A 288,358-nucleotide genomic window follows, 5' to 3' on the forward strand; every position below is an offset into this window, starting at 1 on the left:
TCACAACTCCGTTGAATTCCATTAATACTTTGATCCCTGGTATTAGCAACTTTGCTCTCTGTTGCCTAGGGAGGAAAAATTAAGGACTAGTGGGCAGTAAAATGAAGCAGCAATGGCTTTTAGTACTGTGGTCCATTCCCACCAGATCTTCATAAACACCAGCAAAGCCTTTCAGGGATGTTTCCCTCCTGCACACAGTACTTGTGTGTGGGGCTGCTGCCAGCTCCAAGGCCAGCAAAGCTAAGCATCACATCAGGAGGTGTGCCCTGGAGTGGGAAGGATGCTCTGCCTGCAGAGTAGCCTCTGTGGTGGCCTAGAGCTGGCAGAGGCAAACTTACAGAAAACCAGGCTAAGAGAAAAGGAAGACCTCCCCTGCAGGGTGATTTAGAAGAGAGTAGCCATTCATTCCCACACACACAGACATGGGTAGAGTGAGCTCCCAAATTTTCTGTTGGCATCTCCACCACTTAGAAAAAATGATGGTTAAATGAAGTCAAATGAAAAGTAGGATAACAAGGGAAATGCAAATCCAATGGTTCAGTATAGCTCACTTTGTTGACATTTGTTGTTCACAAAACAAATAGAATACATATGATTTTCCAAGGCTTTAGTCATTCCCTACGACTGTTACATTCCTTACTGAATGCAAACTTAATTTTCATAGATGCCTACAATTATGTATGTGCAGCTGTATCCAAACATATTTGGAATGTATTATCAGGGTTCTCCTTGAATGCTTTTTTTTTTTTTTTCCCCGAAATAGAAGAAGAACTGAAACCAAGAATGTCATAGAGAGATGATAAACAGCTTTTCTCAGCATCGTGGAACACTGTCCAGAGGTTGTGGTGCTGAAGAATGAAACTGAAAAATAAAGTAACTGATGAGGCTGAAACTGAACTCCATTTTTAAGAATGCTTTCATGTGGCTATAGCCACTACTCCTAATTTCCTTTTTTTGTGTATTTTTGCAATGAATGGAATGTTTTTCAATCCATGATGACACACTGGCATCATCCTGCCTTTAACAATGATTAGGTGGTGAGTTGGCACTACCTAATAATCATTTTTTGATGTGACCCTGCACTGCAGTTATTCAGAACATTCAACAGTCTCTTGGCTTGTCTTTCTGAATAAACATACTTATCTGCGAAAACCAGTGAGGGTTTTTTTGTTTTGTTTTTGGGGTTGGATTTTTTTGTTTGTTTTTTAAATAGGGCATTGGTTTTTACCTGCCAGCAATAAGAAGAGCATGAAAAATTATTTTTTGAAAGCTACACTGGAGGTTTCATTGTATTTTTTTTTTTCAAATTTCAATAGAAATGTTACATAAGACTGATTGTGTCTTTTGTTTATTGCTTTTGTGGACATCAGCATTCTAGGAGAATGTGAATCAAATCCAAGTTCTGCCTAGAAGGCGTAATCCAGAAACAATGTAAGAAGGAAGTAGGAGAGCCCTGTTTTGGATCAGTCTGACTGCCTGGCCCAGCTAACTGCAGACATCTGTCTAACAGACCTTCAAGTCTGTTTGGGATGACAAAACACCTGTCCTCTGTGTCCATGTTTCACGGACCTTCTAGGGCAAAAAAATATCCCAATGAACATAAGATTTTCCACTATGGGCTGTTGTGTTTCACATGCTGTTTCCCATAGGATGAGGAGCAACAGTTCCACTACTCCTGTCAGATACGCTGTCAAGAATCAAAAGATAAGAATGTTATAAACAAATTTACACAAACAGAAACTGCACCCATGCTGGTCCTTTCCTTCAGACTCGGTGGTTTCTTGGAGGTTTTTGGTGGTTTTATAGCTTTACAGCTTACAGTTTCTTTATAGCTTCACCATCTCAACAAATGGGAGCATGACAGTAATTCAGAAGTACTGAGAAAGGGGGAGTGTTATAAGAAGAAGAAGGGCTGGATGTCAGGTTCTATGTATAAAACTATACTTCACATGTAGTCACATAAAGGACTAGAATCTTGTAATAAATAAATAAATAAATAAATAAATAAATAAATATTTTCTACAGTACTTAAATAGTTTGTACTTCAAGTGTTAATTTAATTGTAACTGAACTAGGAAAAACTTGCACTTTTTAAATAGGCCAATAAAACATTACTTAGACTAAAAGTACAATCTTGATTTATTTATAAGACAGGGTCCTTTTTTCCTCTAACAATCTTTTGATGGTAACATCAGGGCTGATTTCTTACTAACTATTTTTTATTGCTGAGCTCCTCTTGAAACAAGGTCTATTTTCTTTCTTTAAAATCTTTGGGAACAGACAGTTATTGTCAAATGCTTCAATACTTAGTGTTGCCTATTCTGAATTTGATTTCCATTCCTGACACAGTCCATAGGAGACTTCAAGTGTAACCCTTATTCTAGCAGCTATTTAATTCCTCCCTCAGCACAGAAGCTGGGTTCTTGACATGTGTGGAAAAAGATAAGGGATAAATGGGATTAATGAGCACTTAAAAGAAAAATAATTACTATAAAGGTTATAAATCAAAGTTTATATTTAAAGAATAGAACCCCTTGGGGGTTCATGCTGTAAAATTGTATGCTTGTATTAAGTCAGAGATTTTTCAGAGTGACTAGTACTAAAACTATTGTATTTCATTTGTCTGCAAAATGGTATTTAATTGAATTCAAACTACTTATAAAATCACAAGTGGTCATAATAGATCACAATAGGATAGGGACATTTCAGAGTCAAGAGCACTATGGCATATGTTCTCTGGTATGAACAGGTAAAAAAGGGACAGCCAAGCTGTCAGAGCCAAGGAAGGAAAACATGTTACCTGGGATTGAGAAGAGAAGGGATTATTTTTGGAAGAAGACGTATTTCTAACAGTTGTTCTGCAAAAATTGAATCAACATCAAAGTTGGTTGGGAGAGATGACTGGTATGAACATAAATATTAATGAAACAGATAATATTTCTGCTTTCAAGTTAGGTGAAGTTTATGGTAAGAGAGATATTGTATGTTAATAAACTATCAGGAAACCAGATAGACCAGAGTGAGTAAATTATTTGCATATTAGCTATTCAGCCAGTCTGAAACAGAAGTTTGGGGATCTAAGTGACCTGTAGTTGGTTTAATGTGCTTGTAGTAGCTGTGTTTCTTTATTCTGGATATAAACATCTTGAAACTTGAATATAATATAATATATGGGGGACATGTATTTTTGCATGAGTTGAGATTTGTAAAGCATGTATGTATAGCCCACAGATCTACACAATATTTTTATGTAACTTTAAAAACTATCACAAAGGGCTTAATGAGGTTTTTCCATGTTAATTTTTAATTTTTCCATGTTAATTTTTGATATTGTACGATTAAAAAGTAAACAGAATATTCTTTCTGTGAATCAGTGAAATTGTTTCTTTGGGTTCATGTAGGCAGTAATCTGTGGCAGAACAATTCACACCGTAAGTTGTATGGAAAAATACTTTGGTCTGAGACATACACCTGATAATATCATTGTATTTCTTTGACTTTCATAAACTGGCTGGATATCTGTATATATTGAAGAAGAGTATGTACTTTAGTATAAAAACTTTTAGAATCTGGAAACAAACATAAAAGTAAAATTAAAAGCAAAGTAAAATTCTTGGTGCGATTAAATGAAATCCGTGTGCACACATGCAATACAAGCAGAAAGAATAATGGCAAGTAGACTTCATGTCTCTAAATCTCTTAAGAGATTGGTATAATTGTGTATAATTGGTATTTAGGAGTTTGGTATAATTTTCTGCTAAAAAATTGCTACTTATACAATTACGACTGAAGCTACATCAAAGACATCTGACTTGTTTTATATTTGTTTATAAAAATGACAAATCACAGAAAGAGGTCGGCTGGATGAGGTTAATTTTGCAGATCATTAGCAGGCAGATTCACATTCTCCTACAACCTGGACATCTGACAGTTGGGGAATTTCACAGAAATAAAGTATATATTGCTTGTGCAATCGTGTAAAATAGCTAATTTTTAGATTTATCAACTCTAATATAGCAAAATCCTCAGCTGACATGAGTCAGTGAAGTTGTACTGTTTTATGTGAGATGAAACAGACACTATGTCTTAAAGGGTATTTGGATATAATTTTTGGAATAATCTTTTGGAACAATGTATATACTTTTATGAATAACATGGTTCTCAAAATGTATATACTTTGGTCAGTGTTTGGTAGCTGGGATAGTTTGAGTGATGAGTATTTTATTCAATTGGGAAAATATTTTGTATAACCATTATTAAGATATGTACTTCTTTGCTGGATTTACTTTTGTTTCTATTAAAAACTGTAAAGGCTGTTGACTTATACTGTGAGTCTTTTCCACCGTATGCACATTGCAATCTCTCAGACACATATTTGAGGTAGGAATAATACTTTTAATAAGTAAATTCATAAAACCACATAATGGAATTCTTATTACAGGCAAAAATTTGAGAAACAGTACATGGGCTATAAGCCAGGCCACTACTTGAATACTTTTTCTGCTAAGAAAGTTGGCTTTAGCATGTGTGATTTTCCAAGCCTCAGTGACGAAATGACAGACATTTGTAGCTCTTAATTATTCATAAACCACTTTAATTATACTTAGAAAGTGCATTTATTAGAAAATAATTAAAGAATAACATTACTACAGCTTATGAAGAAATTGTTCAAATAAAAGGAGCTTTTGAAATTATATTTCAAATTCGATAACCACATATATTTATGTAATTGTGCATTACATTTTAAGGATTTTTTAATGATTATTTTTCAGTGCCATGTAAGGGAAATTACAGTTCCCTTCAGTATATCATAATTATTCAGCTCTAACATAATAAAATTTTCAAAAGTGGTCAAAAAGGTAAAAAAGATGTGACGATTATATAAGGATACGCTAAACACTGATACAGATTGTTCATTATAGTCTCTTTATTATGGATGATTCATATACCTGCCTTCTAAAACAAATTAGAAAAAAGAGAAGTAAAATCATTGCTACATATTGTGTCTGTTGAAGTAACATATGCTTGTTTCATATCTATGCACTTGCACTAGTGGTAGAAGAAAATGTGCAAAGAGAAAATGTGCAAAGCTACTCCAAATGAAACTACATCGTTGCATACAGTTACAGTTTAAATACAATGACTACCCTGTTTGATATTAATATATTCATTAAGATTTTCTTTGCTGGTAAATATTCAATAATGCCAAGCTTCTCTGTAAACGTGAAGTTTGCAATGTAGATGACCACCGATAAAACTATCTATCTGTAAGGGTTCAGGGTGTGTTGATAAGATCATATTCAGATTGTCAACATAATCAAGATTGTGATATAGGAAAGGAATTCTTGCAGGATTAGGTAGCGTTCAATAAGGCTGTAAGTGTGTTGCATACAGGGAGGGGGCAGAGGTGTTTCACTGCTCCTTCACAGAGGTCCTTTGGCTTCACTGGGGCTCAGATCAGAAGTGGATGGGAAGGAGGAAAGGGATGGGCATTTTCAGATGCCACAGAATAAGACTCACATTTTAGGACTAAATCATCAGCCCTACCCAGGGCTGATGGCTGCTATAGGACGAGTACACTAGCTAAACCACCCAGATAGAACTCTTAATTATGCAGTTGTGCTATGCTAACCTTTCAAACAGGAGAAAACTTAATGACTTGGAATATAAAAAAGCATACCATGGCTCATCCACTTTCACAGAAGCAAGCAATCTGAGATGTTTCAAACTGCATCTCCTTAGAATGGACAGAAATAATTATTATTTTCACCAGTCATCTTTATGTTGACCATAAAGAGTCAGATCTTGTGAGGGGCTGACTTACATTGTCATGCTCATTGTCATTGAGCAGCTGGCAAGGCTACTGATTGTCTTGCATGAATCACTTTGACTTTTTTGAAGCAGTAGACTGGAATTAAAAGTAACCATTACTGCAGAGTTAAGCATCATTCATTATTCTTCTACTTTTGCAATGAGTACCTTACCTAAAACATACTTCAGAGGGCAGCAGATATTATCCAAAGTTTTCATCCATAGTAATTTAAACAAAATTACCAACTCTCCCCCCAAAGAAGAACAAGAGATAAATTTCTTAAAATTATTGCTATATTTAGCAGCTCATAACATCACCAACATGCACATTTCTGTGATTTAGATTTAATACAAATATTTCAAAATACAGATCTGAAAAATGCTCTCCATTTTTATTACAGGCCTATTCAATAAAATATATACCTTTGGTATAATATGTTCTGTTGTATATAGCAAACCATTTTCATTGTCATCAAAAATATATTTTAGCACTTGCGAATTACAGGGGACTTTGCTTCCTCAGATAACCCACATATTGGATACAGTATCTTGACCCAGCTCATGAATATGTAGACATGATACAGATGTACATTTTTTTTAGGAAATGGAAAGTGAAAGGTCTTTGAGAATTCTAAGCTTACTAATGATTAAGCTACTTTAACTGTCTTTATGCTACTTTCATAGATATATAATAAGACATTATTTTCATTGAAAATATGCTTTAATAAGGCAATTTTTGTAAGAATTTAAATAGTATTTTTTCTTGCATTAAAAACTCATTTATTTGTAAGGTGGTCATGCCTCCCTTGCTATTCTAAAATCACTACACACAAAGCAATAAAATTACAGAGCTAAGCATCCTCCAAGGATGAAATCACAGTGAAGAAAGCTGTGATATACTTTATGCTGTAAATCATGTTGTATCATATCATATCATATCATATGATGATACCCTGGTAGAAGAGAGCTGGTTATTTACACAGTGGTTCTGACTGGAAAATGTAAACAAAGATGAGTCAAGCACCTCAGCAATGCATTGACTTGCTAGTTCATATCCAAGGTTTTACAATGTTGTTCATTTAGTTCCATTGATAACTTGACATGAGGCACCTGTTTTTAAGGTAAGAAACTGGTCAGATGATGAAGTGTCAGTGGGGCTTTCAAGCAAATGTGAATTGATTCCCTTTAGTTCATTAGTAAACCAAGGGTATGCTAGTCTATGATCCAAGAAAGATGGAATGCTGTTAGGTTTAAATGCAGTTTAAGGAGCTCTATGACAGAATGACAGTTGTTTTCTGAGACATAAGCTCAAGAAAATCTCCAGTAAAGTAAATAATATTTTAAAATAACTGTTTAAGTAAAATTCGCATTTTAACATAGATGAACAATAGTCTGATGGCTATTCAGAAGCTCTTTGTCCCACTGGCATTGTTGGAATTGGCTTGGAAAAGCTCAAGTGTACTTGAACATCACTGTACGTACAAACAATTGAGCATTAAAAGGTATGACAGTTGGAGCTTCTTTCCAGAACTAAATGCTCTTTCTTTTTAAGGTCAATTTGAAGGTGAATCCTATTGTTGTGAATTACTTTTCTCTGCCAGAGGACTTCATTATAAAGAGAGATTCATTGTTGCAGAGACAGCCTGTCTTGCTATTCTTCCTCACTTCACACTGTACTTCCCCTTACTGAAGAGGTCCCTGCTGTCTGTGGAAAGTCCTGAGAATCACATGTTCCTCTTTGTACCACTGTTATAAGTAGTATCTTCTCTTTTCTGTTATTTAAAGGTGTCTAATTCTTCTAGGTTATTACACTATTTTCATAATTGTGGTAAACACCTAATTATTAGTTTGAAAATTTTATCTGTGGCAGATTAAAACATAACTGCTAGCCTCAAGTTACTCTCAGGAGACCAGTTTCAGAAAGATGTTAAAATACTCATCCTGCATATATGTCTTATTTCCCACCATTTCATGGGCTTAAGATTCCACTAACCAAAAAAACCTGTCATATTCAACTGTCACTCCTATTAAATGCATTAATCTTCTCACAGAGATTTAGAACTTCTCTCTTGTACGCAAGTGAGATATAACAGTTCTTCCTCACTTATGTTTCTAGAAGGTGTTTCCCCAGAAACTCCTCTGGGACACTTCCTGATTTCATGAGTTACCGTCTCTTCAGAATTAATGGTAATTTGAATTTCTCTTCCCAACCCTCCTACACCTCTTTTTCATGCTGAAACGGCTTGAGCTGATGAATCATGGCTCTTTTCCTTCCTTGCTGTTTATCCTCCTGCCCTTGGAGCTTTGAAGATAATCATTCAGGCATTTTTCTCTTTCTAAAAGCTATTTTAAAATTGAAAAGTCAATTGAGAATGTCATTTTTAGAAGGGCCAGTGAGGTTTAATATCCAAAAAATTATATTCATGTCCATGTTAGGACCAAAGAAATATAGATAGAGGTACTTTTTAAAAATCCTAATGAATTTTCAGTTACCTTGATTTTTCACTTCATATCTCATAATATATTTCATAAAGGTCTGATTTCATTTTTTAAAATAAGTTTTCAGAGATTTTAGAATCAGGACTGTAACATGGACAGAAGGAGCATGTGGAAAGTGACAGGAATTGTTTTATGATTTGTTTTACTGAACCAGGAAATATGGATACTTCTGATTCAATCTCCTTCTAGGCGCTTATCTCCATCTAAGAAAAAAAGTAGTCATCGATAACTTTTTATTCCCTCAAGGATATCAGTATGTCATTATACAATGGATATACCTTTGTATAAGAGGATCTGTATGTCAAGGCTCTGTAACAAGCTCCCGAACATCATGCGAGGGATTTGATCAAAGTGCTTTCAGTGTAGAAGGTATATTTCACTATAACATTTAACAGGAGGGCTAATAAAAGGGACACTTTTTTTTGGATGCTGTTGAGTGATAATAATAAGATTCCCATTTTCAGACAGAGTCCACCTTCACTTGATTGTTGTTTGTAATCAGTGGAGAAGGTTTGCTTCTCATCCTGTCTCCTGCATCATTAGAACTATCCTGGAAAAAAACTTTTGCTGTACAAAAAGTGACAATAATTCTCTTGTATTCTCTTCTGAAGTTCTGGTTCAGGAGTCCATATACTATAGCATTAAGGCAGCTGTTGAAATACGCCATGTAATAACTAGACACAAACAACCACTCTGGAATCCTAGGGATTACAGTTTTTGGGTTGACAGCCACTGCAATGCCTATAAAGTTCAAAGGAGCCCAGCAGACTGCAAACAGTACAAATACCACAAACATGGTTACAAAGTTTCTGAAGTCATGTGGTTTCAGCCTAGGGTTGTTATCTGGTTTAACCCTTCGCCTTACCTGGATAACGAGGATCCATATTCGCAAGTAACAGAAAGTAACCACGGCTATGGGAAGCAGGAAGTGGAAAAACACAACTGCTATGGTATATGCTGAGCTCACAGACTGTGCAAAGGTACAGGAGTAAATCCTGGGGTCATACTGCAGCGATCCCACAAACAGGTTGGGCACGATAGCGACAAATGTGAGGAGCCATATGAGGACAATATAGCACAGAGAATTCCTGTCGCTGTACAGCTTGTCATATTTGAGGCTGTGGCAGATATAGCAGTAGCGATTGATGGCGATGCCTGTAATATTGAAGATTGATCCAATGACACTTAGGCCCATCAAGAAGCCACTAATCTGGCAGTGTAGGTATCCCAGTTTCCATCCGTTGTGAAACACAGATGTGAGGACCAGTGGATAAGGGTAGATAGCTACTATCAAGTCTGCAACTGCCAGGCTTACAACAAACACATTTCCTGTAAAATAAATATAAAAAGGCAAGTATTAGTTTTTCTTTTGCTCCTTTCTGTCATTTCTGCTCTCGTTATATTAATGAGCAGCCTCAGTGGAACACTTTAAATGTAATTAGTTTCTACTTCCTAGCTCAAAATTCATTGCCATATATCAGAAATAAGAGACTCATTTTTAGTTTAAAAAGGTAGCTTAACTTAAAGATTAACATTTTGAAAGAAAACTGTCTTTAAGCTTATCTACCATGACCTATTATTTTTATCATGCCATTTCTTTGGATTCTTTCAATCACACAGACTTAGAATTCATATCAAATCAAAATATTCATAACTTTAAGGCTTGCTTTGGTTTTAACAGTCTCTCTTGAAAAATCAGCAAAAATAATGTTTCTAATAAATTTCCAAACTCAAATTTACCTTCTTTATTTAACTTCCTTTTATAACATTACTAGCCCTTAACTTGTCCAGTCCTGAAATTAAAATCTCTTTTCTCCCATTTATATTTCAAGCTTCCATGACTTTAGTATGACTTTTACATTATTCTCTTTGAATCTGCTGCCAAGTACTTAAATAATCTTAACTTCTAAGAGTCTTGTTGAACACAGACTCAGTTGTCTTTCCTAAAGACGTGCTCCTCAGTAAAAAAAGAGATGCTGGCCAGTGCCCTAGACAGTTCCCAGACAGTACTGATGCCCCATTTTTCTCTGCCTCCGAACTGGAAAATTAGAAATGGAACATCCTGCTGATTCATTTTTTAAAAAAGGGAGATTATATTCTTCAAAGACAATAGAATCCATCCTGTTTTGAATTCATTTTTTGAGAAGAGATTACATTTTTTTTTCAGTCGCTTAAATGATAACCCATCTGAATACCTCCCAACCATTCTAATTTCTAAGAAGAGGCTCACAAGAAACATTGATGTCATTTTTATTAATTTCTTTAAAATAACTATTACATGTAAAGCTATAGTTATTCATGTCCATAAGTACAGAAAGCTTTCAATTTTATCTTTACAAGCGTGTTTGTAGGTATATAAATGTATATGTACACAGACATTTGATTTTCTACTTTGTAGTTCTGAAATTACTCATGGAAGATGAAATACAAGCAACCTGTAATAAAATATATTATTAGTTTCAGATGTTGTACAATTTCAGTGCTAATCCAAGATGGGCTTGGTGAATTGGTCTATGCATTTATTCTGAGCATATAACATATAAACAGATAATAGCAGGTTAGTAGGAAAGGCAAAAGTATCTATGGACCAATAGGGTGTTTTAGCTGTAAAATTTTCAAAACTACTTTTTAAATATATTATTTCAAATATCTTCAAATGCATAGTCCCTTACCAATCTCAGGCTTTAAATGTCCAGTTAGAAATGTTCAATCTGCAAATACCGTCAGACAAAACCAGAAATTCTCTTTCTCTGGATGTTACCTACGCTGTTGTGTTTAAATTTTGATACATGCACAAAGTACCACATTTGATATTTATACAAATGGCACCTGGAACAAATGGCCTCCATTAAAAGACTGCTGCACTAGTTTTTCTTGATTTAGTATCTGGATTTATAAATAACTTTCTTGTGATGGTGTCTGTAGCTGTTTTGTCTTTGACTGGGGATTCACTGCCAGACTGAAATATGCTTATCCTGAAGCCTTTGGCAGAATTCCAGATCATTTCAGCACAAACATCAGAGCTTCTTTAAGCAGAAGATGACACAGGAGAAAAAGCACTGCTTTCAGAATTTATCTTTGACGTAGTGGCAACTGATACAAGAACAAGAGACTGTATGGAACTGAGAGCTCTTTGTTTATCTGATGAATCAAGAAGTGGAAAGTAAATGAAAAGGTGCTGTTGGCAGGTTTTTTCCCCCTGTCCAGAATAATTCAGGATTGATGGCAACATATAAACCCCAGATACTTATTAAAATGTAATATTTGAAAGAATTCTATTTGTATTTGCTTCTTAACTTTCTGCTTAGCTGGAGACTGCCCATCCTAAACTTTTTTATCTGCCATCCACTAAAACTTCTGCTACTGCTCTCCATCATTATTGCTAACATTGCCATTATTTACCCACTTTAGCCAAATGATAAGGACAAAGTTAAAGGGGTTTTTTTCCCTTTAAAAGGTGTTGTATTGAAAGGTGACAGATGGCATACATTTCTCTGAATAGTTTTAGCTTCGGAAAAAAACGAGTTTAGGAAGAGTAGGCATTCTGTCTCTGAATCAGCCAAATTTCAGGCTTCCATAAACTCATGCACCATGGTCGTTCCAGGTTTTTTCAGCTGTCTGCTGTAGAATGACAAATGGAAAATCTTGGAAACACAAGCTGTTTCATGTGAAAATTGGAGGCCAGCATGAGGATAAGAGGATATCCTAGTAGTCTATATTAAAAAAAAAAAAAAAGAAACCATGAGTTTGGAAATCAAGCCCCAAGCTGCCAGCTCATGGTTAGCAAGTCAGCTGAATGGGTAAAGCGTTGGGGGTGGAAACTGCCTTGAAACCAGATACCTGTTTGCAGACTGGACTTTTAATCTGACTTTCAGGAAGGGTTACTTTAAAACTTGAGTTCAGATAAATTTTTGTTATGAGCATGGAAATTTTTTTGCTAAGAAAGAAAATTGAGGTAAAAAAAAAATTGCATTAGTATGATTGTTGAATATTTGGGGTTCATTGATTCAGACCCTGAAGCTGGATCAGAAATTAGAAGTTAAGCTTTCATATGTTATATAATAAACAATTTAAAACCATGATCCTGGCTTTAGGTACCAAAATCACTGGAAAATATTGCTAATTTATAAACTTCTCATATTATAATAGCATATTGGGAAATTAAACTCTTATGTTTGTAGCATAATTGGTATTTTAGAGGTGAGTATCATAAAAAATGTATATACCAAAGGGCTAATTTTTATCTTCAGAGTTAGGTTTGAATAGAATGCTATAAATGAAGCCTGAAGCTCTATATTGAACCCTTCAAAAAGGCCACAAAATCAAAATCTTGAGTAACTCTTCCTTGAAGAAAAAAAATTCGTTCTTTTTAGAGAGTAAGATCACGGAACTGTGAAAAAATATGATTTGTGTACCTAAAGAATATATTATTATGCATTAACACCAGCTGGCTGAACTGAGAAGGCAGAGGTTGAATTTCTTGACTTTGACATAAGCCAAATAAGCTTTAATAAATTTAAGCAAATGTTGTGCAGTGGATGTATGTGGGAAGAAAGATAATCTACTGGTAACCAACTTGAGCAGGTTATGTTTTTTGATGCTGTCTAAAGCAATGTTCCACTAAATATTTTCACCACCCTTACTGAAAAAGAAGCCTTTCTGCTCAGCAAACACATAGCAACATCAGATCTACCTGCTGAATATAAAGCCACATTAACGCAACAGAACACAAATAAGTGTTTTCCTAGGCAATGTGACTTTTCCAAGAGCACACACAATACAACATTAACTGAGTGTAAAAAATGTGACCCTGACAGATTATAAGAAATGCTTATGGGATTGCCAAGATATCAAAATGAATTCAAGAGCCTCAAAAAGAGCTACATGATGTCATCGTATCAGTAGCAACTTGTATTTGCAGAACATATACAAATTACTGTGTGGGTTGTTAATCCCTAGATTTAGTGCTAAGTATGTCCTGAATGATAATTAAAAAGCTTCCAGAAATTTCTAGCAACTTAAATAGTTACAGGATACTAATAGAAAAAGATTAAAGTTACATAGATTGGGTGGTGCTGAATGCCTGCCCTAGAGTTAGAATGGAGGGCTGAACAGTTTGCCAGCAGGTCAGAAATGACTTCTGGCAATTTTAGGAGAACTGAGGGTGATGTGGTCTACAGAGCTCTTACCTCTCTACAGAGCTCTTCCTGTGAAGTACTCTTACTCTTCTAAAATATTGAGTCTGGAGAAAACAACCTACCATAAAAAAGGGAAAGAGCTTATGTATGGAAAAAACAACAGTGTTTTGAAGCATTAGGGGGATTCCAGCTAGAATATTTGGTACTCAGAAAATCTGAGTGAATTTTAGAAAAGATCTCATATTGCTGGCAACATCAGTATGGATACTTTTTCTTCTTTTTTTTTGCAAGTTATTTCTATACCTTTTAATAGTGGTTCACCTAAGTCACAATTCTATTCACTTTTGTCAAAGTTTTTCCTGGGTAAATAATGCTTTGGCTTCTTACAACTAAATGCTTTTCACAAGCCCTCATGTTTTCATCCTGTAGTTGCATTTTGAAACAGATACCATCACATTTCCATTACTGCTTCAGGCTGGACCAATTTCAGGTGAGGGTTTTAGTCTTTATGCCAACTGGAGTTGCTTTATCTTTTAGGTAGGACTAAACAGTTCGTGCAGCAGTCATTGAAGTCATATACAAGGATTTGTTTCAGTGACCACTGTCTCAGACCTCTGATGTTTACTTGCTAAGTATGTCTTTAAGGAAAGAGGATAGTGTAATTGGTCCAACACTGTTAATTTTTAGAAGCTCAAACTTAGTTTTTAGTGATCAGATTCATGTCATCCTTATTTACTGTCTTTTCACCGCTTGTAAGCTATTGCCAGATACATTAACAGTAATTTCCAATTGTTTCATAACTAACCTTAATTAAAGGGATGCTTTCCTATAAATTTGATCATGTTTTGTAGATATTAAATAGTATCTAAATATCATACAAGTATCGTATCATACAAATATCATACAAGTTTGTTATGTACATATTTTTTGCACATCTAATAGCACAAAAAAATCTATTTACATTTTTAAGCACTGGTTTCTGATCATTCTAATACTTCTACCAATTTTCCTCAAGGATAGTTTACAGGTTTTTTTGGCATTATGAAATCTTTCTGATTATTCTAGCCCTTGCTCAGGATGTTAATTTGAGAGCTTATGCTCCTAGCTGACAACAAGACTGTGATAGATGCTCACCAGTGAATGCCTGCAGCATCAGAAACTTTAAATGTAATACCTCGTAACTGGGTACAGCATCAGAGAGAAGAACTTCTTCCTTAGAGAGGTATTTTGTCAGGCCTGTGCTTATTTAAGGATATTTCCATGCACAAAATGGTGTCCTAATGGCAAATATTAAAGCTAGATTTGTTTCATATTCCATGAACATTTTTGCCCTGAACGTTGTTCCATTAGCACCAATATTTCACTTATAAAACATCATAAACAACCACAAAATCAAGGAGTGAATGCTGCTTTTGTGAGTACCTAATACAAATACAATAAAATTTTCCTGTACATGTATCCAGAAACAGATCTTAGGCCTACTCAGTGTTTCCTCTACCTGTGAGATCAACCAGTCAGACTGTTTCAAGAAAAAGATCAGTTCATAATCTTTCTACTGGAAAGTTGTTGCACCTGGCAGCACAGTTTGGGTTTTCACAGAGATCACGCACAACAAAAATTGGTAAATTAAAATAGTTGTAAGTAGGGACAATGACCATGGTTTCTTAGGAAAAAACCCAAAGTCAAATAAGGTTACCTAGACCAGCAAGTGTGCAGTCCTAGCTTCACTGAAGAAAGATTTGAAATGTCTAAGAAACCAACAGTCCTTGCAGCTCAGCATCAAAATGGCACAAAACAGCTGAGCAAAAATGTAGGAATAAATATTACATAAGCTCTAGTTACTCCTGGGAGCTTCATTCACTTTACAGATCATAATATCAACTCCCCTAGATCTGAAAAGCCTATTTTTAAACTAAAGGCACTATTTATAAACCTGTCCTGAATCAAGAAGTCCACGTGCACATTAAATTTGAATAGCGTGATGGGCCTGTGGGTTTTTCTTCTCATTAGCAAGTTAACCCTGATGCTGCAGGTGGTGATGCAGGGAAATAGGAAAGGTTTAAAGCCCATGGTAAACCTTGTAGCCTTAAGCATATGTAAGAAAACCTCTCTCTTTCCTTTTAAACTGAGAAAACACCTTGTATTTGTCATTTTCATCAAACCTCATTCCAATGTACACTTCTGTCACATCATAGAAGGGATAGAAAGGACTTTCAGGCCTTCTATCATCTTGTGGGGATGCTAATGAAACCAATAGGGCCATTAAAGACATTGCCACTGCCTATAGAAGTAATGATGATAGGGAGGTAACTTCTTAGCATTGAGTATTAAATATTTGAGGTTTAAACTGATTTACATTCTTACTAAAGTAGAAATACTTAGTGCCAGGTAAGTTCAGATACTGAAATTACCTAAGTAACCTCAATATTTAACTCCAGTTTATAGAAATTCAGGGCCTGGACAGCAGGATAACTGTATAACAGTATATTAGAGAATTGTTGAAGAATAGGTTTGTCAAAGAGCTATCAGAATAATCCATATTGCAATGTTTTGTTTCACTGTGCTGAAAGTTGAAGACAAATTTACATAATCAGCACAGCATAAATGAAAGTCTACTGATGCATTCAGAAAAGAAAATGCTATACTGTATTTAGATTAATTATCACACAGAATCTTCCAGCGAAGCTGCAGCAACAATTAAATTTGAAATGCCTATGCCATCTTCTGGCCAAGAAAATCAGACACATGAAAGTATAATTGGCAGAAAATGGCAGTGACAAATTATGTAGTATTCAGACCAAAGGAATGGTTGTGTATCAGGTCCAAGTTGACTGTAGCCAAAGAGTATGCAGATGAGATGAGTGTTTTTGCAGATATGCCAAACAACATAGAGCTTTCTGTGGTTTTACCACCTACCATCTTTGTCTGCAGTCCCATGGTACACATGTGAGTGAGAAAGCTCCTGCTCTCCTTCTCACAGTCTAAAAATATTTGTTGCTGCTATTTTTGGTGGTTCAGTCATGAGAGGAAAGTGATGTGAGTTTACTCTCAGGCACGGAAGGGAACTGAATCCATATGCTGGATGAGTGCTACAGACTTGGGGATATTCCTTGCCTCTGGCAGTTTTGTATGACATGCCAGGGCTGCTTTGAAAATATCTCTTATATTGGACCTCTCACATGAGAAGCATACTTAGTTGGCACAATGTGGAACATTTAGGAGGTGCATGGGATATTGAATACTTCAGTACTGATAAGACTGAAGTATTTCTGGGTATGCCAAGAAGGGCAGAACTATCTACTGGATGAATTTACCTGACATGAAATATAAAGCACCTGAGGAAAGCAGCACTAAAGAAAAGACCTAGACAATCATTGCCTATTTAGGTACCTAACACAGGACTAAACAGGACTTGGCATTGACTGACAATCTCTTGTGAAACTGAACTTAAAAAAAATCTAAAAGTGGTCAGGGTCTGGGTCTTTTTTAACAACTTTTAAGAAATGCCATTTTAAAAAGCACTTTAGATAGCTCTCAGAGCTACAGTGCACCTCACGATATGATCATCTTTCTGTTACATTATGCAGCAGCAAGAAATGAAATAGAGATTCTACATAGTGGGTTCATGAATAGAAATTTGAGATTCTACATAGTAGGTTCATGTCCAAGATATTTTGCTTTAGAAGCAGCAGCAAATTGAAAAAGACTTCTATTCTTTTACAGAAATTACTAAAATTTTATCACAGCTATCTATTTACCTTGGTAACAAGATAGCATTAAACTGGCAATGTCATAGGGTTTTATACTTTTAAAACATAGAAATAAAAGATAAAAGTGACCCTTTTCACCCAGTCTAGACCTAAGATAAAATATCAAGAAGGCTTGATGGAAATCAACAAGTCCTGCTGTCTTACAGGTGAAAGTTAGAAACCAGGGCAGGCAGACATACTGGTAAATGTCTCAAGTTCTGTGACCCTGCTTTTGGCTCTGATATCTGCCTGGCCTGTTCCTTCTACAGTTCACTGGGTGGGTGTCTTTTCAAGGTCAGAACATCTATCCCCCTTGAACATCAGCTTCTTCTATCATGATGACAATATTTCAGAGATCAAATAGATTTGCCTGAATAACTTATCCACTTGTACAGAAGGGAATTATATTACCACTTCTGACTTGATCTCTTCCATCTCTAATTTCTACAATTCATTTGGGAGGAAAAACGTCCTGTGGACAGCCTGTTCTCCAACAAGGTATTGCCTAGATGTTACAGAACACTGAGGTTCAGCAAGCTGTATGAAACCGATTAGAATAACAATACTGCTGATGTCAGAGGATCACGCAGCTGAGCTGCATCACAGTGGAGTCACTGTGAGAGTACTTTTCCCCCCTTCAACTCTACTTGCACTCGAGACTGGAAATATATGGAAAGACAAAAATTACACTGCTCACAGTAATATCAGAGCTCAGATAAATAAAACTAATAATATAGTTCGAACATAGGAATAGGCAGAGATGGATGCTTATGAAATATAATTACATTTTGTGTCTGTACAAAATCTCACAGATCTGACAGGACTAGATGACGTGAAGATGCAGTCTATGCCTTTCCAAATTCTAATATGTATTTTGAGAAAACAGAGGAGTGAAGTTGCAACCACATAACTGACAGGAGAGCCTGACAGGAAAGGCTTCTATACTGCATAAAACATTGCAAACACAAAATCACTTTCCTGAGAATCTCTTTGAAAGTCACACTTTTATGTAACAGGATTTTGTGGTTCAATTTGTCCAGAATTTTTCATAGGATGAAAAAGAAGTTTAAAAATTCTCAAGAGGACAAAATAATCCATTTTTTTTCTGTTATGGCTAATAACTGTATAGCTGATCATTCAGCTAATGTAGACAGTAGACAGCAAACCTAGTAAATGAGTACATAAAATAGTCTTCCCAGTTCTTTCTCTTAAAATCAGCAGTGGTAAAATACCTGCCAAGAAAGTCGAAAATAGCATTATAGAAAAAAAATCACTTATGTAGAGTTACACGTGTGTTTACTCTCCCTTCCTCTATCCATTCTCTATTTCTCTATTCCTCCTTTTCATATTTATTCCATCACCATGTTTTTTCTCTCCTCACTGACTTACAGCCTAAAATTTTTGTTTCTGACAGAAGCCTTTTTCCTCCACATTTCCCCCTCTTTTCCTCTTCTCTTTGTTACCCCAAGTTTCTTAGAAAAGAAGACACACTCATACTCATTCCCACCTTATCAGTTTGATGATTTTTAGAGTGCATCACAGACCCAGGTGACTTCAATTCTTCCTCCCTTCCTTTCAGTTCTTCATTTTCTCTATTTGCTGCAGCAAAAGTCAAGTTGAATGGTCCCACATCAGAGTGGAGCAAGTGATATGGTATCAAGAATCATGGGGAATTCTCCAGAATAAGTGCTATTTTAATTGCAATATTAGTGGGGTTTGTTTAAGTAAGTAACTGATGGTAGCAAGAATTCTTGCTGTTCTATACCATCAGAAATGCATTACTGCTGGAAACTGAAAAATAGGCACATAAGTGTAACTTCCATATGCATGGCAGCAAGGTGAAGGATCTTAATTTCCATCTTCTCCACTGTCTGTCTTTTCCTCTTCATGATGGACAAACAAATCAAGGAAACAGGGTATGGGAAAACATCTCTGGATTAAAAGAGAGTAAAGACCACAAGATGTGCAGTTCCTTTCTCCTGTAAAAAGATTTTAAAACCTTGTAAATTCCCTCCAGCTATTGGACCAAAATACACTCCTCCAGCCCAACACAGACACCTATGCTGTACTCCTTTTTCTGTTGTTTGTGTATGTCCACAAACTGCCAGGAGAAACCTTTACTTAACACATTCTTTTGTCATTTGATGGGAACCCACACCAGCTGCAGGGTTCTGCACCATCCACAATGGGGTAAAAATGAGGCAAGAAATACGAATTAAACTGGCTACACTGAGTTTCAGGCAAATTCAAAATATGACAAAACAACAAAGCAGACAACTTTCTTAGAGCAGATATTCTGGATTGTTGCAGCCAGCAATGAAATTATAGCCCTGGCAATTTAAATCAGTCAAATGCTTGGAAAGGTTTATTTTTGCCCATTGTATTATCAAAAAAAATGGATTTAGATATACAATCGATTTATAAGAAATTAATTTATTTGGGAAGAATTAAGGAATAATAAATATTTTTAAATTAATATCAGAAATATATCAGAAATTAGGGAATAAGGTAGTTTATTCATTATTGCTCTGATTCATTAATCATAATTTTTTATCTCCTGCACAGTATAATTGACTTGGAAGCAATGTTTGTTTGCTTATACTAGATATGTACTTTAAAATATGTTGCTGATGAAACATACAATTGAAATTTTGTATTAGAGGAGAAAGCATGAAGACGTTGCACTACCTTAGGTAAAATCTGTATTTTAATTGGTATTAAAAAAGTTGCAGGAAACATACACTTTATCTGCACCTAAATTCCCTCGTTTTTGCTTTTTTTTTTTTTTACCTAAAGATCTAACTTCTAGTCTCTCATAGAACTAAAATAGTTATGAATGAATAAAATTCTAAGTTTTCTAATGTAATCCTCATTGCTAGTAGCAACAGTCTATAAAGATTTTAAGACAAAGCTTAACATTTGTGGCATTTGATCGACCATAAATTATTTTCATTTATTCTAACGCTCCCCAGCTTTCTTATCTTTGTACAATTTAGTTTCTTCATTACAAAAGCACCTGTCAGAACAGACAAAACAATAGAAACAACCTGACTATAGATTTTACAGAACTTTAAATATAGTCTTATAAGTAAATTTTCCTGTAATTCTTCAGACAAATAAAGATATGAAATTTTTTTCAGCATTTCTTCTAGATGGGCTAAATTAGACACTGTGACTTTACTGCAGGCAAAAAGACTAAGCTATCCTAAATTAATGCCAATACCTTTAAAGTATATAATTATTTGAGAAGTACTGATCTCATGTACATCACCTAGTTATTATTCTGCAACTGGATGCACTATTATACTTGTAGGTAATTAACATACCTCCACTTAAATTTTAACTGAATTATCTATTTTTGCTATTTTTCTGAATGATGAAACTCTCACAGAAGTTGGCTCTGGGTTGACCAGATCTCTGGAAGTCATAACAAGGAGACCTCATTTATTGCTTGTTTCTTTGTTTTTGGGTTTGTTTTTTCCTTTTTCCCTTATAATGGGAGTTTTCATACAGAACAGAATAAAATTTTCAAGCAGTAATAATTTTACAGAAAACTTGTTCGACAAATACTGAGGTATGATTACCCTTTGACATCAGAAGAGTTCAGGTATTTCCACACTGAGCCTTGCATAAGTGAGGTTAACTTGAAGGATTTTTCTTCTCTTTAGTAACTACTGATATAGAAGTCAAAATTTTTTCAATATCCTCTTGATTATTTAATTAGAAAATACATGACTTTTACATTTAATGCTTATTAGAAATAAAATGGAGCTTGGATTTGTGGCTTTTATCTTAACAGTATAAAATGAAGTTCTTTATTGAGAGCTCCCTTACATAGAGACATCTAATTCAGCATACAGATGAATTTGCCAAACCATTGAATCCTTAGAAGTAGGGTTCAGGGAAAAAAAAAAAAAAAAAAAAAAAAAAAGGCTGAAATAATGATTCAGCTAACTCTACTGACAAGTTGAAGTAGTGTAAGTGAGCAAATAAGTGGGTCCTTGCATTATCAAATTGTTATTCCTCTCCATCTTGTTTTAGTTATTTGCCTTTTCTCTGGGTTTTACTTTCATGAAGAGTGGTGTGGAATTTCTCAGGAAGCATTTTTTCCCATTGCTTAAGACCAAACTGCTTGTTTATCAGTGAATACAGTCAAAAAACTAAGAGTCTATGGCACTAGCTAATATGAAAGAAATATATAAATGGTGTTGACTTTCAGTAGCTACATATGTCTTCAGAATTTATCACTCAGTGTTCTTACTTAACATGTTGCTCAAGACTGTCCAGCACAATAATACAAAACTGCTGAAACCCACACTTGCTGTCAAAAGTATTGGATTTTGTATTACAGTAATTTCAGTGTGGGTGCATTTAAAAGCTGTGTTATGATATCTCATCTGAATTATTTGTACCCATTGATTTTTGTTATGACTCAGAAATGCCCTAACTGAGCACTTTGAGAAACCAAACACAATTTGTAAAATTAAGTTCAATACCTCCCGTGTAAAAATGTGAACCCTTTCACTGTGTGAAAATAAAACAAATCTGGAAAACTATACCACCATTATAAACCTAATCTCATAATGTTATGTATATAATATCTTAGCTGTGGAGCTCCTTTCCTTTTATAATGCCTATTTTTTTCTCCTAAACTCCTTTCTATCTTTGTTTAAATGTTAGCAAGATTCTTAAAGAAAAAAAAAAAAAAGCTTTTAAGCAAGCTGAAAAGCTATATATAGACAGCTAAAGATAGTATCCTTTTAAATATTCAGTAAAAACATTTCCAGCTCTCCCTCTGAACCTTACTGCTCAGTTCTTCATCTTTTTTTAGGCACAAGCTTTCTGTGTGCCAACATAATTCATTATTTAACAAAATTTAGCAAACCAGAAGGCAACACTACTACTTATGAAACTAAAAATAAGAAACCCAAAGAAATCTGGGATAACTATCTCAATGAATATTAATAAAAATTATCTCTATGTTGAAAGGATGCCAAAAGAGCAGCAGTTCTGCACAATAAGTGTATGTCAAAGATGCCATGTACTTATGTTGTGTTACAAAGCCTGACTCGAAGTTTATTGTGAAGAATGGGTGGTGAGGAAGACTTAGCTTCAAACAGCACTGAACAGTAGCTTCACATTTCTTTACTTTGTTCTATTAGGGAATAAACACCTCATTTTTAAAACAATGTCTTTGTAAAACATTCTACAGGTGAGTGAATGCTAAAAAATGGTGGGAGGGGGGAAAGTGTCTTTCACATCTCATCTTAAACTGCCCAGATTTTCTTCCTTTAGTTTCAGAAAGATTGGTATTTAGCTTTGTAGGTGAAAACATTAACATTTCTTCAAAAATTTTAAAAGACAGCTTGAGCTCCTCAGAGAGCCACTTTAGCCTTTTCCATGCAGCACAAAAATGTCTGCTTTAGCACATTAATGTATTTTTTAAACTAATAGCAGAAAAGATTTCCCATAAGATCTGAATAACAGCTTTAATTTGTGTTGTGTAAAACTGGTCAGTTCTTGAATCAGAAGTTAATTATTTTGGTAACAGGTAAAAAAAAAAAATCTCCTTTTAAATCTTTTATTGAAATTGTGTGTGTCAGTTGAAACCATTGATAAGCAATGATGGAATTTCTTGTCATTATAGTCACTTCCTGATAGACCTGAATTCACATTTTAGGAAAGTCCAAGTGGATATCTTTGTTCATAAATTCCAGTATCTGGAATAGGACTGTGTCAGTTCTTTACAGTATTTTTAGATATATTTTATTAACAAGCTTGCTTCCCTGTAAGTTTGTTGTGGAAGGATGTTGATCTGGTCAAAGCTTTAAAACAGATCAATCAACCTTCTTATAGCGAGCTCAGTGAAAAAAACCATGTAAGACAGAGAACAATAAAAACAAAGCAGTTTCTCCCTGTACTTCTAAGGCACCTCCTTTCTTCCAGAACTGATTTCTGTCAGTTCCATACTTTGATGGTCTCCTGTGGTCCTCTTCTCATTTCTTAGGCCTGATGTGTTTTCTGTTCTTCTCAACCATCCCACCTCCTGCTGTAGCTGCAAGATCTCTTCTCAATTCCTTCCTGTTGGTGGGTGCTTGCTTTTATTGACCCTGCTCAGCTGCTTCTGAGGGAGAGAAATTCCCCCTTTATTCTGGGAGATAAACCTCACCCACATATGCCTTTACTAAAAACGTGTGGCAAGCAGAGTGAGGAAAAAGGTAACAAATACCCTTATTCAGACTTAAGGGAGAGAACAGTAGTTAAACTTTTCATTCTAAAGACAGTCCCTGAAAACATCTTTTGCAAGTCTGCAAAGAATTAAAAATCTATGCCAAACCACTAAGTCAAACAAAGGAACAAACACATCCAACTTTATTCTTCCAGCATAAGAAAGTACTTAGCTATGTGAGATTTTCAGTAGCGGTAAAGAAGTGAGAAGATGTAGAAAGCAGGACCAGTATCAAAGGAACAAACCAAGGTATTGTTTAGCATATCCATCAGTGATTTGGATGAAGAGGCAGATGCCTCCTCACAAGCTCAGTGAACACAAAGCTGGGAGGAGTGGCTGATATTCCAGAGTGCTGTGCAGCCCTTCAGAAGGACCTTGACAGCCTTGAGAGATGGGCAGAGAAATGGATGCACTTTCGATAGGATGATGGGGAGAGACTTGCTCCACTTCCCTTCTGCCCCAGGGAATTGCATTTTGGAAAGTCACTCCACAGGTGAAGCATGAGAGCAGCCAGGTTCACTGTGAAATGCATCTTCTCATGCTTGGATTCTACCATATCTCAACAGTAAAATGGTTGATGAACAAATGTTCATGCAATTAGTTAGTACTGCAGTTGTGATTTTTACCATAAACTGCAGAAGTATACCTTCAATGTCCTTTATTAAGAGCAAAAAAGAAATTATTTTGAGGTAATTAATATTCTGTGCATTTTAGCCTATTTTTGCTCACCCAGATCACAGAATCATCAAGGCTGGAAGAAACCTACAAATTCAACTAGTCCAATCATCAACCCAACATGACCATAATAACCCCTAAACTGTATCCCCCAAGTGCCACATCCAGATCTCTCTTGAATATTTCCAGAGATGGTGAAGCCACCACCTCCCTGGGCAACTTATTTCAATGCCCAATCTCTCTACCAGTGGCTTGGTTTGGTTTTGTTTTTTTTTTTTTTTTTTATATGTAATCTGAACCTTCTCTGCACAGTTTAAGGCCAGTTTTTCTCATCCTTTCATTTGAGGCATGGCAGAAGAAATCAACCCCCACTTTACCACAACCTCCTTTTGGGTGCTTGTAGGGGGCAGTGAAGTTGTCCCTGAGCCTCCTTTTCTCCAGACTAAACAATCCCAGTTCTTTCAGCCTCTCCTGTAAGATTTGTACCTCAGCCCTTCTCCTGCTCTGTTGCCCTTCTCTGGACTGCCTCCAGCCCCTCCACGTGTTTCTTGCAGTGTGTGGCCCAAAACCAAACACAGGATTCAAGGAGCAGCCTCACCAGCGCTGAGTACAGGGGGACAATCCCTTTCCTATCCTGCTGGCCATGCTGCTGCTGATACAGGCCAGGACACCATTGGCCATGGCCACCTGGGCACGTGGCCAGCTCCTGTTCAGCTGGCTCATATCCAGCACCCACTAGTGGGGCACCTCCACTGGCTGGGTCACTTACCAGCTGGGTCAGGCTGCTCTGTACTCTCCAGGAACCTTCTAGATTGCCTCTCCTCTGCTGTGCTGTATTTCCAGCAGACATCTAGCAAGTTGAAGTCCCCAAAAAGAACAAATATAGGCTATACAAGGCTAGAAAAAGTCCTAGCTATCTGGTGGAAAAAAGTAGTGACTGCCATGGATTTGTGTTTCTATAAATAGGGAAGATTATTTGAAATCACTGTTGCCCCTAGTTCATAATAAAAATTTAGATGTTGATGTAAATTTGATTACAGTCCATTCAAGATTTAAGTTTTAAAAATCATGGTATACATGGCTTCAAATTACAAATCAACCTCACATTTATTTCAGTTAATTGCACAAATATAGAGTATTGGGACTAAGGTGCATAGTATTTAATGACTGCGTTAGTATTTTATCATTTATAAGCACATGGTTCATACATAAAATGATTCACTGAGAACACATTATTACATAGTGACCTTTTAGTGCTCCCTACAGAAAGGGAGGGAGCACTAAAAGGTGCTCACTGAGATTATTGAACTTAATAGAAATGAGAATAAATCCGAATCCCCAAAAGAGTCAATGACAGAAATCTAGCAGAATTATCAAACCACCATAAATACATCCTGTATTGTATATTATTCACACTCATTATTATTGGACACAATCAAGCCATTCAAGGAACGCACATGGAAATTTCCAGTAGCAGCTATTACTGCATTTTATTTTTTTAATAATTTCATTCTCCCCCCAAAAAACCCTAGAGTGTAGTGATATCAAAGCAATGATTTTCTAGAAGAAAACTCCAAGAAGCAATAAAAATATATTTTTTTAAAAAAATCAAATCCAGAAAAATTAGCATAATTATAAAAAAAAGTGTAATGTGGGCTTAGTAGATTGGGTTTTTATTTTCATATAATATCTCTTTATATTTCTATTTACGAATTCATTAAGATTCAGTTTCCAAAATTATAAAATCAGGCATAACCTTTTTCCTTGTAAAGTTATCTACTCTGAAGACTGAATTCATTTCTTTGTAGTCAAGTGTTTTTAAGAATGAATAAAAGTACCCCAATAGATTCATTCATATAAGGTTCTGAATAATCCTTTGAAGTAAATTCAAGGGTAAAAAACCAGATATCTCAGTGCTTTGGTTTTCATGACAAAGATTAAAGAAAATAAAATAATGCTTTTTACAGAAAGCAGAAATATTTCACTATCTGGACTGAACTCTGTGTATAGAAATAAATTGAAATTCTGTGTATAAAACTCTCGTACAACATAGCAGAGAAATTAATTATGGAGACATGTCCTTCAGTCTGCAAAATGCTTCAGAGAAAAAAAGTCATTAATGAAGTCCTTAACTGTCTTTTAGGCTGATGGGTGATGCTTTGCCTTGCTATACCATAGGATCTGTTATAGGATCCTATGGTATAGCAAGGATCTGTATATAATGACTTAAAAAAGTCATTAATTAAGTCCTTAAATGTCTTTTAGGCTGATGGGTGATGCTTTGCCTGCTATACCATAGTGTTTGCTGCAGAGTCTTACCTTCATTGTCTGAACAAAGGGATTATTTTTTAAAAATCTCACAGTTATGAGGCTGGATCAAGAGTTTAATTTAAAAAACCCTAGCACCTAGGAGAGACCACTTTGTGTGTTATAGATTTTGCTAAAAGGTCAGAAAAGCAAAATTTCTATTTTCAAAAGAATGGCTGCCTTCATTAGGACAGGGCTGTAGCTAATTCTGGGCTTCCAGAAATCTTGACCAGCCTGACCTGAGCCAGCAGAAGATATTGAAGATATGTCACTTCTATAGAAAGTAAATTGATGGATCACTTCCAAAACTCTACTGGCTATTATTTTTATTATTCTGCTTCCTTCGCTGTTCTTTGATTTTTTTCTCCCCTTCTTCTACCCGCAGTTTGAGGCACAAATAGTGGAGGACATGACATCTCAAATTGACAAGCCCTGCTTTCAGTGCATGGATGCTCCAAAAACAAAAAGAATGAGGCATTTGAAGATAATTTAATCACATTAGGACCAATCCTTTTGTTTTTTTTTTCTCATAAAGATATATTGATGTTGGATGGCATATGGGGAAAGACAGCCTCTGAAGAAAAATGTTTCATATTCCTTAGTCTAGTAGATACATGAAAAGATATCACAGTGTCCATCACTAAATGATGGACAGCTTTTTGTTGTGAAGTTTTTATGCCATTACGTTAATAAAAAATGGATGCCTTTGCCAATGGCAAGTGCAAACTAAAGTGAATTTGAACGTGTTTCTTACCTAGCTACTGGAAATCTTCAGAAAATATAATAAAAATACCCTATCCTGGTCATCTTGACATTATAAACATATAGCAATGTCTCACGGAGGTTTGATTAGAATTTTTATAAAAACTAAAAACAGGAAAAAAACCCAGAACCATTAAATATTTGAAAAAATGAAAAAAATGCTTATGTCCTTTTTCAAAACTTTACCATTAAACCTACTTTCAATCTTTCAGGTAATTCTAACTGGCGAATACTTTTTGTGTCATTAAATGTTGGTGCAGTCACTGAAGTTAACAAATCTATCAAGTCTGACATTTTCTCCTGCAAAGTTGACTGTTCTGGGAATAGAACTGTCCTATTTGCTCTTAGTTGTGTTGTGCTTAAGAATGAATGCAAGTTACACATTAGATTTAGTAGCCTGAATGAACCTTCCAGTTATAGCCCTGTATTCCTTTAGCAAAGGCCAGCTATAAAAGAACATAAAAAGAGAAAGGGCCAGTGTCTGTGCTAATATGCATTCATCTTACCATCTCTAAAAAGGGTTCTGTGTTTGAGGGAAATTGCAACTGCAATGATCATTGTAGGGAAAGTACTGCTGCTGGACATGTGTTCACCTTCTGGTAGATGGAAGACAAAGGGCAATGACTGTTCTGTGTAATTTCTCTGTATTTTCTTCTGATTGTATTGGAGGAAAACTTCCAGGTCCAAATATGTTTGCTTAAGTTAATCAACATAATCACAGCAACTTTGAGGAAACTGTACATGGTTGCAGGCACTGAGAATAAATCCATTTAGTGGTTTCCAATTTTAAAGTCTTATACATTTGACAATGTGTCCTTATCAAGGCCTAAAATCAATCATTACTACTCTGTGGGATTTTAAATAACCCCAATTTTATTATATTGAAATCTATCCAATAATTTCAGCATAATGCCTTGGTAAAAACAGAAACTCTTACTAAAAATGATGATCATATGCTTAACAAGGTTTGTTTTTAACTTTAATTAAAAAAAAAAAGTTTTAACATCACATAGCAGGAGCATTTTGAGATCTGTGCATGTTGCATTTTCAGAAAGCTGACAGAATATAAATAATCCACTGGTTCTATGGCCTGTTTCTCATCTGTACTGCTCTTTGTATGTGAAGACTGGGTGAGAATGTTCTTTAAATCATCTCATCCATCATGATGCAAGATATCCACATTTCTAGCTTTCAGATCATTTGAACAATGCACAAACAAAAGACTAAAAAATGAAGCATGTGTATTTTCCAATTCATAATGATGTATATTATCTACTGTAATAAGCATAACTTCAGAAGTTACAATGTTTACATTGTAAGGAATGTAAGGAACAACATTCTATTCACAGGAATAAACTTCTGTTCCATAACCTGAACAGATATACATTTTATGAGACATTGAGCTTTTAGAGGTCTATTTTTTTCTCCTATTCACAAATCCCATGCTACTGGGGAACATAGCAGTTCAGCATATATGAAGTTTCTGGCCAGTTGTTTGAGATACGGGTCTGTGAAAAAATAATTTTTAGTTATTTTCCATACATATTAAAAATACTACAGTATTTCAGGGGATATTGTAATTGTCACCAGCTGGAATTCTGTTTGTTAGCAACATTTTATTTTGGTTCAGATCTTACTCTGTACATTTGAACTTGAATTAAAATAACTTAGAAAAAACTTTTATTTTCTCAGCTATTATTGCTAATTGTCAATATTTTTCTGGGTAGATTATTGTGAACTTGAACAGAGCTAAACACTGAAAATAACAGACAGCTCTTGTAGCCAGATAAATCAGAACCACTGAGTGTAAGAGGATCTGCATAGAAGGGAAAGGTAAGTTCTTTAGAGTCCTGAAAGCATGTTTATGAGCCAATATGCCCAAATATTTGATACAGACAGGGATCAGACTTGGAGGAAATTTACTTAAGCTTCCATTAAGCTAGAAAGTGTACAGATAAAAGCTTTGGCTCAGGTCCAGATCATATCTGTATGCAAAAGATGGCTTTGGAATCAGTCACATCTAAGGAGAGCAACTTCTCAAGATCCTCAGTTACTTCTAAGTTTTTCTGAGACAAAATTATCAAATCCATCTGGATTTTCATATTGGACACGATAATTCTGCCCACTGACTTTTTGAGAGCTATGATCATGCTACTTGTGAAAAACTCTGCAAAGAGCCAGGAAAAGTCATCACTAGGAATATGCTTGTTTAATTAAAGGAGGCCATTAATCCAGTGAATAATGCTGGCATAGAGAAAATTTCTGTTGCTTCACAAAGTTAAAATTTGCATTTGAAATATGTTTTAAAAATATCTTAGATAGCTTTCAAGTGTGGATTAAAACATATTGAGAGAACCATATACTAGGTACTTTTTTCGTGCAATAAACTACACATAGTATTTACATGCCTGTCAAGCTCCACTCATTTTAAATTATATTAAAACCCAGTCTGCTCTCAAAATTCAATACTCAAAGAAAAGTCAAGTATAACGTTCCAATGACATCTTTAATTTTTTTTTTTTAAACAGATGGGTATCCAAGAATAATTTCTGAGCCAATAATCTGTAAATTTAGCATTTCATATGTGCGTCCATGAATTAGCCCACAAAAAATATCTTAGTAAAGTAGTAAGTTAATGACTTGAATGCAGTGCAGCTCTCTCCTAATGCTTGCATCTGTAGTCTAAATGCAGCACTTCTTCAAAAGTTAATCAGCATTGGATTGATGATTACAATGGTTGCTTTGCTTTTGTTCCTTTGAGGTCTGGTGGACAGCAAGGTCAACTTGAGTGAACAGTTTGCTGCTGCAGCAGAGAGAGGATGCTGGGCACCATCAATGGGGGCATCACCAGCAGGCAGAGAGAAATCATTGTGCCACTCTGCTCAGTGCTTCTCAGGACATACCTGGAATGCTCTGCTCAGTTTTGGTCACCACTATACAAAAAACAAGTGTACAAGCTGGAGAGAGTCCACAGAAGGGCCACAGAGATGATCAAATGACTGTAAGGCTGTGAGGAACGCCTGAGGGGACTGGTTTTGTTCAGCCTTTGGAGAAGAAGGCTTGGAAAGACCTTATCAGCATGTTCCTGTATTTAAAGGCTAAAATAACTCCCTTTTTACAAGCAGTCACATAGAAACTATGAGGGTGATGCTACAAGTTACTCCAAGATTCCAATTGGACACAAGAATTTTCACTATGAGAACAATCTGGACAGGAATAATCTCCCCAGGTAAGTGTGGAATACCCCACCATTGGACATTTTTAAGATTCAGCTGCACATGGTGCTGAGACATTATTGCCTAGACTGTAGTTTTAGTAGGCTCTTGACAATAAAGATTAATCCCCCTTGAGGTCTCTTCCAACCTAGTATCCTACGATTCTGTGAAAATATCTCAGCTAGGAGAGATGACTTGGGGACTTGAGAATATGCAGAAGAAAGTAACTGGACATTTTTGATTTTTTACAAGAGAAATGATTACTGGAAAAGTAATCAGCTGATCACGTAGTCACCAGTCTTCGCTTTCAAAACAAAAATTAAACTTAACTACATACTGCTTAAAAAAAAAAAAAATTACTAGAGAGAAGTCTTTTGTAATATTCCAAAACTGACCAAAGAAGGGCACAAGCTAGCAACCCAATGCATGGCAGTAATAAATCTTTACTGTCATTTTTTAAGCTAGGATATTATGAAAGTGGTCTGCAATATTTGACAATGGTCTATTCTAAGGAGTAAGCAAACATGTTTCCTGCACTGTGAGTTGCAGTGGAAAGATGGCTGTACACATATAAAAGAAGTACTTTCCAATCCACTTGTTTGTCAAGACACAGAGACGACTTTGATTCTTACTACTCTGTGGGGAACTGGCTAGAACAGAGTCTGCAGTCAATTTAGCTGCATCTGAAATGGCCCTAAAATACAACACAGCCCCTAGAAAGGACCATCCAGCTGTGCTAGGAATATGCATAATGTAGGCTTTAATTTTGTTCTTCCAGAACTGGTTACACAGCCAACACACACCATTTGAAGAGTAGGTTCAGTAATGATTTGACAGTAGAGACAACAGGAATAAGAAGCGGCAGCAGACTCAATCATAGCCTTTTTTAATAACTTTAGTTCAGGTTTTCAAAGCTGTATTCAATGTTCAGATTCACATTTGGTACCAATTGAAACTGGAATTGGCCATCTAGCAGCTTGAGGTGGCTTTACAAATATTACCCACCAATTACAATTTTACTCTACCAGCAGCTGGTGCTAAAATGTCCCAATTGTTATACTAGGCACTACCCTGGGCTTGTTGGGTTAGAACTGAAATGAGGGAACAAGAGAGAATAGAGGAAAAAATATTTTTCCATCTACATGAAGAAAGCAAAATCGAATGGAGGCAGCTGTGATAAAGGCCTCTAGGAGTATCAGAGAAGTTTAAGTTTATATCAAATCAGTTTATGGCAGAAGTCTGTTACAAAACTGATTTTTTTAGGTGCATTTTCTTGATAACTCATAGTACAGACAAAGTTGTTGATTAATAATGTTAGAATGCAATGTGATAGAATAGCAGACATAACTACTAGTTAACATAATCAGAAATCTCAGTGACAACTCTCATTCATTAGGGATATATTTTCCTCTTGTTGAACATACATCAGCCTCATTGATATTAGCAGGAGTGATTTAATCTTCTTTAAAACTGAAGATGACATTTAATAACTGCATCAGCAATGGATATGTTTTCAGATAATCCAACTACTCATTTTGAAGATCATTGTCTGGAAATTGTTTCAGTTTTGCTAAGTAGTCACATTTGCTATAAATTATGAATGAAAACTGTCCAAAACATATGAAGGGCTCCCTTTATCATTCATCTATTTATCTATCACATACAATTACTTTACACATATGTAAAAGTAATTCATCTATAATGGACTCCATCATTCCATTATAGATGTATTACTTTTACATATGAGTTGCTTTGGTTTATCTAATTAATTGCACAATTTCCCTAAAAATAAAGCCTTTAATTTGAGAGAGGCACATGAATTTTGATGCATTGCTAAGAAAATTTTCAGAAAAATCTCTATAAATTTACACTTGTAGAAGAGTAAATAAAAGCATTAAATCTTCTCAGTTATTCAATTTAGCAGTATGGAATCCTGTCCAAACTCTGCATTGGGCTGTCTCTCTATAAAATTGACTACTTCCAGATGACTAAATCAACCAACATGGTTTTAGTGGTCTTTTCCTTCATGTTCAGATATACTTACACTTTAGAATATAATCTCATCAAAAATTTGGGGACTCCTGATAAACAACAAACCAATTAAATAATTTTGGAGAAAGGTGTCACTCTTTTGCTCGTTATGATCACCTTTTTCTACCTTCATGGTCCCCAAGTGTACTTGCAGCCTTTTCTTCTCACCTACCAAATGAGTATCAAATAGAAGTTCATATTATTCTTTACTTGTCAATTCATCTTTTGTCACCTAGCAGAACTAGCACAGCATCATTTCTCACTGTACTGTAGCACCCAGACAAGGGGTAACCAATTATATTGAGTAATTCTCCCGGCTGACACTCCTATTTATCTTTCTTCCCTTTTACTCTGTTTCTTGCATCTATCAAGATGAAAACAGAACAACAAACATCTCTGCCCTACCTGGAGTATTCCTACACCTTCTGCCAAAACTAACCTGCTGAGAGCCAGCAAAGGAAATACGGTAAGAGATGTCTTCACAGGATAACCTGGTCTGAGCTTTTAAAATGGACCACAGGGACTTGGATGCCCAGACCTCAGATTCAGGGACAACCAGCAATCTAGTTTCTTTGGGCTTCTTTGAGAAACTCAATCACATTTGTTAGCAGTGAAAACAGCAAGTTGTTTTAAGGAATTGTAACAGAAACATAAAGAAAAGAAGCAGGCAACAACCCCCTGGTTCTAACACTGCCCTATAATGCTATGTGTCCTATGGTACTAAAGATATTCCAACACCTGGGTTAGAACGTTTTTTGGCTTAGTTTGTGGAGCACACTTGCACTCATCTGTTGTTCTACCTATTACCCATCACTATTTACATTTCTGCTTTCTGGGCCTGTCTGGGAGAAAACACCACAGAATTTTCTAAAAATCTGTTTATTTCCAGTAAAATGTTTTGTGAAATATATTTGGATATATGAATATTCAACGTATTGGATTTTGCAAAGCTCTAAGTATTCCAATTTTTTTTTTGTTTTTGTGGTAAAGCAGAACATAGAGAGTGGGGAGTTCAAGAAAAAACAAAACTGTCAGACTTGTTTTAAGAAACACAAACACAGAATTCTTTGTGCTCATGAAAATGTGGATGTATTTCATAGAAAAGGAGACGTGCAGTTTCTGTGAATGAACATGTTCACAAGAACTTATCCATACATAGAAATTAAAGGAACCAGCTACCATCCCCTGGACAAAGTTGTTGCACTCTAATTAAAATACATCATATTTTAATGGATTTTCATACTCTGTAAGGATTAAATAATCAGGCTGTATCACATCTTGATGCCAGTTTATTATTTTGTGACAAATGCTGTTATGAACCCCATGTCTGAGTGCTAATTCAGTGAATCACTAACAATATGAATACAGTATAATTAATCATTTCCTGCTACAAATAGAAAATCTATAACAAATGTATTATACTCTGCATTCTTATTCTGGGAATGATGCATAAAATGGAATACATTACAACTTAGTTTGCATCTTAATGGTCTAAAAACATGGAACATTTTTCCCCTCTAGTGTCTGGTAGTGGAAATGACAACGAGTTGAATACATTTTTTTTATTTTAAAAACTATTTTTTTTAACCTACCTTTTTTTTTTTTAATATGAACATGTTAAAGTCTAACCTAATGCATGTTTTTGAAATTATTTTCTAATGAATAACTAATATCAGATCCAACTCATACTGAAGTTTTTACTAAAGTTTTATTGTTGATGTCAATGGGCTCTTAATTCCTTTTTAAAATGAGAGAGTGGGGAAAAGATGAGTCTTCAGAAGCTTCAGATTATTAAACTCACATTGAAGAATTGAATTAAAAGCAATAAGAGCAGATGTAGACTGGAACCTGTATTGATAATGTGAATCTTTAACTTTTGGAAAAGCTCTAAAACTTCAGATGTATCAATATAATCTATCTTCACTACAAAGAGATTCTGGGAACAGCCAGGATCTGTTAACTTGCAGTCAGAGCCTGATCTGCCCCATGCAAGCTTGCCTCTAAGCTTTATACATTAAACACTGTGAAGCCATAAATTGATCCTGGCACTTTCTAGAGCAGCCAAAAATTCTAAATTCAAGAAATGGAGAGGAGCCATCCAAGGTGACTGCTATCAGTCACCCATCACAGGTGAGTCCTGCAGAGTCAACAGAGAACAGCAGGCACGTGGTCAGGGGGCTGAGAGCAGATGTTTCACATGTGGCCTTCTCCTGTGTGGGGAGGGGGCTTTGGGGAACAGACAGGACCATTCATTGCTATTTCCAGTGTCACTACAGTGACCAGATTTTCTCACAGGCCTGAGAGTCCATTCTCTGAATGCTCCCAGCAAGTGGTAAATATTATTAAATCTGACTAAACAATGGAATGTTTCTAATTTTCTGCACTGAATGTATGTTCCTATGGAGTCTACAGTCTATTGTGCAATTATATTAAAATAAAAGCCCTTGTGCATACACGGGACTTATCTGGATTTTGTGGTTTTTCTCAGCTCTCATTAGAGGATTCTACATTTGGAATCCTGTCTGTTTTCTCCAGGCATTATTTTAGTGAAAGTTATCCCTTTGGACAAAATTTAATTCAGATAACTAAATTTATGTAACTTTACCAAATTGGTTAGAAATGGCAGATTTCGAACATTGTTTCCCTTGGAGTTTGGTTTTTTGGAGTTGGCTATGGGGATTTTTTTCCTTTGTTTATTTCTGTGTTGGTTTATTGGATTTTTTTCCAAAAGATTTGCTAAGTGTAAAGGAGAGCAAGTTAACTCCTGCACACACCGATTCCACAGGCAAAAATTAAGCATGACAGCTTCAATTATTTTATTTTCTAATCAAGTTTTTTTTTAAAAAAAAAGAGGTAAAGAGAAGCAAGAAATTGCATCTTTCTTTTCTTAGTGCCTCTGTACCAACCTGCAAAGACAGACATTCATTGTTTTGGCTTCTGGTGTCTCCATAATGATGTTCCACACTGCAATGTATTTATTGAGAAAAATTAAACTTCATACCTTTCAATGAAACTGCTCACGTTGTTCCTTCTCTGTTATAATTAATAGGCCTCTCTCTTCCTCTCAGTGATTCAGATACACTGTTATGTTTTTAAGAATGAGTAGTTATCCCAGTAACCAAATTGAAACCCAGAAAGAGTTACTAAGGGAATGGAACAAATAGCAACCAGATGTTTGATTAATGAGAAAAATGACGTCTCTCAGAAAATTCATAATTGTGCTCATTAGTATCAACCTTCTCTATGGCACTCTTATGAAGATTTGAGACTTTGCGAAAAAACTTGATGGGGAATTCTGCCTCAGCTGACCAGCTTCCTTGAGGCATTTCCATTGATTTGATCCTCTGATCCTCTGATACTCTACTCCTAACTGAGGTATTTTGATTGCTATTTTTCGGCAAATTTGGTTGGTACTTTAATCTGTAGAAATTTCGGTGCCTAGTTCTTTGACACAATAGAGTATACCTCCTATTCAGGAAATTGTCTAGGCATTTTTGGCCTAGAAAATATTCATGGAGGAGAAAGAACTCCTGCATATGACAGACTGTTTTATTTTGACACTCCTATAAAGGCAAAAAGAAAAGATGAAAAAATTTTATAGGAATTTTATTTATAAACTTAAATACAATACTGAAGTCCATTATTATTTAAAGTATTTTGCACTCCAATATAAGAATGAAATCAAGTAGCTCATTTCAGTTAAAGAAGATGCTGGTCATCCTCATGGAAACATTCTCACAAAAGTATGCTGGGTTTAACAAAAATTAATAAATTACATTCCAAAAGAAGGAAGTTTCAACGCCCTGTAGCAATCTCAGAAAGATATGCTGTAGGTACACCAAGTAATAATAGAACTTCCAAATTGAAAGATACTGCAACTTATTATTTTTAGTGTACTTAATTGAAGATAAATTCCCTACAGGGAAAAAAAAAAAGATTTCTAAACAGCTTGATGCAATATTACATGATTTTTATTTTAGTATCTACCCACTGCCAGAAGCATTGCTACCAAAGCACATTACTTTCAAAATCTCAAGAAGAAAAAATCTTACCAAGTGTGGGTGAGCTGTAAAAATCTGACGTTTGTTGGACCTTTGGCTAAATAGTGCCAAAGGAAGGATAAGTCAAATATTTTGCCTAAAATGGCTCTTTAACAAAATTCCTCAGAGTTTTCTGTAGATGAATTAACAAACGGTTGCAGAGGGAGTTCTCTGTAGATGGCATGCTAATGAATTCTGACAGGCTGAATGGTGCAAAGATAATGGGCTGAGCTGTCCACGGACTGTAAAGAAGATGATTAAGGTTAAGACTTCAGGAAAATACCCCCCCCAAAAAAATGGATCAAAAGGAACAATTTGACTTAGGGGTTGAACTGCAGGGGTCCAGTGTCTCTACTAATGATTGAGGTGTTAGTCAAATTCAAGCATCTGAAGTTTTACAGCAGTATCATGACTTGCTGCATAATTCATGATTGTTCTAATGTTGCCATTCACTCTTCTTCTCCAAATATAAAGGGTCAACCAACACTTACTTCATCATCTCAATAATGCCTTTGAAATAAATTCAGATTCAATTAGAGAGTTATGATTTCATAATTTGATGGAAAACTTTTTCAAAAGAGAATACCTGAAACTAGATTTCAGATGGAAAAAGATTAAATAATATTAGAAATATCTACCGAGGAATTGTTATGCAGTTTTTCTTCCAGAAGAATTGTCATTAAAATCATGGCTGATAAAATGAGGACTTCATGTAAGAAAGGTGGCAAGACATGTGAAAAGGTTGGAAGACTGTTTTCAAGCCTATAATTAGTAAAAATATATGTAGTGCTTATTAGGCAGAAAAGAAAGTTTTGCTTCTAGAGAAATTAGTTTATTTGTTTTATGCACAAACTGGATTAAATCTCTCAGAAATTGTAACAGAATTGCACCATTTACCCTTTCTATCCTCAGCAGAATGCAATCAAAAATATATTTACTCCTCTTTTTTATGTAATTTGTTTAGATGTTGCCTGCAAAAAGCACACTGAACTGTTCTAGACAGTGACTTGTGCATCATCCAAGGTGGGATGCTCTTTTCATTACTCAAATATCATCAGACCAAGGTGCTTTTTTGGACATGTTTACAAAGAATAAATAAATTCTACAAGACCAAACCAGGAAAAAGGAAACAGAATCTGAAAGTGAATTTGGCAACATACCAAACTTACCAAGCTTTCATAATTAGGCTCTGAGAATTCTGAAAGAGTACTGGATCATTAACATCAGTAGGGTGCTGGAAACAACTTTCAGGGGAAAAAAAACCAAACTAAACTTCAGCAAGAAGATAAATACTGTTTTCAACACACAAGTATGGAAACCTCATTGTTAAACCATACCTTGCTACTTTCAAGCTACAGAAAAAAACCCTTATTTTAAACTAAAAAAATATTAGAAGTTTTTTTTTTTATTTTTCACAAAGTTTTAATCTATCTTGAAGCAAAACCAAAATCTGATATAATTTAAAATTAAAGATTTTGCCTTCAAAAACTTTCAACATTTCAACATATGTAGACATTTTCTGCCATACACCTCAACAAGACAATTCACAGGACAAAGTAGATTTCTAACTGGTCAAAATCTTTTGAGAATTTTCTTCATAAAGTCTTGGGTGAGGGATAAAGGGCAACTGAATATTTCTCATATTATGTTATTGGAAAATGATTATGTATTTTTAGTTTTTGTATGCCTCACAGACATGTGACAAAGATAGGCTCCTCACAAATTGATGGCTATACTTTTGAGTTCTCTTCATCATTTTCACATGTTATTAGAAGCAGGAAGAGAAATAACTCTGAAGAGAATAAGAAAGTAGTTCCTGTATGCATAGATGTAAACTCAGTTTTTACTCCATAACCTTACAGCACAGAATTAAGCAGAAAGATTCTGAAATCCAGTAATGAATTGGTTGAGGAGATCCTTTTTTAGGGTCATGTTAGTACAGCTGATGCTAAGTTAGGTAGGATAAGAGGCAGATTGATTCCTTGACATTCTCCTACAGTTGTTGACTCTCATCCCTATAGAATTTGACACATCCAATATTTTGGGAGCTATTCATGCTGTTTTCTAAATTCCCCAAAGACTAAATGGTTGAAGAGACGCATAGTGGAACAAAGCAAAATTTCCAATTAAAAACAAATGTGTAAAAATATATATATATATATATATATATATATATATATTAGTAAATACCCAAATGTTTTATACATTCTTTTTAAGGTCATGTTTATACATTGCATTCAGTATTCAAAAGCCATTGTAATGTCATAGATCATTTTTTAGCCACTACTATCTGCCAGGCAAAAATCAGACAGCAATCACTGTGGCTATATAATTTGTAAACTGTTGAAAATACTGCCGTGAGACATTTTTCCATCCTGGATAACTACAATGCAGATGGAGTCTAAAGAGACTTTCTGCTTCATGCAGTTGTTAATGATATTATTCACAAAGCATATACATCAGGCAGATTTGGCTTGACAGTCTCTGAGGTAGCAACCTCATCTCATTTCTAAAGAGAAATGACGTTCCCTTATGACAGTCACACTCCTTGAAATTTTGGGAGAAAAAAAAAAAACTGCAAAAAGGGACATTTAGCTTAAAAGACGTGATTAGGGGAAAGAATCACTGACAGAAAATAGTCAATATTTTCTTTCTGGAAATGATCAAATTTGTCACTTTCAAACCATCCATTTGCCTTTAGAAACCAGAAAAAAACCTGGCTGTTTCATATCATTCATAACATCTTTCATATGAAAAATTTTGAAAGACGGGGTAAAATGTAGAACCACCTGGGAATTAACTTAAAAAAACAAAAACATATACACCCTAGAAAATTTAACTGAAATTTCTTTCTGAATTTTGGACTACAATTGACATGCACAGATTTGGTCTATCAGTACGCAAAAAACAGCATCACAAATTTTATTTTGATGGAAAGCAGCTGCCTTTATGAATATGACTTTTGTGACAATTCAAGCAGCTAAGGATAAGCCAAAGGGGAATGCAGTGTGTTGGAATAAATTTTGATTTTAGATAAATCCATGAGTGACTGGAGCATGGGCATAGGAGGCATGTAGATACAGGGACACAAGAAATCTTTCAGTCACTATTGCTAGAAAACATGTCTTAGGAACTTCATCTTGAATACTTTGTTTACCACAAGAAGAGTTGAGTCATTTGAGCAGAAAGTGCCTTGAGTATCTGGATAGAAAACAAAATACTTTTGCCTCTTCTTCTCAAGTATAACTGGCACTGAAGCTATTCTTCCCCCTAGATGTTTAATACATCAATCATGATCTGCTTTTGTGGAGGTGTTGCAATAAGATGAAGACAGAACTATCTGAAATAACTGAAGTATTCCTGGGACTTGTAAATTTAGTGTCAGCACTCTGTTTGTTTACATTTTAATCTTAAATTCAGTTTAGACAAGAAAGAAAAAAAGAAAAACTAAACAAAAAAAGTCTTCATAATGGCTTTCAGTTCCAGACACTTCAGTAGTGACATGCATAGCTAAGCACTGCAAAAGCATTTCAACATATGTTAGCTTCAGGGATAAGCATTGTTTGACTGGGGCATTCAATATCCTTAAGATGTTTACATGTTCAAACGGAACTGCCCTGAAAAAGAATGCTGTCTGAAAAATAACTAAACCACAACAACCCACCAGTGACCACCTTCTGTCCTCTTCACTTGTACAAAAATGGTCATGTGAAAAATAGACAAAAAGAAACATGATGTGCGTTCTCTGTGAGGTGACTATATTTGAAAGACAGCAGAAACTGAATTTCTAAAAAAGTCCTTACAGCAAACTGTAAAGCCTTGCCTGCCCATCCAGGTTTTTCTGAAGAGGACAGAATAAACTATTTCCCAGTCAGTAGCTCTCAAAACACAAAAAATCTTTTATCTCAAGGAGAGAAAGAGAAAATTGCTGATTCTTACAGATCATCACAACTCTGTGCTTGCCCATAACAAACAGTACAGGAAGGATGTACATTGTACACTCTTCAGCTAGAAGAAGCTGTATCTCAAAAATGCTCCTGTGACTCCAACTTTCCTGCTGTCTTCTCTACTCCAAAGTCAGGGTAGAGAAGCTAGTACTTGCTTTTCACCCCTCAGTTTTTCTGAACTGCAGTCTTGCTGTGCCAATGCCCTTGACTCGAGGAGCATTGCTCGGGGGTTTTGGTGACACAAAGCTCAACACGACCCAGCAATGAGCACTCCCAGCCCAGAGAGCCAAACATGTCCTGGGCTTGTGTGCCCAAAGGAGTGTGGCCAGCAGGGACAGGGAAGGAATTCTGTCCCTCTGCTCTGCTGAGACCCCACCCAGAACACTGCATCCAGCTGTGGGGTCCCCACCACAAGAACAATGTGGACCTGCTGGAGCAGGTCCAAAGGAGGGCCACAAAGCTGATCAGAGGACTGGAGCACCTCTCCTAGGCAGGCAGACTGAAAGAGTTGGAGCTGCTCAGCCTGGAGAAGAACAGTTCCCTCAGCTTTAGGTACTGGAAGGCTAACAGGAGTTAAGGATGTGGTTTTTTGATTTAAAGCAGATTAAGGAGAAAACTGCCAAACTCTATAGTGGCACAGACACCCTACTTTCACACAACAAAATGCGGGCAATACCACAGCTATTAAAATCCACTGAGAATCTCAGTTCAAGGTAAAAAATCCACACAGCTTCAAGGGAATTCAAGGGAGCAGATGGCTCTGGATTTTCATACAATAGATGAAATATGACACTGAATTGATCAGAACAGTTTGAGATATTCAGTCCACCTGAAATTAGGTTTGAAGTTAAATATATCACAAGGTGTATTCTCACATACAGAAAGGGCAGACAATGTGCAGCAAAGCTATGCAGGTGTTAATGATAAATGAAATTATTATTGTAAGGGGTGCTGCTCTGAGCAATACAAAAGATATCACATAATAGGGATATATTTCCCTTAGTATATGATATACACAGTACATAAACATCAAACAGTCTTTCAGTCTGCCACGTCTTGTCCAATTGTAATACAAGTTATAGCTCTGACACATCTGGAATGAATGACTAGCAGAGAAATCTGGAATACTGCTTTGATCAGACTTCAAATAATAAACAATTGCACAAACTAAGTTCATAATGGCTTAAGTGTAACCCTTTTAAGAGGGAAGTCTTTTTTTGGTGCTTTTGCAACGTTTACTACATAGAAGATCAGTCCATGATGAGCAGTATAGATAAAAGCATGAAATTGGTATTATTCCTACTGCTATGTAATTTAATTTCTGTTGCTATAAACATAAGCCTATTTCATCCTTTTCCTCTGGTTTAAAATATCTTTTTCAAATTAGTAGATAAGGCTTTTGGAAATGAAAGCAAGACTCTTTCCATATTTGTGCTTTCCCCATAAACTGGTCATGGGAGTTTCAATTTTTTTAATCACTGCACTATAAACAGAGGGACCACTGAAATGCTTTTTAGAAAATTTCTGTTTACAGTTTACAGCTGTGCTAACAATTCTTTGAGCCATGCAAGTGGCTTGATTTGTGGTTTACTCTATGACCTCAGCTCTGCTACTTATCTTCTTCAGGGACAAGAATTTTCAGGAGTCTACTCTGATTAACTTAGCTTTTTTGAGAGAGAACATTTGGCTGCTAGAGCCAGACTAATGTTTTAATGTAAAATGCTTGTTAATGCTCTCTGATGATAATACTTCTAAGTCAAAGTCACTCATTAGCCCTTAAAATTAACATCAACGTATAAACATCAGTGTGAGCGGAACAGAAACTTTCCAGAAAGTTCTGAAGTCCACAATTTAAGAGGCAAAGACCATAGCTAGAGCAGCAAACAGTATTAGCTTTTCTTGTAGAGATTTTAAAGCTATGCCAAGCCTATATTTTATGACTACTTTATGGCTGTCAGTAGAATTTTCACACATGCATGGTCACAATTGACTGGTATTTCACCTTGTTTACAAGGACATAAACAATTTTATTAGAAGTTTAGAAATTCACAAGCTAAAGGAGACCTGTAAAATTTACTGTCAATTTATTCACAGATATCCTGCAGTCTTCTGGACGTGATCATCAGACATGCTGGGGGTAAGAGAAAACAGACAGAACTGCCTGTAAATAAGCAGCACTGTAGATTTCCCAGCAAGTACAGAAGAGTGCTTTTTTCTGGATAAACACTTTAAAACAATGGCAACTTCTTTGATGGGGGCAATCTAGCAAGGAGAGATATGCAACTCAAACCCATCTACTGCTTGTGACAGAGTACAGTGTCTTCTGTGAAGCTTCTGAGTTCAACAGTATGGAAAGCTATGGAAGTGTAGGGGAAGAGATGATACTCCACCTGGTAAAATAAAGATTTTAGGGCCAGCTCAGTGAAGAATACCACAAGCTTTAAGTACTGATGCAAAAAGTGACAGAAAATATATTCTGGGACATATTAGGTACTTGAACTGTCATTTGAGTGAAAATGTCTAAAAGCTCTATTTTCATTGAAGATAGGCAATATGAGGCAGAAAAGTCGATTAAACAGCATGGCTTAAAGGGCTGACATAAAGCTAAAGGAATTCCCACGGCCTATGGGACTTGCATCACTAGTGAATGATCTTCATGACATACCAGATCAAAAAGACAAATTGACACGGGAGTTTTAAATGGTATTATATGAAAATGTTGGAAATTAAGATGTTTTAGAGGGAGGTCACAGTATCCAGTACCTGTAATCCAGTAACAAATGTTTAGCTACATCTGTACTGTAAAGACCATGCTGTAGCTGAACCAAGGATCAGCTGAATAAGTCTCATTAAATCCCCCAGCCTTGCCTAACTGATGCCTCTCAAAATGACACGTTTTTGAACAATCAAAGAAAAAAAAAAATCGCCTAATGTTATCTTCACTTTATCACCTCATCCAAAACCAGCTGGGCAACTTCACTTGTGTCAGTACATGATTATAAAAAACCATCCAATTATCTGAATAATTTCATTTTTTGAAGGTGTATTGGACATACTCATTGAGTATTCATATTCATTGACTTTTGTAAGCAAAATGAATTTATAATAAAGGATGTTTGGAGGAAAATTCAAGTGTTTCAAAGTTGTTTATGCATCATACAAGGTACATTTACAGAATTTCACAAGCTGCACAACAATTGTTTAAAAATGTATGGGAAGATCAAGACTGATTTGCATACTGACAGACTCATAGAACACTAACAGAAGAGGAGGGAGAGTATGAAACTTGAAGTTCAGAAATTACTATATGCAATGATATATCACAGAATATTCTGAGTTGAAAGGGACCCACAAGGACTATTGAGTCCAGCTCCCGGCCCCACACAGGACAATAGTCTGCATTCTATATAAAGCCACATGTCTTGAAGAAATGGGTCACAAATGTGGGAAATAAAATCACAATTTCCAATATTCAGAACAGGCGACTTACCCCAAACATAAATTCACAAATCTCTGCCTCATCTCTAAAGTACTATGGAATAAACAGCATATAAGGCTTGGGATCAGAGAAACTTAGCACCTCTCACAGTATTTAGAGGTTCTCTCAAGCTTTTTAAAGTGACTGAAGTCAACATACTGCCTTATTATGGATACTCACTTTACAGAGATAATAGGTCTCACTCAGGTAAGACAGTCTGATATTGTCTTACCCAACACATGTAAGATGTGAAAGGATCCAAAATGCCCAAGGTGAAACGACCTTAGTGAATCAACAGTCCAGAATAAGGATAGTTCTTAATAGTTTCTCTCAAAAAGTATTACAGAACCATTGAAGTTGAAAAGCTTCCTTTTTGCTATACCTAAATATGCTAAACTAACCATGCTAGGCATGGTCAGAACATGCATCCATCGCTCAAATAAATCTCACTCTGAAGCACCTAAAACTCCTTGAGAGGCTGTGGGCATTGTATTGGTCTTGAAGATCCTAAGACAACTATTAAGAAATAAGAAGAGTCTATACACAGAACTTACACAGCATTTAGGATCAGATGATCAAATAGGTGATACAAAAAATTAACTGTTCTGAAAGAAAGAAAAACGATATTTAAAAAAACACTCAGCTAAAATGTGCATGCTAGGCACATTATAAATATTTTTTTATTCTTTTTGGGGATAAAATCAATAGTGGATTAATACAACACTGACAAAAGATCCAGGAGGGACACTACAGGCATCCATGCAATAGCTAAAGACAGGATACAAATTCAGAGAGAATATGAGGAGACACTGAAGAAAGTAAGTGACAGAAAGCAGAAAGATGGATCAGATAAAATTGGGGAAGTAGTAAAAGAAATTAAATGTATTAAATATGTTCATTCTATGAAAAACCAAGTTGGAAGAAAAGCTGCAGTTATAGTTTGGTACCAGGCTTCTTTATGGCACAGAGGTGCTGTGGAAGATATCTTCTGCAGTTCCTTAGGATAAAGAACTATGGCTGTCACACTGGGGCAAAAGACTGTTCCAGAATGATGCTGAGTAATGTCCATGAGAACATTAAGTATTGGAACAAGTAGATTCAGTAGCAGAACTATAATACTACCTACATACAAGCCACTATCACCCGAACAGTGAAGACCAAAAATGGCTTAGAAACTGGGCTTTTACAATATTACAACAGTAGATGCAACAGGAGACAGTTGTAAAATAAGAAGGAAATTCATTCTCAGCTGATAAGAAATTACTAAGCATTGCACATGCCTCAAAAAAAGGTCAACAAACATATAAACAGTATGGGTTCAAATAAAACAGACTGATGTCAGTTCCAGATAGTATTTAATTTTCTTGGAAAATGCTTCCCAAGATAAGAATAGAATTCTGAAAAAAAAAAATCATGTGGTTGGAAAATTTTGTTCCATACTTAGAAAGGCCTTACTCTTGTTTTTTCATTACATACTTCTGTCATCTTTTTTTGGTGTCAACAGTTTGCACAGTGCATACACTACTACTGCTTGAAGGGCTTTATAGTGTTATCAGGAAAATCAGTTTAGATCCAAGCAATAGTTACCTGTATCAGTAAAAGTCACTAGTGACAGAAAAACATGCAGTGACTTCTTTTCCGGATTCCCAAAACTAGAAAATGGGAATTTTACATTCAAAATTATTCTACGATTTGCTTCACTTCATTGAGATTAATTTCAAAATTCCTAATAATTCATTTTTCCATTGCCCCTCCTTTCTGAACAGTGCCAGCACATGAAATTTTGAAGGCAATGCTGATCCACTAAAAGAAGCCATCTGTCTGGACAATTAACAAAGCAATAGGTACTGATTTAAACAGCTTAACTCCAAGCAGACTGTATTGTCCAGTGTCCATAAGCCAAACAAAAAGTTGAACAGCAAGAATCAGCAAATACTTATCAGTAAATCCTAAATGCTACATTTCAGATTGTTCAACTCTTTTTCTCCAACTTAATAAAAAATTTCTATCTTTGGAAATCGTTTTGACTGAAGTTTCGTTGTTGTACTTCCAGATACTACTAGCAGTAATCATTAAATGGAATGCTATCAAGCCTATCTGTACATGTAGAAAAGACTTCATAGCTGAACATTCCTGGTGTTTCACAGTGATTTGTAAACTGAAGGCATTTGATATAGATGCAGAATATATGAAGTGATAAAGAGTAATCTTAAAGTCATTGTTTCCTAAACATAGTCATAGCTTAAAATGAAACAGAGTTTGATATAGAAAACACATGTAGACCAAAAAAATTGTCTAGGGACTGAAAAAAGCAATAGAAGCCAATGGATTTATATACTGATGGCCTGAAAATCATGCCATAAAGCAAGACCTATGAGAATATCAAATGAAATGTAATGATTTATAAGCTTTGGCTGGGAACAAATATGGAAAATTCATGACAGATAGAAGAACAAAAAGGACAGTCCTAAAAGCAAAAATCTCAGGGAGAACAAGATGGAGGTGACATGTATGCAAGTGCTCAGAAATTTAGTATTCAACATATGGACAGAGATTGAAAGATAAAGGTCACATCTGAACTTTGAGTATGGATATGGAGTCAATGAAGTCTACAGAGGACTGGGAAGATGGTTCTGGAAGACAGGAAGGAAAAGGGCAACTAATGCCCTTTCATTAGGATTTCGATAGAAGACTTTAAGTCTGCTCTTCCAGAGGAGCAAAAACAACAGCATTGTTGCCATTTGCTGAAGAGCTGGAAAAACAACCTAAAGCTGCTTAACACTCCAGAGAAAAAAAGGGCAAGAAAAAAGGACCAAATTAACGATGCCCACTTGTATGTATTATATAGACCTTTAGGACATGCTGGATAACATGCTGTTTTGTTTTACTTCTGAGCAACAAAATGTTTCATTATCCCTGTCAGATAATGATCAAGTACAAGGACTGAATCAAATGCATTCCCTTAACAGTGCAATCTAAGATGATGAGAAACCTGGTGGAAGCAAGATGGGAACAAAAGTGAAGAACCTTCTGGAAAGCCTCTTTGTATCAAGTTTTTTTAATGATGGCATCTAGCTCCATGCACATCCATTTTGCAGATGGTGCAGAGGTATCCTTGAGCAGGTGCACTGTTCTGCACAGTGGCCAAGAAGAATTCCAAATTGGAGCTAAAAACTAAGTTGAATAATTAAGTTCAGGGCAAATAAGTCAGGGTACTTATCAACTATATCAATACCTATCAACTATACTTATCAAATGGCACTAACAGCAAAAAACTCCTCCTGAAATATTCTGGACTCTGAAGGGTCCCATTTCGTTTCCCAAAGCAAGAGAAATTAAAGCAAGCATGAAAGAACAGCACCATTTTGAGGCTGCTAGCTGAACGACACCCTGTGATCTGGCATCACCTTGCAAGAATGAGAGTTTGCAGTGAGACCCTTCCTGTTCACCAGGAGCACCAGAATTACTGCAGCTGTAATCACCAGGTGTGGGGTGGGGCTTTTACTCCTGAGAGCAGACTCTGTTAAAACAGAGACTCCAGCCTCGAGCAGAGAGGTACCATGGAGAGAGTAGTACCATACTTCTAATAACCAACTCAATAATTAGACCTGTGAGAGGAAGGATGGGTTTAGGATTAAAGACTAATGAGTGCCCTACTATAGCTGACATAGTAATCCAATTTTTCCATTTACACTGCATTCCTAATTTGTCAGCTCATATGACTCTTTTCTTACCTCAGCACAGGCTCAGAGTTTCTGAATATAGAGGTCACAAAATAATTTTACTTTACAGATGATCATTAGACAGTCATTTATTTCCATTGCACTAAAAAGTCAACATTTTATCTTTCTATAAGAAAGTATTTGATCACATACTGCATTTGCACTTATCAAATAAATATGTAAAAAATGTTCCAACCAAATAAATCCTCAAAATAATGCTGTAAATATGTCTTAAGAATAGGAATTAGCTTAAATGAAACATACTGGAGCTGCCTTGCAATGTTACTACTGAAAATTTCATTTACTTCAATGGAATACCTGTATAAGAGAGTAGAACAAAAACAACACAAGTAAATCCATGATTTGGAGATTTATTTGCAAGACAAGAAAGTTTTTTGGTTTTGAGTAAAGTAAGCAAATATTCTGTCCAGTCATCACAACGAATGATGAGCAATTCAAAAGACAGAAACAGGTGAAATTTCTGTGAAATTTGAATTTGATCAAGAAAGTTTTCTGAGTAAATATGGGGACAGGAGATAATATGAATACCTATAAAAGCAAAAGATCTTTGAAATCAATTCACTGCTTTGGTGATACTTATGTCTGCACTAGAAAGACTTGCTCAGGCAGCTTTACCCCAGGAAACATTCTGGCAGCAAAGGCCTGCCACTGCAATAGCTTGAGAAAAGGAAAACAAAACACCCACTAGCAATGAAAAAAGCTTGCAATGAAAAGATGCATCACTCTTGTGACAGATGGGACATCCCAGTACAAAACAAGCACCAATAACAAGCAGACTGCAAATTCTACACCCACTAGGCTGCTTAAACTTATCTTGTACGCCTTATTTTTTTCCATTCATACTTCTGCAAATAAGATTCAGCCACCCCTTTAGGTCATGGTGCAGATAAGAACAGCTACAAGTGGTATTAACAAGGTACAAGTGCAAACTTCCCACAACTGTAGAGTCTCCCCTAGATTATGCAAATTATGCATTAGAAATTCTTACCAGGAATAATTACAAAAGCAGCACTTAATCTAAAATGATAATATTCCTAATGCCCCTAAGAATTCTGGAGCATCTCAGAATTCTATTTTTAGAGTGTATAAATATCAGTTTTGACAGAATGTGTAAAGGGGACCATGAGGGACAGACCAGTCAACAACAACGCTGAAAGAAAAGCCTTTCAGAAAAAACCTGACACTCTGGAAAAATGTAGGGGGGAAAAAAAAAACAAAGGAAAACAAAAAATCCAGCAGAAAACAGTTTAGCAAGACTACTGAAAAGTTGTTCTTCAATACAGGAGTGGTCATCTTTGTGCCATCCTCAGCAAAATACCTAACGGGTATGGATCATCCAAAGAAAAAGTGCAAATGTGTGATGAGCAAAGCACATCAAATTCACAGGAACATGCAGAAGTCATTGAACAAAAGTGGATATGTTAGGTAAATACAAAATATTTTTTGGGATTGCCTACAAAGGAGACAATTATTCTACCACAAAAATTAAGAAAATCAAGGCAGTGTCCCACCAACCAGCAAAATGTTCATAGTGATTATCAGGCATTGCAGTAGTGGGATGCACTGAAGGGGCAAAGGAAAAAGGAATCAGAACAGCTGCAAAAAACAACAGTATGCACACAAATTCATAAGTGAAAATAAAATGCCCAATTATTTGCCAAAACATTGTTCAAAAACCTTTGCTGCAAGAGCAAGAATATCTGACTGTATTTTGAGCCCTACACTAGATATTTAATATATGCTAAGACACAAATTGCTCTCTTCTTCATACTTACCAGTATACAGAGGAGATGAAAAGCTCTTTTACTGAGCTTGATGTGGATTACTTTGTAAACTCTGTAGTCCTGAAAGTCTGCATCCAGAACAGTTAGAATGAGCTTGGCCAAGGAAGATTATGTGTACATGACACTCATGAATACAAAAATTCCCATGGGAAGCTGTCTCAATAACCATGAATTAAAAAACACCAAAATTCTTCTAATTTATCCTAAGAACTAAGGCCACCGCCTGTGTCTAGGTGCAGCAAAGGTAAAGATTACTATCCTCCTTCCCCTCAGAAATGCTAAATATTTTTCTCCTGTGTATGAAAGACTAATTTCTGGAGTGTGTCTATCCACAAGCAATAGCAAAAGTATGAGTTACTATGTGCCAGGAGATGTTGCAGTAGGGAAAAAAAAAAAGGTTAAATGAAAAGGTCCTTTCTGCAAACAACACCAAATTAGAGGAAATGTTTCTGGATCTGTAAATTCAAACTACACAAAATTAAGCAACCTTTGGTTTGAATAACTTCTGCAACATGGTAAAAATCAGTAGGATTGACATGTGCTTTAATACAAATGTGGTTCTGTACATACCCAAGACAAAACACAGCCTATGCCATGAAAATCCTTAGTGACAGATGTTGGAATGTGTTACCTCATCAGGAACGGAGAATAAGATGGGTTTATAAGCACTGAAGAGATTCTCAACAGTACAGTTCTTCAGATGAGGGAAAAAAAAAAAAACACAACAGAAAAAACCAAACAAAAAAACACCTGAAAAATTAGTGGTCACAGACAGCCAGACTGAGAAACTTCAAAAGGAACATCATACACATGTGATCATATAATTCACAACAGAAACATCCATCTAGACAGGCTACAGCAGCAAACCCCCAATTTCCTCTGATTAATGCATGTAAGAAAGAACAATGTGTTCCTAGAAAGTAGAAAAGGACAAATACATCAAGAATATACTTGTGTGATCGGACCAGACAACTCTAGTACAAGTAAAACTGTTCTAAGTAATAATTCCCATTTGTAAGCCTACAAAGGACAGCATTCCCATCTGTAACCCTACAAAGTAGCAATCATTGGTGGCCTCTTGTGTTTTCTTGATTCCCAAGTGTGCTCTTGAAGCATCAATTTCCAGACTTAATAGCTTGCATACCTACTATACATGAAATCATAAGTGGCTTCCTACAATGCACCCACCTCAGGATATACAGGTCAGGCACTCATGACCCTTACCTGCATTCAACTTTATTACAACACAATCAGTGATCCAACTAAAATCCTATTCCAACTCCAGAGTTATGGAAGACTTCTCTGCTTACCACACTTTGGGTTTAAGGCTTTGAGCAGGACATCAGCCTTCTTCCTCACTGGCAAGTATTGCAGAGATAAAAAGTGAAGCGAGACAGGGACTGGCCTTGGTAGGAGATTTGCTATTGATTTCAGTAATATCAGGATTTCACTTTTAGGGAAGCTATTTCCAGAGATTAGGCATACTTCTGGAGAGGGTGTGTCCTTGCAAAGGGGAAAGGTTATTTTGTAGAAAGACTAACAGAATGTGATATCAACCTTTCTTTGACCAGCAAAGCAACAGTCAAGAGGTGATACTTTCATTCTCATTACAGGAACAGCAATGCTATATTGGTACAATAGCAATGTAATACTGGTACAACAGCAAAAGCATATAAACTGACAGAGGATACATTCAGGCAATGGGAATCATAGAAGGGTGGGGCTGAAAGGGACCTTAAAGATCATTTAGTTCCAACCCCCTGCTAGGGGCAGGGACACCTTCCACTACACAAAAGCATCACAGAACTGGCCTTTGCTCAACGTTGCTCAAAGCATCATTGAACATGGCCTTGAACATTTCATGCAGCATCCAAAACCTCACTAAACCACCTTCCAATGTATCAACACTCTTCTTCACTTGGGCCAAGATGATTCCAAAAGGATTTCTGTGAATATGCACAACACCTGAAAGTTGTATTTGATGACCGAAAAGAACCCATTCAATCCTGTGTTCTAAGTGAGAGCTAATTCAGTGACAGATTCAGGGGAGGTTCAGAGATGTAATATGGAAAAATGGTAATGTGGGGAAGAACCTAGGATTTAAAAAGTAGATTAATATTATGTGAACCTGCATGTTAGTTGATGCACATTGCAATACTCAAATTACAGAAGGCAGACCTCAGCATTACACTGTCAGAGATAATCTGGAGACACCTTCAACGTAAATAATTACTATAATTAAGATAGTTTGTATTTTACATTAAAATGCTCTATTTGAAGACCATGAATTCTTCATCCAAAATAAAAGAAAAATGCAACTAAAGTAAATTATTAATTTGCATTTATGCAAACTTTGATTCTTCATAATATGCAACTCCCATATTTTCAAAACATTCTTAATAAAAATGTCACACCCTAGCTGTACTAGACTCTTTCTCCTGTGAAAATGAAGTGTCTCCCAAACACAGACAGGGAGATGAAGGTGTCCTTAAAAATCAAGTTAAACTAAGGAGTACAAAACTGTTTATCAGTCACTCTGGAAAACAGAAACATGAAATGAAACCTGTAGTCACTACTGGGGAACAAAAAAATTCTTTTTTTTTTTCCCGGAATGCAAAGACTTGGTGGAACTTCTGCATGGTATGACTGGATATCAATTTTCAAAGCTGATCCCTGTACTCATGCCCACTCACCACACTGGTTAATCTCACAGAACTGGCCACTTGGTCTGGCTGAATAACAAAGTTCTGGCAGCTGCACCAAAACCTCAATAGGCTTTTACTTGATACAGCTGAAACAGCTGACTAAAAAAGAAGTCACATTGACCTCAATACCAAGCATGGAGCTGACCTCAGTCAGCACAGGGGCAAACTACCTCTGCTTGGTGACCTCTCACTGAATACAAATCAATTTTGCTAACCTTGCATTTGCAGCCAAAACCAAACCCCAAACAAACCAACCACCCCATGGTGATATGACATAAACAGACCTTATACTTCAGCACCACGGGTAGAATACCACGTAGATATCATGCTGAATGAGGTTTCTGTAGGCCTAAATGAAAAAAAGTACATATCCAGTCCAACTTTCACAATAAGGTAGCTGAACAGTCAGTTTAAATGTGTTAACTGAAAAGATAATTAATCTGAAAACATCCATAAACCATTCCAGCTACTTAGTCTGTGTTTGACTAGAGAATTTCAGCGCTTGGTCATGCATATAGGTGTCTAAAATTGTCTGCTTCTGCTGTCTCTCATTTCAGAGAACAGGGGTTCTTAGGACGGGTAGAGAGTCCAAATGAAGTATTGAAGGACTTTAGTGGAATTCTTGCAATGGAAAAGATGAGTCCTCCACCACCAAGAAAACCCAACCTACCACCCTGCCCAAAACCCAAACAAAACAATTCAGGCTCCTAACTCAAGCACAGGATCCTCTGATATAATCAAGACCTGAATTTTTATGAAGGCCAGTAGTCTAATACCTCTTCTTCAAAAAGCATATCTAACTATACAACCTGGTACTGTATTAGGAAATGTATAAAATGAAAAGAATGAGCTGAAAACTTTTACTGCTGGTGTTAAGCTCTTCTTTAAGGAAGGGAAGTCTGCCTCCTCATTAAAATAACCAATAGAACATGGAACTTTTTACATATACTGGTCAGTGACTACCACAAAGCTGCTTAGAAGCCACAGAAGTTAAAATCTAAATGTTGTCAACAGCTTTGCTGATTACTTTCAGTTGCTGCTCTACTTGAAACCTTGATTATCCCACCTGTCTACCTGTGACTTCAAGAGGGCTAGATTTGGAAAGAACTTGGGGTTTGTTTACTAGCAGCATTTGTATTATAGTCCCAAGCATTACTTAAAAACGCACATTAAATACACATTTGTTTGCTCATTCAATATGCAAACATTTTTTGCATTGTTAGCAATATGTTTTTTGTTATCCTGAGGAATTCTTAGTAACACCTGTCCTCCAGAAACACAGGTCTGTAATTGTTTCTCAGGTGTGGACACATGGTATTTAAGGCAGCTCAGAGATGTGTCTAGAAGAAAAACTGCCAACAGCAAGGGGGACAAGTTCTTATTGATGTTACAAAACTAAACTGTGATGCCTAGCATTGAATTGACACTACAAATTTTCTACTGCCCTAGGAAAGCAAGCCTGACCAGAGAACAGAATGGACATTGCCACTGGATGCCTTCTCTTGGTAGCATTTCCTGTCACTAGCCTAGACTTGCTGATGTCTGACTGCTGGAAAGACATGAAATATCTCTGTTATGAAAGGAAAGCAGATAGTGTGAGAAGAAATAGGAAAGGGATAAGAATATAAACAAATCGGACATTGCTAATGAAAAAATTAAAGATGAAAAAAAAACTTCATGAGAAAAGTGAAAACTCCTCAAAAAAACCTAAAAGAGATAGGAAATAGTAGAGCATATGAGTATCACTGCCCACTGGCAGCAGCTACACTAGAAAAAGCAATGTCTCTAAAAACTTCAAAATGCATAATCTTGCAAAAAGAAGAAACACATGAGCTTGACAGACACATTAGTAAGATTATTAATTATTTGGTATACTCACCTCTACCTTTGGGTCACTAACAGCACAGGACCATTTAAACAAGCCTTTGAAGCAAGTTTTTGATTCAGTAAATTATTCAATCAAAACCAGTCTGAGGAACAACTTTATTGAAACTGTATTTTTATGCTCACTTCTGTTCAACAATTGGCAAAATTCAGTATCTCCTCTAGACATTTTCCCTTCTCCCAAACAGCTTACCATTTTTAATACTGGAAGTAATTAATTTCTGAAATAATGTTCATTGCCATCAACATCTCAGTTTTTATCAGAACCCTGAATTTGTGCTATAACTTGATCTTCTAAGCTCTCTTCCTTGAGTCAAGGATTTGTCGGGCTACCCATAGTCTCTCAGGGCACAAAATGAAGTCCAAGGTTCACCTGTGACAAAAAGAAGGATTTCATTAGTCTCAATTCACAAAAGGAGTTTCATTTATCAGATAAAACAATCTTTACTATTGCATTTAATATTACAATTTTAAAACTAAAAAACAAAACATCATCAAGAACAACATTTTTCTGAAAAGGCTGATGATATCTCCAATCTAGTTATCAAAATATAGCTCCATCCTTATTTTTAAATTTTTTTTTCTAGAAGAGAGGAGCACTCTTCAACTAGATCCTTTCACTGCTTAAATCAAAATCCAGGGCCAGTTTGAAAAGCCTCCAAAATTAAATTCTTACTGAAAGATTCCCAACCCTAATTCTGCAATGGTTGTAGTTTTCAGCAAAGAATGGAAAAAAAAAATCATAAGTAACTGTGTTAGTTAGTTCTTTCAAGAGTGCCGTCACTGATCTGAAGAGATTTTAGAGAGATTACCCTTACTCAATATTACCCTTGAGTTCATTGTATTCTTTGAGCACTCACAGACCTGTCTTCATAGAACTCTTGGGATCTAAAGCAGGTGAGGTAGATTGAGCATGCAAACATTGGGGTTTTTTCCCTTTGTCATTGCCATCTCATTTAGAAAAGTAGTTACCACCAATAGGTAAGTTTAAGCATGCGTGCAGTCCTAATGAAATTAACTGTATCTTGTTGCCCAGCGCCCTCAGCAATGTCAAACTTCCTCTATGCCTTCTTCACTAGTAACAAAGTTTTAGCAACAAAACATTTGGGCCCAGGACCTGGAAAACCAGAAAAAAGTACAAAAACCCAAATAAACCTAGCACAGAACAGAGATCAGTGAGAAGCAGCTTTCTGCCCTGACTTAGTAGGTGCTAGTTACCACCTTGGCATCAGTCCCTAGATTATCCCAATCCATGCCAAGTGTTAGCAGACAGGACAAGTGCACAGGAGTGAGGCTGAGACTGCTGGGCCTCCCTTCCCACACTGGACTCCATGGGAGGGGGTAGTCGGGGAACCTTTGGACCTCAGCACACGAAGCACCCAGAAAAAAAGCAACCCGCCAGGCCAAGAGAACAGTTTCAAAAGGAAGAGAAAGAAGAGCAAGAGGTGTAATACCACTCAAGAAAACTTTCTTCGCTGACTTTAAGAATGGTCCAGTCCTGCAATCACTAAATACCCAAATCCACCTGTCACCGAAAGAACAGGCGGATACTGACATTTTAATGTCACTAGCAGAAAACTAATCTCCACAGTCAAAGACTTAGAACTGCTCCCTCACCTTGTTCTTGATGCATTGTTTTTCTTGGTGTGGGTAACAACAAAGGCATAAGGATACCAGCAATCAACAAATTTGTCTGTAGTATTACACAGATCACTTAAATGATCTCCTCAGTTTTCTGAGATGCTCTGATTCCATGCTGACAGTTTCAAGTAAAAATTCCACTCATTGAAAGTACAAGAGTTTTTTAATACACCTTCTCTAAGGCTAGTTATTGCATCTTCCCAGGGTGGATCTGTTGAATGACCTTATTTCTGATCTATGAATATTTATAAGGGTAAATGAGACAAGGATTTACACAAAACTTATTTTTTAAATGATCTGTTCTCATTCTTTTTGAAAATTAGCTATTAAAGAAGGCACATCAGTTTAAAGTTCAAGCTGCACAGACACGCTACCAAGATACGGTCATTAAAATCCTTATGCCTTGAATGTTTCCCTTGAACTTTGTTTCAAAGTTAAAAGATTACAGATATCATAAACCAAATTCAGTCTTTGGGTAGGTCAGCTTTAAATTGCAGCTGTTCCCATCAGGACTGAATTGGTGTCAGGCACCTCTTGGATTACAAGCCACCATAAAAGAAATAACAGACCAGAACTATGAAACTTATTACAAGTCAAGTACATTAAATAAAAGAGGATCCTACCAGTTGCATCATCAGCTTCTGTGTCTAGAAGAGCATCTATTGAAGTCATGCTTGTGCCTATGAAGGAGTCTGTAGTATCAGACACTCCTCGCTTGCTGAGACAAACTTCTTTCAGTTACTGACTTCTCTGCTTTGATCAGTGTCTTTTACTAACCTTCTGACTGTCAGGAAGGTTACACCACTTGTTGAGAAGGTTTTTCTAGGCCTTCCTACTATTCCCCAATGCACTTTTTAAATTGTAAGTCCACAGGTTCAATTTGTAGTATCTTCCAATACATATGTATATAATAGAGAGTAGGACAGAGATGAAAGATGTTTTCCCCCACCAAATCCACCATTTTGTGAAAGGGTTAAATACTCCTTATTTCTGTTAGTCCTCTCTTGCAAAGAGGGAAGAAAATCTTCAGGGAGATACATTTTCTTCAGGAGGTATCTTCTGTTCCTCCCTGACCTTTTTCCAGTAGAATTTTCATCCTGTGTCCTTTTTCCTCAATAAATGTGCCACCAAGACTTAATTAATATAAGTTGTTGCAAAAGTAGAAGTTTCTTTCTTATTACATTTCTGTAAAAAGTCATAACTGCCTTTTGCATTACCAAGTTACAAATTAGTTGTATGGATAAATCAGATTATTGTCAATGTAATCTCATCCTGAATAATCTGAATTAGGAAAAACAAGACTTGGGAGACTTTAGTCTTCAAACTTACAAATATTAGGCCAGGGTCTTCTAAATACTTACTCCCTGTTACAAATTTATTTGCCTGAGTAAGCCCTAACTGAAGGCCCAATTAAATAGTGGTGCTCACATAAATAAAGTTATCCCAGGCACAGGTTTTTACAGGATTAGTCAAGAACACTTAAAACATCTTTTTAAAACTTGTGTTATTTCCAAAGAATCCTTTAATCCATTTACTAACCCCCCCAATATTTTAAAGAAAAAAACCCTGAAGCTTAAGAGCTTTAAAAGCTTGCTCCTATTTTTCTTCTAAATCAAGACTAAAAACTATTCACCACATTGTACCAAGTATGTACTTGTTTAAATTAATCCTTAATTTCAGAGGGTCAAGCAGTATCTAGTTCATGTTCCAGTCTCAAACAACTTCTGTTCAGAAGAATGCTCTACTATCCTAGTTTTTGTCAGTTTATTGCAGTTCTTAACAGTCACTATGACAGAAAAGGCAAGAACAAGAAATGCAGTAAGAGTGAGCAAGTGAGCAGGTGTCGAGATTCAGGAGGGATTACATGATATCTACAGCAGAGAGTATGCACACACACAGAGCCCAAGGAGTCAGTTATGTCTCCAGAAAAAAGACACCATGCTTGTTTCAGACTTTACCAGACTCATTCATACTGCAAACTACTCACAGAAGTGCTAAAGCATAGAATTATTAATTAAGAAGGTGGAGAAAATCACCCATTCCCCTAGAGTAACCCAAGTAATATGCCTGTCTCAACCCTTTCTCCCTCCAGCTAAAGTCTGCCAGGGAACAAGGGTAGTCAAGTGCTCACTTGGACTTCTGGAGTTGGAGCCTCCTCTCAATTACATGCACGTGTTACCCTGCCAGCTCCAGCAAATGAAATTTCTCCAATGAAAGCAGGAAGATAATAGAGCTTTCAGAATTTACATCAGTGGAAATTGTAGGGAGGAAAAAAATTAAAATCTGTTATTCTTCATTTTGATCTTGTGTGTGGCATTCCTCTATGGCTGAATGAAACTGAAGCAGACAATCCACTAGAATTACCTGAATTAACCTCAGAAAGATAAGCATGCCACTGTTTGCCAGAGTCTAGTACTAGATACCTTTCTTAGGCTAGCTCAAGTTCCCCCTCAGGTGAATTTTAAACCACTAACTAATGAACTTAGTGCAGTAGTAATGAAGACCTTGACAGCCCAGTTGTGAAAAAAATAAAAGCAGCTTCTCAGTTGTCATGGAGTGAAATTCTGCTTTCATTACCAGTACAGCTCTCTTCCCATGCTCCTGTATTTTTTTCAATGAAAGATGCATAGGGTTTGGAGTGCACAGATTTGGTACACGTGCGCAGCAGCTGGTCTGACATGATAAAGCAGAATGAATCTGAAGAAGTTCCTGCCTGTCTGACCAATAATCCATGAACTAAGAGGGATTTACTCAATAGACCAGCACAGATTCTATCCTGTCAAAATTAGAGACTGATTTTTTTTTAAAGTGCCTAAAGCTGTTTTCTGTTAGATGTTTTCCATTCCCCAAAGACCTAGACAGCAAGTAGGAGACGAACAAAGGTGGGGGGAGGGAATTGTCTGAATCCTGCAATGTTTATAACTTCGTATTCGCTTGAATTGAAGCTCCAACCATAGAATTTGTTACTGAAGACATTTCTGTAACTCAAAGAAAATCAATCAGAAGAATAGCATCACACTGTATGCCAAGGCAGCATCCCCAGTACCGTGTCTAAATTTCATTCTTAAATACGACTTACTTGCCATCCTCTTTTGCTAGGTGGGAACTGCCGAGAGCTAAAAATAGCACCAGGATTCAGTGGCGGGAGCTAAAAATACCCTTTCCCGCTCGATTACCGACTCGGCAGGAAAGACGGAGCTCTTGGCATCTGTCACAGCCTATAACCGCCAGCTGGGGATGGAGACGAAGAGCCCAACCCCGGAGTTCCGCGCTCGGGGAAAGTTTCACGGGCAGACGAAGAGGCCACGGCGCTGCACCCCGGGGCCACGGGACCCCCACCCACCCCAGCCCGGGCGGCGCCCCCGGGCCTCCCCGTCGCCCCTTACCAGCGTTTCGCAGCTTCTTGTTGCGGTAGACAGAGAGGATGACCAAGAGGTTGCCCAGCAGGTCCACCGCGATGGTGAAGATGAGGATGGCGGCCAAAGTAGAGGTCACCCAGGGCTGGCGGCGCGGGGCGCCCTCGGCCGGCGGGTCCCGCGGGAGGACGGAGCTGTTCAGCTCGCTCTCGTTCACTCTCATCCTGCCGCCGAACCTCCCGGGGCACAGCCGGGTACGGGCGGGGCGGGTGCGCTCGCCACCGCTGCCTCCGGCGGGGGCAGGACAGGGCGGGTCAGGTCGGGGCGGTGGTCGCGGTGGCGGCCGCCCTGCGCCGCGGGGCTGCCCGCCCTAGGGCGGAGCGGGGCAGGCGGGAGCGGGCGCACCTCCCATAGCGGCCGGCGCCGCCACTCCAGGCAGGAAGTTTCCCCGAAGTGTGCATGTGCCGCGGCGGGACACTTTTATAGCCCGCCCGCGCCGCCGCCCCGCCCGCCGCCACCGCTGCCGCCAGGTGACACCGAGCCGCCCCCGCGCCGGCACGTGCGCGGCCGGGGCTCCAGCTGCTGCCGCGCGGCGCCACAGCGCCCCCCCGCGGCGCCCGCGCCGCCCCATTCACGGCGCGCTCCGCTTCCCCATTCATGCTCCCGGCCGCTCCATTCAGCGCCGGCCGCTCCATTCACCGGCGGAGGCGCGGCAGGGATCGACGGGGCTTGCTGCCTGCGGTTGGGTGGTTTGCAGCGCTCGGCGCTATTTTTAGCCCTCCTGGTTAACGCCGGCTCTTAATTAGGCGCCCGCCGAACTCCCCTCCCCTCCTCCCCCTCCTTTATTTAACATCGCACCCGCACGGTAACGTGAGCGCGGCGAGAAACCTCCCATCGGGGAGCGGGTCGGGGCTGCTATAAAAAGCTCCTCGCGAAGGAGACTGGCTGGCTGGGCAAGGGGGGCGTCTGAGGACCCGCGTCCCGGGAGCACCACGTGCTGCCGCAGCGAGGGGGCGGCGGGGGGGACACGCACCGCCTCGGCAGTCCCCCCTCCTTCCTCCCCTGCAGCCTTTCTTCCTCCCCCGCACCCTGGGCAGCGGGGGCGGTCTGCACAGGGAAGACAGAGAAAAAGGTAGCGGGGATGCCCCGTGCCACCCCTACGAGCCCGGTGAAGTCTGGATCCCCTGTTCCCAAAAAGCAGCATTTGCTTCAAAGAAAGGAGGGAACAGGGAGCCATTGCCCAGCCGCGAGGAGGACCAGTTGACTGAATAGGGTACCCCCTTCACCCCCTCGTGCGGTGGGCGCACTGGTAAATAAATTAAATTTTAAAAAAAATGCGCTTTCTTCTGACTGAATCTTCTCGCTCGTATGGCATAGAGCTGTTGAAAATCTCAGAGCAAACTGGGCGTGGGAATCACTCTCCCATTCAGAATAACGGGCTGCCAGGGCGGATGGCCGTGCGCGCTGTGTTCCGCGGAGCGCAGGGCTGGGCGCGGTGCTGGCGGCCAGGGGCGGCCCCGCGCACCCACCGCCGTCCCGCCCGGAGCCTCCGCTCACGGGGCTGCTGCGACTGCGGGGGCGAGCGGGGGGTCCGCAGCGGGAGCGGGGGGTCCGCAGCGGGAGCGCGGGGCTCCTCCTGGCGCGGCGCAGGCCGTGTCGTGCGCGGCTCAGCGCGGGGCGGGAGGCGCTCATGCGGCGCAGCCTGCGCCCAGCACCGGGCTGACGGCGCTGTGTCCCGTGGCAGCCCGAGGTGAGGGATAACCAAAGCCACCGTTGTCACCAGCAGTTACGTAACGCCGCGGGTGTGACAGGACAGCGCGGGAGCGGCCGGCCCGCAGCCGCGGAGGGGCGCGGACAGGCAGGGCGGTGGCGGTGGCGGTGGAGATGGAGGCAGCAGCGGCACCCCTCCCCGGCAGGCGCCGCAGTCCCAGTCTGCACGGCTGAGTGCCAGGGAAACCCCGAGCTTCCCATTCACCCACGGTTTTCTTACACCACCGCGGGCAGCGGAGCGAGGAGCACCGCTGCTCAGCCTCCCGCTGTTGAATGAGACCGCTTGTGTTTGGTGCGGGAAGTGCTGATTTATTTGATCACTTACTGACTTATTAAATGCTCAATATTCCGGCAGCGTGTTTTCCCGCCGCCCCGATAAACAGTAGTCCCGGGGAGATGTGTCGGCACTACACAGCATTCCTTCTCACTGCTTCCCGAGCAGCAAGCATCCAAAGCCCATCCATCACGGGAGATGGAGAGCAGCAGCCCGCACCACAAGAGGAGGTTGCAGGAGAACCCCTCAGCGCGGCGCCGCAGCCACTGGGCAGAGGGGGGTGGTGTGCACACACCCACCCATGACAGCCACATCCCCCCACCACCAACCCTCGCCCTCCATCCCCCCGGCAGGTTAGTGCATGTGTCCGTGTAGGTGCATAACAACTAGGTTATCAAGCTGTGGGAGAAGATTAAAAATAGGAGGAGCCAGTATCGGGGGGATATCAGATCAAGGGCAACCACACGTGGAGACCGGCAGAACTGCCTGGTCCTCAGTAGACCTCCACGGGTGTTTGACTGAACAGGGAGGGGCTCGCTGCCCAGAGGCGGCTGTGAAGTTTCACAAGGTCAGGTATTTTTAACTAGAAGGTAGAGCGACGATGAGGATCAGCCCAGGATTTTTCTTCAAAGAAAGGGAATCTTGTCCATGCAGGAACTGCTGTTATTTATCTCATTCCTGGCATGTTCAGTGACATATTTGTAATTTAGACCCACAGGGGAATGGAGATATCGCTCCATCCATCCCATTTTAGTCTTGTGAAAAGAACGTGCTCTGGACCAAGGCTGCTTGTTTGGTGGGAAGGGAAAGCTTTTTGAAAAGGGGACTGAAGATGTCCTAAGGCGTCATTACCAGAAAACCCTGTGTGAGAGCTAAGGGTGACCCAAGCACCAGCAAGGGCCATTGTACATTGAGAAGCCTTGCGCTGCTGCTCTGTGTGTTGGATTTGTTTCCTGCAGAGTGGGAGATGGGCATCAGGATGTGGGCCAGCTCCACCACTTTCCCCCTGTCCCATCAGGGAGTGGGACAGCTTTCTCTTTGCTCCCTCTCACCTTGACAAAGACACCTCATACTAGAAAATGCTGCTCTTTAAGGTTTTGCTTGTGTTTACTCACATTCTGGAGAGTTAGAGACTTTAAGATGCCACCCAAAACAAGCAAGCTGTGAAAACTGTAGAGGAGCAGATCTAACAACATCAGGCTCCTTCACACTCATCAACATTCAGAGTCAGTCAGACAATCTTAGAGGCAGTTTGGTATTGTTTCTTACATCATCTGAGGCTGGTCTCTCTGCCCTCACATTTTCTACTCTTTTTCTACATATGCATTTTTAAAGCACAACTGGGTGAAGTTAAATGATCCTTTAGATGAAAACAGCGTAAGATAAGATCAGGGCAGAAGAACAAGCAAATCACCTGGGCAAGCCACCCCCTATTATAATAATTTACATCAGAGTTGACTTCACTGTAGTGAGCAATGTTGGCAGAGATCTTATTACATGACGAAATACGGAACTTGTCTGATCTGTCATAAAGAGTCCTTGGTCTTGCTTGAGTTTTTTTGTTTTGCTTGAAGTGTTTGGGACGTACCTGTTGCTCATTCTGTCCCCAGCCAAGTTTCCTGGCGGATCTTGAACTAGTGTTGTAGTTTTTGGTAGGTTTTGTTCCTGTCTCCTGTTGATTCAGTCTGGTCTCTCTGGATGAGTGCAAGGCCTGAGTCTTCTTTTTGTCCTGCCTAGGGCTAGCAGTTAAGCCTTTTGTCAGCATTTGGCTCTGCCTGCTGCTCTTAGGTTCTGTGAGACTGTGGTCTGGGCACAGCCTGGGTTCAGGTTTTCCTTGGGTCCTGGTTGGCTTTCCTATGGAGAAGCTCTTAAAACTACGCAGCCAGGACAATAGATGAGTTGAGGGAGCACCATCCATCTGAAAAGATAGATGGAAATACAGAAAACATGAGAAGAAATCAACAGTTCAGCTGGTTCTTTGAGTAACAGAATGGAGACTGCCTGGCACATGGGGCTGAGATGACCAGTAACCGGGGCAGGTACTGAGAGCATCCTGGTGTGGGTGCCTGGCAGAGTGGGAAGGAGTGGGAAGGCAAAAGGCAGAACATTTGTCTCCTTAAGGAGAAGTTTTCACCATGGTACAGTGTGGTTTTTTTACATCGGAAGAAATAGCTGTGGAGGCTGATGGCAGATAAGATATCTTAGAAGGGGCTGACGAATACAAATATGGGAGGAAGGCCTTGGAGGGCTGTACTGGAACAGGGAGGTAAGTAAGTTGTGGTGCCTGTGGCAGAGAAGCAGCAGCTTCTGATATCCTTTATGTTTTGGTGCCCTTCTCTCCTTCAGAAACGCCCAAGAGCTGCATGAAATATATAAATGCAGACTCTATTCTGCTCAGTCACAATAGGTATTTCCACAGTGAAAAGCTGAAACTATCTTAGAACTGAGGTGGAAAAAAATGAGGTAAGCCAACTTGGCAGTGTGTTTCTGTGGTGAGCAGTAGTGCAGAGAGTAGGAGCTCATTTGAATGCTTAGCATTAAATTAAGTGGGTGCAGATTCTGTCTGGTGCTGTTCCTTACTATTTTGAGGCCTTTGTAATTCCCCTGTTATGCTGAAGAACAGTTATGATGCTGATGGTTCTTGAGCACTCTAGGAAAGAAGGGAAACCCACAGGTGCTCTCCAGTGTGGTGCTCAGAGACATTTTCACCCTCATATTTGGCAGCCTCTTGGGCTGCTCTTCCAGCAGACTGACTCAGTCACTTAGCTCTCCCCAGAACCCTGCCTTGAGAGCTGTTGTTCAGTACACAGATCTTGCTGATACACCTACGGGGCAGTTCCACTTCCCTCACAGTTGAACTGCTGTGGCAGCAGGCTTGTTGCAGCTCATCCCGTGGCAGGAGGTATCTACTCTTCATTACATCAGACCATTTGTTGTGATGCTGCACTACAAAAAAAAGCTGGCTGTTGTTCCTTCTGTCTTTTAGAGGAGTGATTCAGAGCGCTGAAATTTTGCCATGTTTTATTTTGTGATGTGCAGCTTTCTTTCCCTGACAAGTCTTTTATTTCAGTGTTTTTTTCATAGTTGCAATCCGTGGCATCTCCTACCTACATGTTTTAAGTCATAAAACAGCTCTGTAAATCGCATCCTCTCTATGAGCATCGTGTTTGGGCAGATGATGTAAGAGATTGATGGGAAATGTGCCAGCTCTTTAATTCTTCATTCAGCACTGCCTTAGAGCACAGTTTTTGTATTCAGAGTGCTGTTATGACAATTCTTGGGCAACACAGTCTGCTTTTGCTTCTGGCTTTGGGGTTTCTAAGGTGAGATGCTATTCACCACATGGCTGGGACAGGGAATTTCATTTAGAAATGAAACTACATCCTAGGACTCTTCTCTGCATTAATACTCTCTTCTCCTCCAATATGAAATGGCCTCAAAAGGAAGAAATAGTAGCTTCTCACTGTAGAATGGTATGTTATATAATTGTTAAAGCATTCTCCAGGATGATTAGAAAATTATATTTGAAACTTTGCAAGCAGAAAAGATAACTAATCTCAGCTTATCTGTATTTTAGGATAGGAAAGTGAAATGCTGTAATTGACTGTTTTGAGCATTTTACCTCATAGTTTTTATTTTAAAGATTAATTTGGAGCTGATTTTGAAGCTGGGGGGATGAGAGTGGGTAAGGTTCAGGGCTATAAATCCTGATCAGAAACTGATACTATTTGATGCCCAGGCACCCACCACAGTTGCTGAGATAGGTGAGGTAATACTCAGCTTTGTCTTTAGTGGCTCCAAGACTTCTAAATCAGTGCATCTAGTGGCAGATCACACTGAGACCTGCTTTGCTACATATAGAGTGAGGTTGCTTCCCTCAGACTGTTCTTCTGGTCTATTTGCTTGCCATGTCCATTTCTTTGTCCTGTGATTCTTCAGGATATTGGTCCCCAGCCACTGCTTTTGAGAGATGATTGACATAGATTGTTCCACAATGTGAGCGGTCCAGCAACAAGCAAGGCTGCTGGAGAGAAGGCACTCTCTGTGCACCAAGGAAACAGAACTGCTCTGTTATTTGTGGTTGCCTTCTGCTTCCTTCAAGTCAGCATTTAAAAGGTTAAGGATAAGAATTTCCATTTCACTAGCATTTTATAGTGTCATGACAACATGTCACTCTTCTGCCCTGCCCTCTGAGTACAGATCCACAGTTCCTGGTAGATACCATTTACTGGCATTAACTGTGTAGGTTTAAATACTCCTGCAATAAAATAAAAGCTCTGCCAAAAGCCAGAATGTGCCTGCACATTCAGATTGTTAGCTGGTATTCTTTTCTTGCGAGGCTGTAGCCTGTTTTCATATGCTGTTACAGTGCTTTTTTACTAAGCAAACTCAGAAATCTGCACTGACTCCATCCCACCCATTTCTCTGGTGTTCTCACTATGCTGACCAAATTCAGCCTGTCTACTTAACATTTAAATTTGCTTTTTTTTTTTTTTTTTTTTAATACAGGAATCTATTACAGTAAGGGAAATATCATATTCCTTTAACAAAGCATACAGAATGGTTTAAAATAGAAATCACATTCACTTTCTTGTTGTATATTTTTATATTTACCTTTGAATATTCTGCTGTTGTGTGTTTATTTTTTTCCTCCTTGGCAGTGACTTTAAAACCTTTCAATATCTATTCTTTTATATGACTCTTTTGTCAGTCTGAGTGAATGTTTTCTTTGGCTTTCCTTTTGTTTAAATATGGGGAATAGAGGGAACATGTCTTGAATTGAAATCACTGAATTGGAAAGGGACTACAAAAAGAATTGACTGTAGTAAAGCTGAAGTATTAAAATCCAGCCAGTGCATTTCTTACCAAGTGTAGAAAAGCAGAAAAATGCTTTCAGCCTCAGAGAATACATGAAGAAGTTGCAATGGAAATGTTTTAAATGAATGGGAAAAATTGAAATTGGTAGTCTTGAAATTGCTAGTCTTTGACATGAAGCTAGATGAGAATGAGCCAAGGGTGGGGTAGGGGGGATTGGAAGAGGTCAAAATGCTTAAAATGGAGAAGCATGGGATTGTTTTGCATAGTCAATATTCTAGTTTTATGTGGATGCCATGGGACAGGGAGAGAGAAACAGCATTTCTCACAGTGGCTTGTGAGAAATTTTAGGGAGCTGGAGAGATGTGATAACCATTGACTACAAACAATTCGCAGGTGCTGTTTTTCTACCTTGTTTTTCTGTTCCTCTCAAAGACAGTGCGTGAGGAAGATGTTTCTGTTTGTCAGCCAGTAGAATGGAATCTATCGCACCGCTCTATAAAAACCGCGCGCTTCTTTTGAATAAAGTTCTTCACCTTTGCTGTGATCCTGCCTCTCGCCTGCTCCTGCCCCGACCCTGGTGCACGAGTGACAGTTTTGGGCTGTTATTAATGAACTGAAATCAGTGGAATGAAACTTGGTTGAAACAGTGATGACACAATTCCATGATGCAATGCTAAGGTGCACTTCACAATGGGCCCTTTGAGAAATGTGGAATTATTTGCAATTAGAATTGATGGGAAAACACAAAGATTTAATCTGAATTGAAATCCTCAGATGCTGTACTAGCTATTGAAAGGTTTTGTTACTACAGAATTTCACCAAAAAAAAAAAAAAAAGAATCAGCAACATAGTTGCTTTTAATTTTTTATTCAGCAAATATGGGCTGAGCCATTTTCTTCAATTAGAGTATCATCAGCAAATCCAGGAAGAGATTTTTAAACAGTTTGCCTTGTCGGCAATGTTTCCAGAAATCTTTTCAGGCTTGAGTCTACAAATAACAAGTTCTAGGTTTGGGGGCTTTTGATTTGTTTGTTTCTGTTTGCACACACCACCTTCTTCCCCTGCCCACACACACACACACACACACACATATATAGGCATCCCCTCCAATTTTCCCAGGGCAGTCTTGGATACAGTTTGTAGATGATCAAAGGGTTTATGACAGCGGTTTACCTTCTCCATTTGCCTATGAAAATTACAAAAGTCCCACTAAATCATCCAGATGGCATGCCACTGTGAGCAGTTTCTAAACTTGAATCCTAGAAGGAAAGAATGCTTATGAAGAAATAAAGGCTAGAAAAGCCAAGCAAATAATTTTTCTGAGCTGGCAATTGTGAACTGCTCAGGAGCTCTTTATATTAGTTTTCCTTACTTCTTTCAACAGGTTATTTCGTACTTTATTTAATTTATTTTTATTTTCTACTCTTTTCATTTCACTAATAAACAAAAATGGATTTTGTGACAATTTCTGCTGTAACCTTTTAATTCCCTCTCAGTGTGCTACACTAGACTTCATCCATATTAGTATTAGTAACTCCTCGGGTAGTTAAGAGTTGTGTCAATATAAAACCTAGTCACAAAATAAACCATGAGTTCAACAAAGGTTACTTAATCTTCTCAGGGATCTCAAAGCTTGATGTTTTCCTCAAAGACAAAACGAGTGACACATCAGAGGTTCTTTAGAAAGGATTGGATACATTTAGTATTGCTCAGTAATCAAAAAACACTTTTGTGTTTTCAATACAGTGCTCTTCAAAGACACAAGTAACAGCTCTGAGAAATGTTTCCTCTATGTGGAAAAGGTACAATACATCCAGGGAATAGAAATGCTGTCTCTATTACTCTTGTACCTGAATATATATTTCAGAGGCAATGAGGCGTGAGAGGGCGATTCTGCCTTCAGAGGAAGAACTTGCTATTTTTTTTGAAACTGCAACCAGGATACCTGCTATATTGAGATGGTTAATATTATTCAGAACATGTAAGACATGTCTCTATTCTGTATCTGCTCAGGAAAATCTGAAGTGGTGATGGGAGGCTGTAAAATATTCTTGAAGTCAGTGGTCAGCACTACATCACTCTGTCACTTTGTCCAGCTTGTTCCAGGTAGCATGACCTGTGTCGTGTGATTCCTCACAAGCCCTATTCAGGGCTGATTGCATTCATTTCATCTGCTGATTTTGCATCCTCATGTCAAGATATTTGTGTGGGCTTGTGTTTATCTAACTCCTAGTAATCTTGCAGCTTTTTTTAGCATTTGTGTTATCTCCCTCTACATGTCCCATCCTCTTGCTGGGAAATCCAGTTTGTCTGACTTAGTCACAATCCTCAAGCTCAGCCACAGAATTTCTCTTCAGCTGTGAGGCAGTTTCACCCTAACATTTGATTTCTGCACTTACAGATTTCATTTCAGTTTCGTCCTTGAATCCTCAGCCTGGGACAGTAAGACAAAGGTATTCCTTATTTTGTGCTCTCTACTTTTTCAGAGCATGCTTTTTCCTGGTAATTACTCCCCTCTTTCATCAAGAAACTTCCCATGTCTCTTAGAAAAGATGAAGAAAAATGGGAAAACAGTAAAACAGAATAAAATAAATCTGGCGATTAATCAGTGAATAAGCACCACTTGTAGTACACACACTCACTAAGGGGATACCATTTTAATCTATGGGCTTAGAAATCTGACATCAGTAATCCATGATTAATTTTTGAAAATAAAAACACTAGTTTTGCTGAAACTGTTTTGAATTCTAAAACAAAATGGGAAAAGTGACAAAATGCAAATGAAAACTTCATGAGAAGACAGCATCATAATGAAAGAGTCAAAAGTAATATAAAATCTTTACTACTTGAGAATTTTGATGGTTAAATAATGTGTATTTATACTCACTAGCTTATTAAAAAAAGGTGCCCAGTTAGCTTCTAGTCATGAATATGCTAGAAACTATTCACAAGAGTATAATTATTTATATGCACCAGGCTTCTGGGCTAAGTCCTTTTAAACTTTTATATAAAATCAGAATTTATAATATTCATAACTCAGCCTGTGATTTAATTAGTCTGACATGGTCAAATGATGTTTTCTACAGCTCTTAAAAAAAAGTTACTTCACTCTTGGTGGAAAACCTCAAAGTTATAAAAAACTTAGGGAATTACTTAAATTCAGAGCATGCACATAAATAAAGTGCTAATGGAGGATTTCTTAGTAATTTTCTTCACTATGAAGGTAGTGAGACACTGGCACAGGATGCCCAGGGAAGTTGTGGATACCCCATCCCTGGAAGTGCTCAAGGCCAAGCTGGATGGGGTCTAGTGGAAGGTGTCCCTGACCATGGTGGGGAATTGGAACTGGAGGATCTTTAAGGTTCCTGCCAGCCCAAACCATTCTTTGTCGTACTGGGTGAAGTGTTTGATCAGTTTTGTGTTGCCAATTTCACCTTATCTACATTTTTTACCTTCTGGGACTTCAGCTGTGAAAAATTCTGCAGCAATAACCTACATGTGAAAGTGCAGATGTGTTCAAAAGTCATCTATGCTAGGTAAAGTTATATATTAGCCAGCAATTTTAGTACCATCAATTTCAATTATGTTGATTAGATCCACATTTTCTTTGTTGACATGAGGGATTAATTTCAGGAGTGTTTTGCTACAAGGTCTGCTGAAGATATGTTGTCTCTAAAGTTTGAATTTTCTGCCATTGATAAAATCTCTAGAACTCTTCATATAACTTTGATCTCCATTATGAAAAGACATGCTCCTTTTAGGCTTGTTTTTAAATCTAATTATAGTAAAACATCATATAAAGTTGTCATATACTTTTTATGTGATCTGGGACATAGAATAAAGGCTGTCACTTTGATGCTGTGCATTGGCTTTGTTGAATTTATAGGAATTATTCCTGAAATTGATATAATGATCCATTTCAGAGAAGCTTTTTGTATTTAGAATTTCATAGCAGATTTCAGCTATATTTATATCGTTGTGATTTCTTAGACAGGTGTACATGTCCTTTAGATTTATTTTGGAACAAATGTGTAATTTCATTGCTGAAAATGGGTGACCAAAATTTTGACTGTGATTCCTGTGATATTCCCCTGTTTATGTGTGAGGAACTGGTCTACAGCCTGTTGTAAGATATAAATGCCAGTGATGCCAATCATATTTATTATTTCTTCAAGAGAGAAGGAAACAGTGGAGCTGTTAATAAGAAAGGAGATTTCCAAAGTTGTGTATTTTTTAATAACTTATAAAGTGGGAGGATTACAAAATAACACCTCAGTGGCATTAAACCCTGAAGCTTTTTCTAAACTCCAGTAGTTGTGACATCATATAAACATATCATTCCCTAAAAAGACTTATTTTCCTTATCTTCTATCTGACTTCTTTGATAAATGTTCACCATTCAGTGTTTTATATGAAATAAACTAGTGCTTTTCATCTAGTTAATGGATCAAAGCAATGTTCAAAGAAGAAAAACTCCTTTTATTAGCATTTTGTAGCAAATTCAGCTGACACAAAAAGAAAGCAATAGAGGTGGAAAATTACTTGCTCTTTTATCTGTGAGTGTACTCAAGGTTGCAGCTAGCATGTGTGATTGGTAGTTATTAATATTTTTAATTAGTCTGTTGAGAAATTTTCTATTCTATAGCTTGTGACCCAACAATTTATTTGTAAACTGAATCCACTTAAAATTGTCTTTGGTGAACAACTACCTGACTAATAAATAATCCAGATATAATACTTAAAATGTTTTAATTGAGATGGTTGAACTTGCAGCTATTTCATTATAACTGAAGAACTCTTGTGATTTTATGGGGAAGAAGTAATCTAAAAGCAATTCTTGAGTTTTTTACTTTTCAAACGATGTGGGATAATTTGAACACAATACAATTTTTCTTATGTAAAATTATTGACTGGTTTTGTTCAATTACAGTACATTTTAAAATTTTATATCTGGAGGAAATGACCCAAAATACAAAGCAGCAAAAAAAGCTGTCTGCTGAATAAAGAAAAATAAACAAAATAAATGGTACAAAACCTTCCAGTACAAGTTTGGTGATTTGTGTGGATTTTTTTTTTCTTTTTCTTTTTTTACTTTCTGAGAGAAGTTTGAAAAAGGTGGTGTCTTTATCAGTTTGTTTTTTTTTTTTTTTTAAATCAAAGTTTTAAAATCTTTCATGGTGTATTAATTTATCTTTGTATATAATCTCTATGGGCTTCTTTCACTCCTATTAACTATCCCTTCTATTTTTGTCTGTCGTTTTTCAGGTGCTGAAGGTTTTTCTTTATATGGGAAAACAGATTGCCAGGTTGTCCCATCATACAAAAATATATCTGTCATTTTGCCTGTCCTGTGGATTGTTAGCTATGAAGAACTGTCTCTCCTTTCATACAAGAGGATATATTTGTATCTCTTGCTTTGATTCTCTCCAGACATTTGGGCCCTGGTCTGAGTGGTATTTCATGGCATGGGCATGTCCTTTAGGATAAGTTTTGTTTGCATGTAACAAAGGATCCCAGATAAAAAAATGAACAAAAAAATTTGAATCTGTTGTAACTACCTGTCCCTGTCAGTACAGAGAGGAGATCCATGGTTAGTAAGATGATGGTCTTTTTTTTCTCTTACTGATTAACAAGCTGAAATAATCTGTAAGTTATATAGTAGGTTGAAGATACTCTTTTTTCCATGTATGTTCTTACTAAGAACAGTAATGTTCACTAAGTTCTGGGCTGAGATTTTTCTATTATTTATTATTTTACCTTAATTTGATATAGCTCTGTGGTCTGCAAGTAAAACAAATGTCAGGCTCTGTTTATGGTGCATTTGTCTTATGCACTGTTAGTAAATTTTTTGTCAGTGCTACTAAAGCCTCAAGAATGACTAAGAAAATTCGCCATGTAGTGCTGAGCTATCTTACTGTATGGACTGCCAGATCTTTTGATATTTAAAAATTTTAAGGAGTAAACCAAAGAAACAGTGGAAACAGATCTGTAATTTAAATGACTTATTAAATCCTTGGCATGGTTTTGGATTTTCCTCCTTCATTGTTGGATGCCTGTTGCATGTAAGCAACAGATATATTGAGAGTAAAAGAAAATTAAATGCTTTTGATTTCATAGTGTTTTTTCTTATTTCAGTGGGTTTGTCATCTATAATGTGATTTTTTTCAAAGGAAAATTCCTTTCCAAATTTTATTGTCCCCCTTTCAGTGATTACTAGAATTGTTTTCAGGTGTGTTCTATTGTCGTGCATTTTCTTGATAGCAAATAAAAATATGGGCAGTAGCAGAAGAAGAACATTTTTGAATCTGAAATCTTGAGTTAAGTGTAATTTGTTTCCCATCTAGTGAAGTCTGCATAAAAAATACCAATAAATCTGATGGAATTGATCACTATATCACAGAAGAGGGGCTAAAACATGGGTAGCCCTTAAGGAAGAGAGCAGAGCCATTTTCCCCCACTGTGTTCTTCCCCGGATGTTTTTTGCAGGAATAGCAATCACTGAATGTAAGGTGCACTTCTACCATGCAGCACAGAAACAGGAAATGGAAAAGTCTTGAGAAAACAGGGCAAAATTAAACTGTTAGGCTTTCCTGACAGGCATACATGCTACTGATGAGTCCAGACAGAATCTGTGCCTTATTTTATTCCGTGCATAGGAGAGAAAACCTAAATTCAGAGGACTGTCTAGTGAAGTCATGTGTGTATTTTTCCAGTATTGCAAGACATGTTCCAACGTGTGATCAAACTACATACTTGAAAATAAGTTGGGTTTTTCCTTTTCTTTTTTTTTCTTTTCCGTTGAGCTGTTTAATGTCTCTTTTCTGTGTGACTGTTCAGGTTAGCCTGCACTTGCATGGCCAGGTCAGGTCCATGTGTGGCATTGCATTTAAATAGCATGCATTGTGAGCTGTAGTTGCATGACACTGGCTTATTTCAGAGCACAGCTGGAGGACACAACCCAGAAAATATGTTGTCATTGAAGTGCAAGGTGAACTTCAGTGCAGTGGAATTAAGAATGAAGATGATGAGACATTCCCAGGCTGCTGGAAAGCCAAGGAGGCATAAATACTGTCTGCAATGGGTACTACAGAAGGCTGGGAGAGGAGGGGCTTGTTATTGTTTTGTGTATGTTTGTTTTGTACCAATTCCATTCTGAATTTAGGCATTAAGAACACAGTGGGTAACTGGGATTTGGACATGCTGGTGGGCCAGCAAACAGAAGGGATCCCAGGGTTATGCAGAGCAGGGTGTGAAGCCTGCTGTTGATTAGAGATCAGGGTAGGAGGAGTTACAGTCCCCTGCAGATAAAACCAGGGTCAAGGCACAGCTGACCCTGTGCTGCTGGGTCAGTGTAAAGCCTGGTGCCTTCCTCTGTTAATGAGCAAAATAGTGTTAATGGAGCTTCAAAGGGCAGCTGTAGGATTGCACAGCAGCTCTGAGACCCTGAACTCCACAACCCTATCCTTCCTGTGAGAGGTGAAGCAATGGTTGGTGTCCCCATTCTAAGAAAGGATATCTGAGTTTTGCCAAGATTTCTTGAGGAGTGCATGTTTTGTTCTTAAATTAAATTTTGTGTGAAAGTAGAGAACCTGTCTTTCCAGATGCTTTGCTTGTGATTCTAGGCAAGGTCTATTCTAGACCTAGATGCTAGAGCCTGGATGTTTTGCTTCAATCTTCTCATTTCATGTATAGAGTTCATGGACATGAGGTAGAATTTACCTTGATTTGGGGCTCTTTTTAAGGCCCTTTCTGCTTTTTAAATCTGTCAGGAGAGGCAGGTTAAAGAATCTGGGAAAGCTTTCCTCTCACATGAGCCCTTTGTCCCTCTGTCACATGCCTTTTGCTGAAATCATTCTGCCATGCAATAACTTTCTTTTGGGAGACAAATACTCTTTTCACATGGATTTGAAAAAGGGAGTGCTCAATTACATAACAAAACTGTCTTTGTCACTGGCTAGACAAGATCCAGCTCTTTCTTCCTTTTTTCTGTTACTCCTTTTTGATAACTGCAGCCTCTTCAAATCTGCCACCTGTGTTACATGTTCCTGTTGTGTTTGAATAAGTGTAAAAGCAGATGCCTAAAAAAAAGGATAAAGTAATATGGTTTAGATGACTGGACCTTAAGGTGACTTTTCTGTGGACACTGCTGTGGCATTCACATTCTCTGAAAAAATTCCTTTGCCTAGGGTTTTTTTCCTGGGAAGCTGAAAGGCAGCAAGAGAGGCCTCAGAGAAAAGGAAAACAATTCTTTTCTCATCTGCTTCTTGTGTGGAGATTGTTTTCCCAAAGGTGATTGCCTGATTGGACTCTGGTGTGAGTTGTTTTGACTCAATGGCCAATTAGGGCCAAGCTGTTTGGGACTCTGGAAAGAGTCATGAGTTTTCATTTTTATCTCTTTAGCATTCAGTATCTTTTCTGTATTCTTTAATATAATATAGTATAATAAATTATTAAATTAGCCTTCTGATAAGATGGAGTCAGATGCATCATTTTCCTGCCTTCGTTGGGGCGCCCTGATTTTGCAATACACTGCTACTGGGAGAACCTACTCTAGAAGGAAAGGAGGCAGATCTGCTGCCAAAATATGTGATTCCTGTCATGCTTCAAGGAGTGGGATCTCCTAGGACAGGTGTGGTGTTGGTGACCCTGGCACAATTCCATCAGGGAGTCAATTGTCCTGATGTCAGTATTGCAAGGGAAACCTCCCAGTGAGGTAGAAGAGGAAGGATAAGCCCTGTATAGGTGTCACATCCTCTGATCTTCCTGCCTTTTCTGTTGTATTCTTCCTAACACCTCTCCTGTTAGTTTAGGTAATAGCAAAACAAGTAATCATCATGAAGTCCATCTTCTGTGTGATGACTTATGGCTTTAATAGCAATAAAATGTTCTTGGTGCCATTGTGAGAGCCTTGTTATGGCTCTTTCTTAGTAAGCTAGTTGTGTTCTGGTTTTGACTAGAATGAAGGAATTTTAAAATAGAATTTGGATTTACTGGGAACATGGATCTTGTAATCATCTCCTCTAAGGCCCCTCTTGTGCTTTGGGAACTGAAAAACAAAGAAGTAGATAGCTGAGTTGGAAAAGAAAATCCTGTGCTGTGTGAGAGGCAGTTTAAATACTAGATGCATTTAAATTCTGGAGAAAGAAAAAATAAAAAAAGTAGATGAATCAAGGAAAATGGCTTTCTGCTTAAACCAAGAAAACAACGGAATCAGGGAGATAAACCCTAGTATAAATATATATTTAATCATAAGGAAAGCATTGTCCATCTCCTATTACCCTGGATGTTGTTAGCTTTGCATTTTTCTTCAGGGCTAAGGAAGAAAATTTTAAGTACACCAGTTGAACCTTAAAGCTTGGATCAATACACACAATAGAATTCTTAAGAACAATTCTTAAACTGAGCCTTAGCCTTGTTATGACATGTACTAAAAGACACACTTTTTCTTGGAGACATGAAGCAACCCATGATTTGCAGATGCTGTGTCTAAGGAGAAAGAAGATCTGGTCCTACACAGTAAAAGAGCGTGACAAAGAGCTCTCAGTAGGTACAAGTTAGAAGGAGGAAAGAGTGCTTGAAACAAGGAAGGTGTGGGGTGGAGAAGAGAATGTGTCTTTTCTGATCAAATACTTACCATAGGTAAAAAAATCTCAGTGAGTTATAGAATCAAAGCAATGCTTCACTGGGTTAGAGAGTGCCAAAACCACAATATTGCTCTTCTTAAAGAAAAATGGGAATTAACTTAAGGCCCTCAAACCACCCTTGTTCGTTCAGCCCTTTGAAGTACTTGTTTTTTGTGGGCAAGTTCAGCTGCTGTCTGCCATGGACTCCTTGTTTCTAAAGGCTGTACAAGCAGAAGGTAGTGGAGAGGTGGAGAGCTGGATTTCTCAGGGGAAGGTGAGGGAAAGGGCAGCAGTGCTGGCTGGGACAGACTGTTGGTATTCCAGCACAGCCCACTGCCCATGTCTGCTCTTCTTCATTACATAGTCTGAACACATTCAGAACTGGGAAATTTTGTTTGTTTGTTGGATTTTTAGGATTTTTTTAGGTTTTTCATGAGATTTTGTTTTTTTGGGATTTTTTGGTTTGTTTTTCTTATTTTGTTTGTCATTTGGTATTTCGGGGTTTTTTTGTTGGTTTTTTGCTTGTCTGGGTGGTTGTTTGGTGGTTTTTTTTCCCTTTGGTTTATTTTGTTTGTAGGTTTGTTTCTTTGGAGGTTTTTGTTGGTCAGTTATGGGATTTTTTACTGTCTTTAAGGTCTCCCTGAAAATGTAGCATCCATGTGTCTTGCAAGACTGTCTCCTAGAATAGTTCTGTGTCCTTTCTTACAGGCAAAGCCCTTTGGGCACAACTTAACTGTAAAGAAGTTACATAATATAGTGAAAAGCTTAAAAAAAATTTGTTTTTCCCTAGTTGATGTAGTTGTCCCCTGCAACAGCACATTATTAAGTGTTGGTGGGTGCTCTAGAAACTTATCCCATTTTTCTGTCTTTTTCTATCGATTTAACTGTGTTTTTAATGGACTGTCTTATTACTGTAGCCTTTTGTCCATCTTTGTATTTGCTTTTCAAGGTAATTTTCTCTCTCTCTAAATATGTATTCACTGTGCACCCTGAAGGATGCTGTTACAATACAGTAAACAGATATCCTTCATGGTGGAACAGAGTATTAGCAATTACAGCAATTACAGCAAAGAGCTGATGAAACCCTGAGGTGCCTCTCACTCAGCAATGCAGCATGTTTAAAAAATGTTATGGACAAACAAACAATTTACAGACCAAAGAAATGCCCTTATGCACACACACACACACACAAATATGCACGGACAAGAAAAGACCTCCAGAAAGATTTTGTGTATTTTTTGTCTTCTGAATAAAGCAACAACTTCAGAGCACATACTATAGAAATACTATGCTGTTTACAACCATTATTTTACTATTTCAGGAAAACTGTTCTGCATTTAGTGTCATGTGCAACTGCACAGCATATCTGGTGTGAAAGAAAATGTGCTGTTAAAACCAATGAACTGTATGTTTTAGAAGCTGAATCAGTCACAGGAGAATTGGTATTAAGATTTTTTGGAGGTTTATTTGCCGGCTGACAGAACTGGAAAACTGTGAACTTTCAACCTGATGGTAAGAGCCAGTATATATGGTGATGAGTAAGCAAGGACAAAGGTTAACAATTTAAGAAAAGGATTTCTAAACAAACAAATACGTGCATAAAAAATGTTGGTTTTGCTGACCCAAATTTATCTGCAGTTATAGCAGGAAGAGAATTTTTTTAACAAGCTAGATGAGTCTAACAAGGGGATTTACCAGGGGGTAAATCTTCAAGGATAATGTGATGTTGCTTATTGTTCTGTGAAGACTGTGAATACACAGTGGCAAGAAGGATGTGTTCAAGCTGGAGATTAGCCAGAGTGGGAATTCAAGCAGTGGGGTCATGGTTAAAGGGAATGCATAGTGGCTTTAAGCAAGCTGCAGTGCATATATTTGGAAGGGAATTAGTCTGTCTCATTCTGACATCAGCTTCTGTCTGTTTAGATGACTAATAAAGCAAAGGGCTACACTTTTATCTTACAGTTGTTTTTGAGCTGCTTGTGCACAATCCTAATTGTAAAAGGCCTGTAATTTCTTCCCTTTGGAATTGAAGCCACAAACTCTTGAAATTCCTTATTTGCCTTTCTTGCCCCCCATCCACATTGTCATGGGAATTTTCTTCAGACCCTTGCTGAAAATTTATTCCTATGAATCTTTGCATGAAGTCCTGCACGTTGATATGAAGGGTTAATGAGAGTGTCTGCCCTCAGTGCCCTGCATTGACCTGAGGCTTGGGCAGGATCAAGGTGAGGATATGGGAGGGTGGGCACAGCCTTCCTTTGGGAACAGGCAGAGAGGAGAAGTTTTGTTGGGGGAAATGCCTCCAACAGAGGTGAGCTGCAAAAGGGCTGCATGTCTGGCTGGAGCTGTGTGGGAAGTGGGAATCCTGCCAAGAGCTGAGCTGCTTTGAGGGCTGGCTTGAAGGAACGTGAGCCTGTATGAGAGGCTAGACTGACCAAGGGATAAAAATCTCTGTATTCTAATAACAGTTTCCTGTAAAGGAGGTGGAGAAGATGTGTGTAAGCATGATGAAAGAACAGATATTTGTCCAGGTCTCACTGTGATTTCCTTGTCTTGGTTTTATTATTGTCTTGGAGAAGAAAATTCACCACATTTTTGGATATTGTTTACTAATGCAGATTCTGGACTGACTACTGCTCCTTCTAATGCCCACCTCCTGTCAGTTTGTGCAGGAGTCAGGACTGTGTGGCAATTTTATATAAGACAAGTCTTTACTAATTTGATTTTCACTTTAGATCCTTGTTACCTTGGAGGAATAATGTGATCACTTGTTTCACCCTTACTGATGCCCGGTTCTCTAAAATGCAAGGAGGGACCCCTCTCTGCAGCTGAAACCAGAAGTTTGCTGGTATGTGAGCAGCAACATGCACTGAAGTTTAAAACAAACAATGTTCTGTAATCCTAGTTCTTGTGAGTATCATCTTGGATGTTTCTTCTACCCAAGCAACAGTGAGCACAACCAGAAATGTAGTCCAAAAGGCTTGGTGCAGGCTCCTTCAGCCTGAAAGGCTGACAGTTAATTTGGGCAAGTTCTGAAGTTAATAGTATAACCAGAATAGCAGAGACATTTTTGAACAGATCCTTTCAGCACAAGAAACCAGGCTGGTGTTGTGATCACAAGTTGAAGAGAAATTGCAGTCATTTTAAAATCCATTTATATTTTAATTTGAGCTAGGAATATATACTTTTTTTAGATGCTTCAGAGAATAATGATGAATCAGGTTCAGACTGAGGTTCCCTTACTGTCTTGCTGCTTTAGTAAATACAAATAACCATAAAGGTAGTATTGCTCTAGGTGTGTCAGACTAGGTGATAATTTCTCAGCCGTACAGTTTGATGCCATCCTAAGATCTGAAATACAGCAGTCCCCTGGGTTTCTTTTGTCTGTCTAGTGTCATTCAGCATCATACCCTATATTTTGGTATGACTGAAGCTTGCATGCACATTACTTTAAAGTCTTTATGTGCTTGTTTTCCCCAGGGAATAGTTTTCCTCACTAATTTGTATACTGGGCAACCATGACAATATCCAGTTTCACTAATGCAGCCTGGCATGCCATCTGCACTATCTAAAGGTCAGTTCAAGTATTGTAATTACGTGGCTTCTTAATAAGCAGCATAGTGGTACACTGCTTCCACTCCCTGACAACGGTAGCTGTAATCTAAATCCTGCACCAAAAAAAGCAAAAAAAAAAAAAAAAAACAAAAAAACAAAAAAACAACAAAACACCCAAACACCCAACCAAAAACGTTTCTCGCCTGGAAGAAACCTATGTGTGTTCTAGGTTCAGGAGCTGTTCCTGTATTTTTGAACGCTCAGTATCATTGCTCGGAGAATTTGCTTGATGCTGATGCGTGGAAAGCTTCCCAAGCCCTGCTGTCTGGATTGTAGCAGCTAACAGCGGCCCCTCGTGACCGCAAGAAGAGTTTTTGGCACTCGGGCTCTCCGCATGAGCAGCGCTGTTGTTAAACAGGCTCCCGAGCTGCTGCTGGATGGAAAGCAGGGTGAGCTCTGGGAGATGGCTCCTGTTGCTGTTTGCAAGATCCACAGCTGAGTTAGGGGCAGCAGTATGGGTCAGAGTAGAAGGGGTTGTGTCAATGCCAGACCCCCAGCTGTTCCCCACGTGCTGATCTGCTCTGGAAAAGAGCCTAGAGGTAGAATTAGGGAAATGAAATACCTAAAGGAGAGACTGAACTGGAGTTCTAGAGGGGAGAAATGTGAGCATAAGTGTCATAGAATGGTTTGGTTTGGAAGGGAGCTTAAAGATCATCTAGTTCTAACCTCCCTTCCATGGGCAGGAAATCTTCCACTAGACTAGGTTACACAGAGCACCATCCAGCCTGTTCTTGAACACCTCCCACCTCTCTGGGCAACCTGTTCCAGTGTATCACCACCCTCACACTAAATTTCTTACTTATATCTGGTGTAAATCTATCCTCCTTCAGACTTAGGTCCTTCTACGATTGTCTAGTGTCACAAAGAGAAATGTTTTGGAAGGCAGTGACTGGCCAGCAGCAAGGGCTGCTTTGGGGTCCTGAGCCCTCCAGGGGCAGGCACAGTTAGTGTCACACCTAGCATTGAACTCTTGAAAAATCTCCAGGATTCCTGTTGGGCTCTTTTGTTGGTGGGTTTGCTGGTCCAGCAGTGTATTTTGTAGCACTTCTGCATCAAAGGAAGATGGTGTTGGAGAAATGTCCCACCTTACCAAGTGCAGTAAATATTTTTCCACATACTGTGTGTTTTGTGCTGTGTGAGATGCTTCTGAAATACTCAGGAGGAAGCAGTAGCAATAGATCACAAAAGAATGGGAGCTTGAAAAGGTGGGAAGGTCTTTGGTCTTGAGTGCCAGTGTTAGGCTTGCCAGTGGTTTCCAATCCTGTGCTGTTAGTGCTGCTCCATTGCCCTGTGTGGCTGATCTGCATTTGTCACAGCATTCCTTTGAGTGCAAGTGGAGCTGAAATATAAAGATGTCGATAGAGAAGATCTTATCGAGTCATGAGTGTGTCTAACATTGTAGCTATTTATTGTTAGTATGGAATAGATGGTAGATTTGACTTTTTGTAAATCCCAATGAAAGGACACTTCACTGAGTTTGGATTAATTTCTACTATGTAGAAATAGAAATACTTAGAAGGAATGTTATGAGGAGGAAAACTCTTCCTTTCACCCATGATGTTCCCTGTAAGGGGAAGTAGACATAATTCAATTTTATTTTATGCATCCTCATAGTCCATATGCTTTGGAGAGACTGCATTACTAACTTCAGGCTGCAGTTTTATACCAACTTAAATGTTTTTTTGCCCATGTAGTGTTTTATATTTAAAATTAGGCAAAGGAGGGGTAGTAGAAGGTGTGATTAGAGCCTTGAAGTACTAACAGAGGTTTTCAATTACAACCAATACTTTGCTGCCCATGACTTTCTTTTAAGACTTGACAGTGCAAATTAACACATTGAGGAAACTATGCCAGAGTGCTCTAGCAGCAGTGATTTCTACTGGAGGAAATAACATTTCTTCAGTGTTGGGTTGCCTTTGCTTAAAAAAGCATAGAAGGAACTTCATTGTAGGACACAGCTGACAGCACTGCCATATAGTAAAAAAGATGAAGAGCAGTTTCAGAAACAGGGCAGTAAAAATAACTTCTCCCTTGTTCAGACACCAAACTGAAAACTTCCTTCAGTACAGCTGTATAAAAGCTCCTGTATCTTGCTAAAATGAACACTGGAAAAAACCAATCCAATACACCCTTGGGTCAAGTGAACTTTTAGTCCGTCTTGAGAACATCTTTTTTCATTTATTTAATAAAGCAGTGAAGAAGCAGAACTAAAATAATTCATAAATATTGAGAGAAGGCAATAGTACAACTCTTCTACACCTTTATTGACTGCTCCAAATTGCTAAAATGGTTTTCCTTTTTGTGGGAAATCTTGGTAAAAAACCTGTTTTACATAAAGAACACTCTTCCCCCCCCCCCCCTTTTTTTTTTTTTTTTTCTTAGAACTGGCTGCTGTGTAAACCTGTCTTTCAGGAAATACTAATCTGGCTATGTTTAGGCAGTAATTACAATCTACTTTTTCTCACTGAACCTGAATTTCTGTCCCTGTTCCATAACTGTCTGGCTGACAGCAGAAATGAATAGCTTTTTGTCCCCTGATGTTGATTATACTCCTAATGTCACTGTGCCCATGGGAGATCTGCTTTTTTTCTTAGATAAGACCAAGCTTATTCATCTTGTTTGGATGAATATTTTTGATAATGGTCATGTTGGCAGGTGCTCTTTTGTCTCTTATGTTTGGGAACAAAGAAAACATTAAAAGATTGTACAGAGAATGCACAAATGCCCAAACTGGTGCCATGTGATATGATTCAGTTCTCATTTTACAAGCAGTGGACCACATTGATGGTTTAACAATCTCAGTTTAACAGTCTCAATTGTCTCAATTGCTCACTTTTGCTATTAGAGTTTTCATTCTTTCTGAAGAGAGCATGCATCTGTGTGAAGCTGCTACTGGGTTCATCTTGCTCAGTATCCTGTCTTTGCCAGTTTTTAGTCATGTGGTCCTGAAAAATTTTTAGTTGGTTGTGGCTCTGAAGACCTGGGTGTAGGTGCACAGTTTGTGGTGATTGGGAGTGGGGCTCGTCCCCAGTGGGCACAGCTGTGAGCAGCAGGTGAGCAGCACTGACAGCAGTGAGCCATGGAGTGCCCAGGGGCACTGACCAACCACCACAGGGAACAGAGGACACACAGGTGCAGTGCATGAACATGGGGGGTATCAAAGGCTGGGCTGAAGGACAAGAAGGGCAGATGCTTGCAGCCTTCTGAAGTGGTATGGTGTTTCTCTGCATGGGTTGAAGCTCTCTGAAATTGAATGGTGGTATTTTGTGTATTGGGGCTGTCTCAACTGTGACATATGCTGCAGCACCTGGGTCTCTGATCCTTAAGTGATTTAGCCTTGCTGAGCCAGTGCCATATTGACTTTGATACTGTTTGCTTCTGTTCACTAATATCTTCTTATTGTGTGGGTTATGTGTTAAGCCATTTGGAAAGCAGTGGAACATCTCAACTTTTCCCTCGGAGGGCACAGACCCAGTGGGGAAGATATCTGCTAGTCCTGAATTCTCCAAGGTTTCTGTTACACCTTGTAACTAGTTTCATATTTATATCTTCCACTAGTTTCATATTTATAGTTTCTCTGGCAGAACTTTCGGCTTTTAATGTATTTTAAAATAAACTTTAATTTTTGATGTCTGCAAATTGGTCCTCAAACACTTCTGGATTATCTTACTTGCCAGAGTTTTCTCCTTCTTTTCCTCATTTTTATACAATTTCCACCTCCTTGAGATCATAGCCTTCCTTGCTTTCCTGTTGTACTGTGCCATTCTCCTTTTTGTCTTTCAGCTCTTGCTGAAATAAATAGTACAAGCTTGCCAACATGACATCTTTGTACACTCTGTGCTCCATTCTAAGAATTGCCTTTTTAGTTGCCTCTCTTGGCTCTCTTTAAAAAGTTTATTCACTTCTGTGTTGTTTAGATGGTTTTGATCATGGCAGTTGCAAGTTTTGGCTTTTGATGCTCCTTCAAAGCTTCATTTTTAAACTCTTTTGTTAAATGCTATTTCTCGGGCAGTGTCAGTAGTCATTGGGTGCTGCTGTGAGGCACAAGTCAAAAAACTGATTTGGCTCTTAGGGGCTCACAGAGTGTTTTCTGCAATGCAGGAGCTGCTGACAGGGCTGAAAGGTGTGGTACATCGTGTGGGTGGGCATGAAATACCCACACAGCTGGGAACAGGGGAGACCATAGGGACCCTGCTGAGCCTGAGGCAAGCCACTGTAGAGTTAAGCTTGTAGGAAATGAATGATACAAGGGAAGTATGGAGAAATAAAACCATGGATTTTAAATGATCCCGAAGAGTTCTGTTCAGAGGATTCCTTCTTAAATTTTGTCATCTTTGAGAAGCTGTACGTGTGTCTGTTAATGGATATCAACAGATCTAGCCATTCTCAGATGCAAAGCCTACTTAAACACAGTGTAAGAATGAAATGGCTTTTAACTTTTTACACCATTCCCTGGATGGAACTGTTCAATATACCCTTCATGCTTGGAGCATCTTTTTAACTCTGTAAAAAGAGACAAAACCTGATTGTTGAAAGCTTTCCTTTAGACTAACCCTCTTGTGAGAGGTTGGCTAAATAAGGTGCTTCTGAGTATTTTACCTGAAGATCATTCAGGTAAATTTTGAGCAAATTTTTGGCAGAGTAGTTAAAGCAAATATGAATATGGGGTAAGAGATTTCTACCTTTTCACAAGAAAATGGACTAATTATAGCCAAATGCCCCCCCAACAAAGAGTCCCAAACAAACACTCTGAACCTCAGGGCTGCTTAAAATGCTTCACTCCAGGTACAGGGAAATAACCTCTAGCATTTAAAACACAGCATAACTATACATTTTCCGTGTTTGAGAGGTGACTCAGTAATATCTGAATTCAGATACAGCTGGACCTGAATGTCAGCCCCTTCATGCAAGACCTTTTCTCCACTTGTTTCAACCTTTAGTGTGAACACCATTGCCTTCTGGAGATATAAATCCAGCCTTCCTTCCTGTGTGCTTGTGCTGTGGGGAAAAGTGGCTGTAGGCTGTTTAGCAGGGCTTTGGCAACCAAATTTATTAGCCTCAACTAGAGCTTAAGAAATGGAGGAGAAATGAGCTGCTGTCCCTGTGGGAATGAGGAGGCTTAATTTTGAGTCTCCCTCACTTCCTCATGGTGTTAAAATATTGATTGTGGGATTTTTAGGGTGGCCAATAGAAAATTCATGGCAGCAATAGTGATGCATGAGGATTCTAGTAGCCCTTTTAAGAAGGAAAATATTTTCCTTTTAGGAAGGCTATTGAGGACAGCTGAGAAAGGTTTGCTGTCTTCCAAGTAAGACAGGACTTTAACTTGAGGAACACAGCTTCACATCTAGCTCTTGGAAAATCTTCCACACCGTGCAAAAATTAGCCTGCACTGAATCAGAGGAAGCCTCGAGGCTATGAATTCAAGTGTCTAAAATACTTAAGACATGGTCTACTAAAAGACTTTGAAACCTTTATTAGGACATACTTTCTTGGACTTAAAGCAAACCCTTTCTCTTCCTCAGCTGCTCTCTACTTTTAGTAGCTATCTTCCTCTGATTTTCAAAATTCCTCACATTTTGCTTCTATGGATACCTGACTCCGAGCTGGTAAGTTCCTGTTGTTGTCGTTGTGTGTGTTTGCATGGTTTTGATGGTTTCTTTTTCCGTAGTTGCTTTTGTTTTCTTGGGACATCAGGTGCATCTTTTGTCTTTATCTTTTCTGTTGCCTGGGTTAGATGTCTTTCTGGCTTCCTCAGCCTCCTCCAGCTCTTGAGGTGGACAGTCAGTGAAAGACGTGGATTTAAACACTTTTAAGTGTCTAATCCAACTCTAATCCAAGAACAAAGTGAACTTTGTTCTTCCACTTTCTAGGTGTTTCTGAACAACTAGACTAAGTTTTTGGAGGTGAGTTCTGTGAAATTTTACGCAAGTGTTACTGAACAGTGTTTAGCTTTAAACCAAAAATGCTCAATGCATACAGTCAGGCTCCAGCTGTCAGGCTAATTATATTTTTAGCCTTTTTCTCTATGAGTAGAGGTATTTTTTCCCCAGTGAAACTCAAAGCAGAAGTTTCTGTTACCTAAATGGCCATCATGAAGTATTAGTTGTTTAAACAGGAGGCCCTTAAACTTTTATGCTATAAATTACTGTCAGTACTTCAAGTCCTCTAGAAAAAGATGAAAATACAAAATAATTTTTTTTGATGCAGCAGCATAATCTTTCCCTGTGTATTTCTTCAAAGTTAAATTCAAGCTCTGAAAGCAATTCATCTTGCTTAGCATGTTTTCCAATTGGGACCCTGGGGATTAAGGATGAAATGACTCATTCACATAATTGGGTTTCTCAGTGCTTTTTCTTCACATTGAAGGTTTCAACTCAAAGCATGTAAGAATATAAGAAACTGAGAAATGACCATCTGCAGCAAAAAGTCTAGAAAGGCATATGGCTCAGCTTTGATATTGCTAAATGAGACTGTTGGCTCTTGTTCTAAGGTCATGTTCCTACTGATAGCCTTGACTCCTGGGTGACTGCTTCTAGTGCCCAACTTGTTTGTGAAGTTTTAGATGTGTGTTACCAGGTTTAGCAATGGATGTTGGGCATTGGTAATTAATAAGCTTTTAATTATCAGCAAGTTTCCTCCTTACATAATGGGAAAAATTGAAATTATCTTTCTCTTAAATCTTTGTAAGATCAAAGCAAAGATCCCATTTTCCTGCTTTGCAACTGCACTGGATATTGCACTATGCTTCTCTGATTTTTATTCAACCCCAGTGCAGCTGTGGATGAGTAATGCTGCCAGAATTTATGTCTGCTTCAGCATGCTTGGTTTAATGGGGACTTCCCCTATTTAGTATTTTTATGAAGGCTTGTGTGGGCTTGAAAGCCATTTAATGCTAAAAATTGGCAAGAGCTATGAAAAGAAACTGAGGCACCCACCTCTTGCTTGTCTGACATACGTGGAGTCTGTGCAGAGCTTTCAGTGAAACGTGTGGAGCCAGCAGTACCTTGGTGTGGATGTTCCCAGCTGATGTGTGCAGAGCAGTGATCCAGACAGAGCTTGTCAATCATAGAATGACAGAATGGTTTGGGATGGAAGGCACCTAAAAGATCATCCAGTTAAAAGCCCTTGACGTGGGCTGGGACGCTTTCCACTAGACCAGGTAGCTCAGTATGGACCCCTGAGGGATACCACTTCTGATGTCCTTCATGACTGAGCTGTTGACCACTACCCTCTGGATGTGACCATCTAACCAATTCCTTATCCACCTAACAGCCCACCTATCAAATCCATCTCTCTCCAAGGCAGAGAAGAAGATTTTCTGGGGGACCCTGTCAAAGGCTTTACAGAAGCCCAGATAAATGTCAGCTGTAGATCTTGCCTTGTCCATTGACACAGTCAGTCCAGCACAGAAGAATGGAGAAAAGGCTGAGTTACTCAAGAGCTTTTTTGCCTCAGTCTTCATTGGAAACCTGTTTTCTTACCCCTCTCAAGAGGATGGACAGCAGGATGGGACTGGAGGAGCAAAGCCCCTCCAACTGTAAGTAAAGATCAAATTCATGACCTTCTGAGGAACCTGAATGTATTAAAGTCTGTAGGACCCAATGAGGTACATCCCAGAGTCCTGAGGGAATTGGCTGATGTAGTTAGTTGCCAAGGCACTCTCCATGACATTTAAAAAGTCATGGCAGCCAGGGGAAGTCCCAGGTGACTAGAAAAAGGGAAACAATAGTGCCTATCTTTAGAAAGGATAGAAAGAAGGACCCTGGGGATGACCAACCTGTCAGCCTCACCTCTGAGTCTGGGATAGTCATGGAAGAGATCATCCTAGAAGCCGTGCTAAAGGCACAGGGAGGTGATTCAAGTCGATCAGCATGGCTTCCCCAGGGGCAAAACTGAGTCAGGAGTCATGAGTGGCACTTTGTGAACAGCACTTATTCAGCAATGGTCTGTCTGCAGACAGGTGTCAGTCATGAGCCCTTCATACGACACAGAATAATTCCTGCAGCTGTCTTCCTTCAAGGGCTTTGCAGGTAGATTCAAGGTGGAAATAGAACAGTTCTTCTTACCCTCTACTCCAAAATGGAGCAGTTAGAGACAGATTTCATACCTTCTTTGGCTTGAGTGCAATCAGATTTGTGGGATCCACCAAGGCGTGGATTCACCTCTTGGGCAGTGCAAGAACTCTCCTGTGGTTTCTTGGGACAGTACTTGTTTCCTGGAGGCCATGGCTAGAAAAGGGAACAATGGCAAAGCCATCTGAGTAAATATCCTTGGGAAAGGGGCCCAAATCTGGTACTCTGATCATGTGTCTTCTACTATATGTGTCTGCATCCTGGAGTTCTCAGACCAGGTGTGTTAAATATTGAATAAAAGAAGTTTCATAGGGTTGTCTGTTGTTGTTTCTGCCTCAATTACACTTAATCAGGTAGAATTGCAGTTTGTTCTCTGCTTCAAGACTAAGTGACTAAGTGATTTCAATCACTCAAAACGTCGAATGGACAAAGCAGCAATGAGCTTGACTCAAATCTGGTCAATCAAACTTTTAAGTTCTACTAGCTCATAAATATTTTAAAATAGAAAAAAAATACTTCCATAGGGGACTTAACTACAGTTCAGCAAAGGGCTAGTAAGATGATTAAGAGACTGGAGCTGCTTTCATAGAGAGGCTGAGAGAACTGAGGCTGATCAATCTAGGGAAAAAAGAAGGCTCAGTGGGGAACTTGATGATGTTTATAAATACCTGATGTGAAGCTGTAAAGACAGAAGGAGGCTCTTCTCAGTGGTACCTTTCAGAGTGGGCACAAATTGAAACGCATGAAACTACATTTCAAGATAAACCTCTTGCTGTGACAACATGAGAACAGATAAACACTGGTATAGTGAATGTGTGACTTCATTGAAATTCCTGACTTTAAGATGTTTGGCTTGTAAAATAAATCACATGGCCATTGTTTTTGAATGTGCTGGACCACTGTTGAGTCGAACAGCAAAGCTCTGCTGTATCAGTTTTAATTGGGTTTAAAATGTCACCAGCTTCATCTGGTGTATTGCTGTAGCTCTGTGTGGGAAAATAGGTTTGATTGCACTTACTGGACCTGAATTAGGCAATAAGAGCTCCCCACAAAGAGAGCATTTGTCCAACATGTCCTTGCTTTACACACCAACAGCAAAGCTGTTGAAAGCTGTGGAGTTGAAAATTCCTGCTATTTCCATAAGTGAGTGTTATGATGCAGCCTTGTTTTCTGCTGTGAAGTAGAACCTGGGTGTTGTGTGTTGCCTAGCAGCACTATTCTTGTGAAAAGGTAAAAAAAATACATATACATACATATATATATATATATTCTGATACTTTCAACAAAGCATTCTTTTACACCGACATGGAATTTCATTGCAGAATAATGAGACGTTGTTCCTTTTCAGTTTGGATGTTCTGTGTCAGCCTTCAGTCCACAGTACTACAAATAAAAGTATATTTAAGTGTTGATATTCCTGTTCTTCACATGTCTTAATTTTAAAAATCTGTCTTCAGGCCCTTCTGTAAATGAGTGACCTTATAAAAGTATTTGTAGGGCAGGTTTATTTGTAGGGCAGGTTTTCATCTTTTCTGGGAATCCTTATCAACTGAGAAATGATGCAAATTTGTGCACCATCTTCCTCTTGCTGTCACTTAAAAGTCATTCCTACCAAGTAGCAGATATTAAGAAATCTTGAGCAGAACTTCCAGTAAGCTTAACCTTCCTTGCTCAAGATGGGCCTTGAGCAGTGATGTGAACTACTACAGTGTGTGATGCCCTCTGCTCACAGTTCTGTAAGATTCTTCTAAAGCTATTAATTAAGAAAATTCTAACAGTCTGATGTACAAAAGGCTCTTAGTTATCAGGGTGAATATTGCAGTGCGCAGCCAGAATGTGGGTTTAAAATTATTTTTTAGTATTTTTACATAAGTCATGGGATTCTTATAACTTGTCCATATTCTGCATATGGACAAGTTAACACAGGAATGTCAGTGCCTGGCTGTGTCCTGTAATCCACCCAACTTCCATTATACAGCTGCCAAGCTGGGAGTTGTTCCATTTTGTATATATATAGCACTCCAAATACAGTACCCTCTTCCCCTAGATGGTAGAAGACTGAGGCTTAGCTCTCATGATTGGAGAGAATCTAATATTGTACATTTCTAGGCTACAGAACTTTATGACAGTAGGAACAAAATGGAGGTGGAGCTGAAAGGATTCCAGGCTATATTAAAAATTCACTAATGTGCCAAGAAATCTGTTCTGAACTTAAAAAGCATCCCTTAAGCAAGAGGCAGAAGACAGTTACATTATTCCTTTAGCTTACCATCAGGCCAAATTTATGCTAGAGAACTCTGTTAAAGGCTTTGTTCTTTTCTATTCAGAAAAGCAGCTGGATAATACACAGGAAAACTGTAATCCACCTTTACTTCTACAAGGTAAACTTCTAGTGTGAACTTAATGTAAGAAACTGCAACTGAAATATAATTGCAGGAAACCACCAATTATGTAGTAAAAGTCAGATAATGGCACGGCCATTTCAGCATGCAGGTGCACCATCAAGGGGTAAGTCATGAAAGTAAGTATTCAGGTGATAAAGTAGGGGAGAAACTGCATCTTAAGATCTTGGAGATTTTCCTTTGTATATATTTTTGTGACTTGAGAAAAAAAAATATTCAGCAACTCACATAGCTGATATTATATGTTTAAAGAAAAATGCAAACTACCGAGAAGGCTACTGCAGTTTGATACCCATCAATCTTTATTCAGACTGGCCCATTACTTTTAAAAACACCATTAAGCAGACACACACTGCCATCTTGTGAGCATCTCTAACACAGCTGCAGGCTGATTTCAGAGGAGAGGAAAAGGAGTTGCTTGGAGCAAGTAACTTAATACAGTACAAAACATATACAGACTTAAAAAATGCTGCACTGAATGCTTTGTCAATGGTATATTATATAATAGAGATACACAGAGCAAAGCTAAAGTATTTTATTAATAATTTATTGTCAGTAAGAAAGACTGGTTAATGGTAATTTTCAGTAAAAACCTTTACAAGACCATTGGATCACAAATATACAGACACTATAAAAACTGTGTCATGGTGGTTTTGGTTCTAAACTGGTATGCAGAGGGTCCCCAACACACTTTCCAAGAAGGGAAAAAAACGTTTACAGTTCTAAAATACAGCAACCCATTTAAGACATTTCCATATAGCTGACCCAGAAAAATATCAGACCTAATGTATGTACAATTGAAATTGTGTGAATATGTCGAATGTTTTACAATGAAATGTCAAACCTTAGTTTTCAGGGGAATACATACAGTGATGCCCTGATTATCATAAGTCAGGGTGCTCATTTTTAATGGCACACTAACACCACTAGTTTCAGTGGAAAACAAATTCACAAAATATCTACAAAATCTAGTTAAAACTATTAAAATCAAAACTGTACATAAAATTTACAAAAAATAGGAGAAAATTAATTGCATTAGAACTATATAAATATATGCATCATGCTAATATGGAGAAGTGGTATGTGATTTTTCTTTAACATAGAAAATGTAAGTACATAAAAGATGTTCAGAAATGGCACAGCCAATGGAATACTTAGAACTTTCCAAATACAGTAGGTCAGGAAATGGAAAGAGGTTCATTTAATGAAATGAATTGCATGATCCAATGCTGCCATGCCAGTTTAGCTCACTGAAACAAAAGCATTCACCGTGGAAAAAAGAAAAAATAAAAAAGCTTTTGAAAATTGTTCTAGATTTGATAAAGTTTGTTAGAGTCCAGGCACTTTTGTTGAGTGTGTCAGACTTCTGTATGTTGCTGGGAATCAAGCGGAGGAATTTTCACATCTTCGAAGTGACCGTCGTCTCCACTCTCATAGTCACTCATCATGACTTCAGACTCCATTTCACAGCATGCCGACACATCCGAGCAGGAGGCTGTGGAAGCGTACACAGACATGGACATGTTGTCTACAGGGGGTGCTTCAAAGTCTGGATTGAACCCCAGTGAGTACGGAGCGTACGGTTCTCTGTAGCCGCCGCCGCCACCGGGGGTGGTCTGAGGTTCTGACATGTCTGCAGGGTAGTGATGGGGAAGGTACTGATTGAGGTTAAATCTCTGCCTGCTCCTTGTAGAAGAACCCAAGCTACCTACGGCTGGCATGTCTCTGGGTGGCTGTATTGACTCAAACTGGTCGCTGTATTCAGGTGGTAACGGTGGAAGCTCATCAGGTGCAGGGAAATCATCAGGTGGAGGTGGAAAATCACTTTCTATGTCATAACCACCAGGGTAATAGTCTGTATCGATGGCATTTGGATCTGTGTAGAGGGGAGCCGACTCCTCCACCACTTCATAATTTGGATACTCTTGGATACCTGGCAACTGAACACTTGGCATCCAATCTGATGTATCCCAGTGATAACCTGAAAAGTTAATTAAATAAAAAAATAGTATTACTGTCTTGTTTTCAAGTCAGTCTGAACTGAGAAATCGACACATGTATTAAGACAATGCAATCACTGTGATTAGGACATTACTTGTTAATCAGCAGTTTGCCCTGGTTGCACAAAAGACATTCAACACAACTTCACTTTATGCCATGCATGAGACAGTGCATCATTCACACTTGAACTTTTACATTTTCTCAGACATCAAACCTAGCATGGGAAGAGCTGTAGTCACCTATGAATGTGCTGTCACAATACACAGTTGTTCAGTGGATAGCAAAGAATCAACACCCTACCTGGTGCAGCTAAATACTTAATTGTGACTGGGTAATTAGTTAGGGTGATAACAATGGCCTATTTTTCTTAGGAATATATTTAGCATACATAACCCATGACTTTCTTACATAAAAGAAGCAATTTCTATTTGGTAAAGCATTTCAGACCATTTAAAGTGACTCTGCTGCTCAAGAACATTATAAAGTTAGTTTCACAAAATGCTGTTAGCTCTACAGGAACACCTCTGATAAAAATCTTTTGTTATTAGTAAAGACATTCCACATTCAACTACAAGAACAAAACAGGAAAAATCAAGCTTAATCATGCAAAAATGACCCGATTTGATCTTCTCTTGCAAACTCCCTTTGAATAAGTTTGTATTTGCTGAAAACTAGATGTAAGCCTAAACTAACTAGAACCCAATAATTTCTCTCATCTGAATGCCAATTAAAAAAAATAGACTGTTGTAATACAGTGCAAATCTAGTAAAGAGAAATCACTGCAGACAAATGCACAGCAAGCAACTGATAGTAAGTCTGTGTTAAAACCAAGTATTAACAGAAATTGTGGTGAACATCGATGAACTGCATGCAGAAGTCACCTCTTGAATTGCTGAGGTCAGGAACAGCAAAAGATTCTTTAGGTGGCAGAATAAGAAGAAAAAGGAGAAAACATCTGTAGTTAGGAATCAAATAGTAGAACCAATATGAAGACAAACAATGCCTAGGCACTATGACATTCACACTGCTTTTGTCCCATTTAATTAGCAATACTAAAGGTTTTTTTAAAATTTTTTCCTGGGCTCCTTATTTGTTAAGATTTGAACTGTAGGACAGCTACTGAATTAATGTACAGCCAGCTGGGACATAGCTGTCTTGTGGTAAAATCTGCAGTCTGGAGTTTACTGAAGTCTTTGTATCAGTATATACAGGACTGCTGCTACAGAGGTATTTTCTTTCCTTGTATCTACCCTTGTGTTTTGATACAGGGATCCACATATTGGCACTTACACTTTGAAGTATCTCTTGAGTATCAAGGTAACCCTTCCTTTAGTGTCTGGCTTCCACACATAAACACTGGGGAACCTGCCTCCCTTTGTATGGCAATTCCAACAACTCAGGCTCAGCCGAGAACAGCCCTGACAAATATTAAACCTTTCTCTCTTCAGGAATCTATATTCCCTATTAAAGTCTCTAAGGATGAGTTATGCCTATCCTAACAGCAGAATCTTCTCCTAAGAATTCATACTTTCATCTCTTGGAAGACTGAAGGGACAGAGGACTCTTCAGAGAGAAGTTCCTATTTTTTTAAGCTTGCCTAGCCCAGACAAGAAAAATACTGTTCAGACTGTTCAATGGAGTCTGAGCTCTAAGACTCTTAAAACATCTCTGGCCCCAACTCCAGGAGAAGGTTCTGATCATTAGTCTGCTTAGAAGAAAATATTCTTTATTTTTCCTGGGAAATCGGGTGCAAAACTAAAGCCAATAGGCTTTATGATTTAGAGCACTTTCACCAAGGTATGAAGAGATCTTGGTTTTCCTCTTCTTCTGAGGCAAAGACCCTTTAACATAAATGGCAGAAACACAAACTAGAACTGGACGTGCCCATCTTTATGTGACAATCTGCTAGATTGGAGCTGTATTTTCTCTTGCACTCAGCATTGCTGATTTGCATTGAGCTACAACCTGAGGAGCAGTGCAGAGAATAGAGGCCTAAAATTGTCCTACGATGAGATTAGCTACAGTTCATGCTTCCAGGATGCCCGTTGGACAGAAACACTTGGGGACACTACAGGTAAGGACCATCTGTCCCAGAACATGACCTTGCTGCAGGCATGAGTGAGGATCTCTGCTGCTTGAACTGACACCCTCCCTGAGGGTGCTCAAAAGCAGAACTCCTCCTAAGATGCTTTGAAAGAAGAAATGCTTATTAAGAGCAGAAACTCTCAAATGTTAAGAAGCAGCTGGAGTAGGACATATTTAATCTCTCTACAACTGCAATGCACACAATGTTTGTATTTATCTTACTAAACCACCAAGCAATATTTTTATCTTTGACTTGAGAACTACATCTATAATTTTTAGATTCTACCAATTAAAATCTTAGAGAAAATCTGAATCAGTTATTAAATATTTCCCTTGGTACATCTGGCCTCTTTTAGTCTTGTAATTCTCCCATTCCCAAGTACTGTGCAATGCAATTTTTCTGCACTGAAGGCTATTGTCTATAGATACACATTAATGAAATGGCACCCTCATTAATGAAATACTCTCAAGTAATTGGAAGTCCTTGCATTTGTCTACTTTTTGTGTGTCTGTGTAAAAAGGATGTACTTCAGATAATAAACCAAAGTGAAACTTTAGCCACTCTAATCGATTTTATGTTCTTACAATGGCTTCATTTTAAGCAGGACTGAGTAAAAAACATTGTTTCCTAGTCTGCATCTAGAAATAGAAAGCATAGGCTGGATGTTATTTCAGAAGAAACCTCTGCAAACTCATGGTCATGGAGAGATTCATTTGCCTTTTACTAGATCTTAAAGCAGTATTTAGTCAATTAAAACAACAGTTAGCATTTGTATAGACTCACTGGCACTTTTATTACTCCTATTATTTTGTAAAGAGTTTGTGTTTCCCAGAATGGTTAGTTCTTAAATGTTAGCAGAAATGAAATAAAATACCATGGAAAATGCCTACCTTGCCTCCTCCTAACTTCCAAATACATACTACACACACACACAAATATACGTGTATGTACATATACCCAAATGTACATTTTAGGTACTGTTGTAAGGCTGCATAGTAACTTAAACTACTACTTAAACTGAGGAGGAGGTATATGGCTACATATCTCAGCTGCAGACAAAAATAATTTTTTCTCCTTAAGAGACAGATTGATCTGAAGACCAAACAAGTGAGTACTGATACCAGACCATTTAGATTCTGCTCAGCTGGACAAGGTATCAATAGGTGTGGGTGGGAGAAGAAAAGAAAGCAGAAGCTGCTGCTGTTTCATCTACAGTACTGCATGTATTTGCCTTTGATGTTGTCTCAATTCTGCTGGCAGCTTTAGTATGAATATTTTCAGAAGAGAGTAAGCACCAAGACCTTTTTATTCCAATCCCTTTCTTCCCAAGAAAACACACTTTGAAACCTGTTCACAAGGCATCTACAGCATATTCAAGAAAATATTAACAGATCTACAATATAAATATATTTTTTGCTATAACTTATCAGAAAGTCTAAGTAAATAATATTTTATAACTCGCATCTAGCTAGGACTACATTACTAGAAGACAATGTAAGGAGACAAACGTGCATTACTCTGCCAAAGCAGTAAATAAATATGAAAACATGTATATACCTTCTTTTTCCACCGAGTCAACAACAGCATTGACAAGGTGTATTACAGTCACTACGGAAGCTTGTAAAAGGTACAAAAGGAGCAAATTAAAACAAACCTATAGTTAGTATCACTTTAAACAGCAGACAGATACACATAAAAACCCCCAGCAACACTGTGAAATTGCAGTTCATTACTGTTTTACAGAGCAACATTATTAGTGTGCATGCACATTCACTCTCAATCTAGAGAGTAGTTGCATGTAATACATAAAACACATATCTAAAGCTCAATTTTATTCTTTCTAAACCTACAAAAGTACTTGTAACTACTAGTGAAGTACATTTTGCATGAGCACAAGGCTGCTTGTGTTAGAATTTCTGAAATGTTGCCAAAATATACTCATTTGCATCATACTTTATCTATATAGCAACAAACTAGACTTTTCTCAAGGCTTGTGTTGAGTGAATTAATGATTATTGCATTAGACTTCTCCTTTAAATATGTAAACTATGTTGCCTCCCTACCAATGAAAGATATGGGAAAGAAATTTTCCCTGAAATGCACTAAAAGGATAGAATATGAAAAATACCTACTGAAAATTTGTTACTGATCTACTTAAGTTTTGTATAAAGTAGAGATACCACAGTAGGAATACCAAATTCAGGATGTTACATACTTATTTAAAAAAACCCAAACTTGAACAAATGTATTTTTTATCTCTTTCCTTTCCTTCAAGATACTTTTGGAATGGAGAAGGATTTATTCTTATGGAGTAAAAATTAAGTAAGCACACGCAACTTGTTTGCACAGCTCAGGGACTAAATATCAAGCTATTAAATTCTGAATCTACCAAAATGGAAGGAAGGAACACTATCTATGATGCTACAGCTAATTCTCTTAAAATGATGTATTAATGAGTAATCAATACATGGCAGGAAATGGGAAAAAAGAATATACTAGACACATGAGACAGTGAGGAGGGGAGAACAACATGTACAACACAACACTTAAAACCACAGGAAAAGAAGTTGGAAGTTGGCATCAGGTCTACTGAAAAAATGATGAGGACTGCAAGCATACCATTTTACTTTCACCAATCATTAAACCAGATAGGTTTTTTTTCATGCTGTTAATAACAAATCACTCTACTTCATTAAGAAGCAGAATGTTCTTTATTCCTAAGCTAAAGGAATTTCAAGTTCTTTTTTACCAGGCAGAGACAAAAGCAGAAAGTGGAATAAAGAGTCAAAGCACACCTTAACTTAGCAAATTAAGTTATGAGACAACTGTGGCTTTGTCCAATCAGTACGACATGTTTCTGAATACATAGATGCATTCATATCAACTATAAAAGCATCTGTCATCACAATGGAAAAGCCATCCAATTAATAATAATCAAACCCACAAGTATGTATGCTGGTTATATTTTGATGGACTTGAGGTGTGATCAAAATATTTGTATTTTTATATTGGCTTTTTTCAATGTATGAAATGTTTTTATGAATTCATTTCAATCATGGTGAAAGCCAAATATACTGTTCTGTTTTAACAAAATTCCTTTTTGTGAAGTTTCCTTCATTACTAAAGCAATCAAACTTACAAGCAGTCCCTTAAACTCTGCTCTCACTCAGAACTGATCTGATCCATATGGGAGCTGAGGTCGCAGCAAGAAAAAGAGAAGGAAACAAATGAAACTGTAACACCAGAAAGCTTTTTACTGAGAGCTGAACAGCAAAGTGAAAGTTATATTTGTGAAGAGGCCATTTTTTAAATTCACTGTATTCTTGCATAAGTTGATAAGTAAGGATAACCTAGACAAGTTTACCAAATTCTAATAAGTTTTAAACACAAAGCTCTGAGCAACTTGAGCTGCATTTTCACTGCAATATTCTAACAGCAGAATGATTATACAAACTTTAAGTAAAGTAATTAACAGTTGGCACAGAGATAAGTAAAATATTTTTTAAAAATTAACATATTTGGGCATTAACATAAGTAAATTCAAATATATATTAAATAAGCTACTATTTAATATATATTCAATAAATGTAAATCCTATTGTTACTAAGAGATACAGATGCAAAGACAGAACAAATGAAGAGCAGCAGCAGTGCAGAATGATTGCATTTTACGTACCATTGTCATCACATGATTCAGACTGGAAGGAGCTGAGAGACTGGACCTCAGACATGCTTTCTCTTGCACTGTAAGGATGGGAGTTCTTTTCATCGAGAGGCTTCTTAGAAAGGCAGGGGTCAAGATCTACTACTTTAGCTGAAAGAAAAAGTTTCAAGTGAGAAAATGAATAGATTCTAGATTAAAGAATCAATACTACCTAAAGTTGAGATCTACCCATTTTTACAAAACTCAGTAGAGCACGAAGGCTGATCAGAGACAAAACCCAGTAAAGACATAATGCCTTTTGTACTCTAAGAGGTATAGATAGAGACTTTGTACTCATATTAAGATTGTACCAGCGTACCCATTTAATAGGAAAGTAAAAAATAAGAATGTCTCTTACTGTCATAGTCAAAATCCCAGCTGGGTTTCTGTATTGAATCGCTGTCTGAAGGTGAGTTGGAGGGAGGTGGAGGTGGCAAGTTTGGTGCAACACTGCAAACAGCTACAGCTTTCCGATGACCGTGTACAGAATCTGGGTTAAAAGTACTAAACTCGGGGTGCTCAGGGATAGCCGACCCTTCAAATGAATTCCTATCGAGATTGTTCCTGGAGTCGCTTGGAATGCTTGGAGTGTATGAAATGGGACGAACAGGAACCTGCGGTGGGATGTCAGAATAGATGTTCTTATTCAATTTTGCATCAAAACATGGTCTTTGCAAGAAGGCTGTCGTAGCTCCCAGTTGCTTGTCTTCAGGTTCTGGCTGGTGCTTCTTCTTTCTACCAACCACTTTGCGGCAAACAACAAAAATCACAACTAACAAGAAGATTCCTGCGATGAAAACGACAATCCCAATCACTTCGGCTAAGCTAATGTTCCAAGATGTTGAAACATATTTATTGAGAACAATGTCTGTGCAGTGTTTGCCTCCAAATCCATGACTACAGTTGCAGTGATATGAGCCATAAGTATTCTCACAAAGGGCACCATTGAGACATGGGTTTTCTACACATTCATCGACATCAGTCAGGCACCTATCAGAAACAGAGCACAGCAGTGATGTTTAGTTTACATCAGTAGTCTTTGTTGTAATCTTGTTCTCAACATGTATTTATTATAAGGTACTGCGCACTAACATGCATTTTGCTGTTTTATCAACATCCCAGATTTCAACCAGTTTGAACTGCTAATCTGTTAATTGATACTACTAAAATTCCATGTATGTGGAATGCTACCTACCTTTCTCCACGAAAGCCTGCTTCACACTCACAAACAGGTCCATCCAAACTGTCAATACACTTGCCACTGTTTTTGCAAGGATTGTCTTTGCAATATGGACCCAGCTGGCATCTGCAAAGGCAAAACAAACAAAACCAGCTGAACCTTATCTTACTGCAAGCGATTTTATAATGTGGGATTCAGAGCTGTAATACAGGGGCTGCTGTTAACTTCAGCCAGCTCCAGTATGTCTCAAATCTGAGATTCAAGTAGGAAACACATAAAAAAGAAGCAGAAAAAGTGTTACATTTATATCCTGTTTTCCAAGGGGTTCATCAATACAGTGAACCATACAAACATACCTTTGACCTGTATATTGTCCTCGGCACTGGCAGATAAAATCATCACTGACTGGGATGCAAGTCCCACCATAAAGGCAGGGGTTGGAAGCACATGGGTTGACACTTACATCGCAGTGAGTTCCCATAAACAAAGGTGCACACTTGCAGTAGTAACCTGAAATCAAATACAGTCTTTTTGAAAGTTGCACACGGCTTTACTGGATTTGAGATAAAATCCTCCCTGTCCACCTACAGATTTAAGATAAATTCCTCCCTACCCACCAAGCTGTGACATGAGAGAAAGGATGGGAAAAAATAGAAATGTTTGTATTGAAAGATGAGGCAAAGTCTAACAGCAGGAGTTTTCCCAATGATTTCAGAATTTTTAAATAAAGACCCCAAAGTAGGCTGTTAGGAGGATGGACTTCAGATGCCAGCACTGAAGATTAAATCCCCACTTTCCCAGATGGACTTTGTCTATCTCACACCCCAAGCAGTTGGATCTAGAAGGTACACACAGCCTTCCTACCTATTCAACAACTGACCTTCTACAACTCTGGGAAACCAAGAATTTTGCATGAAGTTATTTTGTCCTTCAAAGCAGAGAAGCTGAAAAGCAGTTTTGAAAGCTAAAAGCAGAAGAATAAAGAGCAGCTTACCTCCATTTGACAGTGCGTTGCAGATGCCTCCATTCTGACAGGGGCTGCTTGAACAACCATCTGTGGCAGTCAGTAAGCACCCAGGAGTGACATCTACAGATTCTTCCATGTGTGCATAGTTGCGTGGCTTGCTGTTTAGGGGCAGCTCTTGTCCATTGAGTACAATGGAATCCATACAGCCTCTGAAACCATTGCTAACCTGAGGACTTCTACCATGTCTTGTACCTTGCTGACGAATATGACCACCAAAAAACACGTGATTGTCTAGGTTTAGTGTCCTCAGTGTACCAGGGGCAGTACCAGATGCAGTATGCACCCTGTCCAGAACAAGTCGTGCATAGTTCCCATCCACCTCCAGAGATATGGAATGCCACTGGCCATCGTTTATCTGAGTGCTCTGAACAGAGACAATCCCGGGTCCACTGCCACAATCAAATTTATATTGCAGTCTTCCATGATGGATCTACAGAGGAAAGCCACAGCACCAATAAATGCTCTGCACACTTAAAGAGTATAAAATATTGATGCCTATAAAAGTTTATGTTTGCTGGAGAGACAGAATGATGGTGGTGTTCATAAAAAGCAGTTTAGTAACACTGTTTTCCAGTCACAGCAACTGTGATTTATTCTATATGGTTCTTTTAATTCAAACGTACACAATGTACATTTTGTTCCTCTAGTAAAGCAATCACAGATCATAATCAAAATATTACAATACTTTAATACCTTTCATCTTGTGCTTTAAGTAACTTTTCCTGCATGATAATACTTTTTCAGTATTATAAGCAAATAAATTTAAAGTTGTTTAATTCAGGAAGCTTCATTTGTTTACACACGCAAAAATCTCTGTACAAGTTTGTCACCTGGATGTGTAACACACCCTACCTTTAAAGCAATTTTCAGTTATAACCATTCTACAGAGATGTTATGACACAATCTTTTAATCTGACACAAAAATAGTAAGAAGATGGTAGGAAGAAAGGAGGAGATATGCACTAGGGGATTTTAATGTACCTCTAAGATACTGTAGTCTGTTCCTCGAGCATACATAACAACTGCATGAGCAGAGTAAGTTCTAAGTCTCATTGTCAGCTTCATTTCCTCTTTGTTCTCATTTTCCATGAGACGATATTTCACATAGCTGCTCCCAGTAAATGTCACAGCAGAGCCAGCTGATGCTTAGGAATACAGAAAAGCATAAAAAGTGTTAGCAGAGGACTGGGATCAAATTTATATTTGGAAAGTAATATAGTTTTACACAGAGTTTTTAAAGTTAATTCCTTACCAGGACATTGTCCAGTTTTGCTGTCTTGGCAGACACAGGTGTATTTTCCTTCCTTTGGATCTCCCAAACATTCAGTACCTTCAGGACATGGGTTTCCTTCACACACACTGTTCACCATGGGGCATTTCCCTTCTGTAAAACCAAAATCATTATTTCTTTTCTGTTGGTGGTGATGGTGTTTTGTGAAAAGGGACTCTTAAGTAGAGTGGCTAGAAGTGCCCCAAATGATATTCCTAACTATCAGAGAAGGAAGTGAATAACAGTTATGGGGCATGACTGGCACAGAATAGACAAACAGAACACAGAGTGGCTGATGCTCATCCTTATCTTGATTACTCAATTAAATTGGTAAAATTGAGAAACTGGTATTGTGGTTTAAGGTTTACCATTAGAATCATTCACCACAAAATCCAACATGCCCATAAACACGGGGAGAGCAGAGAAAAGCATGTCTGTATTGGAGACAGAAAAGGAATGGGCTTTAAATATTTACTTCATGTTCACCCAGCAAGGTTTAAGTCCAGATTTTAAAAAGCAATGCTGTTTTCCTCAGAGATTAATTCATCTTCTGTCAGAAATCTTTAAACTTACATATATTTTAAAGAATATTTATTTCCCACATTACCCTCTCATTCCCAAACAATTCTGGAAACTGTGTGGGTTATTCCTCTAAGCAGAGACAAGGAAGTATTCAGGTACTTTGCAGGAACTTACTTTTGTGCACATGAGACTGAAAATGGCCATCAAAAAAGGATAGGCAACAACAACAAAAAATTAACTTCTTTCATAAAATGGAAAATGAAGGTGTAGCTATAAAAAAAAAAAATATCCGCTCCCATAAACTTGTACTATGTAAACTCCTGAAATGAGGTAATGAGGTAAGAAAGAATTACTCTTTACTACAAATAAAATTAGGCAAATACTATGGAGAGAGTTACAGAACATTCCTGATCTTGTCCTGTAATATAAATTTCCGCCTGTGGGCTACTGCCTTTTAAAACCAGAACAATCTTTTTCAAGGATACAATTTCCCTTACTGTGTTTCTTACCTTTACAAAGACAAACTGCTGTTCTGTGATGACGGGGAGTGACGAAGCTCAACCTGGCTGTGCTGTGGGTTGACATGATGTTCTCATCCACTGTTACTTTTTCTTCACAAAATTTCAAAGGACAATCTAGGCCTGCACAGAGCTTATGAAACACATCAATTATCCGGACACCTAAAATCTCCTCTAGGTCAGGCACAGAAGAGTTTATCTTGTGGAGCAAAATTCTCATTGGGTGGTGAGAGCTACCAGACTTTTCAATATTCAGGAGGACATCCAGATTAGAAGGAGGCTCAGAAGGCTGCAAACTAACAATCTGGATGTCATTTCTCCTCACGCCCAAGATGTTTCTCAGTGCTCTCTGGAAATTGCGCCAGTAATCACCGATGAATTCTTCAGGGGACAGGTTTGCAAAGCGTATTGCAATACTGTGATTTAATACCTCTTGTGTGATTTGTCTGATGTGTACAGTAATATCAGCTGCAGTTGTAAATTTTCCATCTGTAACGGTGACATTTAGGAGGTACTGTCCTACATCTAACCTTCTGTGCGCTATTAGTTTGCCACCAGTACTGGAAACTGAGAACAGGGATTCCATTTTGGGGTCCAGACTGTATGTCAAGGTATCATAAACATCTTGATCGGTTGCATGAATTTTTCCAATGACACCACCTGAATATTCTTCCCCAAAGGCAGTGATAAAGATTTCCAGAGGCAGTATTGCTGGAGAATAAATGCTTTCCTCAATAACTCTAATATCAATGTAAGTCAAAGATGACAACGGTGGTTTTCCATTATCTGCCACCTAAAGGAAAGATGAGGACAGATTTACATTTTTGCTTTATCTCAAATTCTACTGTAGATATTTATCCTGCATACAGTTGAGCTGTATTTTTGTACCCATAAAAAACCCACCAAAAAGTCCTAAAGGAAAATGCTTTACATAAATTCTGTAATACAATTCCTAACATATAAGTTAACGCTGAAAATTTAAAAAGCTTATATAAGCAGGCACACACAAAGACGTTTTCACTTCTCCCAAGATTGAAAGCCTACAGTGCTCTTATTACCTGAAAATGCCAGGAAGCTATTAACACTGGTAGCAAATACAGAGGAAATGCACAGTAGCTGGTTTCAGACAGCAGATGGTGCTTGAAGCTTTTTAATATCGAGGACAGAAACACATTACAAACTTGAAATGAGTCATGCACTAGAAATGTACAACATGCTTCACTACAATTAGGAGGTAAGCTGGAAGACAAAGTAAATGTACTGTGCCAAATGGTACTTCAAAAACAAAAAAAAATGCATGCAGAAAGTTAATTATGTTGCATTTCATGATTTTTGGTCACAGAGAGGAAAACAAGATGTGGGTACCTGCAGTGCTATTTGCTAGTTGATTAACTGTAGAGTTAATCAACTACCTTTATCAGCCTAATTCAATTTTAAAGCCTTTTGGAACACCCTATTCTCTATCCCTTTTGGACAAAGACATACACTGTTGTTGTATGAGGACAGTAGAAAAAAAGAATGGAAAAGTGAGTTAAGAGCATTCCCTTGGGTTCACTTTTTTCTTTCTATTTCTCACCTCTTATTTCCCATCTACTTTTTCCAGAACTCTCTCTCAGTTACTGAAAGTGACACTGAAGAAATAGTTAAAGAAGAATTGGAGACATGTGAAGGTACAGAGGGGATATACAGGGCTCAGAAAGTAGAAGATATTCTACATTGTTTAAAAGATTGAGCAATAAATTTACAGAGTAAACTTGGAAGACCTATGTGAAGAGGCTGCTTTTAATTTTTTTTATACAAATTTAAGCAAAAGAGGAGTAACTCCAGGCACAAGATTATCTGTGGATGGGCACATAAACGTGGCATTTTTAAAGGTAATGAATGTCTCCTAGAGCTACATGTCTTCATCTGTTTCTGTTAACTCCAAAAGACAGGCATGGCTAGCAACTTGTCCTCCAGTTACCCAAATAAATAACGAGAGCTTTAGCTCAAGTTGGCAAAGTTTTGTTTTGCCTAGATCTCTGCCTGGAAACAAGACAAGGCCGGCAGTTTAGCTACAGAAGAAATGCCCAAGGGAAACAAGAAAAGGCTCAGAAAAAACCAGAAAAGCAAAATTATAACAAGTGGACAGCAAGTAGGAAAGAAGAGCCCCAGGAGAAATTGTTTTTCAATAGTGCAGATATTTTAAAATGTGCTGTGGTTTTAAACTGAAGACTTCAGAGCGTGGCACAAAGGACTGCATGACTCATAGCTGAAGATTTCGCACACTAATGCTGTGAGACATTTGTTAATGGATAATCTATTTCCTTTGGAGAGAGCACAAGCAAATACAACTGGCATGCCCATATAAGGCGACCACTGGGGAAAAAAAAATCCTTATTTCTATTAAAATGACAAAAGTAAAGCCTTTTGGAGGTAGTGGGTGCCTAGAGTGCATATGGGGAAAGTTTGTGTAGTTTTAGCGAGGTTTTTTTTAGTTATGAGATATTTCAAATGAAAGTATGCCTGTAAATTAAAAACATCACTACCTCAGCAATCTATTCAAAAAGCAACTAAGGTGAAAGCTATCAGTACTGAAAAGCACACCAGGAAAGGTCAGCTAAAAACTGAAAATGGGTATTAAGAGATCATACACAGCCATTAACCTGTGATTTGCAAGATCAAAATGCAGAAATTAAACATAATGCAAACTTGAGAAAATGCCTTCCTACAGACTTTAAAAAATATTATTTTAAAGGAACAGAGGAAGAATATTTTTCCTCAACAGCCATGTCTATAATTTTGTGTGTATCACTGGAACAGGAGTCTTGTGATAGGGAAATGCTAGTTTTAGTCTTGGATGCCTTCATACCCATGGACTGCAAAATAACAGCAAATAATAGCAGTATGTATATTGAAAAAAGCTAGCCAAGTGTAAAATGACAAATGGAAATTAAAAGACAGTGATATATTTCAAGAATTCAGTCAAGAAGCTTGGAAATCAACTGATTAGACAGGACCAAAATACTGACAAAAAGTGGCATATTAGTAAAGTCTGCTTTAATGATTTACAGTCTCTGAGAAGTCTTTGCTCTAAATGAGTGCATTTGTTTTAAGACACTTGTTTAGCTACTGGATGCCACTGAAATAGCCCATATTCATTCTCTAATAAAAAAGCACTTTTCAGCTGCTGCGCTGAAGACAAGATAGCTGAAATACTGACAAGCTGTTTACAAGCAGACTAGAGACCAGAAAGTGGCTTAGAAGTGAAAGAATTGCAAGATTTCATGCAAAGGAAGATGTTAGACAGGCATCTCACACTTAAAAAAAGCTAGGCACATCAGGAAGGGCCAAAGCTGCAGCTAAATCATGAAAAGTGACCAAGTCAGTGTAACAGTCTATACAGAACAAATATAACTGCCTGTATGTGCATTTATAAGAATACACTTAAAAAGCAAAATAAATAGAAATTATTTACTGTTGGAGAAGATCTAAAGGAAAACATATGAATCTTGCACTACTGATTCCATATACAGGAAAAACATCCATAAACAAAAAGGTGACTTTGGGGAAATTGCCATATCACTACTGAGGAAAAAATGGCTAACAGAGGAATGATACACCTGCCCCCATTTTCATCCCAATTCTTAAATCCTAAACAAAACTACACTTAAATGAAACTTTATCTGTCCTTATATTGATGGCTCCTGGATACTAACATTTCAGTGACTCAAACAGCAAATTAAAATATCTGTGTGAATTTTTTCTTCTTTTCCCAAAGAAAATAGACTTTGTGTAAATATGTCACAACTATCCCAATGTGGAGAGAATTCAGCATACACTATTATAAACAGTTTTACTCAAAAATACTGCAACTGCATTTTTACTCATAAGTTATCTGCAATAGTATGCATAAGAATAATTTGGAGATTAAAAGAAATTCCTCATGTGGAAATGAAGGTAAGAATTTTTCTTAAAACCTGAATCTGGAAATGAAGTTTAAGAATTAAAAGCATTGACTTTTAGCCTACTAATTTTAAGTCCTCTGTTCCCAGCTGCTTAATTTATACCTGAATTTAAAAGGACTAGATAAGATTAAAACAATTGGTTTGAACTTTTCTCACACTAGGTTACAAAAAGTATTTGAGAGAAATTAGCTAGTTTAACGTAACCTTGGACATGGTCTGGTCTTTTCGCGCAACAATGGCAAATGTAGCAAATATTACAGCACTTCAGGGTCATTTTTTGAGTTTTTTACTGTGGCTTTCACTGCAGGATCCTGAGATCTCAAACTACTGCACTGCAAGTTTCAATGCTATGAAAAAACATCTACTGAAAATACTATGAAAAAAGGTCCAAACTTAAAAGATGTTTTCAATTGCCACTGAAAAAAGAATGTGGCACTACAGGAAAATTTTCCATTACTGCTATGTTGTGCAATATCTCTGCTTTCATCATGTGAGTTTAGTCCAGCACACAGCTTCAAGGGTCAAAACGACAGCAGCAAGAGGAATTCTGCAGACAATAGAAAATGACTCCAGGGAACTGTCCCCTGCTGGTTTTTCAACATTCCAACCAGAAGGCAAAGGGCTTATTAAGACCACTCACCCAGTTAACATTTGACTTACACCTTACTTCTAACTGTGCATTTAACTGAACTTCCCATTGCATCTGTGTAGATTAGCATTTAAACCAACAGATTTTGTCTATGAAGACATCACCTCATGGGACATGCCTCAAATCACTACTTGGCATGTCAGGATCTCCTAACAGAAAGACAAGTGGTGGAGAGAACACGAGTGGGAAAAGTTAATCCAATACTTACAATGTAAAACAGTAAGAACAGAAACATCCTACCTTAACATGAAGCAAATAGTGATCTCTCACTTTGCGATTCAGTGCAGCACTTGTGGTCAGAACGCCCTGCTGGGTGATCTGAAAAGTTCTCTCTTCGTTTCCAGTCAGGATGGTGAAGAGAAAAGGAGGGCCGTTGTGAGAAGAATCCCTGTCTGTCACCACTAGCTGCAGCACACTGAATCCAATAGGCTTATTTTCCTACAGATATATAACACACATTGGTTTTGTTACAATTGAGGACATGGTCTGATGCTGATTTCTTCCTTGCAACAGAAACCTCAAAAAATTACTGTCAAACCAGTTAATCAGTACAAGAGAAATCAAAAAGACAATACTGCCTCAGGGAAACTACAACCCCCTGAGATTAAGACTCAAAACCAGTAAAAGGAGAAAGGCAGTTTTTAAAACTTTGTATTGTATTTTTGAAGGTAGGTCAGCCTTGACACTTTACATTTTCCACTTCTGGTCTGAATTAGTATTACTGTAGCCTAATTACCAAGTCATCAAAGATTTGAAATTTAGAGAAAACACCTGTTAAGAATAATCCAATGCCTTTGTTGGGAGGACTAGAAAAATACACTCCACCATCTGACCCCTTGTGCCCCTAATTAAGAGTTCTGCCTACAGCTGTGGCTGCTACAGGCACCATCCAGTTAACATATGAAATCCAGGTTTTAAAATCTGCATCATAAAATCCCTTCAAGTTTGCATCATGTGGATGTCTGAGGTTTCACAGACACTTTACATACATTGGCTTATCACATATGTTACATGCACACATATAACCTTATCTGACACTTGTGACACCTCTCCCAGAATACTTGTGCTCTACTGTATCAGCCACATTTCTCTATATACATACTTATTTGAAAAGCAAGAAAAGTAGAAACATTATTTTGAAGTACAACGATAACAAAATGCTGTCCCTTTCACAGATGTAAAAACTCCTGATAACAATACTGTTTCTGAGAGAGTAAGTCAATTTAGCTACCAGATACCTCAAAAAGCTGAAGCTTTTTCCTTTTCAGCAAAACAAGGACGATTGCTTTAAAATACAAATATTTACAGTTGGACATCCAAAGTAATTTGACTTTCCTGAAAGCTAAGCACATTTTCTACTGTGTCCAAATATATCCATCTCCAATACAAGAGGAAATGCACACCAGCATTCTTGGGCAACTCCTCCAGCTTTTTCTCTGCTACCTTCAACTAGGGCAGGCCCATATGAATGAACTATAAAACAAGAGGACTTCCTTTTTAATTGAGTAAGAGAAATAGTACAGACATTAGCTACATAGTCTGAAGTTTAAGTGAGATATTAATTAACATTTATTTCAAGAAAGACTATTATAGGGGAAAAGAAGATACATTTGACAGCACACAAACATGAGTCTGTTGTTTTGGGTTTATTTTTTTATTTGGTGGGGTCTTTTTGGGTTTTGGGGGTTTTTTTGCGTTTTTTTTTTTTTTTTGCTTTTGCTTTTTGGGGTTGGTTTATTTGGTTTTTTTGGTTGGTTGAGTTTTTTTAAAAGCAAGATCCAGGACATCTTATTTGCATACTGTGTGCATACTGTATATATTCACTTTGTCCTATTTTGGAAAGCTGCCTTTACAAATGATGCACACTTGTCTCAAACACAAGTGGTATGTTAGGATGGCACAATGCATCAGGTAACATTGTCTGATCCTCACAGATCTACTGCACCAGGCCAGGAAACGGCAGAAGAACACAAGGGATTGAGCTCATTTACATTATTAGTCTACAAAGGTCTTAATACAATTCCTTGGTTGACTTCCATTTATTTCCTATTGGATTTAGGAAGACAAGAAGTAGAGACGCTGGCTCTGCTGTCTTTGCTTTAGCAGTTTTCTGAATCAGGCAAGTACATGCCAGACACTTGAGAATGTGGCCTACTGCTACCATCCTACAGTGTAAAATTAGTCAAAGGATTGGTATGCAGCCATATGAAATTCCACTCTTGTTCTAACTGGTGCTGATCCCACAGGAGGCGAATGGGAATCAGGGCTTAACCTATGTGCCATGGTACAGGACACTAGCTTCATAGTAACAGCTACCTAAAGGATCTTTTTCTAAGCAGTAACTCTTAAGACTAAAAAGAAATGGCAAAATCATTATGTATTTTAACATCCCTGTATGATTTCAAGATTGTTCTATGCATAAAAGGAATTTATAGTATATAGACATGTACACACACAAGGAATCTGAAAAAGAACCCAGAGAGGTTATGAGAGTCTCCCTCACTGTAAATATTCAAGAGCATTCTGGACTCAATCTGGTGCTCTAGGATGAGCCTGCTTTAGCAGGGAGGTTGGACCACATGACACACAGTGGCCCCTTCCAACCCCACCCATTCTGTGATTCTTACAACTTGCAACGTAAGATTCTACATAATGTGCAAACAGGAATTTTAAAACCCTCAACACTTATTTGATAAGCAGTCTCACTGGTGACCCTAAATAATTAAAAATACAGAAAAATTCAAGTCACAAATTTGCAGTCCAATAACACTGATTTAACTACTTCACTAGTTGTATTTACCTGGATGATAACACTGTAGTTTCCTTTTGAGAACACTGGAGGATTATCATTTACATCAGAAACATCAATGTTTACTGTTGTTGTGTTAAGCTTAGGTGGGCTTCCATTATCTGAAGCTTGAACTGTCAAGGTATATCCTGAAATCTAAAATATTAATAAAAAAAATTAAAAACATTTACTGAAGAGGAAAGAAGTAACAAACTCACATTTTGTTTTATGGAAGAATTATTTTAGCACAACCTCCAGTAAAGCTTTCCTTCAAATTTTTAATCCTTTCTCTTCCTCCCAAAAGTACTGATATAAACAGATGCTTGCACTTTACTATAGCAATATTAATTCTGGAACATGAAACAGTAACTTAGAGTAAGAAAACAGGGGTCACCAATTATGAGTAGGTAAATTAATCCCAGATGCCTTAAAACCCCAAAAACTCACCTTTTCTCTGTCTAGAAGCTTAGTCACTTTTATTTCACCCCTGGTAGGGTCAATTGTAAAAGGATTTCCTTGATTGCCATCTATAATAGTGTAGTGAATGCGGTTGTTGGAAGGTCCATCAGCATCATCTGCCATAACCTAAGGGACATGACAGTCTCAGTTAAAACCAGTTGAAATAGACTCTAGCACCTTCCAGATAAACTCATCCTGAAGATGAGCTCTTTTGGTCTAACAAAAGAGTTCACAGTTCATAGGAGAAATGCCACCTCAATAGAATATACCATCACTTGATTTCCTGAATTTCTTCTTAAAGTTAAGACGTGGTCTCATGAGGAGAACATAAACTTATCACAAAATTTTGTCTACTTTCCCACAGCATCTGAAGTTCCTACTTCTGAAACTTTTTCAAAGTACATTTTCAATTCACTCAGTGGCAAACATCTATTCACTGATGTTAACCTTCAAATCAATACCTATTCCTTCAACACTGAAAGCCTGTTTATCATGACAGTATTCCCAAGTAAGAAACCCATACGTACTGTAATAACTGATTGTTCAAGCATAGCATCTTCACTGATTACTGCAGTGTAAGTGTCTTGGCTAAACACTGGAGAATTGTCATTGATATCCGTGACATTAATATTCACTGTTACAACATCACTTAATGAAGGTGTGCCTCCATCTGTGGCCTCCACTGTCAAGTAGTACTCATGAGAACTTTCATAATCCAAACTCTCAATGATAAAAATGGCTCCTAGGGAAGAAGAAGAAAAAAAAAGCCTCACACAAACTCTGCTGCTGTTGTAGTATTATGTGTTGCAACTTTTTATTTTGACCTGACAAATACTCAGCTTCTTCAGGGCTTGATTTGTCACTGCAAAGCTACAGCTACCCAGTGAAATGATTGTGCTTTACACATGTAAGTAAAGAGACACAAAGTTCCTGCCATTACCACAAAAGATTCACAGTTTAAAACAACCTGGCTTACATTTTGTAATGTGAGATTTTAACTGACTAGTTAAGATAGTGCAGTCCCTAGCATACAAATTGATTTGCTGGATGAGTTTTTCTGGAACTTTTTTACTCCTTTCAAATATATGAAGTTTATCTTCCATACCTTAGTACCAGCATGTCCACTGAAAAAGTGGAACTGTAATTTCCACTACACTAGTACAATTAACTACTAAACTGTTTAACTAACTATTAAAAGTAAATTAGATTAACTTTTGGGTAGAAATCTTATTAAAAACAAAACCAAAAATAAAAAAACCCAAACCCAAGCAACTTTGTGAGAAATTAGCTCTAGAAAAAGAACTATATAAGTAAACAAAACTAAAACTGAGGTATTTATTGATTTTTAACAAAGAATCGTCATTAATAAGGAAAAATTCTCAACATAACCTAAATAGTCCCTGAGACTAAATCTGACTATCATACAAGCCTAAAATCTCCACTGCCATGCTGGACGTATGGTTGAACATAATATTCCAATTCCAAGCTCTCTTTAACGCCATATCAAACTTCTCTAGGATTACTGCCTTTGTGGACCAACGACTAGTCTTCCCAACCAATTTTATTTCTATCCTTCTTTTGCCAAGCCTGGCCATTCCTTCTGATTATATACCTTTTGTGGAAAGACTATTATGTTTCTCATTACAGATCTATGTCTTTCCACCTGCCTGCCCCAGAGTAGGGAGTTTCCAGTTAGGAAACCCTTAGAAATGAACCTAATCCAAGTAATAATCCAATAAATAGGAGCAACGAATAAATTTCCCATTCTACATTTTACTGCACTCCTCTAGTAAGCATGCTGGCAAAATGGGTGAAAAGACATCAGCAGCAACTTTACAGCTGGGATGAAGCAAACAGATTGTACATAACCTGGCTGAACTATGGAGGAAGTCAGCATGGCATGGTGCTTGCCTGGCCTGAAGTAATATTCACAGTTGTAACCTGTTACCTGTTGTTGAATCGATGCTGAATTTTCCATGTTCATTCCCACTGACTATTGAGTATGTGATTTCAGCGTTGGCTTCAATGTCTCTGCTTGCAGCATAGATCTGGAGAACTTCAGTTCCAACCAAAATGTCCTCTGATACACTTGCACTATACTCCCTATGCTCAAATACGGGTGGATTATCATTAATATCCAAAACAGAAACTATAAGACTACTTGTTGAAGACAGTCTTCTCGGTAAGCCTTCATCTGTAGCCTTCAAAGTTAACGTGTACACAGCTTGTAATTCCCGATCCAAAGGCTTCTCCAAACGAATGATTCCAGAGAATTCATCAATAGAGAACTGCCCCTCTGCAGAGTTCACCAGTGCATAATGGATTTTACGGTTCAACCCTGCATTTTGAAAACAATTTTCAAGTATGAAGCAGCCTTTAAAATACACAACAGAATAATCCATCTGATAGCCATGAAAATAAGACACGCATGCTAAATCTTATTATTCATGTTAAAATACATTTCAGAAAGAGTTAAAATCTCTTGTGAGGGGCAGAATTACTTCCAAAAAACATTAAGATAACACTTCACTGCACTGATATAACAGAGGAGGATATGGGAGAGTTAGGTTGCATCAATTGACTAGACTCAAAACCAGTACATTTATTTAAGAATCATGCCCAAAATTAACAGGAGAATAATTTTGAGCACCATTTCTTTATAAAACAAACAAAAACCTTATAGATTTTAGGGGCAAATATTTTGGTCCACCTGAGCCTCAAAAACTACAAGTATGAAAACAACTGTCTGTTACCTTTCAAATGAGCAACCTAGCTTCATCATAGCACTAAGCAGGTCAGCTGTTTTAGAAAACTGAGGAAACTTTTCATTAATACTATTCAATTAAGAAACTGATGAGATGCAGAAATCATACACCTTAAATGCTGCTGTGTTCCTTACAACAAAGCCTATGAACAAACTCTTTCTGATGTCATTTTTAGTTCATGTTCACTTAAATATTTGCACCTGAACAATGAAGGCAAAGAGACAGTAAAAATCTTAAGAGCATATACATAAAGCTACAGTTGACCAGCGTTCTCTTGATGGTATGATCATCGATGGCTGGCCTGAGAAGCACAAAAATCCACGAATGCCCATTTTCATGAACAGACATGGCTTGATAGTCCCATTACTTACATCAGGAGTAAAAGGATGAACCTAATCGATCATAGCATTAATACCTTATGACAGTTAAAATTCCCTACATTTTGTCTCTCCCTCTTCCCCTCCTTTTTGCAAAGACACCACAGGGATGTCTTCCAAACTACTCAGACATGAAAGTCAGGTGTTAAATGATTTAGTAGACCAAAATATATCTTTCAGGAGTCTAATCCTGAATGGTATTGAACATCTGTCAGCTCTACTGAAACACTTGACACCTCTCAGGATAAAACTAAAGAAATAATACTGTAAGTCTGAGAACATGACAAAAGTATCAGTCAAAGAACGCATACCTGCATCTGCATCTGTTGCCTGCACTCTTGTCAAAAGGGTTCCAGGCTCTGTGTTTTCAAATACTGTAATGGAGTAAGTGTCTGTTGTAAATTCTGGGGCATTATCATTCACATCTTCCAGAGTTAGGATAATGTTAGCTTGGCAGAATCTTCCTCCTCCATCCGTGGCTTTCACTAGAAGATGATAAACTGCTTGCTGCTCACGATCAAGTGCCATTAATGTTTTCAGTTCACCTACAAACAGCATAACACGTTAAGTTGATGCAAATTGCAAGGCTTAAGTATCCCTAACATGTTTTCCCCTAAAATCAGAGTAGCTAAACAACAACTTGCTTGTTTACAGTAATTTCATCAGTGGCTAAGTCAACAGCTGTATTAATGAGCTCCACTTTGGGCAAAGCATGTAATTGACCTGCCTTTTCAGCTTGAAAAGATTAAGAACTAAAATTTTTTTTTTTTCTAATGGTCTTGAAACAGAAATTAGGTAAAGTTAAACTCTCTGATAGTGCAGAGAGAGAATGTGTATACATGCAAAAAACTATGTGTGTCTGTGCAAAGTAAATTAAAGTATTAGAACTCTGGCTTTAAAAAAAATGCAAGGTTAAATCCACGCCCAGTTTTTCTCAGCTATTTAGTTGTATTCCTTCCACAGGTATTGATATTTCCTCCTCTAATATTCCATTAATAAACACAGCTATTCACAACAAGGTCTTAACTGCTACTACAGACAAACCTGTAGACCTCTAACACATACTTTCTTTCTAAAGTGACATGAGAGGCTACTACTATGTGGAGTCATTGTCACCTTATAAACAGTTCAAAAAAGTATTATGAAACACTTTTTGTGAGCATTCCAGTCCTACCAAGTCTCAATTTATGTAACAACACAGTAGCACATCACACAGGTGACATTCAAACTCAAAAGTACGCCCCAAACACATGAAGTAAGGTCCTTCTTATTTATTTTGTCACTGAAGTTTTCTAATCTCTTCTACTTGCATTACATTTTTGTATTCATCTTATTCTGTTTTTTCTACACTGTTTACCTTCCTACTGCTTGTCTACTGCACCCTGCACAGTATAGGATTTTGGCCATAGTGTAATACAAAACACACAAATGCCATGAAGACCGAAGTGAAGCAAGTTAAAAGTTGATCTCATTTATACTTTTGAGTTAGTCTCATTCCAATAAAACTGGGGGCACTTCTGGAGTTTGCTATGGAAAGGAAATTTGTTGCTCCACCTAATCTCATCTCATTTAATTTTCCAAAAAAAAAAGATGGCAAAGAAAATCTGAATGAAGATATTTCACAGTTACAAACCATTATTGCTGTTACTACAGTGAGTATAAAAAGAGCAAAATTTATGGCATACATTCCAGTCCCTTCAGCATGGAGGTTTCAGGCTCCAGGGCAATTACCCTGTTTACGCTTTAGTTCCTCATAAATTAAAATACTTGCCTTTTGACTGACTTTATTCAATTTATTATTAGTGTTTGTGTAGTAGAAACTCATATCTTAAACCGATGTACATTAAACCAACCCTTAGTGGAAAGTTTTAACGACTGACATTTATGTCTTAATGTAATAGAAAAGCATTTTACAAAATGAGGTGACTGGAGTCTTGTATAATGTATAAAGTATTATTACCTGTGTCTGGAGCAAGTCTGAATTTTTCTGCTCCTGTGCCATGCAGTGTGTAAGTAATTTCTGCATTGGAACGAATATCTGCATCTGTAGCAGACACCTGCATTATCAGCTTGCCAGGAAGGGCATCTTCAGGAACTGAATCAGCATATAAAGTCTGCAAGATTTCACAGTTACATTGAAAAACTAAACATATGAAGTAAGCAGAGCTTGGAAAGGGGAGGGGAAGAAGGAATGATAGAAGAAATAACATTCTGTTTGAATGTCTGCTAACATATCATGTGAACCAGAGGATGAAATAACTGAAAATTAAAAGAACTTATGATTTTCTAATTAATTACTTCACATTTATTCAATTATTCAGAAAGGTATTTAATACTGCAGCTATAGGGATTTTTGAACATTAGTGCATTGCTCAGAACTCTAAACACTTCTAACTGATTAACTAATAATAAAATGTGTTCCCAAAATAGCAGTTATAAATTTTTGCTAATTTCATTTTTCTCTTTTGGTGGATCGTCTTTTCTAGTCTGTCTCAGGCTACAAGAAATTGATATCCGCTCTTTTATTGACAGAAAAACTTCTAGATTAAATTAAAAATAAGGAAAAAGATTCAGAATTTATTGGCACTAAGCACTCTTACAGCCCAACCATGCCAGGAATGTGCATTACATTAGAAGCACTAAGCCTTGTAACAACAATATTAACAAAGGGGAAAATAAAAGGGAAAAAAAGCTGAAAATACTGACTTGCCAGTCTATGTATAACTGCAACCATTTACAGAGAAGTAACCAACATAAACATCAACTAAGAAAAAGAATCTTCTGTTCACTGTATACTTGTCCTTCCTAGTACATGGGAAGATTTCAACCCAGTAATATGCAATCTGTGTTCAACCATGAAAAGTCCAAATGAGGCAGTAACACATTTTGCAGGGGCTATCTTCCTGAGTTTTTTCCATTCCTTATTTTTCATGTCCATTTTTGCAGACTATAAAAATCTGGTAAGGCAGACAGCTTTGTAACAAGAAAACATTTATGGCTTACAGATTTTTGGTGCTGTTGACTGCAATTGCAGAGTGATGTTCCACTCTTTTCAACTCTTTTATCACAGGAAATACACACATATTTCAACTAAGCAATGGGATTCAGCTTTCTTTAAAACTTTGCTTCTTTCATAAAATAGAGCATATGAATGATGATGGCTGCAGCTTAAAATAATTCTTTTTGGAAAAGAATTAACATAGGAGAAATGTACTACAATTCTCCTTTTATCTCTCAAATACCCACTGAGTGGCGATGAATTGGTTTTGGATTTTTAAAAAATCTGTCTGTGAAGTATCTTTTATTTGACAGCATTCTATCTTAGTAGTCCAAATTTTTGTTACTGGTTTAAAAGGAACAGCTATTTGTCAGTCTCCTGAGAAGCAATTTCAGAGAAAATGTAAATTTTATGTATGAAAGCAGCTGGTAATGGAAGATACAAGACTCTGCCTACCTTTTCACAAACAGGGCTATTATCATTAGCATCAAGGACTTTAACCTCCACCACAGCTTTAGCTGCAAAGGTCCCATCAGTAGCTGTAATATTTAGAAGATAATTATCCTTTTCTTCCCTGTCCAGAGGCTTTTTGACATAGACCTTCCATTCATTTTGTAAATTTTCAATAGCAAACTGTCCCAAAGGATCACCTCCTGAAATATGAAAAGAAATACTATTACTCTATCAAAATTAAGGTATAGAAAAGAAAAAAAAAACAAAAAACCCAGAAAAAAGCAGGCACTTTCTGTGGCTTTATGAGGAAACAGCTTCATTTCCCAGGTAGAAATTGTCAGAAGATGCTCACACAACCAATTCAACTGTAGCCAACAGAATCTATAAAAATTAATTTAGAAATTCATGTAGCATTATAGAAAACATCATATCATGACATACACTAAACAGAAACAATAAAGTACTCCACTGGAAATTAACAGCCTATTATTTTGTGAAATTTCTTTCATTTGTTCTTTAACTGCATCACTAATCTAAGTATAGTTTTTTAAATAAAATTTTATATATAAATAATATACAGAGAAAGGCATCTTAAGCAAGGCACCCATGAAAAAAAGCCAACTAAAATTCATTTTTCCACAGAAGTTTTTAATATTCATATTAAGACACACACATTCTTTCTTTAGAGCTCTATGGTTTCAAACACTTTCCAATCTCTTCAAAGATTAAGCTGTATCTCCCATCCTTCCAGCACCACTCAAGCAGTTATTCTGATATTACCCAAAAAAGACTACCTACCTGTGATGTAATAAAAGACTTGTCTATTGGTTTCTTCTGTATCAGCATCTGTTGTACTCAGGATGGCAATTACCCCACCAGGAGGATCATCCTCACTGACTGTTCCTTTATATATCTCTGCAGTGAACCGTGGAGGATTGTCATTCACGTCTGTGACAGTAACTTCAACCACAGCCATAGAAGACAGCTGAATTTTTTCACCCCGGTCAGATGCAACCACTGTGATCTTGTATTTGTCCCGTTTCTCGTGATCAAGTTCTTTCAGAGTGGTAATCCAGCCAGTTTCCATGTTTATGGCAAAAGACTCTATAATGTCTAGCTCTTGAGAAGGATCCAAGCTGTAAGTAACCTGCCCATTGAGTCCTGAATCTAAGTCAGTTCCTTTAACCTGTATGACTCTTGTTCCAGCTGGAGTGTTTTCTACAATGAATGCTTCATATGGGTTGGACTCCAAAATGGGTTTGTTATCATTTGCATCTTTTACTTGAATGCTAACCTCTACTGAGGAAACAACATTATAATCTTCATTTGCATACTGTGCTTGAACTGAGAACTGGTACCACTTAGTTGTTTCATGATCAAGATTCTTCTCAAGTTTCAACTCTCCAGTCTGTCGGTCAATCACAAAAAAGTCATCTTTGTTGCTTTCAGGAGTGTTCCCTTTAATCAGACTATATACTAAAGTCTGATTATGCTCTGCTTTGATAACATCTATCACGGTTCCAATTGGAATGTCCTCAGAGACGGTGTAAGAATAAAATGGTTCTGAAAATTTTGGAGTAGGCACTTCTGGTGGGAGTATTCTAGCATAGACAGGAACAACTGACTCTTTTTGGGGGGATCCACCATCAATTGCTCTAACAAGGAAAGTAAGAAACTCATTTTCCAAACCAATTAAGCTTTCTTTTGTAGTAATTATACCAGACAATGAATCAATTTCTAAATTCTCTTCTACGTTTTCAGACTCTGCTTCAATAGAATATGTGATGTCTGCATTTGTACCTTCATCAGCATCAGCTGCCCAGACTTTAATGACAGAAGTACCCCGTGGAACATCAGTCCCGATATTTACTTCATACTCTGTTGCTCGGAATTGAGGAGCATTATCATTGTCATCTGTAAGTATTACATTAACAGTACAGAAAGCAACTTTCCCTCCGGAATCTTTGGCCATTAAACTAATGGCAATTACTTTTTCTGCTTGTGTTTCACGGTCAAGCTTTTCAGAGGTAAATATCTGCCCTCTCTCGTTTGTATAAAATCTGTCTTTGGCAAAGTCATTTACAATGTGGTAAGTGATGTGACCATGTGTACCAGAGTCTTCATCCGTTGCTTTAACTTCAGTAACCAAAGTATGCACTGGAGCATTTTCAGCTAGTTCGACCTCATACTCATTCTGGCTGAAAACAGGACTGTGCATGTTGGCACTGATTACACTTATATGGACTTGGGCTGAGCTTCTGAAGACGCCATCAGAAACCGACACATTAAGATTATAATGTGACTTCAGAGTCTGTCTGCGTAGGTTTGAGATGGTGATAATGCCAGTTTTACTATCAATCACAAAATTCTTCTGATCATTGCCTGTCAGAATGGAGTATTCCAGCTTGTCAACATCTGAACTGTCTGCATCTGAGGCTTGTACACATGTCACAAAATGTCCTCGAGGAGCCAGTTCACTAATTTTGGCTTCATAAAGCAATTGGCTAAAAAGAGGGGGGTTATCATTGAGATCAGTTACATCCACAGTTACAATAGTATCACTGCTCAAGGGCAGCATGCCACCATCTATGGCCCTTATTAGCAACTTGTGTTGCTTAATTTGTTCATAGTCCAAGGTTTTTGCTGTAAGAATGAGTCCAGTGCTGCTATCTATGTGAAAGTAGTTATGACTTTCACTATTATCCTCAACCAAGTGATAGGAAATTCCCCTGTTGGTTCCAGAATCGGCATCTGTAGCGCTCACTTGCGCAACAGACGTTCCAACCACAGATGCTTCAGAAAGTGTTGCAATGTAAGACTGCTCTGCAAACACAGGAGGATTATCATTGATGTCTTCCACTATTATGTCTACAAACACATCAGCATGCGCCCCATTTAGGGAGTCAGTTGCTCGAACACTCAGTTTATAGGCTGGATGAGACTCAAAGTCAAGAGGGGCAACAACATTTATAACTCCAGTGTTGAAGTTGATAGTGAACTGATTGAAAGGATCTCCACCTGTGATGCTGTAAAACACCTTGAGTCCTTCAGGGCTGTTTGCTTGTACATGTACCACAGGACTGTGGAGCTGGATGTTTTCTGGTATCTCTGCACTGTAGAAAGGCTTTTCGAACACTGGCATAGCTTTACTCATAACTGTAATTGGGACTGTAACTTCAGCTGAAAATGCAGGGTCTCCTCCATCTTTTGCCACTACTGTGACCAGATACTCCTTATTTAGTGTGTCTGGTTCAAACTTCTTCTTCAGGGAGATTTCACCAGTGGGATCAATTTGGAAATGCTCATGATGTTCTTTGAGATAGTAACGCACCTCTCCATTTTTGCCTGTATCTTTATCTACTGCTGTCACTCGCTGAATAACATGGCCTGCTTCAGAGTCTACTTTAACAGCAGCATAATATGGAAGATTGACAAAAAATGGAACATTATCATTTACATCCTCTACTGTGACTTTAACTACAATGTGTGCAACAACTGATGGTTTATTTTCCTCTGTCACTTCCACGACCACATCAAAAGATTCTTGCTGTTCACGATCAAATGGTATTCCCGTTGTTGAAAGGACTCCTGAAGTTTGGCTTATTTTAAATCTGCTGTCTGGATTTAGAATATGGTAGAACAAAGGCTTATTTATTTGATTCCCTATAGCAGTAACAACAGCTATTGTTTTTGCCTCTGTGGAATTCTCCTGCACTGTTGCAGAGTAAGAACTCTGTGTGAACTTCAGCTGGCTTGCTTTGCTTTCTTTCACATTAATTTTTACAGATGCAATGCTTGCAAATCTGCCATCAGATGCTCTCACTGTTAATTCATATCTGCTTCTTAACTGAGTTGTGTTTTGTACTGTTATATCTCCAGTCTTAGGGTTTATTGAAAATTTTTCTCCAATGTTGCCTTCAATAATGGAATAAATTAATTGGGAAAAAATGCCTGAATCTGCATCAGTGGCATTTACGCTGATGACTTTCACGCCTTTATAAGTTGGAACCAGAAGGGATGTCTCATATAGCTCTCTTGAAAACACAGGAGGGCAATCATTGATGTCAATCACATAAATAGTAACATTAGCTGCATATTCCGCATGTAGACGTGGTATCCCTGTATCATGTACTTGTACTGAAAAGCGGAAAATATTTGTCTCCTCATAGTCCAGACTCATTACTGTCCGAATGGCACCAGTGCTGGAATCAATGGCAAAATACTGGCGGACAGATGGTTCAACAATTTGATAAACAAGCAAAGCATTAGATTCTTTATCAGCATCTGTAGCTCGAATTACTAACGGGATATTCTTGTCAGTCAGAACCACACTGTTAATTGAAGCTGATTCACTGATGAGTCCTGTATATTCAGCCTGCATGAAAATTGGTGCATTGTCATTCTCATCCCGAAGATGTACCAAAACTGTTGCATTACTGGACAAGCCAGCCATGTTTGTTCCTTGCACAGTAAGAGCATAAAAAGGCAAAGTCTCAAAATCAAGTATCTTCTGAGTAGCAATGACACCTGAGTTGGGATTGATAGCAAAGGCATCATCTGTATTACCATCTTTTATTTCATAAACTACAGAAGACTGACTGTATGCTGTAACCATTCCAACAAAACTGCCAATGTTGGCACTTTCGCTGATTTCTGTAGAATATTCTTTGGCTGTGAATTTTGGTGAGGCATTATCAGAAACTGTTACAAATATGTGCACAGAGGTCACTTCACTCATTGGAGGATGTCCTTTATCTGTAGCTTTTACCATCAGGTTGTATTCTTCCTGGTTACTACGATCTAATTCCTTTGCAATTTTAATCATACCCAAAATGGGATCAATGAGGAAGGAATTTCCAATATTCCCTGTGAAGAAAGAAAAAGCAATTAAGAAAGAAGTATAGAGAATTTAAGGGATGACTGTTTATTTAGCTCGATACTTAAAGAGACGTAGATGAAACAGAGGCTATGAAAATTTCTTATTTTTGCTTGATGAACATTTGTTAGCCTGTCTGGAAAGTTTTCTGTAATCAAGAGCTGGCAGTAATTCTAACTTTACTTGTGGAAATACCACATAAAATATAGTTAGCAAAGCCATCCAAGACTTGAAAATAAATGCAAAAATTTACTTTTAGCAAACTTAAATATCAACTCTAGCTGAAAGGAACTTATACTCAGAAGTTAACATTACTGGAATAAAAGTTACATTTTATAATCTAAAACAACTGGAATGTTTCGGACAAGAAAAAAAGTAGGGCTGTAACAAACCCTTGTGAATCTTAATTGATTATACAAATATTATTTAAATGACTGCTTCAAAACCAAACTTTTTAAATTGGACAAATAGTTACCTCTCTCTTAATTTCCTATTGATACACAGACAAGTTATTCCCTGTGACTGTATTAGAAGAAAAATAATGCCTGCTGAGAAGAACCAGCTGCCATTTAATATAAACACTTGTTTGCTTCAAATTTGGAAATTTACAGATGAACTACACAGCATACAAGACCCTGCTCATGTATTAAATATGCTAACATTTTACTTACCTAAAAACCAATATGACTAAAGCTATGATCCCAACATGAAAAAAAAAACCTTTAAAAACAACTGAGTTCTGCACACAGGTAGGCAAGAAGGAAGTTTTGTGTTTCATTTGGTTTTTTTTTTACTGTTGGTGTTTTTTTTGGTTGGGTATTTTTGGGCTTTTTAGAGGCGACTCTAAACACAGTGGCATTCTTAGAATATCCCATTACAAATCTAAGCAACCATTACAAGCATTTAAGGAATGCTCCCTCCATTTGCTTAGAATATCAATTATAATGCTTTAACCTCCCAGTAGATCACCACCCTATAAAATAAACTTCACAGGTCTTACATTTACTCCTACAAAAAGCTAGAAAAAAGGAACAGAACAGCATGTCACTTCATTCTAGACTGCAGGCACATACATTTTTTCTTGCCATTGTTTGGCACTCATAAAACAAGCCCTAACAAAATGGGAAAGGCAAGAGAAAAATTTTGTGGACGTTGGTGTCCTGCTTAGTAAATGTCGTATTTCTAGAAATGACATAAAAATCTCAGGTAGTTTAAACAAGTTATGAGGCACTCAAAAACATTCATTCTTGATCATAATCACAGCTTTGTTTTAATACAGTGTTAAAGTATTCTTTCATATGAAACCAGCACTTTGGGGAAGAAAAAGAAAATATTCATGCTAAATATTTCCTATCCTTTACACAGTAATTTATGTAAAATAAAAAAAAAAGCACATATCACCTTGAATGCAACAGAAACTGAGTAACTTTTTGCCTGCTGTTGTTCTCTTTAATATATAGTCTCTTATGATTGTTACTGGGAATTTTATTTTAAATTATTTTTTACCTTGAAAGCAGTATTTCACATAAGGAATGAAATTCAAATAACTTTTTCTTTTCTAGTCATGGTGCCTACAAAGTTCAGGACCTTGATAATTGTATTGGCAAACTTGTATTAATTCAGATTTAATGGACTGAATCAAAACCCACTTCAGTCTGGTAAGTGAACTCAATCAATGTCATCCTGATTTCCAATATTAAAAATTGCCACAATTTGAACTAGATTATTGTAGGCAAGTTCAGAAAGATGCTCTGAGGTTAAAAATAAGGAACAGTTCTTTCCTGGCCTGCAATCTGGAAGGAGTCAATGCCAAATTGACCAACTCTTAAGGAATTTCTCAAATATTTTAATAAGCTAGAATAGCAGTCCCACTACTAAAATCAGAGGCAAGTATAGAAAGCAACCCCTTCTTTGCTGTGTCTATCAAAAAATTTACCTTAAAAGCTAGGATTAATTAGGAGTTTGGAACATGTATATTCAAGCTATTTTTGAGGTCCTTACTTCTGCATTATATTAAACACAAAAGTACTTGTCTCAGGCTCTTATTCTATTCATCAAATCCTTGCTTTGCCTATGCCACAGAAAATAAGACCTACAATATTAAAACAGAATGCATTTTTAAACCTGAATGGAATGATTTCTTACAGAAATTACAGATTCTGTAATTTCTAAAGAAATTACTCCTGTTGAGCTTTTCAAGATGGCTTTTTCTTCCCCTACTACTAAAATATGCCAAATGTATCTAGAGGATAACATAAATAGCTAAAAGATATAGATGAATATTTGCAGTTTTCTTTAAGTACTCTGAGTCTGTATCTTCAATACATCTCTCAGAATATGGCACATAAACCTGCACTGCCCCCCTTTTCTCACAGATATGTTTGCACACATCTACAGTTGAAAAACTACCAGCGAGTTCAACGGACTGAAAATGTAAGAAAGCGAATATACCTGATTCAATAGAGTACACAATTTCTGCATTTTTTCCTTTGTCCTTATCTAATGCTGTAACCTGGAGCACTGCTGATCCAACAGCTGCTGACTCATACACTCGTCCTTCATAGGAAGGGCTGGTGAACCACGGGGCGTGATCGTTTGTGTCGCTGACATTAACGACCACTCTGGCGTAGTTGCGCTTCACGGGAACATCTTGGTCTCGAACCTGCAACAGTCAGCACATCGCCAGGAATTAGCACTGCAATTTCAGTGGTTCACCAGGCATTAGCAATCATTCCAGGTGCAATCAGACACAAAGACTGCACAAAAATTAAACGGGCAAATAAATGTTTCAATTATGGGGACAAAGTAAAATGACATTAAAAAGTATCTGTGTGTAATTCACAGCAGAAGAAATCTCATGCATACTTACCATTATTGTGAGAATATGCTGGTTCATGGTCTCATGATCCAGTTTTTCTGAGGTATAAAGGGAGCCAGTTGCAGGGTCCAGACGAAATTTCTTAAGACTAATGGGATCAGTGCTACCCTGCATAGTATAAATCAGTTTATTCTTCTCATCTCTGTCTGTGGCACTGACTTGCAGAATTTCTGTCTCTGGTAAGGTATCCTCAGGTATAACAACTTCATATTTTGAAGCAGAAAACTGAGGCCTGTGATTATTTGTGTCTATAACTTTGATGTACACCTGAAATGATACAATGGGAAGGGGAAAACATTGATGATATTTGGTAAAAAGAAATGAAAGGAGGATATTTCATTAAAAATCAGACCATAATACTGAAGCAAGACAATTTTATTTTGCTGAGAGGAGAAGAGATCCAAGATGTGAAGGGAAGAAGAATGTCAATAAAGCCAAATCTGCCTCACCTTCCCCAAAGGCAAACCAGAAATCTGTACAATCAGAAACATCTTAGATAAGACATCTTAAAGGGAATGATATTTGTCCAAAGGAAGACAGAAAAAAAAAAAATCCTTGTTAATTTTGGGATTAAAAATTTAAAATATACAATATGGATCCTAGAGTGGGTAAAAATACTGTTTTGGGGTGCAAATTTACAATTTTAAGCAATGCTTTTTCAAGGCAGTGCATGCATAATACTCCTCCTTGCCCTCACATAAAACGAGTCCTCATTCAGCCCCTCACATCTGCAAGCCTAGGCAAGAATAGGGAAGTGGTGGAATTGCCACAAAAGTGCATTATTTCAAAGAACTGCAGGTGGTTTTGTTTACTATTCTCTAGCAAGTTAGCCCAATTTTAGCAAAGCTTACTGGTAACTGACACAATTTCTCTGAAGTTACAGTTCAATTAAATCTGATGCTTCAAATTGCGTCCTTGTAAAATATTGCTCACTGGAACCACAAGAGATCCTTGCAGCCCCACTTGCTTTACACAGCATCAAAGATTTTTATGGAAAGGATAAGACAGCCATCATCCTATTCCTTCAACAGCGATAACATCAGACAAGTAACAGCAATGCAAAGGAGTTGGCAAGTAGACAGCAAAGCTCCAGCAACACACAGCTAAATTCAGGTTTTTATGTGCTGCACATACAGCCATGCTTTTATCCATCCAAAGGTTAGGAGCTTTGTATACATTTGTTAAGGTCTATATATAAACAGGTTTTTAAAATAGGGACTTACAATTCTGTAAGTGGGTTAAATTGCTCTTTGAAGACACTGCTTTCCATTGGTAACTGGTGGAGTCTACAGATGTAATTTAGGCAAGGTACCAAACTGCATGCAGTAGAAACTAAATTCTACTGATAGAATCCTGATAGTGGCAAATAATTAGGAAATGCCATACCTCTTGCTACAGGAAGAAGAAATGTCAGCCTTGCAAAACTAGCATCTTACTCTAAAAATGAATCGTTTGGCTCACTGATAAAATCCCTTGCAAGATGTTGCTATGGAGACTAAGGAGTTTGGTTTTGTCATGGATTAGAAACAGATTAAAGAAAAGAAACAAAGAGTTAGACTAAATATTGACTTTCAGTGGGGAGAAATATTAATGGTATGTGACCCAGGATACATATTAGGAGAAGTTTTTAAATACATTAACTAAAAGAAGCAATTGGAAAATGCAAAGGAAGAGTAAGTATTATGTTTAAAATGTGATCTTTTTACATTGTAATGATTAAACAGGCTGCAATAAAGCAGCACAAGCATTGCTGTTAGTTTCTTTTAAATTTTGTATAAATAAAATACATTTTAATGTCTCTTGGAAGAAGTAAGACAGAGAGGTCTAATACACTCACAAAGTATTTGAGTAAAAACAGCTCTTCACTGAATGATTGTGCTCAGGAAAATTAAAAATTATAGCAAATGAAGATGAAAAAACAATTAAAAAAATATAAACCCCCAACACTCAATACAAATCAAACTATTAAAAAAATTGCATAAATGAAAGTTTTAAAGGCCATTTACAACACTTCATTAATGGATACTGTGCTTTCAAAATGAACTCATCACCAATTTTTTTGTTAACTTTCAACCACCAATAAATTATTAAGGTCAGACTCATTAAAAAAAAAAAAAAAAAAAAAAAAAAAACAAACAAAACAAAGTGAAAAGATGAGGTGTCAAATGCAATACATTTAAATTGAAATTTTTATTTAAATTCATGTCTATTTCCACTCCCAAATGAGGAAACACAGAAACTTAAGTTAAAATGGGAAGTGAGAAGGTGTGCAACTACAGAGCAATTCTGTTAAGCAAAGCTTTGGAGCAGAAGACATGGCTACCTGTGCTGTTGGTAATACACAAACAAATAAAGAAAAACAGCATTACTAGAATGGAGCACCACAAAACCCCCCATGTAAATGACTAAGTTAAATTGCAGAAATGTAGTGATTGTAAAAACAGCATCAGTACCTACAGGTCTAATCATATATCCAATGAAAAGTGAGTCATTGATCAGGATTTAGCATCAGCTCTGGTATTAGGTAGTGAAGCAATTAAAATGACACATAAGGAGAAATGCTCCAAAAAGTACTGTTGGGCTAAACAGATAAGGAGTTAGCTCCTCAAAACGTACCGCATTATTAAATATGAATTATTTAAAAAAAATATTGCTAAGACATAAACAGAGTGACTCAGTCACTACAAATGGTTAGCTCAGGTATTCCATTACTTGTCACATTGATTGCTCAGGCTGCAGTTTTTCTCCACACTGGTAAACACAACTACAAATACACAACTTCATATATTAGTGCAGTCATTTAAAATGGACGCAAAATCCAAAGTTTATCTTAAAGTGAAAAGTGTTTTATCTACATACTCTAGGATTCATTTTTCTCTCAGTGATGTTATTACTTTATGCCCCTGCACAAATTCTGGTGGACAAGCATAATGCGACCTGATGGGTTCCCTTTTGGTAACTTGTCTAACTCTGCACACTGGGCTGCTTTAATAAGGGCAGGGGGAAGGAATTAACCCCTTCTGTTTGACACTCACTGGTGGGAAGGTAGATTCACTACCTCCACTCCTGCAGTACAGGAGAGACACCTTGACAAAATGAAACAAATCCCGTGACAGGTCATTAAAATCAGTGGGGATTGAAATGCAATCTGTCCACAGGAGGGGTGCAGGAAAGAGAGCCAGACTCTTCTCAGAGCTGCACAGTGAAAGGGCAGGAGGTGACACCCATAAGCTCCAAGAAAAAATACAAGTAGACATAAGAAAACTATTTTTTCAAGGAGAGTTGCTAAACACCATTATAAAAGTAAGTCCAAGGGAGAGGAGCTGTGCCTAGTAAACCCAGGCACAGCTGGGTCACTGAAAAACTTGGTCAACTTTGCAGTTTGTTCTGCTTTGACCAGGAGTTTTAATTAGAACTCCTGGGTTCTTTCCAATGTGAACTATTAAATAAATATTAAATAAATTTACTAAGGAAATCCTATTTTCAATTCCGGAATTCTTACTGAGGCTAAGTGACAGTTGCTAGATGTGCAGCTACATTTTAATTGTAAGAGGACCGAATTTTCAGGTAAACTGTTAAGAACTTCAAGTTAAATGGAAAGCACTTGCAGAAATAGTTGTGAGTGAAGTTTTAAAGACCCATACAGAAAAATATGGTTTAGTGTGTCTGAGAACAAAACATGTGAAGAACTTGTGTTATTCTAACATAGCATGTAGTATAAAATAAAACCCGCTTTTGAACATTTCTCAATGAAATGACATTGATATCTCAATTCAATTCAAATGAAATATGCTAATATTATCTTAAGAAAGAGTTGCACATTAAAGAGGCACAATATAGAAAAGCTTGACATCAGCAGACCACAATGTGATCTTTGAAACAAAATGCTCTGGAACTAAAGAAACTTCACTCATTTTGCCCCACAAATATGCAAGGGCTGTGTTGCACAGCTGCCTTCTGCCCACAGATCCCACTGAGAGCAATGTACACCGGTTATAAAGAGAACAAAGCAGGATTACTTTGAGGAAGGACTTAAAATCTATTAATAATCTGACAGGTGAAACCTAAATTTGCATAGGGATGTACTGACTGCTAAGAGGCAATATGTGCCATTGACAAAACACTCAATGTGCAATATTTAAACAATGTTTAGATTTTAGGTTACTTTAATATAATTTTTCATTTACTGATTCTGTGTGGAGTTTGAAAAATACTCCTGGTCCCACAATTACATTATAGTTACATTGAAATGTTTATATAATTTTCATAAATAAAAATTTGTATTATCCAGATGATATAACTTCATTCCAGCTCTAAATGTCTCTGTAGAGCAATGTAATTGCAATGCAAGCAAAATCACATGCGAAGATGTAGAAAATGAAGATTATTCTATACTTCATTCCCAAAGTATCATGTCCATATAGATTTTGCAAAAAGCAACATTAAATATTCTGCAAGAGCAAAGCAATAGATAAAATGCTGCAATTAGCAGTAAACCATCTGAAATATTACTTTCAGTGAAAAAACTGATATACATAGCAATGACTCTACGTGGCTATAGCTAGAAACAGGCCCATTTCTTTTGGTTTTCCCCTAAAAATCAATTCAATAGTTAATTTATCACTACTTAGAGCCTGTGAATGACCTTTTCTATTTCAGTACACAGGAACGCTGACTTGTGAGATTCAGTTATTTAGTTTCTGTATTTTTATTTTCTTTTTAATTATAATCCTTCCAAGCCTGACACTAGTAATTTCTAACATCATGTCAAACACCACTACTGTAGGCCTGGAATTTGTTTGTCCTTGTTTTGCCTCATGCATTTGGCATTTAGATGCATGCAAAATTCTAATAGACTCCACGCCTACTACTGCTTTATTTTTCAAAAAAGCTATTTAACTGAAGTCCTGAAAGAGTCAAATGCTCTACAGATGTTAATGGCCCAAGGCCAGCAAATGCCTTCCAGTTTAAAGTCAGATTCAATACACTGCTTTGAAACAGTAAGATTTTAATTTCTTGTGCCCCTCCCCAATTTCTTGTAAATGCCATTTCCTTTTTCAAATTACATGTAAAATTACTGACTCTGCTGTTAATCAAGATCTGTTAAATTGGCTATATCCAGTGTAAGCTGGATATAGCCAATTGTAAGCTAAAAGCTCTGTATGTCATATTGTTGTTCCTCATGTATGCACTCAGAATTCAGAATTTCTTTTACCTGTCACTCCATTTTAACTGTTCATCACCTCTTAGAAGAATCCAATGCCACATCAGCATTTAAACTTCAATCATCAGTATTTCAGCAGTGAGTAATGGAGTTTACACACTGGCAGCCATAAATCACACCTTCAAATCTGATTTGGTATCAACATTTTTAACCCCCTAATTTAAGCCTGATCTGAAATGCATCTTTTGAGGAATAGTCCTGAGGGTTATTTTAAGAGATTAGTGCATTTGGGTGGGCCAGGGGTTATGGGGGAGATAGGAGAATCAATTAAAATCAGGATCATGCACCAACAGCTGCAGAGTTTGAACTAATCCACACTCCTCAGTCTAATACACCACAGTGAGACTCCAACAACAGCAGCATAACTTGTGCTTATCCCACGAGCAGGGCAAAAGAAAGACAATGCAAAGGAAGTCTTTGTGCTTGTTTGTAACAGAAACCACAGTCTCTGATCCTGCCAAGCCTAACTGAGAGAGGAACAGAAAGATATGAAAAAAATCAGAGATAAAGGAATCACAGAAATGACAAATGTGAGACTACTACTCCAGCTCTTCTGGAGAAGACTGCTGTGGGGTAAATGTTTATAATGATCACTTAGCTTTACAAAATGTTACAATAACAAAATCATTTAAGGAACAAGGAGTACACTGTGCATTCCCAAGAAGAACTAAATGAATCACATAACTCAGAGGAAAAGAAGGGGTGAGGGTTAAAGTAATTTTCTGACCTTCCCATTCTTGGCTGTTCTAAAAGACAAAGCAGATTATGGTTCAACTGTGACAGCTCAGGACATCTGCACACATTCAGCTATGCCAGCAGCAGCACTGGATAGGCTATCTGCATTCACCAAGGCCCTGTATTAAGCCTTGCCCAGTCCCCATGCTACCTCAACACACTGTATGATGGCATCTTTGAATGCATTTTTGGTTGGAGGGGGAAGTGTGTATGGAAAAGCCTCTTGCTGTCTTTTTGAATGCTAGCTGAATTTGTGTTTCCTCTAGTTTTTGTCCTAAGAAATTCCTGCCTTCTATCCAGCATTCTGTAATTGCTAGAAGTGAGCCTGCTCAATATTTTTACCACAAGTAGGCGAATTTAATAAATTTACAGCAGGATTCTCCAAACTGTTTATGGTGGTTATCAGCACCAGAGGCAATGGCACCACAGCTATGATTGCAGAAAGCTCCTACTGGGAAACATGTTGATGTCTTTGAAGATTCATGGTCCAGAAAAATCACTCACAATTGCCACCTCTTAAGAAAAGGCATTTCTCAAAGGAAACTGCTAAACTTGGTCCTTCTACTGTCAAATTTACTCTATTTGACCTATCAAGCCTCCAGACATGCAGACAGCTCCATAAAGATTCTGTTTAAAATCCTTAACATGGACAAGAAACATCTTTTCTTCTGGCTAAAAGCAGAAGACAACATATAGGACATTAGAAAAGATAACAGAAAAACATATGCACTGCACAGAAGCTGAACAAGAAGAAATTGTATTTGTAGCACAGATCTCCATGTACAGAAAAGACAGCAGCAACCCACTTATTGCTCTTAGAGTGCCTGAAGGGAAGGTCAATGACAGGGGTAGGTAATACAGACACATCACTGTCCAAGTCCAACAGTCTTTAATCGGTAAATAAAGCCTTTCCTTTCTATCTGGAAGAAAAGGGAAGCTCCTCTATAATCATGGCTCTATTCACACCAACCTCAGCTAAAATGTACTTTCAAATATATTCAGGTTCTGGGCTGGGGAAAGAAACTAGATGGGAAAAACAGGCGGAGATATACATCATAAACTACTTTGAATTAAACAGTACTGTCACAAAAGGGTTCTGCACTTTTAAGTGAACTTAGTAGTCCAACGGCAAAGAATTGCCACCATCAGCCTTAGGAAAAAGCTAATTTTAAAACATTGATTTGTCTGAGGTTACTGCTATCACCAAAACTAAAATAAAGTGTTTGGGACAATACAAAGAGATGTTATAATCTAAACCTTGTTTCTTTAAGTACACTATGCAGAAAAAGCAGCTTAGTTTCTTGGATATTGTACAACTGGTTATCCACAGATCTTCCAGGGGGACGGGAACCACAAAATTTTAAAATGGCAGTCTTTAAATTTCAAGTACAGTAATCACTTTATGTAGTGATTTTGGAGAAGCTTGTAAAAAGGACTAATTCAGATGAGTAGTATTAATACTTTTCTTATAAGAAAGTCATGTGTGCTGGGGCTCAGTTTCTGTTTTCATTTATTTAGCTGCAGGAACATGCTATAACTTAAAAGCCAACGGTTCACACTACAGTACAGTAACACACTACCTTTACACCTAAGCCACCAAACAACATGGCTCTGTGAATATCAGAATTCACTTCTATTTTAGACAAAGAACCCAATTTAAACAAACCATGTTCGTTGTCTAGGATCAAAAAAAAGGTGAGAAGAAAATCCAACAGCTTCCCCATCCTCCAGCTACATACTCTTTTTTAAGTGCTTAATCAGAAAGTTCATTACCTGAGTGCTGATAGATCTGGTTCCATCTGTTGCTTCTACAGTCAAGTTGTAATTTGATTTCTGTTCTGCATCAAGAGGTCTTGCAACAATGATAGTTCCTGTGCCCTTGTCCACATCAAATCGACTGTCATAGTTGCCACCTTGTTCAGGAAATTGTGAGAGGGAGAAGTTAATAAAACGCATTATTGCATCATCGTTTTTATGTATGATAATGTTCTGTCTTCCAATGCTTAATGAAGGTGGACATATATATACATATATTTATACATACATTTAGTTTAAATACTTTAGGTTTTTTTCCTGGTAACATGATATGCTGCCAATAGATATTTAAAACTGAGTAGTTTTGGACAAAGCTGACTTGCCCAGCTCATGAAAAGTCAGCAGGAACATCTTATTAGCAAGATTCTCTACTAAAAAAAAAAAATATCCATGGAATTTAATGATTCCATACAGCAGGAAATTGAGAATAACTGCATCAAATGCAATAGTTCCTTTTGGGCAGATTATCAGCTAGTAAGTGAAAAACATACTTTTTATCCAAATACATTAAAGTCAAATTTACAGTCAAATACATTTACAGTCAATTTTTTGTCTTTTGAAGCAGAGTACATATTATTATATTCATATCTATAGTCATATCTATATATGACTATAGATAAGGCTGGAAAAGCTGCAGTACCTCCAAAGGATTATCACCTTAATGTTGAGTATCTAAAGAATTTACTATCTCAGTCTTACTGAGATAGACAGGATTCAGAATAGTGTTAAATGTTTAAATGCCCAATGTTTAAATATGGCCAAGTTCCTTTTCTGAAACAAATTATCTTAATTTCCCTTGTGAAACTTTCAAATTACACTTTGAAATATTGTTAAATAACTGTGTAGATCAATAGCTACACTCAGTTGCTTAAACATTTAATTGATCATCATCCTGCCACCTGGAGCAGACTGTCCTGAGAATGCAATGTCCATTAAGTCCAAATACTATTAGTGATGATGAATACTGCCATTTAACTACAATTGCTTTAGACCTCTCAATAAACTATCTAAAATGGAAGAATCAATTCTTATTTTGGTCAGGCCAGTGCTAGATATGGCAAACTAATTTTTCCTAATTATGGGCATGTGTTTTTCTAATTGTATTTTACAAGGCTAGCAGATAGCATTCAGATACAATCTGAGTGCTTTTTTTTCCTCTAACAAGATTATACATGCTAAGCTTTGCAAATCACTAAATGCATTTTATGAAAAGCCAAGGTTAGAAGTGAGAGGGTGAAGTTCCAAAGGTTGCAAATTTGAACTCAGTCCAAGAAAAAAACAGTAAATACTGAAATGAGCCCCCATTCACATGTAAAAAGGATTTCACCTTTAGAAGGTTCCACTGCATGACAAACATATCAGTTTAGGAAAGATGGGCTGGATTCTGCTTCACTGGATTTGAGATATTTGATAATGACCAACATCACATAATTGTTCTAGTTCAATTGAAAGCCAACTCCTCTTACTAGCCCAGCAGCAGTTTCTGAGTCACTCAAATGGATAGAAACTGGACATCATGAAAGGCAGCAGCTTTTTTCTTAACAGATGAATTTTTTTAATGGGCTTCGTGCAGTATGTCAGTTTTAGAAGGTGAATCTAGCTTTTCCTTTTATAGCTGGCAGGCAAAACCATTTTCTCAGATGTCTCAATGAAGTTCTCTACATTTTAAGGGAAGAGTAAAGTGAATGAGCATGAATTGGTTCAGTCAGTTTTCCTGACACAAGGACAAGCTCTCTAACCAACTTCCTTACCAAGAAAATCACCAGGGCCTTGCCTATATTTGCAGTAGCGGTGATATCTGGTGATCCGCTGAAGCAGAACTCAACCCAAACTTTTGCATCTAGTACACTGGAAGTGTAACAGCAACAATTTTGGCCAAAGCCAAAACTGGATGCTCAGAATTGATGCTGTATAAATGTAATGATGACAAAACAAAACAAAAACGAACCTGTCACAAATGCAACCGTGAGCACTTTGATTTCCGAAGGGTTAATAAAATAAATAGTTTATAAATGTACGCTTTCATTTCAGATCTCATAATCTGGTAATAAATTATGTGATCTCAGCAGATACCTTCTGCTGTACAGTTCAGGTCACAAGCCATCTGTAAGATGTAAAATACTTCACTAGCAAGCTTGTCTCCTGGCTCAGCCAAAAAGAAAGAAAGCATGGAAAGCAAGCACAGAACACAAAGGAAAGCTGTCAATCAAATTCATTCATGCTATTAGAAACAGTAAAAGAGGGTGGTAAAGTGACCACCTGTAAGAGTAGCCCATAACTTCACAACATGATCATACATCAATTTTTCCAAAACACTTTTACTAAGAAAACTATCAAAATAAAATGGTTTATTTTACAATGCTTGGACAAGTTATGCTGTTTCCCCATGGAGTTTTCTGTATATGTCTTTCTAAAAATAGCAGGAAAAGATCATTCATTTTCTGCATTAGGCATACAATAAAAAAATGTAAATGTCCAACTGTGCTGCATACTTAGAAGGAGCAGATCAAAATAATACTAGCAATCAGAATTCTATTCAGATGTACACACTGTTCACAGTGCATAGCAATTGAAGCACGCTAAGAACAATGGGAAAGTGCATCCCTAATTTAATTAACAAATTTTGCTAATAAAAGGCCCCAGAAAAAAATCACTGCTGTACTGTGTTCAGACTCAAAAAAAACCTCTGAGGCCTATTCTATCTAATCTCTTTCATCTCCATGAACTGCTCACCTTTCTCTGACAATGTCACTTTCTTAGCCTTTCCTTTAATGGACTCATTTCAGTCTACAGATATTTGTTTGCTCTGGATGGATAACACTAATTTGAATTGGAGTACACAATACCTTCTCATTTTTCCTGCTCATTTATTTTTATACTTTCTGCTCTTCCACTCCCACATCCCTGAGAGTGCTTGGGAGAACAGTGAAAGAGCATCCTTGGTTCCAAAATACCTCAAATGCACAACTTTGCTCCTATGAGAATGCAAGAAAGCATCCTCAACCTTTTAGTCACTCCAGAGAGTTGTACAGATCTGTAATCCCTCGGTTTGTCTAAACACCAACATTTTTTATCAGTTATAATCTATTTGCACAGGAACTTTTTTTTTCCTAAGAATACATTAAAAAGAACCATTTTAAAAATTCTATGCAAGTATTTAATGCATTAGCAATGATTATCATTATCATCACAGATTGTTCATGCACGAAGCATGATTTTAGGGAAGAATTGTATCTATTTGCATGTGCTTGAAAATTTTTTTTAAAATCCTCAAGTATTTGGTATTTGTATATTCCTGCTACTTGTGTTAGTTTCATAAACTTTATTTTTAACTGTTGTTCTCAGTACACCTCAGGAAATACATACCAGCAAAACAGATGTTTATAATACTTAAATTATTGAGAAATAAATTAAAGTAATAAATAAATTAAAATAATTTGAAATATGCTCTTCCCAGCAACTTAACATCATAATCATGGCTAAAGTTTTCAGTAGTAACCAAGATGAAAAAGAGCCTTCTCTTGCGAATGTAGTAGAAAAATCACAAATCTATCAAAAATCTGGTAGACTGACAGAAAGAGTTCATTTAAGACTAGAAGCTGTTCATTACAAGGCACCTCTCCTGAAACAAAGCTATGCCATTCCCCTTGATTCTAACAGACTTAACACACAACAGAACTTGGTTTTACTATCAGCTATGCAGTGAACACACTGTGTATTACTGGTGCTCATCAGTTGAGTGACTAAGTCTAAACTTCAAAAAAGTACTATTAATTTTGTTACCATGACATCAACATATAGTCATACTACTGGTTAGAAATCCCCTTTCAATAGTAGAGGTTAAGATATGATTTAGTAGAAAGAATATGTACAGGAAGAAGATTGCTGGGGTTAGGAACATTGCAAGCTTTCCTTTTAGTACTGAATCAAAGGACAGCAAACTGAGAAGCAGCCCAGAGGAGAAGAAATCCATGTGAACAGTAAAATCTCTTTTTGAGTGTGCTATCCTGCCTTGCAGAAAACTAGCCTCTTATTTCCTTTCCTATCATACATCTATGAGATTGACTTAGTTTTCATTTCAGTGACACAATATTCAGAAATCAATTTTAAAACTGCAACACAGTAGATATTTTGCAACTTAATTTTAATCTTTGATACAGAGTGACATTGACAAAAATTAAAAAATTTTGACTTATAAAATCTGCATCTGCATTTAAAGAATGTCAAAACCTTGCATTATTTAGAGGAGTGATTAAAACCAAGCTGCAATGAGCCCTCCAGTATCTCAGACTCCATGCATTTGTTTCTAATAATAAAGGCCCTTAAGGCATCCTTACCCGTTATGTCAAACCAAAGTGGTGTTCCAAGAGGTTCAACAGCTATTACACCAATCATGTGAGCAACTGGGTCACTTTCCATCACCGTAAAAGAAAAAAATGATTCCTCAAAATAAATAGGCTCTGTGGGTGGGACGGGCTTTGGAATCCATTCTATGTGAAGCCGTGTAGTCGAAGATTTTTGTGGGCGACCATTATCTACAGCTTTAATCTGTGAAACAGACACATCTTTTAGGCTACAGGATCACATAAATCATTATGTCACATAAATAGAAAGCAGTAATAAGCTCCAAGCATGTTTGCTCGTGCGAGATATTTCCAAAAAGGTTAAGTGTCTCTCAAAGTGCCACTTGCCCTTCATTATCTGGGCAGCAAATAGAGAAAAAGTATGCAGCACCTGATAGCAGCACAAACTGTTACCATAAATTCACTTTTATTTTGCTTTCTTCCTGAAGGTGAGTCAAACTGACTGTTTATGTTCCCTCATCACATAAACTATCTGCCAAGAAAGAACAGCAGTTCTTAATACACAATGCAAACATCTCAAATCATCCCTTAATAAAAACCAAACAAACACACAAAACAATACTTCCGGATTTGCTGAAGCTTTCTTCCTTCAGATACTGCAGTCACTCACCTGCCAGCTACTGAATAAGAAATGAACAGATAAAAGAACATGTTACATATTCATGATATACAGGATTTTCACTCACTGAAAGGATATCGTAGTCCCTTGCTGCAGAAAACTTCTTTGATGAAACCACTCCAGTTTTTGGTTCAATAAAGAATTTGCCATGTTCATCACCATCTTCAATGCTGTAGGAGATCTCTGCATTGGGGCCTTCATCTTTATCTGCAGCAATAACTCGATAGATCGGCTCTCTCCTAGCAGTTCTCTCTCGCTCGGGCTTACCACGCTCTGGAAGCCGAATTTTGTAGAATTTTTGCAAGAACTGAGGCTTGTTGTCATTCTCATCTAAGACCTTCACAATCACCCGTGCAATTGTTGATTTTGCAGGAGTACCGTTGTCTGTTACTGTTACCTGTTTTTATTAACAAGGGTAAAGTTAGAGCTCGAACTTGGTCCTTCCAACAATGCTCCTCCCTAAATGAGGTTTTCCTACAACCACCTAAACAACTGTACAGTTATCTCCTAACTTCAGATAAATCACTTGCCTAAAGCTATTAGGTGAGTATTCACAAAAGGTACTCAAAAATATATTCAGCTATTATCTTAATATTTTGACAAATTAAATGCAACATGAAATGCAAATATTCACGCTCATCTCTAACAGATGGTAAGATTTACACCTATTTGAATATCGGTTCCCTTTAGTACTTGTAATGGAACACCACCACATACCTTTCAGTTCACAAAAAAAGCCTAACCTCACCCAATGAGAAAATCAAAGTATATCCCAAATGAGGAAATTACAAGGGGAATGGGATAACATGGCAATTTACATAAAATTAGCATTGCCCTGAACCAAGCAAATAACAAAGGCAAATTTGAGACATCTACTTGATTTGAATGCAACATCAGCTTGATTTGAATGCAACATCAGCTTTGAAGGCATTACTGACATAACCAAGAGTACACTAAGATATGAGAGAATAACATGAAGCGAATCTAAAATAACTGCATAAAAAAGTGTGAACTGGAACTCAGAATACACAAACTGGGAATAAAAAAATGGGGCATATTAGTTACTATTATGTAAGCAGAAGCGCAATCAAAGATCAAATTTAATAGTAAAAAGGAATAAATCCACCAACACATATAAATAATAATCTACGTCAACATATATAATGCTCAATTAATTAGCTCAGCACTTGGGTCTGTCCACCATTCTGTGCATTTCTGGGTTTCTTTCCAGCCTATTATCAGAGTTGTAAACATAAAACTAACACATGGGAAAACTGTTACTTTAGGCCAGGCTGTCTGTCAGTATCGCTCTGTAGTTAAGAGTTCACAGACTTTTAACTAAAACTTTAACAACCAGTTGGGATTCAAAATGAACAAAAACAAAGAATTAAAAATTACACCAGCAGGCAATAAACAATGTTCCAAACTAAAGAGCAATGAGCCTAAACTGCTATTTTATACAGGATGAAAGCAGGAGGATTTATCTACCACTACGTGACATTGTAATCCTAAAAATAAACTTTCTGAGTTCTGTACATGTTAGCTTAAGTTATAAAGTTAAGCTTAAATTAGCATGACTGCTAGCAGACAACTGACCATAACATTACACCATGAGTGTGACTTCTGGCACAAGTTTTGGCCCAGAACAAGTAGCACACACACACGCTGTTTAGCTGCAGCCTGAGAATTCACACCATTCAGACACAAATTTTCAACACGTGGTCACCCTGTTCCAGGGATAAGGTGTAAGCAATCAAAGCCATATGGGCCATGCCGCCTCAGGATCAGAAAACAATCCACAGCTCATTGTATTTACTGTATAAATCTAATTTTAAAAATTCAGTATAATATATGGAGAAGTAAAAATCATGATTTACCAATTTCACAACCAATATACATAGCAGTGGTCAAGAGATAAGACATAATGGACATGAAGTGCTTTGGGAAACTGAGACAACCCGATCTGAGGAGGCAATTTGAAAAGAGAATTATATAATTACTTTAAAATTTACAGGAATGTTATGTCTAGTACTAAATCAGACTGATCATTTAATTAATTTTGTTACTATTACTTCTAGAAACACACTGCAGAAGAAATTCTGCCCCACTGCCACTTAGATACAAAGCATTCTTTTCAAAGCTGATACAGAAATTAAAACAATGATTTAAAAAATTGGTCCAACAGCTGCATTAATCCAGCTCAAAATACACCAAAGGGATACAAAAGGCCCAGGAAGACTGCACATATACTGCAATTATGCAAAAGGATAGTTTGTGCTATCAGGGAATAAATACATTCATCTCCACGTCTCTGCAGTCATTGTATTCCTACTGGAACACCTTTCTACAGATTTCACTTGAGTTTTGAGTAAGTCTAGGGGTGCTTCTCTGTCTTTACATTAATGTGGCCAACTCCCATTGCAGTCTTTTATCTGCCATCCAGGACAAGAGGCACAATAAACATTCCAGATAAATCTTAGGACATAAGGATCACTGTGAATATTATGTCTTCACTACAGGAGAAGTACTACACCATTACACTGCCTGAACATTGTGAAACTGGATGACTTAAGGTTCTCTATGTGTTTCCCTTTCAGCTTGTCTGAGAATGACAAAAGCTCTTAAATAAACTCCAGGCAATTAATTAAATGTAGTTAAATATAAGCATTATGTCACAAATTTCATGCTCTTCGATTTGGGCTTTACAATGCATGTCTTGCAACTGATGTGACTGGTAAACATGTTATGCAGAAAATAAGGCTACTCACCATCCTTTTGTATTCTCCGTATTACAAAAACGTTCTGCACTTTTTTTGCAAAAGCCTACACTCAGCAAAAGTTAGGCTGAAATAGCTATTCCAATAATTACACAGGAAGATAAAAAGAGGAATCACACTCCTTTTAACAATCATGCCTTTGTACCATTTGAATGTAAATCTTTGTTTTGAGATACAGGAAAAAAAATTGCATTCAATATGTACCTTTATTTTTATTTAGCAAAAAAGCCTCAACACACAGTTTTTATAAGATAGGTGGTTATCTGCATTGCAACATAATGAACACAGAAGGAAATTACTTCTGAAATCCAGTTTTTTAAATTCTTCATATAGTAAACAAGCCTGGCAAACTTAATTCTCTGTAAAAGAGCAATGAATTTACAGTCACTGTTTTTAAGCAATTTAAATAAATTATTTACCTCCAGTATGTGCTCTCCCTGCTGCTCTCGATCTAGTTTTCTGGATGTGGTTGTAATTAGCCCTGCAAATGTAAGAGAATAATTAATCAGATCCTTCAAGAAAATCATCTGAATGAAGGTTAGGTTAAATCAGCAGTTACTGGTATCCTCTATATCAATTTGTTCTTAGGTGGCCACTTCCATTTCTATAGAATTGATGCTTTCATTAAGGGAAGGGGTGAGGGGTTTCTGATACTTAAAAGCTGTGAAAATATTCTTTGCAATCTGAAAACAAAGCTGTTGTAACGCTTAAGACAAACAGTTCAGTGTTCCAACACATCTGTGTGTTATGTTTCTGACAGAGTAATGAATGCAATTCTCCCACATGAAATCTTGTTTTCATACGCCTTCTTCAAAGGGTGCTGATGGACATTATCTGAATTAATTACCTATCTCTTCTGGAAAAACACCTATTTGTAATACTAGATAAAGGCAAAAGAAGAATAACCTGAAGAGATGCAATAATAATTGAAAAAAAAGAGCAATTTGTCTGTGTTCACCTAATTTCACAATGACAAGCGGTCAAACAGTTGCTGTTGACAATAGCAGAGAAGAACCACAAGTTTTTGATGCACGATGTTATATTTCATCACAAGACTTTGGTACACTCCTGATGCAAGATTAGGAAGGCATGATGGCTTTTGCTTTAAATGAACGAAGTCAAAGAGTAAGAAGTAACAAAAAGACAGTGACATCTAATACAGAAGGATCTTACTTGAATTCATTCTCCCTAACAGCTCAGAATTTTAACAATTGAGTTTCATGAAAAGTAAACTTGTTCAACTCTCAATTATAGAAGAATGATTTGCTATTGTGTGAGCTAACTGTGCCACAGATGCAGCCACCTGAGAATTCAGTTTCTTTGCTGCACAGAAGCAAAGAAAGACATTAACCTTTTCACAGGTACAAGCTGGCCTTACAAACACCATTGCTGTGTTCACATGGGACTGAGCCTGTGCTAGTAAATCTTGCTAGACCCAACCTGGCCTTTTCATGAAGAAAACACCATGGTTTGGATCTGCCCAGCTTAAGCAACTACTGAGCAAAGCATCCCATATTTTCTGAAGCAGCAACACAGAGGAAAATGCAGTGTCAGAAGACATTTTATCCAACTATCCCAGCTTTTGATAGTGAAAGGAAAGCATTGCCACCTTGATCCTTAATTGTCCAACTGGAAAACAAGGAAGCAATTACCCAACGAAGGATGAAACAGAGATCAAAATACAGGTGGCATACTTCATGTTCCATTTTCTAACTACAGAGTAATTTTTTATTAATATGACCTTATATAAGGAAAATTAAAATCCACTTATAAAGTTTTCAAAGCTTGTCTGCTACAATAAAAAAGCCTTCAATTTTCTCTCAGCTGATAAAAAGCAGAGTATGTAAGAAAAGCAATCAAGACTTCAATTTCACTTAAAAGAGAAAGGCCAAGAGAAACAGGATTGTATACACAAGTGCATAGCTGCTCAGTGCTTCTGACAAAAACAGCTGTAGTCTACTTACACCAACCAAACAGACAGCCTGCACTAAATAATATGAACAAAACCTATATAAGGTGATATTACAGCTGTCAAATGTTCAAACAAGTATTCTGCAAAACACAGATAGTGCAAATAACAGCTGTTCCAATTATGGTCAGATCTGCCCTTGTTTTTCCTGCAATTTTGTTTGCCATCACATCAAATGCATTATTTATCCAGTATTCTTGACAATTGATATGTCATCTTCTCCTGCTTTACATTTTTATGCTTTTACAGCACATAGAAGATATGTTTTCTACTGTTATGATATATCTTTTGGTATTATGAAGTAATTGTCCTTAGTTACAAAGAAAGGGGGGATGAAAATTAAAACATACAAAACCCCAAAACAAACAAACCAAACAAGAAGGAAAAAAAGTTGCATATTACTGTGAATTTAGGAAGGGGCAGGGGAAGAAAGAGAAGATTATGTGACAGGTGTCTATTAACCTTCTTGAGGTAATATTTTCACGTGGATATTACAGAGCTGTGAACAATGAGAACTGAAAATATTTATTGTCACATTTTCTAAAAAGCTTTACCAAGTCTGGATAACACAATTTCTTTTCACAGGCACTATGGGAAACAGACTAGGACTGTGAATTGGAAGTGCACAAGTGGCACAGCTGCCACCTCATCTGCTTCCTTCCAGCAAAGGGACTTGCAGGTGACTTCAGGAAACACAAGTTCTCCTAAAACCTGTTTCTACTGAGTACCTCTGTAAAAAGGCAGCACAAGCCCTCCCATGAAGCATTAATCCCAAGACTCACCACAGTTACAAGAGAAAAGGGTAGATTCCACATAGCCATTAAAGGCTATATTGAACTACAGTTGAACAGTTGAGTTGAAAATGGGGAAAATCCCAAAAAACAGGAAAAATAAAGCAATCTAGCAGAAATACCTCATGATGCTTGCATTTCCCTGAATATTCAATAGTTAGTCTACATCCTCTGACAATAAGACTCCATCTCTCACAGCAGCAGGAAGTAGAGAATTACATGAGATCATAAAAACGGCACGTTTCAATAGCTTCCTATCCATTTTATTTTTCATCAAGAGCCATGAAGACTGGAGCCACCCCTAAAGATGGCAATTAATACTTGGAGAAAAGCAAATATCAGTCAAAAAACTATTCAATAGCTTTTGCTTTAAGCTCTCAAAACAAAATTCTACCGTGTACCACTACTTTACACACTAGTGATTCTTAAAGGAAGTCTTGCTCCAAATGAAATTCCTGCTAATGAAGTTGGTCAATACAACGCAAATGGGTAAGCAGAAAAATATCCAGCAAGAACAAAATAGACATGCTTTGATCTGTTAAAACTTCCAGTCTTTTCAGCCAAGCATGCCACACTTCTGTTAAAACACTTCAGACCAGTAACAGAAGGGCTTAGTCCTCACCATATATATCCTGTATATTCAGCAGAAACTAATGCCAACAAAGGAAATGTAACACTTCTGGATTTAGAATCACATACACATGCATGACATTCTTTTTATTTAACTCTTTACTGATAGACACTTTCCTAAGTGCAAATTTAGCTTCAGTGAACTGTCTCACTTCAGCTTAAGACTATAAAAGGTTTGATTATTGCAATCACTACATTTTCCTATTTTTGCCAGGTTTTTCTATATTATAGAATGCTTAATTCTGCACCAACAGATTTTATCCATTGTTGAAGAGCTTTCCTGAGCTAGGGCTGTGACAATAAGGTCAAGTGTTCCTATGCACTGTAACTGCCTGTTAAGAGGGTGGGGGACAGCCTTTGGACCTAATGTAAGTCAGCTCCCTGCTAGAAAAGCCACCACTTTTCTCTGTTCTTAAGTTTTTTTAGATGGAACTCCTTCTCTTTTCTGTCACACTTTGTATATATCCTTGCTGTGCCCCTCCCTCTACAAAAATAAATTCATGACCACATTTTTGCACATGCCACACCCCCAAAGGATTGTCAAACAAAAGATTTCAATTAAGCTCTGAAGAAGCCTGTAAAACATTCAGTTTTGAAATCTTTGTTATGAGGTGGGGAGAATGTGTTTATTGCTGAATGAAATAACAGCATGTGTGAGCAACAGGTCACTTGTGACGAACTATTCTATTTCAAAGCCAAACTGACTCAGAGCACTGTTTTGTAGTCATATTCTTGAATTTTGTTTCTGCTACCTTTTATCAGCCCCCCTCTCCCCAAAACCAACAGGAACAATAGGCTCCAGTAAGTTACATCACTGATTATTATTTCAAATCAATGTCACTATGGCAAGACAGGTCAAGCATTCTTGAGAAATGCAAGTTTATAAAAGCCATTTCTAAGATGATGAGGAAATGGTATCTCTAGTGAATTGGTGCCATTTTTGTATTTAGTAATATTTAAAAACTTGCCTCATCAGAAACATTTTCAGAACAGCAGTTTAATAATTTAGAGTCTTTGGATAAATCATAGCTGTTCTGCCTCACTAGCTGGAGAGTGACTACAATCAACTGAAACTAACTGTAAACATCTGTAACAAACAAACAAAAAAAAAAACCCTGCACGAGTAGCAAATACAACTCTATTCTCTCCTCATTCCTCATCTGAGTTTACATTCTGGGGATACCGGCTGTCTACTTGATGTCTACCCAAAAACTAAGAGAATCACAGCTGCATTCAGATAAAACATCAGATTTTATTTTAAATAATAGCAAAACAAACATACAGAAGTGCAATTGCAGCATACAATTATGTAAATCTGAATAAAATTTTACAATTGGGATAGAAATTAGCACCAGAGATCAGATATTAGCAGGGATTTATTTCACATTGGTTCCCAGCTACATCATATTATCTCTGTTTCTGAAGACTAGCACATCAACAATTTTCATTCAATGCCGAAATGACAATATCCTTAAAAAACCAGAATATTAGGTGGGCACTGTGTTAAGAATTATCTATTAGCTATCTTTATGGCATGGATGATCCCAGTGATGAAAGAAGTGGCATCAGAAAAAGTGGTCTTTGCAAGGGGAGGAGGAAGGCTCAAAGTCTTTATTTTGCTGTGTATACATCATGCATCCCCATGCATTTGTGCTTTCACAAATACCTGCAGACTTTTCAACCACACATTCAGATTGAGATGATGAAGATTCTGGAGATGGGAGGGAGTTTGCCTGTTAGACATGGCTAACCCACACAATGAACCAAAAGACTAAAGCAGATGCCAAGTGTACTATGCTGCCTCCAATGAGTTCGAACTGACAGGCTTGATTTGAATTAGTATACCACTATTTGCATTGCAGCATACAAAAATAAATACAGTTTCTCTAATCTTTGAAAGCATTGGCACTGAAAAATTAAGGAAGCAGCTACAAATTTATTTATCACTAACTTGAGCTTCATAGACTAAATATGAGGGAGGACATATTTGGTCAATGTGGCTTTTGTCCTCTGTGTTAAATGCAAACCATAACTATCCAGCAGAAATGGTTGCTCTGGGTTGCATCAGTCAATTATCACTTAAACTTTCAGTCATGACTACTACAACTTAGTAAATTATTCTTTTCGCTCTTATTCCCCTACTTCAACCCCAAAACACACAAATTACCAGTGAACGTTAAAGGCTTTTCTTTTTTTAACATATTGCTGTACCTTCAGATCTGTTTACAAGGTCTTAATATGTAAATCAGTCTAAGATTTTAAAGAAGCATGGATTTTAAATTCACATATGGCTGTAATGGTAATCATGTTAACTACTGCATAACACAGACTGAAAGCACTGAGCAAATTACGGCAAATATTCTGTAAGTCCAACACCAATTATGTTTCTTCAAGTGATAGACTGTCTCACTTCAAGAGAGGGTTTCCTACTAATCTTTGTCATTTAAGAAGTAGTGTATTATATCCAATTCAAGACAGCTTTCCCTTCTAGACAGAGGAATATACCTTTCTTTTGTATGACAGACTAAGAAGTTCACAGGAATCAGCAGTTTCCTTGTCACAGAAGGACTAGGTGTGATCAAATCATGTCTCAGACATCTCTCATAATACAGTGAGAGTGTCTCTCTGTCTGAAAGATCTCTTATGAGATCATTTTAAACTTCTTCCAGTATCTCAACATTTTCCAAAATATGAACAAAATGACTGATAAAACAATAATCCATGATTATTTCATCACATAAAGATGACTTGTTTTTCCAGTCTTCTTTCAACTGATTCAGAAAAGGCCCATATTTTCTTTCTGAAGATGTTCAGATAAGCTTTTTGGCAAGACTATAGTCAAACCTTGTTTTCTACGTAAGCCAAAAATCATCTTCAAAACCAAACCAAATGAACAGGTTAATAATAGCAGGTCAATAAAAATTAATAGCAGAGGGATTGAAGAAGAGATTCCAGCTTTGCAGCTGGCAAAAGGTAAACTCTGTCTTATGAGCCATGTAATGACTGATGATGACTATTATAAGCTACAAAGTCTAACATATCACCACTGTCCTACATCACCATGAAGGCAGACTCCCGAGTTACAAAAGAAACAACTTAGTGCTAACAAGCTATCATACTGGAGCAAGTATATCATAAAGGAACTGAACTTTGGTTTACGTAGTCTTAAAGATAATTCCTAAGCAATTTCACTTGCTTTTCATTCCTAAACTTTTCCATGTTCTATGCACCTTAATAACTCTTATCAAAACCAGCAACAGAATTGTCATCAGTAAGTTTCTAATGCTGAAATATGATTGTAAATATACACTCCCAAAAGAAACTATGATTATCATTTAAAAACATCTTAAATGGCTGCAAATGCCTCTTCTGCTCAAGCACAACACTTAAAAGCAATCATTACTTTCTTTCAACAAAGTTCTCAAAAATGATATCACTTTTCAAGAAGAATTGAGAGCCTGGGTTCCTCTTTCCATTCTCCTCGCCATATACTCTCTTCTTCAGCTCTGCCGTTGCTTGCTTGATCTCTCTGGCCTCTTGAATTTTACCTTTTTTTGCTATGCAGTTCTTTAGGTAGAACAAAGATTCATTCTGCCTAGCAGAGTGCACAGCCTGTGGCTAGGAGACTTTTCTGAATAGTCTAAATGCACTTTTGGGGCTAACGGACTTATTTTCTACTTCATATATAAGCTTCCTGATAGTAATTACACAAACGAGTTACAATACCCTAGCTTTAAAAAAATTCAAACGCAAACCTACTGCAGTACACTGATGAAGCCACTGCTCCCGTTTTTGTTAAGTTTAGCATGATAGCACTCAACTAGTCCAGTCTTTCACAGTTTTGGTGCCTTTTCCCCTTCAATTCCCATGTATGGCCATTCAAGCAAAAGCCAACAGGACACTCCCACAGTGTACAGACACCTAAGTAAACTCCAGACTGAAAGTCTGAAACACATTAAGAACTACATTCTGTTTGTTCTTCAGATCACCTTTTCTTTTTACTTGGATATTTCCTTATTCCCATTTCAAATGCTAGCGCATATGCTCCGGATTTCATCCACAAAAAATTCTGTTGGCACATTTGTCCCAGATGAATACTTCTTGCCCTTTGAATAGTACTCCATGAAAAGTCAAGCAATAATTGAGATCTCAGTCCTACCCAAGTCAGGACTGCGTCAAACAAGGGGTAACACCCTGTCCATAAGGGTGTATTTGTGCAGCGCATTTACTGAAGTACAGTAATATCACAGAATATGCTGAGTTGGAAGGGACACACAAGGATCATAAACACTCAGTGTTTATGAGCTTGTTGCTTGTTACCAAGACAGACTGTAAGCTTTGTATATGGGATCAAAAAGGATGGCTAATATTTCATACCATCAGGCACCATGTTTATCTGTAACTAGGCAATTTAACTACTCAATCCTACTACTATAAAGTATAACTGCAAGGTGCACATCTGAAGTTGAGTCACTTACCTGAACTATTTTAACAGCATCCTGGAATTTGCTGAGCAGAATACTCATTAATCATATTTGTGATCTGAGCATGAAGCAAAGACAAGCAACTCTCCAAAGATTATTTATGTACAGCATAAGGAAGAAAAAATAATTTCCATAAACAGCTAAGCCATCCAATATGACAAACACAGTAGAACTTCAATTTCAACTAGATTTCAAATTAAGTGCAAAATTAGTGTTTATTGATCATATAATTGTAGAAAATTCCACAAATGTATCTAATTAAAAGTAAACCATGTAGTTTTGTATGCTCTAATTAGTCACTGACTACATTATTTTTAGCATGGATTTACTAACAGTTTTTCTTTTTCCAAACACATGTAAGAGAACAGATAAAATAAATAAATAAAGCCCCAAGACCATCACCTAACTTAAAAGAAGCGCTGTCTACATAAATGCTTTCAAGTTTAAAAATAGCTGCCTCTACTATAGCAAAAATTCTATATTTGCAGATGCTTTATCTCTAAATAGTGTAGAGTGAGTGGATATGAAAATATTATTAGAAATTTCAGATATTAACTTGTTTTCCTAGTTACAAAAAAGACCTAGCACTTCAAGTGCTTTTAAAAAGACAAATCAAAGTAGCTTTTTGCAGAATTAAACTCTTTTTAAAAACATGTGGGCTAATTCTGGTTACATTTTCAGTAAAGAAAAAAATATGTTCTAGAGACAGCATAATCAAATACTATACTTTCTCTGCATGTCATAGGCAAACACTTGAGCACATGGAGGCTGCTACATACACTTCGAGCTGTGTGACATAAGTGAACAACAACTGAGCCTGGCATTGCTTACCAGCTACAGAAGTTACATGAAAAAATTCATCATTTTGATCTTTATTTAATTTTAAATCACATAAGCGTGCAATATACTAACACTGGTTTTATCCAAGTTCCAAAATATTAAGTCAATTGGGATTAAAACCCACAAGCAGTTAAACAACAAAGATTTCCTTTGTTAAAATGAAGCCAATACTACTCTGTGGTCACTGACCTTTCATTTCCTCACTAAGTAATTCTCCAGTGTTATCGGAAACCCATGGAAGTTGTTTGCAGCTGTACCCATTTCCCATTTCACTTCGGTCTCCAAATCAGACAGATCAGCAGACAGACAGACACACACACACACTCTCTCTCTCTCTCCATTAAAGGTTACTGTGTAAAATGCACAGGATACAGTTATGTTCTGAAATGGGCAATTACTCAAAGCTTCTGCTGAATTCCCCAAAAATTATCCTTGTCTAAATGGACTATCTCCTACACCATAGGATTACTAATTTCCTCAAAGATACGTCCATAATATTCTCATAATAAATACCAAACTGCTTCATATATAAATTAATATAGCTTTACAACACTCCCAAGTAATTAGGTCACACAATTATTTCTGTTTTACAGCTGCAAACACTCCCAAGTAATTAGGACACGCAATTATTTCTATTTTACACCTGCAAAACCTAAATATGCAAAAATCGACAACTCAAAATTTATTCTGGCATGCTCCTGTCCAGGTTGTGAACCCAAGTCTAGTTTTCAGAAGCATGCATCACTTTCACACCAAATTTCATTAAAAGCATAAAAAGCTATACTTTTGTGATCAGCATTTCTGCCAATCTGAATGAAAATTGTTATATGGTGGAATATTCAGGACCTCTCTTCCACATTTGCTATTCTTGCTTTAAATTTCTGAGGTAAGGCATAACTTCTCAAGAAAGTGGTTTTTGCTACTCAGCCCTAATTTGCTCCCCAAGCCAAACCTGGTTGGCATAACAAATGTAACAGAAGTCCTGGGGAAGTGGAAAGAAGCATACCAATTGGGCAAAAGATCAGAAATTATTTCTAGCCTGAATATATCTGCAAGGTAATACAAAAAGATTATAAGGGCCCTATACAGATACCTGGTTAGGATTAAATTTTCTTGCTCAGTAATACTAGAGAGAGCTGGAACTCTTTTCTCTAAGCAAATGCAGATTTTGCTATTCTAGTGGGCATGCTGCACTTATAAAGCAATACAACGTTCTTTCAGGCACCTCAACTCAGCAATCTTTGAGATATTCATCATACAGAGCCTGCAACACTGAGCAGCAGGTATATTTAAAAAAAAACATTGCATAGCAAAACTATTTCATCCATATGGAAACTGATACAAAGTTCAGGGAATTCAGTGAACTTTTTTTGTTTAGAGACAATTCAGTGTAATGTCTCTAGTTCTACAGCAATTTAGGAAGTTCTCCCTAGCTCTTCAATTTCCATGTTTTACATACGACTTGCTGAATTATTGTTAGTCATTTAAAAGTTAATAGTTTCTTCTAATTTCACATGATGTTTGCCATCCCACAATTTAAAAAGTAAAGCCAGAAGAAAAATATGAAATGGGAAAATAATGATGGGAAAATAATTTGGTTGACAATGTCACTCTGGGAAACTGTCAGCACACATTTTAAATTGGGGAGCTTGTTTGCAAACCACCCTTACAATTTTTCAGGGCGCAACAAAAAGCTCATACTTCATGCATGTCCTACCTTCCTCAGACAGAAAGAAATTATATGCTTTGATTGAAAGCTTTTAGTAAAGTGAATACAATAACTCTTTTGAAGAGGCACTAACAGATCAGTTTCTAAATATATAATTTCTAAATCCAAATAGATTAGAATTTACAAAGTCATAATTCATCAACTCATAAATGTACACTTATATACAATGGTATCATCAGCTACTACCTGCAGATGCCATACTAATTCTCCGTTCCACTTTCTGTAAGAATGCAATCCTACTATCAAGTGTCATCCTTCCAACACTTCTCAATAGCAAAAAAGCAAATTAAGATATTTTAAAATGAAAGGCACAAAGATGAAGGAAAATAGAATTTTTTCTACTCAATAGGACTGTGTTCATGTAAAATAGAAACACTGAGGAGTTTATTCCAAGGAGTAAAATAATCAATTGTATTTTGTAAATGCAGACATGGAGCTCACATCAACGATACGTGAAACTTTTCAGTTCTACAAGTACCCAAATAGCTCACAAGCAAATAAACCACACCTGCAAGAAACAGAAATAGTACTAAAGCACTATTATACATACCATATGTATTACATGTGCTTATAAAAGCATTGTATATGTATTTTAAGCTCCAAGGCACAAGTCTCAGAACTTGTTTACTGTGCTATATAATCCTCTGCTGTACGTGAGTGTTGGTAAATGTGCAAATCTTTTCTGAGCCTCAGTGCAATAGCTCTAGTGTTAAGTGCTGAGATTAACCACAGAGTCCCAGGACATGTGTTCAGAACAGCCACCAAATTGTGCAACTTCAACTCTTTCCACCTCAACATATTAACATGAGTTGAATCTCTTCCACTTTGTCAATTACTTCTGTATTTAATTACAAACTATTTGGCAAGAAGTTAGGCAGATATAAAGTAGTTATCATAATTTGCAGGTTTGTCTATAGTTGTGTTCAGATTGAGCATGAAAATTGTGGAATTAAGTCTCTCTTCTCATTCTTTCTGGCAAATAATATTATGACAACTATTTTTATTCTACCTGGACAACTCATATGTACAGCACTTTCTTTTCACTGTGTGGAAACTCCAAAGATAAATAAAATGTTATTTCATTTGCTTTCATGGAAGACCAAGTATATGTGAAAAGATTACAAAATGCCCTGTGATGTACCGTGCTATATATCCTGTTCCAAGAAATGAAATAGCATGCGAAGAAAAACTTAGCAGAGTTTCTTTAAGTTATTTTATGATTATCTGAAATATGAAAGACATTTTTAAGTGTCAGGAAAGATTTACTGAAAGAGGTACTTGGAAACAGATTGCAGTAAGAAGCATCAGATACTACTTAAGCCAGTAGCATTTCTGAGAAACTAATCAGTCAATAGTTCTTGTCATGAAAAGAAATCTCTTCTTTTTGTGAATAATGAAGTATATCCTACAAAGATCCATGTCAGTGAGTTTCTAAAAATTCAGGATTATTGCATTAAGACAGACATCTCAGTCTGGAGTCCACAAAGTTCTAGAAATGCATTAGCTAAATCAGGAGAACAGAATGCAGTGTTTCACTTGATACATGTTACATGTAGGTTGTTTCTATTTATAATCTGTATGACTACTATGTGTGGGAATTCCAGCCATGGACCACAGTACCATAGCATTAAATTTTATCAAGAGAAAGGAAACAATGGATCCTTGACCAGGATGAGCTGTGTTTTTTTGACCACCTGAGCTGTGTTTTTAACAGTCACCACATATTTTAAGAATCCCAACACTAACTTTTAGTTAACTTGAACTGAATGCCATTACAATCCTCAGCTCACCTTTGGGGATGCACAACAGCAGACATTTAACTCATACTGTCACTTTCAACGTTTCAACAGGATACAGCTAAAAAGATTTGATTAATATTCCAGCCCCATGTCCCCTGTGGTTGGAAAGGAAACTTGGGGCCCTGGGGAAGGTTTCTCTTCCTTGGACAAATACCTTACAGTGTGATAACTTCACAGGGCACAACATGGATAATACACACACACAAGCAAACAAGACAAGACTTGATCTCTCCAATTCTAGTCAAAGGTACTCTTCAGCTGAGCCCTCTTTTAACTGATTGGAGAAGATAAAATGCACTCTATTATAACTACAACAATAACCAGTGTCTTTTAAAGTGTTTTTTCAACTCCTTAACATGTCAATTCTATTGGAAACACTCACACCAAATAAAATCTATTCAGATTAAATATATTCAATATCTAATAGACAGAAGAGAGACTTGAGAACTTATGAACTTGATAACCTCAGTCAAAACTCAACCCCTATGTTAGTGCCCACTGCAGACTAACAGTTTCAAACTGGTCATGTACAGGATAGGCAGTATGTCCCATCAGAACACATGAAATGGGAAGACTATATATATATGAGTTAGCTTTTTAATATCCATTGAATTATCTGAGTGCACTCTAGGAACAAGTTTCCCTTCTCTCCTCTGCCCTTTCACTATGTTTAAGATGTCTAGAAGCATGTCTATCTAGCATTACAATTTTAACAGTAATAGACACCAGAGAAGGGTGGTATGAATGGCACATGATAGGTGAATACCTAAGCCTGGGCCTTTAACTATATTGAGGGGAAAAAAATAATTTTCTTCTGCTGAATGTAAATCAGAGGGAGATTCTTTTACTCATAAAGTTTGTGTCCTGAATTATAATGATTTAATTACTTCCAGTTGCCCTTTTGCTTTTTATTCTTTAACGCCAAACTGAGGACGGTGGATTGCACTGCTTGCTTCTAGGGTATGCACGCTACAATAGAGGCAGGTAAGAAGCTGTCTTGACAGAAAATCTTTATTCCTTTTCTATTAAGTGCTCCTTATCACTTCACCATCTATTGTGCTGAGCTCTTTCTCTCAAGGTCCCTTTGTAACATAAATGAGATCACAGTAAGCTACTGACATAGAAAACTGCAAACTCTGTCCAAAGACAAGTCACAACCTCCCAATGCCCTAATTCTACCCATTAAATAGGAATAAAGATATTTCTTTATGTCAAAACTTCAGCAAAGGAGGTACAGTAGTGTCTTTTTTCAAAACACAGTTTGGAAAATGCCACCTGATGATACAGGAGGCTGAAAGGGGAGGAAAAGAACAGAAGAAAGAGGAAGAGAAAATTACCTGAAGGAATATTTAAGGAAACAATAACCAAAAATGACTGGCCAATTATAGAGTAATGATGAAATGAATGGAGATAGAATTTATGTTCCTTTGCAATTTGCATACTGCAGTCACTCACTTTTTTCCACCCAACTCACAGGCAATTTTATTCCCATTTTATCAGTACTATATCGAGACAACAACAAAAAAAAAATCTAAGTGGCAGGCAAAAGAACTTTTTCAAAATCAGAAAGCATAAGCATGCATACAAAAAAGCAGATTTTTTTTTTCCTTTTGCATCATGTAAAATGAGAAAAAAGAGACAGAGTAAACCAAATAGAAATAAAGCATATAAACACTTTCTAGATTCACTTTAGAAGACTGTGGTTGAATTTTTCTTGCTTTACTTTTCAGGCTCCCTTTTCTCTAAAACCAACATTTTGTAAATATAGTGTTTAGATGAAGGATTTAAGTATACTAAATATCTTCTGTTGCTATAGCTATTTCACATGTCCCTCTTGGCAGTGTTTTCACAGATGCAGCACATGCTGACAAAGAAGTTATTGGCAGAAATAACCCAAATAACATATCTGTGTTTGCACTCAGAGCTTTGCTGACACAGCAATTGCAATTGATAAAGCACACAAGTCCTTCGTACCCTGAGCTGAAATAGCTACAAAACAAAATGAAGGCCATAGCCTTCAAAACATTTTTTTTGCTCCATTTTTGCTCCTTTAAGTACCCTGAAATTGCTTCCACGAATGGGCAAGAGCTAAATTAATAAAGCTTCTACTGCTCCCTTGTACTTCCTGGGTTTGTAATAGATTAAAGTCGCTCACTACACCTCTGCAGGACCTCTAATCTAAAACTCTCTGAATTGTGAGAAAAAAAAAACCTGGCTGAGTGAATCAGAAGCATCTTTAATAATTTCTACTGTGAAATAATACCTAAACACAACGTATAAAAAACTAAGCTGGGCACGACCTTGCAAAAAACCCCAAGTTCTTCTCTAGGCATAAACTGTGGGAAAAACATCCAGTTTATGTATTATTTTCTCCAAATCCAGAAGGAAGGGATGGTAGGCAACCCTTAAAATATTTTCAGAATTACTGGGTATCTTCAGTTAAGACTGATTATTTTGCTTCCCATCTGTCTGTCCTACACACCTTTCAGTACCTGCAATTCAGTTACTAAAAGGTTACCTGATTCTTGTGTTTGTACCCCCCTTTAAAACCTCAGTGTTTTTTTCTGAAGTTTTCCAAATAACCAGTGAACTCAGACTCTTTATTTTCATTGCATAAAAACCACAGCTGAAAATAATCCTCCAGATTATGTATTTCTAGTAACAGCAATAGTTAATTACAAAGAAAGTATCTTCTGACTGGGACAAGTGAGTCTGCAGGGAGCAAATGCTTATTTTGCTTAGACTAACATGACACCCTCCCCCAAGCCACCAAAATATAATTTTAAAGAAGTCCTGACAAAAAAAAAAACTATGAAGACAACTAAAAACAATTTGATGAAACTAAATTAAGATATGGTTTTTACTGTATAGTTACTGCACTATAAAATGCATGGTCATTGACCAGTCTAGAGAGGAGGTACTCAAAAGTAAGCCTTCACAAAATATGCCTGATGTGGATATCAAGTCCTTGGAGCCAAGTGCTCCACTCTAATATCTCTTTTTCTACATGTTTTATAACTTACAGCCCAAGACACCAGCTTAACTCCAGCTATTGTGAAAGCATGTTTTCAACATTAAACCAAAGATTTTGATTTCAGTTGGTTTATGCAATTATGCAAACACATTAATTTATTAATACATAAAATAGAACACTGTATTGCACTTACCAGTTTTGGGGTTTATTGAGAAGAATCCCTGTGGATTTCCACTTGTAATCTTGTAGGTTAGTTTCTCGCTCGAGCTCGAATCTGGATCAAATGCCTCAATCTGAATGACAGACACATCTTTAGGTGAGTTTTCCATGACCTCTGGGTAATAAACTGGTTCTGTGGTCTGAGGAGCATTATCATTAACATCCCCAACTTCTATGTAGATTTCAATGAAAGATGATAAAGGCACAACGCCTTGGTCTGTTGCATAAACAGTAAGCCAGTAATGCGAAGTAGTCTCACGATCCAGGTGATCTGCAGTCTCAATAATGCCTGTTTAATAGGAAGAAAGACAAATAGAAAATGCTCAGTAAGTATGCAGAAATGTGTAAAAATACAGTGAGCAACAAGTTTAAGTAAATTAATAAATCAGAATGAATGCAAGTTCAAAATAACCAACATTGATTCCTCAGTGTGTGCTAATATACACACACATATTAAGGCTCATCTGAAGCCACAAAAAATAAAATTACTATAAGAGTTTTCAGCAATTATACATCACATATTAAAACAATATATTACTTGATTTCCTTTCCAACATCTTTTGAAATACATCAGACCAGTTAGCACTATTCATAAAATCGGTTTTGCCTAAAAGATTAAATCAAATATATAATTCAGAATCTTTTGGGACTTGAATGACCCTCTTTACTCATTACAGTAAATTTTATACCACATTAAACTATCTAGTTTAGATGCCAAACTCTTGACCTCTTTACTATTATTCATATTAATGAGTAGCTACTTAAATGTGAAACATTTTTATCTCTATGCCCAAATGAATTATTTGACTGAACTTTCTTTATGTGTTGATTTATGTTCACACAGACTTGTCACAGAAAAGAAAACAAAAGTTATACCAAAGGTAACCTTTGCCACATTAGGACCAAGCAATGGTTGCCACTACTCTGGAAATGGAAGGCAGCAAAAATAGGGGCAAAAATCTGCTCAATCTTGCAAACATAAAATGAATTACCAAATAAGGAACAACTATACAATTCACAAACTTATTAAAAAGCTGTCTGCTGAGCCTACAGGAGATTGTCTAAGCCAGAATTGACTAAAGAATTTACACAGCATGAAGAAATACAACTTTATTTTTACAAGCAGCTTACTCTAGAGATACAGCCATATTACACGTGTCAAAAGGCATGTGGTATGGTGTAACCCATAAGATGGGGGATGAATATTAAATAGAGTCATGGAGTCATGGCAGAATAAAACTTCACACTTTCCTTTTCCTGATCCAATCACTCCTACAGGGTGTCTGATTTGAGATATTTTCTTAAGAGAAAATCAACCTGATACATCTCAGGATGAGGAACAGAGAAAGCCCTAGCAACCATTTCAGTAGAAATTTCGAAGGGCTTTGTCATGGCTCTTACTATTTGTTATACACTCATACACCAGGACTAATCGGAACTGGAGCCAAGATGAGTCAAACTATCACCATGACAGCCAGTCTTGGACTCTGGATAAAGCCACACAATGTGAGTATGCATGATGTGGCACTTCCACTGAGCTCATTTACTTCACACAGATACCTATATCCCTATATACTCACATATACACACCATCAGTCAAACAGGATCTCAATAAAACTATGCCACTGTTTTTAAAGGAGTGCGTCGGGAAAGGAATTAACTCCAAGTACTGTGTGCTTCACACACTACAGACCCTTTTTTGGATACATTATACTGACTGAGCAAAATATTAAGGAATTACTTATTTATTCATTACTTTCTTTGCCTTGGGAGAAGCTGGTCTGACGATGGCAGGTTAAAATTTTAAGATGTCAATAAGATCACTTCAGAAGGGCTGGAGGGGATTGAAACTGATGCTTAGACTTGCAAACTCCCATATATATAGCATTTCAAGCAACATAGCATTTCAGAACTACCACCAGATGTCAGTGTGGAAATTGGTTTAATATAACATCAAAAGCTACAGAACTGGGGTAAAAAGGAGGAGCACTGCAATTTCAAAATAGACATGCATTACATGCAGTCTAGAAAAGTTTTCCTAAAAGTAAACTACTGGTCTTATAACTTCCTTTTTTATTTTTTTGCAGAACAACATCATCAACAACTAAGTTCAGGTGTTATTTCTGTACTGATATTTCACATTTCCGGTCTCTCTGCCTCAGTATTGACATTTTGTTTGATGACAGTTTTATTATTACAGCAAAAAGGTAATACTATCCAGTAGTCATTGGATTTGTGCACTGGTTTCCTGAATAGTTTCTGCATAATTTGCTCTTAATCCTGGACACAGCCTTGAGCACTCAGTTACCCAGATTCTACTTTGTAACTCATGGCACACTTTTTTATGACTTTACCTCAGCCAGGAGATTTGCTTGAGAGTAATCAAATTTGTCACTTACTGTGACCTCACTCCTAAATCTAAATGCTGGATGTAGCATACAAACGCTTAATCCTAAATCTGGATGGACTCTATGTATGCCTTGGAATGTTCTGTAAACCTTCATGTCCTACCAAAGAGAAGACTGGATTGTATTAACTTCCTTCTATCAAGGGTTCCAGCAATGCTGCATTATTACTTGTGATTCGTGCTGAAAAGAGCAACTGTTTTCATTTTACACATCCCACTTCTACACAGTGGCTGCATCAGAAGTGGCATATTAATTTAAACACAGCTTTGACTGATTCTAAAGTAAGATTAAAAAGAGACTCTTGTGGAAATAAAGCTCACTTCCTGCAATATGCTCACCTAACATCTACAAATTCTACCTCCCTAGTTATCAAAGCCCTCCTCAAGTAAAAGTATGACTGAACCTATTTTGCATTTGTAGTGTATTAGTTCTCAAACGTCCATTCCCTTAAGTCACATCCACCACATGGAATAAAGAGGAAAAAAAAGTACCACATCCAAAAAATTAGTATCTCAAAAAGAAATATGTGGAAGACCTTGCAATATGATACAGCACACATGGGCAACTTTGTCTTTTGGTTAATTTTTAATTTCAAATTAGATCTGCATATATATTGTTACTTCTGTATATTTTACATAGACTTTGCAGAGTGTTCAAAAAAAGTCTTAGAATCTGTCTGATGATCTGACCACTGGACCCACCATGTGACACAGATTCCCCAGTAGGACAGCTTTGGCTTTCAGAATGGCCCGATTTCCTACAGGGGCACTCACACTCTAAGCATGCATTAGTCAAAGTAGCAGGAAATTTCACTGGTTTTCCATTTTTCTCATGCTTCTCACTAAACTGATCCTGAATTTGAGGATGAACATTTTTTTCTTAATGTGGCCTTTATAATTCCAATCTGAAATAGAAAGCATTCAGGAAAACAATTTTATGATCATTCACCTATGCAAAACCATGTACCTAACTGTTTAACACCAAAAATAAACTGGTTAATTCCTGAGTAATTTTTTTTTTTTTTAAGGCACAAAGGACACAGTTTAAAATAGATGCAATAGACAGGTATGAATATGCAAGCTGGGAAACTTGGGTTTGTGGATGTCCTACTCCTGGAAGTGTTCAAGGCCAGCTTGGATGGGTCTTTAAACAACCCGGTCTAGTGAACGGTGTCTCTGCCCATGGGCACAGAGTTGGAACTAGGTGAACTTAAAAGGTTCTACAATTTCATGATTACTAGAGACAGGCCTCGCAGCTAAGTGGATTGATTACTTTGACAATATCAAAAATGAAGACTCAAAATAACATTCCTCCATCATAAAAAGCTATGAAAAAGGGAACAGGAAGATACAGAACAAAAATTTCCCTTCAGCCTTCACATATTGAGAGCTATGGAGGAAAGGCCACCACACCTAGCTCTGCTCATTGCTCAAAGCTGCAGGCAATATAGCAAGGGAAGGGATGACTGGTCTATTAATGTGACTCAGCCTTCTTCCTGATGTTTGAACCCAGCAATAAAATGGAACAGATATACTAATCCAGCACACATTTAGGGGTGGGGGCAGGCTCGGGCAATCAAAACTTGAATTTCTTCTGGTTCTATATCAGCTTTTATGTCACAAAATACAATCAAAACTAAATCAAACTACACATAACTGTATGAAGTACTTCAGTTTTTTCTCTGCCCCTCAAAAACCTGATCTAACACCAGTAATTACAAAACACCATCCTACTGCCACTACTCTAGTTGAAATTGCTCCTGCTTCTGAAAGTTTAACACTAAATCTTTCCTGATTTTACCTATGAGACCCCTAATAGCTTAATTTTTAATTTCTATTGAACAGTAATGCGTAAAATTGCATGAAAACTTCAGTAGCCTACTACTACTTCTAAGGAACAGAAGCTCAAAAAAATTGACTGATTACTTTTGTTAACAAGGATAACAAGCATTCTCCTACCAAATCACAAGTCTAGAACCAGTCCTTTAAGTACCATTTGTCCTTGTCTCAGTTTTCTGCTTTTGCAAATATTGACTACAGAAGCCTATTTTACATATTAGGGCAGCATAAGACTGCATGCTGCCTGAAAGCCAGCACTCAGCACTTGGGGAGTTTATAAATTCACTGGTTTCTAGTTCCAGTGGTTCTCAAGGTAACAGAGAAAAAAACTGATCAGGACTCCTCTATCAAACAGAAATAAAAAAAAAAAACAATCTAATAAGAGTTAATTTGTTTTAATCTTGCAAACATCTAGATCCATTAAGCACCAGTAAGATATTGATCATATCATCAGTTTCAACAGCATGTTTTGGCTCCTAGAAAGAATTTTTCCTTTTCTCTTCGACTGGTACAAGGCACATTTAAGGAATACACCTAAAGTGCCTTTACTGTATCTTCAATGCTGTAAAAGCTCCATCTCTGCTCTAACTCTTCTCCCATTCACAAAATATCTTTAATCAGCAGGTTTCCTACCCATCCTCTATACTAAGGCAGTTGGCTAATTTTGACTTTTACAAGCCATTTGTTTTTTATGTAGCAAGACAAGTTGAGAAATTTGCTAACGAATCCTTCACATGTATGGTAATTCCAAAGACTTCCAAACATTGTTATTCAAAACATAAGGTGAAGTGAGGATTCAAAAAGCATTTTTCACTTGACTGGCTGTGCAATCTTGAAACATTTCAGGTGGTCATGATAAAAAGAAATTTAAATTCAGTCACTAACCACCAGAGGGGAGCACAAAAGAGCTCTGATGAAATGTTTCTCAGTCATCTGCAAGAGGACATTAGAACTGATTTTACAATATTCATATGTCTGAAATTTTAGAGTAGATATTGTTCCCACTTGATGCAGTAGGACTTTTCAATCAATTTCATTAAAGGAAGGCAAAATTCCTAAGTGACTACAGTAGAATAAGACAGAATTTAATGTGGAGGAATAAGATGGTATATGAATACATCAACTGAGGAAAAAGTCGAAAGAGTAACCCCACTATTAACAAGAACCAACACTTCCCCCAGTTTAAATCCCACAACACAAATCACTACAACCAAAGTCACTCTTAAAAACAAAAGTAAGCATAAAATAAATCTCAAATCTGATGCTCTTACATATGCCAATTTTATCTAATTAACAAATGCTCAAACTATAATACTCCCAATTCCCAGGGATGATCCTCCTTAAGTGTGCTTATCCATAAGAACTCTAATTAACAATATTAATGATTCCATAATGGAAATCAAAACCTGCAATCATTTCTCAGCAAAGCATGAAAATGCAGTTTAGCAGAATTTGCCCCGGGAATGACATTTGAAGCAAACTAAGAAATCCCTGGCCTGGAACATGATGCTTGAAATCTGATTACAAACTCAATTAATCTATGTTCTAATAAGCCGGGTAAATCAAAAAGCTTCTTCAGCTGCTTTAAAAGCCATTCGGAGGGCTAGGGGGAAAGCAGTATTTTACAAATTGCATGAACAAAAGTTTTGATCAAATATGACCTTCAGAAACAACCAATTCAAATCTAAGTCTCAAAAGCCAGTGGATTGAGCCTGTTATAAACACAGAGACAGGCTGTCCTCAATGGCACTAGACTGCCAGCACACCAACCCAGACTGCAACTGTCCTGAATTCTAAACAAACAGCAAGTCACTGCAGGGTAAACTACTCCTAAGGCCTGAACACTCTTTTAAACTAGAGACAAAATTGCTCAGCACATACTGCAGTTTAGTATGTGAATCTCTGCTACCTCCAGATAGGCAACATATATTTTTCAGAAGTTACTATGTGAACAAGGGTCCAAAGGGTCCCAGCTCCCAGAAGTTTACTTGCCAGTTTTTCTGAGAAAATTTCTGCTTTACATTTGGTGAAACTTTGCTTAAGTTGTTGTTAAAACAAAGAAAGAGTTTGTTAGTGGTTTGGCTACCTTCCTAAGTCTTATTTCATTAAATACTATCATACTTTGACTTTCTAATGTCATACAACTCAAAACAGACAGTTTTCAGGTTGTTACTAAAATCTCCATGATTACATGGCTAGAATAGGCCAGAAAAACAAAGACGTTTTATAAAGCTGGTATTTTCAACTTTTGATTTTTAGCGCAGCTCATTTTATTTGAAATAGCATCTATTCTAGCCAATAACTTTGTTAATGACAGTGCAGTTCTTCAAACATATCCAGATCAAACACTGATGAACACACATTACCTCCTATTCATCTCTTCTTATGTGCTCTATTTTTCCTAATTTTTTTTTTTTACAATATTACCTATCATGATGTGATTAGCATCTCCTGAGCTATTTAAATACAGAGGCTATAGCAGAGAAGACAGGATTAAAAAACCAAAAAACAAACTGTCCCCTGCCCCTCAAAAACTGGCACCCACAAGAAACCAGGAAAGAGCATCTGGCATAGGGAAAGATGCAGTGCTTGTCTGCTTCTGAGCAGACCCCAGGGTAAAAGAGCGTGGATGTGCTGAAGAGGAACACATCCACACTCTTTTACCCTCCTTTTCCCCTTGAGTAACTTTCAGAGGCACAGTCAAACCAGGACAGTTGGCAAGTGCAACCCTGTGTGCTCCCGTGTGTTACACGTAGGGGTTTTTCACTTGTTTTCTTTTCCTCCACTTTATGATCCCTGTCAGAGATGCTAAGAAGAAGGAAGATGACTTGGAAAAAAAAGTGCATTTATTAATAGTTATGGTATCTACCCAAGATAAAACAGACTACAGCCGAGTATAGTGCACTATTTACAAGGACTACACCCATCTGTAATACTAACTGTGGCCAGTGTCATAGCTCAGATTCTTTCCACTTTTACAGCAATTAAAAAAACCCCCTCTATCTGTGTTTCTGTTAACTTCTCAACTTCCTTCTGATAACTTCTGAAGCTTCTGGTCACGACTGTAATCTGACATTGGGAAATGCCTTGAAGCAGCAGTCACAACCCTACATACCATAAAATGTTTCATAATTTGAAGGTTTTGAAACATGTAACCTATTGAACTCTGAAGAAAAAAAATTATTCTTTCCCCGAGGCCACTGTTCTACTGTAACTCAGGCCTCTACCAAGCACCAGTGTGTAAGAGACAACAAAACCTAAAGCCTACCATGCTTCTAAAATAGCAGCCAATGCTAATGTCAACAAAATTTAATAGTATTTGATCACTCAAGTGTAATAAATAACCACTTAATAAAACCAAAACAAAGACAGCACAATATCACATCAGGCCTAATTTTACACAAACCAACTATCCTTAAGCACTGAAAATTTTATGCATGTCCTGCCACAAAGACAACAAACTATTCAGTACATAAAACATCATCTAAAAAGCCCAAAAACTCCATCCGCATTAGTCCATGAAACAATCTCCCTCTAAAGAAGGAATGGCATGAGATTTGTCTTGCAAAAGTGAAATGTCAGCTCATCCACTCTACAAACACAGAAGAATACCAAGAGAGGCACAGCAATCTAACTCCTGAAATATTAAAGACTTGTGGCAGGCAGTGTGGACTTTTAAAAAGTATACACAATCTCTTCTTTTAAGAAAAATATTATTTTCGACAAATAAGCTGAACTGGAAAAGTTCCTTACTTTTATTGTGTGTGCACTTTGAACAGGAAGCATTACGTGATTACGCCTCTATGGAACAAGGTGCAAAAGCCATCCAGAGAAATATGATTTGCTTTTCACCTCCATGGCAATTTAAATCTTATTACTGACAATACAAGATACTCCGACTTCTTGCATCTGAAGATTCACACAGACTAAACTGTACTGTTTCAGAATATAAATAATCTTTTCTTGCAGCTCTGAAGGAGAGCAAAAAGTTGTAGCAACTATTGCTTGCCTTTGAATCACACATGAACAAGAGATGTTCACTGCTTTTCACTCGCCTCTTCTCCAGAAGCATTAATTGGGCTAATTATTGTAACCTGGCAACAAACTGTCAATACTGTGTTTTCCATACCTCAAAGTGAGGTGACTTGTCTGCAAACACGTCTGAGGAATATCAATGTGCAAAACTAATGATTCAGTCTAGTTTGAAATAGTTCATTTTTCCCTTTTCAACCACTCAGAAATTCTTCTGGTTTGCCTAAGCTGAAATGCAAATTAACACATTCTGATTTATTTTTTAAATAATTTGGTGCTTTACCTTTTACATGCATCCTGGTTAATTGCATTTTAATGTTACGGGGAAAAAAAAACCCACCAAAAACCAACTAACCAACGAGCTTCTCATGTACCCCAAGATAATATTGTCTAGCATACAATATAAATAACATAATCAATATAAATTATTTGGTTTGTTTTAAAAGTTAACACTTGTCATATCTATTTTACAGATTTTACACATTTGTTTCTTTAAATATTAAATAAGTTACTATACAGCGGTTTTAATTCATTTTTATGTGTATATAACATTTATTCTTTATCATAAATAAATTTCTTTTTTATAAGAAAGGCAATGAAAAAACCTCAACTTCACAATTTCAGCTTCAGAGAATGCACAGAAAAATTTCTCTCAGTAAAAGCTACAAAAAAGTGCTTAAAATAGGCTGAGAGTACAGCCTATTGGAACTACAAGTCTTTTGTCAGCATGTATAAGGGCAGATTCCAGGAAATGTAATTAAATTTTGTTTATAGCTCTTTGACATAGAAAGCTATACACATTTCAGGTTGTGTTTTGCGTACTACCAGCTGAGAAATCATGCTTAGCTAGAAGTGTTAAATGGAAAGCAACTCCTGTTGCTGTTTCAAGGACAAATTACTCTTTTTGTAACAAATCAAGGCCTGGAAAGTTTAAAAAAATATCAGGATCAATATCAGTAAGTTGATGGAACTGCAGCAGTAGCAAGAACTTAAACATGTAGAGTCCACCACTGCTTTCTTTCTTTCCAGGGACCAGTTAGTGCAAGTTCTGGGAGATGGAAGGGGAAGAATATCACTGCAAGGCACACAGAACCCACCCTCAAACAGAGTAGAGGAACCATCACCAGCAGAGCACATTGAAAATTTAAAAAAGAAAAAAAAAAGTTCAAATGGAACAATGAAAAACCTCAATCATTATAAAATGATGTTTTATATCTCAAATTCAACTTCACTGAACTGACTAGATGTAGCAAAATATATAGCCAAATCCAGTTTTGTAGCAGTAGCTTAAGGAAATGTGATATTAGAACAAGCTCTCAAACTCCCCAGGTTTCCTTAAAAAACGACTGTGTTTGAAATGAAAGAATTTCTATTACACTAATGGAACAACAGCAGGAGCAGTCACTGAAACAGACACTACAGAGTCCAGTGAAACCTGTCTCACTAGAAATTATCAAGGCTGTCCTTTTAAAATATTTTTTTGGGGACAAAATTTTGGCATCCAAAGAGCCTCTGCATGTGGTCAAATCCAAACCTTGACATAAAACTTAAAAACACAGAACAGTTTATGCATCAGTTCTGTGCTATGAATGAACAGCAGTAACTTTAACGGCGTTCAAGTGGAGAGAGATAAAGGGTCACTACTGCCCTCTGCTATGTACAGCTTACAAACCAGGTAGGTAGACAGATTTAAAGAAATCCAGAATGTTCATCAGTTAAGCGCATCTCTCCCTTAAATAAGCACCTAGAGATTCTACAAAGACCTAGAAGTAAAGATGTGCATAGTAAAAGCTCTACGCCAAAAACAGACTATATTTTAAACATTGAAAAAACAGATTGATCATGTACCATTATCATATAAATGGGTAAAGTCAAATAAAAAATTATCAAAATGAGATCAAATTGAAAATAATTAGAAGCAGTAACATTTTAACTTCTAGTTCCTGCCGCTTTACTTTCTGCACATTTCTATAAAAAAACAAGTCAAATGAACAGAAAACACAGTGTTCGGACCATTTATAAAAGAAAAATAGTTTTTACGTATGTTCCTAAAACTGTCTACATAAAATATTATGCCCAGAAATTATGTTTTGGTACTAGGTAGTCTGGGCTACAAGCAATAAATCTCCTAAGGTCTGCAAACATTGTGAACTTTCAGGAAGTTGGGGGGTTGGCAAAGGGGAATTTTTGCAATTAGAAGATCCGTGATGGCGCTCCCTTAGAACTCAACTGATTACTTCCAGTTCAAAAAATCTTTTGGGACAATGGCAGACAGCTCCCATTGTCAGCCTCATTTATGGTTATTTTAATAGTTCCAGCTTATTTCTGTCAGCTAGGCGGCTTGTATGTCAAGCTTTCGGACAGGCAATATAATTGCTATACAGAGGAACAGTACCATGTTGCTAAAGCTCGATATGGAGAGACATAAAAACCCCCTGATGAGTCCACATTAGGGAAATGTAATGTTAACTCCTATGCCAAGAGCAAAAATTATTGCAATACAACCACACAGGGTCTAGACTGCCTTGAAGAGACAGCAAGTAAAGCAAGGTTTGCTGTTAAGATGACCAGTCATTCATGATTTGAGAGAAAGCTTACTGAAAAAAACATGACTGCACTTCAACATCAACATTACAGCAGGTTTATAAAATACTAGAGAAAGCAGGATGGACAAACTGCCAGCAGGTTCTGGCCCAAGCATGTGGGATTTTGGAACCCACAAAAGCAGCTTCTCTGCCTGTGTTACACAAGCAAGGTTTCTAGGATCTGGGGCAAGTCATTGCTCCAGCCACCCATCCCTCATTCAGGACAGTTTTTTGTCTTCAGATAAAGACACAACAAGTTTCTATGTCCCAAGAAACTCACTTACACAGTATTATAAAAGCAGACTAAGGAACTACATTTAAGCAAAACACCTTGGGACAATATTGCTAAGCTGTTTTAAGCTAAGTTACCTTCATGACTAAGAAAATTTCTACTAAAATGTAGGTGATTCACAAACAAGCAAAGGCTTTTACAGGTCCACTGTTTGTTTACTTATGAACATCAAGAACAAAGAAGGAAATGAATTAATCAAATTTTTATAAAGAATGTGTACTTGCCTCTGCAAGAGAAATGCAAAGGATGAATTTCTATATTCTTTGTTAAAGTTTATAAGAATTTCTTAAATACACAAATGAAAAAAATATATGCTCTTTAGAACTCTGGATTCACCAGTGACTGCAAAATCCCCCTTCACTTCTCTATTAGTCTTCTTACTTCTAAGGAATTGTTGACAATGAGTGTGGTAAGTCTAATAATTTAGCTGGGAAATGGGGAGCCTCTGAAGGGGGAATTCCTCTGCAAACGGCCCCAGGAATTTCAAAACTAACTGGAGTTGACAGATTAACCTAGGTCCCCCTTAGGCAGAAGAAGAGTCGACAAGGAAAATAATGAGACGCATGGGAAGCCAATTATGCACAAGAGCAACACATTTAATTGTTCAGAAACTGGTCTGTTGATCCAGAAGGATCTAGCTGTTTAGACCTATGCAAACTATTAAAACCTGGACAGTTCTGCAACAAGTATACTTTGAAGCTATTAAACTTAACAGATAACAGGTTTTTTCTGTAAATTTCAGGGTTTAGTGACCATCTTAAATAAGGGAAAATTGTTCCATGTATCCCAGGAATACCTTTCGTGCACACACTGCATTTCTCTCAGATTCCCTTTTTGGTGGCAATTTGAAACTGCAGCTTACCTCTTATTTCTTCTGCAAAACACTGAAGGCCCAAGCAAGTCAAACAGAGCAGTCCTATCCTTCAGAAAGAAGCTGTTACAGATGCGTTCCACAACAACTCTGGCTCATGACTAACCCACCACAAAAAAATTGTTGTTTAGCACATGTGTGTGTTATTTATGCATGGCTGTGGTTTGGACTACTGCAATTTTGCTTCAAGCTTTCAGTCTCCAAATTATTTTCAGTTGCATAAACTGCTGGTTAGCAATGACAGCTTCCAGACCAGCTCTGAGCAAGAAAAGATACTGATATCTATCAAAAGGGAGGTAGCACATTGAGGAATACTGGAAATCAGGCTAGGCTATTACCGCTGTTCATGTTACTGCAGCAGGTAGCTATATACACAAAAGCACTTAATTACTGCCAACAGGAATGCTGCTCCCAAGCAGATTTCTGTGTACAAAGAAGATCTGATATACCTCTGGGCATGCTAATGCTAGGAGAACAAAGCAAATTGACAAAGTCATGAAATGAAAGCATCTGGGATCCAGTGACATCAAAAGACATTTTCATCCTTGTTCTGACAAAGTCAGATGTATTAACCTACAAAGTATCCATTTATTTATTCAGATTTTATTTCTGCTCCTGTTTCCAGAGGGGATTCTACATTGATCAATACCTGTTAAACTAATTTTTTTATTAGCCTTACTTGCCTTTGCATCAAATTAAACACAAGGCCAAACAGAGAAACTATCCTGAACTTGTCTGGTTTTGAGTAAAATTTTAAAGCCAGAGAAATCCTGAAGGCAGAGAGTTTTGGTACCATAAAATCATGTCTATTCTCTTTGGTTAGGATTACAGTATCAAGCAAATGAGAAATCCTCCATTTGCAAGTAAATTCTTAGAGCACACTGAAGAATCAATACTAACATCTAAAAAGAAGACCTGTAACTAGAAAACTAGAGATTATTTATCAGATGTCGAGCATAATTATTTGTGGGGGCCCTGGATGCTTGCCGGGAAATAGTTTCAGTCTTTCTCATATAAACAATGGATAACTGCACATGCAGTCTTAATCAACACTCTCTGGAATAAAAAATTACTAATGGTAGTAGAAATTAATGCATGTTACAGTTAAAAAGTATAAAAACCTATAAATTTATTTCATTTTATTGCTTACTAGGCAAACCTGTAAGCATTTGGATGAATAAAGACCACAGAGTCTCTCTGACAGAATTTCCATTGAAAAAGCTCTTAGTTACTCTCCACAGAAACATTTTTTGCTGAAGATAACTGCGCCCTTCGTAACAATACCAAAGGAAATGAGTGTGATGAATAATTGCTTTTCATAAACCAATAATTTGTCATAAAGCCTTAACAGAAGTAGATCAACTGTGTCAACACTGGAATGCAGTAAATGAAAGAACAATACGATATTGTAGGTAAGTAGTAGACCATTTAGGCACAAAATGCATTTTGTTCCTAACCACTGAGGATTTTCTTGTTTAAGAAATTCACGAATACACAGCAACTAGACTGAGTTGCACCAGGAGACCTTCTCAAATCTCTGTATCTGTGCATAGCTGTGGTCAAAAAGACACCCTCAAATGTTGGTTATTCTTGTGTTTGACTAGACTGAATGACTCAGTTTCCAAAGTATTTTTTTATCATCCCTGGAATTACAAAAATAGAATGGCATGTATGTCTTATTCCATTTCCTCCCATCATCACATACTGAATCAATATTCACTCAAACATTTACTCCAATAATCAGCAGTAATCCTGCTCTCACTCTAACCGTCACTCCCTTAACTTCTTATTAAACGATGCACATTAAAACTGATGTGTCATTTGAGTCAATGGCAACTTGACAACTCATTTTCCACTAACGATTTTTGAACCTTCTTACACTTTCCTCCTCTACCTTAACTGTAAAGATTCAAGTCCAAAATTTCAGTACAAAATTTCACCATTCAGTATGAACATTCTGAAGCAAGCAAAAAGCAAATTGAAAAGCCCAAATTCTATGGTAGATTTTGTTTTTGTATTTCCAAGCACAGTTCCTGATCTGTTGGTCTCTCTACCTAACAGACAAGGCCCCACTCAGAAATTGGATTAGGAATGGTGTAAAATAGTTTGGACTATGAGCTGCTTAGATGTTGTCACTTTTTTTTTTTTTTGAGCCATGTTTTGCCTATATCCATACACTTATTAACAAATTGCCATTTCTTCTTACATAGTTTTTTACTTTAAAACTCCTGTCTGGACAAAGACAGGCAGCCCAAAATATTGCTGTACTAACTAACAGTACAGTTAGAAAGCACATAGATATAACCAAACATCAAAGAAAGGCACAGGTCATTTTCCCATTTCTGAATTATCTGCTGAAATTGATCCTGTAATATTTAAATTACCTTTAAAGTGAACTACCACAGCAGACTTCTTATGTGAAGAAATAATCATCTTTCCTTCCCCCCTCCCAAAGTAAGTAACATTCCTTGCACAGGCAGTTGCACATTTGTTAATCATTAACTGGTTTTGAAATAATGATGGAGAGAAACTCTTAGCTATTTCTCACAATGGTACACCAACAAAATCTTTAGAACAGAAGATGAAGTGAATACTGTAAAATTATTTACTCTAAGAAAAAGATGCTGTATTATCATAACTCATTCAATATCTTGCTGACAATATTAGTTGCTGTAAACAAGAATTTCTGTGTTCAAACCTAAGTAATTAACTCAAATTTTATTAATAAAAATACAGTACTTTTAGCTAAAACAGAAAAAGACATCTTTGAAGAAGATGAACTATGGTACTAATATCTTGAATAATAAAATAATACATATGGCCAGAATTGCAAGACCAAATATAATAGAGGCATAACCAATGCACACATTCCAATCTTATCTAGAATCACTTTGATTCACTCTACCTTGCTTTCATTACAGGAAGGGCACAGCAAGGGCATTCCTCTCAGATCAAACAGAAAATTCCACAGACAGAAGTTTCCACATGTCTGATTCGTTGCAGATTAAACCCTTATCATTACACAGCAATCTCTAATTTTCATAGAGACAGGATATACCCTGTCATGGCAAATCTACAGGCAAAGCGGGGAGGAGGATTAAAAATAAATAAATATAAACCCCCTGTAGAATGGAGATGTATTCCCTGCAAAAGAGCTATACATGTCACTCTCACAGGTTTAGAGAAATGGAGGAGACAACATACCAACATTAAAAATCACATTCATAATTCCATAATAAATAACTCCATCATAAACTTCTTTGCACTGAAAGTCTTTCAAGCTGAACTGCCAAACTCCTTCTCCCTCACAAATACAACTAGGACTACAGGCAACACATACAGGAAGTCTGTATTCATTTTAAGCATATTATTCATTCACTCTAATTCACTTTCAGCATATTATGTTACCAGTATCTTCATTTTTTTACTCACATGACTGTATCAATTCTGTAATGCTCATGTACCTTACCAGTAACACTAAAATTAGAAGGCTATTCTGTAGTTTTGCTTCTTGCATTTTGAAATTTGTAATATAATAACCTTTTAAGCCTTAAATCCTACACAAAATATGAACAAGAACTCTATGATCAGCAACTACAAAACCAAAACTCTGTAATTTTCACTTTCTGGTGAATAGAGGTGATATCAGACTTTTGCATCAGGAAAAATAAAAGACTGTCTTTATTATAAACACCCACAATGATTGATTTAAGATACATGCAGATTTTGGAAATGATTCATGTCAGAAAGGATTCTTCTAGGTAGAAGATTAGCCAACAAAGCAATGCAACTACTGTATTTTCTATGTGTAACTTTCCCAACATACAGCAGATATTCAGTTCTGTTATCAGCAATACCACACTGACAAGTTTGCAAAGACAGAACTCTGAGCCAAATGAACTATTAATGACCACCACTACTAGTAGGTCAAGTCAATTTATATCCACTAACCCAGCAGTCTGCTCTGTGACCCAAATGCCAATCCAAACTATGCAACTACTTCTAAGAACCATGAACATATTGATCATCCTTGTTCACAAGTAATTTTAAATTAAAAAGAAGCAGCAATTAGAATCATAGATAGAACACAAGGAGCTTGGGGAAGTCTCATTTCTGAACACGGAAACGATTTGTTGCACTCCTGTTGCTAGATTCTTTGGATACTTCAGTTTTTCCAAAAATCCCTCTCTGATGGCACTGGAATGCTTGAGATTTTCTTTTCTTGAGCTTCATGGAGAGTGATGAATGGAAAATTCATTATTGGTCACATTCAGATGTCCAGTGTAATAAAGTCACAGATGCAGTAAGAATGATATACAGATTAAAAAAAGGGACCTGCAAAACCTAGCTTCAGGAGTGCCCAAAGTATTTTTAAATCCAAGTTCTAAAGCTGCAACTACTGCATGTAATAAGTTCTGGAAGTTTGCCAAATGCTCATGTAGGTTTGTCCTTTGTTAAATATGTCCAAATGCTGTATGATTAAAGTCTAAAATCTTCAAAGAAAAGAATAAACATTATGCAATCATTTCAAGCTCCCCTCCTTTGACCTTAATATGTACTTCAAAAGCTCAGCAGATGCTTAGTAGGAAATAAATCCCCAATTTAACAGATGTCCCAACAGTGATATAGAAGGATGCACCTTCCATAGCTTTTGGCGACCCTTCCCTTTTATTATTCCTCTGCTCACAAGTACTTTTCAAGTCAAAGAGAGACCCAAGTAAGTTAATAGGCCCTTAGCATCTATTCTGCTGCCTGAACTGATTGCTGTTTATAAGGTAAATCTTTGGGACCACATGTGGCTCAGCCCCAGTTCATCTCCTACAGAGACACAGCCCCCAGGCAGCTCTGTTTTCATCAAACCAAGCTGTAACCCAATCAACACCTCTCACAACAGAACAATCCCTTACTTTCAGCATGCCTGCAGTAGAGGAGGGGAGCCTCAGCTTTTGTGTGGGATCCCTATTTGGCAGCTAAGGTGATGTTTTACTCAGTAGGATACCTAAGAAAACTCAAACTACTTTGGAAGACGCCCCTGCCAACAGAAAACATAAGAAGAATATGTTTGTCTAAAACTAATTCAGCTTTTTCCAAAGACACATTCTAAAAGCTGCATTAACAACCTAATAGCACTTTGGGAGTTGCCACCATCACAAATGCAAATTACATGGTTTTCTTCAAGCCTAAGAAAGAAAAGTAATTCCCTGGCTCCAGGCTGCTCAGGACCTTGGTCCAAACCCAGGCTTCCTCAACCCCTGCCAAACTGAAACTCAACATTAGTTCTAAACGCCAGGCTTAGTTTTATGCACCTAAAAAGAAACACAAATGCAACATCATCTATCACAGTTTAACCTAGTGGCACCATTAGTTCTAGACCTTAGAATGAACATAATCACACCCTCAGTACAGTAGTAGAAAGCTGCAAACTGCAGTCAGAAGCAGATGGACCCTGTCAGGTTAACCAGGTAACCTCTGCTGAACTGGAGTATTAACATGCACTTAAACTAACTTTTGGATGTGAGATACTTTGCTTGATTGCTGATACCATGGCTGTCTGACACCTGAATTTAGTAATCTTCTAGTAAAATACTTTCAGTATTGCTTTCTATGGACAGCAGCAAATTCAGGCCTTGTCCTCAGTCTAACAGATAGTGAATCCCTGGATCTTTTATTGCTTTAATCAGACACAAATTGTATTAAATTGGGTCTATACTCTTTGAAGAAAAGTTCTTAGATTTCTCCTTATACTAGAGGATATCTAAAAGAACAAAAATCATTATTAGTAAGCTGGTGTTGCAACTATTTGTACTGTCTCATAAAAGAGAATCTATGTGCCAAAGGACTCATTTTTAAAACCATAACAAATTGGCGGAAAATATATTTTAGTTGCATGAAATTTTAAGCAAATGTTTTTTAAACTCAAAATACTACTCACTTTAGGCACAGTTACTTTTCCTTTTAACATAACTAATTTTTTCTTGCACAAAGGCACAAGTCTGCCTTAATGGCACTGAAGAAAAATCCATAAAACCAAAATGAAACAGACCATCTTCTGCATCAGCTTCACTCTCTTTTCAACATCATACTGAACACAACACAAACCTACTGGGTTATCCTTAATTAGAAAGCAGAAAATAATACCCCATTTTAGAAACAGTCTACCCAAGTTTTTAGTATCTGTAATTAACAACCACAAGTATGCCTCCTCAATTTGAGTGTCCCACACAGACATGGTTGTCTCTCCCATTTTGCAGACTAAGCTAGAATTTAAGCTCTGCTCCATATATAGCATGCTTGACTACCACTGAAAATTATGGTAGGAAACAGAGGTCATAAAAACATTGGATAAATGCTTTAAAAAACAGGTCATAGTGTTTGGGTGGGCATAGTACCATAAGTGGCCTCATTATTTATAGTCACAATAAACACCTTTTTTTCTGGTGGCTCTGGAGAAGCTTGATAAGGACTCCCCTGCCAAGGATTCACAAAAGTGTCAGCAGGAAGTTTGAAATGTGCAGACCTGGTCTAGAGTCAGTGAAGATGTTCTCATGCTGCTCACCTTTCTCAATTAAACACCAAAGGGAGAGAATGCCCAGACAAAGAACAAAATATACCACTAGAAAACCTCATTAACATGTATCAGCATTAAAATATCTTTCCAGAGCAGTAAACTACCAAAGTAATCCTTACTTGCTCTGCCCCCTTTTTCTAAGTAGTGTTATTTTTACAAAACTATCCTCACAGAGAAGGCTAAAGAAATGACTGTTTCTGCATTTCTGATCTACACTACTTAATGCTTCCAGAACATTTTTATTATTTAACATGGATAAAATAAAACTTCTTGAACAGGTATGTTCCCAGACTTTCTCAGAACACAAAAAAAGCCCCAATCCAACATACACTTTTACAGAGACTGACACAAAAAAACATCTCTCAAACTCTTTGAAGAGCTTTAATTAGACAGTATTCAAATAAATAGATCCCTGCCCTTGTACTGTTCTCCAAAGAAATAAGTTTAACAGTTTGTGTTCAAATTCCAAGTGTTGACCTGAAATTCTGTTCCAGATGTCAGTGTGACAAATAACCAGCCAACTCCAGAATCCAAAAATAATCTGTGTAAGTCCTTTGATTAAGAAAAAAATCCCATCTGCTGACTAGAATGTCATTCAAATCTCCAGCATACATTAGAATTAGGTCTTCTCTTAATTGCAAACTGAAGTGCTGATGCAGCCCCTCATTTAAACGATTAACCTTCCAAATTAACATTTATAAGCTTAAGAATTTAACTCTAACTTGGAGTTTACCGAACCTAGTAATCATTCTGAGGTTCTGGTTTTTTTTTTTGGTTTGGGCTGTTTTGCATGCTGAGGGTTGTTCAGGTTATTTTTTGTTGTTGTTTTAGGTTTGGGGTTTGGTTTCTTGGGATTTTTTTTTTAGTTTGGGTTGGTTTTGTGGGTTTTCTCCAAACTGCATCAGAATAATCTAAATTCTTACTCTAGGACACATGTGCCTCAGCTACTGAAGAAATTTAACTGCTACAGCTACATGGGCAAATCATTAACTTCAGAACGATGTACTGCAGTTGTACAGAACGCAACGTAGGATGAAAAAAATGTGCCCAAAAAGCTAATTAGATACCTGGAAGATTAGTCTGTGCTCTGAGTTTTACTCATGACTGTACCTGAGCTAGCTAAGGTAAAACTTTATTGTGCAAAAAGCTACAGCCACTTAGTATTTTGCAGAAAAAGAGACCCTGTTAATCCTTCTCTCTCTTCAAACATACTGGGAAGAACTACTGCGCTTTGCAGGAATAAAATGCTATCTGAAGACCCCATTCTATGAGGGTCTTCTTAGTTACTTCCCACTTTTAACTGGTCAAAATACTCACATAAGGAATTTTAACTGCAAAACCTATGTGCCAATGAGACTGCATCGGTGGGCAGAAGCCAAGCAGAAATGCCCTTGTCACAATGTTTGTAAACAAACTCTGACTAATTCTTATAGTATCTTCACATCGTAGACAATCATATTAAAGCCACCTAGAATATTCTTTCCCTAGTATCAGCATCACCTGACCAATTACAATTTTTAATTTAATTGTTTATAGCTTTCTTACAGTAAGATTTCCTCAACATATTTTTCTGTTCATAGTTTTCAGCAACTACAATCTGACAGATCTTCAAAGACTCAGAAAAAACACTAAGCCAACATATAACATGGAATTTGTATAGTAGAAGAATGGAAATTATTAAGAACTTCTTGATGTCTTTGTTTTTCCTTATTTTTTAAATTTAAACTGAAACTAAGTTTTTGTACATCCTGATGTTTATATCCATGGTTTATACAATAAGGGTTACAAAGTATACAGACAGAGCAACTTCAAGATGAAGCACATTTAACAAGAGAATGTGAAGAAAGTCCTGTATTTGTAAGGTTGCTTAACTACAATTAACTTAAACCCAAATCATACTAACCTCAGTTTTGACTTAAAATGTCTCCCCTATCTCCAAGTATTTTATGACTGTATCTTCACAACAAACAGACAAAAAACATTCCCACGCATTTCACCTTGTGTACTGTTAAATTGCTTTTGGTTTGCGCCAATGACCATTTTTCAAAGAGCAGGAGGCACAGTTAGGGGTGAACTGCAGGATTAGGATCCCCAATAAATGATCTGGGTACAGTCACCCTTCCTAAAGGTACAAGAGTTGTTGGTGTAGATCCAGGCCAGTTGGTTTCTGTACCAGAAAATGGTGCTGGTTTAAGAGCTAGCCACTGGGTGCTTATGTGTTCTGCTCCACTGATGATCACAGCACTTAAACTTTGTTCATGCCAGTCTTCAAAAAGCTCAAAAGCCAAAGACCACCGAAGAAATGGAGACTGAAGCTATCCCTTATGTACAAATGTTAATGATATCCTGTATTTAAGTTAAGGGATTTACATGAACACTACAAAGCAATGTTAACATACTTATTACATGTTAGCCATGCTCTGTTCCTTTTGTGAATATAGTTCAGTACTTTGCTTTACACAGTTAAAATCCTATTCATTCTTCTTAATGAATGCCTTCTCAGCTGGAAATAGTTCTGGCAATATTAAAAATAGCGTCCTATAGCCATTAACCTTTATTGACACTATTTTACGCATACAGAAATAGCACAATAAAATTAATTTTCTTCCATATGCCCCTGCTATTTTTTTTTTTACTTGCTCCTTTAATATTCTTTACCAAAACAATTCATTTTTCCTTATCACAATAGCAAGGTTACACTTGAAAGTTATATGGTTCCAAGGGAAGACTACACAAGAAAGATAAGCATGTGAATGGTCCAAACCATGTGACTTGAAAACTCCCCAAATACAAAATAACCAGAGACTGGGAAAGTATTAGAAGAAAGTACCATCTCCATGCCCCAGTATCTCAGGCTAGACAGATCTTTGTTTTAAAAAAACACAGTTATGCATCTTTTTAAGTCAGCAAATTAGTTTAATCACCTTAAACTTTGTCCGTATCATTAAAGCAGAATTAGTGCTATTCTGTAACACTTATGGCCTAATAACCCAAAATCAGGTTAATGAAAGAGCAGTAAGATTCCTGGTAACAAGTAACTACACACTGTAAACACAAGAAAAAAGGTTATCATGTATGAGGTTCAGACTGTCACATCATCCTTCACACCATTCTGGATCTAGGCTGCATACTGTGAAATACCCTCAACTGCAGTTTAGAAAACACCTGCTGGTAGCCTTGCAAGTTGAACTATTTGCTAAGTTTCTGATAATCAAGTTTATAAAATTCACTGTGGCTTGAAATCTCACTGTGCAGGGCCTACATGTAACACTTATCATCTGCATGTCTAAGGATTGTAAATGCAACCACTCAACTGGTTAGTTATAACAGACACCATGGAATTCATTACTCAAACCTTCCTTCACTTCTGAACATCAGTTTCCGAGATGGGCTCCCATCTTCCCTAAACATTTTCAATGAGACCTTTCCTAGGCTAAATGACCCATGGCATCAACAGATCCAGAGTCTGCTGGCTCCCTTAGCTATCTAAATTTTGAGCACTAAAAAGAAAAGCAAAACCATAAAAAACAACCTTGAAACATGATAAGAACAGCGCTCAGTAATAAGCTAGAAGTCCTGATATCTCAAGGAAAAGAGCAATCTGCTTGGAAAAATTCTTTGGAGAAGGCCAGATAACTGCTACAGGTTTTTGTCAGTCTCATTTTTACAGCTGAAAATCAGTGTGGACACTTGCTCAGCACATGCTGGTGCTCCCATGTCCCATCTAGCCCAGTGAGTAACACTGTTCACCTGCCTAAACAACTGGAAAAAATACTATGAGCTCTTCCCAACACTGCTTTTACAAACTAGAGCTTCCATCTTTCAGTTAAACTTAGAGGAGTGCAAATACCCAATGGAAAGGCTCCATTCTTACATCTGAAAACCAAAAAGTAAGCAGGAAGACATTCTTCTTTTTCCCTCCTTGCCCTCTGGAATAAAAACTGGGACAAGGAAGTTTCAGTATTGCCTTGGTCCCACAGAGCTTCTGCTTTAGTTCTGCTCCAGCAATTGCTTCTGTAATTCTCTGGAGTTTTTCTCAATTGAAGTAGCAGCATGGTATTGACATGATTTATCTCACTTTTACTCTTCTGTGCTAATGGGATTTTGATGGTGTATGGGTTTTTCTTGTGGCACACTGAGATCTGCATCAACACAATGCCTTCTTTTACTAATACACACCGATGTGCTCAACTCCTTGTCAAATTATTTGAGAAAATATTTTACTGCTGCTTTAGCAGGCAATTTATATAGCCAATTGATCATCTCAATTTACAGCCTTCAGTTCCACTCACAAATAAAAAGCTATCTTAAATTCCAAGTTTTCCCGAACACATACTTAAAGGATAAACAAATGGCTTTGTTACATAGCTTCACAGCACAAAAATTTCAAAAATTTTAACATTTTTTTCATCTCATATAATATCTCGAAGTCTTTATTTACCGTGCAATTTAAATTTTATTTCTGTACAATGTCAGGCGCAATGCACTGTTGTACCTCTGAATCATACATTGAGCGATAACCTCTGATCTCTCTCCCTTACCCCCTTGGCTTCCAGTTAACAGTTGATGAGTTGAAGATAGCATGAGGCTGAATCTCAAAGTAATCTCATTAGTATCATTTATTTTCTTTAGTCATACTTTGAATCTCTATAACTTCCTGAGGAAATGGGTTTCATGACATTATAACACTTCATGTGAAAAATACTTCCTTTTAGCTTAGGAAATGAAGGATACTTTAAAACCTGTTAACTGTGTGTGCCCTATTTTTTACAGTACAAAAAATAGACAGTGATGTAGGTGCTACAGAAACTATTGCAATTTTCTAGACCTTTATCATCTTGTTCTCCTCCTCTTCTGACCATTATTGCCTTTTCAGGCTTAAGAATACTAAGAAAGCTAAAATATGATTGATTACCAAATTCACCCCAAACATATATTTTTTCTGTGTCTGCTTGAAAAGTATCAGAGCAGTCAGGGAACTAAGCAATCAAAGCAGCTCCTGAGTTTGGAAATATTGGTGTTTAGTGCTCCCTGTAAAGACGTTCACTGCTAATGGTTTGGATACAACTGCAGAAAATAGAACCTATGAAAACCACTGACTGAAAATAAAGGTAAGTCTTGGAAAGCAGAATTCAAGATGTCATGGCAAAGATATATTAAAGTCCCTTGTGAAAATACCAGAATTACAGGTACAAATTTCAAATGCCAATACTATTTCCTACTTTTTGAACTGTAAAATTAAAACAAACTTAACATGGGAAAGACAACCTAAAAGTCAACAAAAATCAGTGCATGGAACTAGCTAGTCAGTGCTTCTACCATCATCTAGTTTACCCGCAAATATGATTTTGTCCTTAATTTCTTATAAGCAAGGGATAAAAGAGCCCCTCTGAACCACTGAATAGTTTAATGTTGACTTGAAATAAGTTCTTAAATCTGATTTATCTGTCTTTGAACTGACAGCATAGTAGGATGCTCTTCAAAGACAGCAGGATGAGACATGTAGCTCAGGGGTAAAGTCAGAAGAACCTTTTAGCAAGCTGAAAAAGTTAGCAGGTAGCTTGACAAATTTCTCTTTCACAAATTCTTCAATGTGCTTTGCTGGCTGATAATCAGTCTGCTCCCAAGGCCAGTCCATTTTGAAAAATATGACAAATATTCAGACACTTTAGTATAAAGAGTGCCTTCAAGAACAATTCTGATGGCTTTTCACCAAAATAAAATGTCAATCCAAAATTTAAGCTACACTGTCAAGTTTGTACATACTCAATGTTCTTTCCTTTAGCTCACCATTTGATGGAAAAAACACATCAAGCAACCCGAAATAAACACCTTTCTTCCCCACAACCGTGTCATAAGTGGAATTTGTTCAATAATATTAAAAACTAGCAACCTCTCTCTACCACCACCCCATTCCCACCAAATCCCTCTACTTTCATCCCAGAAGAAGTGCAAACACTAGATACCAGATATGAATACAGACAATGCCTCTCCCCTGCCTTGAAAATACAGAGCCACTGTTCTGGACAATATTACTGAATAGAAGCTGGCTTTGCCCCAAGCTCTGACAACTTTGTAAACCCAGCTGATAAAAAACAACTTACTTAAACTCACACCAATCCCTTAGTCAAGTAAACTAGCTTTGTGCCAAAAAAGTAGACAGGCAACACATGCAGACAACTAATTCTGCCATGGTAGTACCATCACAAAAACACACACACCTGTCCTCATACCCATAAACAGGTTCATTCTCACTTACTGTTACCTATCACACATATATACACTGCCAAACTCAGACTCATTCTGTAGGACAACTAGAAACACCTCTAAAATACCACAACACACAGTGAACTTTGATATATTTGTATAAAAATAAATACATAATTATACACAAATTAATATTCTGGACACATACCAAATGGCCAAAAATGAAAATACAAGGTCTTGGAAAGAAAGTATTCTATTCTCCACTTTTAGAAAGTCTGTTTCACTACCTTAACTATGCACTTTGTTAAAAGCAAAGCTAAGGGAAGCATTGTTACATTTCAACCAGTAGAGCTGGTTCTTTAGCCACAAACCACATAATTTAATAACAGACTTTTTAGAGAAGAAAAATTGTCAGGAACAGTTTGTTCACCCAAACCCTACAGAGTAAAGTGGCTTCATGAGTCTCTATTACCCACATTCACAATTGTGGGAAGCTCAGAGAACACACCGAATGACTACTGGATGAATCAGACATAATTCCCACCTTTTAGTCTCAGTTACAAGCTTTTTTTCTTTAAGACATTGATCACATATGTCATCATTTACCTATAGGTAACTTGTAGACAAATCTTGCACCAGATTCCTCCTCAATTTATTTCAAGATGCTTAGATAACTGCAAAATATCAATGCTCTCTCTTTATCAAAGACATAAATGAATAGATAGCTACACAGACATCCAACTAAAACGTTAAAAGTCAGCACTAGAATTTTACTGAAAATAATATTATGTTTCTTCTGAACGCATGACACTGGAAAAATTCTCACACTGCTCATCAATGGATGCATTATTTATGCAATAAGTCAACAGTTCAGTCTGCTTGATTCACATGAGGTTTTCCTAAGGTTGCATCAATGCTTTCTTTGGCAGAAGCCTTCCAATAAAGATGGCACGGCTTATGGAATTCTAGATGGGCACCTCTAAACTCTGAAAGTAACTAACTAAACCAGCACTATGGCAATATCACACCCATGCATACCTCCAGTAAAAGGAGTGAAAGATAATGTTATTTAAGACTGACAAGTATGACAGTCCCACTGTCCACAAGACAGAGAGTGTATGCACTCACACAAGGCAGACTTCCATTTTATATCAAGAGTAATCTTACTTTTTCTGGGTGGTATAGATTTTAAGACTTAAGCATGGCTTTAGGTAGGCTGGATAGAAGTAGGAGTATAAGAGAGAAATTACTTATCTAATGTATAAAAATAATTTCACTTAAGTAGGAGACACAACTATACACATTGTTGGCGACATCCTTTGGTCCTAACAAAACTCCTATGTCAACTGTGACAATGCTGCTTCTCTTTTCTCTTTCCTGGCATTTGATTTCGTTTAGTATATAAAAGTAACAGAAAGCCACCTTACCTTTTTCTTCATCTATTCGAAAAACTCCTAAACCTGATCCATCTCGGATGGAATATCTGATCTCCCCATCTCGGCCTGCATCTTCATCATAAGCAGATACTGTCATTACTGAGGAGCCAACAGGAGCATCTTCTTTTATGAAGCCTTTATCTGCAAATATGGAGAACCGTGGGGTGTGCAAGTTTTCATTCACATCAACTATCTCAACCTCAACGTAACACGTAGAGGACAATGAAACGGGTTTTCCTTTGTCCTTGGCCCGCACAGTCAAGTTATAAAGTTGTTTCTTTTCATAATCCAGTCTTTGTACAATACGCAGTGCTCCGCTTATTTTGTCAACGTCAAAGGTGCCATCTCCACTGTCCAAAAGACTGTAACGTACTTGACTTGACTGGCCTAAATCAGGATCATAGGCTTCTAGCCACGTAATAATAGTTCCCTCAGGAAGATCTTCTCGAATTTTCACATGATAATTTGAAGGAATAAACTTGGGAGGATTGTCATTTACATCTTCTACAGCCACTTTCAGAACAACTGTTGAAAATAATTGAGGTTCTTCATTCGGTTGGTCCCTAGCCTCAATTTTCAACAAATAAATGTGCTGTTCCTCCCGATCCAGGACCCCTACAACTTTCACAACTCCTGTCACAGAATTAATAGTAAACTTGTCTGTATCTGTAAGAAGAGAGTATTTCACTTCTCCATTAGCCCCCAAATCTTTATCAGTAGCTCCAACTTGAATAATTTCACTGTTGGGCTCTTTGTTTTCACTTACTTCAACGAAATAGCTGTCTTGGAGGAATTCCGGAGGGTTGTCATTAGCATCCAAAATTTTTATATCTAGAAGGGTCCAGGCAGACTTCTGTGGTATTCCAAGATCATAGACAGTAATATTGAGTGTATATTTATCTTTTACTTCTCGGTCAAGGGGAGACAGAATTTTCAGCACTCCGCTTTCCATATCAACAATGAAACTACTGTCCTCATTACCTCCAGAAATAACATACACTAGCTTTCCATTGAAGCCAGTATCAAGATCAGCAGCATTCACAGATATTATGCTAGAGCCCACAGGCTGGTCTTCTTTTATCTCAATGCTGCTGGGGAGAGTACTTCTAAACTGAGGTGCATGCAGATTCACAGAGTGAGTATCAAAGAGGGCATCCTCAACTTCTCCACGATTGTGCAACTTATTTGCTTGTAAGAGCTTCTCTGCGAGCATTTTGGCAACACCAGTTTCTTCACACTGCAAGTTGACTGGTTTGCGACTACTAGCTACAGTTATGTTGATATACAATGGTTTTGCAAAGTTCTCTCCATCTGTAGCTGTAATTTTCAAACTGTAAAAAGACATTTTAGCACCTAGGCCATCTATCAGTGACTGTTTGAGAGAAAGTACTCCAGAATTTGGGTTTAGGCTAAATAAATCCAGTTCATTTCCAGATTCAATTTGGTATCTCACCAACTGGAGCTCATCAGCATCAATAGCAGACACAGTTGTTATTTGTTCTCCAACACCAAGGTCCCTGGGGATTATTCCCTCACAATTTATTTTCTCAAACAGAGGTATATTGTCATTCAAGTTATTTAAAATAATAGTAACAGGAACTTCAACTTCACGGCGATATGGTATACCCCAATCAGAGGCTCGAATCCTTAAATTGTAAACCCTTGGCATCAATTCATAATCCAAGTCTTCTGAGGTACTAATAATCCCATTGAAATGGTTAATCACAAATGGCAAAGGATTTAGGTTGGCAATGCTATAGGTCACATAACCATTTTCCCCTTCATCAGGGTCTTTTGCACTCACTCTCATGACACTTGTACCTACTGGCACATTTTCATCGAAGGAAGCCTTATAAGATGTCTGAGTAAATTCAGGAGGATTGCTATTCATGCCTAGTACCTTAATTAATACTTTTGCAGAAGCTCTTCTGTCACTTGTCACAACTTCAAGTTCAAAATGGGATGCATATTGTGCTTTTATAGGTTCTAACGTGGTAATAAGACCAGTGTGAGTGTTTAAATTGAATTTTACTTTTCCTGGTGCATTTTTAAATACATATTTTAAATGTGGGTAACTAGGCACAGCTTTTACCATTATCACAGGTGTGTTTGGAGGAGCAAATTCACTTATTTCAGCTCTATATATCTCTTTTTCAAATCTCACAGGACCAGACTTAAATTGTGGTGATGTCACATGAACAACTTTTACAGAAGAAAATTGTGGGGGATTCCCTTTGTCTTTAGCTTGAAGGGTAAGGTTGTATCCAAAAGGGTGACTCTCCCAGTCAATGGGACCAATGGCTTTTATTCTGTATTCTTTGCCACCCGGAACAGACCTCACTGTTTTGAACTGTTGAAGTGCATCTCCTGCAACAATATTTAATGATGCTATTTCCCCATTCGAACCCTGGTCATTGTCCTCTACGGTTACAATTGCATACGTTGGATCTGTGTCTGATTCTGATGGAGTCAGTGGAACAGCTGTAATAACAGGGGCGTGTTCATTTGCTTGCTCTACGTGAACCGTCAGTTTTGCCATACTGCTTATGCCACTGCTACCATACAGCTTCAGCCCACGGTCCACTGCGAGAATTTCCATCTCATAACGCTTAGTGTCCGAGTAGTCAAGTCTACCAGTTAGAACTACCACTCCACTAGTTGGATGTATAGCAAACACATCTGTTCTTTCTTTAAAGCTATAGTAGAACTCTCCATTTGTCCCTATATCTGCATCTGTCGCACTGACTCTTGCGATGCTGGTCCTTATGGCTGTGTTTTCAGGCAAAGAAACACTGTAAGATGTTGGAGAAAACAAAGGCCGCAAGTCATTTGTATCCAGTACCTGTATCCTGACCTTGGTGCGTGTTTCAGCATTTGTATTTTTTTCAACTGCTTTAACAGTCAGCATATAATGGTCCTTCACCTCCCTGTTAAGGATAGCTGTGTTTCCTCCCTTGGTCCGTATTCTCAAAAAGCAAAAGTTTCCAAGAACATACTCTTCAGCTTTGAACAAGTTCTCACTGTCACCAGAAATAATTTTGTATCTTATGTCCCACAGTGGATTTGTAATGTAAATGCCCATTTTCACTGGATGCCCAACATAAGTCTTGGCTGCAGAATTCTCATACACAGTGGCATTATACTGTATTTGTGTAAATTGCATTGATGGAGCATGATGTGGCCTTTGATTTCCTTCACAGTTTCCAAAATGCTGCACCAGCAGCATCAGCAGCAACAGCATAGTCAAGTATCTTCCCATGGCAGCAATTACAAAGAAACCCTGAAACAAGAAAGAGATGCAGTAAGGCTTATGATTGTTCAAATGTTTATCAAATAAACATTGATGCTTAGTTCAGAATTCATACTTGAAAGAAAACTGCAGGATACACATTTAGACTGTATCATTTTCTTGAAGAAAGGGTCAAAATTATTTGCAGTAATAGAAACACAGATAAAAACTCCTACAAAATGCCAAGAATCCATTACATCAAAAGTCTAGGAATTACTAACGCAACACGAGAGGAACACACAGCTAAGTTCAAATGAACATTCCCATGAAGCAACATGCTAGAAGAAATATATCAATGCTGTCTGCTATGAGCAAACAAACTAGGTCAGAACTAATCTGGAGTAATGAACATTCACTCCAGTTCTCTACTTCATACATGACAATTATGTCTAGTAGAAAATTCTCCTCCCTCATTTAATTTAGATTGTAAAATGACTGATGTCCAACTACGTGCAAGTAAACTGCAAGAGCTGGCTTGATATTACCATCAATTCTTCACAGTATCCAATGTGCACCTGTTCCAAGAAATATAAATATTATAATTAGAACAGAGGATAATTCTGTATTATAGTCCCTCCAGCTCTGACTACCCTTGTAAGAGTAGAAGAGTAGTGCTTATAAAAAAAAGGGGAAAAAAAAAAAAAAAATCAAGCACCACTAAGGTGTAAAGCCCATAAAGAATAAGATGTATTCCTTTATTCCCCTCTCAGAACAGATCTGAAACAAATTAGTATAAAGAGCTATAAGAACAAGAATCTATCAAAATTACTGGAGGAACATTTCAGTTGAGTTTCTCCAACACACTCTAGAAATGACAGAGAAAGAACCTGGAACAGCAAGACAGTCATAAAGGCACACCTACACAGGATTTGCCTTTTGAAGTCAGTACAGCATTTTTACTACCTAAATCTAGGCAAGATTGCAGTAGGAAGAAAGGCAGAAACTTCAGGAACAAGACATCTGGGACCACCTTCTTCATCTGGGTTTACAGCAACCGTCTCCACTCCTTCAAGTCTCACAGTACAACAAATCAAAGCCTCAGAAGGCTCCCTCGACAAGCCCAAGCTTTCAACAAGATCCTGGGGGCAAAATTTCTTTCCAGCAAGTAGAAAGCAATCCAACATTTTCTTGATTACTTTGATTAAGTAGTACACATTCATTTATTTCTCCTTTCTCTATTATCTTAAATTTTTTCCTTTACCTTTCCTTCTGAGTTTTCTTCCCTGGCTAATCTGCTACACAAATCAAACTAATTACTCACTATGTTGTTCTTTTATTGTTCCTGACCTTTTTCTCCCCACATTTTAGCCCTAGTCTGCCCTCATCCTATTCTTAGGATGTCAATGTCTATGTACCCGACTTCACACTAGTTCTGTTCACCTCCTCTAAAATAATATCACATGTTGTCTCCTTTCTTTACTCATGTTTCTCTTACAGTAATTTTTCTCTTCCCTACTTCCCACCTGGGGAAAGATCACACTGGCTGACATTCCATGGACTGACTTTGCCCACTAGCAAACATCAGAGCAAATTAATCTGCTTGTGTCAACAGTTCACTTCAAAACCTCAGAAGGAATTCAGTCACAGATATTCCTAAGTCACAAACCATAGGAATAGCCTTTCAGAAGAAGAAGGAGAGAAAAAAGTGTGTCTGTCTTCCAAGACTAGGCATTAAGTTGCACAATCAAAACTATAAATATAGCAAACAAAAAGTGAATAACCAAATAATAAAAAGCATTAAAGGTCTTTGAAGTTAGTCACTAGCTGGAACCAATACTTACAAGGTCTTAACACTGAATGAAGAAAAGGTTGGGAGGGCAAATGAGTGAGGTTGGAAGAGTCACTATTTCAATGGCTTAACAGTATTATCCCTCCCCTGTCTACTCTCCTTCCCAGGCTATGATATGTCCTGGGAATACCAACACACTTGGGTCTCCAGGGCTTTATGTCCCAGCATACTACCAAGTTAACAAATATTTGCTTAAAACCAAAAAAACAAACAAACAAACAAAAAAACCCCACAAAAAACAAAAACCACCACAAAACCAAAACCCAACCAAACAAAACAGACTCTTACACACAACCAAATCTTTGCAAAAAATAACTGATATCACTAATAATTCCAAAACTCTGAAAATTTTAAAATGACACTAGACTGGCCCAAAAGGCTATGTTAAGAAAATTGCTTAAAAATGATGTTTTAAGGAATCAACAAACCCAGCTTTTCCTCCATCTTGCTGGAATTTTGGAAGCCATCTATTACCAATGATCTATTACTCAATGATCAAATTTTATGTTGATCTGATCAGATGCTTCCCTGTTTTCTCCTTCAGTTACAACAGAATTTTCTATTATTATTTTTAACTTATACTGAAGTCCAAAACCCAGCTTTATTTCTGATGCTGTGGCACCTAACTCACTGCCTATGCCTATGTTTGGCCACAGGCTATTTGAAGTGGCGGATTTATAATGTAAAACATTGTATCTGTTTGTATCTTTTATTCTTTGCTTCTCACTTCTCAGGCACATTAGACCAGACATGTACCACACTAAGATGCATTAAGGTATCCAAACTTCTCATTAATATTCAAAGTTGACCACATGTGTAGGTTTTACTATTACTGCAAATATTTTTCTGTGCCATAATACCTTGAGCACTTTTTGCTGCTCTTCTGTAGCAACTTCCAAGTCTGCTCAGAACCAGCAACAGGCAGCCCATTACAAACAATAAGACAACCAGCAGTAAGAGAATCTACTCCCCAGCAGTAACCCCTATGACTTGCTGAGTTACAAACAAGAATGTAAAAGTATTTCTCAAGTGAACACTTAACCCCATCAGATAAAAAGTTAGCAATTTCTTTTACACAATACTATTTCCATCTTGTCACAATTTACACAGCTACTAGAAAATAAAAAACATTGACTCGGATTAACAAAAAATCAACATAGTATATTCTTGGAAAATATTGAAAGTATTAAGCAGCTCCAGTTACAAAAACTATTAACTACTAAGAGAAAGTATGAAAGCATTAAGATAAAGTGATAATGTGTTAGATATAGACCCAGATGGCTCATTACAGTGTGCCAAAATGACTGAGTTTCAGAAGCATTTTAGCCAAAGGCTACACTTTGAACTCCTAAATTTTTATTATCTTTGGAATATGACCAGTTTAGGATTTTCTGTATCCATGTTCAATACACAAGGCAACAGTTTGCTTAACAAACATCATAGCCCTTAACTCATAAGTGCACACAGTATTATTCTGAAAAGCTACTTTCAAACAAACTTTGATTTCCTATCTGGAAATTATTATTCAGTTTATTTTTATTTCTATGCATATCCAGGTCATTTTTATTTATATGCAAATTTAGCACTGGGATATGTAAGATAGTTTTACTAATTAGTTAGAACATTATCAAAACTATTAAGGCATTAAAACATTAATTTGTACATGGAAAAATATAAATGCAATTTAGAAATATGAACTATCTTCACATTAAAGGTATAAGCATAATTTTGAAGCAAGCAGAGCTCAAATTGATAATTTACAAATTAAGATGACTGGATAAGATAGCAGTCACAAGAAAGACTGTTTCTCATAGCAGGAAGTTTACAGTATTTAGATTTCAAAGTTTATAGTTTGAGATTTGAAAGTTTTAAGCATAAAATACAAAACTTAGTAAAGAGCAATTTCAATGCCAAGCAAGCAAAAAAAAAAAAAAAAAAAAGACCAAACCAAGCTTATATTGCTTATCATAGATACATTGAATCAACTTACCATACACAGATACATAATGTATCTATAGGGAGCATACACTGAGATATTTATTCCCCCACCAATGGAAGTCACAGACAGAAAAACTACCTAAATCAGGCAATATACCCAAGTTAGGCTTAGTCTCATTGCTCTTCTTTTTTTACATGCAAGCTCTACCAATTAAGTCCAGAATAACATGCCTACCAAGCAAAACATTAACTATGTTTATTTACCACAAAGGTCAGTTTTGATCAGCACACGCAACTGATGCTGTCTGACAGAAAGACACTGTGAAACTAAGCAGTCATGACAGGATTTCTAGTGTAGCAGTCTATGAGGGATCGTGCGACTTTGCAAGCTGCACTAATTGTGGTTACACCTACCCTTTCAATTGTTTAAAAGGAATTATTCATGCAGTCTGATGGGGAAAAAGAAATACCAGGTTTAGCTGTTTCAACATGCATAACTTTCCAATCAAACAAATTAACAGTGTCTTTTGCTTTTCAGAGGGAGAAGTTGTCTGTTTTGGTATTCAGAAAATTAACACATGATGAGAGTGTATGGTAGTGTTACTTTAGTAAAGCTGGGGAGTTATTCAAAAAATGTACATTGTCGCAGAGATTAACATAACAGTTTCAACTTGCGACTAAAGTCCAGCAAGTTTTATGTTTGTATTCCCCACGTCATGAGTTGATCTCATGAGATACTTTGATTTATGTTTTCAAGATATTAACTGTTAAAAGGAAAATGCAGCAGCTATATTCCACCAGCAGGCAAAGATTCTGAAACCAGAATGAAACAAATATTCACATGGAGAATTTCAACTGTTTATCTGTAGGCAGTTACTTACTGCTGTATCTAATATGAACTCATCAGCTGTTCAAGGAAAAGCAGACCTCCAATCTCTGTGAATAATAGCTTGATCGAAATTTAGCATGGCACTCTAAAATTTGTGATAACAAAAATAGTTCTAGTGGTTTCGAATTCAGTTTTAAACTTAAAAAAAAAAAAAAGGAAATCTTCGAAAGTTTAAAGCCATTTTACACTTGTTTACTTGAACTGATAGTAGAGTTAACTTAGCCATACAAAGTTCTTTAGCATGCCTAATTAAAAAAAAAACAGATCATCTTTCTTCTGGAATGACTACTAAGGCACACCTTTCATTCCCCTAAACGAGATTTTAGGATTTCACAGTGAATAAAACAAAAACTTTTAAAATAGTTTACAGCATGCAAGTAAGATATTTACTCACTGAATAGTGGAATTACTTCCACATGGTTAGAAAAGCAAATAGGAAATACACATCTATTATACAACGCTCTTTTCTTTTACTGAAAGACAGCAGAGGTAGTAAAAGAATACAGGTAGTCTTTCCTATGCCACTCCCTAGGAACAACTTGTATGCAAGTATTTAAACCGCAGGAAAACCTGCTGCTAGAAGGCAGCATTTCTTTAACTTATTAATGCTTTTTCGAAAAAAGGAGTTTCCAAGAGGGGGACACTAACAGCGGTAAAACACGGCGTCACTTACTGACGAGAGAGATTAAAAAGTGCATCTTTCGAAGATAACTTTGTTTTGCTCCAACTGCCCCAAAGGAAGAATAAAAGCAGCAGGAGAAGCCGACTGATGAGTGCAGCCGGGCTCTTCCGGGGAGCCGCTGCCAAACGTCGGGTCCTGGCGGGCACTGCCCTTTACCTTTCGGAGCAATCCGGCGAGGAACGCAACGAGGGAGGCGGTGTGGAAGTGCGAACAAAGGAAGAAATTCATGCTAAGGTACTTCTCACCCGCCACGAACCGCCCCTGCCGGCTCACCCGGGAATGAAGTTTGCAATGGCCCATCAGAAGCACTCAGACACCTTGCCTCAGGGAAAAGCACCACCGCCAACTCTTTTCCTCTGCCCAACTCCGGCGGAACCTGCCCGCTAGAGTCCTGCTGGCTCTCCGGGGAGTGCGGCCCCAGCTACAGCCCGGCCGGCCGCCGCCAGCCGCGGGGGGAACGAGGCGCCAGGGCCCGCGATGCGCGGCGGGGAGCAGGGCAGGGGCAGGGGCCGGCGCCGCTCGCAGCCCGTCCCACCGGGGCCCGCAGCACGAGGCGGCCGCTCGCCCAGCGCCTCCGGGCAGCCTCGCCCCCGTCCCGGCCTCGCCTCGGAGCCTCAACTTCCCAAGGGGTCCGCGCGCCCTCCGCCCTCCCCCCACCGCCAAAACTTCTCCCAACTTTCCGGCTGGCCCAGCGCTCACCTCTCTGCGGCTCGCTGCCTGCGGGAGAGGGCGCGGGCCGGGGCCAGCCCCGCACGGTGCCTGCCGCGCCGCTCCCCCTTTCTTCCCCGGCCACCAGCGCGCCTCGCCGGTGCCTCCCCGCCCCCTGCGGGCCGCGGCGCCCCCCGCCGCCGGATTCCTCCGCGGCGCTGGACGGCCGCCCCTCCGGAACTCGTTTCTGCGGCGCTCGGCTGGAGCGGCGGCGGCCCTCGCACCCCTGCCCGGCCCCGCCGTGGAAGGACGAAACGCGGAACAGAGCAGCGGGGGAAGGGCGAGCCACAACCACGAGCTGTTCCTCCCGGTGGCCCAAGGCTGGGGGAACGCCTCGCCTCCGCCGCGTTCGCCCCGCTCTTGCACGACGGGAGCGTCACGGAATCGAGTGTCGGTCCAGGGACGGGGGCAACTTCGCGTACGGCGAAGTTTTCCCCCAGAAAGGCTACTCAGAAACTTCGGAAAGCTGCTGCCGGGGGTGTCTTACGGGGATGACAAGGGAGACTGTCAGAGTCCGCGGGAACACGTGGTCCTCTGCTGTCCGAGAAATAGCGGGTGGCCGGGACAAGTCCCGTGGTGCCTGCCCGCGCCGCTGGTACCCAGGAGCGCCCAGCCGCGACCGCAGCGCCTCGGAGACCGCTGCCCTTCCCACAGGCGGCCGGGCTGCCGCCCCCGGACCGTGCCGGCCGGCTCGGGCTCACGCCTCCCCACCTCGGCTGGGCTGGGCTGCGCTGGGCGAGCCGCCGCTTAACGGCCGGGCGGAGCAGGGAGGTCTCAGCAGAGGCCAAAAGCCACCGGCGTCTCCCGCGGCTTCCCGGCACCGCTGTAGGGAACGGCGCCCTGCTCCGGCGTCGGGAAAAGCAGCGGCAGCGAGAGGCAGTGCGAAGCCGGCTATACCGCCGGGGGAGCGCAGCGGCGACCACCCTGCGGCCCGCGGAGAGGGTATGGGCTACCAATCCGTAAGCTCAGGTGGAAAAGCGCCTTGCCGGATTCATGCTGAAGGAATATCTGGCGGTCTGTCAGCCCTCCGTTAAAGATTAATATTCCGAAACAGTCCTTTAATGATTCCCCGCTCATTAATAAGTGATCACACTTAATAATTATCAAATGTTTGTCTGGGGAATCATGTCCCAGAGGACTCACAACGAAGCCGGGTTGCAGGTAGGAGCCGCCAGCGGGGGCGCATTTACCACGCATTAGCCCCGCTACGTCTTTTATTAGCCACATAAATAAACACAGCCAGCGGCGGAGGGAGCCCCTCTCCAACCACAGCCTCATGCGCCCAGGGCTGCAAGTCAAAAGGAACCAACCCCGTCAGAAAGCGCTGGCTCTCAGGGTCACCAACCCGCAGCCGGGCGGCTCCGCCCCGTAGCGCCCGCGCCCCCTCCCCGGGGCCGGCCCTGCAGCCCCCGGCCCCACTGCCCCGCGGTAGCGGCGCAGTTCCGCGGCGGCCGGGCAGGGGGCGCCGCGCCACAGCGCACGGGCGGCGGGCGCTGCTGCCAGCCCCGACTCCGGCCCCGGCTCCTCCGAAGAGAGCACAACCGAGCCCGTAGCGACGAGCCCGGCTGCGGGGTCCGGGTCGGGAAACTTGAGCCTCGCTGTCCCCGTGAAGGGAGCGGTAAAGCTGGGGTACCCTCCGCTCCAAGGCACACTTAGCTTTGCATACAGTCGATGTACGATATACACGTACTGATATATACATAAACATGCACACTCTACACAGTTAAAAACCACGGGTTGAATCGAAGACCCCACTGTTTTCAGTAACGCAACAAATTAGAGCACTAGAACTCTCAAGGGAATCACCCCTCTCAGCACCCTGCTGATAATAAACTCATTAAACAAAGAACTTACCAGACCAGCTGGACTCGGCACTCTTCTCACAAAGTCCGCTCCAGCTCAGTTCATGTCCGCACGCTTCCTCCTCCCGCTTTCTTTTTTGTCCTCTGGAGAAAGCACGAGCAATGCTCCGGTGCCCACACGCCTCTAGAGAGCGAACCCCGCGGTGGCCCTGGCGCTCAGCGCGGCCCCGGCGCGCAGCCAGCGCGGCGCCCGGCCCCGCCGCCACAGCGCGGCATGTCGGCTCCGACCCATCCGCTGCTTGAAACTTGAACGAGGGGGGGGAAGGAAAAATACACGAGGAGTGGAAGAAGAAGAAGAAAAAAATGAAAAAAAAAAAAAAAAGAAAAAGAAGAAAAATCAAGGCGAGAGGGAGGGGGAGATCCAACTTTCTTAAGACATGTCCAGGCAAAGAACGGGCAGAGTTGAGGAGTTACAGCAGCAGAGAGAGAGTGGAGACGCTGCGCCGGATCGCCGACTCCTTCCCTCCCTCTCTCCTTCCCCCGCCTCCCTCCCTCCCTCTTTCCCTCCCTCTCTCTCCGTCTTCTTTCGCACTCTGTCCGTCCCCCTCGGACCCTGCTCACGGCAGCACCACCCCCTCCCTGCCCTCGCCGCTGCAGTCGGCGGCGAGAGGGAGCAGCGCGGAGCTCTGCGCGCCCGCACGGCTCCGCGCAGTGTCTCCGGCGCGCACCGGGGCCGCGGCCGCCCTGCCTCCCTCCCTCCCAGGTGAGGCGCCGCGCAGTGCCCGGCCCGCCCCCGCCGCCCCGGCCTCCCGCCGCTGCAACTCTCCGTGGCCGCCGCCGCTTGGAGGCCCGCTGGCTCCGCTGCCGCAACGCCGCTCGACTCGGCGGGACGGCGCTGCCTCCGCCGCACGCTGCGGGCGCCCCGCAGCAGCCCTGGCGGCTCCTTCTCGGCGGGGCACAGCCGCGAGCTCAACCGGGTGGCTCCAAGCGGGCTGAGCACGGGAATTTCCCACTCTCTCCTGGCCGCGTTAAGTCAAGAATAGTGTCCTCTCCCTCTCCCTCTCCTCTCCTCTCCTCCCCTCCTTTTTTATTTCCCCCCTTTTTCTTCTTTTTCCTTTTTCTTTTCTTCAAGGGAGGAGTATTTCTCGAACCACAGCAAAAATAGTGCAGAATGGCAGTTCCTTCTCTAGAATAATGCACCACAAGCAAGCAAGATGTATTTATAGTCTGGTTCTCCCTCATCCAACGTCAGTCCCAACCAATTACTCTTCTTTGACAAAGTTCAGGAGATTCTTCACTGCCTAGTGGCAGGGATCAGCTGGAAGGAGAAGCCTCAGAAGGTTCTTCCTGAATGGTGTGGTTTATGAAATTTTGGGAAAACTTCAGAAAATGCTTTAAAAATTATTTGTCTGAGAGACATAGTGTAACAGTAAATTTGTAAAGCACTCTGAGATTCTCATAAAGTAAAATATTCTTTTTTTAAATGATTTATCCCTAAGGACCTTAAAATCATGGCCCTCTTCCAGAAGTCAAATTGACTTCTGAAGACATTGGAAATTGAAGACAACAGTAAAATCTATCAGCCAAATGATCCTGCAGGATTCTAGGATAGGAAGAGCAGATACAAACTGCAGTATATAAATATTAAGTACGTTTCCAAGTAGTTCATACATGCCATTTCAGTCTAGGAATGTTCACTTTGAGCAAACCTCCAGAAAGTTTAATGTCAAAACTCTCTGTCCTTATAGATTTCCACAACAGACACAGCTGACTGATTTATTTAACATCTCAGCTTCTTTCTAAAGACCCTAAATGGAATTATACTGAGTCCTTATCCAAGTGCCACTGGGCCAAAAGACCTTTTCTTCTGTGAAAACTGCTTCAAAGTGAGTTGCATAAAATAAACTGCATTGAAAATAGCATTCCAGAAAAGGAGTAAAAGGGAAACACTTTAGACCATTATAGCTAAGGGCTAGAAGCAAATGTAAACCACACTTCTACTCCCTACAGTTGCAAATATTTTGTAATTTTGGAGTTTGAAATTTCCTACCTTTCAGATTCATTACCATATTGTGGTTGATTGCTGAATTAAGTAACACAAGGTCAGGACCACAAATTGCTTACATTTTTGTCTAAACTTTAATTATTAATGCCTGGAGAAGTGGTAGAATTGCAACAACATCCTGTAAGTTGGACAGGAGCATCTGTGAAAAGTGTCTGGTAAAGACAGCAAGAAATTGGAGGCTTCTGATTTGGATTTCCTACTAGACATGCTATGCTCTCAGTAAGAAGAATAAAGGGGTATGCCATCCTTCTCCAATAGTGGGTAATGGTGCTTAGCACTTCAGATAAAGTGATGGAGCCATGATGTCCAGGCAAGTGTATTCATAAGTCTGCTTAATATCAATAGGTTTACCTTCTAAAACAGGTTTCTAACATCTTAAATAATACCAACAAAGGCATTTTGATACTTACTGAGTATTCCATTTTCATTTTGTGTTTTCTCTGCCCTTTATTTTTTTTAATAGTGTCAAAAATAGTGTCAATAAACCTGTTATAATGATCATTTACTTTCACCATAATGTGAAAGGGTATCTTTGTGATATGTTATCCCAAAGAAAATTCATATCTTCTCCTATATTTTGCTAACCTATAGGAAAGGTACTAAAGATAATACTTGAAATCACACTTAGGTGTGTAGGGTACCATCCATGTCACTGAAAATCTTCTTATCTTATAACCATTATAGCAAAATATGTTTGGTTCTCCCTGTCATGTATTAACATATGTCTGTCATTATGAAATTGCCTAAGATGAAACAAGTTTCAGCTCAGCTGTCAATTAAAAAAAAAAAGTTATCTAGACTCAACTGTTTTCTTTCAAGAGAAATATGAATCCTTCAACTTAGGAATTTCCCAAACACTGAAATAGAAATTGTATTTCCACGTAATCAAAATCATAGCCGTTACCATCTTCTTCTAAGACATTATGGCACTAACGCTCTTCTCACTAATGTATCTCAAAACCTAGCAGATTTCAACTCTTGTTTGCTACATATTTAACAAAGAGGAGCTGATAGTTAACTGGGTGAGATCGGAAGTAAATACCAAACTCAAGTGTCCTCCAGAGAAATTTCCTGCTCCCAGCCACAGGTATGCACTTGGGGAATGATATCTGAAGTACTTTGGACTGATTTCTCAGCTCCCATTTTGTTAAAGAGAAGACAATTTTAAGTTGTTGCGACTTCAGCTGCATAGAACTTTGAAGATCAAAACTGGCACTTTGAATTGCATCGACTCAGAGACAGCCAAGGCGAGGACAACTCTCTTGGTTTCTATGAGAGTAAACCACTTGCAATTGCTACACAAAGTGCAGCTTCAAAAAAAAAAGCACTTTTGAACACAAAGCAGCCCATGACTCAGGGGCAATAAAGGGGCCGTAAACATTGATTGTCAGTGACAGAGGGCAAAAACATCTTTTCAGTAAAGAGGTCAGACACAGTTTCCAGTGAGTTCTCCGTCAATTAAATATGAACTGACCTGATTGGTTTTACAGTAAGAACTAAATTCTGTACAGTACAAAAGGCCAGCACAAAACCTGTACTCTATCTAAACTGCATTTATATGAAGAGGAGGCTGTTTGGTAACATTTCTGGTCTGGTTGCTCTCCTTTTCCTCTTCTGGTCTTAGGAAGAACTCCCCAGACCTCAATTAGTTGTAGCCTTGGAAAGCAAAACAAAACAACTTCCCAAAACTTCATAATTATCCTTTCCCTGGCCTGCAGTCAAAGGTATATACTCCTTTACCACTCTAGTTTGTTTCCTGTCTGGTGAATGCAGACCTGGGCAATAAAAACTAATTCTGTCTTTCTGGCTGTTCTTGTCTACTCTTTGAAAACTTGGGTTGAACTACAAACGTGCATTTCCCTCCCCTTCCCCCCATCTGCCATTTATGGGGGGGAAAGGGGGCAAGTTCTGTGAAATACATATTTGAGAGAGTGCTGACATTTTCTTACATAAACCAAACTTTTTCAAAACTCCTGAAAATCTTTAGGATTACCTTAGCATACATCTCTTTATCTGAATGAATTTGTGCAAGGATATTTAACTGTTCATATTTTAATTATTTTTATTGACTTTCTTTTACCCTAGAGAATTATTACTGCTTTTAATATCACTGACTATTGGATTAGGTATTTTTTCACAGTGCTATTCAAGACTTCCAAGGCAGCAATGTCAAAATAATAGTCATATATCAGCTTTGGTATAATGAAATGCTGAGCAATCTCAGCTACTTGACAATCTATTGTGTGCCCTGTGAACCTAAAGAGGAGTTTACTGAGGTTACTCAATCATTAAACCTACAAGCTACAACTATTTGTGGATATGTGTTAAATACACGCATATGCAGTAGTAAATGCAACAGAGGAAAAAAATTAAACTTAAAAGATTTTGGTCCTAAAAAAATTTGCTCCTAAATCCAAAATTAGGGTGTGAAGATCTATGGAGAAAAGTAGAGGGACTAGGTGACTGGTGCTCATAAACACCTGAAATTATTTTGGACTCTGCATAAGCAATGGATTTACCTAAAGTTCTTTGGTTGGTAGGATGGCTTTAATATAACATAGAATGATTAATGGTGGAATGTAATACACTGAATATCTTCAAAATTCTTCAGGTTTTAAGAAAAAGGAAAGGCATATATTTCTACTGAGACCAAGTCATCATGTCTCTTATTTTGGTTATCAGTCCTTTTTAATGGACTGTAATAAATCTGTAGCATTAAAATATATAGTATGTACATCTAGAACCCAATCAACTTCAGTTTACTGTGTGTCTCAAAGAGATTTTAATTGTGCTGGCATCTACCATGTCATAAACTTCATGGTCTTTTAAGACTAGATAGCTTAATTGTCCAAATGTAATTAATCGTAGGTTAAGGCTAGGTTTAGGATTTGCAAATCCAAATAGTTAAAAACCTAGATGACTTCAGAATTTTGAAAAGCTGATAGATAAAAAGGTAGCTGTTTTCTGTCATCACTGTCAATATTTTTTTCACAGATTAGAGTATTATATGTGATTCTTCTGCTACAATTAATCTGGACATACAGCTAAGAGCCCTTAGATTTCATCAAGATTAAGATTCCAGGTCTTTATGGTAGTTTTTATCCCAATTTACTAATATTAGGATTAATTTCTGCTAAAGCTTTGTGTATGTGTATCCAGCTTCTAAAGTTCAATGTATTTGGGAATATTAGTTCATCCAATGTAAGAAAGGACTCTCCCAACTAGACATTCCCATTCCACATGATGTCCAATCTACTCTAAATGGAGTTGTCTGGTCCAGAAAGAGTGTAGTTGTGGAAAAATCTATTCTTCCTTTGCTTATAAGGTGTTCTTCTCTATGTTGTTAATCAAAATCCAACCTAAATCAATGAAAATAATCTGAGTTCAATGAAAGGCTATTAGATCTTGGAAGTGCCTGACTATTTAAGGAACAAAAAGAAGGTGCTCGGCACGAGAAGTCCCCTTTCCTTTTAGCTGTCTAGTTCAAGCACAGTGTCATAGCAAGGAGAAGAGAGTCTCTGCTGTAGGGGTGGTTTAGCAAAAGGATACACAGTCATCCATCCTGAGTCATGGAAAGAATAATGGCTTCAGGAGTCCTAGGGGGCAGTTCCCTACTTCTCAAAACATTGCTCCTCCAGCTGAAATAAATCCAGCACACGAAACAAGAGCCTCTCCTTGAGACAAGAGCACAATGGGCAGAGAAAGAATCTTTTATGAACTCTTTTTATTTGTGTTCTCTCTTGCCTAGGCACCATTAAGTCAACTACTCTATTTTAAAAGCTAATAAAATCTACTTTTCCTGTATTTGAAGGTAATTTACTATCCATTTTTGGCAACTCTGTGTAAGAAAAAAGATCTTGGTCTATCCACTCTACTTGACTTGGCTTTCCATCACCATTCTTGTCATAGAGCAGTGTAATTTCTTTTCTGGTATATGCAAAGGAATTGTTTTGCCAAAATAAAATTTCCAAATAGAAGGATTAATGTGTATATTCCATATAAAAATTATCTATTGTCTCATATGCTCTGTATTACTCAATAGGACTTGACGACAACCTGGATTTTTTTCTCATATTTTTCAGCACACATTAACCTTCTGTCTCTCTTTCATAATGAAAAAAGAGAATATAATTTGCTGCCTTCTTTACTCTTTTTTTTTTTAAGTTCTGTATTTTAAATAGCTAAATCATTAAAAGCCTCACAGAATGTCTAAGATCAATATAACACATCATCTTCTATAATAAAGCTATGCCATATTTATGTTCTAGTTTATGCTATTTCTAGTACTCTCTACTATCTTTAGTACTCTTATGGCACATCAGATTGGTTATTACTATTTAAATTAGCCAAATAATGAATGCCACAGAAGTGTTCATTCAGCCCAATATTTTATCCCTTTGAATGTATGGAAAAATTCCCTCATATAAATGGGATCACATAAAGGGCAATGTCTGTTAAATAAATGCATATATCAAAATAGAATCTAACTAAGAATCAATATCGATGTATCCCATTTTCACATCATAAGTGTGTATAAGTGTGTCAGTCACAAGAAATATATTGTGTCCTTTTCTATTTGTAATTGCAACATCATTGCTGACCCACAGCGAGTTATAGAGCATGCCTTTAGGCATGCATTGCCCTTAAAATAAAATTCTACTGTACTATTATTTTATATTGACAATCTTTATAAAGCTAGTGTCTTGGAAGCTGAAGCTGTGCAATAAAACTTGCATGCCACCTAAACACAACTCCTTAGCAGTTTTTTCAAGTTCAGAAAAAATTGTCCTTGTTTTAGTCCAAACTACGAAGATATATCTGCCAAGAGGGTCTTACATAGGGAGCAGAAAGAAGAAAGTGGATTGGTGAGGTAGACTGGGTGGAATTCAACAGATGAGTTTCCTGAGAGAGAGAGAAGGAAATATTTTCACTTTCAGAAAAGGTACTGTGTGAGCTACAGAGCTGGCATTCAGTTAAGATGTTTGAACTTACCATTGTACCAGGGTATTTTTGCAGGTTTCATGGAGATATTTCAACTAGCCAATGTAATTAGGTCTATTTGTACCTTGAAAGCAGATGTAACCAGTAATAAATTCTTGTGGTGATTCATTCGTCTGTATGCATCCTGCACAGATGGAATTTTTCAGACCTGTGGAAGCAGCATTAGATATATTATTCAAGGCTGATGAGTCAAATACTCTACCAGGCCCATCACAATATTCAAAATAAATCACAGTGCTGCTGTGCTGGCCAAAATCTGGAAGAAAGAGTACTTCCACATGTATTTTATCCAACAGGAGCTGATTAATTAATAATAATAATAAAATATATTTCAGTTAATCAAGATCAGTCCAACAAAGCAGGGTAATAAGGAAAAAGATTACTTTTAATTTGGCATTTTCAAGGCATTGTATAAAATAAAATGATTTTGAAGAAAACCCAAACCTAAACCTATTCTTCATTGCTTAGCATTGTATTTTCTCTCTTCTCTTCCCCACCCCTTTTTCCTTCCTAACAGGTTTTAAGGATATTTCTGCTAATGCTGTCTATCTCAACTTTGCTGTGTACTTATCATTTTATAACTGTAATAGGAATCCGAGTACACGATGGAAGGCTGGCTTTGATGATAACTCCTTCTCTGCTCTCAAGTTATTGACTTTTCTTCCTGCTTAGTTTTCTTTCCTATTACTGTTACCACCATAAGTGTTCAGGAATAGGGCACTCCATTGCACTTTCGTTTGAACTTTTTCTGAAAATCTAACTGAGATCAGAAAAATATCTTATCAAGTGTTTCCTCATTATAAATAAGAGACCTCTCTGTTTCAGGAGGTGTTGGTTTTGAAACTTCCTGCAAATGCACTGAATTCTGATTTTTTTTTTTAACATTTTTGAGCTTTAAAGCCCATCACTTCAGTTTTTGTGTGTTATATTATCAAGACACTGTTCAAATGAAGCAATTCTAAGGATTGATTGTGTTTGGCTGGAAACATTTTTATAGTAGCATTTTTAATTGGGGTCTCAAAGAAAACCATATAAAATAAATGCAAGAATTTATCATCACCTTTACTTTCATGTCAGGGTAGAAATATGTCAGGAAATCAAAAATAGTTGTGTGATTATTTGTCAGAAATCACTGCCACAGTGCTCTCATAGTCCTTTGCAAAATGAAAGTAAAATGCAGACTGGAGAAAGACTTGCTACTTTCCCAGCAATGGAAAAAGTTTGTTTATTCAGTAAGTAACTATGTTTGTGCTGGAAGGAGATAAGTTTTTTACCAAACTACTTGAAATATTCTGGCTATCTTCTTTCATTACCAGAGGCAGCAGGCAGAAACTACATTATGTGAAACTGCATTGCTGCCTTGTCTTCAAGTCTTCTCATCTTGCATGATTTAAACAGTAAAACACATTGTTAAATTGCTTAGTCTGTGTGGTGACAAGGGCTGTACAACTATCTAACTGCATAAATAAAAGTACTTATTAAAATTTTGTTTGCTTCTGTCCTTCTGTCTGATGAAAATGTTTTCAATCAGGCAGGCTCATTGAAAAAAGATTATACATAATTAAATTTCAGTGGCTATAACAGAGCACTACTTGATTGTATTATGTTAACTGTATTTGTAAAATATGTTCTGGAGATTTTGTGCTTTTTAATATTTGGCAGCACTGACTTCTCTCTTCAGTTTTGATTAAAATATTTTGCTAGAGTATCTTCACACATAGTGGACTGTATTTCTTATTTTGTATTAATTCCAATTGTGTTCTAATTGCAAACATCACTGCACAGGAGAGTGAAAACTCTGATCATGAAAGAGTTTTTCTGCATTTTGATGAAATATCGAATATAGAAGTTAAATTTTCTGTATCTTCCCAATCATCATTCAGTAGTTTAGAGTTTAGTGGGAAAAAATAATTACAGAGTAAAAAGGCTATCTGAGATGAAGGATACTCCAGGGAGTGAGAATGGAATTTTTACAGCCAAGTCACTGGCTTGAATGTGGCCCATTTCAGTGGAGACTGAATCTACTGGCCTTTTGGTAGCTCATCACTGGCTGTAAGAAATTTGTTTGTGAATTATTCTAGTTTTGTGTAGATGTGTGTTTAGGATGCAAAAAAAAGGCTTTATACTTGTTTAACATTTCAGAAGATGAAAAGGGATACTTCTAGAGACTTTATCAAAAGACTAAACTTTTTGCTGAAAATGCAGATAAGTGGGGAATAGCAATAGAGTGAAGCCTGTACGGCCGTGCCTCTCTGTTGCTTTGGACATCAGGGACTTGAGTTTTTCAGACTATTTGCAGATCATGACACACAATAATCTTTTCTTAAAGGTACCTGGTTGAATGTAAGGAGAAATTCTGTATCTATTACTGGACAATACTCCTTCTATGAGAAAAATCCGTTTGCAGCGTTAGACCCAAAATGTTTATTATGGTCTTAAACCATAGAAAAGTCAATAATGTTTCTTGATTAAAGTAAATTCAGGAAAAATGTCACATACAAGCCCAAGGAAAATCTTTCCATGGTTTATTTGTTAAGACGACAACTATAAGATTTCCAGCAGTGAATTAATAAAAACAAACAGAGTTAGCCAATGACTGAGCTTTATTTAACTTCCTTTTCATGTTTGATTAAGATCTTGAAATATTTCTTTAAGCTGGTCTATGTAATATTGTCTAGTCTAAGTGAGACCTCCATAGTTTATTTGTGTATGCAGTTCATCCAGTTATTAAAGAAATATTTTGTTTGTCTTCTTAATACCATGATGACCCTTTCACTAATTAATGTATATCCTGACACAGTAGCAGAAAGACAGACACAAGTATGCTTCTCCTTGCAGTTCAAGTGTCAGGATTTATTTTTTTTTTTTAAGAAAACCAAACCCTTGCTTTCTTTGATTATTTCCCCTCCACCCCAGAAACTGCATAAGGGATATCAGTCCTTTGAAATATTTTTCATTGCGTTGCACTGCATTGCCTTCCAGATGACAATGTGAGAGTGTTTGTAAAAGCAACTATACATTACACGGAATTTGCAATTGGTCCTCACCCTAAAGTTCTAGAAAGAGATCCTTCCATGATTTCCTCCATGTTTCTGTCATCAGGGTGTAGAAATTACTTAAAGGAGAGGAACTGAGAGGAAGACAACACCAGTGAGGAAAGCTTTGCAACTCATTCCAGAATACAAATGGGTTTTGTTCATGCCAGGGAACATGCAGGAAACAAGGACAAGGATTCACTGTAATGCTCAGTGGCCTCACAGGGAAAGTAGTTATTGATAAGGATTTAATGGTTGGCCTGGGTGTGTCTATTGGCCTGGGTGTGTCCATAAAGAAATGGGTGGTTTGCTCTGTGTGAGAAGTTTCCCTTTGGCTCTTCTAATCACATCTGGGTTGATAAATTCTGTTTGTTTTGACAAGATTTTTTTTTGGATGTGACTTATCTGAACAAGAAGACCCTCAATTTTGTGAGAAGCTCAGGTCCCTCTTCTTTACTTAATTCTCTCTCATTACATTGTTTTTCCTAGATCTGTGGCCATGAAACACACTTCTTCATTGTTCCCTGAACCCAGATGAAATCACTGTCTGAGCAGGATACAAGGCTCCTGGATGTTTTTAGGGAACATGTTGGATAGAAGGTTACCTGGGCAAGAGAAACTCACAATTTGGATATTTTCTTTATCTGACTATAAATAGCAGGATTTAAGGATGTAAATTTTAAATTCATTGGATAATTAGATAAAATAAGTGCACTTCAGTTGCATAGAGTCTGATGCTATTGGCACTTTAGCTTTGCAGTTTTTCTTCTGCATTTCGTTTGCAGAAGAAAAGTATAAAAATGTCGCAAAGATACCCTTCTAGTAAAAGTCCTTTCACCATGGAACTGTCCTAAATCATTGATGCCTCTCCAAATCCAGTGCTAAGAGTCTATGTAACTACCATCTTACATATCATGCAACCATTGTTTACTCCACAATTTCAGTGTTTATTTTTGTAATAACTCTTTGTGGCTAGAAGGTTTCAGTGTACTCATTTTGTGAGAGAGAGAAACACAAAGAACACCTTTTATTAGCATGCCCAGGTCCTACATTACAATTACTTCAATGCCAACATGTCACTGAAGACTATTGATATTCAAGCACCTAAGGGCCATATCCTAAATTATTAGTTGTGAAATATTGAGACACCAAAAATAACTCAGGAAAGTCAGAACAACAATAATTAAGATTTGTGGGAGACGCATTGGAGCTACTGCACCTTTCTATACGTTTTTACGTAAGAGTGAAGATGGTGAATGACTTCTAATAAAAACATTTTCTCTCACGCTTTGGAAAAGCATGCAACCATCATTTAGGAAGGTAATGTGCTGTTGCAGTGTAATAACATCCTTTATTGCTGATGGTTGATGGTTTGGGGGCTGGAGTCTTGAAGGATGACATAATTAAAAAATAAAGCAAAGAATGAAGAGCAAGAATCAAACATTGTCTGCCTTCTCAGCACCTACACCTCAAGACTTATTCTGTATTAATCCCTAGGGAATATTTTAGGTTCCATGAAAATTTTCTCAAACTAAGAACTTTAAAAAATCTTGCAGTCTTGCCAGTTGATAAAGCTTGGCTTTACTATAAAAGACCTTGAATAGATCTAGTAGATTGAGTGTTCTTGAGACAAATATATGTAGTAAATAAACAGAGTATGTCAGCAAGCAAGTGCGATTTCCTATGTGTTGCTTTCTAGCATGCTCTTATCTAAGATATTAAGAATTGTTATCCAAAGGTACCATAGCAAGCTAAGCATTTACCTTGTTCAAAAGGTTAATGCAAATGGTGATTTGCCTCTGAACTCATCCATACACATATATAAAGTGTATTCTACTGTAAACACACTTACAGATTGCAGGCATAATGTTAAAAATATTAGACTGAAATTTATGAGTGGTTCTTACAGTCTGCAGGCAGGTTGAAATTAGTGCCCTTTCAGACTGTTAAATAATCATTGTTTGAATGGTGAAAGAAAGAAAGAAAGAAAGAAAGAAAGAAAGAAAGAAAGAAAGAAAGAAAGAAAGAAAGAAAGAAAGAAAGAACAATTTTCTGAACCTATGAAATTTATGACTGTTCTATTAAATATCAAAACACCGCTTCTGCCTAAAAGAAATTCCCAAGATAGACTGTCAGGAGAAATATCTTTATATGCTTACCTTGTATTAATATTCTTCCCAAGACATTTCTGTTGTCACAGAATCACACAGAGTCTCTGAGTGGTTGGAAGGGGATGCGAAATCTTCTAGTCTAACCCTCCTGGCCAGGCAGGGCAAGCTACAGCTGCTTGTCCAGCACTGTGTGCAGCTGAGTCTTGAATATCTACAATGGAGATTCCATGACCTCTCTGGGCAATCTATCCCAGTGTTTGACAATTCTCACAGTAAAAAATCGTTTCTTGTTTTCAGAGGGCAATTCAGGTGTTTACTTTGTGCTCACTGCCTTTTGTCCTTTCACTAGGCTCCCTCATCATCTTTCCCTCACATATGATATTTACATACATGTATAAGATCCCCCTGATCTGTCTCTTCTCCAGGCAGAGCAGTCCCAGCTCGCAGCCTCTCCTCCTGTGAGGAATGACAAGGTTTTTAATGTAGTGTTAAAGAGCAATGGCCCCAGTATCAGCCTCTCAGGTATATCCTAACTGGCCTCCAGCTGGACTTTGAACCACTATTCACAACCCTCTGGGCCCACCTGTTCAGCTGTTACCTGATATTAATTTTTAAAATTCATTCTAATCAGTCCTTCCCTTGGCATCTCTGCTGTTCACAGACCACAGACTGCTGGGCTGGATGGATCCATTAAGACCCTTCTTATATTATTCTGTTGGTAACTAAGGTAGAAGGATAAATCAGATAGTCCCAAGATCATCTGCCCTCCCAAAGATTCCCCAAAGCCTGCAAAGCAAGAACTGCCATGGAGGGATTTTTTGTAATCATATTCCAAACACATAATGAGAACCATTCGGACCAATGTGCCCTTTCTTTGATATTAAAAAGATGGGAAAGTAATAAAGCTGTGATGTTTTGGATTCCCTGGCCAAAAAAAATCCCCAAACTAAAACAACCTAAAACAAAAACAAGCTTTCCCCCACTAAAACCAAAACCCTAACCAAACATCCCCACCCTGATCTCATGAATATCCAGTTGTTTATTTAATTTATATGCTGAGCACTTTTGTCCTTTAAATGTCCTTGAAAATTCTAACCCATGAGCTAAGTTCATAGAAATAAATTTATGTTCTTCTGAATGACCTTCTTTACCAGAATTTTCTGTAAATTACAGAAGGAATAAATTAGTACAAAATTTCTGATTTAGCTTCAACCACTGCATGTGTTGCATTGAAACAGTGTGAACATCTATGATCACATGTCACATACCATTCTATTAGTCTTTGATGGCATAAAAAGAAAAGACAGAACATTTAAAAATATATTATAAAAATAATACATCAGAAGGAATAAGCAGCTTTGATCCTCACATCTAATTAATTGCACATTGGCTAGATTTAGCTCATACAAATGTGGGATAGTTACTTCACTGTAAATGATTAATAACAATGGGTGAACAGTTGTTTGTTTTTTCTTCATCCCTTCCAAATGCAAAAACACAGACACCTACAGTTCAAGCATCAGGAAAGAGCCTAAATGTCTGACCTCTTCATAGCTCTTTATGCTATGTGAGGTCTGAGAAGCACTCTTCTTACAAAGGCTTTTCAGTAATTCAGCTCATCAGCAGGTAGAACATACATGCCCTTCCCTGAGCATGGTGTACAAGTCAGTTTGGGTGTTCTCATAGCAGTCAGTAAAACATGCAGAGCCATCATTTGTAATGGTTGGCACACCAAGATCCATTTATTATGCTTTACACCTATACAGCAGTTGATTTATATTGCCAGTTCCCTTGGCATACGTGAACACCTTGGGGACAAACCTAATATTATTTAAAACTAAGGGGCACATCACATGATTCTTTGATCTAGGTATAAAAGGAAGTATACAATAAACCTATTTTTCTAATGAAAATTTTCTTGTAACCAAATGCTTTGACTTCTTTCACTGCTTCCAAAATTCAGTGGTTCAGAACTAAATTTTTTAAGATATTCTTCACAATATAGCCTGTGATGTTTACAATCCCATTCATGCATATTACAACATTTTTTTTTTAAATTACTCTTTGACATAATCCTGCCGAGCACAATAGATATCAATCATACACAATGAGTGAAGTTTACCTTCAGTGCAGTAACTCATTGATTTGGCAGAGTATGATTTCACAGTGAATGAATCACTGTGATTTATGCCCTCAGTATGTTGGAGAATGTTTGTGTGTATGCATCTATAGAACATACAATTCTTTTGTAGCTACAGATACATTGCAGTTTCTCTGGACAGCAGGCATTGAGAAAGTGAAAGGTGCGTATTTTCCCAGCAGGGATCAAAGCAGAAAAGTAGTACAACTTAGATAACCTTTCTGCTAGGCTTCCTCCAGGCTGGAATACTCATTTAAACATCTTTCCCAGAGCTGCATCTCCTCCATCTCTGTGCTTTACTCTTTCTACACCAATAGCTGTAAGTAGGAGGTGCAGTGAAAGGTGAAACCAAAATGTTTTGATGCTGGAGGCTTTGATCGTTCCTGCTCTTTTAGGATCACTAATATCTGAAGCCCTCAGCCGGGTTCTGAGAAACTTCTGGGAGGAAGGATGGTCTTAAAGAGTTTTCATTCCTTTTTTTGTTTCTGCAGTTTTTCCCACAGAAGGGCGTATTCAGATTCCTAAAGAAGGCTTTGAAATGGATCCAAGGAGGCAATCACATGCATGTGCAACTATTTTTTCACCAGGCAAGAATATATGGAATGTGAATGGAGTTTCAGCATAGCTCTGTGAATGTATCAATAGAAACTGGGTAGGCAAATTCCATTAAGTTCTAGGTAAATTAATGTGCATATAGCCAGTGAATTACTAACTTCATATAACTGAAAGCAGGAAAACCAGTCTGCTTTCAGTTGTTAATATGAAGTTTAATTAGAAGGAAGATCTTTAAGGGTGAAGAGTTTCACTGAGAAACCCAGACTTCACTGTATCTTGAGAACACGAGTCTAAAAAATAATGGATTTTTGAAGAGAAAAATGAATGTTAGAAAAATGAACCCTTCTCCAGTACAAATACTAGGATCTGTAGACTTTCCATCTATAGTTTAATTCTAAGCAGAAATAAATATTTCCCAAAGACTAGACAATATGTTCTTTCTCCTCAGGTGAAAAGGTGTAGTTAGAATCCAAGTAACTTATTAAGTCTTCAAAATACAAATTAGTTCAAACATACCTGATTTTCACATTTCAAAGAACTAGTAGATACAACAGCATTTGCTCTTAATTACTGCCTGTTGTTTATTATTATCCTCCTGTTTAAAATAAATTCAGATCATCCAGCAAGATGCAAAAAAGCACCATGTGACCTAAGTGCCTGTTGTGAATAATATGAGAGGACTGACCAAGCAGACTTGTAAACAGCATTCTGCTTAGGTCAACTGTTTTCAGGATACAGATCCACATACTGTTCTTCTAAATAAGGGACACAGTGGCAGAAGTTAGGTCTGATATTGGATAACACAAAAGTAAATCAATGATGCATTCATTGGATACGTCCTTTGCTGTGAAAAAAAAAATCTTTTGTAGCAATTATGTACCACTTCTACAGTTACTTTAAGATAAGAAGTCCCAAAAGTTGTCTCCTGTAATTTTTTTTTAAATTTGACTTCCATCTTTACATTCTAGGGCTGGCTGCCCTATCTGCCTGTACTTGAGACTTATATGGATTGGCTTAACCTTTTAGAAATTTGAATAATTAGTCCTCATAACTTGAATTTAACTTTGAAGCAGAGCTTCCATAGTGCACAGAAATTATATCGGTAGAAAGAGCAACTTTCAAGAGAAAAAAACATGCCCTGTTTGTATGATTCTGTGTAAAGAAAATACATGCATTGAACATTTAGAAAAGTAGACTAAAGTTATTGTTGTTCAAAGGATGTTTTTTGGGTGTAGTTTGTAGGACTGTAAGTGGAGCATGACCCATTTGTGTTTGCTTGACTTTTCTCAGTGTACTGTGACCCAGCATTGTTGGGTTTCTTGTATCTTTATTTAAACTTTGTTCCTCTGTGAGGAGTTGTGGCTTCTGTATTTTTCAGCATCACTGTACCCCATGGGTGAGATTTCCTTTGATCCTTAAAATGCAATATTTCAGATGTTATACCAAACCTCAGAAGAGTAACTTGCTAAGGAAAATATAGCTGTGTTTTCCTGAAGGGACCGAAGCTACATCAGGTTGAATTTCACCCTGTAGGTTATTTAAGCACAGTATGATGTTATACAAACTGAAAACAGAGGGCAAATTCCTGTCTGCTACTGAAGAGATGTCATTGGTGGGCACGGGGGGGGGAAGCAAATAACTCCCATTCCTTTCCACTGATGTCTTAAGGGCAAAGATTTAATTGTGCTGAACTGCAGAATAAAATTAATTTCAAAGAGAAGTGACATAGCAGTAACTTGGTCCTCATTTTTTAGCTCAGGTTTATAAAATCAAGTGTTTACCATCTTTGGTCTCACCTAGTTTACAGAAGGTTTAATAAAGGATTTTTTTGTTTGCTAATTTGTCTTGTTTTGTTTTGTTTCCCAGTTTCAACTGATTCTAGATGACTTTTCTCTACTTTTTCTTTATGTTCAAATGTCTGAATTCTGTGGCATAATGTAGTTTCACATTAGAGATTTTTAGATTAAAGTTTTCATTTAATGGGTATTTCTGTGGGTCATCTGGGTCTTCTTCCATTCTTTTTATCTGCACTCTTTCCAGTGCTCAAGATCTCCCACATTTGCCATGGTGATCTCAAACTTCAGTGAGTGAAGAAAGGATCAACGTGTGGTAGCTGAACTTCAGGGACAATGTCTCTCTACAAAGGATCTGAGTGGGAACCTTCTTCTTTATGTCCTGAATTTTCTGGGGACATCAGAAGAGAAAAAAAAATAGAACTAGTAGAAAACTGGAGAAGCACATCTTATTCTTATTTCATATTCTTCAGCATCTGAGCTTCATGAAAAGCTGCTGAGACCCCAAATGGGAACATTTTCCACTGCTGGAAAACCTGTGAGAGGCTGCATGGGTCAGGTACTTTAATATTTGGATTTCTTCTCAGTCCCTTGCCCACCTTTGAAACATCCGGTCTAATTTATAGTCTTTGTTTTTGGGTATAGTTCCACCATTTATCTCTTGTTATCAAACCATGCTGTTCCTCAGCATGAGAAGTGAAGTGACTGATCTGCTTTGCCACTTTTAGTTGGATCTCTTCCTCTTCTAGTTGATGTTCAATTACCAGAAATGCTTTATGCATATCTTTTACTGTATAAATATATCTTCATATATGGGTATATCTAAGTAAAGAGATATATAGCTATATCAATATTTGTATATTTCCTTTTGTTCAGAAAGTGAACACTAGTGAAATTCCATGCAGTAAATAAAGTGCATTGTGATGGAAAGATGTAAGGCATGTTCTTTACATTTCCAGAGAAACCTCGTCAAAATTTAAATGAAAGGTTAGTTAAACAAGACAACAAATCCACGTTTGAATCTCTGCTTAGTAGCAACATTTGTTATAGAAGAAGTTAGCAAAACCTGGGAAGTCCAGGACTTACAAGTTTGATTAACCTATAAGTATGGTTGTAAGGTCTAAGAGCTGGCTAGTTACTACTCAGCTGTAAAATGACAGATGACTTCTTTTTCATCCACTGCTTTCTCTGGGGAATAACATTTCTTCACCCTGTCTTAAAAGGATGAAAAACCTCTGATTTTTAAGTTTTCAAATTTCCTGCTATCATTCTGCTCTGCCTTCTAAAAGGGTAGGTTGTAAGAGTTCACACCCTCATCTGCATCTATTTTAAAAGCTGCTCTTTCCCATTACAAAACAGTGTGATATATTGCAAAAAAAAAAAAAAAAAAAAAAAAGACATTTCAATTTTTTCTCTCCTGTTATTGTAACTATCTTTAGCCATCAAAATTCAATCTTCCAATAGTCCCTGTCAAAAACTATGCCCTGAGCATGTACAACCACAGAATGAAAAACTGTCCTAACAAATGCTCTTAGACAGTGCTCTGGATCATTGTTCCAGAGTAGCTTTTTAATTCAGTTATAAAGTTGCATCTTCCAGTTAGTAAGAAGGAGATGTGATTTGTCTGATGGTGATAATGCAGTTAAAGAAGGGCCTTTTTGAAACTGCAGAAAGGGTTTGAAATTTATTTCTTATTTCTTTTGTTTTAAGCAACAACACCATGTAATGCAGTGCTGCATTTGTAACTGAAGTGTGTTTTTACCAGGCTTTCCCTTCCCATCTCTCAGCATTTTCCTATTTAATGTAAGAATGAACTGATACAATACAGTTACTTTATGCTTAGAATAAGAATAATAAGTGTTGTATGCAAAATTTTCAGACATCTCTTTCTGTCTCAACAAACTTTAATCACTCCCCTTTTTCTTCCCCTTTCGTGTCTGTGTTCATCATTTTAGCTTATGCAAACAATTTATATTTGAATGCAGCAATGAAAGCGAGTTCATTCTTGGTTCATACCTTCACTTCCCCCACTAACCCTTCATGTAGTTGTATATTATTAAGTCTGTTCTCATTAACTCTTTTTTTCCAGTCTTACATATCCTGCTCTTGCTGATTTTAGATGAGGTGTAAACAAAGTCTTGCAAAATGGGATTATTACCTTTCAAGGTTTAAATATTTAGTTCATTCACATCTTGCAACAACATGCAGTGCCCAAACATAGGTGAATGGGTAAAGGGAAGGTTGGGCAGATAGGCAGACCAAAGATAAAAAAAACACAGATTATGGGAAAAGAAATGGGAAAGACAACTCCCCCTGCCCCAAAAAAACAAACAAAACCAAAACAAAAACCCTAAAACAAAACAAAAAGAAAAATAAAGAAAGAATTTAAAAAAAAAAAAAAAACAACCCAAGAAAAAATACAGAAAAACCCCACAAACCAAACAAAAACTCCTAGGCAATCAACCCAAATCCAAACATACTTCAAATGTAAATCAAGGCAGCTCCAAATTCATGTTTCTCTACTGATAGCCACTTGTAACAGCTGAGGATCTGGGCCTGTGTCAACCCTATATGCAAAGGTGCAGCAGTACCTGGATTGAAACCCATTGTGCATTTAGTTTGTTTGACTTGCTGTGATCTTCAAAAATGAAAAGATCTGTTGTACAACATGCTCCAGAACACCAGCAAGTGGCATCCCCAGCAGCTGGTCACTTCCCCTTCTGCTGGTTTATGGCAGGATGTTTCTACACTGCCCTGTGCCTTGTGGTCTGGAAGGTATCCCAGTTAGCCTCACACAAACAGTGCCTCCCATAGCCTGGTTAAGATGCTGCACTAGGAGATTGGAGACCATAGAATTCAATCATAGAGTCATTCATGTTGGAAAAACCTCCAAGATCTCTGAGTCCAATCTTTGACCGATCACCTCTTTCTCAACTAGGCCATGGCACCAAGTGCCACATCCAGTCATTTCTTGGACAGTTCCAGGGATGGTGACTCTACCTCTTCTCTCAACAGCCCATTCCAATGCCTAACTATCCTTTCAGTGAAGAAAGCACCTAAAACCAAAAATCAAAAAATTGCCTAAATCAAGTTGAGCCTTTTGTACAGAGTTGGCATGGATTGCTATTGATTTAAATGAGAATGGGACAATTACCTTAGGAACAATTCAGAATGTAACCCAATTAATGAGAATCCCAGAGGGTTAGCTGATTCTTCAGAGATACTCTAATAATTTTAAAAAGCAGAATATCAGCTTTTCTTTTGGAATGTGCTTTTTCAAAATTCTGCTCATGCATGATTTCTGCTGTAGCACGATTTTTGAATGATCTGTATGATTTTTGCTGTAAGCAATATCAAATGCAGTTAAAACTGGACAAGTTATTTGTTCCTACAAAATAGTTGGATTTGTGCATTCAAATATTTGTATATGTCATCCTTTTGTCTGCAAAAATGACTGTTTCTGCCACATCACAGGTTAATGCATGGCTTTTTTAAATGTCTTTTGAAAACTTAGCCCTGATTGTCCCTCTTAATACATAAGAAGAGATTAAACTTCACATATCAGCTTCTTTCTCTTTAAAGCTTATTACCATCTCATTAGGATTAGGAATGTGTTCAGACTTCTGGGGGAGGTGTATCAACATGCAATAACATGTGGAATACAGTACAAATTATTTTATATTGATTCATACTAACTGAAGTAACAGAAGGGCTGTATGACTGCTAGAAAGTAAAATTTTTTATGAACACCCTAAAGGCACTTCTTTCCATGATTCTGTCAGTTCGTTCAGTTATTCTAATTTTATTTTATTTTTTCTTCAGAAAGTCAATCCATCAAATTTTTCTCTGTAAAATTATGATTTATTTGACACACTAGCGATTATTATTCTACAATTTTAAATAATTGCATGTGTCTATTTGGCTTCTTTTACAGAATAATTGATTAAGCTGTTGATGCAAAAGAAACCCTAGTTTAGTCAGTCAAACATCAGCTATTTATGAAAATATTTTTCTGACCTAGAGAAGCTGCTGTAAAATATTTAAAATTGATTGAATTAAATTTTTTAAAAAAGTATCCTAAGTTCAATCTGTAGAAATGTACTGTAAATTGAATATAAAATTAGAAAAGGCTGTCTGCCTTTAGCATAGAATTTCCTAAACTAGATTTTCCTATAATAAATCAGAGGGGCTTAGTTCAGCTACTGATTTAAAGAGGAGCAAGAGCAAATTTTCATTTCCCTACTGCTCTCCTCAAACATCTTTTTTCATAACCATGTAGTCAATACTTTAAAAATAAAACTTTCCTACAAATTGTGGTAGTATATAATTTTTTTTTCCTGCCAGAATCCATACATTCCCATTGACAGGGGTTAACCACAAAGCCTCTCTTTAATGACTATCATCTGTAAGGAATGTGCACATAAACATTGCATTCTTCTCTGGGAGCTTTCTTTATAAACTATAATATCCTTAACCAAAAATAACAGCTGTCCAGCTTCCTTTCTCTCTCTCTCTCTTTTTTTTTTTTTTTTGTTTTGTTTTTTTTTTTTTTTTTTTAGTTCTTTCAATGCTTTCAGAATTCTGTGCATTTACAGAGTTAAAATGTTGTCTCAAAAAGGAAAGCATGCAGTTCTCTAAATCTGCAATTGTATCTAGCAAGGAGAAATAAAAATCATGCCTGCTTTTTATCTTCTAACCTGCTAGGCAGGCATTAAAATAAAAGAAAAAGTGAGTTAGGGTTTGGAGGTTTTTTTCAATTGTTTGGGTTTATGAAATATGTTTCCCATATTTCAAAATATGGGAAACACATAATTCTGTCATCAGGAGAAATCTTAAATACAAAGTCTTTTATTATCATTGACACAAGTTTCCTGTTAAAATTATTTTTTGCCATACTGAAAATAGCTAAAATTATTTATTGATTCCTACACTAAATGTACTAAATCACCTGCAGTGATACAGTGATTCACCTAAAGTTGTAAAAATAATTCAAGATTGCAAACTGTTATATTCACTTGCATTTCTTGTGCACACCACAAACTCTGGAAGTTCTTCAGAGTGTTTTTCTTTTTAGCTATCTTTAAACTGTTACCAAGGGTGAGTCACCCAATTTGTGTGAAAGGCATGTCATGGTTGTCAATTACCAATCTATATTTTATCAGATATAAATCTCGAGTGAAAAATTCACATGAACAGATGAATTCACCATGTGAAGAGTAACTACAAATGACTTGATGAATAAACCCTGATATAGCTTGGATGCCTGTTACTGTATATGAACATAACATAGACTAAATGATACGTAAATTATGCAAAAATAAATAAAACCTATAATAGTTTCAGCAAATATTTTCTGTGAGACGTACTGTCTACAAATTTTCTTAACTGTCTGTGACAAATCCTGTTATGAACTTAATTTAAGAAGAATATTTATTCTAATTAGGTTTGTATGATCTGTGCTGAAAATAAAACAAAATATTTCTCCTATCATTCTGCTCCCTCTGACAAACAATATGGAGTGTCATTGAAAAGTAGGGCAGTATTCTGGGCAGCTTAGGAAATTGAATTGGGCTTTAAGGCATAAATTTTATTTAATTCTCTACATCCTATCTTTTAAATTGTCAGTAAAAGTTTCAGTGTGGGTAAAAACATTTTGAGACAGGAATTACAGGCATCGCTGTATTTGAACTGTATCAGAATTTAAAGCACTTCTGAATTTTGTGCATTTTGGTTTTTTTTTATTGTCATTTTGAGGTCCTCTAGGTGAAGACACAAATGCAGAGTTAAAACTGGTTTGAAAGAAATTCCAATAAAAACTTGGAAAATATATGAGTATAATATATATGAGTATAATATGAGTATACAATGTGAGCATACTATATATAAATACACTGAGCAATGGGATAAAGTGATTGCTTTAAATCATGTATTTTAAAAAAGATTTATTCCATACTTTTTCTCTAAATGTCGAAAAATTGTTGAATAAAATTTGATCTGTTTCTAATTTGATCAGCAGTGGTTTATTTGATAATAATAAACACCATTATAAAGAAGCATTGGAAAGCCCCCATAAAGTCAAGGGTCTGATTCCCAGTAGTGTCTCCAAATGAATGTGGTGGAGTAAAAGTCAAATGAGGTCCAATAGAAAAATTCTATACCCTAGATAATAAATTATCCAGATGCTGTATATTAGCTAAGGCAGTCAAATTCCAGGACTCTTAGCAAAGGGAGGTGTTAGCCTTGTGATGAAAAAAGTTTTTATTCTCATCGTCTTTTTGCAGACGTTCATCTGAATGTCAGGTAAATCAGCATGTCATTTGCCAGTAGCTCTGATTTAGACCTAGCCTTGGAGTTTTATAATTTATCATGAGGTCCTTTGAATTTTTTCCAGATTATTGGAGGAAAACCAGCAAAATTCGGCTTGACTCCAGGTGACATGCAAATGTCTTTGTGTTAGAAAGATCTATAAAAGACCGCCCATGTACTTATTTATAGCTCAAGACTATACAACATGGCAATTTAGCTTCCACCAAAAAGTATAAAAGACAATTTTAGCTGAAATTCCAAGTATCTGAGGTATAATATAGTGTAGGTCTCTCTCTCCTTTCGTATAATGTAGCACCTCTCCAACTCCTTCACCAAGCATCTCTAAGCAATCCTAAGAAAGAGGGCTCTTTTGAAAGGAAGTAGTGCACAACTATTGATTACAGAAATAGATATGTCATTACTAAGATATAAATGATGTGGCTGGTTTTTTTTATTGCCAGTCTGCTGGAAAGCTAAAAAGCTCACATAATTATCTCACATCATCTTTCATGCAAAGACAGCAAAGTTAATTTAAATACTCTTTCCCATGCAGGATAAACAAACTAAATAGACTTTGAAAGGAAGAGAAGAGCTAATAAAATCATTACATATTGAGCATTTCTGGTTTTTTTCCTTATTCTATTCAAGTTGTTCCATTATTTAAGGCATTTCCACCATTTTCCAAGCTGCATAATAGACACATGGATTTTATTTAATGAAATTGTAGATAACAGTTTTATTAATTAAAAGAGCATGAAGATTGTTTTACAAAACCAAAATATGACTTAGAAGAGCTTAGTACTGTAACTGTCAAGCAATTTCCTTCTTTTTAGTGTTTGCAATTCTATTGATCTAATTCCTACTCTGCTCAGTTCAGTTTCACCACAAAGACCCACCTAGCATCAGAATATTCATTTAATTATCCCCATTCATATTTATGGAATTGCAATGCATTAAATGACAGAGATGATAATTCCTTCCTGAAAACTGGGGACGACTGAAATAAGAAATAATAACAAGCACCCAGCACAATGTCATATTACTAGGGGAAAAAACCTCCCCACTTTGTATGTTTCTTTTAACATGCACTTTTCTTCAACAAGAGAGAGTAATTCAGCCCTGCTTGGAAATTAGCTGGAGTCCATTTTACATGACATTTACATATATGGTACCTAGGTTATTTGAAGCAATAGCAGTAAGCTTCATATCAAAAATTTACAAAGGCAATATCAAAATCATATTCTATATTGCTCTGGGTTTTTTATTCAAAAACTAGAATGTAAGCATTAATGGGGCCTCTGTTTTTTAGGAGGCTTTTATTTCTCATGAGGAAATATCTTAGCATTGGTGGGCTGTGATTTTTAAAATTGACTGCCTGGGTAAAATATCTTAGTATAGGATGTTTCCAATATTGTCACTTTCTGAATTCTGATCATTCTGATCTGTGCTTTCTCCATAGTCTTCTCAAAGAAGAGGAGAAATTAGTTTTAAATTCAACTTCCCCAATCAACAGTAGTTTGCAGAAATAAGCATTTAGTTTAATAAAATTCCGGAATAAATATGGGATTAATTTCTCTTTTTGGAATCTTGGGTAAAATGTTTGTAAGAATGTTTTTAGAATTACAGAAAGGCGGTTGTGGCAAGGCTGGAGGCGGGGATTAGCCTCTTCCCCCAGACAACTAGCAATAGGGCAAGGGGGAGCAGCCTCAAGTTGAGCCAAGGTGTGGTTCAGGTGGGATGTTAGGGAAAATCTCTTCACTGAAAGGGTGGTTAAGCATTGGAACAGGGTAGTGAAGTGAAGTCACCATCCCTGGAAGCCTTCAGAAGACAAGAGCCACTTCCTAAAATGGTGTAGTTGGTGTGGTGGGCTTTGGTCAAAGCTTGGGCCTGATGGTCTTTTGGAGGTCTTTTCCAACATTCTGAACAGTTTCAAATGAGTGATTTTCTTCGGTTGTTAGTTTGGGTTGGGGGAGGTGGTGTTGAAGGAGGTTTATAAGTATAGGACCAAAAAATGGCGCTTTTTGTATAGGTGCTATTTACGACAGCACCTCTGAAAATATTCACTATTCTTTGTGAATATGAGGATCCCAGTAAATACAAACTATAATCAAGAATGTATACATATACACACTAACTATGATCTGCAAGCATCTTCATGGGGGCAAATAGATCTCACAAAAATGCCCATATGTGCAACCTGCAGCATCAAAAAAAGTGAAAATAATTTAACCACACACTTAAACCTATTTTTTTAACTTACTCCCTTGGCATTTGTTCATGACTTTTAGAAAATAAGATAAGATGCCTACTTATTACTAGTTAGGCAAGTGAAGTTTCAGCTATCAAAATACTCTCTGTCACAATCTTCTTTACCCTGTCATATTTAAAAAGAGAAGGGATGCTTGCATCCCTTTATCATAGATGTATTTCTAACTTTTAGGTATATTGCATTTACATTTTATCTGTAAACCCTATAAAGTCAAAAATTGTTCAATCATATTTATTAAATATTTTTTAGTACATAATAGAAGATAATAAGAAACTATCACTTTGAAGAGGCCAGCAGTAAAAATGAACATATTTTGCTTTTCTTTTTACATACATGCAAATAATTCTTAATGGCCCTATTGCATACTCTCATTCTTTATCAGAATTATACCCCATGTATCAGAAAGAATTGTGAGAAGAGAACTTCTTTACATCTGGCATAAATCAATGAATGCTGCCTTAATTTAAAAGCTGAGTGATTATAAGATTCTCATATAGATGACTCAATAAATTTGAGCTTCTAGTACAATGCAGAAAAACATAAAACTTGTTTGTGTGTTATAATGTGGCAATAATATATCCCTTCCTAATCACTGCTGTAGCTATCTTTTCTAGCTTGCCTATGGCATGCATAATAAAAGTTTGCAAAATAAGAAGAAATTCTAATTTTCATATACCTGCATTATGAATCCCTGCAGCTATTAAAAAAACCCTAAAATCCTTAAACTGTGAGAATAAAATACAATCTACAGAGTACATTTTCTTATTATTGACTTTTACGATAGCATCAGTTGTCTACACAGACCTATAAAATGCTTTAAGCATTAAAAGATGTACCTTAAAGCACTTATCTTTCCTTTCTTAATAAAAGATAAAATAACAACACTGTGAATGATAAACAAGGAAATCAAGGAATAACTTACTGCTTGCCTAAGTTGACCTTGGTTTTAAGAATCAAGATTGCTTTTTCTTAGCTCTGGCATTAGCTAAACTAAATCCCAAAGCATATTCTTAGATGGTGTGAAGTTGGTCTAATTGTATTCCAGTTGGAGTGACACTGATTTGCACTCTCTGCAGATCAGCCCCTTACAGGACTAACCACCTGCCCAGATTTCAGAATTAACTGGGGATAAGACTGATTGTTTTCTAAGTGTTTGGTAGAGGATTGTCTACTGCTTAGTTCTTTTTGACCTCGTCTCTTTAACCTTGTGCAGATATCTCAGTGAGAGAAGAAACAGGGATGGAAAGGGTGGAACAGGGTGATAAAGAAACTGTGATATTTTGTAGAGCACAAAATTAAACATTTCATGTACATTCAATGTGAACTTTGTGATCTATGGCTGATGGATGAATGTTTCTTTTAGCTTTTCAGAAATACAATAGATCAGCTGGATAAAGAGGAGAAGGTACAGAATATTGTTATATATCTAAGACAAGGGTAAGAGGGAGGGGAGTATTTTTTTCCTAAATTGGAAGCACTTCACAAAGAATATTTCTGAGGGGGTTCTTCAATATAAATCATACCATTCTAGTTCAAAGCAACAAATTCAAACAAACTTGCAAAATATACAAACTAGTAAGTTCACAATACTAATTTAGATATGCTTGTTTACATTCTCACCCCATTTTGCTAAGTGTGAAATGTTGAAAGCGTTTGTATAGACCACAAGTATTTTGGTCCTGGCTTTAAGTAAAAGAAACAGTGTAAATAGGGTGTTATTGCCTAACTTAACAAAAGCTTTTGCAGTACTTGCATTTTCTTTAGAACAGAAGTTTCATAGATTTAAAAAGATGTTTATTGGAGGAATACATAATTTTTTTCTTTTTTTTTTTTTGTTTCTTTAAGTAATAGAAGGTAATAAAGAACTCATAAATATGATTACTGCTAGTGTTTACAAAATCTGCTTATGATCTAACTAATGGAGGATGGATTATAGAATCTATTTTCCATTAGGTTTATGCCTGGAGCTGCCATTTTACAAGGAGTCCCTGACAGAATAACATGTAATATTCTGGGGAATGAAGCCCTCACTGGGTTCATTTACATTCACTCTTTTTTTGTTGTTTTTTTGTTTGGTTGTTTTTGGAGTTTTTTATTCTGTGAATCTTCTTTGTGCATGCACAACTCTGTTATTAAAAAAAAAGTTGGAATGATTTCAAACCTACATGCATAAAACTCTTGGGTAAGAACCCAGATACCTAGCTCCCATTGGTGTGTGATCTTAAAAGGTTCAACTCTATTTGTATAATGGGGTATTCTTCCACCTTTAAAAACTGATTGTCAGCTGGAGATAGTCAAGTTTTAGATTGACTGGATAGATAAGTAATCCATTTATTTTTAGTGTAGCAGAACTGAACAAAATCACTCAGGTGAAACATCCAGGTTTAATATTTGTATGTTCTCACTAATGAGGAAGAAAGTAGGAAGTATTTTACAGCAGGTTCATTTAGAGACTGCAGCGCCCAGCACTGGTACTCTTCAAGATAGAGAAAAATTTCCAGTTAATTATGCTGAAGAGATCAGGTACAGAATACAAATGTTATTAGGCATTATTGCTCACTTCTTGAGCTGTTTAAGATACACACCAACTTTCTGTTACCTCCAGGGTATTTTCAGTATTTGCCCTTGATGAATAGTACACATGAACCTCCCTGACTATAATTCTGCTGAAAGGATTGCACTTTTGCATGCTGTGTTACAAGGCATCCTTTTGAGGATATCAGCAGTGCAAATGTGCAGAAGACAATTTCCCAAGGAGAGAGAAAGATGCCTCATGCTCTGGCTCTGCTCTCATCTCAATATTTTCTGTCAGTTTAATCAGTTTAATGGGAATACAAAAAAATAACAAGGATCCTATTCTGATTTCATATAGTTGAAGACCAAGCTTTCAAGCTCATTTTAAGAAAAGAATTTGACATTTATTATTGTGGTGACTTGACCTTTTTAGAAAGGGGGAGATGACTAGATCTTGATGTCTAATATTATTGCTATTAACTGTGAGACAAAATTTATTAATTAAAATATGAAAACTTCAGTAAAAGACAGGTTGGAAGGGAGTCATAGTCTGAAATCTAGTGCAAAGGTGGAAACAGCAGATTTTCATAATTTCCTCCATTAACCCAAGAATCCTGGCAATTTGATAATTTTTTTGTCTTACATTGCTATCAAAAAATGGCACGTGTGCTACAGGTAAAACCATAAAACAACTAAGGCCATTGGTTTCTTTAGTGCTGCTGATAAAATGGCCATCTTTTGGAAAAGTTTTGAAAATGTAAAGAAAATTAAATAAGCAAGCTAAAGTTTTCAGTTTTTAAAATTTTTAATCCCTGCCTGTGTCTATGGATTTTCTTCTGTGAAAGTAAACAAATACTAGCCATTTTTTTTACAGTTACTCATTATACACTTCTCATACCCATTACTAATTATTATGTAAATAGACCTTTTTTATAACTGATTTCACATTTACCAGATTATTATCATATTATTATATCATATTATTATTATTATTATATCAGGTATTAGAATTTTGGAATCAGTGCATTCAAAAATGAATATTTTTTTTATTCTTCTGGGCTTCTTCTCAAAATATTGTAACAAGCCTTGGAGAATAAGGTAGTTTTTGAAAAGGAAGTATGAATATAAATATTATGCATACAGAATGATGTAAGGTTAAACCTCCAATGGACAAAGGTAATTGTATTAGAAGAATCCATGTGGGATGCAAATAAGTGTGAAGGAAATAACTTGGTGGATTTTGAGATACATTTTCTGTACTAACTTTCTGTGAATTTTTGGGGATAGAGCACCATAAATATGGCTAGCAGGGTTTGAGGAAGCGAATACGTACAATACTCATCTTCTCCAGTTACCTTTCTCTCTTATGATACTGCTCATGTGGAGTTCTTTCCTTATAATTATTCAAAATTTGAGCCAACCTTGGTGACAGTTTGCTTGTCTCCCTCACCATTGCTTGTCTCCCTCCCATGGACAGTTTGTGTCAAAAGTGAAAAAAAAAACTTCAGAGAAATCGTTAAAAAAAGTGATGTTTTAAATGTTGATTTTACTAACTATCCAGAGAAAAATGGGAGGATCCACATAAAGTTTGTTTCTTATTGAAGACTAGTGAAAGGTCACAAAACATAAGTTTTTAATCATCCGTTAATTTCTATCTATTTTTCTAAGAGACTGAACCCAGCTCAGCCTCTTGGTATGGGCAAGTCTATGTGTTCCTAACAAACACTTCACATAAGAAAATGAAATGCCAGATAATGAACACTAAAAGGTTGAAGAAGATTGGAAGAGAAAGGAAAACCTGCAAATTCCAACTGTAAATATGTGCAGGGGAGTTTATGCAATATCATAGTGTATCTATGTATTTTTTTTATCCCTACTTCATTAGATAATATATATTTTTGTGTATGATCAAGACCCATAAACACAAGTCTACACTCATTCTCAGTGCTATACTTTGCTTTCTTAAAATGATCCCAACCATTCTCTGACATTCCTTTGCTACAGAAAATCTACCAATAGATATTTTTACAGGATGAGTCATTGGTTTATCTTCCTATATTAAACTTTATTTCTTATGTAGAATCTGCACAGCAGTTATCTGCTGAGGTTTTTAATTGTTTTCTCTTTCAAATTTTCCTTTTTAGGATTCACTTCAGTCTTTGGATTTAATGTATTTTTTGTGAAGACCTGTCAAGCTGCAAATATGAAGACTTAACATTAGAATAATATGTCCTGTCTGCATTATTTCAGTAAGCCAAATCCAAATATGTTTGGAAAATACACTCATCATCATCAGTGATATAGAAGACTGGTTTGGACTTTATATACATATTTTTTAAGACACAAAAATGTACAGATATACTTATGCATGCACATTCACAGATAACAATTAAAGATCAGACTGTTGAAATCACTGCAAGATATTTTTAGTTATTTCAGTGTGTATTAGAGTACAGATGTGGTTAACTGGTAAGTCATATTTTTTGTAAAGGTACTAATTTAAAAATTTCTAGATTTTCAAACCTGCAGTACTAACTTCAGTCTATATATTCCATCAGAAAATGAAAATTTTCTGATCCATCAGAAAATGGTGACCAATATTAATTCAACTGAAGTGTCAATTAGGTTTCTTTAAAATTTTAGAAAAATGTTACAATGGAAACAGTTTACTATTGATGAGGTTGAGTTTACCACATCTCCTCCTATATAAGGGTGTCCTTTTTGATGAAAAGAGGTGAATGTGACATAGAAATTCATAATAATAGTGCACCTTGGTTTGTGAGTAGAAAATACAGTAGTGCCTCATTCCTGGTTAGCACATCTGACATCTGTATGAGGAAACAGTCCTCTACACATTCCAGGAACTTGATGGATGTCATGTGAGCTCCTGTATTGTTCTCCCAACAAAAGTGACCCATAAAAACCATGCTCTGTTGACTTGAAGAGACCCAAATATTGCCTTGTTGGCCTTTTCGTCTTGGTTTCAAGATTGATGGCAGGTGCCTGCTGTGGGATCCTTTTTGGAGACAACCTCTCTGATCTTAATTCAGAGGCACAAAATAGGAATTCCAAAATTGCCATTGTTGAATGATATGCAGTGAGGTTCTCCTTAACACAGAGAATGACTCTGGCTCCTCTTTCTTCTCTCTTTAGAGCCTATGGCCATCCCTCACAATCCCCCTGTCATGTGAGTTGTTCCACCTTGCTTCAGTTATTCCTATGGTTGTGTGACTTCGAGTGGGTGCAGAGCTCCAGTTCCTCCTGTTTGGTCCCCAGGCTGTGTGCGCTGTACACATACACTGGAGGTGGTTACACCGGAGGAGCAGCTAAGGAACATCTGTTGCTGCTCTGGTTGGCCTGGCTCATTCCTCTGTTGGTTGGAACATGGCCCAAGTGGAAACAACTTTGGGTCCAGACTGCCCTCAAATCCTCCAGCTTAAAGCTTGCCTCAGCAGGCTGGCCAGCCTGCTGCTGCAAATTTCTTTGCCGCTTCTTCAGGTCTGATTTTGGTTGTAGTGCTGGAGAGTGGGTAGGGAACCAGAGTCCTGCTTCTGTGTGTCACCAGAGTCCAAGGTGCCAAGTTCCCTGTGGTGTCTGCCACAGAAGCATGCTTCTGAAAGCATTTCTCTATCTCCACTTCCATCTCAGCACCTGTAATACTGCACAGCCTTTTAACATTTTCTTGCAGCTTTCATGACACATTCTTAATATTTGCATCAAATCGTATTTTTCTTTGGACGCATATATAAAAATGGTTATGGCAATTTTCATTGCATATTTCTGACTGTTTGGGTGTCAGAGGGATTTTTGTCTTATCATAGTACTAGAGTTGATCTAGGTAAGAAAAAGAAAGCAGACTAATAGACTCTAAAGCTAACACGTACATAAGCTCAAAGTCATATTTTATCTGAGAAATTGTACACTGCAAGGAGACATAGAGGTAATTCCATGCACAAATCCTCAATAAGAAACAGGTTATCAAGAGCCTCAGTAAAGTCAGGTCTCAGGTAAATATGGCTGGGACTGTGATGAAGCAGAGAGAATGAAGAATGCACCAGATGGAGAAGCAGCTGGTTTATGTGTAGTAGTAGAAAGGTGTTTTGTTTTTCTGTTTCTTTTAAGCTCTTTGCATTTGTGTGTGTAATTAAATATTCAAGAATGTGCACTGAATAACAAATGTACCAGAAAGACATAGTTCTTAATGAAAAAGACTTGTTTTGTTGGTACACAGCGGAAATCAGCCTAAAGTGTCTACATGCCTGAAGTGTTTCCTGTGGATCTGTGCCCATACCTTTATTGTTTCTAACACCTCCAAGTGTTCAACAGTACTAGGAATAGAAAATATTTACAAGGATGGGTGTATTTGGCAGCCATGGTTAGGTCAGGGGATATAAAAAGCAGGAAGTACCCATTTTCTTCCTCCATTTTCTTCTGCTTCTAGGCTGCAGTTAGATGATATACTCTGCCCCTTTATCCCACCTTCAAAAAAACTGAGGGCATCATCACAAAATACTAAGGGCCACAATTCACATGGATCATAGCAATATAGATATCCATAAGTCTGAGCATGTGAACCCATAAAACAGATAGAATGGCCCACATCAGGAAAATGAAACAATTTCTGCTGAGTCAATTAATTTTCTGCAGCAGGAAGAAAACAGAGAATGAACGGTAAGTAAGGTTAGTAATAAAGTGGTGAAGACTGAAGAAGTGATTTACTCTTTACAATAATACATGATAAATGTAATTATCATGATCTAATGATGAGAGGTTGGCAAGACAAAACCTTTCAGAATTGCTGCGTTAAGTGCTCTAAAGCTTGCAGCTTTGTGTGCCTGACATACATCATTAGTGTGAGCAAGTACCACTATGTAACACTTCAGGAAAAGTGCCAGAAAAGTAGGAATCTGGGTCTGCTATTTCTAGGGAAAGGAGACTGCCTGCTTAGCTATAGTATACTTAAGATTGAAAGGCAAAGCTGTTCATGAACTTGCAGATTTGAGGCCATCTGGCAAAAGCCTGTGAGTGAATAGATAATTAGTCAAATTGAGAAATATTTCCATTTTATGGCAGTCATTGTCCTTTGCACTGAAATCTAGTTCTATCACAGGTGGGAACAAATGTGAGTGTACACTGAAAAGTGAAGATGGAAATGTGGAGCCAAGCACATTTGCTGGAGAATGGAGGACTGAAATCCTGGCAGTGGAGCTTTAGCAGGTATGGACTGCAAAGGCAAGCATCATTTAAAACTCAACAGCATTGAGTTTATAATGTGACTGAGCCGGATGCTCTGAAGTAAAGAGCTGCTTTATTTAAAGAAATGTTTTCTGTCTGTCTACCTCCCCCTCAGTAACCCATTCCCAATCCCTAAGCAGAGGGAGTAGAGCCAGCTCTAAAGAGAAGGTATGTTGTTTTCTGAGAGGGGAGAGGGCTGGCAGCAACAAAATGACTGTGGTCTGCAGCAATGTCCTGGAAAGTCCATTTGGTGCCTGATGTTGCTCTGGAGATGCTGTGGCATGGTGCCCTGCTTCAAACAGTTAAGAGATGATGGCAGAAACTTTGCTTTTGGAAGGAATTGTCAACATCAGCTGCTGCAGCAAGAAGCCAGGCTCTTCAACTGTTTTTTGTCATTTCCTCTCTTGGCTGCTTCTTTTCCCTTCTCATCTTCCACCACAGAGGTGACTCAATGGCATCCAAGCCCTTTTCACTGTGGTAATAAAGTTCATCTCTGAGCTCCTGAGCACAAATCTTTGCACCACTTTAGAGTGAGTCCATCAGTGCTTTGCAGTGATTAGCACTAAAGCATTTTCACTTATACTTTCAATTAATATTTCAGTTGGAGAAAGTGGCTGAGCTGTGATATAGCAACCCATTTTATTTTACAAGAAAGCAACTGGGGATTGGAATATCTTAATAGGCCACAACGCCCTTGTTAAATATGTTAGGTCACATAAGAGAGATAAAAAAGTCCAAATAAATGATATATATGGCAACTCTAAAGCACTTGCTGTAAGCATCACCTTTTCCTATATGCTAAAATTCTTATAGGATTAGTTTTTCTATTTTTAAATAGATACACATTTGAAATTTCTGTTTCTTTTTCTGGTAATTAAATTAACTGTTAATTTGAAATCATACTTATATATCAAAACAAGATTTCCTTTGCTTGTGCCATAGATTTTTTTTTTTTTCAGTTTAAAATTGACATTCCATTTTTGTCCTGGACCAGTAAATTTTTTTTACATTTCAGAATAACTACTAAACTAGAAAATCAGCTTCCTCCCCAAGCAGAGGACACTGAAGGAATAAAGAGGAAGAGGACATTTGTTGGCTTTTTAAACTCTATCTTGAGCTATAGTGCTCACAAAACTGGCAATCTCTGATGATGTTGCTTTTCATGCTTAACTCAGCTCTTAATATGATTGTACACAAAAGCATGCAAGGTCAAGGGAACACGTGAACATTGGGAGTTTTCTGTTAAAGTCTGTTCCAAGAGAAGTTAAAGAAGCTGTCAGGAATGGCAGATAAAGTGAAATACCTCCTGTATTAGTACATAAAACCTTTAGGAATCATCTCTATTAAAATGTCAGGTTTTGGTTAAATAAAAAGAAAATGTGCTGTGGGATCTGCCCTATTTCACACTGACTGGAAACGGAGCACATGCTCTTCTTATTGATTATAAGTGGGAAACCAAACAGATCAGACACAGAGAAATGCCTGGTTTTGACATTTTCTGTACTGTGTTTCAGTGTTTACCGTCTTTTCCTGAGGGAGTATTTATCTTAGAAACCACCACAGAAAATCACAGGCCTCAAAAATCAAAGGAAAGGACATGGATATGGGAAACCAAAGGCAGAGTGGTATATTAAAAAAAGCAACTAAAAGTAAGTGAAGTAAAATGAGCATTTCATTTCTAATTAAAAAACTTCAACATTTAAAGGCCAAGAAATGGAATCTCCACTGATGAGGAAATGTGTATGTATGAACAGATGCAAAGAAAGTAATTATATGTCTTGTTATATTTCATCTAATTAGGAGTCATGATGACTTTAAGGTATGCATTTAGGAAGAAATATGGCAGAAAACCCCCTAAAGTATGTACTCTGACCAATGAATTAAATTCAAGGTCAAATGGAAGCTTTTCCATGGCTCTTGTGTAAATTAGCATGCAAATACAGAACAGACCTGAACACTGTTTTTCTTTGTGTAAGCCTAACTTACAAAAAGTAAGTTGCTGAAATATATATTTATACAGAACAAACAAGATACAGTATAATGTTTCAGTAAAAGAGAAATCTGTTTTAAAAGAGCTTATCTATTGCTATTAAAAAAAATAAATTAGAATATCATTCACTGGTCTACAGAAAGACTCATTGATAAATATGAGTGTTGGCATTTTTTAACACTTTCTTTCATAATGCTAACATTTCTTACTTCATTAGTTACACCAATATCAGTGCTAACAGAGAAAGTGAGATGAAAAGGGTAACAGTTGGGTGGCTGAACTTACCCTCACTGAACATTCTCTGCAGTTGTGGAAGACTCTGGCCATCTGAGATTAGTCCTGTTGCAAAGCCAGGGCAAACTCTGTGCAGCTGAGGAGTTAAGCAAGATTAATGACTAACAATGTACAAGTGCAGGTCTCTTTGGGTGTTTTGTTTGTGCTTGGTACTTTTTCTCCCCATTGCATTTTAAATTGATTTATAAATTTTTATCTGGATAGCCAACTTTCTCAAAGCGTAGCTTTAAAATTCAACATGTTTCAAAAAAGTCTTCCATTCTGGACTGGAGAATGAGGTGAACATTAGGATATCCTTTCTCTTACTTATGTATGCTTTCAGGATCAGTGATAATATTGTTTCTGACAGCTGCTACATAAATGCATTTCATTGCTTCCTTAGAAGTGGCCAGACTGTTGTGGAGTGTGCTAGAGAAAGGTCAGAGCAGAATTAAGCTTCTGGTATTTTATCATTAGCGTGGTATAGGGCCAAAGCTTTTTGAAAATTACTTCTTTCTGCTGAAGCTGAGTGTGGTCCCAGTAGAAGGGGTTTGAAATGGGCCTAATTTCCCCAGCAAGTCGTCCCCTCCAGAGAGAAGTGGCTGTTATGGCAAAGAACAGATGTATTTGTGGGACAAATGTGCTCTGGGGGTTCTGGTACCTGGTTTGTGTTCCAGGGCTAAGTCTTGTGGCACATCATTCTTTGTTCATGCCTTAACCTTCCTCTCTGGGATCTAAAGGTGCATAGATGCACATCTTGCTTCCAGCCAGTACTTGGAATTTACCTTTAGGATTAGTGATAATTGAGGGGTGATAAAGCAATGGCATTGCAGAGTTCAGATATGAGCACCTGTGCATGGGGGTTTGTGTTGTCTGCACGTGCCTGTATGGATACATGAACTTCCATAGCCCTGGAACAAGCTGAGCATACAGTAAGGAAACAGACTTCTCACACACTCATTAGCTATTTTCAGATTCAGTTTGCATATGTGTTTACTGCCATGCAACACTAGGTAGATGGTCCTTGTTTCTCTAATAAGGTCAGAGTGACTTTTTATTATTGAAAATAAAATATTAAGGAAAAAGCAAATATAAACAGGCGAGCCTGCTTTTGCACAACCAGTAAAAAATTACTTAAAAAATTACTTTCTCTTACTATGGAGCACAATATCTTGATAATGAAAATGGAAAAATATTTAGGGCTTTCTTAATGAAAAAATTAATTGCCTGATAACATTTTTTCATAGTTGCAGTGGAGGAGTACAAAATGTACCATTTCTATATTTATCAAACTGCCTTCTGACCTGCATATAATAAAACTTACCCACAGTTATGAATACAAAAGTAATTTTAAAAAAATGTGAGTTAGTTTATAGGCAAAACCAAACAGAATTCTGATGAACCTTTACTAAATCTGGAATTCTTTCCTGTAAGTAGGGGTTTTTTAGTTAATAGTGGAGCTGTGTGAGAGCGTAGGTATATAACTGTCAGTTGTGTGCTGCACTGTACAATGTGTTTGACATATATAATGAAGATGAAATGCTTTATTCCTTGTCTGACTTCAGTGCAACAATTTAGTTATATTGGATGTATAGTATAGCTATGATGTATAAGTAGGTGTTAAGGAGCAAGAGGAAGAGTAGAATTTCAATTACAAACAACTTACCAAGTTCTATCAACAGCATGCTGGTGGTAACACGTTGGTGTCAGCAAGAGCAGTATCTTCAAATAAAAAGCGTTATATGGCCACCATCTCAGCTGAAGTAAAATGCAGTTTGATTGTTTACAAAGCTTTAAGAAATACAAGATGTGAATAAAAAACCTCACCTGGATTTTACAAGCCAAGAATGTCTTCTGTGATCTATCTCAACTCAATCCAATAGTTCACAATGCATGACTCTAAGCAAAATTTTGCTTGTAAGAATTTCTTACATACTTAATAAATTAAAATAGGCAGAATCATTACATACTGGGAATGAACACTTCTTTTGGATTTTTTTAATATTTTCATCTCCAACTTGAAAACATGATCAAATGCATTTTATAGGGGCATTTGCCTAGCTTAAGAACAGTTAAATTCAAGGCAGGGGTGGTTAATAAAACAGCAAAGGTGTAGCTTTAAAATTCAACATGTTTCAAAAAAAGTCTTCCATTCTGGACTGGAAAAAAAGGTGAGCATTAGGATATCCTAATTGTAGGTATTTGTAGGTATGGCACATCACTGCCTAGATATTCAAGAGGGTCTTAATTATTACACACATGTGCTATTGAGGATGTCTTGTGCAGGTAGTAATCCTCATCACACAGGCTCCCTGTCTGCAACATTTCCCTTCCCACATGATTCCCAAGACTGCTGATGATACCTGGGCTCTGCAATGCTTCGTGAGTGTTTAGCTGTGCTGGATTTACAGTGCATTCTCCAAAGCTTCTGTTAGCTGAGAGAAGGCATTCAGATTTTCTAAGAGACTTCAACCACAATTACCCTTTACTTTAAATAGGACAGAAAATAGCTCTAGCCAAAATAATAAACATATCATTCAGCATGGTTTAGCCTGTTAGGAAAATGGTCAGCTTTTAGGAAGTGAGTCAAAGTCTTTGGGGAGTCTTTGTGCCTGGTACATAATTTCTTCCCTGAGTCACAGAATCAGAGAGTCTTGTCTACTTATTGATTACTTCTTTATTTTAGCGTCCAAACACCCACAGGGCAAAGGACACTTCATTTTATAACTGTTACATATACCATTGTCTAAAGTTTCTCTAGTCAACCTATTCAAGTAATTAAGTTCCTTCCTCACATGCTGGCTACCAGCCCACAAGGCATAATAAGATTGATTGACCTGCAGAACTGCAGAGTCAAATCTATTCAAATGTCATTGAGCCCAGATAGTTCACCCTTCCAACCTAGACCTGCTAGTGTGCTTCATATTAGCCCATTGACTGCCTTTTCCTCAATCCCAGAGAATATCTTTGAACAGAAATTAATCCCTTGAAGTCAGTTAAGCAACCAAGATCACACAGTTGCACTAAGTGACACCTAATATTTCATAAAAATAATCCCCTGTGGTCTCCAGCAGTTGACATTTGTTGGAATAATTTATGCCTAGGCATTCAGTGGGAAGAGTTCTGTCCACATGAGATTTTAAACATGTTTTGTCTTATTCAGACATCTTTAAGCATTCCTCAAAGGCTCCAGGTTTGCCTGCAAGCCCATAATTTTTGAAGGATTTGGGTGTCCAATGGTAAGTAGTGAGTTATTATATTATATTCAGCAGTGAGAAGTGCTTGTAGGCTTATTCTTCTCATATTTGTGTTGCAAAGAACTCTAAAGTAACTTGCATTTCCAGGTCTTTCTGGGGTGCTGCTTTTTATGAAGTTCCACTTGGCTTTTAAGTGTTTGTATTCCTTCTGTCCCACCACATCACTTTTCCCAGTGCTCATTTCCCTTGATGAGACAATGAGGCAGCCAGCTTGCTGTGGCAGGAGGGTTAGTAAATGCTAAGGGCCTCTCTCAAAATGGCATTCAAGCATTGAGAAAAGTAGTTCGTGGCTGGAGGTTTTTCATCATTTTTTTGATCATATGAAACTTTCCTCATGAGCCTCTCTGCAGAAAGGTGTGATGAGTGTAGAAAGACCAAACTGTGAAACACAATGTGGGTGACCTAAAATCAAAAATACTCTGGACAGTGAGCATATGTTCCTGTTATAGAAATTGCCCCATCATGTGGAATTTTGCATCAGACTTAATTCAAAATGCTGAATAAGACCTATTAAGTGAATAGATCCCCTGTTGTAGCACCTGATGATTAGGAAGTTGCCTGTTCTAAGATATTCACAACTCAGTTTTATTTGGTATGAAATTTTGGGAAGCTGTAGCATCATGTGATTCTGGTGCATATATGAGGAATCATAAAAATTAAAACACATGTTCAAATTTTTTGTATTCAGAAGAAATCCTGGCTGCATTAAAATGCATAATAGCATTTCTGGCATCAATAATGCCAGACATCTTTCATTTTTAGCAGAAAACATGGTGTTTAGATGTATTTGGAGTCTTTTTGCATAATATCCTACTTGCAGAAGAAAAGGTCCATTTTTAAATTTAAAAACATTGTCTGTAGGGACATCAAAAGTCCACATGAAACAAAGTGAGAAGTATTTATCTGGTATTTTTTTTTTACTCTGGGCATTCTGTAGAAAGTGGAAGGAATAAATACAAAGAGGGATTGACTTAGGTCACATCTTACTTTTGTAATATCTAGATGTGAGACACCAAATGTTTGTGGAATCAAAACAAGTCTTGTTCCATGCTGGGGAAATATTAAATAAATAAAGTTAAATTATTTCTGGCTATTTGTATAAGAAAAGTTAAAAAATCTGAATAATAAGAGAAATGTTTTATTATGTTTACAAGGTTTTAGTTAATGAAGTACATATAGCAGAGAAGAAATGCTAAATTGGGAACACCTACTATCTTTGACAACTGAGCCAAAGGAGATCAGTGGCAAAGATTAGCTCTAGTTTTTCTGATGGAATTATATGTGAAAAAAACCCCACATTTTTATGTTTTCCTCTCACCCACTTTCTTCTCACGGTGGTCAGGCTGTTTTATCTCATCCCCAGTAGATCATGGAGGGAATCCAGGGCCACCCACAGGTTATTCTGAACTCAACACAAAAGCAACTTATTTTCCTCCCAAAGAAACAACATTTTCTAAAACTGAAATTTACGTTTTTGTTATTTAGAAATCAAGAAGTCTAAATGGGAAGTTCCCAACAGATAAAACTCAGAGGAAGAAATAGTGTGCTGCTATTCATAAATTTTGTTTCAAAAAGGGAAAATAGACCAAATCAATGTTCAGAATATTCTAGGACAGGAAGCCCTAGCAGAAAACCTCTCCCTTCATTTATCAAGGAGAGACAAGGGATTTGAAAGAAGAAAATTACATATTAACCCCCTTATGCAAGGCTCCATGAGGGCAATGTCTCTTGGAACTTGTGAGAACAAAAAGAGGGGCACCATGTAGATACAAATCACCAGCTTGGAGAATAACCACATCACAGATTTTGTCCTCGTCCATTAAATAAAGAAAAAAAGAGGCAATTCCTGTGAAGAGAGAGAGTAGCATTGAAGAAAAAATAGGTAGGAGTAAAAGTAACAAGGGAAAGACATATAATTTTCTGACATATCCAGCAAAAACATATTGCCAAGTAGTAGGGTTACATGGAATTTAAGCATGAATATGCTGAAACTATAGATGTTTTTCCTTGTTGCTAAGTCTTGTTGCTCTTAGTTCAAGACTGGAATTTAAAAGTATGACAGCTCCATACCTCAACATAGGTAGCATTTTCCTGCAAACCAATGTGCTTATCATGCAATATATGCTGATGTTGTCTGTCTTTATGTCTTGCTTGGTAGGTCCAAAAATAACTAATATGAATCAAAATCGCATGGAAGCTAATCTCAGTTATAGAAAGAACTTCTGACAAAAGGAGAAGCAGAGGCGATGTGTGGTGCTGGCTACCTGTTTTGTACAGTACACTAAATGTACAATCACTTACAGGTAATTTAACTGCCTGCACACTCTTCTATTAAGACTTGGCATTTAGTCTGGAATGGCCAGGGAAATGTGTTGGAACAAAAGGCAATCTCACCCTGAGGCCCTTGTGCCAATGCCATTGCCAAGTATGGACTGCTTGTTGATGCGGACAGACTTCTGTGAGACCTTTCGATGCTGATCCATAAACCTTCAAACATCATCTCTCCCTTTTTCTTGCATTTGAGTCAGTTTCTAGCATTGTTGGTGCTCTGGGTGCAGAACCAGGGGCTTTCATGGGTGAAGGTCCCATCAAACAGTGGTAACAGGCCAAACAAACAGCTGCATCTCCTTGCATTCATTCGGTGATTTGAGCAAGAAACTCGGGCACATCTCATATTCTGTCGGGCTAGACAGCTGCCCCTGACAGGAAAGGTTTGTTGCTGACTCCTGACAATGAGAACCATTAATCGGCAGCAAGGTGAGTGTGGCTGAGATTTCTCTCAGGGGCCTGAGGCAAGGCTCAAAGCTGATCCTGGGCCCTCCCAAGGTGATTCTGGGGACATGATGCTACGTGAAACAGACCTGAAAACAGGAGCAGCACATGGCACATAAACACTGAGAAACAACCTGAAGGCCAGGTCATCAGCTGGAGCAAGGAGGCGTTGCTCCAGTAACTTCAATGGAGATTTTCAGATTTATAAGTTGGGAGCTAATTTTAAAATCCTGCTATGTCCTGAATATTACAGTGGGGGATAGAAAGAGGTCCAATCCATGAGTTCTTGGACCTGAGACTAAACTTGCAAGGGCAGCTGAAAAATAGCCAAAGGAGCCTTGCAGAAGCAAACCCAGGAGAAGAGAATCCTCTTGCTCAGAGACAGCCACCAGACAGGTGATTTAGGGAAAGTGCTGTACGTGACTTGAGCTTGAATCTTTAATACGTATCTCAATTAAAACCAGAGCCAGGCTAACAGAAAGGCAGGAGGTACAAACTGAAAGTTATGATGTTAGATTTATCTTGATTCACATAGTACATCCACCAGATGAATAATGCTTCAGATACTTTGAGCAAGTTTGATTAATTAAGCAGCCTAATTCTACTGTTTCTTATAAATGTAATTTTGTTTCAGAGCTAACAGGAGATGAGCAAAGGACTGAGACACTGTCTCACATCTTGGCTATATTACAAACACAAATCAGTCACAAGCGCACCATGCAACTCAAACCCACACAACTGATCTGCAATTATGGAAGCAAGCACTTCTAATTGCATAATGATACATAAATTACTGTGGTATTGTGACATTCACTCATTATGCTCAATAATACAAGGAGAAAAGAAATTACGTAAAAGATATAATTTTAGTGTACAGCTGGACACAGAGCTGAAAGAGAGCTAACAAGTCCTTAATGAGTATCAAACTGAGCTGTTATTGCTTCTGACCATTAAAAATTGAATGCTAGCAAACACTTATCAGTCATTGCTTTTTTTTCCTGCACTTTTCAAAGCCAGTAGCCTACAGAGTGCTTTAAATGTAATCATTATCACTTGGTGGAACTCAAACACCTACTATACTTATTGTATTTTTAACCAAAAATAGTACTTCGTTTTGCCTTCTGCTTGTGTGCACATTTCTATTTATGCTTCCAAACAATGTAATTTCTCAACAAGCCCTCATTCCTCTCCTCTGGAGTGGGGAGGAATGCTGCTGGTCTTCATCCATGACACTAGCAAGAGCCCTCGCACAAAAAACATGTTGCATTAAGAAAATCACCATAATGCCCCAAACACTGAATATTTGCCACAGTTTTTCTTTAGTTTAATGACAGTATCTGTCTTCCTACAATTTTGTTGGAAGCCAAAAATAACAGTTTCTCACTGAGAAATGTTGGTGGTCTAAAGATCCTGAATGTGTAGGCAAATTTGGCTATGGTTACAGAAAAAGAGAAGATTAAAAAAAAGGAAAAAAGCTAAGTAGTATACTATCATTAGAGCAAAATATGTATTTTGGAAAATAAGTGCTGGGAATAGAAATTGTTAACAACACCAGAAGAACAATATAAAAGAAAAATTTTCTGACTACTGTGAAAACTCCTGGGACAGCAAGATTTTTATATTAACTTTTTCCTTCTGATCTGCAAATAAACCTAAAAATTTCAGTATTCTCCTACAGAACACCCTGTGAGGAAAGATCCTGTGTCCTGACTAGGAGGAAATAATTGCTAACTGCATAGAACAAAACAACTCTTCCATTGCAATGTTCTAATTAGAAGTGATCAGGTAATGAATTAGATGTAGAATCAAACAAGCTGTGTAGAATTCAAATGAGCTGTTTTCTGAAATGGACTAAAAATTATCAACAGCTGAATGAAAATGTGTTATCCCAAACCAGGTGCATAGGCATGGAGCCCTCAGCATTTAAAGAAATACCTGAGGGGTAGTTAGTGGCTCGAAACATCTGTGTCCCCTTCAGAGCCAGAAGTTCTGCAGTCACCTGCAGAGGTGGATGGTGTTGGCTTACTGAGTCTATGAAACAAGGGAAGAAATTTAATGAGGGGGTATATTGATTAAGAATATCTTCTGTTTGTCCATTTCTGCCAGATTTGCCATAAATTCCTGGCAGGTGTTGAAGCTTGCTTTGCCAGCACATAACTTAAGAGCATCTAGCAATAGAAACAGGATTTATCTGGCCATAGAGGTAAACTGTGTCTTACCTTCTTTCAGGATTCAATAGCACTTAGCTGGTGCCAAGTGGCACTGTTTGTACCTAGCGAGGTGTTTGATGGCTAAGTGGAAAGAACAGGTAAATTGAATGCACCAGATCATTTTCCTGTGGTGAGTCATTGTCACTATTTTTTTAGTCAAAGCAAGGTGCTGGTACTAGTGGGATCCCTCAAAATATAAGTTGCTTTGTGAAAGGAATCAGCATCTGTTTTAACTAACATAACCCATAAAGTAATATCTGTCATGAAACAAACAAATGTGCTTAGAAAACTGAAATCAAATTCTGGTCAAACCTATGAAACTCTGTTAGCTTTGGCAGAGCTATGTGGGAATAAGTGAGTGAAAATTACCTCAGGGTCTTTGACACAAACAGTTCAGATACCTGAGTGGAATTATGAATAAATTTAGCTCCAGCTTAAGTAGTATGCAATTCTGCTACGTAAAGCAGAAAAGGGTTCAGCCTTTTGTTAAGAAATAGCTGCAGATGAGCACCCATCTGCTCCTACCAAACTCTAAACAGAACTGTGTTTTTGAAATGTTTTAGTTCACATGCGCTGTTGTGATATGCAGCAGCATTCCACTCAAACTGTTACCATAATTAATGAGAAGACTGCCATGGTTTTACGTTTGGTTTGGAAGCTGCCCTGTGAACAGTAGTACCAACAGTTTGGGAGACAGTAGTATTGTCTGATGCTGTGTGTGAGGAACATGGCCAGCTGGAGAAGCTGCGAGGCAGACTGAGTAGGAGAGTGAAGTAGTATAATTAGTCTAGAAAATAAAGAGAGTCTGAGTCAAAAATGCTATCACACCTAATTTCTGTTGCATTTTATTATATAGAATTGAAATCTGGAGGAAGGCAAAGACAAGTATTCCCTAAGGGAGAGACGCTGCTGTCATTCTTGATACAAAGCCTCTACAGGCTTAGAGGTTTTCAGTTGAAAGAGTTGGCAGGATAGGGATTTGCTCTGTCTCTGCTCTGTGCATGGTGATAGGCAACAGAAGAGTTAACACCTGACACCTCTTACAGAGGAAGTAATTCAGAATTGCTTCTGCGTTATGAATAAAGAACTTAATGATGTTGAAATCGCAAGTGACATTTTGCTCTTGCCTCTACCACAAGCAGTAGAAACCACACAACTCACCATTCCTCTTAGGCTGCATGTATGGATATTTGAAAGAAGTCACGAATTTAACATGAATTTAACATGAAATGACATTTCAGAACGTACGCTTCTGTAATATGACATGGGAAACTCTGAGTTATCTGATGATATGAGTGAGTGGGAAACTGCATTTGGCAATATCTGCTGTAAAGAAGAGGTAAGACTGAAGTATTGGTCAGGGAAATTCAGAAAATAACCACAACATTTCATGTCATACTGAAACTGGCTGATATAAATGAGGATGACAGGGAGTGAGGAGATCCCAGCAGCAGCAGATGACATGAAAACCACAACTTTATAAAAAATAGTCACTGCATTATAAGCAGTGATAGATATAATGGTTAATAAATGAACAGTCAAAACACAGACATAAATCACACTTTTTTACTTACCATAAAGTTCATGCATATATTTTTAGTGTCTTTCACTAATAAAATCCATCAATCTTTTGTGTTAGAAAATATTAAAAAAATGGGAAAAAAAAGAGGAGGAATAGAACATGAAATTTAGTAGAAGCACTGTATAAGAAGCAGTAACTAACTGAAGAACCACTAGACCATTTAGATGTGGTAATTGGGTATTTAGGGCTTTATTTTTTGGACTGCAAACGTGAAAGTGAGAATGGTGCTGCAGAGCAAAACCACCAAACAAATAAAAAAACCCCAACATTTCAGACTGTAAATTCATGAGGAAAATTCTACAACCCTTGAAAATCTTTTTGGAAAGATATGATGACATTTTCCTTAAGGTTATCCAGAACTGTGGTAGCAAACTGCCCTTGACATTTAGAGGCTACTGCAATTGCAGCAGTGAGAGTGAGCTACCATAGGAATTTGCCTTAAACAATATTAAGAACTACGCATCATTCTGTGCTAAAAGATTGGATGAGACTCTCAGATGAAAGGAAGGTCTTCTGTATACATCAATAATGTCATAATAGTGTAGTTTTAGCTGCTAGTTAGCCTACCAGCTTGTCTCATTCTGCTACAGTTGTATCAGATTTGTCTCAGAAATGTGCTACTTTTCTTGACAAACTTTGTGTGCCCTAGATAGAGAGATCCAGTGGTTTCCTCATGTTTGCAAACACTGGCTGTACTTAATCATGCAAGAAACACTGATTGCCTGCTACCCTGGGATAGTCATATACATCTCAGCTTTAGTGAGGAATTACGTGCTTGCTGTAACACATATCATATCCTTGTATCCAGTTTGTACACTAATGGCCACACAGGCTGCTCTTCATGTACGTCTTCCTTCTCAAGGAGTCTGTGGGGAGGCTTTGTAGTCCCACATCTGGTTTTACACATTCTTCTCTTTCATACCCAAGAACAAGAGCATATACTTAAAAAAAAAAAAAAAAAAAAAAAAAAGGGTGAAAAAAGGAAAGTAAATCAAGTTTTGTCTCTTTCTTCCTCCTTCTTTTACACCCCTCCCTCTTTCCCCCCTCCCCCCATTTTATTAAGATTTAGAATTGTTGAATTGTTCCCATTAAAATGATCCAGCTGTCAATAATCCTGTTCTTGGATTTTTATATGCAGATGTCTTATGGATTCACTTCTTCATCTGGCTCAGATTTTGTAAACAGACCAAAAGCTCATTTCTGCGGGCCACAGTGATGCTTTTGAAGAAGTATTTTTCTATAACACAAAGAATAGGATTTACCTGAGAGGTAGTGGACTTCTGCACTATGAAGTCACCTTAGATGATGGGCATGAGCTCAGGACAGAAGGCATTCAGGCAATGTGATGGCATGTTGTTATGCCACAATTGATTTCTCCTTAGCAACATTATAGATGTGCCCAATCTTTCTTTATTGAAATAACTTCTAGATTAAATGTCAATGACATTTTGGCTTGCTATACAGAGGTTTCTGATTTCTTCCATAGCCTCAAAATATATATTGTTTTTCTCTTAAAAATATTTTTCTAATAAGAAAATCCAGTCATATCTATTTGTGGGTGGCAGCATGTACCAGAGGCTGACTTAAAATCCATTAAAAATCATGAAGACTGCAGAGTGTTTTTTTTGGAGAACAGGCTCCAACTTCATCGGTGCTAGTGTATGCAAGAGAGGTGTGTCTCTCCAGATGTATCTATATTTACAAGAAGGCCAAGATTTTTATGCAACCTTTTTTTTCAGGACTTTAAACAAACAATTGGGGATGGCTCCCCAGATCAAGGTACCTGTGGGTGTCATTCTTCAGTGGATCACACAACTCTGTTCACAGACGCACACGTATTTCTTCATTAAGCAGACTATGTCTAAAATCCAAGCATTACCACACCTGATTGCCAAGGATTTACCTAGAAAGTACTTAATAACATGATTGCACAATGTTGAAAAAAAAAAACCCAAACAGCAGAAGACCTGATAGCCTATTTTTTGCCATTTCTGCTTTTTTTACAATGTGCTTTCCATAAGCATAGTCTTTCAATTGAATGCTAAGCGTTTATTAATAAGGCCATTTTTCCTGCTTTTCGCTTCTTTCCATGGTGTTTAGTCATATATTTATCTATATAATAGCTAGTATTGGTACTTGGTGCTGAAAAATTCTTGAATTAGCAAGGGCAAGGCAAAACTCGTGAATCTTGACGGAAGAGGAGTGGTGGGAATATTCTAGTATAACTGAGTTTGCTCTTGTATAATGGAGAAAAAAGCATTTGAAAGACAAGGAAACAAAGTAGTTTGTTGGGTTTTTTTTCATTGATATGAAAATATATATGAATATGTAAATATAAACTACAAAACCCCCCTGTCCACCCCTCCCATTCTTGACTTGACACAATAATTTAGTCAAAATAGAGATGCAGTTTATGCAATTTTACTACTGGATCTCAAAAGAATGAAAGTGAAGAATTAAAATGCAACTTGAAAGATACTCTGTGACTCTTTCTCCACAATGTTCTTATGTTAATAGACTTCCACTGACTTAAACAGCTTTCCTAAGAAATTGTGTGCCAAGCAGAAAAGAGAAGAACCAGAATTACTATTCTTATGAGATATCTTTGCCTGTTCTTTCTAATGGGAATGGTGTTCAAGTAATTTTGTCACTTTCCCAGAACAAGAAGTAACAAATTTTTGTTAAATATTAAACTGTGCAGCTCTCAAAATCACAATCCCCATTTTACATGGCCCCTCCAATGAGAACAATAAAAATTGCCTTTTTGCTATCCAGCTTGACTACTCTCTGTGAATCTAGATTTTAACAGCACATTGAAAAATCAGTGAAGAGGTGCAAATATTTTGCTCCATACTTATCTTTCTAACAGTAAGATTCGAGGGCAACTATGTTTTAATGTGATAGTGGTACAGCTTCCTTTTTTAAATGAAAGTTTACTAGATAGGATTTCTGTCAACAAACTGTTATTACTTGAGCCAACAACCAGATTTCAAGTCATATGAATATTCAACTGCTAGCTTGAAAACAAAAGGTCTGTCTGGGTTTCCCAAGAAATACTTGAAGGAAGAAAGCTTGTCCATGGAGCATATGCTACATGCAGGATGTCCAGGTGTGTCAGTGTAGCTTTGGTTTATGTTACAGTCATGTAACTATGGCTGGTTGGCTAATGCAGATTTATTTACCTCTAGCCACAGCCCTCAAACTCCACCTAGGCAAATCCAAAACAAAATACAGCAGGACAGTTTAAAAAGTCAGGTATTTCCAGAGGAAAATGTAATTTTAAGTACATTGATTTGTTACATTTTAAAATATTTTTCCTTCTTCTACTGAATCCCACTGACCCTAATACAAAGATCAAGAGTGGTTTCTCCACTGAGTTCTGACGTTTTTAATTAAGAACTTAGATGTGATCTGGCAAAAGTTTATATGAGTCTTAAGGCCATCTGCCATGCTTATACTCAGGTTTGTAAATGGAATAAATGAGATTAGAAAATTGTATATGAAGGTTTATGTTAGAGGGGATAGAGTGTAGAAAGAATTTTTGATTTTGGGGTTTGATTTTTAATCAAATGATATATCCTAAGACACGTGGAGATTTATTTTGGAACTCATGTAGTCTTACACTCAAAATATTTACAAACATACATATTTGTTAAAAAAAAAGTATATCTATTTAAATACATACATTTGTATAACATGTACTTTATATAATAATAAAAATAAATTTTAATATGTTCTTCTATATTTTTTTTAAAAAAATCTGCAAACAAGAAATTGCTGCTTGTACTTAAAACAGAACCAGTAAACATTCAGACCAATAACTGAAAATGCAGTACGGGAACTAAAAAGTGATAATCTCCTTCACAGAATCAAGAGAAATATAAAATCTTGGGGAAAAAAATAGATTACATACAGAGAAAACTCTCTGCCATCATTGGGGAGAAGTTCTAGACAGGATGGAGCACAGTAGTGTGACACAGACCATCCATAGCTCCCACGGGCAGTTTGGATGGCTTACAAGCAGCAGGGCAGCAAGGCTGGAGGCTGTGCCTGAGGAAGGGCTAATCCTGGATAGATACAAGATCTGGGGCATGGTCACAGGGGCCACACACAGAGCCTGCTTCCACAAATAAACACGCTTTTAAACATCCCATGAAACACAATATCTTAACCTACATATATTCTTAGCTGACAGCAATTTTGAGTTCAATGAGTGCCCTAGCTTAACTAAGTACCTGTTCCTTCCATTATTAGACAGAATTTTTTCTGTATATCCAAGTGTATTTTTCTTATTAAAACCAAAGCTAAAATCTCTGTTCTTCAATGAAGTCATATGAATATCCATATTCACTAGATACACCACCAAGGGTTTGACAAAAATAAATATGAAACAAGTGAATCTTAACTCTTTATCTAAACTCTGAGAACTTGTTCCTCTTTCCTAAAGGGAAGTACTTCAATCATGGGTTCTGAATTACTTATAAAATAATATTTATCTGCTCCCTAGCTTGGTATACTATTTCCTCAAAGCCTGAAAAGACATTGGGAAATTACAAATATTGTGACTGGTCTGGAAAACAGCTGTGAGAAAAGAGATTGTGCCCAGGGGGGTCACAACATTTTACCAAACTTCAGTAGTCAAGGGGTCCTTTTTTGCAGGTTATACAATGACTAACTCTTCCACACAGTATTCAAGAGTGAACTCTACTGGAATGGTTCATAAAACATGACTTGTAAAGAAGGTTGTCCTTTGTTCTCTTGAGTAAAACTGAACTTTGAAATGTAGTTGGGGATATGGCCACCTGATATCAGTAAGACCATATTGTCTGGTGCCAGTGTCCTGACTCACACTCTCAAATGTTTTCTTTATATTGGTGTGCCAGGTAATCAAATGAGACAGCATACAGAAAAAATGGCCAACAGTTGTGACTCAGAAATGCCAAATGAGTTTTGACACTGGAAATACCAATGCCCCAAGTATGATGTGATATTGCTATTCAAAATAAATTCCAAATACAAATTTGGTTTTTAATTAGAAAAAGTTGAGCATCCTTGAATAGTTCTGCAACCATCTTATTTATTTTTGCTCTGTTCTGGAAATGAAAGGAAATTTTTGGACTGTGTGTGAAACTGTAACTTAGCTTTTTGCTTTAAATCTCCACTAGAGATATGGCTCCCTGAAGGGATTAGAAATTAATCTGTAAGTGGGACAATTACATTCCATTCCTTCTCACTTCCATATTCCTGAATTCAGTCTGGATCAATTACTTTAAAAACCTATTAGCATAAAAAATGCTAATTTAATATTATAAGCAACTAATCAAGACATCTGTTCAAAACAATTTTGACAAATGAGCCTAACAAGCTCACTACCATTCCCACCAAATCTGTTAATCTGTGAATGTCAGAGGTGGGGGTGGTTCAAGCAACATTGGCAGAGGGCCAGTTGTTTTACCAGGCTGAAAATATTAAGGGGACCACAGCCTGGTTAAAGTGAAGGACTTGTCAAAATAGAAGCTGCACTCAAATTTTTACAAATGTGCCAGTTGAAGGCAGTGGAGAATCAGCCCTTCCATCTGCACATGTATAAATATTGTCTCATCTGGTGGTCCCAGGAATTTGGGAATTTGAACCGGTTAAACAATTACATGGTATTTCACTCTTTAGCAGACTATTTATGACTTTCATTTCTATTAACAGCATTTTAAGAGGTTTCCAGTGTAAAACTGAGGAAGAGTTTTGGGCTGTAAACATCCCGCAGTGATTGTTCCACCATGCCATGGCATAAAGTTTGTCACAGCCTTCCCTTTAAGCTAGCATTGCTGCTCCTGTTCCAGAGGTTCAAGATTTTCCTAGCAACATGTGTGACAATGCAAAGTAGAGAGCAGGCATTCCTGCAAGGCACTTACACCTGTCACTTTATACTTAAGACTTATAAATTAGGGAAAGTATCACTGAAGCCAGCTGTGCCCAGAAGAAATAAAATTTAAGATACTGCCTGTGGTGCTTGTGCTCAAAACACTTCAAACACTGCAATTACTGTTTTCAGATTTAAAAAATGCAGACTACTTTTGGTCAAGTAAGACTTTAATGCAGCTTATCACTTGTGCAGTCTTTTTTCCAGTGCTATCATTATTATTAGCCATTAATTAATTTTAGCTCTATTCTATTTGTAAGAAAACATATACATACATCTATGTAGATATATAATATGTCCTGCACATTTTAAATACAATTTAAAGAGAATAATGGGAACAATTAAATGCTTCCAGGATTTAATAGTGATTTATTTTCTTATTGTCTTGTTTTTTATCCCAGAAAATAAATGAACTCTTCTACTTAGAACAGACTTTGAGAAACACAAACCAAAAGAAGCAGAGTAAAAACCATTTACAAAACTTGAAATGGCTGATGATAGATCACATGCCTTAGTTTAATTGCATCTGTATCTAGTCTACTATTACATTAATGGAAATATGGAAAATTTAACTTTGAGGTCAAATTTTATTCATTTTCACAGGAAGAAAAAACTCTCTGGTATATTTTACAGTTGCCTACACCATAGATGTTTTCAAGGCAGTGGTGCATGAGCTATAGGGGTAATATGAAATAAGAAAGGAATCTTTTCCTCCTTTTTCTATAAATCATGATTTTACAGTTCAGAAGAAATTATAAATAAAGTAGAAAAGGTGGCAAACTTTTCTGTAGATGGCATATTGCCTAAGAAGAACTGGAAAGTACATAATATTTTAATGCAGAGAGTGAGAATTTGAAGATGTTTGCATTAATCTTTTTCCACACTCAGCTCCTAGGTTGCTCAGCGCCAACAGATTTTCAGTGGTGTCCAGGAGAAAAAGTCCTTTTAGAGGCACTGCTCTTCACACTTGGTGAATGAACAGAAGAACAACAACTGACCAGTGGATTTTCTCTTCCTTTCTAGTTATTATTTGGCAGAAATATCCTGTTGGGACTCCTAATACTTTCTAGGGCACAGAAGCTCCTAGACTCCACAAAACGGGGGCTCAGCCCATTCTCATTTCTGGAAAGAATGCTTGTAATTGCCCACAGGGTAGGACTGGAAATGGAGCACTTGAGGTTTGCTCAGTAATCCTGCTGCTAAACGCAAGTCAGAAATGAGTGTGATGGCATAAACTACAATTAGTATGTAGTGAATGCATTTTGGGCTTTTTTTGCCAAAATTCAGTCTTGCATTGGTTGTATAAATTTCTGTCCCCTTTACTTGCATGGCAGATTAGAGTTTCCAGGAAAATGGAACTATTTCAAATCATTAAGACAGTATGGGAAAATATTCTTAAAGCAATTATGAGCACAATATTTATACAGGGTTATACAGGGATTAATGATGCAATAGCCTGCAATATTCTGCAATTTTATTATTTGCAGAACTTAGCTGTACATTCCAAAGGAAAATTGAGCTGTTTGTTTGTTTTTTTAATAAAATAACAATATTTATTTTAAGAAATTACATTTATGCATAATTATTTAAAGACAAAAACCCCCTGCGACAATGTTCTAGTAAACTGCTCTCAACAACAGTTTCCATATATGAATATTATTGTTTGCTTTCACACTTGCTCAAAATACACTGAAGATATGTTATTCATGCTTACTCTTGACATAATCTTTTTCTGATTAAATATCTTTGAGGTTTTACCTTCAATGATTCACATATGTTCAACTCAGTGACTAAATTTTTCTCAGTGCTTTGCTAATCACTGTCACACAATCTGTTTTATCAGTTTCAATTTGCTAAAAATCTAATTTGAGATGTTGTGTTAGTATTACGTTTTTGAGAGGGCAATTTTAATTAAAAAGGTTTTTTTTTTTCTAAGGCTTTGCAGTTCTGGTTCATGACATGAAGTACTATATATGAGAACAGTTTTTACTTCTGAAAAGAAATTTGAATCCTCCTCTACCTGTTGAACAATGAGAAGCTAATTTAGTCTTTTAAGACATGTTTTGACAAAGCACCTCTTGTAAAAGCAGTATGCCTTGTGAAACAGCGCAGAGAAAAGCCAGAGGAACTTGGCTCCCCATACACTTTCCATATCTGTACTATAATATATAGACAGAAAAAAATCCAGAAGTATTGCTTATTGTGAGGATATGTGGACTGGTAGTTTGAAAATAAAAAAAAAAAAAAAAAGTGAAAAGAAAGTGAAAAGGAGAGCAAATAAGATAAAGAAGAAATAACTTCTTTATTGTTAAGTGACATCCTAATGAAGACAAACTACAGGAACATAGTTTCCTTTTAATTTATATTCTGCTCCTTTTTTATGATTTGTGCTTATGTAACACAAGAAGGGTAAAATGAGCCATTGGGAGCCACACTCTCTAGAACAGGAGGAAGAGGTTTTCACTTGAAATTACTTCATGCAATTCATTCAAAATGTTTTCACCCAGCAATTCAGGCAAAAATAAAAGAGGAATAATGTTTTAGTTACAGAAAAAAATAACTGGTGATTTTGTCTAAAACTTCCAAATCATGATTGCTCAAATACATCACTCCTTCTTGCATGTTGGGATATTAATGAGCCAAGTTTCTCTGTGGGTGGTTTTTTTTTTACACTACTTGTTTCATGTATATCCCTGTCCATGGACAACAGTGAATCATTAATGTGACTGATTCACAGGGGAGTACAATGAAGAATGGATTGGTTTCAGCTTAGGAAAAAAAGGAATGGAGTCATAAAAGTTATTAGCAGAAAAAAGCCCCCAACTTAATATCTTGCAACAAATTCATCTGCCTTGCTGAGCTGGAAAATTAAGATCTGGAACAGGGGACAATAGGTCCCTTCAGAACATAGAATCACTTAGAAGGGTCAAGTTGGTTGTAGGGATCTTCCCAGCCAGAGAAGAATCTCAAATAGATCTGGGAGCTTTTCAAAACTGTGAAACACAAAGAACTTTAATTCCTACAAAGTGTTTTATAGAAGTTGTTTCTGGGATATTAATTTTCAGCAGAATCAAGCATGGGACAGATAAACATCAGAAACAGAGGTATAATCACAGCTTTTATTAGTTTTTATTGAATTGATTTCCAATTTGGCTTTGATGTAGACTCAATTCCATTTCAGTTGCAGCCCTGTGGAACAAGTAACACTCAAATCTATGCAAAAAGAGGTTCCATATCCCAGTGTCTCCACTCTCCTTCTTTCAGCAGTTGCAGTCCCTTTGTTTCCCACCTTCCCCAAACTGTTGGAAGCACTTTTTTTTGGAGGAAACCTGATTTTGTCACCTTTTAATTCAGAAGTGGGGGTCTGAATGTTGCAGAATATCACAATGAAAAACGTTAAAAACTTTTAACAGCTACTCTGTACAGGTTAATAGGGATAATGACATGAAAACAGATTGGTTCTCACCAGAAGAAAAGGCTGATGAACAATGAACTACCCTTAAGACATTATTAAACAAATATTGCTTGGGCAAGTACAGAGGCACAACTCTCCCACTGCTATGGTTGTAGTGCCACAAAGTCAATAATATTTCAAGGTTTCACTTCTAGTGAAGGATAACTCAGGAACTCGAACAATAGGGAACAGAAGTAATAAAAGATATCTTATTAGATAGTGTTTATATTACTGAAGTAGCCTAACAAGAAATATGCCTAAAATAGCTTTTGGCATAGGCAAACTCTTCTATTCTGCATCAGAAGGGATAAAAATATTAGTATAAACAGAATAATCATCATTATGATCCGAATTATTATTATGCACATGGAAGTATTTTGAGTTAAGAAACTCTATAACAGTGAGAAAAAAGCAATTTTCATCAAGGCTGGATCACCTATGCTACATCTGGGGGGAATAGGTTTTGCATGTTCTTGGCTGTGATACACCCTTTGGGGTAATAACACAACAGAGGCTTGAAGGACGTTGAGCCACAGATTTTGTTACCACTGTATCCAATTCAGTTGTCAATTGTATTATGTGCAGGTAGTTTATAGGAAAGTGGTGTTCTGTTCCAGATTTGCATTGAAGAGTTGTCTTCGCAGAATTATCAACATAGCACTTATCCACTTCCACAAATCTCATAAATTATGTCAAAATGAACAAAGAATATGACATTTTTGAGTGACAGTTATAGGTAAGACAATTTCATTCTTTCCAGGACAACCACTGGGAAAATTTACAACCTTTTAAAAACAGGAAATTCCTTGGTAAGATTATAATAATGCTGAAAATACTTATGTACATTGTGGATGACCCATCCAAGCTTCTACTGCTGCAGGAAATCAGGCATGTAGATTTCTCAGAACAGTGCCCGGAAAGCTCATCTGTTGCTGAGAAAATAACATTTAATTAATGCTAGCAAAGAAAGTGACTTGCAAATCATTTTTCAAACACTGGAAGATCAAAGTAATGAATATTAAAAGATCAAGTCAGATAAATGCACTACTTCGTTCTATTATGCTCTTCTTCCCAAGCAAGGATTCTATATTAGAAACCAAGGATCACAGGCAATTCCCAGATAATGTAAGAGTGACATTTAGAATAACATGCTGTGTATGTAGCTGCTGAGTGTTAAACAACTGGGTAGGTGTCTGAGTTCTTAATCCTGTCCCTGAGTCAAGGTGACGCCTCTCCTCAAGACAAGTGCCTGAGTCTTAAAGAAATACAGAATATTGAAGAGCTTTATGGTCAGAGGATTTGGCTAGAAATACAGAATTCTTGGTTTAATACTTTATTGACTCAACAAATTTAAACCTACACCACTTATTCAAAAAATTGCCAGACACTATTATGGGTCTGAAACAGAACCTGATGCTGCAGCCTGGTAGACCAGGCACTAGACTTTAAAAATGAATGATCTGGACACAGCAATGACTGAATCCTTAATGAACTGGAAGAATTATAAAACCTGCTAAAGGAGGAAGGCCTCTTCAGAAACTGTCCTAGGCACTGAATTCCTCCAGCTTGGGTGTTTTTCCATACTTTCCTATTCCTTTTCTAATTGTATTCATATAAATAAAACCAAACCCCCACACTTTTGAAACTGGCTAAGCAGTCAAATCAGTTAGAGTTTTACAGCTCTTCACAGTGACGAAATGTCATGTTTTAAAAGATGCAGTTACTTGCTGAGATGAACTTGAAAGCTGAAGGTGTGATAGATACGCTCTGACAATGTCTCTCGAGTAGATTTCCTTGGAGAACATTTGCAGGAAATGACATCATTGTGGATCATAATCTAACTGTATAAGCAAGGTGTGAGCCAAGCATTGTGAACTGCTCAGCTATGTCAATTGTAGGCATCTCTGGAATTTTGTTTTAAAATGTGACTCAGCTTGGTATTTTGTATGCCAACACAGTACTGGATTTTTTTTTTTTTTTTTTTTTTTGCTATAAGGACTTGATTTCCAAACTGCATTGCAGACTAGTTACCTCACTCTTATTCTTTTGCCCCTTGTAGGACTGTTTTCAGAGAGATTACTGCACAAAAGTATGGAGGATAGGTTTAGGTTGTAGATTAAGAGTAAATTTAGAAGTGGATTCAGTTGCATGTCAAGATATTTTACATGGAAAAGTTTCTTTTTGGATTTTAAGGTATCTAGATAGCAGGAAGCTTTTTCTTCTAATTCAGATTAAAAGCTTGTTGTGCTTTTGTATAGACACCAGGAAAATACTGTAGGCAGAACAAAAAGGGCATTGTTCCTAGGTTATTTTTATTGTTTTGTTAGAGCACGTCTCAAGATAATTTTCTTCCTTGCAATTACAAATCTGGCATGTTTCAGAGACATGGAATGTACAATAATTATAATGATCAAGTAGTAGAGTGTTTGAATGTGTGCCTAAAATGTGTGGGTAATTGGGATAAAATGTGAAAATATTTGATTGAATGCCTTGAGACACTCCACTTCACATCTTAAAGAAGAAATTGAGGTGTGGAGAGTTCATGCAAACAACACTTGGTGTGATGAGCTTTGCTTATATCTATTACATAGGGTTACAGTAATTCACTGACTGAGTTTCCTCAATAACAACTGCTTTCCAAACTTTAGCAAAATAAACTAACTTAAGTATCTAAATTTTTTCTGCACGTGTCAATCTATTGTTCAGTTTATCTGTGCAGATGATCTTGTGCTCTTAGAGCTGTAAGAACACCTTCATGTTTGTGAGTGGCTAATCAAATGAACCATCTGGACCTAGCTGACCTTTGTTTTCTCCATGAGTCATCATATGCTCCTTTAGCTTAATTTTAACCTACTTTGAAATATCTATTTTTTGAGATTGTTCAGTTTATCCACATCACTGTAGTTTATTTATTCATATTTTCAGATTATTCATATTTAATAATTAAGACTTAATTGACTATTCTGAATAATGTTGTTTTCCTGGTCCTGACATTGCATTCTGCCCTTAGGAGAAAGAAGGGAGAGAAGACAGACTAAAAGAATTCCCTAAAACCAGGTGGAAGGATACTTCACTGGTTAAAGGCTTCAGGTGTATAATTTTCTAATTCTAAATATTTCCAAGAAGACATGTCTAGAATTGCTTATTTCAGTACTTTCCAAACATTTTAAGTTACATCTGGACAGTTGGATAATTCCTGCAAAGTAACTCTGAAAAGTTTTGCTTTCTTTATGTAAATATCATCTTAACTGCGTTCCTTCAAGAAACGAAGATTCCAGAGGGAGAATTTCACTGAGGAATGCTGTAATAATTGCACAGAAAATGCATTGTGTTTTCTGAAGCTCTGCTAAAGTTTATGAGAAATTATGAGCCACATTTTTTTCTTAAATTACTCTTATTTCTACTCCTAGGACTGTAAAATGAAATAACATTTTATCCAAAGGATAAAAAAACCAAAATATTACTCAATGTTCCTTTTTGCCTGCTGGATTTTGTTGCATGGGACCAATAGCCAGTACTCTATTTTTCCATTCTTTCCAGAGCATACCAACAGTACATAGTTAGCTACCTATGCTTGGTTTTTGTTTGGTTTTGGTTTTTGTTTTTTTTTTCCTCCAGGACATTCTGATGTTTGCAAGTGAAAAGGACAAAGGTTTTGTGCACACAGTATGATTATTCAGGAGGGTGTAGCACAGTCTCGTTTTGAACTTGCCACTAGCAGCATCAGGTGAGATGAAGTAATCTGTGACCTATCCAAATGTACCTGACATCAGTTTCAGCCTGCTCTGAAATCTGATTCCTGCAAGGCTTTGATATTCAATCCTGGGATGATATAGTGACAAGCTACTACTCTGTCATGAAGACAGCTACCTCCCTGAGATGACAGAAAAACCTGTGAATAAAAAACCCCAATAAATGTCACTCTATTTGTTATCAGATAATACCATATCTAAAGCAAACACTGAAAATGGTACATAAATTACTGGGTATTTGTCTGCCTTGAACCTATTTCAGTCCACAGAAAGCAAGAAGCATATTGTCAAAGTGAAGAGGCAAACACAAGATATTCAATATCCTGGTAAAAAGAGACAGTGGAGTAAAGGAACAGATATATAAAAGTTAAGTGGCCAGATTACATTCAGTGAAGAATAAAAGTTTTGAAGGATAGGATCAGCTAAGTGTCAGAAATAAAAAGACTACAGTGGTTATAACCAGACAGTGGGAGGCTCAGGGCTGCAGTGATAACAGCAGAGACTGAAAGGTGATAAAACTGAATGGATGAAATAGGATTAAGAGAGATATAAATAATTTAAATCAATTGAAACCCTCCTTTGCTTCTAACATGTAATTATATACAGTATTTTACTTATCATGAAGCTGAGAGGGTAGCATTTCAAACAAGCATGCTTGTTCAAAAAAACAAAAATACCAAAAATGTGCCAAACATACACATGCATAAAGGGAATATATTTTTGCTGTCTCTTCATCTTCCTTTAAATATTTTCCTCTCTAAAAGTCTTCCTATGTCAACTAGATGAAGCAGCCATTCTGTGAAAGACATCACACTGTGCTGTTCAAATTTTATGGCAAGAAATTTCGCTGAGAAAACTGACTTAATCAAGAGACCATTTTGCTGTCTTATTGCAGGGCTTTTTCGTTTGGTTGTTTTTTTTTTTTTTTTATTTGGCAAAGCATCTATGGAGAATCTTTCCATCAAATGGGTAAGATCTATATGTATATTCTGTATTGATGATCTATTAGTTGAAGTAGAATCCACTAGTAGATTCTAGTAGTGAGATCAATCTCAACTAATCCATCCATCATGTGGGTAACAATTATACATAGTCTATATTTGTGATCTCTAGATCATCTCAAATAATTTTATGAGGTTGAGTCAGCGTGTAAAGTCAGTGTCATGTTTTGATCATTAGAGAGAGATTAGTGCCTCCAAAGAGCAGTTCATCTACTTAGTTCCACAAGAAGGAATGTAGAAAAATAGTATTTCTATGCCTAAAGTTAGGCGAGAGGAATATCACCCAAGGTGCCCCAGAAAGGCTCAGCAAAGTAACATAGATCTAGTCTTATCAGTAGAATTATTTATCAATAAAAACTCTTGATGGTTTTCATTGATAAATAATTATTAAGTTCAGGATACAGACCATATTTGTATTTGTGGCCTCTGTCCTCTATGAATTACAAATGTTCTGTGAAAGGTGCTGGAGAAGCTAAATGCTGTCCAGGAATTTAGGATAATAATAGTCTAAATTCGGAGAAACAGAGAAAATTAGTGATAAACTCTGCTTGCAATGTCTGCCTTTTATTAATAACAGGTATGAATTGCTGCAGCTGTGAGGGAAAATTGTTACCTGACAGTCAGCCCCAGAATCATGTACAGTCTGGGAAATGTGGCCTCAGGAGTTGCCTACTGATCACTAGAAGCACTTTATCTGAGTGGTGCTATCTAACTTCTTCAAAGAGGTCTGTGTCCAATTAATTTGCTTTCTTATAATATTTTTATGTGCCAAGCACCATGGAATGGAATACACTGGCTGGCAAAGATCCTGGTAAGGATTTCAGTAAGTTGCCACACAATTTGCAAAGCCAGCCTTAAGTGGCCTTTGCTATTGTTTCATGATTCCTAAAACATTTGTTTTTCCAAGCCCATTTCTAGTACTCACTTAACTGGGAAATACCATGAGTAAATATGATATCCAAGAAACTGAGTTACAATAGTTTTTTGTTTTTTTTAAAGGAAGCAAAAATTACATAAGTGATGATAATCTGATATTTTTTCAAATTGTAAAAAGGGTATGATCTGAAGCTTGAAAAATTAGCAAATCTCTAGAGTATTAAGGACTTAGTAACTTTCTACTGCTTTGATAACAGCTTTAGTTTTCCCCCTGAAGTTTGGAGAGAGTTGAAAATTTTTTATTAGATCAGTTAGGGTCATTGCTTTGAAATTTAAATCCAGCTTGTTATTGGATATATTGTGTTCTATTTGCTTACTGAAAAAAAGATAGTTGAACCATCCAAAGGAAATCCAAGATTGCTGCTCCAAACTGTGTTACATCCTCCTAATAAAGCAACTTCAGAGTTCTATCCATTTGACTGGAAGGAAAAAAAGCCTACAAAGGCACAGATTTTAAGACTGAATAAGGGAGACTAATATTACATAAGAACATTGATTTGTTATGAGGAATAGGTAATAAAAGATTTCATTCTAAACTCATATTTTGTGAATTAAGAGGGCAAAATACAGCAGATATTGATCTCTGCACAGAGGTAAACAGCAGTTGCAAATACAAATTACTGTTTCACAACATGAAAGGTGTCCCAAGGAGCTCTACTTGGTATCAATATAAAACCAACAAAACTTCTACTGAACTAGATAAGCCTTAGAAAACAGATGTCTTTTAAGTAGTATTAAAGTCAGAAAGCCAGCTGCCTGGGCACAGCCTAAAGCTGATGCAGGATTTGAGAAAGGGAAAAGCTTGTGTCTTTAAGTCACGGACTTTTCTGGGATTGACAAAGGCCAGGTAATGGCTCACTGCCAGTAAACCTCCTCCACTGAGATGGAATGGGGCAGGTGGAACAAATCTCTTGGATTCTCCCACACCTCTCCAGATAGCTACCAGGGGCAACATCTTTTTGTGCTGTCCAAACAGCTAGAATCATTAAGAGGGGGGTCAAAGAGGTCCCAGAATCCAGGTCCCAGAATTGTGCTGCACCCCCTTGGCATTGCTGGGCAATGTGTTGTTTATACTAGAGAAGAGTTTTTACAACCCTGCTCCCAGGTTGCTGCTGTTTAAGCATTCTGTTACCATCTGTGTGGAGTTTGTGTAATCTCTCAAGCCAAGAAGGAAAGTGAATATGTACATAAAGGATTCTGTTTGACTGAATGAGGATTTCTTACATCAGGTGAAATACTACTATGCCTGTGTGGAAATGCATCAGATCTCTGGGAATCTTTATAGATTGGTCTTTTTGTTATTTTGTCTGGTCACTGAGGGACTGGTAATTCATCCTACCCTTCCCCCCTCCCCTCAGCCTGTCACTTCTGTCTTTGCCTTCTCTGTTCACTTCCCTGGGCTCACATTTCCTTCTACTTAGGTTATTTTCTCTTCAGTAAACCTTAGGACTTACAACTGACTGCATATGTATGTCTGCATTCTTTATGAACCAGGTTGAAATTAATAGTGTGATGGCTAGTCTACTTGCCTGTCATACTTTCTTTTTTCATGTTTATATGACCAGTCTGAGGAAAACTACTGAGAACAGGCACTGTCTGTGATGATGTTTTTACACTTTGCTGAGCACTACTTTTCAGTTGGTCGCTGGAAATACCTATCACATTTATTATATTATCTAGTGGTGTGTCCCCTAATTAAAGTAATTAATAATTCTGAGCTTAGAGGAATATTAAAGTTGAATAAAAAATCCAAAGTATGAAAAAAAAAGAAAGACATTAGGCTGTAATACTTTATAATAATAAGCCAAAAAAGAACTATCAGGAATATATTAAAATGAAAGATTTTTCAGGATGGAAGATATTTTTAGGCAGTTACAACAAATTATGTAGTTGTCAAAATACATATTTTAGTAAAATGCATGTATATGAAATATTGCATAGAAACCAAGCAATTTCAAAATGCTGTTTTATGAAGAAAAGCAACTAAAGAGTTGTCAAATGCAACTGATGATAACATGTGCCTATTATTAAGGATGGTTCAGAAAACTAAAAATCCATCTGAATGTCATTGTTGTCAAATATGTATCTTGCATAGAATCTTTCCTAAATGCAATGGAGAGCTATGGTGTTTATAAAGCACTGCAGCAAGTGTGCACGTTGTGATGGCTTGATGTCGTGACCAATTGAATTCCCACATGAAGTGGAGAAATCACTTTTTCTGTGTAACTTTCAGGTAGAAAATGAAAGATTTTGCAACCTGTTCAGGACTTTTGAGGTGGCTAAGTTTGAGCAGTGATGTGAATCTGCTTCCTATCTTACTGATGAGTGCCCTGTCAGTTTACGTGCTCTACAAATCAACCCGTCACGTACTCTGCAGGTAGAATTATCATTTGCAATCTTATTTAGCCAAAGCAAACATTTTTTGATGAATGATGAACATTTGTCTTTCAAGATGCAGAACCTTTCTGTGAGTAGTTTGCTCATGAAGGACCTTAGATGCCTGTGCAAGCGCTTGAGACCATTGATTTCTCCTCAACAGAGGACACTTTGGCACGTGTCGTGAGATGCCTGCAACATAAAACATGCAGGGAATAAGATTAGACCACATTGTAATGTTCCACTTGTTTTGTGAACATGGTTTCTATTTTTGTCTCTTGGGTAATTAATTTAGCTGGGGAAGTAGTTCCCTGTGTGGTGAAACACAGCAACTTCTTGAGACTCAGGGTATGATCTGATAGGAGACAGGGCAGCCCTTGACAACTAAGAGGTTGAAGTTTTTCTCACTGAACAGCCATTCTTTGGCAGAAGAATATCCTGTATTTCCTACCCATGAGGTCACTGCTTTGAATGCTTGTTTTTGAGAGGAACTAGCTTGGATACAGGGAGGGGGGAAACTGGTAGTCCAAATATTTTTCTGGAAAAAAAATTGACTTACTAACTCCAGGTGACAAAGAAAACCTCTCTGGATTTTGAGACGGGCTGTAACTAAATGATGGATTATTTGATCACGTAGTATTTATATATTATATGAAAATGTTTGGTCAAAACTCTGGGAAATTTTCATAGGAATGAGTAAGATTTATAAGGTACATGTCAAGGATTATCAAAAAGAAGACTGCATTCTTTGAAAGTGGCTCAATCTTAGTGTAGCAGAGGTAATGCTGATGGGAGAAGTGGTGTTGTCTGATAGCCAACTAAGGTAACTCTTAAACGAGATATAGGAAGAGGAAGGGGAAATAAAGGGAAGGTGAAAATTGGAGCAGACACAGAAAAAGAATAATTTTAACACATAAAATATGTTTTGCAAATTAAAAAATAAAGAGGAGTAATGGAATTAATAGCAGAAGGGAAACAGATGAAATAGGAGAAAAAGCCTGTGAGGCTAGAACACTATTTTGCAGTACACTAGGATTAAAAAAATAATCTGTTTCAAACTGTAATTAATTTTGATTGAATATTAGGGTATTTGTGAGTCAGGCTTTAAAAAACTGACAGGTAGCAGATGTCTTTTATGAGTCTGTAGCATGTTACGTGCTATGGAGGTTCATACACATTTCTAGGATCGTGATCACTTCCCCCGTGCCAGGAATTCTGATTCAGCTATGTTAAGTATGATTCAGCTGTGATAAGTATAAAACTTAAGGAAAAAAACTGCTAGCAGAAAAAATGTGGTATGAGAAAAAACTCTAGTGTCATAAAAATTGGACTACTCTGAAATTGTATCACAGAGAAATTTTCTTCCATCTTGTCTGTTCTTAAGCTTAGCTAATTCTACTCCTCAAGAATCTTGAGCTGTTTAATGACACAGCCTTCAAAAGGCATACAAGTGAAAACTCCTTTTTCTTAAAGTGAAATTTCACACCCATGGTGTCCCTGTGAATCATCCTAAAAAAATACAGACACAAAATTTTTTATCTGATTGGCTGTGATTCTGAATGCAGAATATCAAAGCCGCCGAGACTTCGGGATAAACGAGCTATTGAGAAGGTCGACAGTTTGGATGTGGTGTTAGCACACTTCTCCTAGTAGGTGTGCAGCAGATGCAAGGACTAAGACAAGTGTGACCAGTATTGGAGTCAGAACTGGTAAGAGTGCAGAGAGGAAAGTTGAAGCATAGGCAGAAAAGAGAGGTCTGAAGAGAAGAGGAGCCTGTTGGTGATTTGCAGTAGGTCACACTGCACAGCTGATGGCTGGGCAGTCTTAGGGGCATAATGTACCCCAGAACTTTCACAGGAGGAGCTGGGATAACCATTCCTGGGAGCTGTGCCTGTGAACTGTTTCTGTTGAGCTGTGATGAACCATCACAATGTGTACCAAAGTCACCACCAGTTTATTTAATCAAAAATTTCTAACAGGTTACTGCAGGTAGGCAGTAAAAGACAACCAAATGGAAAATCAGTGTCAGCTTTTCTTTGAGAACTGCACCTAATGCTTATTTAGGTCTTGTTTCTTTTTGCAGAAAACTGTTCTACATGGCTCTTCAACATTGACCTATGAGTTATGTTTTATGTTTTTCCAGTTGTAAGTGATGATTCAGTTTAAGTTTTATGAATAGGAACCTAAAGAGCAAAGCAGATATCCCAAATCTTGAATTCCAAGGCTGTTCTATAATTTTTTAACAAAAAAGAAATCTCACCTTTTGATAAACCGGCAGTATGATTTTAGTTTTAGAACAAAAAAAAAACCCCAAAAAAAACCCCAAAAAACCCCCTAAACCTACAAAAAGCAAACAAACAAAAAACCAACAACAACAACAAAAAAATCAAGATTTGTGCATAAAGTTAAGTTGCATGCAACTTTAAATGAAATTAAAAAAAGAAATTAAAATAAAAGAAGAAAGTTTTCATAAAGTAACTAACAAAGTAACTTGCTACCTGGTATGTAATATATGCAGTTCCTTCTTTTCTGCTACAGATATACGTTTCTTTGCCAGAAGGCAGAAGTTTTTTCTGAGGAAACATGTTTAGGCACTGAATCTTTGCTTTAAAGGCACCTTTTGAGGTCTTCAGAAGCAGTATTACATTAGCTGTGGTATTATTTAGCTGTGAAATGCAGTAATAGTGCAATTTAATTGGCCTTTGAGAATGGAAGTTTTCAAATGGTAATCTACAAGAAGACCTAAAATCCTAAAAAAAAGAGGGCTGCTATTTTAATTATAATGATGTCTTGCTTGAAGAATTGATACAATCTAAGTGTTTGTCTCATTCATGTGATTAAGCAATCAGAAAATCATCCCTCATACAGTTTGCATTTTGTGTGGGAATAATGAATATTTTAAGAGCCACTAAAAGTGGCTGCATAGAAACAAGCAAGAGGCAAAAAATAGCTCTTTACATTGCTAATATCCATAACCCTTTTCTATGATATCGAGAACTTCAACAATGCTAGCCAACAAATAGAAACATTTCTTTGTAATTTTTTCTACTTCCAGTATGAACTGTGTTCTACACATGAGAAAGAGTTCTACATGCTGGAAAAAAGGGGCAAGGATTTTCAGAGGTCCAGACAAGATAAACTGTGTGGAGTATGATAGCTTTTTTTCCCTCAATGCAACTGCAGAAATCTCTGAAGTATTTCATCAATATGTGAAAAAACCACAGCTTAGAAAAATAAGTCACTCTTAGACAATACAATATTACTGTATTACAATAATCTAATTATCCTAAACTGAAAAAAGTTGTCTAGTCAGAATGTGTGTAGAGAAAAATATTGTATATTTTTCAGAGCTGGAAAAGACTCAAAGCCTTATGTTGCAGCTGACAAAAATGAAAATAGAGTAAAAGATGCTCAGTGAAGCTCCAGCAGAATGCAGTTTTCACCACACTGACAGTTTTAGTGCCTATAAACAGACAAAACAGCAGCCTTTTTTAGTGTAAGAAAGAAAAACTATTCCACCAGCAAATAAATAGGGGGTTTTAGAAATTAAATGTCAATTTTATTTAATTCCATTAGATATTTAAATTAATATTCCAAAATATTCCAGCTATTAGACGATATCATCTGTATGTATACAAAGCATAATCATCCCCCAACTAAAATCTCTTGAGAGATATTATTAGGTAGAATTGAGTTCAAAAAGGTGTCTCTTAAATACAAAGTAGGTTGATAATTTATACAAAAATCCCTCTACAGAGACAAATGTAGTGAATATCAAACAAGACATGAGTGTTCTCAAAAGCATTGCCATCTGTACATAGCAAACATAACACAACAAGGAAAAGCTCTTTTATTCCCAGAAATTCCATCCTTTTTTGTACTTAGTTTTTGAATATTGTTGGTATTGTTTTTAGCATGTTGAGTGCTAAACCTGAACTCAAGCTTATACCTCCTTTTAAGTTATTAAAATTATCTTACTTGTTTTAGTTGCACACTATTCATTTTGTGTGGAAGTTGGCAACGTTAAAGTTATTGATTTAAATAGCAGCATTTAAAGGCAGTGCAATTTGCAAACACTTCCAGTAGCTAAGTTAGGACTTGAAAAGAATGTTGCAAGCTATAATGAAAATTCTAGTTTCACTCACTTCTTATAATGTTTTCTCATTCTGCATTCTTGATGCAGGCTGAAAATCATTATGCATATTTTAGAATACAATCACTATCTTGCCAGGCAGTATAGTACCATCATTTTACAGCAGAGCTTTTATTGTGTACTATAGTCACTGTTTCCCCAGTGAGGTTTTACAAACAATCCCACCTGCATATTAGGCTGAGGTATAACCCCAACAGAAACTTTCCAAATAAAAGTAGAATAAATGACAGGCTGAGCAACAGGTCTCAGTAGCTGTCTCATGCAATCAGAAAAAGACAGCAAACACTTGCATCCTGTGAGTGGGGCACCTAATTTTCCTGGGGCACCTAATTTTCTGCTTTGTTTCATTTAGTAGAAGGCAGTGGCACACCAGGATGAAATCTTACAAAGAAGTCTGGTTTAGGCTGACAAAAGAGCAACTCAGGACCAAAGCTGTTTCAGGTGTGCTGAAAGCTGAAGCTCTTTACAGACCACTAATTTCATAAATAGTAAGCTCTTGCAGAACCAGATAGACCCATTTACACTCAAAAAATGTGTAACTCATCTGGCAAACTGCAAAAAACCTGAAATGAGCACCTTTTCCTCTTTTGACACATCTGTTTTTCATTGCTATTTGCCCAGGCTGGGTATTTTAAGACTAATGCACCAGACCTGCAGACTCTCATGTTACAAAATTAGTCAAGTCCAGTGATTGAAAAGAAATATTTGTAGGTATGACTCTGCTGCAGAATCAACCAGGGGGCTCAACACATTGGTTAACCCCTCCAGGAAGAAAGCAAGTACTGGAAGCTATTCTTGAGTTACCATCTCATGATGTGAGTGAGCTTGGCCCTATACGTTGCCGGGACTTTTGGGGTCATAACCTTCGTTCTGTATTTTTAAGATCATATCTTTAGGAGCATCTATTTTTCTTTGCTGAGTTCAACACAAGTCTGAACCTTGCTGGGAGAATGTGATTTGCCTTTGAAGCTGCAGAGGAGGAAGTTTAGGGAATGCAGTAGTAAAGGACAGTGAACACAGGAGTATTTTACTGAATGCTCTGTTTCTGTAGGAGCCCACAGCAGTGAAAACGCAGCCAATGCTCTCAGTCAGGCTAAGGAGCATTCAAAGGAGCATTCCATTTGGGTGCCTAGCCTAGTGCTTCAGACAGGAGAAGGAAGCAAAAAACCCCACAAACAAGTACACTTGGCTAGATGAAACAAACAAATCCTTAAATCATAAGTAAAAGAGTGGATTCTTTGTCTGAATACAGAAGTTATAGCTGGCTGTGCCTGTTACTACTGGCTGCATTTGGCAGGGGAGGCAGTGGATTCTGTAAGGCAACAGGAATTGCTGTGAATTCAGAAGGGGATCGCATTATTGAGAGTGGGAACTTCTGGTGTCAGTGAATTAACTGGGTAGGAGCTATGATCTGTTAAATTAGGTTCAGCATAAAGAAACAAATTAATTTGCTTAAACCATTGTCAGAGAAAAATACTTCAAATTGATTAAGTATTTTACCAAATGTAGGCTTGGAATGTACAGTTTGTAAAACACTGTATTAGTGAATATTGGAAAACTACAAACTGTTCATATCTGTGCTTTCTTTTTACTTTATTTATATTTCTTTTGTAGCACTTTTCCCAAATTCTTTGCTGGATCCAATAACTGTTGAAATACTGCTTTGTGATAATTTTTTTAAAGCATCCATTGCAAACTACTTTGCGAAAATAATGGTGAATTATGTTTGTAAAATCTAAACTTTTCTATGTAGCAGTGTTTTCTTCTATCACAGAATAGAAACAAAGCTTCTGCAGCTGTGGATAAAAATATTCAGTAAACACTTTTAAAACACCACTCCCCCATCCATTTTAGGTAAATTGTTACTTTGTTTAGCAGAACATTCAGTTATAAGAAAGCACCACCTAATATTATTTTTCACAAATCAATCAGCTGGTTTGAGTGCATTTATCTAAACAAATGGAGGTGCTTGTTTCACTGGCTGAATGGCTTACACTCAATTCTCATAGTTCTACTTAAGTAGACACTTAAATATCTTTGTACAGCCTGTAGTGGCTGCTAAGTCCCAGATAAGCACAGTCTTTCATGGGTCTCACTGAATCACAACAGATTTTTTGATTTTGAGCTGAACATTGGTGAAAGTTTAAGGGGGAAAGCAAGCTCATGGTCAGAGACAGTATTAAGTTCCACTTGTTACCTGCCTGTGTAGGAAGGCACTTCTACAAGGAGCATCTGTCCCTCTCAGGGTGCTTCTGGAATTCATTCCACACAGAGTCTCAGTACAACATCAGTATACAGCAGTATTGTCAATCAGTACAACATCTCAGTGTACAGCAGTATTGTCAATTATGAAGATCAGTTTTTTGAGTTAGGCAATGCAACAAAAGTAGGCGCAATAATTGGTGCTTCCATTACAGGTCACAACATCCAGTGAAAAGTACCAAGTACTTTTCTCACCCTGATCTAGAGTTACATGGGCCCCTGTCCTGTGCCTGAATGAAATGGTTGCTACAAAATTCTTTGAAATACTACTTGGCAAATGGCTGACTATATTTGACAGATCCTATATCCAAACACCAGATAGCATCGTAGCTTTTGGAGACTGTAGCCTGGCAGCAGCAGAGTGCTTGCAAGAGTAGTAGGATCATTTTTTCACATAGACCAAAGAAACATTTTTTTTTCAATAGATCTGATTAGGGGAAAACCACTCGAAAAAGAATGAAGGAAATTTTTCTTTAATTGCTCTGGTCCTGCAAGGCAGAGAAAAAATTAAAAGTGACTCCCTATTGCTCTCTATGAAGACTGAAACAGATAGGTAGGTAATCTATCAGATAATTCCTCAGCAAAAATATTCCTTAGTATAGCAATTCTTCAGATTAGAGGAACCTGTGAATCACAGAAAATGGAGAGCCACATCTCTTTTTTGAAATGTGAGAAAAGGTTTTCAAGAAAGAAGATGAGAAAACTTAGCAAGCTGGAATGAAAGACTTTGTGGGCCCCCCTGTGCTCAGGGTCTGTGTGAACCTAAACCTGATGCTGATTGACAATATACATGTAAACCCACTTGAGTAGAAATTGTTCTTCATTGTGCAGACTGACCCAACTTCATACATCTAGTAGGCTTCATCAGCCCTTTCCTGCCCACAAAATTAATTTTAATTTTTTATTTCTTTAACCACTAACTAAAACTGAAGGGTTATGTGAAAACAATGTCAGATCCCAGAGAAATAGGCAAGTCTCATTTCTTCACTGAAAATATGGAAAAAAAGCTTTTAAATTTAATTTAAGAACCCAGGCCTTTTGCTTTCTATGCACACACTTCCCTGAAGGGACAAAGCAAAGGTAATCTTTGGAGTTTGGATCATTAGTGCCTGTCTTCACTGAAAGACTGCTTGCAAATCTCATGCAGCGTTCTTCTCCTCACGTTGAAGTATAATGCAATCGATGTTGGCTATTCCACTTCTGGATAAATGCCCCTTGTTGACCCTTCTGCTCACCAGCCTCCACCCCCAGATCTGTAAACTAACTGTGTCTGTACTGAATGGCTGATTCAGGCCCTCACAGCAGGGGTGGAAAGTGATTAACAACTCATGAAAGCAGATCATCAACGTGGTTTCACTGGAGGGGCAAATTTGTTGAATATTTACGGAGCATAACTTAAGCTAATTGTTCAGAAGCTCCCTTATACAAGCCTCTAGAAGACTGTAAAGGAAAATGGCTGTCTCAAACTGAGAAAGGTCCCTCAAAGTAAAATATTTAGCAGTTTTCAGCTGTAAAAAAATACAACTGTGTTCCAGTTCCTACAGCTGCAAGCAACAATAGAAATAGCTAAGGCAGACCAGTATACGGAGTGAAATCATAGGCCACAAAAATTTCTTATGTTTTATATCCTGAGGGTAACAGCATAAACACAGTAATGCTTTGCAATTATGCAATGCCTTTGAGCTGAGGATCCCAAAATGTTTTACAAAAGTGGGTAAGAGCTAAGCTTTTGAAAAACTTACAAACAGCAGTAGGGAGTCTTCTACATGGAGCTATGTGACAAACTGATTATTTTTTCTGTGATTCTGTGGCTAAAATGAAAAAAAAAGTACCAGAAGGTTCATTTGTGTCAAGAAAAGATGAATTTTTTATTTTCTTGGTGAAGATGAAGGTCACTCAAGTTCTTTTTTTCATCTAAAATAAAACATTCTCTTTTATTTTGCAAATCAAGCACCTTTTCTAATATATCTTTTATTTAAAATGTTTTAATAACAAATAATTATGTTTTATTCTTAGAAATAGTGACGATTGACATTTTTTATTACATTTTGAGGTCTCTTGATTTAGATACAAATTTATTTCTGCTTTTCTCCTTTCTAATTAATGAACCTCAGTTCCACTCTGCTCCCATTTATGCCACTAATAGTTCTACATCTTGAATTTGCAGCAGTAACTGGTCCTACTGTGTGATGATTGATGTGACAATTCTATCTGAAAGCAGTGCTCTGGTGCCTGAAATGCACTTAATTGCATTCCAAGCCAAGCCAAGGAGGGATGGGTGGAGTTTCAAGGCAAGCAGTAAACTCCAGTTATTAAGAAGCTATGAGTAATGCTGATAGTAAGGGCTATTCATATTGTGAATCATTCTTAACATAAAAATAAATATCTGAAATAATCCTCACTAATATTCTTAAAGTCAGAAACAATTAAATCAAACAATATGAAAGGAAAAGAGCCATGAAAACTTTGCATTGTGCTTCTTTATTATGTTGGCAGTTTTAGGGTTTTGTACAATAGCTGTGAGTAGATGGGAAGAGAAAAGGGAAAATAAACTCCATGGTTCACCAGTTTCCAGGAAAGCATTGTGGTCAGCCTAGAAAAACCTCAAGCACAAATGTTTGACCATTCTTCTATTGTACTCTGGGAGTGCAGCTTGTGCCTGGCTCTGGTTGTAGCTCCCTCCATTTATTGAAATCTTTATTGACAGGGCCCTGGAAATAAGTATGGCATCAAATATTTGTGAACTGAAGTTCTTAATTTTAATTAAGTCTCTCCTAATTCTAAATAAATTGATGTCATCTAGGATATAGCTTTTGATGGCTTATGCTTAAATGAAGTATTTGGCCATATAGACCTGTCCACAAGTTATCCTCTCCAGACTTGAGTTTTGGAATGATTAAAGGCATTAGTGTTAGGGAATCAATCACAGCTTTTGCTGGAGTCTAGTGCCAGATGGAGAAGTTTACTCTGAACAGAAGTTCTAGCTAAGGATTTGGCAGTGGTGTGTTTCAAATACAGAAAGACCTCAAAAGATGAAGAAAGGAAAGAACCTTAACAAAGGAGCTGTCCGAAACATGGAAAGCTTTCTACTTTGCTTGTCAGTAATGTGTGAACTAACATATGTGTAGGTGTAACTATACTCACAGCCACATACTATTTGTACCCTGATCAGACTTTCATATGCATACTGAGATCTCAAAAATTTTTTTTCAAACTGAGCACCTTTTGTGCACAGATAGGAAGCAGCAAAAAATACAGGCTCTAATATAAGGAATGAACTTCTCAGACATTCTTGCAAACTTTCTTGCCATCTAAATGTCACAAAGTCAAGGTAAGTCTAATGACTCTGAATGCACACATAATCACTGAATCCTGTCAGATATTTTTATTCTTCAGAGTCTGATAATGTGAAGAAAAAGGTTTTCCATAGCGTGCCCAACTTCCCCTGTCTAATCACATCTAAAAATAAATAGACTGAGAAAGTAGTTTTATTTTTAACTTTAAGAATCCCTTTAAGATTTTGATTTTGGTCAAAGGTATTAGAAGGTTGTTTTTGATGTGCTGATTGTTTTTCTCATTATAAAGTTTTGATATAAGAAAAATCTGATTTTTCTTTTCTTTAGGCTGGTTGGTAAGTCTCTTTTCTGAGAATTCATCTCTGTGAACCATACTGGAGAAATCATTATTTGTGACAATATAAATATAAGAATATAAAAGATTGGAATATGTTTCATTACTTATATTCATGTTTCAAAGAGTAGATCCATTCAAGATGCACTGCTTCACTATTCCACTATTCTTTTTTTTTTGTAGGAAAGCATAATATGCTTGTGGTTAAATATCCTCAGAAGATTCCTTCTCCTCTTCTTTTTTTATAGCTTTGTTTCATATTTCCCACAGCCATGAAAGACCACACAAATAAAATACTTCTGCAAAGATGAACAGCAGAGTATCACAGAAATTATCTTTGTTAATTTGAGCACATAACAGTTGTCAAACTTGGTATTAATTTTTAATGTGAGATACTTACTGTTTCTTTTTCTCTTGTCTTCAAGAAGAAAAGGAGATGGTGCTTTGTTTTAAAAATTAAAGAGGACATGCCAGTAACAGTTTGTATTGCTCTGTATGGAACTAAAATTCTTCTGTAATCCTGGAGAAAAAATGTAGTTATTTACCTAAGAAAAAAAGTTTTTCCACTAAATTCATACTGCTTGATTTACAGAGCAGAATAAATACTGTAAAAAAACCACAGGTATATTCATACATTTTTAAAAAATTACCCTAGTTGTGATTGTATTCTTTTTATATTCTGTTTGCATGAAAACTCCAGAAACATTTTTTTTTTTCCTAGAAGAAACGTGTATGAAAACAGACAAATATTAGCATGACTATTTCAGAATGTGTGTGGAAAAAAAAATGATTTCATTTTATAAGATTTTGTATATAAAATACATTTCCCAGGCTCAGTAAAATACTTAAGCCTATGGTTTTTCTCATTTTTTTTGAAATTTATACTAAGGGAGATGATGAATAACTTGAAAGTAGTGTATTACTCTAAAGTTTAATTCACTTCTTAGAAAGATGGATTCCATATATGTAGATAAATCAAACCCAGATGGTACTCTGTTAGAAAGGACAAACCATGGAAACAAGGTGTCACAAGAAATTTTTGCCTTCCATTCAAAATTAATTTAATTCTGAAAGTCTAAGTCTCATAATGAAAGTCTAAGTCTCAACTTGTAAAGAAGACACGACTTAAAGTTTCTTAAAGAGAAAATACTCTGTAGTTAAGTTTTTCAGAATTTTTGAGCAGGTAAAAAAAATAATATAAATTATTTATGATAATTTTTTTCATCTAATAGTTAGAAAACTATCAACTTAAAAGGAACAGAGGATCTTCTTTAAATTCATAATTGGTGACATCCAGCTTTTTTTTTTTTATCTCTCTGGCACTTTAATTACTGTGGTCTTTTTCTGCTTTCAACAAAATTATTCTGTTGGTTAGCAGATTCGTTCTGGTTGTAGTCAGTGGAACTGGGGCAAGCTCAGACCAAGACTGCAAATATGTAACAGAATTTATATGGGGCCTTGTCAGTACCTCATTGGTTTTCATCCAATAACTATTGAAGTCAACAGAAAATCTTCTGTAATACTTTAGCTACATCCCTGAGAAAGGAAAATCTGTGTTTTTTTGGAAATCATGGTTGCCCTGAGAAATGAAAGAGTTGGTGCTCAGAAATCGGCCAGTTCCTTGTTCTGGGTAGTCAACACACTCTTTATCCGAGATTCACTTCTCTGATAAGGTCATTACTTTTCTTGGTAGATAATTTTATTTTTGCCACATACAAGCAGTAATTAAAAATATTTTCTAAAAGTCATAGCAATAACTAAACTGTCTGTAATTAATATTTTTTTGGACATTCTGTATTTGTGCTAGACTTCAGTACTTATCTTCTTGGGAAAAAGCTCTTCGTACATTGTGGCCAAAATTATCACCCTCTCAGGGCAAATAAGTTCAGCAATTCTCATTCTGTATGGTACCCTACAGACTCTCTATTGCTGTTTTTACTTTTTCCTTTTTCTTCTTCTTTTCCTCCCCTATTTCCTTCCTTCCTTCCTTCCTTCCTTCCTTCCTTCCTTCCTTCCTTCCTTCCTTCCTTCCTTCCTTCCTTCCTTCCTTCCTTCCTTCCTTCCTTCCTTCCTTCCTTCCTTCCTTCCTTCCTTCCTTCCTTCCTTCCTTCCTTCCTTCCTTCCTTCCTTCCTTCCTTCCTTCCTTCCTTCCTTCCTTCCTTCCTTCCTCCCTCCCTCCCTCCCTCCCTCCCTCCCTCCCTCCCTCCCTCCCTCCCTCCTCCCTTCCGCCACTTCCTCCCTCCCTTCCTCCCTCCCTTCCGCCACTTCCTTCCTTCTGCCACTTCCTTCCTTCTGCCACTTCCTCTTAATTTAAGAGAAAGCATAGACAGTTTTTTATCATTTTTGTACAACAGTGACAATTGATTGATGTCATTCTCTTTTTTTGTACTGATATGCTATTACTCTTGCAAAATCAATTGATTCTGCAGCTCTCAAAAACTGAAAGACTCTTAAAATAGCCAGCAATAAATCTCTAGTGTTTAGTTAACCATCAAAGTAAGGAAAACACTGGGCAGGCTGCTTAAAGCAAAGCTCGCACAGTAACCATGTCCTTTGGGATTTTTTCCCATGATTTTCTCATAGTGGAATTTTCAAGATGAAATTCAAAACCTGAGAATATCCTTATTTCCTGCTACTAAGAGTAGAATAAGAGCTTCCCATATAAGCATTCTCAGTAAGCAAAAAAAAAAAATTATATATAACTCTATATATATAGAGAGCGAGAGAGTTCCAGAGTTGATTTTTTCAGACCTTGTTTTAATGTTTTAGATTCTGTACAGTCCTAAATGCTTTCAGCCATCATATAATTTAACACTGAGTCATTGTACATTCCTAAAAGAAACCTTCTCTTATGCATGATTACATATTGTTAAAATGGATAGGTTAATTTTGCAACATGAATTTTTCATGATAGCTGTTCTGCTACTATTTTGGTCTGTTTTTAATGATATACTCAGTGCAACAGCCCTCTTATATACAATTACAATTTTGAAAAGTGACTAACTTTGGTTACAGCTATATACATCATCTCAGACTCCTGCAGAATAGTTTTCATGGATATTTTTTGTGTGTTCCTACACCCAAACAAAAGATATTTGACAGAACATGCCACACTACAGCCAAACAGAGTGGAGATATATCTATATCTATATATATACATATGCATACACGTATATATATACACACATATATATACACGTGCGTGTGTATATATATATATATGTGATTTATTTAAGAGAACTCTTGGATTTAGGTGGTCCATTTGTGACACAGTATCTAAGAATTTGCTTTTACTTTTGCACACACACACAAAAAAGAAAAAAAGTGTTCTTGCTGTCAAATTTAAAAAAAAGCCTTAAAATTGAAATTCAACTTAAACCTCTGCTCTGTTTCTCTTTTTTACTTCATGTCTCTCAAACACAAGCACGGAGAATTGGCAATTGGTAGCCATCTCTAGTTTGCTCAGGAAAATGGAAGGTTAGATTGGCAGAGACTGGCAAATACTGAAACAGTCATTTAAGATGAAATTAATGAAGCCAGAAGAAACTGTAGAGCATTCCACTTTATTTTACAGCAAGAATGATAAAGATTCTTAAAGAACAGTCTGTTAATATCAAATTGCCTATAGATCAACCCGAAACTGCTATAGAGCAAGAAGCAGCAACTGAGAGAATGGGGAGAGGTTAGGCAGACAACAAAAGCACAAAAGGCATCTGTGTTGCAACTTCTCTCGCTCTACAAAGAAACAGCTTTGGATTGTCCCCATATGAAGGATGATAGAGATAAGAAGCTCTCTGGTGGTGAGCATCTGGGATGGGAGGGAAGATCATAGGATATTGTGGGATTCTCTTTGTTTCTTTCTTTAACTGCCTATGTCTTTGCTGGGTTTTGAAGCTTTTCCAAACCCCAAGGCTTCTGAAGTTCTTGCATTACTCATTTTAATTTTTTTTTTTTTTTTTAAATAACAATGTCAGAGCAATGTTAACCCAGGAGAATATCTGTGTTAGGCCCCTAATTGGATTCATATTCATACTGAAATTTTAAGAAGTCACCAGCACAAATGAGTTACTGCAATGATTCCTTCCCTCCTGATGGGAAAAGATAGCAATTGTTCTGCTATGTACTAGTCCTGAGCCAAGGATGTCCGTAGATTCGAGTTTAATTGAAGTTCAAATAGACTGTGACATAATGAACTTCATTCTTCAGTGCTGCCTTGAACAAATCAAGGCTTCCCCACTAAGTCTCAAACTGTCTTGGAAGATCCTTGCAAACTCAGTGTATGTGTGGTGGTGTTGTTTGAAATCAATTATAATCTTCAGAGTCTTTAGTACCAAAAGACATTGTACTTCACTGGAGAATGACCAAGTAAATATTGGAGTGTTGCCACGTAAGTCAAAAGAGAGAGAAACATGTTGATGGAGCCAATTTGCTGTAGGGAACTACTTTAGGGGGTGGGAGGAAACAGTTTAGGGCACAAGGGAACAAACCCAAACATGCCTTATATTTATTCAGTGCTGTGTAGGCAAATCTCCAGTGGCCTTACCTTTAATGTTGAACATTTAAATTTTTTTTGTAGACAAACAAGAGCTCAGTAAATATTCTATTTTCAAGGTCTCTGCTTATCCCACTCATCATGTATTCTTTGATCAGGTGGAACATGAAGTAAAGGCAATGCTTTTGGGACTGATCTAGAAAGCTAGATAGTTTTATTTACATGAATAGAAACAGACAAACCTATGCTAATGAGTAGGGGCTGTACATGGAAATGATTAAAAGATAACTTAGGAAGTGTTAACTTGTCTGTATATGAAGGCCATTCAGACCTGTTTTGCTAATAAGGATGAAAAAGAAGCAGTAAAGTAGTAAACTAATTATCAGCATGGATTGAAAAGAAATCACACATTTGACATTTGATCTACAGGCGGTTGAGACAGCAATTTGTTCAAAACTGTGTTGAAGAATCCTATTTTCTTTTAGTATCTTTAATTCTTTCAGTGATTTATATCAGAGAAAGAATTTGAAATTGGAAATCAAAATCCAGTGATGTTTTATACTTATTTCCATAAGAAATCAGGTCTTAGTTCATCTGACTTCCTGTCTGTTACTGAAAAATATAATCTTTTACCCTCTGAGATTTAAAAAGGGCTATAATTCTCAAAATGCCTAATTAAGTGTGAAATTTTGAAATATATTAGAGCATTTCCGCAACTTAATTTTGTATTGAGATGTGCATGTAATGTATCTTCATAAAGTTTAAACAAAAGTTGATAGATTGAATACAAAAATAACTTAGACTGTCTCATCAATAATGAAAAAAAAACATGTCAAAATCTTGCTAGTTTATTAAACCCAAGTTTTGTACAAGAATTCACTTGTATAGACAATTATATTCATAAAAGCTGCTTTTTACTTTGTGATGAACAAGTGTTCTCAAGGTTGAGTCACTTCATTGGTCACTGTTGAAGTTGAATGTTTGAATTCAGCTTAGGAACACATTTCTACGGCCTGTGCTTTGTACAGAACCAAAGCAGCTGAGCATTGTTAGATCCCAGCTGTTCTGCATTGCCATTTTGCACTTTGCATTTGCTGGTTTACCTGCATTTTCAATGGCCCTGCCACATACCAGGAGGGCCTTTTCTACCTGCACACGTTAGTTTCCCTGTCTAAAAACTGTAATTGGTTTGTTATGTCGGTAGAAGCATAAATAAGATCCAGTGGTGCCATTTGTCCAGGGTACATCTTATGGATTGTTTTTTGGGTTGTTTTTTCAAATCCACTACCAGTCGATACAAGTTGCTCTAAGTCATAACTTGCACAAATTTTCTCACTATTACTGCCTGTTTCATCCCCAGTGAGAGTAGCTGTCATCACTGGTCATTTGCCACATACAGTGACATGATTGACTATATACCAAAGTGATTTTCCCAATTCGAAGCTGTATGCAATGAAACAATTAACTGTATAAATTCAAAAGAGGTTATGCCTGCCTGCAAATGAGTGTGATCTTCAAGTGCATGGGTCACAGGAGGTGACAGGAAACATCAAAATATTAATAAAATGTTGTGAGTGAAATGCAAGATTAAATACAGAAAACCTGACAACTGACCTGTCTGCTTTTTACTGTCTGTTTTTCTGCTTTTTTTCTACGTTTTTAATCAGTCCTCTCTGTCATTTAGATAGTTTTACACCTTGATTTTTAATTTTGCTGAATTTGGCACTAGATGCAGAACATAGATGGGCCCTACCTTGCCATTTTGATTTGGAAGATCTAAATACTGACAAAACCCCCTGTATTTATTTGCTTATTCATTGTCATTATAGTAAATACACCTCTTTATGGAACCTTGATGTATTTTGCAATTTTTTTTTTGTTAGAACCATATTTTTTCAAATGTAATTTATGAGGAAAGATGGGATCTTGAACAGTGATTTTTCATTATTTTTGCAATACTTTCTGATTTTTTTTTTCATTTTTGATCAAGAACACTATTCACTTTCTTGTGCTGAAAATGACCAATGGCCCTTGGTAAGAACCTTTACCAAAATGACAGGGGAACCTAAAATGAGAAACTTTTTGACAACTGGACATAAATAATTTTCAGGATTCCAAAGTCATATTTTACCTTGGCAGCTGCCATGATCAGTTTAATTCGAAAATGCTTTCAGTTGTGTGACTGAGAAAGAAGAATGTGACTCTGGACTCTATAAATGTTCTGGATTTGTGATTGTCTTGGTTTTCCCCCGCTCTTATGCTTGGCACTTGTTAGGGTGCTTACACCAACTGCTTTTGTGACAAGGCTCAGTGGTTCTGGATTTTTAGGAGGAGTGCTCACAGGCAGTGGAAGGTAGATTCAGCTACCAAAAAAACCTTTTTGTTCTAATAAACACTTTGATTTGCTTAATGTGTTACCTACAGGGGAATACCATTCAGTGGGTTGTCAGAGTTCACATGATTCTGTATGCAATTACATTGGTATTATAATTGCCTATAAATGTCTATGCTGGAAATGATGTAAGTTTCTGACCAGGGGGTATGTTTTTACATTATTGCATTATTCATGTTTAAAGCAAGTTGGTGAGGAATATAATTGGAAAGAGAGAAAACAAGGAATTTAGATTAAAGCCCTTTATAGTAAAAGAATTTGGATTTGGAAGATTTATTTGAATGGCAGGATTGTTGTAAAGCAGATTAAGACATTTCCTATCCTATAGAATCATTATTTCTGCTCAGAAAAAGAATTAAAATTTAACAATTGGGAGGATTTTGGAAGAAGTCTTGACCTTATGAACAATTCCTGAAAATAATGTGTTTTGGAACAAGACAAATCACTGTGAGATTGTACAGATTCATGTGCTACATTGCAAAATAGAAATCATTCGGGCAATGATATTATAACACTTATCAGTTTGCAAAGTAGTTAAATGTAGTTTCAGTAAGCCTGTGGACTACTTTCCTCTGTTTTTCTGGAGAAGTGGAATCAGCTTCTTTATATTTCACAGGAAAGGTCATAAAATCAGTAAGATTAGAAATTTATCAATTTCTACACATGTGCACTAGCTAAATACCCTACTTTAATTATTGTCAAGTAATAATATAATTTAAACTAACAGTTATTTTCACTTTTTGTCACATTTTCTATTAAAACTCACATGATGAATTAAAACAAAATTCTAAATTATCAGCAACTGCTTTAATAGGCAATAGTTAGATTTTATGGAATAATTGGGTGTTTGATTCTCACTTGAAACATTACCATTTCATATTTTCTCCTGTTATGCCCCAAATTATTTGTACCTCATACAACTTTCATAAGCTTTTTAATTCTAAAATCAATCATTCAAATTCTAGAATGAATTAAAAACTACAGCAATTTTAAAGCAGTTAAAATTCTGAATTCTGAGAGTATACGGTCAGGTTTTTTTAAACAACTTATCATCCTCCTGAGGTTTTATCTGTCTACATTACCAGAAACTGGTATCCATTCCCTCAGCTATTTTAAAGTTAAATGTTGATGACTTTGACTGTTAATGTTAAATGTTGAAGAAAAGAATAAAAGGGATACAGTACTCCAACTCAAATAAGACCGAGGTATTTAATATTAATTAAAGGTAGAACACATTTTTATGGTTTATGTCTCTGTGCAGAACATATCCCATTGCCTACTTTGGCAGTTACAGCAAAGAGTTCAAGACTTAAGGGGAAAAAGAGAGGATTTGTTTCCTTAGAAAGTAATGACCATATTTTAAGTGCTATATAATCTTTTAGAATAACAATGATATCCCTCTCATTCATACATCAAATGTTTATTCTAAAATAAAAGTGCTCTTATGATTTTCCACTTGCCAAGTGTCCACAGAGGACTCAATCATCTTTATTAACAACACTTATTCCTACAAAAGTTTATTTTATGACTTGACTTTGAACAATATCTTATACTGAGCACCTGAACTGCATCTAATTAGGATTGGTCAGAATTAGGCTTTAGACATGTAGAAAACAATCATAAGCTCCTTGAGTTTATTATGAGACTCCCTGAGTCTCTCAAGAAGGGATAGTAGTTTAAGGGGAAAAAAAAACCCATGGAATTTTATAATAGCTTTAATGCTTTGAGTCTTGGCTACACCAGCTTAGCCCACAGCATCATTCCTGAATATATTAAACTACTGAATGATTTAATGACTGAGTGATGATTTTAGATTAAATTGTATTTTATCACGTTCATGTGTGTAATTGTGTGAGCATGCACAGAATCAGTTGAAAAGAGCTGCAAACCATGGCTGAGTCATCAAATGCCTTTGTGTCAGGGCTCTGGTAAAGGGTTTTGAAACAAAAAAATGTTCTATGCTACACATGGTTGTCAAATATATGGTTTTTAAATTTCTCTTATTCTCTCCAGTTTCTTTTGTCTTGCAGTTTGTAAAGGCATTTAGCAATGCTGTACCAAACTGATCATGAGTCAGAAAATCCTTCTATGCAAAAAAAAAAAACCCAACTTTTTAAGTAAGAGAAGACAGTTCAACAGCTTTTTACAATTATTTTTATTTTCTTTTTTTTTTTTTTTTTGTAGAGGACTAGCTTTAACTTGTGCAAGAACCCTTGTAAACTGGTTCCATACCTGAGTCTCCAAGACTGAGAACAGTGTCCACCACCTGCACTAATTGTTGACATAAAACAGCAACATGCTTCTGCTTGGTCTGAACTGCAAAATGCATGCTCACATTCTTGCCTGGCTTATTTAGTGATTTCAATAGATACAATCTTTGGAGGAAACCTTGTCTTTGGTTTTACTGTGAACATATATACTACCACTAATGTGAATGAAATGAAAGTGAAGAGTGAAACATGAACTTAGGCCCGATTTTTTTAGACTAAGAGGCTGGAGCTTTTGGGATCCAGGGGCAAGTCTCTGCTTCATGTGAACGATTGCAATCACTCCATACCCACAATAAAAATGAATGGCCTCCAAGCCACTCTAAGCTCTGCCAGGTAGCTTCAGTTTGCAATAGATAATAAGCCACTAAAAAATAGTGAGAGACGAGCACCCGCTTGGCGTCTGCCTTCCTCTACTGCACTGTAGTTTGGAAGAGGCATTAAAAGCAGCTGCATTTAGCCATTTGCTGCTATTTTCTCTCACTGGGTACACTGCTCAAGAGGTGTAAAAGAGCACAGAACAGATGAGAATCTGTCTTTATCTTTTGTCTTTTTGTTTCCCTGATAATAGTTCTTGTGAAAAATGAATATTCACTATGTGAATGGGACGTGAATACAGAAGCATGCTGAGCATGACTGAAAGTAAATTGAAAGAGTCAAAGATGCTGTTTTGGTGTTATTCTCCAAATTCAACACTTGTTCATTTGCTTATTGAAAAAGGAATGAAGACAGAACATTCTTACCTCTTTTCTCTAAAGATATTCTAACATTCAATTTAGGACTTCAGTAATACACCTTAAAATAGAAAAACAAACAAATGTGCTTGTGATTGTTTTTCATTATTCATGAAAAGAAAACCTAATTATGAAAACATTTATTTGATGTTTTATTCATGAGCTAAATGTTATAAATTAGTTGCTATAATAATACAGTTGTATACCTTTCTGTTTGGTTCCAGCAGTTTCTTCTATTAATAGCTATGAAAGCTAAACTATAATGATGCAGAGAGGGATGACTGATTAGCATAATGGATCAAACAATTTCTTCAGAAATTTCCTCTCTCTGGTTTCAATAACTATAATTATTTTTTTGTTTAAAGTAAATTGTGGCAGCAGAAACTACATCCCTTTAGTGGCTTTTGCATTCTGTTTCAAGTGAAATGCCCGACAATAAACAACATTGTTCCCCTTTGCTCTTCCATAGGAAGTACAAGTGAGCTTTCACACTTTTAATATTTCACAGTAATTCAAATGATAATCTTTAAGTTGTTTAAAAATATATTTTGACTAAAAAATTATTTGAATGTTTAATATAAACCCTTATTTTCATAAAGAAGTCTCATGATTAATAGACAGCAAAGCTCTTTTTTTAGCCTGAAACATTTTTTTGGTGCTGAGAATTGATTAAACAAATCATGAGATTATCTAAATGGAAAAATAGTTGAAAAGTAATAGCTTTTCAAAATTAACCTATGAAATTCAAACTGTACAGTTACTGATTTTTTTCCCAAGCTGAGTTGGAAAGAATGATCTGTGCCTGCTTAAACTGAGGGAATCTGAATCCAGTCCTACCTATAAACAAAATGAGAAAGTAAGGATGAACATAATATTCCTTTGAAACCTTTTCTTAAACTTGACAACTGATAAATTACAATTCAAAAAAAAAAAAAAAAGAAAAAAACCTAAAAATCATGGAATCATTTAGATGGGAAAAGGCCTCTAATATCATTGAGTCCAATTGCTGACCAATCACCTTTTCAAACACTGTGGAATTGAACTCCATAGGGCCACCTAAATACCTAATTTCTTGCATTCAAAAATGATGTTTATGGAATTCAAAAATGAGAGTACTAAAAAAGAAAGTGACTTATTATTCCCAGTGAGGCTTAATTAAAAGGAAAAGTTTTTGATTTCTATGATTTGATTTTAATAATCACCTTTTTGGTACAGTAGAGTTCTGCAAAATAAGTTATATATCATTTTTCTTCGTATCTCTCATGAACAAGCTAACCAAAAAATTTGGTGAACTGGAGGTAGGGAACTATAATAGCATAGAAAAGAATAATGGAATCCTTTTTGAGGCAGACTTCCTATACAAATGGGTTCCAGATTTCACAGAACCAGACCTGTAGGTCTTTAATGTGAGCCCAATATTAATAAATTTATACCAAGTTGTGCCTTATGTTACATGAAATTCTTTTAAATGAATTAAATTATTTTCATATGAACATAAAATTTGCCAAAAGCAGGAGTTTTAGTATCTGGTTTTGAAATCTGGCAGTTTATCCATTTACCCTATGGCCTTATGTGTTGGTATGAACAAGCATCTGGTCTTTGCAAGTCAATTTCTGAAGCAAATTTTAAAAATTGGATACAATATTTCTGAAAAGAAGCTCTTAGTTTTTCATTTTGTTTTTCAAAAATAAACGTTTCACGGTCATCTTCCCGCTTCTTAATCTCAGATGAGGACAAATCCTTTCGGATAAGTTAGTTGGCAGCAAACTTCTCCACAAGAGAATTTTGCTTTTGTCCTCCATTTTTGTTATTTAATGTGGTTTAAGTTCAAGCATCTTCTCCCTGTAGCTACCTTGAGCATCCTGTCTTTGCAGGTTAGGAAAGTGCTTTCTGTTATTTTGCCAAGCAGTATGAATAATCAGGGTAGGAATATTGCCATTTTTTTGATGCTTGTATTTCAAGAGAGTAGGAAGAATTCCCAGGATGTTAATTACTCCTAGCTGAATTGTGAATGAAATTCATAATTAGTTAAGCCCTTCAGTTTTCTGAAAACCTTTATTAATACTACTGTGATGTTAACTGGAAAGCATAGCATATAAGAAGTGACTGGAGTTCCACAGGACTTTCTTTTCTACTAAAGGTTTTTCTTACTCAAAAAGGATCTTCATTTAAACAGAGAATTTTAAAATGCCTGTGTGATTAAGTGGTGCCTACTGCATTCAGTATAGTCAAACAACTAAAGCAGAGAGACTCAGAAGAGCTGTGTATTTTTTCTAGCTTTGTCTTGGGCCCACAGGGTGACTTTTGGCTATTTACTTTTCTTCTCTGATCTGTTTGTCTATTTACTTATCTTCTCAGCTTTCTCACCTACTGAAATTTATGAAGTGTCCTTCTTTTGTGAAATAGTTACTAATCCATAGGGGAAAGTTTTTAGGTAAATGAAAATTATCTGCTTGCAGTAATATTCATTGGTTTAAAGTTACAGAACCACATTTCAGACTTCATCTTTGTAGCCCAGCTCCTACCAAACTACCATTCATTTTCCAGTCATATATACAAGATAGGTGATCTGGAAATGTTTCTCATAAACCACAAACATGCCTGCTGCAGTATTTGTCACATTAGCTGTGAGGCTTTCCCCAATGGAGAGCACACAAAATCATGGTGAAGTAAACAGGAAGATGGGAATTTCTGCCCTAGGGAATCACAGTGAGTATGGGTTTTCCTTCATGGAGGAAAGTCTTCAGAACTTCTCCATGTTTTCTGGGCTAGTAATTGCAGGAAAATTTCATTGCTTTAATGGTGTCTTTATTTTCTAAGGTAAAAACTTACTATCTGTAATTATGTTTGTATGTAAATACACACAAACACGCATACAAGTCTCTTGTTGGAATATTTCCTTAATATCAGAATTAGCTTTCAGATAGAAAGCAATAAAAAATGTTGAGATTTTCCTTCTTAGTAGAACCCAAACTCCTAGGATGGAATTCAATCGGGAGTTTGCAGTTAAAGCTCTGAGTAGTGCTACCTTTTTGTTTATTTGGTGAGTCATAAAAATCTTTTTTGCTTCTTGGTGGTGTTTTTCAGAGCAGGGAGGCTGGTGGGATTTTTTGTGTCATGCTGCTGTGCTGTTTTGTGTTGTTTTTTTTTGGTTTTTTTGAGTGGGAGGGGGTTGTACGTGCCTTCTTGTATCACGTCCTTCAGTCATCAAAGTGGTTTTTGCTCACTGATTCTGTTAGAGGAAGTGCGAAGGGTCTTCTTTCTACTTAAATGCTGAACATTCAGCACTACTTAAAACACTGCCAAGCAAAAGACACACCCTTTTACATTTTACATTGGAGTCTGAGCACAGGCATGCAGAAATCTGCTCAGCATTTCTGTCTGGAGTGGTTTGTGAGAGGAGGTTGCAATTGTTTCATCGCCTTTTAAACTCGAGAGTAAGCTATTATTAGCTTTTCTTGTAAGAGGTCATAATGGGGAAAAAAGAATTGAGGTTATTAAATGCTCTGGCACTGATTTAAATGCAGTGAGAATTACAGGTGGTTAGATCATAATATTGCTGGAAGGGAATTCAAGAGGTTATTCAGTCAGTGTCCATTCATCTCCTGCAGGGCAGGGCCAATTGCATGCAGGTAGAGTCTGAGAGACATCTGTGCAGTCTAGTCTTGAACACCTCCAGCACTCTAAATACCACAGCTTTCTCAAAAGGTGTGACCCAGGCTTTACCTTACTGCTGTTATTAAAGTGTTTTTTTTAATATCTTGTTCTTTATAATTTAAGCCAATTGCAGTTTTTCATATTCACATGAAAATGATATTAGGTTAATTCCTTCCCCTTTCCTGAAATTTTAATTTAGGTGAATATTTATTTTGTTTGTTTTACATTTGTATCTCAGTTTCTCTCCTCCAAATTAAACTCTTCTACCTCTTCATTCAATATTCTGTATCAATTAATGCTTTAAAAACCTCTCATAATTGTGACTCTCCTCTGGACTTCCTGTCAAATTTCTTGAAATATATTTGTCAAGCTGGACACAGAGTTCTTCCATTTTGTCCTTACTAGTGCTGTCTCAGTCAAAAGGTTATTACACTGATTTTTCATTTATATATGAGAAACCAAGGTTTACTTGGCTGATTGCAGAACCATTTCTCCATTATGTTCTGCTGCTTATTAAGATAACTACTATCTCAAGATAACTACCATATAAATCTCTCAGAGTGTTTTTTCCCACCCCATTATTTCACACTACGTATTCATGTAGATGGCCGTGCCTTAGTAACTTCTACTTCTCTCGGCTAAATAACATCCAATTATTTTTCAGGACATATCTCCAATTAGTCAAGTTCAGATCTGTGTTTCAACACATTTCTAATCCAAATTTCAGGAATTCACTACCCAGTCTGTTAATTGAAACATGGGATAGGTAAGAGGATACAGATGCATGAGGAACAGAGCTCTGCAGAAATCCATTTGCCATCTAGTTTAGAGGGAAGCATTAAGAACCTCCACTTATCTCTTGTTCGTTGTTCATTGGAGGAGAATTTTGTATATTTTCTCTCATTGCAGTACTCATAATTCAGTTTTATGTTCTGTCATCTGAAAAATTGATTAAACATTAGAAAATGCCAGTGATTTTCATTGTTGTGTCATTTAAAACAGCCAGGTCACATATGATAAATTTTGTAATAATTTAACATGAACTAAATAGCTCAGGAGTTCTCTTCTGAGAAAAAAAAAAAAAAAGTTGTTTAGTTCTAATGCCTTCTTTTCTGATAGTGAAATTAAGTCACTGATTTCTTCTATATGTACAAAGACAAGTGTGCATGGAGGAGCAAAATATTCACATGAATTTAATTTGATGACCCTACTCCAGAACGGAAATGCTGGAGGTGTATTAGCTTGTTTCAAGAATCATGAATATGAAATGACGCCTTGGATGAAAGAGTGGTGGTACAGAGAATGAGCTCCGGAGAAAATCTAAGAAAATGCCATAGAATTTGTCAATTAAAAACAAAACCAAAATTACTCCCAAGTATTTCCACATGTTTTTCAAAAGGAAGTCCAACCTGACTACTGGTAATAGTAATCTAGAAGAAGGGCAGGGATCACTCAGAAATCAAAAGAATGGATGCTCTTTAAATGGACAACTATTGAATAATTGTACAGTTAAATTAACTATAATTTTCTGTCACTTATCTATCAGCAAGATTTCTTCACCTGCAGGTTTAGTGATTACACCTGTTCCAGTCTTAGCAGTGGAGGTATTCAGTTCACTCTACACAATCTTCAAATGCAGTTATTTGCATGTTTTCCCATTTATACATCTTCTCCTTCAGTGCTATGCTATGCCTCTGATGGTGTTGGGCAATTTTGTGTCTAGTCTAATGACTTCCCAGCTTGAAAATTGCCTTTTCTTTTTTTTTGAAATGCAGTATCTGGCTGGAGTGAGCAGAATGGGGATGCTGGAAGCAACTGGGGTCATTCCGCCCCCCCCCACCCCCCCCCCCCCCCCCCCATATCTGGGTATGACCTTTGGGTAGGAATAGCTGGAGTGGCTGAGGAGAAACTGATATTAAAAAAAATACTTCCCTCAGAAAAGTCTAAATGGCATTATTTGCTGAAAGAGCTGTGCTTCTCCTAAACCCTTTGAATGGGAAAAACCTCAGTTAAAATACATCAAAATAACATGAAAGCATAATTTTTCAAAAAGGATGCCTTCATAACATTTATTTAGGAATGAGAATGGCAATTATTCTAGCAGAGAAAGTGTATATATCTTCATTGTTTTATTTTGTAAAGTATTAGGTTGGCATCCATGCAAAACTAAGTTTTACTTAAAAAGCAGGTATGACAGCCTATATTTTATCATCACTGCTTTAAAGAATATATTCTGATTTTAGTACAGGTCCCAAAAGTCCTAACACCAAACATTTTCAGTTTGTTGGCCTTATATATGCATCACCCATACACGCCTCCCCTTACATAAAGCCCATTACTATAATATTTTCTCAGTCCACTGGACTTGTCTGCTGGGCTGTGTGCCTAATTTCCCCATGCTTTCAGATCCTATGCTTTGTGTTGGTTACTGTAATTGCAGCCTGAAGTTGGTGGTTTTTTGTATAGGTATACCTGGAGTATACATACCTGTGCATAGGTTATATTTGCTTTCTTTGAGGTGCACATGTTATCATTTCTTAACTGTCTATCTGGAGAAACAAGAGAAGAGTTGGCACACAGAGATGGCACTGACACAGTGGCCTTCATCTAACAGAGGGCTGGGATCAGGGGAATACTGGCTTTTTTTTGGTGTGGGATGGTCACAAATAGCTGCTGACAACCCCCATTCAGCTCAGCAGAGGCTTGACCTCGTGGCACATCCTCCTGTTGGAGCAGCTGATGTGATATGCATGAGGCTGTGAGAGAGGCAAAAGGGCAAAGGGTTATTTCACCCTTACAGATAATGCTCTGTCAGGGTCAGATTTCCTTGATCCAATTGGTAAAGGTGTTTACCACACCTTGATGTTAGAGAGTGACACAATATACAGAGTGGACTTCCTCCTTTTGTGTGGGAGTAAATATGTTTCTTCTGTTTATTTTATCCCTGCTGTGTGTAAATGCCATCACACACACTCCAGTGTTTATAGAACATGAGAGGTAAACTTAATAACATTTTTTGGGAAGTATGAGAACTCTGCAAGACCTGTTTGACATACAAAGGTGCCTACATGTGCTTGTAATTTAAATATTCTTTGTTTTTCAGTTGTGAAAAATGTTTATTATTTCTGGATCTGCAGGTTGGCTAGGAAGACAATCAGGTTGCAATGATTAGTTTTTCACCAGAATTTCAATGAAGTAAGTGATGGGCTGCAGGTTTACCCTGGGCCTCTGACTAGCAGTTGAAGAAGATGAGAACCAGATTCTTGCATCGGATTTACTGCAAGAAGAGGGTGCTGGGTGGCCCTTCTTGTGGTCAGATTCTGCCATCTTTCAACAGTGAGGCCAAAATCTAGATCTACCAAGAAGCTGAAGAGAACACCCTTGCTTGTGATTGGAGAAGCAAATACTTTCTAAGTCTGCTGTTTGATTACTGGTCTTATGATGACAAAAGAAGTTTTTAAATGTGGTGATGGTTTTGCCTGGTAGCAATAAGTTATGAAGAGTTAATTATCAAAGATATCAAGTATGTCTTTTCCTTGTACCATTTGATAATTAAATTACAAAGCCTACAATTAGAGGATTAAAAATCTACAGACGGAAGGTGTTGCCTTCCTCTTTTTTTCATTTTTCAGGTAAGATGATTAGGTTTTGCAATCAATTTTAATCACAGATAGAGTTATTGATTTCTTAATTTGGTGATGTGAATCAATATGGCATACCTTGGATTGATTTTACTGTGAGTAACTACAATATATAGATGGTTTTATAATAAATATTCTTTATTTTTATTCAAAAATCAGGGAATTGAGCTAGCTGCACAATAAAAAACATTTTAAAGGGCTGGAAATAATATAAAACTGGGACAAGGCAAATATCGAGAGTTTAAAAGAATGTTTTAAATAGGATTAATTTTGATTTGGAATTCCTACAATATATACCACAATTTTGATATCATTGCTTATAAGATGATACAAACTTGTTAAATATAATTTCTGCTTAAGCCACTTTCATGGTCTGGGTTGTACACAATTTCTCTTTCTTATAAAATAGCTGTCCTTCAGTGACAGGTTAGCAACTGCTTTAGCACTATTTTTCATGGTACAGGTTTTCTTTAACAATTGTTGTACCTGATTTTACTGACTTGTATTTGAGGTTTTAGTTAAGTCTAAGAAGAATACTTTTAGGATGTTTTTCCTTTTTTCTCAGTACATGTTATGTTACTCTTCTACAAGCATATGCTCTACTACTACTACTGCTGCTTTCTCATGTTCTTCTTTGATCACCTGAGCTATAAAAGAGCATGACTGTTTTATGTTGGAATAAGTAGGAGATAATCTTATCTAATTCAAAATTCACATCACTCATTCACTGATGTCTTGAATTAAGTAAATAAAAGAACAACCTTATATGATATTCATCTACTTTTTTGGTTTTTGTTCCCACCTCCAGACTTCACCAACCCAGCCCAATATCACCATTATGCAGCAGACTTTCGGATATTTTTCCTGATTCCTACTAGATTAGATTGTCAGACTGTGTTTCTTGTGCCCAAGTTCCAAACTTTTTAGAGGATACAATAAGTTTGCAATTTCCAAGAGACTGTTAGGTTTTAACTCAACTGACAGCCCAAAGCCCTTGCAATGCCTATCAGAGCAGTCAAAGTGGACTGCAGAAGGAGACTTTTCAGATCACAAGGATTTGCACTCCTGACCTGGCTTGTTTTCTGTATAACCCTCCTCATCACCAACTGTATTCAGACATACTCTCTTCTGTAAGGCTACATAAGCATGAAGACCTGGCTCTTGACTCCCTGCTGTGAGTTGTTGAAATACTCTTTTCTTCCTGAGCTTGGTACTCTCTCTTGGTACCTATAAGGAACACTTAATTCTGAAGAAAGAATGAAGTAAGAAAAAAACAGTGAATATCAAGGATTAATAGGACCAGTCAAGTAACCAGATTGAACAGCCAAGACAGAGAAACAAGACAGATGAAAGCTTTCCAGATAAAAGAGGGGAAAATTATGGAAGACTGGAGGGACCTTGGCATATTTTTACACCTGCAGCATCACCCAAACTTTTTTTCTGTTATATTTTATTTTCACATGCATTGCAAATGTTTATCTTGTGCTACATGAAAGAGTAGAAATGTCAGCATTCAGAGGGGTGTGGTGATCAGGATGCCTGTGGATTCTGTTCTCTTTCTAGTTACAGCACAAGTACAACCCATATTGACTCATTGCTTTTGAAATACTTGCAGAATAATTTTAAAGATTAAATTATTTATCCAGAAGTATTGAAAATATTATGAACTTATTCATTTGTGCCCCATGGAAACTTGAGACAGACTCAGCACTCTATCAGTTTCCCTTGTCTTATCTCTAGTCATGTACATAATATACACAGACACAAGAGGGTTTATATTCATCTAACAATACAATATATAATCCCTAAATTTGTAGGGGTGTGTGAATGTTATATATATATAATTTTAAAAGGAACCCGAGGGAGTATCTTTCTTGAAATATTCCACATATGGGAAGAGAATTATTTTATTCATAAAATTGTCTTTGCTTTTCTGTTGTATATTTCCCTTATTTCTGTCATTATTGTATAGCTGATTTCACAGTCCTCATTCAAAGAAAGCCTAATGAGACCTTTGAGGATACTCTTACTTCACAAAAGTTTTAATCCAGCCCTTTAGTAATTAATTACAATTTCATTTGTTTTTCTTCACTTCATCACAGACCAAGAAAAAGCCATTTACTTGCCACAGGATTGTTGTGATCTGTCAGCCCATATGGCATGATATGGTGTGTCATAATGAGGAAAAGCTTCTTGGACATCTCCATAGAACCTGGCTTTTTTTCATGGGAACTTCTGACTGTTATTCTCTTTGTGATTCCTTGGACCTTACCCCAGTTTACTGGCTGCTCCCTATCATCCTATGTTTATTTAAATATCATAAATATAAGGTCCCACCTGAGAGTCTTCTGAGGTGTAGTAACTACACTTGAACTCCGCTGTAATCCTAAAAAATACCTGTATGAGATGGTCAAAGGGAAACTGCTCTCTGTTCTGTACTTACCTTTGCCAGGAATGGTCAAGAGATACAGGTGGAAAGCTGGAACCCCCAAGCTGAATGTTCCATCTCTGAGGTACTGTGCTGTCTCACATCAATTAATGATTTGGGGGTTCCGTCACAAAAAATACAAAAACATCCGTAGAACAGCTCATAAAAATGTGGGATGTATATCAGAGAAATCTTCAATTTCTAATTGTAGTTTTAATGTTTATATTAATACAAACATCTGAACAGTGTGCAGGCTTTTGATGCAAATACTCCAACGTGCTTTGTGTGCATTCACAAATGTGAACACCTGCACATGAGCTGAACACATTGGTGTGTTCTGCAGTACAGCTTTTCCTTCAGTGAGTATTGTCAGGAATCTTGATGAATTTGGCATTTTGATCACGTGCTGTGTTCCTGTAGCTGTGAAGCTGGCTTCCCTCACAAAGCTCAACAGCCTTTCACATGATGTTCTCTGGTCACACTGGGAGCAGATGCACAAGCCCTGTGGAGCAGAGACATTACCCTCAGCAGTTCTGGCAGAAACACTAAAGTGACACTTGTTCTTTTCTCAAGTATGAGCCGAGTGCACTGTCATCAGAGGATTCAGTGGTGGGCCAGAAATCAAAAGTCTAACTTTTTAAAACTAAAACATATATTGAAATAATTTATGTCCAGACCTAAGAGCTCTGAAAGATATAGAATAAAAATTGTGATTAAAAAAAAAAACAGTGAAGAAACTTATTTAGCTGAAATGTTCTTCAATATTCTGTAAAATGTGATAGAAGAAAGTGAAATAATTGTAGATTAATTAATTTTTAATTATTTCCAATGAGGATACACAGCTCAGTGTTTTTGCTTTCAACTCTACTCATTTCCATCATACACAGCTGCTGCTGCAAAAAAGCCTATGCCATCTAGTGAAAGCACCCAGGGATGGGACCAGCCAAAGAAATCAATCAATAGAAGGGGCCTTTAGCTAAAGGTTAGACAATGTTGTAGTAGGAACCCTAGGGACTTTTTAAGCAGCTACTAAGAAAAGGTTTTATTGTGCTTTCCTTCACAGCCTGTGTAGGCTTCAGAGATCACTTAAAGTAAATTCCAAATAAAAGGTCTTTCCACTTTGTATATTTGAAATAATTTTAGTCAGAAAAATGGTGAGCTTTTGAGGTGATGAGACCATCCCTGCAGTCAAATGTACTTAAAATAACTTCAGATTTCTCTGAAAAAATTTTGAAAAACTAAAAAGACAACAGCTTTTTATATCACACCCATCAGCTTCAGTTTTTTTTTTTTACACAATAACATTCCTACAGACTAACTTGGCACTTGGACACATTATATACAGCTATATCATCCTGTCTGTTCTAAACAAGGCTACTGAAATTTTACAACTTTTTAATTCCCTTCTCTTTTCATTAATAAATTTCTTTCCTAATATTTAATCCATACTTTTATTATTATTTTTCATCTTGTTTAGTGCAGTAAGCTCTACATTTGAATTGGAATATATTTCTCTGACTTGATAAATAAGAGTACAACAGAATGGGCTAATAACTAGGCTACAAGTAGATGCCTGTGAATCAGCTGGTAACAATCTTACAGTAATGACTCTTTTGAGTTTCAGCTTTTTCTGACATTTGATCACAATAGACTTTAGTTAAAATGTCAGCTGTTTAAAGCAAAGCCTTTTCATTAACGAGGTCTTGTGGAAAAAAATATTAGTCTACAGAAAGGCAGTTGCTGCAGCTCACCTGGAATACAAAATTGCCATTGTTATTGCTGCTTCCTTTGCCATTGGAAAATTTTATAACAGGAATAATATATTACAGTAGTGTTAAAATCCAGAAAATAAACTGGGTTGTTCCTGATCTCAGCTGAATACTTTCCTGTACAATTGGAGCCGTGTCAAGTTGACTTGCCATTCATTATGTGCTATATTTCTCAGACATTACTTGTAGACAACTTCTGAATTCCACCTCTTTGTCCTTTTGTTGTCCTGATTCTACAGCAAGGATTTTTTATAGTATCTTTTTTTGCAAATACAAATGAGAAAGAGAGAAAGGTAAAAATATTGTCTGAAACTTCACTGAAGCACTGTAAATTAGGGCAGCCTAATCCACAACCATCATGTACATAATTTTCACTGAACTAGATTTTTATGGACCCTTGCCTCAGTTTTTTTTTTTTTTGTTTTAAAACTAAGAATGTTCTATTATGTATAATGGGTCATGCCATGTAATCTGCATGAATTTTTTTGCACTTCTGTTACTTTGTTCTTTTTACAGTGGGATAAGGCATGAGAATGGTGAGGAAGGACTGTTTAATGAAATACTATTGTGGGGCTGAATTTATGATGTGTACAAGTATATTCTTTCCATTCTTAGTCACAAAAATCAGAAGCTAACACAAGCAGGGGCTTTTTCTGAATATATGGCACAGAGTCAGTCTGCTATATGTGCACACTTGGACTCTGAGGCTTTCTATAATTTATATGCTTATTGCAGCTTCTATTCTTCTTGTGGCGTATCCATACTGGATGGTAGAAAAGTGAATTGTGGTTCTTTGTTTGTAGACTAATAATTGGAGAAAAAATAACACAAGGCAAGCTTAGAAATATTTTTTGCTATTGTCCTTAACCTGAGAGTAATACAAATTTTGAAAGGCTTTTTAATTTGATGATGGATTAATCAATTCCACTTTTCGTGACTCGTAAGACTGTCTCCAGATGAAAACAACCATAAGAACTCATAAACAATTATTGGTCAAGCCTGTGCTCTTGACTGCTGTGTAAACCTATCTTTAATTGGAATGGCCTGCACTATTTTGTTATACAAATTACAAATGACTTAATATTTTATTTATGCCTTGCTTCTGGCATGAAAAATTGTAATTCTACTAGAAAAAAAAAATACAAGGTTGGTATTCAGACTTCTTTTTAAGCATTCTTTCTACCCCGATCTCTCCAATTCATACCCCAACATGGTCTTTGTGCTAAGTTTTGAGAAAGTTTTTGTTTTGATTACAGTATTTTGGGTACTCTTGGTTTTGTATTCAAAGATACCTACGGGATATTTTAGAGCTGCTTTATGGTAACTCAGTCTTTTTTCATGGAGTATACAAGGGCCAAAAGAAGCAACACCATAATACAGGGGCAGAAGAAGGATTAAACTAGCAGATTCTTTCATAGTCTATTTTAGTCACTAGTGAAAAAATGTCTTTTGGCAGAGCCTGATTTGAAGATCAGGTAGTCATTAATTACCATTTTCCTCCTTTCAAGTTAGATGTGATAGCATTGAAAAGGAAGAAATGCAGCTTGCAAATGGATTAAACAGTTACTGGAGGATGGTGGAAAAATTATTACTTTCTGCTATGCTATTATACTACTAAATATGCTATGTTCTGTTTATCATTTTATGACATTACATTAACAGATCATAGTGTTGCAATCCAATAAATAAATATTTCAATATGTCTTTCTAAATACTCACAAGACTGTTCACAATAGTATCAGAACACCTTACAAAGGCTGTTTCACATGAAGACAATTAAGCAGGTAATTATTTTCAGCTTTTTCAAAATAAACTGCAATTTGGAATGTGTAAGCTTATTAGAAACTCATCATATCTTTCATTTGAAGCTCTGTTCTTTGGCATTTTTCCCTTACTCATTGAGGTTTACAGCTACTGCTGGGCTTGCCTCACCCGGTTCAAGACAAAACTCCCATCAGAGTGAAACTGATGGACTCTTGAAACATGTGCATTAATTTCTCTATGGGGTAGTTTAGACCA

At 37.2% G+C, this 288,358-nt stretch overlaps 2 protein-coding genes across 4 annotated transcripts; both read right to left on the reverse strand.

The window, feature by feature from the left end:
* Positions 1-8,770: 8,770 nt before the first annotated feature.
* On the reverse strand, positions 8,771-59,431 carry MTNR1A (melatonin receptor 1A). The gene is made up of 2 exons (XM_059845634.1): positions 59,025-59,431; positions 8,771-9,639 (listed from the first exon to the last, which is right to left on the reverse strand). Exons 1-2 carry the CDS (start codon positions 59,215-59,217, stop codon positions 8,771-8,773), a joined length of 1,062 nt encoding a protein of 353 aa, XP_059701617.1. The 5' UTR covers positions 59,218-59,431.
* Positions 59,432-89,850: 30,419 nt separating this feature from the next.
* Positions 89,851-192,611, reverse strand: FAT1 (FAT atypical cadherin 1). 3 transcript variants are annotated; one of them, XM_059844680.1, is made up of 29 exons: positions 190,560-190,688; positions 181,265-184,553; positions 155,011-155,325; positions 140,021-140,082; positions 136,892-137,221; positions 136,179-136,389; positions 131,800-131,939; positions 124,059-124,334; positions 123,641-123,851; positions 117,112-121,179; positions 116,317-116,513; positions 114,823-114,976; positions 113,174-113,407; positions 111,669-112,058; positions 110,248-110,462; positions 109,709-109,846; positions 109,274-109,417; positions 106,714-106,911; positions 101,869-102,670; positions 100,820-100,951; positions 100,549-100,712; positions 99,535-99,997; positions 98,897-99,050; positions 98,556-98,666; positions 97,719-98,350; positions 97,334-97,471; positions 95,216-95,275; positions 92,454-92,489; positions 89,851-91,552 (listed from the first exon to the last, which is right to left on the reverse strand). In XM_059844680.1, the coding sequence occupies exons 2-29, from the start codon at positions 184,530-184,532 to the stop codon at positions 90,930-90,932; spliced, it is 13,866 nt and encodes a 4,621-aa protein (XP_059700663.1). In that variant the 5' UTR covers positions 184,533-184,553; positions 190,560-190,688; the 3' UTR covers positions 89,851-90,929. The 3 variants fall into 3 exon arrangements, with proteins under 3 accessions (XP_059700663.1, XP_059700661.1, XP_059700662.1); XM_059844678.1 differs by lacking the exons at positions 92,454-92,489; positions 95,216-95,275; positions 190,560-190,688 and adding an exon at positions 192,423-192,611; XM_059844679.1 differs by lacking the exons at positions 92,454-92,489; positions 95,216-95,275.
* Between the last annotated feature and the right edge of the window lie 95,747 nt (positions 192,612-288,358).

The sequence above is a fragment of the Haemorhous mexicanus genome, chromosome 4 (assembly GCF_027477595.1).
Source record: "Haemorhous mexicanus isolate bHaeMex1 chromosome 4, bHaeMex1.pri, whole genome shotgun sequence".
Classification (NCBI taxonomy): domain Eukaryota; kingdom Metazoa; phylum Chordata; class Aves; order Passeriformes; family Fringillidae; genus Haemorhous; species Haemorhous mexicanus.

Bases quoted from the DNA above. Each gene is read 5' to 3' on its own strand.
- MTNR1A (XM_059845634.1), bottom strand. From the start codon at position 59,217: ATGAGAGTGAACGAGAGCGAGCTGAACAGCTCCGTCCTCCCGCGGGAC. The intron at 9,640-59,024 runs GTAAGGGGCGAC...TTTATTTTACAG, and splicing joins CAAGAAGCTGCGAAACGCTG to GAAATGTGTTTGTTGTAAGC.
- FAT1 (XM_059844680.1), bottom strand. From the start codon at position 184,532: ATGGGAAGATACTTGACTATGCTGTTGCTGCTGATGCTGCTGGTGCAG. The intron at 137,222-140,020 runs GTAAATAATTTA...TAATAAAAACAG, and splicing joins AGGGAGAGCACATACTGGAG to GTAACAGTAACAGACAACGG. The intron at 123,852-124,058 runs GTAAGTATGCAT...TGACTGTTGCAG, and splicing joins AGCATATTCTCACAATAATG to GTTCGAGACCAAGATGTTCC.